Genomic DNA, 253692 nt, shown 5'->3' on the forward strand with positions numbered 1-253692 from the left:
GTTCTCAATAAAACCACTAGGGCCAGGTCAGAATTTGGGGGCAGAAAAGAGCAGCAAGTAAATGGGAAGGATGCCAATAAAAGGATAACCTAGCTGCAACAGGGATAATGTCAAGTGTATTAAACATTACATTGGTATTAGCAACTTATTCTGTTTGTTCCTGAAGGCAGCAGTTTCTGTTTGCTCTGCTTAAACAATGTAACAAAGATTTTTGTCCAGTCAAGACTGCTTGTAATTTTTTCTTGTAAGTTTTTAGGCTCTTAAATATAGATTTTAACAAACTAAAAATAATAATAAAAAAATAATCAAGTACTGCTGATGTTTTTCTGTGAATCTGCTATACAATTTCTCAAGTAACATCTGTGGTATGAAATTAAAGATCTATACGGTATTATTGTGCTTGTTCCCATGAAAAAATGCATATTCCAAATACCAAGCTGCTATTACTATTATCAGTTGGGCTTTTTAAAACCACATTATTCTTTCATAGTTAGGAAAATATTTTAGTGATTAACTGTGGTTGTCTTCATTAGGGGACACCTCATTCATTCTGTCAGATAGTCCCTTTCTGGCAGTGGAAAGCACTGCAAAACCTCTCATATCCCAAATGCGTATATGACTAGCTCTTGTGTTTTCCAGAAATTCTTTGGAGCTGCTTTTTTCAGACTTTCCTATTTGATGTAATGGGTTGTCTGCAATTTGGTAACTACATTGTATATATATATATATGATTAAAAAACTGTTTTCTGACAGTTCTTGAAGGCAGCTTCTAATTGTGCTGTTACTGTAGGAGTTGTTTATCCTCCAATAAAAGATAAAACAGAAAAACTTCAAGGGAAAAATGGCTTTTAAGTATTTGGGTGTGTTTGAGTAGTCCAACTGTTTTGGATTGTGCAGAATAGGAGCTGCAGTATTTTGTCTAAAACCGGTACTGTTCACTTAGATCTAAATTCTCCAATACATGAATCTATGCTGTGAGTTCTTCAAGGTGATACTTTAGGGCTTGTCTACTGCCTAGCATAAGACATTAGTTTTGCCTGAGATTCTTCCATGTTATGTTCTTATACTGTTACTCTTCCTTTCGTGTTTCATCTGTACCAGCAAAAACTTTTACTTGTGCTGTTTCTGTACATGTATTTTTCCCTTTTTTCTTTTTTTTTTTTTTTTTATAAGGACCTTAACTATCCTATAATATTATCCAGTCTGCCTTGTCATCAGTCTTTTTTTCTTCCAAGACCTGTACCTGGTCCGTTTTGGAAATTGACACAGCAGTGCGATCTTAACTAATCTAATGACACGGAGTCCTAAATACAAACAAAATTAGAGTGGAAAATGTGTATACTCATACATTTCCTTTCCAAATGAATTTGTAAGTATTTTTTTTTTTTATTATTTTTAAACATCCAGTTTTGGAACTAAATTATAGGATTTCTGTATTCCTGAATTTCTTGAGGGACATACTTAAAGCCTCTTTACCCCCCAAAATAACACTTTTGTTCCTAAGCCACAAAATCTGCATCCCTACATAAAATGTCCAAATAGAATTTATTTCCATTTCTTCAGTGGGATAGGCATTGGATGATAGGAGCTGGCATTTACATTGACCAAAATGAACTTGATATTCTGTCCCATGAACAGAATAACAACATTAAGAGGAGATCATTGTGTCTATCTGTGGTGATAACAGTGTGGTGATGTAGATTTTGCCTGAAGGGGATATAGACCTATAAATGAGTGTCTGGAAGATTTCATGGCTCTGGAAATGACAAGCATAAATAATGAACAAATAGACTAGTGTGTGATGTCTTGTGTTCAAGTAAAATGAGAAAATTTAAGCAATGCTGATAGCAGTCACAAATATATTAAAAGCAGTTTAATTTAGATTCTTTCTCAAACATTCTCATACAATACAGAGGTCATTGTTTGAAGATTAATGCAATTACACAGCGTTTGTGACTATTTACTGCAGGCATCAAGTAATGGTGGTCTGCAATTGCTGAGAACACACTGGGTGAGTGGGATGCAACTTGTAGGATGTGATCAGTATTGATGAGGCACATTGACTGACTCTTATCCATAAGAGCACCCTGTTCAGAGAGGACACTCACCAATGGATTACCTGGTCCAATTTTAAAACATATTCTGAATCTCTGAAGACTATTTTGTGAACCTCTTGTTTCAAACCATTGCATATTTGTCAAATACTTGCCTGAGGCCTCTAGGATTTATGTCTGTGGGATTAAGAATTGCTATACTACAGAGCCTGCACTCAAGACAGTGCCACAAAATGTTGTAAAGGATCTGTTGGCAAGATGCTCACAGCTAGTAAGACATGGTGTCTTCCATGTAATGTGAGAGAGTACATGGAGTACAGTAATTTCATCCTGACAGTGATCTTACATGATTACACTGGTAACTCATGATTCCACTGTACTATAGTTCTTCCCCTTGGGAGCTATTCAACAATGAATCATTACCAGGAATGAAAGCAGCTGTAGTTTGTGTTTCAGAGTCAAGACAATTTGCGGTTGTTCTAATCAGGAATATACACAGAGAGGCACCTAAATTATCATAATTTATTGTGACTTAAATTATTTGGTACAGTTTTATGGAAAAGGTTATGTCAGTACTTAATAAAATTAAAGCTTCCTTTACACTGGCTGGTCAGTCAAATGGAATGGTGGTTTTTTAATGAGTCAATATGTGAACAGAGAATCACTGAAACCCTTTAATGCAGAGTTTTTCTCAAAGGCCAAAGCAAATTCCCTTTCTTTGTGAAACCACTCTCTGTCAAAAACATTTCTCTTGTATGTACATATAAAATGTTTTACTACTATACCTGGCATGGGTAGGCAAATTGAGATTCACTTTTTTTTTTTTTGAAAATCAATAGCATACTGTAGCAAATAGCAAGTAGCATGCCTTATAAAACCTTTGTGAAAATAATATTTTGTTAAAGGAAAAAATTACCTTACTGTAACACTTCATGTCAAAATATTCCTCACAAAGCAGGCAAAGGCAAGGAAAACAAATTGAAAATAGAAAAAAATTGCATGTAAGTTGTACAATTTTGAAAAGAATATGTAAGCATGGGTCTTTTAAAATTGTGGTTAAATTTTGGAGTTTCTAAACATGACAAATTAATCATAATATTTCTACAGAACAATAGTACATGTAATAAAAAAAAATCTCTTCAAAAGGAGGGATGTGTGTGTGAGAGTTCAGTTTGGAGAAAGAAGACAGAAGTCAGAAGTAGGAAAGATGGGTTACTGGGAGAAAACAAAATAATTCACCTGTCCCTGTGCATTGTCCACTTGGGCACCGGGGTTACTAAGCAATACTATCTATTCATACTTTTTCATTACACGCAGCTGGAATTCTTATCTTTTAATAATACCTAAGATGAATTCTGTGTGCGTATAAACACACATGCAGCATATACATGCCTTCATAATAACACAGAGAGGCCTCAATTGGATGCTCTATACAAATGGAATTGCACAAGATTGTTTTTTTTGCCTGACAGATGTACATTTCTAACCAAATTTTGCAAAAGTCAGACATGAATTTTTATCGAAGTAAGGGAAGTTATCTGGAGCCAATGTTTTATAGGCATCAGCCAAACTGAGGACTATTTTCCTTCTCTATGATTGCAATAAAAGAACTGTTCTGAAGCCAGCTGTGGTATACTAGGCCAGAGTCTTTGGATTAAAAAAATGTGTGCTGTGACCCCGGCAGAGTCATCATGCAGCTGATAAAGAATAACAAGTCATTCCTAGGAACAGCTGCTTCGCTGAGCCAGGGCTCCAACCTCTCCAGCCTAAGTGAACATTGTTAGGTCCTGTTGATTTAAAGAGACTGTATCACAAAAACTGCAACACTTTTTTTCCCTCTGATGTTTTGCAGTGCAGACCACTTTGCCAGCAAACCACTTATCTACAAAACTGCGTTCAAAGACCTACTCCCAGCAGAGGCATCAGTTTAGTCCCAGCAGGCTGTTTCACCATTTTTAGTGTTATTTTTCTTTTTCCAGGGATGGTGTACTGTGTGTATAAATAGTGAACTTAGGGTGTTTCAAATTTCTGTGGTACTGGTAACAGTGTTTGCAGAAATGTCAGCTGTTCAGGAGTTTCCAATACATGTCCACAATACATACTACATAGTCCAAGCAGAATGAGGCCCTGGCAGTGGCCTCATACAGGCAGTATGGAGATTCAGGCAAGCATGGTCAGTGCCAGGCAGAGGTCTTCCCAGGTACAGAAGTTGTAATCGCATAGGATATTTGTCACCTGTAGATACAGCCAGTTCCTTTTGTCTGCCTAGTCATATATCTGTTGTTATTGCCATCTATTAGTCGGAAACTCCTTTTAGAAGCACAAGCAGGCTAACTACAGGAGCATCTGGCTTAAGAGAATTCTACTTCACCTTGCGAAGTTATTCTCATAATGTACTAGGCTTGCATGTATCCCAGAGTAAACAGCATGGTAATAGCAGTAGGAAATGTTGAAATAACCTACCTAGGGTATTTTTTTTTCTCAGTGGGCTGGTTATTAATTTGTATAATGATTTTGGAGATTTCCATCCTTCTTTCTAACCATCCCTAAAAATATTCTATATGTTTGCAACAGTGACACAAACAACCTAAGAAGAAAGAAATGTGGGAGGCTGTCCAGGACCCTAGGTCATGGGATGGCAGAGGGACCAACTTAAGCTATGTACAGGTCATCCTGAGGAATGAGTAGACCATGGCCTGGATTTTACCCAAGGTCAGCCAAAATCTAATTCAGTATAGGTGATCATTTACATTATCTGCTTATGCTTGCACAGTGTTTATGGCTGAGCACTTCCAGACAAATATGCACATTTAGGACCATAAAAGTTCTTTAGTCCAACTTTCTTCTCAAAGTAGGTTCAGCTGTGAGGTCACACCAAATCAATAGTATGTTCTCATACATCCTGCAAAATGGGAAGTCCTAGGTTTATAGAAGATGTAAGCAAATATTGCCGAGTAATTTGTGAATAAGGGCTTCATAATTTAACAGCTTCTAGCAGACTGTTCTTACCAAAGCTACTGGTGCACTAGCCACTCTGTGTGTGTGCGTGTGTGTGTGTGTGTGTGTGTGTGTGTGTGTGTGTGTGTGTGTGTATGTGTGTGAAAATACATCTCCATAGGAAAATCAAGACAAGTTAAAAATACAAGATTAGGCTGGAATGGAAATCTTAGTGTCATGGCTGTGATTCTATACTGAGAGATAAAGGTGGTAGAAATAGAGCCCAAGTGTACTGGGGCTTTAGCATGTGTGGAGCTTCTTTTCTCTAGTGTTCATATTAGGAACTTATATACTAAAAAAGAAAAACACCCCAAAAACCAAACCCAAAGCCTAACAAAAAAAAAAAAACAACCCAAAAAGTAAAAGAAGGTTCTAAGTAAGGCTCAGTCCATCTTGAGTAACTTTGCTTGACCTGTTTCTGCCCCTGAATGATCTCTTTGGCTTTCGAAACCTGGGCAAATTTAGAACTAAATGAAGGCTTTTTGAAATACCCGGTATTAAAACAGTGAGGGTTCTTGCATGAAACATATAAAGCTGGAGTTCCAATTAAGCTCTTCCTTCCACCTTCCCCGCTCCCCCTCCCCCCCCCCACCCCCCATTGGTGTTCTGCTCAATGGAAACTCATTTTGGCAAAGACAAAAAGCTGTGGCTAAGTGACTCATCCACTAATGTTGTTTAAAGAGAACTGGACAGAAAGGGGGGGAAGAAAACCCAACATCCAATAAACCCTCTGATGCTTGATAAGAACCAAAATAGGTCCAGATGGTCTCTGTAAATCTTCTGATACTTGCCTGAAGAGCAGCGGACAAAAACATCTAGAGATATACTATCCAGAGCTATGCTTACATTTTCAGTAGTTCTTGTTTTTTTGGTGCAACAGGAATGTTCAGGCACATGGGAATGCTCTTTGTTAGGTTTCTGCACAAATTAAGATTAATTGGGCCAAGCTGAGCACCACATTCCTCACTGTTGAACTGTTATTAGAAATAACAGCTCAATGACTAAAGACTGATATGAATAACTGAAAATACAGGAGCAAAAGAACTTCCATTCCAGTGCCATGACTCTGCAGAGCATGCAAACTATGCAACACTGAGTTCCAGTTGCAGAGGATCCTTGCTGATTCCAGGATAGATGGGGTCTCTGGAGTAATGATGAGGCAAATCCCAATAAGAAAGTGCAGGCTTAGTGTTTGAAATGTTTATGTGTTGGGCAGCTTTTGGTGAGTTTCCACAAGAAAAGTGAAATATGTTAGGCTATGTCTTGTCAAATTTCAACACTTTTCTCCCTAGCTTGGAAATGCAAAAGGTTTTCAAACAAAAAGCATTATTCTTCTCCTTTGCATCATTTTTGGAATGATAGAACTGTTTTGTCTAAGATTCTTCCTTCTCCTTCCACTGCTTCCATATCAGTGTGGGATAAGAGAGTTTGGTCTCGGATAACGTCAGTGTAAGAAGCTAGACCTGTACTAAGCTCCAAAAGTGTAATTACATGATGACATACTTGGGGCAAATGTGGTAATGATGCAATCAGTATGGTCTACAGTGTGCCTATACGTGTGGATCTGTGTTCAGAGCAATGTGTATATTTCCACATCAGCATTGTAAATGCATTATGTTTTCCACTTTTTTATTATTTTGTCAGGAAAATACCCTTGGGCTAAGGAGTTAAGAAACTGTGCGGTGCTGAGTATATAATTCTATTTATGTAGATTAGAGTTTTTGAGAGCTGTTGGCTGATGATGCAAACTGTCAAACAAGACCCTTCAAGTTTAACTTCCAGTTTTGTGTAGCCACCGTCTGCTGCTGTGGCCAGTCATCACTCGCCACTTCCTAATCAGTCTGTTGAAATTCAGTGCAAAGGCAACACAGGCTGGAATACATTTTTGAAGAACAATAATGTTAGGAAGCACAACTTTTTTGGGGAAGCCATGGTGTAAACACAAGAGTAAATCATCTTTGAACTAGCTCAAGTCAACAGGTTTGGGCCTGAAGTTTTTGGCTGAAATATTTCTTGCAGATTGGTATGAAGAAGTGATTAGATGTGGGCTGGAATGAAATAAAACCACTGGCAGCTGCTCTTTGAATTCATCCTACTGAGGATGCAAGCTGAAAACTGATCTTATAAGGCACAGTTTTTAGCTCCTCAGAAAAAAAAAAAAAAAAAAGAAAAGAAAAAGCCTTACTAACAAGGGAAGGTGTGGATATGAGCACAGCTGCCTAACCTTTGCCAAGTAAACTACATAAAATGAATTCACATCATATTGTGGTGAACTCTGGATTCTAACCTTTGGCCACCCATTTTCTTCACACCACACACACTAGAAGCTGCCCCTTCTTCAGCTTTGCAAGGAGAGTGGGCAGAGCTGTGACCTAGATGACAGAATATGAGGATTTGCAGAGAGCCACTGTTGGTCTCCTACACTTTGTTCTGATATATCTGAACTCAGGGGTGGGAGTAGTGTGGTTAAGCTTACTTCTGCTTAGCAGAGGTCAGCCTGTAAATGTTCTTAATTAGTCAACGCAGCAGGCTTCAGTTTTGCAAAGGGCAGTACAGTAACAGTGCTACTTGCTGCAATGGTTATTCTGGCAGACTTTTTATGGGATTTAGTCAGACCTTTTGTTTTTAAAATGCAAAGCAAATTCCATATAGACATAGACTGAAATAGGAGAAAAGTAGCTCCAGACACCCTTAAAAATTGAAGCATCACTGTTTCATTCAACTCACAGTGTGAGGAGCACCACAAAGAGGAATGTGTTTTAAAATTGCCTTTAAACCTCACTTTAGATGTGGATATCTGGCATTTGATGTTATTTTGATTTTTATTGTAACTTGATACAGGAGATGTAAAAGAGGCTTTGCTTAAAAAAAGCTTGCTTGTTCTAGGAGAAAATGTACAGGGGAAAAAATAATTCAAAGACTCTCAACAAAATGAAATGTACATTTCTGACATGAATCAAGTTCATGTTATTTGCTGCATAGAAGCAAAGTTTCTTTAGTATTCACTTCCAGGTTAGCTGGTTTTGTGTTTTGAAAAATTCTACCATTCTTTCTTGACTGCTTCATTAGGGTTTTTACAGCGTTGCTGAGCTTTTTGGAAAGCAGTTAGTCAAAAGAAAGGCAAAAGGAGAAATGAGCTAGACTTTTAAATTTCACAAGGTCAGCCAAAACCCACAATCTGTAAGTTCTTGTTGAGTTGCTTAAAGAATGAAATGGGTACTATGTAAATATTGTGAGCATTCATAATCAATTATTTGATCTCAGGATGAAATAAAAAAATTATGTATTACAAGCTGATTTTTTTAAAATGCATATTTGGGCTGGTTTTGTGATGGTGGAATAGTCATCAGAAAGTGGCAGAAGGATCATCATTTGAGGTATTTGATGTATGAAAAAAGAAGGAAGAAAAAAAAAAGAGCTGTTTAAAATACTTCTGAGAATAATCGAGCTGTGCGTTTGGTTACCTACATTCTACATTTTGGTATTCTATCACTAATAATCAGTTCCCTGGTCAAGAGAAAGTGATCTTTGCATCTACTGGCCCTTTGTAATGTAGCCCACCAAGGAAGCAGAAAGACATTCTTTACATAACTCAAATGCTGCTAAGAAGCAACATAAAGTCACCAAAGTTAGTGCGGATTTCAAATGCCACAAACAGCAAAATCTTCTCTTGCTTAACATTCTTTCTCAAGAGTTTTGTTGCAACATGTTATAAATGGTAGGAACAATATTTATGGGACACAGGCCACATTAGGTTAAGAAATATAAATTAAAAACCATGAGTGACTTAAACTGAGTCACCCTGATTTTATACAGAAGTAGAAATGGAACATGCACAGGATCTGTTCACACTGGGGATAGATGGTTTATTTCCAGATGACAGTCAGCATACAACTGAACTCACACAACCTCTCCTCATGTAAAAGGCAAGCTTTTTAAAGCTAGGTCAGTCTGACTGCTGGCTGCTGTGCTTTTGATCTCATCCTTATTTCCAAGAAATCCCTCCCCTGAGATTTCTCACAAGCTAGTTGGATCTTGTACTATGTCAATAAAGGCTCTCACCTTGTCAGTAAGGATCTGGAGATTTGAGAGGACCATACAGCTGTGTGCAGGACAGCAATCAGAAAACACTGGATATACATGACTGTAGACTCATGTCTTCTGTATGTACCCGTGGCACTCAGTGAAGCTCTTTGATCCTGTCTCAGAATTCATCAGATGTGATTAAAATAAACCAAAATCTTTTAACTTCCCCAAAGAACTTCAAAATGAGCTAATGTCATTGTCCTGTCAATGTATTATGCAAGAGATTACCAAGCATCATGACCTTTCTACACCTGTAGACTACAGACAATGCAATGACAGTACAGTAGAGACAAACAAATACAGAGGGAGGAGAAAATGGATGTAAAACCCAGTAAATAATGCTGGAATGACAATTTGTAGAAACCTCTTACACAGGTTCATCAAAAGACAGGATACCAGAGTGGAGGAATGGGTCAGGTTTTCAAAATTTACCACTATATAAGTTTGCAAAAAATGATCAAACCATACAGCAACATATATTTTCTAAAATGTGATCAAACTGACATAGTTTCTACAAAAATGAAAGTTATGATACATTGACCAGAAAGAAAGTCTAATGGGAGTTTAGGATAAAATACTAATTTCAAAGCAAACATACACAGATCTTCAAAAAAAAAAAAAAAAAAAAGACATCTGGGGAATGTATTGTGTAAAATGAGTCATAAATTCCTTTTATTTGGCACCCAAGAAAGGACAAATAATGCATACATGATGAGTATGTGACATCTGTGCAAAGAACCAGAGGATAACTGGAAAAAGCTTAGGAGAGTTTATCTTGCACCTAGCAGTGGCTGGAAGCAAGTAGCAACTCATTTGTTCCAGCTAAGCATGAAACTTTGGTGCTGATGATAATTACAGTCACCTTTTCAGAACTATCTTAATTTAGCCACATATTAGTCACTACTCTGGCTCATTTCTGCCTAAGGCAAAAGTAGCTGGAGTAGTTTTGTGATGAACAATTTTCAGATAATGGACCATTAGCAATTTTGAGTATTTCCAAAGGGTAGGTCTTACACATGCATATGCATTAGTATGGTTAAATTACCACTCTACCTGAGTGCAGTGCAAGCATGAACCAAAGAAAATGAGATGTTTAAAACCTTTGTCTCCAATTTATTTCTTGTGGTACATGTCTGTAGAATTCAGTGCTTCATCACTCAGATAGCTGTGCTTTTTTATCTGCAGGCATTTAGATATACAGCAATCTCCTCATACTCACAGTTGCAAATTGCTATTAAAAAATAGTAAAAGAAAGTGAAAGAAAATTCTAGTAACAATGACAGAGCATTATATTTTTTCATCAGAAGCTACAGGATAACAATGTAGAATCTAAAAGTTTTGAATGGAATGAGTGAGCCAAAACAGCCAGGTGTATGCAAACAGAGAAAGCAAAGTATTTGAGCAAAACTGGAGACTGATCCTAATTTCTTTAACCACTAAAGCTAATGAGTGATGCTTAGAAACTAAGTAGAGGAGAAGAAAAATTAAACCCCAGTTGCCTACAGGGCAGCATGATCCACATCAATATCTACAAGTTCAAGAAGCAACTATAACTCTGCATAAGTACAGATCTAGAGTGAGAAAGATCTAATAGACAGTTGTTTACTTTTATCCCACCTGATAGGATTCCACTGGTCTTAGTAATCATGTATAAGGTAGCACACAAATTTGAATTTGGACAACAAAATCCATCTGTGCACGTGTAGGTATGCCAGTGTTAAGCATTTAAATGCAACTTGCCCATTTTATTCTGTGTTAATTTATTTCTCTGTATTATGGAAAACAAACAGAGTTTATTTTTAAACAACTATAAAAACAGTTAAGTCCTAAAAGAGACAGAGCAAAACAAGGCTAAATGGGAATTCTTGGTTAATGCAATCATGCATTCTAATTCTTATTTTGCTCTAGGGGTTATTCCACAACCTGTTGTAGGGTGCATGAGCATTCCTATTGATTCATGTTAATCATGAAAACCTACTTCACTTGAAAGATTTCTCTGAAAAAAAAAATGCTACGAACGGTGGTTTTATTTTACAAATGTGAAATTATAAATATTTGGAATTATTTTGAGAGCATAGTTATATAGAATGCTTATGTTTAAATCCTGACAGTTTGGGATGTCATAATATGGTCTTAAAATGTGGAATATACCTGTATTTTCTAAAAGAGAAAGCCAAGGACTAGGGCATATGGGAGGGGAAGGGATAAAAATGCCAGATGAGAATAAGGCATACAATTTAGCAATGGCTCACCCTGATAAGAAAATGCTACTATACCAGACATGCAGATGAGTTTCCTATGAAGAGTGTTTTGAGAGATTCAGGAGAGTGTGAATATTAAACAATAGGAAACAAGGGAAGATGCATCTTGGATTTAGTATCCCTAAGAATCATAAAAGGAGAAAGAGGAATGGAGGCTGAGTCTCTCCAAACAGTATGTGATGCATACTGGCTGCCTCTCAGGATACCATATTAAAAACACAGACTTAGGTGACCTACCACTAGGAATCTTTCTTTCTGGTGTGCTTCTACATCCCCTGCTTCTCCAGATTTTTTCCTTATGACTCCATTTTAGCCTAAACAGTGTGGCAAAAAATGTAGAGCCCAGGTTAGAATATCAGGAGGGAGATGATTTATAGCATTTTAGTATTGAGAAAAAAGCACACCTTGATTTGATGGGTGCCAATTAACAGAACAAAAACTACCCAATCACAGAAAATAAAGGCCACAACAGCTGGACCGAAAGAAACATGATACTCTGTAGAAAAGTGTAGAACCAGGCATGTAACATTTTGTTCTATTTGGTTATGTTGAAAGAAAACCTAAGTAGCACTCAGATTCCTATGCTAAGAGCTTCTGAGCTTCAAAATAACTGCAGCTAACCATTATGCCATTGCAGTGAGTCACCCTCTCCCCTTAATACTCATCTACAACTACTTCAGATTATTTAGATTTCTTTCTGAATGAAAATTCCTCAGAAATTTAATGATTATATTTTGCTTTAAAAAATAAATATGTTTTGAAATACAGTCTGCAAGAAAGTTGAGTTCTCATTGCACTGTGCATCTTTAGGAATATATGTCAGTCCATACATTTCGGTAGCTTTCAACAGTTCTAAGCAGTAGGGCGCCTGTGGGTTTCATTCAGATCTGGAATTCTGAGCAATTTACCTTTGAAGTCTACAGTTCTGCAAGAGGATATTCTGCAGTGAATATTGCACCCTTTCCATTCTCTACTATCATATTGCCTGCCTGCTATGTGAGTCCTTGGCCCAAATGTTCCTATGTTGAAACTGATGGTACAACTTCTTCTGGGTCAGGAATCTGCTTGAAAGATGCAGATATGCCTCTTTACACTGCTCTTGTGAGACCTCAGTTGGACGATTGTGTACAGTTCTGGTATCCTCAACATAAAAAGGACATGGAACTGTTGGAACAAGTCCAGAGGAGGGCCATGAAGGATGTTCAGGGGACTGGAGCACCTCCCGTATGAAGAGAGGCTGAGAAAGTTGGATCTGTTCAGCCTGGAGAAGAGAAGGCTGCGTGGAGACCTCATAGCAGCCTTCCAGTACCTGATGGGGGGCTATAGGGATGCTGGGTATGGACTATTCATTAGGGACTGTAGTGATAGCACAAGGGGTAATGGGTTCAAACTTAAATAGAGGAAGTTTAGATTGGATACAAGGAAGGAATTCTTTCCTGTTAGGGTGATGAGGCACTGGAATGAGTTGCCCAGGGAGGCTGTGAGTGCTCCATCCCTGGCAGTGTTCAAGGCCAGGTTGGACAAAGCCTTGGGTGGCATGGTTTAGTGTGAGGTGTCCCTGCCCCTGGGAGGGGGATTGGAACTAGATGACCTTCAGGTCCTTTCCAACCCTATTCTATGATTATATCTATAATTTGGATAGCCTTCATAGGTTCCATTGAATGGTTAACTCCAAAAGTAAATTAACTCGTTCAGTGTGTGTTGCACTGTTGAATACAAAGGTAGATATGCACTGATGTACTCTTCAATAATTAATTTTTATGTCTTTTCATCCTTTCCTTTGGTATGTAAATTTCACCTTATTTAATGCAGGTGGAAAAAGAGATATAATAATAAAAGAGAAGCAGTTGAAAGAAGGAGACCTGGAAGTTTTAGTGGGTTGTTTAGTGTTACGTTACCATAGAGAATTGTCTGATAGATTTGCAAAAATAAAAATATTAATATTTTCACATTTTATAGTGTTAAATGCATTCTAGAAACACAAGTAAAGGATGATTACATAGAAGTAAGCTGTAAGTGAATGAATTACTTTCCTTGGTGTAGCTTCAGGCAATGCTTGAGGTGGAAGTCAGGAGCACCGACATCCATGCTGCATGATATGCAGAGGCACTAATGGCATTTTGCCATAGACTATTTCCAACATCCTGAATTTATATTTGTTTTTTACTTCCCAGAATATTCTACTTCAAACTGCAGCTAAAATTCACACTAAAGAATAATAAACTTTTTACAGATTTCAACTTGATTGTCTCAGAAGTAAATTACAGACATAAAAATATTTATATTACAGCACAAAAAGAAACGAGGTTTGAAAGGAATTATATATGGTTGTATATAAACAAATCTTTGCCAACAACAGATTGGGAGAAAGATTAATTTTAAGGTTTGTTATTCTGTAGCTGCTCTGCGAGAATACTGTATGCTTTTCTTGGAAGCATGTGATATCAGCTACTATGGGAGATGGAAGTCGGAGTTCTGATCCTGCACAACAGTTTCATTGACTGAATGAAACTTTCTCCCCCCTTTTTTCACATCATGGATGTTTAGCTGTGACCCTTGGCAAAATGCACATTTTCTGCAATAGGACCTCAGGAGTGCAATATATCTTCATGAAGGAAACATAAAGGTTATATTACTCAGAAAGCACTTAGCCCAAATTATTTAGGTGAATGAAAATGGAGAAATCTTAAGTTTGTTTAATTTTTGTAATTAAGAAACCTCCAAAGAGCTTCTCAAACGTGCACATTTCTGGACTGATAGAAGATCCCCTTATGGTTGGTGACTCATCCATAGACTAATTCATTGCATAATGAAAAGTAAACCCAATCAAAGTTTGGAACTTCTTCTGTTATTGCAATTTCATGTTTGCAGAAGTTTCCTGAAAAAAGAAAAGCAGTCCTGTGATAGAGGAAGAAAAAATCCTTTCTACTAGGCCATGTAAGATTAAATCCTATAAAGGTAACAGCATACTTAACATTTGCCTGCCAAGCCATAAGGCTGGGTTATAGGCTTACATTACAAAGTACGTGCCAGGAAAGACTGAAGAGTAATATCATATTAAATCTTCTTCTCTGAAAATTACCTTGAGTGTTCACAGGCTCCGTCTTAGTCTGTAAAATATGTAATTCTAAAGTATTCCTTCTAATGTTTTCAAAGGATGGCACATTTTGTGCGATGTCTCTGGGTGTGATTTAGGCTGGTCTTCCCAGTTATTGCCCTTCTTTGTTAGCTTCTCATTTTTAGAATGTTTAAGTTAAAATTAAGGTCCAAGTGGAAATGGGATGGATAGTCTCTTTGAGCTCCTGAGGGACATGTGGGGTTTTGCTGTTCGGGATTTGTTTAACTTATGTGAATAAATTATATGAATTACACTGTCTGCAGTTTGTACAGATCCAGTGTTGAGCATTATTCAAACAATTGTTCTGTAGAAATCCTTTTTCTTTAAGAGTATAGTTTTCTTTTGTTTAGTTAAGGTAAAATCGAGGGACTTCCTACAGTCAGTTTTAGCATTTTATGGGTAACTGCACTGTTTATCACTTATAATACTAACACTGTTAAAGTAAGCAAACAATAGGATCATAATAAGCTAGGGTAGATTGCCTCTGAAGCTGAAAATTGTTAAATCTCTCAAATTATTTTTATTTTACAGAAGTATTAAATAAGTTCATTAGTTGGCCTCTTTTATTGTGCAGCTTCGGTAATTTTAATTGTGGGTTTGGTTATTTTTTCCATTATCATGCATTTATGAGTTGGGTTTTAGCTGGGGTTTCAGCATATTATTCGCTTATCCATAATTAACATACCATATGTATTTGTAAACCAGGTTCTTCACGACGTCTGAGTTACTGTCTCTTCTAAATAGTATGTGGTATTACCATTATCTTAAACACTTTCCACATCCCTGCTGATTTTGTCTGCCATTCGAGTGCTTCCTGAGAATAATACTGGTCTTTCACATTTGTGGCAAGTGCTATGCTTGACATCATCCACAGCATCTTTAGCCTCCAGGTGTAGTGAATACTTGGTTAAATCCTGCCTTTCCCTCACTTGGAACATCTGAAGGAACATCTGTTGCATTGTACACATTGCTCACATTTGTACACAGTTGAAGGTGATAGCCTGTGGCAGGTTTTCACTTTTCAGGACCATTTTGAAGTATTACTCAAATTTCTTAGCCTGCAGCTACTGTCCTTGCCAAGAGATTGAAAGTGTACCTTTATGCCCCTTTGTTTAAATGAAAGGTCTTTGATACTTGGGTGGAACTGCTTGATCTCAAGGTTGCATTTCCTAATAGGTGTCTACCAGACCACAGGAAAAGGCCAGTATAGCCTGAGGTATAGCTGCTATACTATACCCACTGAGTCTGAGATTCATTTTTCTGTGGAAAAATTGACACTGCCTAGCCAAAATCCCCATTTTTTTCAGGCCAGTACAGTACGGGTTTATAGAGCTTCTCTTGCAAACTGCTCTGGCCTGCTCTAGGCCTCCATCCCCTCCTGAAGTTGCATGAACGTGTATTGTACGAAATAGAGTGAAAACTGCATTTTGTCTTGAGCCACAGGGAATTTTGCCATGGTATTGGGCACATCTCGCAGAGAGCTCTGTGCATTGTTTGAGACATGACTCTGCTCGAGGGTGGGAAAATGCTTTTGGGGCAGCTTAGAGCCAGACCTGCCACCTTCAACAGTGGGATGAGGTGGAGGGCAAGCAACTCCAGGGTCCTTTTGGGAGATGCAGCAAAGCAGCTCACCTCCAAATTCCATGCTGGAAATAGTGTCTTTCCTATCAGATAGGCTTTCATATAGTTAAAATTACCTGTGGTGGTTGCTGTTTTATAGATGATATGCAGTATCTTGAGCCTTGAGGCCCTGGGAGTTTTAGATAATATCCTTAGAAGCAGATTCTTTCTGTGCCTTCTGGAGCAGCTGTAGCTCACACTGCACATTGCTCCCTGTTGTGCATGTTTTAATGTTGATGTTGAGGTCTGTAGTCTGCCTTCTCAGAACTGTTCTTGAAGCATCATTTTCAAAATTCTATTCTTTTGATGTCTTTCATTCTTGTAATGTTGATCCTCTGATACTTACAGTGGAAGCACAGAAACCTTGTAAAACCCCTGACAGTTAAGATCAATCTGTACTATTCAGTCTTACATACTGATGACATGTTATGCAGAAATCCCCACGAATTCGTTCAGGTTTTCTAACTATACCTGAGGTCTTTTCTTACTTCAAGTAGATATTGATTAAACACAGACTGAATCAAAACCAGATAATAGCGGGGAGTAGGGGTAGTATTTACTTTGACTTTAATAGAGCTGAAGCCCCAGTTTTATTCAAAGCCATATTAAAATTATCTTAAACTATATGATATCAACACATTATGCTGTAGAAGTAACAGGAGATACTAAAATCATTTGCAAACTTGTCCCCAGTGTTCTAATGGATATAGGGAATTTTACTTAATAAGCAAAGATTGATTTAGCTTTCATACTTATTTCACTGCTGATTCTGCTCTTGTTTTCTTTTTATCCATCATTATTCTAAGCCTTTGGCAAAAGAAGCAAAACCAAAATAGTTCCCCACCCAGTATATTCTATGTTCTTGAGGCAAGAGAAAGGAAATAGCCTTGCTGTTTGCACAGTGATAGTAAAGGCTGTACAGGGTAACATGCCTAAATCTTCAACAGCAAATATGCCACAATGGTGTTAGACATATACATAAACAGCATTATTAGTCTCATTACTATCTTTAAGTGAAGTACAGTTAGGTTAGGCATGCTGAGAAAGTCATCTCTGTAACCCCTTGAACCCCTTAAAAACATGAGTAATTTTCCATTCTTTTCCATAAAATGTACTGTGGATGTGGTATTCTGTTCATCTAATGTGCAGCTTGACTCATTGAAAGAAAGTAATGTAAATGAAACCTGAATTACAGCTGTGTCCTGTTATAATGAATAACGTCTGCTTACTAAGACACTGAGTCAAGGACCTAGTTCTCTGTGGAAGGAAAATATTTGTGTTTTGCACTGGAAAAGCTGACAGGCGTACATCTGTGTGCTATGCTTCACATGCTGAACACTAGAAATAATGCAAATTGTTGATTTGGCTAGGAGTAATAAAAACATGGTTTGAGAATCATACCACTTTGCGTGACTAATTCTGAGAAGCAAATGCAAAGCCTTAAGTGTCTTTTTTTGGGGGTAAAATCTGTTTAGTTTGTCTTTCATATTTTTGTATTAGTTGTGGTATTAGCTTCAGTCTGGAATGTCTTAAGCAAAGTTCAACAAGTAAATCAACACTTACTCGTATCCAAGATTGATAACTGATTAGCAAAACAGGATATAAAATAGGGTATCTTATTATGATCTGAATTTTTCAGGTATGTGCATGCAGTTTTAAATAAACACTTTAGCTTCCTGAACAAGCAACTCTTGCTACAGTCTGAGAGCTTTGTATGATTTATATGAGGGCTGTTCTAAGAGAAACCTTGTTTTTCAGTTTCACTGCAAGGTCAGCTCTGGATATGAGCAAATCTTAAGCATGACACTGGACTTTCTTCTGTTCATGTGTTCCAGTTGCATAACCTATTTGGAGTATTTGCAAGAGTTCTTTCAGAGTCATATGATAATAGCACATCAAAATTTATAAAAAGTCATCTAGTAAATGTAGAGCAGTTAATCTCATTCATTTGTGTATTATATATGCTCTTATATGTAATACTAGTTTTAAAATTGCAAGTGCAGTTTAGAAGACATTTGAAGAAGTGCAGAAATGTTGAAAACCTGTAACAGACAGTGGTGCATTAATTTTTTCAGTGCTCAGAGTAAAAAATTAGAGTTTTGTATCAAATAGGAAAGAAATACCTATTCATTAGGAAGAGTTGCACAGTACTGCTGCTGGGAGGAAGATGAAAGACTTTGGGGACTGAATCTTGCTGGTTGGAAGGATCAGAGGAGGCCAAACTTCCACCAAATTAGCAAAACAAAAACAGTGCCAAAAGTTCAAATTGATGCTGCTTCTCCCCTTGCTATGCTTTTCTCAAGCATTGCTTGAGAGACTGTGCTGATGGCTCAGGATCATGTGCAAGATGTACATCTCAGCTAGAGTTTAGCACCCTAAAAAAGACCTAGGTAAACTGAGCCTTCTAAGACCAAAACTCTATTAAGAAAGGAAAAAGAGTAAAAGCTACTGCCAGCTATCACCTAGGCACCTTCTTGTTTGACATTACAATTCCTTATGTACCTAGGGCATTTTTTCCATGCATGCCCAGAACTGCTTTTATCTGGGTAACTCAGAGCCTGTTTTCTAGTCAGACTTGATTTTGATCCAAGAGCTAGACAGCTGAACAACTAAACATAAGGCAGCACCAAAGCAGTAAGTGCTCTAGGAGCATACATAACACATTCTTTAGAAGTTGAGAACTCTCCAGTTGTAATAGCTGTGGTAATTTAAACAAGACCTATTGCTATATAGAACATGTATGCATAAGTACACGTACATACTACAGGGAACTGCTTTTGACTTCTATTCATACAGTTTTATTTTTGAAATCTCTAAAGAAAGCTCTGCTATAGATGTTAGGTAGGCCATTGCAGATGTGATTTCCACTTCCTTATGAGCCTGAAAGTACTTAGGTTTAGATTTTCCTGGGAAGAAACTTTCACCATTGGTTTCCTTGGTCCTTTTCAGTTCTTTCATCATTACCACTATATACTAAAGGTTCTTGGTTTATTCCTGCTGCAGTCTGCACACCTTTGCCATTTGTGCCAGCAGGAGGACACATTTGCTGAAATGTCCATTTTTACATCAAAATTTTTATTTCAAGTCCTTTTTGTATAGGACATCTGAAAATGTAATGTGCTATATATATATAACATTTATAGAAAGAACATTAAGTTGCTGTAATGACATCCTAAGTTATATAAGTCATTATTTAAAATAAAAGTACTAAAATTGTTATGGTTCACCTGTGGAGCATTTAAAATGGTGATAGCCCAAATAAGCTTTAATAAAAATATAGAGCTTTGTGACAATTTGGTTTTCAGAAAATTTATTTACTTTAAAGAATTATGGATGCAGTACATATATATGGGCAAGCATCCTTTCTGTAAACGGTATTGCCATACAAGCTCAATTTTCATACTTTGTTTGATACAGTTCTCAGGGTCTTAGATGGATTTTTTTTGCACACTATGTCTTTAGACCAATTTTGGCCTCAGGGGTGTCGGTGGGTGCCAATGAAGTCTTTTGCGCAGCTGAAGTAAAATTTATGTCAAAACAAGATTCAAAGTGCCTAGGACCTGGTTTCCTTCTGCGACATACAAACAATTTCACTGAGAGTTTTTGTTACCCAACAGTGAGAGAAGTGACTGCCTAGTTCCTTTGTAGCTTTTTATGTTACTTCATTTGAGTTACATCATCAATTCATTTCCCTCAAGCAACGCATGTTCTGTTTGTGCTTTTTTATGGTTTTACCTGTTTCATTGTTTTGGGTTTTTTTTTCCTGAAGTCTATGTTAAGCAAATCAACTCATGAGAAAAAAGCACCACTTCTTTTTGTGCTTAGCTTGGGAAAGATCTTTTCGGGGCAGAAAATAAAATTCCAGTATTTACTCTTGGAACCAGTAATACTTTAAGTCTGCTTAGGTTGTTTGTTTATTTATTCCCTTTGAAATGAAGTATCTCCATTGTAAGTATGTCTTTCAAAGCTGCCATGTGTAGGAGGCAGAGATTCATTCTCACAACCTGCAAACATTTAATAAATCAGAATAATTATATATTTCATAGCTTTCTACTTGAAACAAAGTTAATTTTACTAAATTTTAAGTGTACTTAAATATTAATAAGGGTCTAAGTGCAGTTAGCTTCCCTCCTCTCTTCACTTTTCTTACTTTTTTGGGTTTTTTTTTTTTTACTTTTTTTTACTTTTTTTTTTACATTTTCTTACGGTTTTTTTCTTTTCATCTTGCCTATTTACAATATCGTGATTACAGTTCAATTGTCTCAGTAATTTTATTAAATGTTTTTGATTTTTGGCATACATAATGGTGTATTTGGGCACTATGATCAAGCTTCTCTCTTAGTTTTTGCTTCTCAGATGTGCCGTACAAACCATTCCTTCCAGCACTTGAACAGATGCATGTCTGTTCTGTTTTACCCTATCTTTTCTTCAGAAGTACTTGAGAAAGGAATAAAAGGACTTTGATTTACACCCTGTCAGTACTTCAGTCTTACATAGGTGGCCAAATTTGACTAGAACCAACTTTATGTCCTAGATAGTCAGAGCTTATATCCATTGAAACCCAATTTACAATCTTCTCTGAGAATTTATTGGAGGTTTTTTTAACGCACACTAACAACTGTACTTTCATACAATATTCAGTCTCCCTTGGTATTACAATCACACTTTGAAATGATGCTTCTTGATTTATGTTGGCTCTAGCCAGGCCCTATGAAATTCCTCTGAAGCAAAATAGAAGATGAGCAAAGACAAAGCAACAATCTTAAAACATTTGAATGAAAATAGAAATCTGGGAAGAAAAAAATATTAGTCTGAGGTTCCATCACTTTAAACACATTATTTGCTCTGAGAATATGCCAAACAAATATAACACATTTCTCTTAAGATTTCATATTACTCTGCTTTCAGTTACTACCATCCCCAGCCCCTCCCATCAGAAGTAAATATTAGGGGAAACCAGGCTGAAGCTGCAGCTGCTGCTTTGATACGCTGCCTCATGACAACATAGTACTGTCAGATCTGATGTTCTGAGGCAGTTTTGCACTTTCATGTTAATGGGAATGGAGGGGGAACAGACACTATTTTCAGCTTTCACAATGCTTCATGCTTCAGTACCACTTTAATTTGCATTAGCTTTTTTACTGCAGAGGTGGTCAACCCGTTCTTTTCATATGGACTGTTGTATTGTCAGCTGAGAGTTATGGTTCTCCTCTGCTTCACACAATGGAGTATTGTGTGCAGTTCTGGTTTCCTCAACATAAAAAGGACATGGAACTGTTGGAACAAGTCCAGAGGAGGGCCATGAGGATGGTCAGGGAACTGGAGCACCTCCCATATGAAGATAGGCTGAGGAAGTTGGGGCTGTTCAGCCTGGAGAAGAGAAGGCTGCGTGGGGACCTCATAGCAGCCTTCCAGTACCTGAAGGGGGGCTATAGGGATGCTGCGGATGGACTCTTCATTAGGGACTGTAGTGACAGGACAAGGGGTAATGGGTTCAAACTTAAACAGGGGAAGTTTAGATTGGATATAAGGAGGAAATTCTTTCCTGTTAGGGTGGTGAGGCACTGGAATGGGTTGCCCAGGGAGGTTGTGAGTGCTCCATCCCTGGCAGCGTTCAAGGCCAGGCTGGATGAAGCCTTGGGTGGCATGGTTTAGTGTGAAGTGTTCCTGCCCCTGGCAGGGGTATTGGAACTAGATGATCTTAAGGTCCTTTCCAACCCTAACTATTCTATGATTCTATGAGCTGAATCACAGAGCTTAAAATTCTCAAATTTGTATGGGAAGGAATTGAAATATAATGCAGGTGTGAATCCTTTGGCTTGAGTCCACCTCTGCATATGCTTTCTCTGTCACTGCATCTTTTATTGCTTTTTTACTATTAAAAGTGACCATTGCAAAGATATAGGTAAGCTTTTACATCAACTGAGTATAACCATCAGTTCTATTTTCTGTTTTTTCAACTTTTAACAGTTATCATGACTGCAGAATGACAGACACATTTGGCCAAGAACCCTTAATGTAAAAAACACACTTTTACAGCACAGAGTTGTAATCAGGCAAGCTGAGTCTCTCACTTGTAGGCCAAATGGTAGTGAGACAGAAACTGCAGCAGAAGAGCACTTAGGTCTATGCCAGCAGGAGGGCGCTACCAGGGCAGGCAGGCATGCATTACTTCAGCAGCTTTTGCAGGTATGGTCACAGGAAGCATGAATCTCATTCAAAGTCATGCACCCAGAATGCTCTGGATACAGTCCAGAGCAAGAAGACCTGTAAGTACTGTTTGCTCTGTTTCCAAGAGTCAATCTTCAGCTCTTGTTCAGGAGCCGTTTATGCTTCAAAGTGATCTAAACAGCATAATACTTGACAGGTTGTAAAGAATCAGTCAAGGTAACCGTGAGTGCTAAGAGTGCCATAGTTTATAGCAAATGTTTGCATTGACCTGGGTATTTATTCAAGAAATGTGCAAGGATGTGTGCTGCAGTACCAGATCCTGATTGTCTCCTAGTTTTTTTCCTTTTTCTAGCTAAAAGTACAGCCATAATTGAAATGTATCATTAGTTTTACTACTCACTAATTTCCCAGTTAAAAATATAATCCTCATAATGAGAAACTGGAAGCACTCTATGGTGGTATTCCATTAGAGTAGAAATGAAGCACTTGGAAAATGCTTTGGAAGCATCCTACCCTCTCGAATCATAAACCAGCATCAAATGTAAGATGCTCAGTAATGTAAAAGTGGTCAGATCTTCAAAGACAAACATTTCCATTCTCTTTTCTCACTTCTCTCATTAGGACATTGTTTGCAAGTAATAGAAGTAACCATGCCCAAAGAGTGGTTTTTAATGAGGGGTTTTGGCTGTGGGCTTTTTTACGGTTAAATGAAATACAAGGTTTCTTGATGCATTATTTTGTCGTTTAGGAGACTACTTTCCAAATTTATGAAAACCACAATAAATTCTTATTTAAAAGACCTTTTTCTTCTAATACTAGTTATAATTACCATATATCACGACGTGAATCTTAAGTACTTAAATACATTATACAATTTAAGCATGAGCCAAATCTCTGTAAATGCCATCAAATAACCCGGACTTCTCTAACTTACTTTCCAAGTAGCATATTTTGATTTACTGCTTTGCTGGAAACACAGGAAGGAACAATACTAGTAGAATTTATTTCAAGGATGCCTTTTAACAGAAGTGTTGATGCCTAGGTATTGAAGCAGTCTTTGTAGCATTTATAATCTCTCTCCAGTATTGTTTTTAAGTCTAAATCTGAATTTAGTTCTTTGTGATCATGTATTTATCTTCCCTTATATATGAGCAAGATTTCAGTGGGCATGAGATAGGCAAGGCCAAAGTCTTGCTACATAAAGATTTTCTTTCAGAAATCTTGTTCTCTTTGCCATTTTCCATCCCAATAATTCTAATTCAACAGTCAGTTGAAGAGAGGAGTAAAGGAAAATTTCTCTGGGCTGAGCAGCAAAGCTTAATATCTAAAACTGAAAAGACTCCCAGATGAATAGAGCAAACCAGACAACCCAGCAGACACGAACTCTGGCCCACAACCTGCAGATAAATCTGTTTGCATGGACAATTACCTACACAGTCTGATGATGTCAGTGGAAATCCATGCCGAGGTAAGGACTTGTGGGCAGAAGCTTGGCTCTGCTCAGATTAGGGAAGCTGTTCAGGTGTTCCATTTCTTTGTAAAGTGAGACAGATGTTAGATGGTTGCTGCCATTATATTTACAGTAGACCATGAGTCAGTTCAAGCACTCAGAATTGCTGGCTGTCAAGCTGAGCTGGATACTGCATTCATCCTTCATTACTGGGAATTTAGGTCTGTATCTTAGACAAGTGAAAATAAGATTTTTCAGCCTATTATGATTTTCTTTTTCTTGCTACACAAAAAAAACTTAATTAAGTTTAGGTCATGCATGAGGAGATGCAGTCTAAGAAAAGGTGAAATTGAGCTTCTAGCAGAGTTTCACAGGACTGTTGATTATTATGTAACTAACTCAAAAAGATGCTATTTTTGTACTTTCATAACAAAATACTTTCCATGACTAAATTCTTTATTCCAATTTATAAATATTAAAGGTATCTTCTATACATACCTTGTTATATTTGTTAAAATCCACTTATCACTTATGAAATACAAAAGAAATGTGTTTTATTAATTTATTCCACAGTATTATTATTCCAAACTTAGATACATATTTCATAAGTATTTTTAGTTCTGTTTCCTCTTATTGTGTCTATTAGCTTTCTCCTGTCCTGAATTTGTATACTTTCAGCCAAAAGCTAGCAGATGTACCATTGACTACTAACACAGAAGATGAAATTTACTCTTGGGAGCCTTTAGAGGAAAAAAATCATCTGAATAATTCAGACTTATTTGTCTCTGTCTTTTCTTCTGGTTTTGTTGTGTTGTTTTGTTTGTTGGGTTGGGTTTTGGGTTTCTTTTTGTTTGTTTGCTTGAGACCACAGTACTCCTTAAAATAGTTTTTTTCTCATGAGGTTCAGAATGCCTTCAGAAAGTGTTTTCTCTCAGGAACCTAAGCTAGGTAAGACTAGCTTTTGATGGCCCAAACCTCAAAGATACTGAACACATAAAGTTGTTAATTTCAGAAGGTAATTCTTTGGTAAACGTAATTCTAACAGTCTTGAACAGAGTTCTAGCTAAGAAAACTGACAAACTTAGTAAAGAGTAGAAAGAATGGCCTGCTTTTCCAAAATATTTTTTTTTTCAAATCCCTTTTGAGTATCCTGTGAAAATTCTAAAGTTGTTCAAGAGGTACGTAAGCTTTGTTTTTCAAATATTTTAAGAAGGGGGCCTACAAGGATGCTGGGGAGGGACTCTTCATTAGGGACTGTAGTGATAGCACAAGGGGTAACGGGTTAAAACTTAAACAGGGGAAGTTTAGATTGGATATAAGGAAGAAGTTCTTTCTTGTTAGGGTAGTGAGACACTGGAATGGGTTGCCCAAGAATCTGTGAATGTTCCATTCCCAGCGGTGTTCAGGGAGAGGTTGGATATAGAGTCTTGGGTGACATGGTTTAGTGTGAGGTGTCCCTGCCCATGGCAGGGGGGTTAGAACTAGATGATCTTAAGGTCCTTTCCAACCCTAACTATTCTATGATTATATATATACACACACTTTATATTTTCCAAGGTTGCAAGGAAAAAAATCATAGAGTGCAAATTGAAGAGGACACCCACTTGACGTGGGGAAAGAGCTTGCGTGCCCTTGTGAGGTTCAGAGTTGTGCTGCTGGTGGCATATGCCTCCCGTAGGGTCTCCCATGCCAGACAGGTCTCAGCTGAAGGGTCAGACAAAGCGTGTCCATAGGCAGGATGGGCTCACTAGCCTTTGGGCAACCGTCCTAGGAGAAGGACAACTCTAACTTCAAACCCGGGCAGATGGAGCTCGTTTAGCTCTGTAAGGCCATCCATCTAAGAGAAGGACACTCTAATCAAACCTACTACCTGAGGACTTTGCTGTCACTGTCCAAGTATGCTAGGCCCTGGCAGATAAACCTCAGGTGTAAAGGCTGGGGCCAGTTCCGCACACACTGTGCCTCACCTAAAAAATCCACTGCACAGGCCCAAAGGGTTTACCCACACTTGCAAAGCCCTGTAGTGACAGGCGAGGGATGAAACGGCAGGTGATAAGGTGCACGGGAAGCCGCAGACCCAACCCTGCATGCAGGCGGTTCAGGACACTGGTTGCTCGAGTCTGACCCAGGAGATGACAGTCTTGTTCGGCAACATCCTGAATGACCAAGCAGCCTTTTTCCAAGGAGAGCACTGCTTGCTCCATATGGAGAGAGGCCTAGAAGAGGTGGCCTAACCAAAGCTCATCTCCCCCTCCACTTGGTTTTCTAGCAGCTGCCAACGGGCATCTTCTGTTGCGGTTGATCAAAGACAAAGAGATAAAGGCATACACCTGCCTCCAAAGGTGTGCCCAGACAGACACTCACATGTTGGAACATCAGAACCATGCTTGATACAGCTGAGAGTGGGCATCCTGAGCATCATTATGCAGTAATTACCCACAAACTGGCACGACTCAACATTGACATTGCTGCTCTCAGTGAGTTTCGCCTTCATGGGGAAGGTAGCCTTAAAGAACATGGTGCCGGCTATACATTCTACTGGTCAGCCAAACCCAAAACTGAAAGTCATCTTTCTGGAGTTGACTTCATGATTAAAAACTCCATTGTCTCTAAACTTGAAAATTTGCTGATAGGTCACTCCCATCATATTATCTCCTTACACCTTCCACTACACAATAAGCAACATGTTGTTCTTTTCAGCATATATGCTCCAACTCTGCAAACTGACCCTGCAGAAAAGGATAAATTCTACACCTACCTGCGTCGCCTCACTCAAAAGGTTCCTATAGATGATAAGATCATAATCCTTGGTGACTTCAATATCCAAGTAGGTAAGAATTCTGAAGCCTGGAAAGGAGTACTAAGCAAGCACGGTGTTGGTAGCTGCAATGATGACAGATGCCTCTTGCTAGAGTTTCGTGCAAAGCAGCAGCTTACCATCACCAATACTATTTTCCAGCAGAAAGACAGCTGGAAGACAACCCGGATGCATCCTCAATCTAAACACTGGCACCTTATTGACTATGTCTTAGTGTGCCAGAGAAATGTTTGCAATGTCTGTCACACCCAAGTGATGCCTAGTGTAGAATGTCAAACAGACCACCGCCTTGTACGTTGCAAACTTAACCTCCACTTTAAGCCCAAACCTAAGAGGAGCGGCATTCTGAGGAGGAGGCTCAAAGTTAATAATCTTCAAATAGGTGCAGTAAGGGACAGCTTTCAGGCTAACCTTCAAACTAGGCTTGAAGACCATCTTATAGACTCTTCTCCTGACGTGCTTTGGCAACATATTAAAAATAGCATCCTGCAGTCCTCCAAAGAATCCTTTGGGTTCTCATTAAAGAAAAACAAAGATTGATTTGATGATTACAATCAGGAGGTCCAAGAATTGCTGACAAAGAAGAGATCTGCCCATCGAGAACACCTTGCTCAGCCACTTTGCCATACAAGAAAAGCAGCCTTTTGTCTTGCATGCAGTAAACTCCAACAGAAACTTCGAGACATCCAGAACAAGTGGTGGCTCAACCTAGCAGAAAAGACAACTACGCACAGATTTGGGTGATCACGGAGGATTCTATGAGGCTCTGAAAGCAGTGTACAGACCCACATACCAGGTTCAAAGCCTCTTACTCAGTGCAGATGGGCAAATGCTTCTTACAGATGAAATCTCCATCCTGAATTGTTGGTCTGAACATTTTCAAATACTCTGTAGCGCTAACCGCGTAGTCCAAGGTGCAGGAATCCAGTGCATTTTACAACATCCTGTGGAAAATCGAATTGGATATAGCCTCTACCATGGGAGAGACTTTTAAGGCTATACAGCAGGTGAAAACTCACAAGTCAGCTGGGGTCAACAGAATCCCACCCGAGATCTGGAAGCATGGGGGGCAAGCACTTCATGCTAAATTTCATGAGCTAGTTGTGCGCTGTTGGGAACAAGGTAAACTAATATCAGATTTTCGTGACGCAATCATCATCACTCTGTATAAGAAAAAAGGTGTAAAGTCAGACTGCTGAAGTTACCAAGGTATAACTCTGCTCTCCATTGCTGGAAAAAGAATACTATTGAACAGATTAGTACCCGCTATTGCAGAAGAACTTCTACCTGAAAGTCAGTGTGGTTTCAAAGCTAACAAAAGTACCACAGACATGGTATTTGTTCTCAGACAACTGCAAGAGAAGTGTAGAGAACAGAATAAAGGGCTCTATGTAACTTTCATTGTTCTCACCAAAGCTTTTGACACTGTGAGGAGAAAAGGCCTGTGGCTGATCTTGGAAAGATTAGGCTGTCCCCCCAAGTTCCTCAAAATGATTATTCTGTTACATAAAGATCAGCACGGCCAAGTCAGATATGGCAATGCACTCTCTGATCCCTCCCCAATAACCAACGGTGTGAAACAAGGTTGTGTTCTCGCATCAACTTTATTCACAGTCTTCTTCAGCATGATGCTCCAAAGGGCTATGGTAGATCTCAATAAACAAAACAGCATTTATATTTGATGTTGTACCAACGGGAGCCTATTCAGTCTAAGGCGTGTGAAGGCCCACACTAAGACCCTAAATCACCTTGTCCGTGAACTGCTTTTTGCTGACGATGCCACCCTTGTTGCCCACACAGAATCAGCTCTGCAGTGTTTAACATCTTGTTTTGCAGAGGCGGCTGAGCTTTTTGGGCTGGAATTCAGCTTGAAGAAGACAGTAGTTCTCTACCAACCTGCACCACAAGAAGATTACCATCACCCTCACATTACCATGGGTGAGTGTCAGAGCTTAAGTCAGTTCAGCAGTTCAGCTATCTGGGAAGCATTATTTCCTTGCATGCCACGATTGACAAAGAGATAGATAACAGAATAGCAAAGGCATACACAGCCTTTGGAAAACTACATAAAAGAGTCTGGGTCTGAATCTTGGGTTATCTACCGCCATCACCTGCAACTCCTCGAATGCTTCCATCAGCGCTGCCTCAGTAGAATTCTAAACATCTATTGGATTGACTATGTGTCAAATGTTACTGTCCTTGAACAGGCAGGGGTCACCAGTTTTGAGGCCGTATTGCTGAAATCACAGCTGCGCTGGGCAGGGCACGTCTCCAGGATGGAGGATCACCGCCTCCCTAAGATTATGTTTTATGGTGAGCTCGCCACTGGCTACCACAAGAGAAGTGCCCCAAAGAGGAGATATAAGGACTCCTTGAAACAATACCTCAACCTTGGCCATATTGACTACGATCAGTGGTCCACCTTGGCCTCTAATCGGGAGACTTGGAGACACACCATACATAACGCTGTTGTCTCCTTTGAGAACACATGCAGATTTAGTCTCGAGGAGAAAAAACAATGTAGAAAGAATCATGCCTCACCTCTACCACCCAAGGAGACCTTTTGCTGTGCTTTTTGCAACCGGATTTGCCTATACCACATTGGCCTTTTTAGTCATCAGTGTGCTTGTAGTAAGTGTGGGTAAAGCCATTCCCAAATATTCATTCGTGAAGTCAAGCTATCAATATTTTCCAAGGTTGCAAGGAAGAAATTCATACTGAGTGCAAATTGAAGAGCAAGGTTTCTAGTTGGCTTTTAGGTAAGCAGAAAGAAAAAAATAAGCTACCTGTTAACAGCAGTTACCTGAAAGGTTTTTTTTTTTTTTAATGTATTCATGTGACTGGCTCAAATATATTCTTGTTTTTTCTATACTGATGATTTTGGTTTATCTTGTCTTTGCACTAGTAGAATTTCCTGTTCATCATCTCTTGGTTCCAGGAATAGCTAACAGCTACCAGTCCTCTTGATTACAAATATAGTTAAGTAATTTACAGCCTGTATTAATATTTTTATGTGAAAAAAACTCATTGTCCTAAATTCAGTTTGTTGCATTTATATATACTGAGTTCCATAGACAACATCTTAAGTAATTGCATTTTTTTTAGGATAGAGTTAGCTAGGAACAAAGCGTGTGACTGAGAGGAAGGAGCTCTCACATCTGTGCCTCTTGTCCTGCCTGTCATTTTGTGTTAGCATAGATGTGCCATTTAAAACCTGCTTCTTCCATTAGCACACCTCTAACATAGATGTTTGGAAGAATTGTGTGTATATGTTGCTTTGAGATATGATAGTGAAGGCACACTGAAAGATCACTATGTCAGTGTAGTCACTTGTCAGTTTAGTCACTATGTCAGTAGTAATCACTATGTCACCTTTCCAGTTTAGCTTCTAATAAGACAGAATCATAGAATAGTTTGTGTTGGAAGGGACCTTAAAGGTCACCTAGTTCCAATCCCCTTGCCATGCAGGGTTAATGATACTTCGAAGTTTGCAATTCACTATTAAAATATATTTTTGAGTTGATTAATTTTAGCTGTTATCTGCACTGTATAAAAATCATGCAAGGAGCAGCTCTATAGAAAATATGAATCAGTATCACTTGAAGCACAACTGTTGTGGCTAAAGCCTCCAATATCACAGTCTTGCAGTTCTGTATGAACAAGGCTATGAGTGCTCTTTGCCTCTCTAATAGGTATTTCACTGTTTTATCCACTTTCAAAAATACAGACTCTTCTGATTTTGGCTATTGCTTTTCTCTGGCATAGCTGAATTATTTTATAGAACACAAACCTTCCCACGCTTTAGCTCACGTCTCTGGCAAGTTAACCAACCCCTATTCCTATGGAGCCAGAATGTATGGAAGACAGCCATGCAGCTGACCTAGGTTGATTTAAAAGTCTGTGGTTGGAGGGAGCAAATGAGTCCTCCAAAACAGGAGGCTCTCGGAAGAAACTATTGCTGCTGCACATGACTGACCTTTCCATTTGTTCCTTCTGGTCTCTGCTAATAGCATCTCAGCCTTCACAAAAACATACTTCCAAAAAAACCTTGGACTAACTGGAGAGGAAAAACATTTTGTCTCTGTATGCTAACTTTTCACTTCATTTGCCATTCAGAAATCCATAGTGTTTAATTTCTTCTTTGGCACAAATTCTTTTTCTCTTTCAAGTACTTACCAAACTGGGATACCAGAGAAATCCTCAAGACCCTTAACCATGCTATCTGCTGCATTATGAACTACCATACTGATAGTTATGGCGTTCCTTTATACTAGCCCCCTTTTTAGTCAGGATACACAATAAATAACAATGTGAAAGGACACATTTTACTCGTTAGATTACATGCTTGTATTTTACTGCTGGTTGTGTCATACAAGTAAACAATGTCTGCATGAGCCCAAAGGGATGACTTTCTTGATAATCTGTGGTGTAGTCCAGCACTGTTGCCTGTTAAGTACTATCTTCTCACAAAAAAACCCAAAGTATTCCTGTAAACTACAGTATTTCTTCTTGCAGGTTTTGTCACTGATATGTCTAACAAATTATTTAGTGAAACTACATCTTGCTGCCAGGATTTTAGTCCCTTTCTTTCAGCAGACCTTTTTTAATTTGTGTAGAACTCTTAACATCTTAATAGTGATTCAATGTAGAGTATTTAATTTAAAGTATTAAGTTTAGCTTGATAGATTATGTTAGATTTATCCCAAATAGGTAAGGTGAAAATCCAGAAGGTCGGGCTTTAGACCATGCACAGCACTTCTATGAAATGTTTTTGTGACCTAACTGGGATTATTCAGGTATTAAATATTAAGTGTAAAAGCTTTGCTGAACCTGAACCTTGATTAACCGTACTACCTTTCTTGCTTTTACAGAATTATGGGAAAATATAGGAAAGCAAAACAAAACAGCCTCAAGCAAGATCTGTGCAACTTCCCTGCTACAATAATCTCTAGACGGAGAAGAGAAGCAAAACCAGAAGAAGCACCTGAGAAATCGAATTCAAGGTGAATGTGAGTAGATTTCTCTTGAAAGATAACACAGAAAAGTTTTGGATATGTTTAAGCCAGAGACATTTTTCATATTTCTTATTAACATTAAATTCCAGTAGTCCATATAGAACAGAGACTGGGGTTTTGTTTGTTTGGTATTTTTTTAATGATTTTAGCATTACGAGCTTCAAAAATCTCTCTGCCCCTATTTACCCACCTTTCAACTAAGGCTTAAGCTTGTAAGGTTAAACTCCTTTGCAGCCACAGAGTAAGACTCTAAAAAAAAAAGGAAGAGTTAAGGCTGCTCTGTATCCCCTAGCAATGGGTTCATAGTTTTTACATAATAGATGGTAATATTGATTTTTTTTTTTTTCCTCTGCAAATAAACTCCCGGTGTTAAGACACATGAAACTGGGTGGTTGATGTTATGATGCCTTTCCTATGTGGGACTTCTATATATTTTCTTTCCTATACCATTTTTGTAGTTTTTATTTCCAGTTTCATAAAGCAAGGCTTAAGTCTTCGGTAATCTATTAAACTCCCATAACATCTATTCCTAATCCCAGCCATAAATAATTTCTTATCTTTATATTTCAGTTTTGAGAATAATAAGCATAGTTTTCTGTTGTATTTAGTGTAGCAATCTCCATAAAAGATGCAGGAGCACGGGTTTACTTAAAAAAATTCTAACTTTTGACAGCCTTGGAAGAACAAGCAATTCTAAAGCTACACATCTCTCAGTGTTTAAGTTATAATAAAACAAAGCCATGTATGAACAGATAACTGATCCTGACTAATTCACCATTTTGAAATCCTTGTTTTTCCTTTATATTATAATTTCTAGTTTGCCAAATGTAGAAAAATACAGGTCAACCAAGGTGGGGCTGACTGACTTGTTTGTGATAAGTTGTGCTTTTTCAGCCTGTGGTGATTCTCTGTTTCCTTAAAACTGGACATTTTTTTTCATTAAGTATCATATTGGTGTTTAAACCTCTCAAAAAACAGTTATCCAGGATATGCAGCAGATCCTGAAATGGAGAGCTGAGTTGAAACAGATAAGGCTTGGATCTGAAATATCCCTTTATAAGCATGGCATTTTAAAGGATGAGGCATAGCTGCGGCAGTGCATCAATGGAAGCAATGATACCTCAGTTTTGTCTTTTGGTGTGAATGAAGTTTGCCGAAGCTCTAGCTCTAGCAGAAGTTTAAATGATGATTAATAAATGAGAAGTTAGGAAGTATTTTGAAAGAGCAGAGTGAAAAAATTAGTGGTAGGATGCTGAAATACACAGCAGGCAACAATTCAATGCATCTTATTAGGTTTTCTTTCCAAAAAAATTACTGTTTGTGTTTTGTTATCTTCTGATGAGTGTGTCAGATGGTTCCCTCTTAGCCTGATTATTTCCAACACCCGTAACTAAAACAGTTATTTTTGACTTTATAGTGAACTTTTCACTTTGGTTTTTTTAAAGGTTTCAAAACTTTATACAACATAAAGATTATGAACAGTTGTGTGACCTTTATGGTTACGAAATCTTACGTTATAATTTTTCAAGATTAAAAAATGCAAACCAACCAACCAACCAAACAAACAAAAAAAGACAAGCCACAGGGAACAACTGAAATGAATCTGAAAAGAGCAAGTTAAGGTATAGTTTACATTAAATATTCTGGCATTTCTCTGCCCATTTCTGACCCAGCCATCACTGTTGCTTTGGTAAGTTCTAAGTTTATTTCAAGTAATTCTCTCCTGACATAATTTCTGTCTAAACGGAAACCATAACAGTGACCATATAGGTGAAAAGCTGGACTCTTTCTGAGGGGAAGAAAAGGAAGAAAAACATTCTGTTTCTGGTCCAGGACCCTGTTGCCTGAGCACAGAGCAATTTCATACCTTTGCCTCCCCATTGCCAGAGGAGGCTGAGAGATCACGTGTCTATTTGACCAACACTCCTTGGCCTGTCCCCTGGGTTCAGCAGTAGCAGTAATTTTTCTCCTTCTTAGTAGCTGGTGCAGTGCTGTGGTTTTGACTTTTGGCCTGGGAACAAAGCTGATAACACTGATGTTTTTAGTTGCTGCTCAAATGTTTGGTCTGGCCAAGGACTTTCTGAGCCTCATGCTCTGCCAGGGAGGAGGGGAGGCCGGGAGGAAGCAGGGACAGGACACCTGACCCAAACTAGCCAAAGAGGTATTCCATGCCACAGCATGGCATGTCCAGGATGTAACGGAGAGTTACCCGGAAGGGCTAGGGCACTGGGTGTTGGACTAGGTATCTGTCCGTGCTCGGTCAGGTGGGGTTGAGCAAGTTTTCAATCGGCTGGTGCTGAGGTGTTGTATTCTCTTCCCTTGTTATTTCCTTTATCATTATTATTATTGGTGGTAGCAGTAGTGATTTGTGTTATACCTTAGTTACTAAACTGTTCTTATCTCAACCCGTGCGAGTTGCATTCTATTTGATTCTCCTCCCTGTCCCTCCAGGAGTAGAGGGAGGGAAAGAAGGGGGGGAGTGAGTGGACGAGCTGTGTGGTTTATGGCTGACTTTGTTTAAACCATGACAGCATGAAAGGCAAATGGTTGGAGAAAGCTTTTGTGGTGGTTTATAAAAGAATGAGAAGAATGAAAGAGATAAATAAGATGTGATTCTATGCTGCCCTGATCTAGAGGGCTTTGAATAAAACTCAGAAGTGGCAGTATCACACTGCATAAAAGGATTATTTCTTCACACAGCAGAGTTCAGATTGTTAAGGCCATAGGCCTTGCCATGGGATGTTCTGAATGCTGTTTGTATATGTTCAGAATGCTTCTGGAGACCTCAAGGGAAAAAAAAAAATAAAAAGAAAATCACATTTGGAAGCTATTAAGCACAAAACACCACTCGTGGCTTAGGAAATCCCTTAGCTGTAAATCGCTAGAAGCATTTTTACTCTGAGAGATTATCGGTTTGTAATTGCCCTGCTCTAGCACTCTTCCTGAGGGGGTTTGCTGTTAGTCACTGCTCAAACTCAAATATGGGGTTAAAGTGGACTTCAGTCAGACCCAATATAGGGAAAATCACGTTCTTGTTCTAAGTGATGCATACTGTATTTCACTGAAAAAGCCCTGATATGCAGTGGTTCATCATTACAAAAGCAGTGTTAAGTGAATTTAAATATGTTTCTGGCCACATAGCAAATTCACTGAAGGAAAGAACATGGCATTTAGAGTAATGAACCAGCAGTCAGACTAACTCAGTACTGTCTGATAAATCTGTAGAAATGTCGCTTAACATAACACATGAGCTGGACATAACACACCACATATTTACAAAGATGTCTTGCCTTGGAGAGTGACAGTTTCCTTGTCTGTGACCTAGATTCCCAGTTATGTTTGTTTTTCACAAATAAGACCACACTGAGAATGCTAGTCTTCATGTTAGTCTTAAAAAGCCAGAAATATTTATGAACTAGATGATTTGTAAATCTCCAAGTATAAGTGTTAATAACCTTATTCGGCAACTGCAGTACTACATGAAAATATAAATAAATCATCAATAGTTATTAGAACAAAAGCCATTCAGTATTTTGAATGCCTGTCTGGAGCACAGTGAAGCAGTCCCTATCACTACTGAGCTCTTAAATTTGAAATCAAAGTCTTATGACAGCAGATTATTCCAGGGAATACTGGAACAGAAATGAAGAGAGAATAAAGGAAAATATTTATATACTATAGAGGATATGTAAGTATATAATGTAATAACCATATAAATGTGATTGCAGAAATAAAGCATGCAGTAATGTCATAGGTTTTGTAGGATTCTGTGTATATCATTGTTAATGGTGACAAGAGCAAGACCAGGACATTTAAAAAGCTGCTGTATCAGTGTGCTTAGATTGGAATAACACATATTATTGTTTTTCAAAATTACCAGAATTTGCAGAAATCAAAATATGTAGAAATAAAATAAAATTGAAGCTCTTTCTCTGAAAGAGCAGACTTATTTAACAATGACTTTGGTGTCACCAGCTTAAGACATGGAGAAGCAGTTTGCCTGCATAGAAGCCAAAAGCAGAAGAAATTTGCTATCGAGACAGAGAGCAAGAGGCAGACCACATAAATATGCACAGTATGTTATTTTAATTCATTCCAAAGGCTGTAATTCAGAAAAGATTTTCATCTTCTTCTTATAATTTACTGAATAGACCCGTTTCATACTCTTCTTCATTCTGTACAAGGCTAAGGGGCTAATGATGATTTGCTTTGTTTTCTTTGATTCTAACCAAGTCTTTGGTTAAATGCTGTGCAATTGAGGATATGGAAGCATAAAACCCCTGCAGCTTTCACAGTAGATTAATCCTGGTCCAAAAAGAAGTTAATCTAATAATCAACCACTCCCAGATCTCATACCCTTTCTAAGTTAGAGTCCTATTTTGTTTCCTTACCAATTAGCTGATGTGTACATTTTGTTTTAAAACTTTTATCTAATCTGCCTGAGGAGAAGACACTGAATTGGCTATTTTTGCTGTTTATGACATGTTTGTGTTTTAAAACTAGGTCCATTTCTTTAGATAGGCTGACATAAACCTTATAACTAGTTAATACTGAGTTATGATAACATCTGCTTTTTAAGGGAATAGGTTTTGCAGAGTCTGATGTTCTCTGCTGGTTACAAGTTCTCTTTTCCCATTGTCAAGGTGTTATTTCACCACTACCTCTAGCTTAGAGTTAAATCTACTCCTAACCTAGTCACAATACTGTAATGCTGCATGGAGTCAAATATCAGAGGAGAGACAAGGTATCTCCTTTCAGTTTCTGTTATACTGATACTCAGTTTAATGCTTTGTAATATCACCCACTGGATTACTTCATGTCTTTTTGCCCTATTATGGAGACTTGGATGCATAATTACATGTGTAATAATGTGCAACAGTGTTTATTTACTTTAAATTCCTGATTCATGGACTGTTAAGTGTGGATATGAAGATACACTATGAATACCTGTGTGTTTTATAAACAACTCTTTCATCATGAATGATCATAGATAAATACTAAGGTGGTTTCTGGTGTAAAACATACATTTACTAAAATCTTACTCCTTGACTGTCCTTATGGAGAATTGTTCTCTAGCAAAGAAAGCAACACCAATCGAAGGAGCAGTACTACCTAACAAAGCAAAGAATTGTATGTGTTTGACTGGCTTTTAGGACAGAGCTTTACAAAAAATTCAATATAAAATCTAATGCTACCCACACCATCAGGAAATGTTTTCGCTTAGGCAGCATCTTACATCTCCTAAGAAAACATGTCTAAGAACTACAGTCCTTTAAGACCACATCATGTTGCCTTAAGTTCATAAAAAACAGCCTTAATTTGACTGTTTATATTTACAGGATACATGAATTCGTAATGTAAACCTATTACTTTGAAACACTGAATCTTGAGCTCTAAATCAACACCTTTTAGAAATCTTTTAAGTTGGTAAACATGCTTCTTACCAAACCAAGCATCAGCAGCAGCTGCTTCCTTTGTGGTATTAAAAGCTGAAAACCCACCCCTCAGTCTATATAGGGGACACTTCCACTTTTTGCATTTTCATTATCTGTAGCTGTGCACAGCTGCAGAATGGTCCCATCTGAGAAGGCTGGCTTTACACAGACATCTTCCAATCCAGAATCTGGTCCACAGGGCCCAGTGATGCTACAGAAATCAAAACAAAGCAAAAGCAAAATCAAAAAACCCCCCAAATCCCTAAACAAATGGGTAATACCCCACAACAACAACAAAAAGAAAGAAAATAGGTAGTTTTGTGTCAGGATATGAGGCTGGGGAGGAAAGAACCCAGTCATTGTCTCTGGTGAAGATTATTGTTCTTGACAGCAGCATATGGTGTTGTAATTGAATGTCATGAAGTTTGTATGTGAAAAATGCTAGCAGACTTTTGGTTTACAGTATTGTGAAAAAATAGCAGCAGATAGGTACTGGAAATTGTAATGCCTAATAATTTATTCATTCCTTTTGAGCCAAATCATGTGCAGAATGAACTTTAGCATATCCTAATATTAGTAGCTCTTTTCTTGCCCAGTCTTTAAGGAAAGACTTCTGACTGTTGTACTTCGGAGTACCATTACATTCAGTTCATATTTCAAGTATTACACAGGCAGTACAGAGGGGAAGTATTATCAGTGGAACATACTGCACACAGTTTTTAAGGATCCCATTTTAGTAAAACTGTGGACATTTGTAACAAATACTGTTGCATTATTTCCTCAATTACATGCAGTCCAGGTGGAAAGCAGGTAGAAAGTCTTCAGAGAAACAAAACATCTATGGCACAAAGTCTGGCTGAATTAGAGAATGTTACTTAAAAAATTCTTAGTGTTCGTAGAGTATGGTAGAACTGTTCATATCTTTCTGTGGCCTGCTCATGTCCATCAAACTTTCACTCTTTTCACTCAAGTGCTCTGATTTCACTTCACATAAAGATATGTGCCAGGCAGACCCTTCCATAAGTGTTACCTGCTCATATCAGCATATGGTAGTGTTTTCCACGTACTCAGAAACTGGGGAACACACAGACTGAAAGAATTTTATCTTAGAAAATTTCAAAATCACTTGAAGATTTCTATGTCACTTATTTGTAATGAAAATCGTCCAAACTAAACACTAGCCAATTTCCCGAGAAGGCACATTTCTTTTGAGAAGCAAATGAGAGGCCATGAGAATGCAACCAGCAGTCATCCTGAGTAGAGATGTCAGTCAGAATAGTACATTTGCTCAAGAGGTCCAATAAAACAGTTAAGCTGAATGTAGCCAGACAGTTTAATTTGGTTTTACATTCCAAATCTAAATAGTCCACCAAACCCTGTAAAGTCCCTTTTTCATTTTCATCTTATTAGTATGCTATAAAGAAGAGGTGCAGAAAGAAATATTTTGATAGAATTTATCAAGAAGGTAGCAAAGGATTATTTTAAATGGCCTCCACCTGAAATAGTATGCTAAAAGTCCAAATTTCTAATAAAAGAAAAGTAAGGCATTGCATTTATATCAAATAGTATGTGTTACAAAATGTTACCCAGGTTACTAAAAACTGAAAATGTTGATGCGTCATGCTTTTCTCCATCTCTGGCATATAAAGGGGAAATATTCATAAGGTTTGCTAAATGCTGTAGTCAAAACATCTTCCTGGTTTGGCCTGTCTGTAGAAATTGCCTACTACTCTGGATGCCATCAAATGCTGTTGACAACAGCTCATAAGCCTGCATTCTTCTCTTTTGCAGAAATTGATAATTTTCTGAAGTACATCTTCAGCTGGCATTTTAATAAAAAACTACTCTCTTGAGTACACTCACATAATCTTGGAGGCTAGAAGTGGACAGAGCTTATTAGGTCATCTAGTTTACCTGTCTGGCAGTGTGTGATTGTGCACTACAGGGTAGTTTATAATTCTTTGGCTTTTGACATTTTGTGCTATATACAAAGTGAAGCAGGATTTACCAGTTTAGACAAAAATTCTGTGGTAAAAGGCATCTCACTTAAAAGTTCCACATGTCTTGTTCATCTTAGCTAATGGCAAGACTAGGACATTTTACATGTTCTCCTTTCAGACTGACACCACAACCAATATTTTTTGTTTAAAATTACATGAAATTGATTAAAAACAAACAAAATAAAAGCTTGTTCTGCAATTATTCATCAAATTCATTTGCACTAGAAAGCAGAAGACTTAGTTCAAATCATGCCACTGGATCAAGAAAGTAATTTTAAACTTTGATCTTCTAATACATTAGTTATAATAATAAAATGTCTTATATTTGAGATAGGATATATATCTAGGACATCAAATTGCAAATTCTAGTCCATTTTTTTCAGGCACTGGGGAAATGGGTGGGAAATCTTAGGATACGAGTGCCTTGAAAAGAATGCCATACAGATGAAAAATACCTCAAACCAGAAAACACCTGAAGTGCTTCATTCTAAACCGATTTATTTTGTTCAGCAGCTGAAACTTGTTTGTCTCACCTTATTTATAACATTACATTTGTAATGACAGTAGTCATTACAGTATCAAAAGTTACTGACAGTTTAAGTGTTTTCTAGATAAAAGAAGTCAACTGTTCATTTTTTCCCAGGCTTTTACTGATCTTATTGCTATCTAATCTCATGTCCACAAACCCATTGTAAACACAGGCTGATGTAAAGCAAACACAGAAGCCTCAGTATCAGATAAACAGAACACAAGATTCAAATTTTTTTCTACACAAGTCTTCCCAACATAATTTATAGCAAAATTTCCGTATGTATCAATTTTTATGGGATTTTATGAACTTCACATTGTTTTCTTTGAGGAAGTCTACGGTTTTTCTGACTATACAGGAGCTTTGATGATGCTTTTAGCAGATGTGAATACATAAAATAAAGGAGGTGTTGTGTGCAACAACAAAATGTGTATTTTTTAATACAGAGGTCATGTAGAAATGCAGAAAGTTTTGTGTCTATACAGTGCTCTTTTGCTGAATTTCACAGAAGCTAGGAAAAATGCTTTTACTGAACCAGGTAAGGGTACTGAAAGGGCATTTGATAATTAACACTGTAAAGGAAGACAGTGAAATGTTTTATAAGAAAAAAGATGCTTGGCCAGTTGAAGATTATGATATCAGGGAAGACCAAAGTGGCAAAATACGAAATAAAAAACTGTGGAGTTACAACTAACTTCATGTCAGGATACATAAAGTGGGTGGCTTTAGGAAAAAAGCATAGAAAACAGAATAATAATTTTATATATAACAACATAGGCAGAAGCTAATTTTACAGCTGCAACATAGAGATCTACTTGTATTTTTTAACTCAGAAAATTCAGTTAGCTGTAGTCTGAAATTCTCTAATTATAAAATACAAGAGATATTTTTATTGAAAAGGTTGCAGGAAATGTTGCATTAGTAGTATTTGCCTGAAAACTATCAGCTACATTTATGCTTGGTTTATCTGAATGGAAAATATAAAATAGGAACACTGAAGACAGAAATAAACCAGTGCAGGACAATGAACAGGGCAGAGGTGTAAAACTCAGTCCAGAATAGAAAAGGCAGATGTTGCAAGGATAAAGGAGCTGCAATCCAGGCATTCTAGAGAAATGCAAAACAGCTTTTGCAGACACTCCCCTACATAATTAGAGCTCAGTTTTGTGTCTTCTAATTGTCAGAGGGATTTTGAAAGTTGAGAATTCAATGGTATTCAACCCTGATATAAATTCATAACCTGCTTTCACCTTGATTTTAGTTAGGCACTCAATAACTGATCAGTCAATGTCTTAAGATTTTTAGATAAACTAATATCCACCCATTGCGTAACATTAAACTTTCTCCACATTACAGCGTATGCATGTGTCTGCAGTACTAAAAATGCACATTTATTAAGGTGAGTTAGAATAATCCCTGAATTTGCACACATTATTTCTGCTTTTGCTAAATTTATGAATATTGCAAAAAATACATGCCTTGTGGAAGAAATCTCCAGGCAGTTTTTCAGTCAGGGCATTTGACATAAATTTTCCAAAACCATCAAATCAGCTTTCAAATAAACGTATGTCCTTCTGGAAGATGATATGTAGGAAAACAGATTCACTGTAAGGTCATTTTATTCCTAAAGATGCCAGAAATTTGCTTGTATGAGTGGATTGGTGAAAGGTTAGCAGACAGATCAATACCTTTCTGCTTCTTTGGCAGCAGTGTCTGAAGTAACTGGCTGGTCATTCTGTGGGTGGTTCTTCTGCTTTTCAAAATGTCAGCCGAATAGCTACAACTTAGTTGAGGCCCTGTGCTTCCCAAAGTACACAGAGACTGGGGAATGGATAACTACCAACTGTGAAAATGGACATCCGAATATGCTGAGGAAGTCATGTCATGAGACAGACTAAGCCTTTGAAAAGCAAAGCCAGTCTATAATAAAATATATTATGTAAAACCACATTGGTTTAAAATATATTATGTATAGGCATATTTTTAAAAAGCAGGAAGGACAGGTACACCTTAAAGAAGCTATGCTTTCTGAAGATGGTTTGTATCATTAAGATAAACAGGGTGGGAGAGAAAAGGCTCCAAGGGGCTGGCAGGGCTGAGGTGTCAGGTCTTCTGCATCTCTGCTCTGTCCTAGGGTGATCTCAGGTCGTAGTATTCTTTGATTCGGAGACTCTGTGGCTCAAAAATCAACTTCTGCCTGTGTAACTGCCTGGTCTGGTTCTTACCAAAACCTAGCAGTCTCTTAGAGTCTGTATCCCTTTTCCTGGTTACTCCAGCAATACCTGTGCCATGCACCTTGATAGTTCACTGCTTGAATAGCTGACACGCACTGTACTGATTTACAGTTATCTGTTTTGACAGGTAATTGTTTTGATGATTATCATATTGTTTGAAGGGAGAACAAAAAAGCTGTTGAGTTAACCTGCCAGGTTAACTCAACAGTGGTAAGATGGTAACTCATTGCAGAAAAACATGTTTTCATAGAAATAGCGCTGTTTAAAAATAAAGGTCATTAGTGAAAATGCCCAAAATATTTGGATTAATTTGTGAGTATGTTGCACATGAAAGGAGCATTTTACAATACCTGTTTTACAGTCTCACATAAGTGAAGACTGTTTTACAGTACTTATGGCTTAAAAATTACAAGCTGTCCTTAAAAACTTCCTGTATCAGAAACTAATGCTAAAACCATGAAACTTGTAGTTAGCTTCAATTTGACCTAATTGTCAAAGCAAAAAGCAAAGAAGAAATACTGTAAGCACTTTGGGTCAAACTTTTCTGTTCATGCTACTAATAGACTGAAATAGCAGCACACAAGGAAGCACCAACTTACTGTCCTTAGATTTTTGTTTAGCAGTTAAAAACAACAATAAAAAAAAAAAAATCATTATTGTGATGACTGTGAAACTGAAATGTCCAAAGAAAGAGCAGCTTCAAGCTCTTGATTCCCTGAAGATAGCTGAGAGACTGCAGGGTCAGCCAAGTAGTGACTTGTTGATGCAAAATGTCTAGATTGTGCCTTGCTGGCTGACTGTGGGGTTGCTTAATAATGCTCTGGGGACAAGAGGTGAAGGGTTTGAAGAGCAGGCTCTTCAGCTATCACAGGTCTGAATAGCTCACCTTAAACCTTATTTCCTTATTTTGGTTTTTTTTTTCCTTTTGTCCAATTTGATTCCAGATGTTAGTGGTGCTCTTTGTTAATCAAACGATGTGTAATTACAGTGAGAACCAGATCAGAAGCTCCAAAACAAGAAAATGCAGGATGTGTAAGTGGCAGGTATATACACCATCCAAATACTGTTGGGAGCTTTGTCTTTCAGAGGTGGTCACAGATTCCTACTGTTGGAAATCAGGCAACATGTATAGGGATCCTATTTTACCTCCTAGTGTTCTCTTGAGAGAAATCAATTGTAATTTAAAAAATATCTGATTTGTGCCTGTTTGAATGGGTTTGCGCCTGGATTCCCAAGGACACCAAGCCAGCCTAGATACGACAAGCATCACTTCTGGGAAGTCGAAAGTGCTTCAGTGGTAAGGAGTGTAGTAAATCTCTTTGTGTTGACATGATAAGGCTGTGATGTTTATACTGTTTGATGTATTCAGGGGTCTGGCTTATGTGTTACTCAGCTCATTTGAAAGAATATGCTGCATTTAAAAACTGTAGAACAGTCTCTTCTCATTTTCTTCTACATCTGACATCATTTCCCACAGCCATTCCTGAAGGGTAGGAATAACTCTATAGTGAGAGATTTTTCGCGTGATTTTTTGCCTGACTTTTCCACAGAAACAGAAAATAGAGCAAGGGTCTTGGTGCTTTCTTTCCATATTAAGTTTGTTAAAAAGACCTGGATGTGTCTATAAATGTAATTCATATCTACTTTAACATTTACATAATGAGCATCTGTGTGTTTTGGACTTCTCATTTATTCTAAAAATAATATTCAAAATTTCCTTTCAGCTTGAAATCTGTCAGAATATCAGACCTCAATGTCAGTTCCAGAAAGAACCAGTTGCAGTGTTTCTGAGAAGGACTAATAGCTGTTTTTCCTTTTTGAGGGGTTATTAGCTCTGCATTAATAGATTAAAACTAGCTTCCTCATTGTATTCCAAAATAGCCAGTGCACTATTCCAAAGAAAAACTAGTGCACATTGCTAGATTGATAACATTAGAAGTTATTCAAGGTCAAATTCTTCGAATTCTTATGGTTTGAATTATACTTTACTCTTTGCCCAGCAGAAATTGCAATCCACGTTACTTGTGTACTTTTACAAGTACAGTATTAGAAGAATCTCATGAATATTAAAGTATTGGTGCTGACAGCTTTGTAATTTTCCAAAAATACTAATGAGGTGAATTTTCCTAACTGTCATTTATTTGAAAACAGTATTTCCTTAAGTTTTGGTGTCTTCTTTTTTTTTTTTTTTTTTAAAGGGCTCTGTAAAGACACCTCATTCTAACTGTGAAAATGTTTTAAAAAAGTTAATACAAAAGACTTTATTCCCCTTCTTCCCACACTTGCATATAGGAGATGTTTGATTTAAATACATGTGTTTTTCACCTTTGTGACACTTTATCCACAGGTTAACGACAAAATATTATCAAACTGCATTAACAAAATTTTTAATGCTGTCTATTTGCTAGAAAGCTCCTTTAAGCTAAAATTCAAAAATGATTCTCTGATCACTAAAACCATAGTGTCATAAGTTTGCACTTAACATATACACACTTTGTTAGGTCATAGCTAAGTAAGCTTGATCATACTTTATCATGAGCCTATGGCAAGTATATTTTTAATGAAGCCTGTATGCTTCAACTCTATTTGCAACATCATGCTCAGATTGTACATCACTTTACATAGCTTGCCCTTTTACCAGACGGCAAGTTCTCTGGGGTCTGGGCAGCTACCTGAAAACAAACAAAAATAATGCTCTAACTAGTGTTATTTGTATCACAATATTATCTGCACTGAGGGGTAGGTATGCTCAAGCTTTACTATGACACAGTTTGTGAGATTTTATTTTAAATGGGAGCCACTGACATTCAAAACATTTTATGATAACATCCTCAGCCCTATCATGCAACTTCCCTTTTCGTGATGTTTCTTGAGGAGGAAGTGCCTTTGCAGTTGGTTCTGTCAAAGCCATGTGGCACCAGGTGTGGCAGAAGAGGGTATCTGCTTTGGAGGCAGCTGCTGACACAGGAAGCAGGGGCAGCTCTAACTCTGAGGATAGTCAGGATCTATCCCAGTAGAAGTTCATAAATCTTCCAGTGAGCTTTCTCTGTCACTACGTTTTAACAGTGACATGCACTAGTGGTGTAACACACACATACTTTTCACCATTTTACAAGAGAAGGTGGCTATAAAATAATGCAAAGGTCTTGCAACAATGCTCTATCATGTGATGACCTGTTGCAACATGTGGCAGTGCTGCTGCTGCTTTTTCTGCTGACATTTCAAGATGCAGCTGTGCATTCCCGCATGGGTGCAGCAGCCCTCAGTAGGTCTTTCACTTTCCAGCCCCTAGGTCCCAGAGCCAGGCACCTTGCCACTTGGCTGTGCCTCTGAAGGGTGTGTAAGAGCAAGCTGCAAGGCTGTTTAAAAGGGAATGATCTTTTATACTGTTTTGCGATGTGGAACAAATATGTATGCTTCTCAGTATTTTTTCATAATTAATAGCCTACAGGATACTTGCTTTGTATCATACTGTTCTCCAAAGAGAGTTGCATCCAGGCAAATGTGCATGCACGTGCCAACAGAAGGCTACAATAAATCTTCATCTTGAGGTTGCCCCAAGCTAAAAAGCTAAAGAGATAGAAAGCACTAGACAGGATCCTATTTTTTTTTTTTTTTGTTTTTCTCTAAGGCAGTGACCTTGAATCATGAAAATGGAAGGAATTCCGCTTACTGAGAACAGGCGTGGTACAAAAAATCAATTTCCAGGTGTACAGAAATGTTTTGTACTAGCCAGTGAAATCTGTTAGTATGTTGATAGCTTTTGCATTGCAACACCTGATTTAGCTCAGAATGTAAACATCAACAGCAGTGGTCTGTAGATTGTCCTCATGCAGATTTGTAGAGATGTTAATCATTATAAGAATGTTAATTAAATACATCCTCAGAAATGTGTTCTACACTGTGTCTGTATTTAAGAAATGTCTTTTTTTTTTTTTTTAAGTTCAGACAAAAATACAGAAAGTTTGCATGTGTTGATCTGCACTGTCTGAACATTGGTAGAGGACTAACAGAACAGCAGCATAAAGCTACAAAAGGATTTACTGTTTCACTCACTGATGGCACAACTCTGATTCCAAAGGTACCAAGAGTTTGACAGGAATGCTAATTATGCTTCTGAGCAGTAATGGTGAGTGTCATTTGGCTAGTGAGGACCGAATTTGAGGTACATGACAACCTGCCTAAACTGTAATTCATTAAATATGGTGCTGGATCAGGACAAGGATTCTCCTCATATCTTTATTTCTTTAGTCTTTATTTTTAGAAAATACTCTGTTTTATGTTGTAGTTTCCTATTTGCTCAACACGAAATGACACTTGAAGTTCTCGGTGATCTAGAGATGGTATATGTAAAGCAATTAGTAATTTTGAAATTTCATTGTTCTTCCAAAGGAAAATCTTTCTTTCACTTTTTGAGAAGTTAAAATGGTCATGGGTGATATCTTGGGAGCTAGAAAAATAACAGTATGCAGTGGTTTTGTTTACAATGGCAAAACATAAAGACAGTAAGGCAGCTTATGGGAAAGATAGTAAAACAACACTGACCTCCTGACCATTATAAATTAGGAAGTGCAATTCTAAATCAAAAACAGCGCCAGAAGCTCTGGGAATGGAAACAAGCTTAATTCTCTGTTGTGCAAAGAACCCAAGATTTCCGTAGCAGCAGATCAGATTTTCAGCCCTGTGTACGTGTCTGCTTGTTTCATAAATTCCTGACAGTGTGTGTTCTGCTGGCCTTGGGAACAAGCAGAAGCCAGTGGGGGGAGATGCAGGGTGGGTGGCTGGAGATTGGTACTCTTTCCATGCCAATGAGATGCAGAGTTTCCCAAGAGCGGGGAGATTTGAATAGTCCTTGGTTCCCACTGGGGAATCTCTTTGCATTTGAGAGCCTCTTTCTCTCCTATGTCTACTGAACAGGCTGACCGTTGCCACTGCCTTAAAAACCATGCTGCTCCCATCAGGAAAGAATGACCCAGACCAGACCTCTGATCTTAAAAGAAATTCTAATCAGATATAGTAGCATTCACTGAGAGATTCTTTCCACATCTGCTTATTTCAATTTTCTGCATGCAAGATTTCTTCGATAGCATAGGTCCTGGAGCATGACTGATCTCTAGCAAGAGTGTAGTAGAATATCCCTTTGAGCACAGAGAATTTAGCTGGGGCAGGGAAGGTGAGGTTACATGTATTTTCATTTAAAGAGTCTGTTTAGACTCTTACTTCTTTGCTCTCAAAATCAAGACTATGTCACTCTGTTTTCCAGTATATTCATGCCTGGCTATTCAGTGTTCTGCTGTTTGAAAAAAAGGTTTCTAAATACCTTCAAATGCTGATTTAATTAATTGAAGTAGACACTTATCTAAATTTCCCATGCGTGTAGAATCTGCTGAACAGAATGCATTCTTATATTGAAAAGTGAGAAGATTTTAATCCTCAAAACTGTGTATTAAAAAAACCCATCGTTGCTATATTCTTCCAATAATTATTTTTTTTTCTATTATATTCATTTCCACTACTCCATGAGACACAATTGTTAGGAAAGCATCTCTTATCTTTAGGAAACAAAGAGTAAGTGGAACTCTAGTGAGGCATGATATTTTGATTCATAGAATAGTTTAAATCCAATTCATTAACATAAGTGCTTCAAGTAAAAATTTAAAAATAATTATATTATTGCCACTCTTCATGACATAGAGTTTGCAGGGAAAAAAAAAAAAAAAAGAAAAAAAAAGAAAAAAAAAGAAAAAAAAAAGTGTGGTATTTTCACTCTGTTTTCCAGATGATTCTTTCTGAATATTTAACTTGGTCACCAGAGACCACCACAACTCTGTTGTTACTACTTTGAGGTGGTTTTGTGGTATCTTCTTCAACTCAGAGTATCTAACAAAACTTTCCCAAACTTGCCTGTCATAGCCCAAACAGTTCTTGCCAACATGCGGTTGATGTTTGAACTAGGGTTTTCTGTACTGTAATATTAAAAAAAAACCCAAACTGCAAGCCTGTATAGAATTTAGCAATGAAATGAGTTCAGATAAGCAGTATAACTACATACCTATTTATGATTTTCTTTTTTAATATCTTTGTCAGCCATTATACCTAACATTATTAGTACAGACTTTAAAGGGCTCAAATACAGGTGGCAATTACAGGTAGCAATTTAATGTTCTTAGGACAGAAAGGAAAGGAAAGCTACCTTTTAAAAGCAGAACAGATTAATCCATGTGTCTAAGCTGGGGTCCCACATTGTTCTTCACTGGACAGATTAAGTACCACCACTTTTCAACAGCAGATGTATGATGGGCTCTGTGGCAATATACTAGAGTCAACAGCAAAGAAAAGAATGTGACAATAGGTCATGGATCAGAATAAATCCCGTTAAATAGAGATAGAGAGAATCCTTGCAGTCCGCCTCCTAGGCCACCCACCCGCCAGAGTGAACAGCAGCAGGGCTTTACCCAGTGTCGTACACTTCTTGCAGAAAAGCAGCTGGATGCTCTTTCTCCATTCTAGGAAAACAGTGTACTCTTTGGGACGCACAGAGCCCTTACAGTCCAGAAGAGAACGTCATATCTGCCTCACACTGTTGGCCAGTGCAAGAATTGTATTGCCATGTTCTTTGACCTACTTGCACATCTCCAGTGCCTTCATTTAGGATTGGTTTTTCTTTGCTTCCAATCATGTTAATACTGAACAGCTCAAGAGTTAAAACATTTAATCTCTGTTCTTCTGTTTTCTGTTTTTTCTGAAGAATGAGTCATATGAGTACGGATGGCCTTTTGTTATTCTTTAGTAAATTCAAACAAGAATATTTATGCTCTCATTAGAAAAACAATAAATCAGCAAACAGAAATATGCGAAACAATAATTTAAAAAAAATATTGGCTGTATCTTACAGTTATTGTTCCTTTTTTTTTATTTTAGAAAGTCAAACAAAAAAGAGTGCTCATTAAATGTGCTGGATTGCTAGTGCTGAAGCCTAAAACCTGGGACATTTTGATGCTGAGGAGCAGTAGCTGAAGTACAGTCCACTTGAGCCCTTCTGGGAACTACATGTACTGTTTGGAGCAACAGTGATTTGAGCAGAGACAACAGAGATAACAACTGGTTTCTGAGCAGGGCCAAACAGAGTGACTGCCTGATTTGTGTGATGCATCCTCACCTTCTACACAAACCTCATGATATGCAGGATAATCTGCTTTTTAAGATAACTCACTCTCAGATTGCTCTTCTGATGGATTCGACAGGGTTTTTGTTACTTTAAGATACACCAAAACATGATTTTCTTGTGATTGTGTAAAACTAAACATAGACCCAAATTCATGGCAAAATTTGTTCATACATTTATGAACCTTTTGTGCCATTTTATGTTATATTGATGTCCAACAAGCAGAAATTGTAGAGTACAAAAGCCTTTACAAGATATTCTCCTGCCACAAAATCTTGTAACTATTTCATGAAGTACTTCCTTAGGTGGATAGGACTGTATTTCTATAAAAAAGTGAAGGTCTGAGATTATTTCAGTTGTATGGTGGAAATAATTTTGACACCTTGCTGAAAAGGATGAGCATCTTCACAAAGGCATGGGGCCAGTGTTCCAACTTAACAGATTCCTTTGCTGGCAACAAGAGTAAGTACGTGTTCAGTGCAGAAAAACCACACCCTGGCCATAGATTTTTAATTCCCTAGCATTCAGTACACCCAAAGGTCATTAAATTAGCTTGGCTTGTGTCCCTCCTGCTGTGAAGAAAAATTGCTGTGGGTGCCGTCTGCTTTACCCGTATGCGGTCATAATGTTGGCTCTGCCTTAAGAACCTTCACAGCTGTGCTGTAACACAGTTAGTTCCCAGCATGACTCAGATGAAAGATTTAATTTAATCTGCGCAGGACTTTTGAAAAGGTTTTTATTTGTGAAAAAGTTTTTATTTGTGAAAACGTTGAATCTGTGCAAAGCTGAAAACAGAGCACGTGAACAAGAGGCTGTGTCTCAAAAGCTGATTTCCCATTGAATTCAGTGAGAATGGAAAGATAGGAGAAAGGTGAAACAATTTCATTGACTTGGCCACCTTAGTTCCTGTAGTTGTCTATCAGTCATAATTTGTATTACTTTAGCTCATAAATAGGAATCATTAAAGAAGCACATGGGTATTTTTTTATTTAGTGGCTCTAGATTCACCTTTTGTTGTAGGTCAAATTTTTTTTAAAGGAGGGCTTTGAGAGGAAAATAATGCATTTTGGCATTTGTATTGATTCACTAAGTACAATTTGAGCAAAACCAAAAGCTTCTTTGCACTTACCTACCTTGTTTTTTGTTCTTTTTTTTTTTTTTTTCCTCAGCCTCTGCTTTTGGTTGCTATTTGCAATGTTTTATTTCTGTGAAACTATACACTGCTTTTTAAATTCTGATCATTGAAATCCACACAGAACAAAAAATAGCTATCTTGTTCCTGACATTCAGGTAATTACAATGGCAAAAACTGAAGATTCTCAGTTCTGATTGAGCTCTTCTGGAAAAAAGGGATAGCTGCCAGCTTGTTCTTCAGGTCAGAACTTCATGGACTTTCAAAGTAACACTTAGATCATTTGTTTAAGGATGGTCTTTTGGGGAGGTGGACCTGAGGTCACCTGATAAATATGTAAAATCATGTCTCTCATTTGTCTTTTGGAGGCAGCGTGTTCTTGTCCACAAGACCCAAACATGCAGAAGGAATCCCAAACTGCTGAAGTAGCATGAATGTTCCAGTCATCTGATGTAGAGGTTGGTCATTAGTTTTGGTCTACACATTTTTAATGGAATCTGCAGTAGAGCACACATAAGTTTAATAATGTATTTCAGATTCCCCCATGCAAAAATGCTCCAGTTCTGATATGAGTACCTTTTCCTGTTTAGTCCAGATGCCAAGACATTACATCCCTGGGAAGGGGAGTGTTAATTAAGGACTACTAAGTATTCCAAAACTGTCTGCACATCTCAAAGAAAAAGGTGTGTGGATTCATAGATGGCCTGTTTCTGTGCAGAGTATGTGAAAAAGAAGCCTTTGGTTATAAAGTGTCCATGGTGTTCAAGGAAAGCTGTTGTGCCACAGTCTGTTCAGGCCAGGTAATTAAAACAAAACAAAATGATGAATGCTCAGTTAAAAGGAATTGACTTATAACTGCAAATGGCAATTGCCTCATGGTTTTACACTAGAATTATAAAATCAATTCTACGGCCACTGTAAGTAGTACTAATGAGATCCAGTGTAGCCGAGCATTGCCATTCATTACTTGCTGAACCACAGCAAATATACTGCAGAACCAAAGAAGATAAGGTCCTTAGGTTATTTTTGGTTTTTATGGGATGTAATCATTAGGTGGTATTTATTATGCTTTTATGCAGAAACCTCAATATTCATTTCTGTACCAATTCAAGCCCACAAACTGAACACCCAATGCCTATGGGAAATAGTAGGCATCATGGATAAATCTGGATTCCTAATCAAGTTAAAGAATAGTTCAATTTCCAAGGTGAACAATACAGAACTGTTCTTAGAATTTTAACGTTACTGCAACAATGAAGTGATTTTCTGTAAAAATTGAAGCTTTGGTGAATTGGTGCAAATAAGGGTGTCATTAAGGGGGTTCTCTTTTTTTGAAAGGACAAAATCAAGAAATGTAGAGAAATCTTTACTGTGGTCAAATACACTGAAAAAAATGTAAAATTGAGTATGAAACTGGGTGTAAGTCAAACATTGTGATCAAATTTATTTTTTCCTTGGCCATTTGTATGTGAACACTTACAATATAATATTCATTAAGTTTCATGTAAATTAAACAATCATTGTGATGAACATGTGGGCATTAATAAAAAAACAGAATGGCAATAAACTGATCTGCATGCAATTTTGATAAACAGTTTAATTCTAATTCTATACTGAGAATGCTTTGGATACAGTGTTTAGTCTGTACACTCATATTGAAGAGAGCTAAATGAATCAATCCAGGTATTATTAAATATTGTGGTTCTAATTTATGTCCTGAGCATAACTCCAAAAGAGAAGAAAACCTTGCAGGCCTGTGCATAAAAATTTAAAGCATTTTGTCTTAAGTTCCAAGATAGCTCAACAGGACATGGTTAGCTTTGTTGATTGTTACAAACCTGAAGTTTATAAACCAAATAACCCAACCTGTTATGCAACATGATACTGGATATGAAATTGCACAAAATGATTCCACCATCCCAACAGAGTCAATGAGGAAAATTGGGAGGTATTTAATTCATGCCCAAAAGATATGTTGAAAGTATCATCAAATTGTTTGAGATCTCTTCATACTTGCTTCAATCTCTTCCACCTCAGGTGACCCCAGCAGGAAAGGATTACCCAGTTTAAGTGCAAATGCTTTTCAGACAAATAGGTTTTGAAATGAGCACTAATACCTTTCAGGTTAAATGATAACATTAAGCTGCTCTTGTTTTGTAGTGCATACAGGGATATGGGTCACTTTTTTGGTAACAGTTCATGGCATTCATGAATTATTGATAGAAGGCATGGCTCCCCGAGTCACTGTGATCTCAGCAACACTTAAGAACAAATGAATGAGCAGTGCTGCAGCTAATGACCTGTATCAGATTAATCTACTGAGAGCAGCAAATAGTTTGGTAATTGTTTTATCAGAGATGCACACTGTGACAGCTTTTTCTATTCACTTTGGAGCCTCCCAAACTTCACAACAAAAATACATTCATAACAAAACCTACTTAAGCCAGTTTATTTGAAAATATAAAGTTTTGTATTCTTATCCTGTTCTCAGTAAAGTGTTGCATGGAATGAAGAAAGAACTAGGCTTAAAAGGGATTAGTAGTCATAAAGTGTCTTTTTTTGTTTGTTGGGTTTTTTGGGGTTTTTTTTTTTGAGTCCACTGTATCTTCTTGTTTGAGGAGCAAACTTATTCTACATTCCTGCCAAGTGTCGTAATGACAAAATCACACTGAATTATTTGAAAACTTCTACTTCACACAATTGCTGCTTCTATTTCGGATCTTATTTTCTTCATGTATCTTTTTTATGTCTGCTTTCTCCCCAGATCGTCCAAAATCACGGTGTGAGGCAGAGATAGTGAAAAAAGCACTGGAACAGAAGTGTTGCAATTTTCAGGCCTCCCTTTCATTAACACTGACTGCTCATCAGCAGAAATACCCACTTCTGGGAATCTTTCAGTTTGTGCATCCACAGCAGGTACTTACCTTTTATCTTTGTTAGGGAGCACTAAGAATTAAAAATCCTCTTTGGGTTGTACCCATTGACTCTAATTAACATGAGAAAACGCTTCACCGCAGAGGCTTTACCATAGGACTTCTATTTTTTCACATGCATATATATCACAAGCAGTGCACACTAACTGTTCATATATAGTCTCAGTGTGCATTCTGTACACACACAAAAGTTCCAGATGTGCTGTGTATCTTGTTAGTTGACTTTGTTCTTCTTAAAAGCCAAGGGAAATATTAATCATTCATTTACTGTTAGGGGATGGGTCTTCTTCTCATGTTTCAGTAAAGGGGGTGGAAAAGCAAAGTAAGCCAATTTTTTTCCTATTTAAGGCCAAAGCTGGGGAATGCTTGTGGCTGAGTTCTGTACATGGGCCGGTGCTGGAAGGGCAGGGAACAACCGATGTTGCTATTTTGAATAGATTTTTCTTCCCCCCCCCATTTTTATTTTTGCACAGAGAGTCTCATGTCTAATATTTAGACATGATGAGCTTTGTGCAAAAAGTAACTTTGCTCATTCTTGCCGTGTTTCAACCCTCAGTTATTTTGGCACAACAAGACGGTGAGTAATTCAAGCTTCTTATGATTTAATGTTTTTATTTTATTTTTATTTTGACCAACGATTTTAATAGCTTTTAAGAAATGTGTATTCACAAATCTCACCAGAACACTCTTCCTTCACTAATTCAGCAGTCAGATATTTAAAGCTAAAGCTGAAAGCTGCAGGAGTTTGCATTACCATCCCCAAACGTTTTTCTTCACTTTGTTTTCTTCTGTGATTACAAGGACTGTATAGTGCTGTCTGCCTCAGCTGTATTTGTTCTTGTTCTTACTTGTTTCCCTATTACAGGCAGCGGAGAGTTTTTAAGCTATTTCTTTTAACTCTTGGAATACCATTTAACTGTTTAACTCTGTGCTGCTGTGAAGTTGTTTGTCACAAGCAATAAGTCTTTGCTTCCAGCTTTTTTGTTTGAAGTTCTCCTCTGTACTTGCGTGTTTTCCACTGGCAGCGTGGGGGTTTCTTTAAACAAATTTGCATGCAAAAAAAAAAAAAAAAAAGCCTTAAAATTCTAACTCGTTTTAATTAAACAGTTTTTAAGAGGGTATATGAAAATACGTCAGCTTATGGGACTTTTACTTAGTCATAAAGCAGGAGGGTAAATTAATTCCCTCAGCTGCAAGAGTTTGAATTGTGCATCTGCAGGCTGTTACAGTCCCTCAGGAGACTGATTAGCAGCTGATCGTATCTGAGAGTCCGTGGGAGTATGCGTGTGTTTACAGAGAACGGGAACACCAAAACCCAAATGTACATGGAATTTAGAGGGGGAAAAAAATACTTTGTATACAACGATTCAACTTAGAGTGAAGATAAGTTTGGTATGAGTATTTAAGTTAAACAGATGACATTCCACAAGTACAGCTGACCTTTTTTGGATGTGCTCTGTTCCTACTTGCCAGACATTGTAAACCAGAGCTTCCTTAAGATAACACATTTTCCTTTCTTGTAAATATAAAAGATCTGCAATGTATTTATTCCTGCATCAAGGCAATGAATAACTTTACAGACAACTTAGTAAGCAACAGCCAAATAAACTGTAGAGCAGTAAAGGAAAGCCAAATGCCTTTAAAGCAACACCCTACCCAACTCCATGATACAAATAATGAAAATGGTTACTTTAGCCATTTCATGGCAAATCTGCCGCAGCATACCTGGAAAAGCACCTTTGCCAGGGAGGGTGACTGTGAGTCCACCAGCAGGCTGTTAGCAGTGGAGCAGTTTGAGCTCAGGGGGTTCTGTGCATGAGCAAATCAGGTAACGTCATCTGCAACAGCAGCATGCCCAAATACCAGCCTCTCTCATCAAGCAGCATAGACACAGGCTAAGCCTTGCAAGGGCTTTAAAAAAAAGAAAAAGGAAAAAAAAAAAAAAAGGAACATAGAGATGTTCTGTAGAAGAGAAACATAATATACTGTGAACCAATATTTTTCTATTTCTGCTTTCCCAGTACATAAGCTGTTCCTTCAGTAATCCTTGGTGAAGAAAATGCTATAAAATTTGAGCAAATATATGCTGTAAGTTGTCTCTGCTTATAGCACAAATAGCATAGTGCATACAATTAATATGCATTATGTATATTTTATATTTATATATAAATACATATATGTATGTTCAGAGGGACAAGGACTAATGGACCAGCCAATATGAAAAGAAGGAACATCAGTTTTATTTCTCCCAATAAACAAATCCCCTCTGAATGTCAGGTCTCTCACCCTCACTGTGCTAGTACCCCTGAACACTTCTGAGGTGCAACAGATACTTGACTCAAGAAATGGTAAATTTTAGGTAGAAGAACAATATAGAGATGAAATGTGAGGGAGTATTCTCATTTCTTTGCCACATTCCTGTTTCATGGTGTAGTAACATTTCCTTATTGGGCTAACTTCCATACTACTTACAGGGATGTGGTTTCACAGAGACACTGATAAAACACTAGTAATCCCTTAAAATATCTGATTCTGTCCTCTCTTCGGAATGTTCTTTTCCACACATTTGGATATGCTTTTCTCACAGACAATAATAATTGAAGGAGTAGATTATTAGTATCACTAATTCACATGCAAGGCAGCAATGGACTGGGAAACCAAATTTTCCACAATTCATAAGAGAATTTCCAGACATGCTAAAATACTCCTTCTTGTCAAGAAAAATGTTTATATGGTTAGTATCAAATGTAAGTCAATATAAAATTTTCCTTGGAAAAAACTGGCAGGAGACAAGACTTGGCAAGACATTAAGAAAACTGCACAGTATACACTAAGTTTAGGACAGTCAGATGTACCTCTGGGCTATGAGTTTGTCTTGCTGTACTAGCTAGGAAATACTAGGATTTGAGTATGCCCTCAGGCTGAACCTCTTCAAAAGCTCAGGAGCTGGATATTGTGGAACAAGGAATTTTCTGTGACTTCTACCCTGGTAACCTACTAGGATGCTTTTAGCCTGCATATGAAATCACCTTGACACAATTCAGGTTTCGTGATGTGTGTCAAATTAGCATAAGGCATTTGCAAGCCATGACTGTTCAAGATAAAATGCCTCCTAGTGGCCGACGTGAAATAAAGCTGGTGCTTCAGACATGACAGATAATTTATATTCCAGCATTGTATATTCAGTTCCAGCATTTGAAGGCACTTTTACATCCTGCATATTAAGCTAACAAAAAGTGTAAGAATTTGGAATGGTTCTTTAGGAAAGAAATCCATCCTCTACCAGCCACCACAATTTGTGCAAGTATATGCTAGCCTTACAGCCTACATTCATCATCTTTATCTTGAGTTTCTAGAGTCAATTAAGACTGCTAATTCCAGAAGACAGCATAAATTTTAGCATGTTAGCTAGATTAGAGGTATTTGGCAAGTTTCACCAGCTACAAAGGAAGCACATGCACAGCCCTGCGCTCATTGATGCCAAAAGGGAGGTCAGATGGATTTGGGCCTGTCTCAGCTGCATCTACGATGGTTAATGGGCCTCTCAGTCACATGAAGTGTGACACTTCCCATACATACACCGTATCGTCCTTAAGGAACTTAACTGAGGTGATCAAGAAAACTCAACTGTTCTTAAAGCTGTGCAAGAGTAGAGCCAGAAACCCTTCATTACTATTCCAAATATTGTTTTGCTCTAATGTAATTAGAGCATTTTCCTTGTAATGTAAATATTATCTTGGATGTTTGGTCAGGAAGCTGATTTCTGAGGTAATGACTGAATCCTGAAATATCTCTGAGAAGACTTATTGACCTTTCAAATTACTTTCAGTCACAAATTTCATTTTTAAAATTAAATATAACCACTCCATATAGGTTTCAGGAGGCAGAGAATTTTCTATGCTGAGCATCCACTTCTGATCCCCTAGAAAAGAAGGTTGATGTTTTAGGAAAACTCGTAAACACCTTGGTTTAGCCATTTTGCTTTCTTCTTCCATTCATTTATAAAGATTTGATAGGTAATGAAGTAGACAGTTATTGTACAGAAGCAGTGCATTTGTGAGACTGCCAGACTGACATTATTAACACTTAACTATATGCAACAATGCACATAGGCATTCTTTGTTGATAAATTAACTATTTTAAGGGTAATGACTATCTTCAATTAGTGAAAACTTTTTTTCCTCAAAGATTTTGGTAATACAGAAAAATCCCCCTCCAGAGTCTGGAAGGTAAAACCAGATGAAACATACACCATCATAAGTAACCCGGGCTATGTGAAGGTATGAAAGATCAGGGGTTTACTGCTGTTCTTCCATTTTTCTTAACAGTTTTTTGCCAAGCACACGGCAGGCAAGATTACATTTAGGAGAACTGCAACATTCCTTTCTGGTCTGGAAAAGTCATACTAAATGAAAGCCTGGGGAATCCACCCCCTCTAAACATTATATATATGTTCTTGGAAATACGACAAATTTCTTAAAGACATTTTAAATCACACATCGCTGGAAGACATTAACTTTAGGAAAATGAGACCATTATATATCCTTTCCATTATTTTCCAGATTTGTTTTTGATTTGAAGCCAAATCTACATAGATTGATTTTTTAAAAGAGGAGGTGGAGTTGGAAACATCCACGCCTTTATCACATGGGGAAGAAAGAGAGGTAGAAGGGTGTTGTCTCTGGCATGAATATTACTGTCAATGCCTCAGAGTCGTTATATTTGCTCCAGCCTTAGTGCTGCAGATTACAAGCAGATCCTATTTCCTCTTCCAGCTTCTGCCAAAGTTTTGAGGTTTGAAATAGGCAGCCAGGTGTCACATGCAGAATCTTAGCTGATGCCAGCCTTATACAACAGATGTGTTTGCTGGATGCTAGGTTTAATAGATCCCATTCAAGAGAAGGAAAGGAGTGAATTACTATCACTTTTCTGTTTGACAGACCGGCTGGTAAACTGGATTGACATGGATCTATTAGTCATTGTTCCAGTTATGTGCTAATATTGTTCAAGCCTTCTTTTAATCAGAATTATACAGAAAATGGGAAATACCTGAATTCATAATTAGGAAAATATGCTGTAGGTCACTAATGGAAATGATGGAGTCTGTCATTTAGCATTTTGGATTAAAAGCAATCTCCTCAAAGTTAAAAGGTGAAACCTAACTGCAGGGGAAACAAAGTGTGTTTTCCCAGCCCAGTGGGCACCGTGAAAATTATATTGCTTTTGATGTTTCTGTGGTAGATTAGTAGTCTGGAGAAGAGCACAAGCCACAGCTGCTGTAAGAGTTGCAAATTTTAATTTGTTGGTTTGAAGTAATAATTCATCAAAACCCACAGAAGTGGAAATTAGTGCTATGGTCATGTCCATTAATACTTCAGATTATGCTGGCCTTTAGTCATGCTTGTTTAAGAAACTAGGCAAAGTTCTTGGCTAAGAAAACAAAACCTATTGGCCCTGGGAAAGATAAGATGTTAACAAAATGGGGGTTGGGGGGCTGGGGAGTGCGTTGTGTTGAAGTAACCGGGTTAGATTCCCACATCATTGCAGAAATTCAAGGTGATGGACCAAAATTCAATGTATTTTTGGCAACACCCTCAAATATAAAACTCATACTTGAAAAGTGTATATATAATCTTCTGATTCAACAGGACAACCATAAGAGTATTCTCCTTGTGGTGGGTTGGTGAATTGCACAACTTTAACATGGTTTAGGGTTCAGTATCTACCACCTGTACATCTACAATTTTGAAATGCTGTGATTTTGGATTGAAAAATAACCTTCAACCCAAAAAGGAACAAAAATTTATGTGTTATCATTTTACCTGCTGCAATTCTTTACCAGCCTACCCCTCCTTTGACATATTTATGATAATATACCTTGTGCAAAAGGAGAACTGGGCATATATGCAGTTCCTTCTCCAGGAGTGGTGCAGAAAGTGGAAGTGTATTTTGCTTCTATACCTTCAGGTCACGATGTTGAGGGGTGCATGGATGGATGCAGAAGAATGCTACAGCCGCTGGCCCTTTGCTTGCTGCCCATCTCCAATCTAGGGGATCTAACAGATTCTTTCTGGAGAGGAGGCTCTCTGGGGCTGTATGGCTCATGGTGATGTTATCTTTGTTACAGAGATGCTGTATCGTGACTCACTGCATTTGGCTTCCCATGACCATGCTACTGCTCGATACCAGAGCCAGTACCCTGGTTTAGTTACTGCTCCAGGACAGCAACTTCTCCATAGATTTTCTTTCTTCCTTTGAATTTTTTTATTTGTACAGGTTTTGTGAAGCTTTACTGTCAGTCCTCTCTCCATCTCCCCTGACAAGAGGTGGTTTGTCCCTGGAAAAATCTGTAAGGAATTCCCAGAGAATTTCCTGATCTTTCTCCATTCAGCACAGTCAGACACTTTGTGTTTCAGGGAAATTCCCGTATTTATGTATAGGGACCATGCCATTAATATTTCTCACATTGCTTTGAGACTCTATAAGAGTTTCAAAGATTAACCCTCACCGTGTTCCTGGCTGTGGCTAATGAACCGAATCTTTACAGGCAGTAGAAAATTATATATTACAGGAGTTAGAAAGTCTCTTCTGTAAGTATAACAGAGATAGAGATGTGTGCTTATCCTGTCTTAAACACTGGAAATGTGCAAAGAGGAATGAGTTCCAACACTGATGGTAGAGCAATTCATTTTTCATGCAGAGGCACAGTAAATGATATTTTTCATTTACACTTTCAAGCAGTCTGTATTTTTTCTCATCTTTCTCATTACTTTGTAAAGGAAGTTTCTCTCCATTTTGCTTTTAGAAAACCTATTCTACTTGCAACCACTGCTTTTATTTATTTATTTTCACTTCAGAGACAATCTTCTTGTCTCCAAGTTTGTGAAGTGGAAGCCTCTGCCTGTTTCATGTCAAAATGACAATGGAAAACATGATATAACCCCCTCCAACAACAACCATTTGTTGGCTTTAGTTTGGATAAACTTCATCTCTGGGACTTCTGGCTTTGTTTAGTTTAGCAGAAGAGATTCCTTTCAGATTAGCTAAGAGACTACTTCCATTTTCCCTGATTTACATGAAACCCTTCATTTAAACATGAACTATCAGAATGAGAGTGAAAACGGTACCTCTTGTAACAGTGTCTGGACATTTTTTCTTTGCTTTAATTCCCACAAGTACTCCATGAAGAGGTGTATGCCAGGGAGGAGAAAGCACACACAAAATATTAAACAGCAAGAATGTGACAATCATGATGGAAAGATATATATTTTAAGCTGAACGTGTTTTGTTATTTTGCAAACCTCGGCCTTTTCTTACAGCTAAAGAAGCACCCATATAGTTCTCAAGAAATGGGGGATGTGACTTGTAGTTTTAAGACTCTACCTGAGTTTGTACCAGGATGGCCTTCAGTATAACACAAAGCTATCCATAGCCACAGGAAACCCATCCCTTTCTGCAGCTGGTGTCTCTTCCAGTCACTGTGAATTCCATCTTGGAGGGTGGCGCAGACACTTCTCCTATCCTGCCAGGCAGCAAAAATTTCCTTCCATGTGCAAAACCTCGGTGGGCTACAACGGTGCCTTCAGGCTCTGCTTTAGCTCCAGCACCAGCACTGTGAAGGGCTGCAGAATCACAGGAACATGCTGTGCACGTTTGCAGCAGTAGATATGAAAGAATGATCTGTGTCTGGAACTGACTTTCTACAGCAATTCAACACTGCCAGTTCTTGGAAAACTTCTGGACATAATTAGTTCCCACTGCAATTCCCTGCAGTTCACGCCCAGTGAGAAGTGTGTGTCTGCTGCAAATATCTATTTTCCTTTATTCTTTCCCTTTCCTATTCTTCTCTTTTCCTTCCCTCCACTTTCTTTTAGAAAAAGAGGCAAGAGCAAAATCGTAGTTCCTTTTTCAAACAGACATGAGAGAAACAGTTGCTCACCCAAATCTATTTAATGGAAAATACGGGAAGCATTGCTCGTTATTTGTTTGATGTTCAGTGTAATATCCACTCTGAGCATCAAAGGAAAATGAACTACATCCCCCATGCTTTCCTTCAGCTATAAGCAGTGAAAGTAGAATTCGTACTATCTCAAAAAACACTCCTATGTTCATGAGAGGCTCTCTTTAAAAAAATCACATTTTTTTCTCTGTTTGGCTTTACATCTACTGTATGGTGTTGGCTTGTTTTCCTACAGAGCAGTAGTCATTCTGTGCCAGCTGTTTAAGACAAGAATGTCCTAGAGAAAACAGACAATGGGCTGTGTAGTGGGAATTGTAGATCTATTGCAGATCTTTGAAAAGAGCAATTGAAGTCTGCTCAGACATTTTGAAGATTCTTTGCACAATATTCAAAGGCTGTTGGTGGCTTAGTCATTGGCAGGGTGGTCCTCTTTGTTGATCCCTCTTTTTTTGTATGAACAGAAAAACATAAATATGGAGGTAGGGGGAGGGAAAAAGAAAGAAGGGAGGCATTCAAGTCCATCTGATTCTTCTGCTGTTAGTTCAGCTGAAGAAAGAGTGTTGTAATCTTCTGTCAGTGAAGAATCAAAAAAAAGTACAGAGCCTCTTCAGTTATAAGGTGTTCTGTGTCTCAGGCTCTTCCACTCATACCTTTTAAGGGGTCCAGAACATAAACTCTGGTTCTAGCCCTCTTCTGCTGCGCAGCGCTGTTTATTCTCACCCTGTGCCAGCAGGCATTGTTGCTGCAGAGAGCAGGGAGAGCTAAATGTGCACTAGACTTCAGGCTGCCACTTCAGTAGCAATGACTCTGACCTCTGATACTAATGAAAAGTCAGCTCTGTGTTTGAAGGCTCTTCAGCTGACCAAAAATGTGGATTTTTACCTGATGAGGGAATTGGTTAGGAAGATCCTTAGCTCTTCACACTCGAAAAATAGGCATAAAACTTAATGCTTAAAAGTGGCCCCAAAATTAAGAAAATTGTCATTTGTACCCTGAGAAAACCCTCACAATACTGACTTTGGTAGCCTTAGGATAGTGACAATGAGAACATTGTATCCAGTGTACAAGTAGCCATTTTATTATCCTCTATGAGGCAGATAAAGAAGAATTTCAAATACTGCCATCTGTATCCAACAAACTGTCCAAAATGGATGTGGGGTGAATTAGTATAAATTGGAGTAAATAATGAATGAGTACAAACAGATACAAGCAGATGCAGCTAGGTTAATGATACTTTATATGCTCAATCTCCCCTGCCCCCAGCCTTCTGAATTACAAGTATCTTTCATTTATTGGCAGCCAAAGATGCGATTCTTTTCTTTAGACAAGACGCCAGAGTTCATTCATCCATCACTGGAATATGGAATACAAGAACCAAACTCTTCATTTACTTCCATCTTCTGAAATTACAGAGAAATCAATAGAATAGTGTGGGGAGTTATATTATTGTAGAATTTGAGCCCCTGCTGCTGTTTTCATCTCTGATGTAAATTCACTATGGCCAAGGAGATATGCTGGGGCTGACATCGTCCAATGCATCTGAAAATATAAATGATATTACCATATGTACTATACTGCATTGTTAGATTTCCCATCTGTTTCAGTCTCAGGAGAGAAGCATTGAATCAAGCTGATTTCTTCCAAGGCAAAACACACAAACAGTATTGTATAAAGTTGTTAGCCCTCTCACTGAGCAAAGGGGAAAGAGAAGATAATGTCCCACTTGGAACTTTAATCACCTGATGAAAAATATTTTAATTACAAAGTTAGGTAATGAAAAACAAATAACATACTTCCCCTCCCCACCACCACCCACCAGAGCCTTTGGGTTTTATCTTAAGAGATGCTTAAAGTATCATGAATGAAGTAGTTACAGTAAGTGTTTTACAGGAGGTGCTATGTAAAGCAAGCTGTAACAGTGATCAGTTTCCAGTGGTTCCCTTTCACTTAGCAGCTCAGAAACTGAAGCTCACTTTCATGGTGCTTTGGATCTGTCAGAGAGTTTGTACAGTCTGGGAAACCTGCTTGTGCACAATGACTTTTCCAGTTTTTCTTTATTCATGCCAGGACAGACCTACTGCAAGAAATGTTGCAAAGAACCCTCCAGTATTATAAACTATTCCTTGTCCTAGGGGAAATCAGAAATGCAAAAGTATGTTTTTCAGATATACTCTCAGGGTGATTTTTTTTTTATTTTTTTTTTTTTTTAAGTTCTGGAAAAATGTTGTGCTGAATTTTGGGAATTTTTTCCACTTCATTGATACTAGTAATGTTGAGCTTGAAGCTATCACTTTTCTTTAGAAACACGTTAGGCCAGCTTCTTATGGAATAAAATTAGAAGTATACATGTGTTCAAGTGTTCAAAATTAATATTACCTTGATACTTGGACTCTGACTGTAGAAGTCTGTATTGACTGCCTAAGGAGTGGGCAGGATATATGTTTAAAGAAACTAATAAATTGATAAAATCTTAAGTAATCACATAAGACCTGGAATTTATGTCAGTTACTGCTTAGTTTAAGATACCAGTCTCGCTGACATTTGGCGTCATTCACTCTAAAGACAAGAAGCACATTAAAATCAGATTACTGCAGAGTAGTGAGCATTTGTGCCAGCATTACAACTAAATAGCCGCAAAAAAAGCAATTGCGGATTGTTGCTTATTTTTAGAGTGACATCAAATGGCACAAAAGTTGATGTGCCAAAAAATAATGTAAAAACTGAGAGGATGGAAAAATCTCATAGGCATTTTACCAACAGTTGGAAGAGTGACTGAAAAAAACATGTGAAGGCCAGTAAAATCAAGGGAGATTCTGATCAGGCAGTGTTCACCCTTAATCAGGAAGGAATGATACACATTCTGCAGAGTATAGCAAAAGAGATCCATTGCTGCTAAAAAGACAGGAGTATAAATATAACTGAGTTACAGAGTCAACTTGTTAAGAGAGGACTTTGGAGAGGAAATCCCAGAATAACATCTCAGTATAGATGGTCATTCAGGAATATCTTCCTCCCTTACAAAGAAAACCCAAACAATTTAGGCCATGATGTTGTCAATGAATAGCTAACAACAAAAGGAGTATAACCATTTCCTGCATCTATAAGATGTTTTTCTCAGTGTTTAGAAACAGGTATAACAGTTTTCTGGGCAGCCCCAAAGAAAGCAGCAAGGTGATACATATAATAGCGATCTGCTCTACATTGCCCCTTGTATGAGTCAGCTTGAAGTCACTGTTCTGCCAAAGACAACCCCCACCAACTAAACAAACAAAAAACCCTCCTTGCACTTTGTTTTCCCATTAGCTGTTTTTAAACAAGAAAACTTTTCTTCCATTGTTTTTCATGCTCAACACCAGCTAGTGGGGCTGTTGTGTAATAATACTGCTTGTGGGATATCACTGGTCCCCATTTCAAAGCAACGCTTATGGGGCCGGGTGACCTTTAAAAGTTGCATGAAGAACATAATTCAAGGATGTCAACATGCATGCCTGAATAGAACAATTTGTGAAACATAAATGTTGAGGGAGAACAATGTGACAGCTTCAGCCACTTTAGACCACATTACCTTTGAGAAGAGCAATAGCCCTCTGAAGATAAAGGAGAAAAATCAGAGTTCTTTCATAAGTCACTCTTTGAAAGATTAGGAAAAACCCAGTAATCTTCAAAGAAAATAGAGGCATTTTGTGTTTTACTTGGTAGCAAATATGCCATAAGGTTATTTTTTAATCCTGATATTTCTAAGATTTCTAAAAGCTGCAGAATGGTTGCAGCATTTGGAGCCTATAAAGACAAATGAATGGAACAAGCAATGACTTGTTTAAAATGCAAACACTTGTTTGTACCAGTGCAGGCCTGATTTCTTGGGGGTGTGTGTTCCATTTTGTAATCTGAAAGACAGATTGGGTATGTCCAAAAGCAAGAACAGTTTGGCTATATGACATAATGATCATTTGCCTGAGAATCCAGCCTCTTCTATACATTGCTAGTGAAACAGTGCATGTCTCCTTTCTGCAATACCTCTGACAGACAAGTGCACTATTATGATTAACCAGCATTCTTTATGGCTGCTTTCTCTTTCTTGCACTGCGTTTAGAGAGGAAAACATCTGGGACTGGCTCAGTGGCAGAACTGTTCAAACACTAGCTCTTTTGGCAGACAAACGTCCCTAGAAGTAAGAAAGCTCTGGTTTCAGTGTGAAAGCACAGGATGTAGCCATCCTTTTTTGGTTATAAAACTCAGGAAATCTGTGAACCTTTCATTCATACTCCTTTTCCATTCCACCCGATAGCAGTTCTTCCTCCTAAAGGATGTGGACCAGGAAAGGATTTTTAAGATGGACCTGCTCTGATTTTTCATAGCCTGAGTTTAAGTGTTTCATCAAAGTTCCATTCCTGCTAGCTCCAGTCAAATGGAGGACGAGCCTTGCAAAATATTGCATAGTACCATAGTACCATTAAATCGGCAAATATCTAACAGATAAGTACACCCTAATTGGCCCTCATGCACCATGTGAATGGGTTCAACTAGTTAGCTGGTTAAGAGAATTCCAGATGAGAGAATGTCTGTAGGCCCTACAGTTGAAAATAATATAATCTTATTAAACCATTTATTTTCTTATATTTCTGCTTCTTTTCCTGACTCCTGTCTGAAACTGACACTCTCATTACTTGGCACTTACCTGACAGGAGAACATGTGGACAAACCAGGCCATTCTGGCTCAGCAAGCCACTTAGTTCATTATGAGTCTCTTCATTTCCATTACTGACCACGGGATGGAACAAGTATGTTTGATTTTCTTATAAACATCATCATAATACCAGACAGGGAGCCCAAACCATTTGCTTTGAGGTAGACGCTGTGGCATTCTTTTCTGCTCAGTAAATGGAAAGCTGCTATGCTGCAGACACTGAGATGGATTCCTCTCTCTACTCCAGTGTAGGAGAGGATTAGAGCATTTCCACTGAAAAAGAACAATGTATCTCCTAAACAGTGCTGGAATACACAATAAATGAATGTGTTTGTTATAGAATAAATTTTAAAATGCATTTGAAGTAGTCGTCCCATAAAACAAATCACCAAAACCTGGTCAGAGTAAGGAAGCACAGGCGCTGTACAATTAAAAGTCCACAAGAAGCAACAGAAAGACCCTTCTTAGCTTCAACAGAATTTATATTTAGTTAAAGTTAGAGGCAAGGGCCTCTTTCATCTCAGTGCTTTAGCCTTTGCCAGATTCACTTTAAATAAGAATAAAATCTGTTTCTTTGACTCATTGTGTTTGTGACCACATTCTCACTGATTAAAGCTCCTCGGTTTTGTTTCCCAAGCTACCATCCAGCGGCTGCTGCAGGGTAGTGAATCACCTCATGTGGACTATTGCCCTTTCTGAGACAGAACCAGACAAGTTCAAGATGTTCTTTGATTTCTAACCACTTAGTCATATCTCTGCAAATGGGATATATGAGTCTGCTACTGAGGCAATAGCTAGACATTTGCTTTGTCCAAAGTGGAAAAGCTGTGTTTTTTTGAGGATACTATTAGGAGATTTTTCCCTTTGGCCATATAAATGCAGTTGTCATGATCATGGCACTTGCACGAATGCAAAGCCAAAAGCAACTATAAAACAGGTCATCTTCTCAGGTCGTAGCACTAGATAACAAATTCCCATTCACCTCCCTGGGAATCAGGATTATGATCCATATGACATCTGTCACTGTTCAAGCCTACCACAATCATGTTTGTTTTCCCCTGTGCACATTTGGGCTCTTTTTATGTACCACACAGGTCCACTGAGACTAAATGGGGATTTTCCTTTCAGCTTTTGCTATTCATCTGCTTACATATGGCTGCTACTTAGAAAAACATTACATTATTGGTCTTACTTACATATGGCTACTTAGAAAATAGGAAATAATTAAAAATCGGCATATGACAAAGCTTATGTTGCCTTTTCTTCTTTTTCTCACTTTTTACGCTGACCCAGGGAAATGCTACTCACAGCAAAATCTTTAAAAATGTGAATGATAAGTAAGCAGCATAAATGCAAAGTTAGTCAGGCTTTCAGATATTAAACGTAGTTTTGTACAAAACCTCCAACAAACCTTTGCAGTAACTGCAGAGAAGTGAAGTGCTGTATAGTTAAAATATTTAGGGCTTTGGGAAGAAGAATAAGATTTTGCATTGCCATAGATGAATACTGTTGAGTTCTAATATGTTTTTAAATTTTATGTTAATATATATGTTTAGGGAACAATAAGAAAAGCTGGCTAAGGCAAGTATGTGACTGTTTTACTGCAAGTCTAGAAGTAGTTAAGTCAGCTTTTTTATAACCTTGTTATTTCTATATGTTACTTGCCAGTGCTTTAGAGAAAATCAGCTTTCCTTTTCCAAAGGATTTTGGAGCTAGCAGTTAATCTTTACAAGAAATGCAAAATGCATTATGTCATAACATGCTGACACACAGATCTACATCTGAGCACAGACGGGGTGTCTTGAACAGACTAAGTCTTCCCAGATGTAAGTTTCCTTTGGAAACCTATTTAATACTTTCATTCTGCCAAAGGCCACAGTGATTTTCATTACAGCACTCCTAGCTTATTTCTTAATTCATTTAACAATGTCCAGAAAGTTAGAAGCAAATATAAATGTCATTATATCCATATGTCTTCAATTTTGTCTTTTCCTTCTGTTAAATAATGCCATCTACTGTAGAATAATTGAATGACAACCTTTTCCAAATGCAGAGAAATCCACTTTATTTTCTTATTACTGTAAAATTATGTCAGTCATTTTGTGACACATTCCAAATTCCCATGATTTTCATCAATAATGTTGACTAAAATGCGGAAAGGTGAGTATTTCCAATGTGAAAAATTGGTGACTGAGAAAAGCCTCTGCTTAAGAAAAGGGCAGCTGTCTTGAAAACAATCTTTTCTAACCAGTAGATCAAAAATATGGAAAAGATGGCCCTTTTTTGCTCCCTGTTCAAGGACCTGTCCTCTTAAGATTAAGTCAGCAGGAACACATCTCTGGAAATAACAAACAAACAAACAAACAAACAAAAACAAACAAAAAACCCAACAACAAAACAAATCAATGAAAATTAAGTAAGGATGAAGAAAAAATTGACATGAAAATGAAAATTCTTGGATATAAATTTAGTAGTGAATAAAAAAATTGCTGTCTTAAACACAGTTAAAAAAAAATTGTGGTTTTGAAAGCATGCAAAAGTGCTGAGAGATGAAAGTGTGAATTTTAAAAATAATAAAACACATCTTATGGGTACAGAAGTGTGTACACTATGCACTTTTTTATATGTATATGCGGTTCATATAACTGTACATTACATATGCACACAGTAGTATGTTCTTTTAGATCTATATCGTGGTATTTTTGTTCAATAATTATGTATAAACTACATTTTGCCCTAAACTAAAGAAAAATCATCTCTTACCTTCCTCATTGCATCTGTAAATGAGAAGGATGTTTTAACCTGCGGAGCTGGGAAGTACTTCAGTGGAATGACAGCTAAGTACATATCTCTTGGGTGAAGTGGATCTATTCCCACCTGTGTTTCCCAGGGTGTATCCAGCCAGCTCCTTTTAAAAGGATAACAAGCTCCAACCTCCTCTGTATCTTTGGTGGTATTCTGCCTCCCACAGTATGCTGCTGTTGAGGTTTTCCTCTGTACTGTGAACCACTTATACACTGAGCTACTCAGCATTTGATAATTCACAGTTTTCCATGTGTCATTGGAGAGATTACAAACAAGTTTTCATTTGTAATGCTGCACTTGCATTTATTTTTGAGGCTTTTTGCATCTTGTTGTTCTAATCAAGCTGGTGGTAAAAACCAACTCAACCACAAGACAGTCAATGTTTGCTGTTTGTTTCTTTTAAAACTGAAGTGCAGAAATAACCTAAGTTGGTGGACGGAGAAAGCCTGTAGTAGGGTTGATACTGGGGAAAGAAACCACCTGTACGAGGCAGTACCCTGCTCTAAGACTCCCACTCTGGTTCTCCGCAGAGTGAGCCAGGAGGTCTTGGCTGTATTCTCCATTGTCCTTCCAGAGCTCATAAGAGAAGGTGATGTATTTCATGGGTGACAGATGAAAAAGGTTAACATGGGTGAGAAAAAGCAGCTCAGTGAGACACTGAGAAGGGAGTAGAATCTGAAAATCTAAGCTCAGTTGTGTACATGGCAATAAAGAAGGTGAACTGTTCAGGTACAAAAGGCAAGAGGATTCAGGGAAGATGAAAAGGAAGGTTACATGTTATGGGAAAGATGAAACCAAATAGAGAATAAAGGGACCAGAGCAGAAGCAGAATGAGAAGAGAGGAAACACATCCAAGTGTGTCCCATGCCAAATAGCATGGGTGCGGGTATGGAAAAAGATACCCACAAATGCAGAGAGAAAGTTAAACAAAGAATGTGAAGAGAAAAAGGAGACCAATGTGCTAATGCAGTAGTGGAAAAGAGAAAAAACATGATGAAAGATGCCTCATGGGAAAAAAGAAAAAGAGACTGCATAACCCATAGGAATGGACTGCATTATAAATTTGGTCTCAGCTTTGTACTACGTAATTATGACCATTACAACTCTTTGGTGGTATTCAGAATTTTCTGTCTGGAGCCAGTACCAATTTTAATGTCAGGGCTTTGAATTACATTTTTTGGTATTTTGTCTCTTTTTGAAGGGTGATGTGTAGTTGGTAACTTATTTGATATTAAATTTTTAAGGACAATGTAGGTACCCAGATAGCCCTTTCACCAGAAATTTTTGTTTATAAACATAATTATTTTGAATTATTAATGGAAATAAAATCTTATTGCATTACTTAATATATTCACTAATACTTATATTTGCAATCTGAGACTTCCAATAATTTCTACAAACCTACAAGGAGGTTGTCTAAATTTGTAGTGTTATTTTCATATTGGTTTCTTAAACTTTCTGGATGTTGTTTTTCTGAGAAAATCCAAACCTACAATTTAATGCTTGAAGCTGGTTTTCGCCAGTATCTTCAAATTCATTATCTACAATAAATTTTATCAGTAGAATATTTGTAGGAAGAAATTCACAAATCCATACGTATTAGAGACGAACAATGTTTTTTTCTGAATATGCAGATCCTTGTAGCATTTGAATAGGGCAGATGACACAATAATTGCAAACCATTTGGGCATTTAATGTGAACATTCTTTTGCATCTATCACATAGCTGGCTTTCAAAAACACTTTGAAAACACTTGGTGCTAGCTCTTGATGCAAGATGCTAGCAACAAGAGTGCATGCTGGACAGATGGCTTATTCCGCATTCATGTGTAAGTGATCATGTTGGCACATGGGGCCAATGATGCACTTGTTTGAGAGATCTGGCATGTTTTCATTTTAGCTGCAGCAAGGAATTCACTTGCTAATTACACAGTAATTCAGTTTGACATTAAAATTACTCAAGACAGAAAATTATCACAGATTTAATTGGGCTTTGGATCAGCTCCAGGAGATTTCCACTGATGTCTATTTATACACTCAGAGCAGACTGCAATTAATGTAACAGATCCTCCCAATGCCTGAGGAGAAGCATTTTGCCTTTTACTTCACATGCGTAAACTGTATTACAGTAGAAAATAAAACAGAGTATCCAATAGCTTTCATGTTATATATCTTTGATTTGGAAAACACATTTGAAATCTAATTGAAAACTATTTTGTCTGTATTTCTAGTTGCAGGATGTACCCATCTTGGGCAGGTTTATGCTGACAGGGATGTCTGGAAACCAGAGCCATGCCAAATCTGTGTGTGTGACTCAGGATCTGTTCTCTGTGATGACATCATCTGTGACGATCAAGAGCTGGACTGTCCCAACCCAGAAATTCCCTTTGGAGAGTGCTGTCCAGTTTGCCCACAAACAACACCTCAACCTACAAGAGTAAGTTTGTTCTCAATGCTGTCACATTGATTTTGCCACCTTCTTGATCCATGTCAATCTCATTTTCATCTAGATGCTCTTAAACACTTTTAAATGTTAAGCTTGCTACTTTCTGACTGTAGGCAAATACTTAGAATGGGCAAATTTTGCCAAAACAAATTAAAAAAACCAGCTTGAACTTTCACAGAGTTTTATCATTTTTGTTAAATTCAGGAATCATTCTGTGTTCTGTCGGGTACCAGATCTGATAAAATACTTTTTAGTAATTTGGGCTATGCAGCTGAAAGCATGGAGTCCTTCAACCCAGTTTTATGGAGACAACAGGCACAGATGAATAGTAGAAAGGGATAGAGGGCATCAATTAGCCATTACATTTTTAATTTTATGTAGAAGCATAGGAATAATGCAAACAGCTTATTTGTGGACTGCATGCTCAATCTATATCCATGAAACTAATGCCAACAGAGAGTTCAATTTAGACAATTTTCACAAGATACTGCAAATCTGCATTTCATATCAACTCAAGTCAACATTATCCGAGAATAAATTTTCCTTTTGCGGAGTTATTGCTGACTTAATGCTCACTAAAGAAAAGGTGATTCATGCTCTACATCCCTAATGTATCACATCTTGTTTATAGACACCAACATTATGTAAATCAGTTGCATCAACTGAAGTCCAGGAAAATCAAGAATGCTAGTGCATGCAAGTCCTCTGCCTAAACCCTTTCAGTAAGTGAGCCAGCTATAATGAGCTCTAAGGTTACCGGAACATTTCATCTTTATTTAAGATCCATGAGATTCTGTTAAAGTACATAGATTTCCACAGGCAGATTGAAGATTCTTATCCAGAAGATAATAGAGTGAAAGAGATGTGTGTACAGGAAAGAAAGGGAGATTTGTTTCTGAGCTCTATAGTATATCTACTTAAACATGAAGTGTCATATACAAATACATCACCTAGTGTTAGTTGCCCCATGTTAGTGCAACTGTACTGCATCCACAATTACTGGAGCTATATCACTGAACAGTTTTCAAGGTGTAAATGAATGATACATACAAGCATGCTGGAGACATGCTCAGTGCATGAGGCACTGTGCTGTGCTAGAGGCACAGCTCCCTCTCTTGTTGAGACTAGAGACTTTTATTAGTTTTGTGATTCCTGACACTAAAGGACATGTGGACTACTTCCTACAGCCTCTGTGTTTGGTATGTAAGAGTTTGGTCAGCCCACTGGAAGCTGTCCTGCTGACTTTGGACGGTATATTGGGAAATGCCACCTTGAAAGCTGCTATGACTAGCAGCTGAATACATAAAAACTGTTCTGAACTATTGAGAATCCAGATAGTGATGTGTAATTGAATTATTAATTGAAAAATAAATAAATAGAAGTAGTAAATCTGGCAAATTAAAATTAGCTGCATTATCACACTTTAACATGCTGGCCTGAGAAAGATACAAGAAAACTGTCACTTACAGCTTTCCACAGTGGACTTCTGTCCCCATCAGACACAATGGCAAAGCCCTACCGACTTCTAATTGCCACATTTTTGCCTAGAGAAGAAGTGTTGGTTTTAGTTTTGTTTCTTATTTTAGTTCCATTTCCTTTCTTTCCAGACTCCTGGAGTAATCAGCCGAGGCCCCAAAGGAGACCCTGTAAGTGTAATCTTTTCTTTTCCAAGGAAACTAACAAAATCAAGAGCAAATTCCTGTAGTTCTATATATCCCATTCAAGCTGCTGAGATATCCAGCTTTCACTGATGTCTACACTATCTGCAGGACTGTGCCACAAAGTTATTTTGAACTAGCCCTTCAGCTTCAATAAAACTCTTAAAAAGTTAAACTGGAAGAAGAGAGAGTTTAGATCAAAGTAATTTGGACTAACTTTAGAGAGAGCTTTGTCCATACTGTATTAGATTTTTGTTGCTGTTGTTGTTATATTTCTTCCCCGTAGGGAAAAAAAATAAATTAAAATCTATGGACTCCACTATCAGTATTGATTTTAGATTTAGGAATTGATCTGTTTAATATTTCTAGTGTGTTTGATCAGCTGCAATAACGCTCCAGCAACTACAAAGTGTTTCCATGTGTGAATTTTGTCTACTGTCTGTCTTTCCTAAATGTTCAGTTGCGGCCTTAGTTATATTTAATAGAGAAAGTTTCCTACCACAATTGCACAGACTTAGTTACAAATGGAAGGATTTGTTCTGTGATACCCTTGCAGTTGGAGTCAAGTGCCAATGTTTGTATCTGCTCTGTGTCTTTGCAGGGTTCTCCTGGAGCTCCAGGCAGAAATGGTGCCCCTGGCCCACCAGGAGCGCCAGGGAGTCCTGGTGCTCCTGGCCCCCCTGGGATCTGCCAGTCGTGTCCCAGTATAAGTGGAGGCGTAAGTCATTGCATTGAGCTTCTACCTTGTTGCCCATAAGCATACAAAGCAATACTTTAGGTACCTATCCCTTCCACCTTCATGCATATTTTGCTTTCAGTGGCATCTGTCTCTTATTTGTGCCTTTGAAAAACACAGCTGAATGGTAGGTGGTGTTTTCTTGGGTTTGGGCTTTGTCCACAAAATTTGTCTGGAGTGAAATTAAATCTCTGCCTTACCTTATTTTTAAAAATATTTTGGAGCCAGATCTGAGGAAGGACTTACCTAATTCAGAAATAACCTGACAAGAAAGAAAGTGTGTAGGAGGAAGGATGTCCCCTCAAGAGAGTTAGGGAACTCTCTTGGTTTCCTATGGTTTATCCAATGCATGTTTAATAAATAAACATTTCTCGGAGACTAGACTGAAACACTGGTCATCTGCTTGCAGGGAAGTGCCTTGTAAGTGCTGTTTGTCATGCTCCCTCTTTATTTCTGACCCACTTGAATTCTCTTCTGAAGAGCTGGACAGAGTAAGCAAGAGAGCTGATTTTAACTAAAAGTTCTGTGCTGCTGGATTTGTTAAGGGATCTGAGTCACAGCTAACACTTTTTGTCTCCTATCCAATGGAGCAAGCCTAGCTTTACTAGATGAGATTGCTTTAGCACAAAACTGCTAAAAATCATATGTTAAAAGAATTGCTACTTTTGAATATGGACCAGTGTTTATAGCTTCCATGTATGCTTCCCACTCCCAGGTAAGCCAAAAACTAAGCAGAGATGTCTTGCTTTAATTAATTCTGAAAGGCTTTGCATCTAAAGGACTAAACTTCTAGAAGAGGTACCCATGGGATCAGGTAACCAGTCTCCGAAGATGTCACGATAGTATACCAAGAGAGCTACTGGTTTTGGGTTGGCAGATGCAGACAAAGGAGAGGGTGATAGGCTGAATTAGTCCCCCATTCTAATGCTGCATCAAAGATGTGTGGCTGAATCCTGATGAAAGGGTGCTCCAGTAGCACAGGAGTCTTCATGTACTTGGTCAGCAATGGGACTGGGGCCACAGTGGTTTGGGTTATCAGGCAGAGCACTACATGTATTCAGCTTTTCCTGCTCAACCAATACATGCCATGAACGCATAAACTGTGTTAATGCCATATTATTCAACTGAGTTTGCTGGTATCTGCATAATAAAATCAATGTATTAGGAGGCTTACATGGGAATTCCTTGAAAAACTAACTGTAGAATTTAGAGTTTTCCTTTTCTAAGCAGTATTTTATGTAAACAGATGTGTCAAAGGTGCTATCTGCTCTCAGGCCAACAGAACACATTTTTGCTCCATGCCTTAGACTGGAGCTTCCACTTGTTTCAAAAAAATTGTCCAAAGCATTGAGGCTTGGCTGATTAGGCTCAAAATTGATGATTGTCTTTGAATTATTTGGAATGACATAGTGAATGGGAAGGGAGAAAGGGAAAGGTGGGAAATGGCATTAGGAAAAAAGTATAAAACTCAGTTTTCTAAGATGTGTAAGTTCCCACACATGAGGTAAACTAAATTATTTGTAATTCAGCAAAGGACAGACTTACACATAGGTAAGAGATTTTTTTTGGCTACAAATATTCTGAAATGAGACATTCATTAGTCACAAGTAAAAGAAAATAAGAAAACAATGACGAAGTGTTATAGTCTTTAGTGCAACAGAAAATACTTCTTCAGAAAAGAGACTAATAAAGAAAATGGGGAAAAGCTTAATTAAAAGGAGTTAAACAAGAATAAGAGGAAGGGGATGGTATTTTTTTTTGTTTCAGCTGAGGCCCAGCTGCCAAGATGAAAACAGAATGCATACAGTGTAGGGAGATAACATCACCATGACGTCAAAAGAAAGCTATTGGCTGGGTTTCTCTTGTGGATTATTTACATACGTGGCAGCTGTATGTCAAACAAGTACTGTTCCACAGATAATTATTTCCATGTGTTTGCCATACCAGTGTAAGAAAAGACTTATTTGATTCATAGCAGTCACCTTTTTTTCCTTTTTCTTTTCTTTTTTTTCCTTCCCCCTCCCCCCCCCCCCTTTCTTTTTTTCTCTATTTCTTTTACAGAGTTTTTCTCCACAGTATGACTCCTATGATGTGAAAGCTGGTTCAGCTGGTATCGGCTATCCACAGCCCATTGTAAGATGATACAGCCTTTTTTCTGTCTTTTAAATAAAAAAAAAAAAAACTCAAAACCAAACAAATTTTCTGCTCATAGATTATACCTTGGATGTATGGATCCTGTTTTTAATTTAACAAGATAAGTTTTAATATAACTGTTGCCTGCAAGTGGAATGCAATGTAAAGTAGCAGTATGCTTGGCCACATCATTCTATTAAGTAACTGTAGGTCATCTGGGGTTTTTGTTTTTCCTGTTTCTTTCTTCCTTTCTTTACTATCTTTTTCTTCTTCTCTGTTTCTGTTTCTCATGCTACCTAAATATTTATCCCTTTCTCCCTTGCATTTATTCCTTGTTTGTCTGCTTTGGTATTCTACAAATTTCTTCCCTCCCACCACTTTATAACCTCTTCCATAGTCCCTAATCTTCCTTTACCCACTCAGCAGCATTCTGTCTTTAGTCAGTATGATACCCCATACTTGTTTACTTTCCCACAGCTCAAGTTTGCCTGATAACAAGTGAGTAAACCCCTCTTATAATCTTTTTTTTTTTTTTATGCCAGAAACAGTCAAAAGCTTTTAACTTTTTCTTTTTACAATTACCATTTTTTTACCCACAGCTATTCAGACTGTGCTACTAAGGATGATGTATCTGCCTGCTAGGCCTAGCCCAAGTTTTCCACAGGTTTTTTTTTTAGTGAAATAAAGCATGGATTGACTAAAAGATGTATGCATGGGCTATGCTTCCTGTATAAAATACATTTGAGTGTTGTACCTTATGATTTTCTTTTTAGGCACTGGGATTTAGAGATATTCATCACCAATTACATTAATTGTTCTTGATTTAGGCGATCTGCTGTATAGAGGATGTGGTGAATTGCTACTATTTGAAATTGGCTGCTGCTTCATTAAGCATAATCATTTTCAGTCCAGTGCTGCATAACTAGGTTTGGGTATTGTGTTGTAACAGACCAAAGCAGTTCCAAAAAACAGTGTTATTTCTCAGGGTTCCATCAGATCATCTTGTGAAATAAATTCTACTAGTAATGACAGCTGTTTATCATGAAATAGAGTTCTTTGTTTTCTCACCTTTATTTTAATATCTTTATTTCTACTTTGTTCATTTGCTAGTATGATCATCCATGTGTTGGTCTTCTTCGGCTATCCGTTTTTGTCTTTGTTTATTCATTTATTAATATTCAGCTCCTCACAGTTTTTGCCCATGGCTTATATGTCGTCTACATTTTACTACTTGGTGTCTTAACATGGGATGTGCTGAACCAGGCAGATAACCAAATACCTTTCAGTTAACAATTATGGCTACTTCTCTCCATTTTGGCATTTTTTCCCTGAAGGTTCTTAGTGATTTTTTGTGCTCTGTCCCCTGAACTTGGGTTTAATAAAAAGCCCTAGAATGCCTTCAGCCAGGATTGTCTGTATACTCTCAGCTCATATGTTCTTTCATATTGCAGCATACATGACTGCAAAGTAAGTACCAGAGCAGTTACAGGCAGATGTGACTAAAATTGCTAGAACAAAATAATGTTTGTCATTAACAGTAAATAGACTAATTTCTTTATTAATTTATACATTTAATTTATCGATTTTCAACTTAAACAATTTGAATAAATACCCAAACTAAAATAATTTGGAAGAGTAATGAAATAAAAAATGTCAGCTACAGCACCAACATTTCCCCATGGGTGGTTACCATGCCTGGTATTTTCTTGGTCACACATCTCTCCATTACTGTCTTCCTGGTGCCTTCCCGCTGCTTATAGACTGATTTGTATTTCACATCACAGTCTCTCTTTACTTGCTTGTACAACCTCCACATGTCTTTCTTCTTCCACCAGTGAACATACTCTAACTGAAATACGCACATTTGTTCACAGTCTAGAAATGCCGCAGCAAGCAAATGTTATACCTATCAGTTTATCTCCTCAGTGTGCACCTTGAAAAAAATAATGCCTTGTTTGTTTATAGCTGTATGTCTAACCAATCGATTGCAATTGGTGAGTTGATGGCTTCAATTCATGTTCAGTCAAACTTTTAACAATTAACAGCAAGGGACTGGTCATTGTATTCACACATTGAAGGCAACCTGATTTACCCAGAAACTAACTGCTGTGCCACTTGGTGTGCTTCTTGTCCTAGAAAATAGCAAACGTTACAACAATTCTCTTTTTTTTTAGACAAAAGACAATCTGTGAACTAGTATTAACATAATATATTCGTAGTATAGTAGTATTCTGTACTGGGTATACCAGTATAGCATAGCAATACTATTAATCATGTATTATGAAAATTAGGTTCACATAACATATATAATACATAACCTATTCTGATAGAATCTAAAAATATCCTATGAAACACATTATGTGCAATATTAAGCTATGGAACATACTATCAGTACTGCAGCACACATTGATTCTCATGTAATTTTTATACTTCAATTGTTTTGCCTGTGTCGAATCCATGAACAGTGTAACAAAACTTTTTTTAAAGAACCACATATAGTTGCAGTAAACCACTGTCTTAATTTTAAATGTTGTCTGTTTTGCAGTATCAGATGCTTTAATGGTTGTTGCTACAGGAATTAAAAACATTAGCACTCTTCCCAAACTGAGAAATTCCTCAATATTTTACTCCCTTTCTACCTGTTAAAATGAGGAAAAGTATTACTGATTTGAATTAAACTATGTAAATTATCGAGGTTTCATCCTCCAAGCCCTTTAGTTAGTCCAGACATCATTTCTTTCTTATGGCTTAGTACTTTTAAAGCTCAAAAGAAATTCCATTGGTGAAAATGCCTTACTCACAGTAACAAAAATATGACCTTAATTCAATATACCTGTAAGTCCTAAGAAGTCTAGGGTCGTAAACGGAATTTATCATACAAAGTTCTTCTAATGTTTTGTTTATGTATATGTAATATTGCTCCTGAGTGCAGGTGAGAAATTTCAAAAATAGTTTTAGAAAGCAAAATCTGGCGTCAATAGACTTGCAAGCAAGGATATTAGTACACTTTGGCTCCACCATTGAAGATGTAGGGTTAGGCTAATAACGCTCAGTTACATGACAGAGAAGCTGAAGCTCATCAGCTGTCTAACAAATTGAGAGTTCTGTTATCTATTCTTCCACCATAGGTAGCTAAAAGGTTGAGCTGTGGGCATCCTTCTGGGTGTCTAAGGAAGGGGAAGAGTGACTTAAATGAAAAAAAAATCAGCCCGGAAAATATCTTGTGGAATATGTTAGCTAAGGCTGCAAAGAGAAACCCGGTGATCCCTTTTCTGAAGAGACTGTAGGTACTAGACAGTGTATTTAGCAATGTGTGTATATAATGCTGATCCTTTTTTACTGCACTAAGTGCACGTCACAGTGGATTTTTCTCTTTACTAATATGTAAAAAATTATTACACAGTTATTGGCAACTATTGCAACTATATTAATCTTTATAGTTGTATTACATTAATATTATGACTATCTTTTAATCTACACTACAGAGTGGCTTTCCAGGACCCCCTGGTCCCAGTGGCCCTCCTGGCCCACCTGGTCATGCAGGTCCCCCTGTAAGTAAAATCAGCATTTCCATAATCATCTCTTATTCTTTTTAATTCAGCTTCTCCTTTTCTCTGTCATACATATTAGGTAATTTTCAACTGACAAATTTAGACACTATGCTGAAAATTTTTTTCTGTGGGGTGTCAGATAAGATTCTCCTAAGACATGCCACTGCCATTTGTTAGTATTCCCAAATGTTTATTTATCCAAATATTAATAGACAAAGGAAAGTGGGAATCCTAATATATATTCAGGGAGCACACAAAGGGTCTGTGGTTTTTGATGTACAGCTCTTTTTAGAGTTGAAGTTTTAATTCTTTTTTCATGGAAGCTTATTCTATTTGCTTCTGCTCATTCGTTCATATTTTTGGCTACTATTTTCCTTACAGTTAAGAGATTATTACAAAATATAGAAGCACCATGGAATGATGCATGTAATTGTTCACATCTTAACCATTTTCTGCTGTATTAAAGGGCTCTGCTGGATACCAAGGTTCCCCCGGAGAACCAGGACAACCCGGCCCTCCTGTACGTATACATTATCTATGATTGTATATGTTGAAGGCATGATTCTACAAGGAACATCATCATTGGAATGGGTTGAAATTTTAGAGAGAATTCTGTCTGTTTAGTACTATGTATGTCAAATGTGCAACTGTTATATAACACCTAATCTTTAATTTGAAGGAGACAATATTTTTTGTTATTATAGTTAATATTAATTATTTTTTTACAGGGACCTCCAGGCCCTGTTGGAATGATAGGCCCAGTTGGTCCACCAGGAAAAGATGTAAGTTCACAATTATTCATCCAGTGATTAATAAATGGGAAGAAAGAAAATTCATTAAATAGTAAGTCAGCATAGTGCATTGATACCTTTGCTTTTAAGAATTTCTATCATCTCCCTATTTCTCAATTTGACAACATGACTGTAAAAATGTAGACTTGGCTTAGATATAAACGTCAATTTCGAAAAAGTTTCAATTTTGGTGGGCAACTTTATTGGCACAATAAAAAAAAAAGAAAATAAAAACGAGAAGAAGAAAAAGAAAACAAGCATTAAATATGTTACTTTGATCTGGTGCAAAATAAATTAGCAGTTAAAGATAATCAGACAGTAGTCTGGTTCCTTCAAAACTTGCTTTGAGAGTTAAAGCCATTAAAACCATCTTTTATATCACAGCTAGTAGTCCTGAAGAATAGGTATAGTACAAGGCAGGACAAGCAGCTGAAGTTTTTGTACATTTTGCGTGTATCACCATGAAAAATAAGTTTTCTGTAAACATCTCTTCCTAAAAGTTGGCCTGAAATAAACTAGATTTTAACCAAAATCTTGTTAAAAATTGAGTTTATAAATATTGGCAACTGTTTTTCAGAAGGCAGTCATTTAGTGAACCATCACCCTGCTCTAATTTCCCCCATTATCTTCAGTGGGAGTTTCATCTGGTTATTCCACGTCACCTTGATCTACTAGGGTTGTATCTTTGCCAGTAACTGAAACAGTAGCAAAACAGCCAAAAAAAAATCACTTTCTTTCAATAGGGAGAACCTGGAAGGCCAGGCAGAAATGGAGACCGTGGAATCCCTGGACTACCGGTATGGAAAAGCCCCCAGTAACAGTGGTCTCCTAATCAAGGTTTTGTTCTCCCAGTTTAAGTTAGTTGCGTGAACATGACACACAATGAACATTTGCTTGTGTCCTTAATACAGTAAGTATGTGATTTATTAATCTATATTTGTGTGTTCAGGGTCACAAAGGACACCCTGGAATGCCTGGAATGCCTGGGATGAAAGGTCAACGAGTAAGTACTGAGTATATTGAGTATATCTGACTTTGTTACTCTACTATGGTGTTGCACTGTTGTGCTCTTTCAGTCATCAATTCCCAGCTAAAGAGACTGAATCATAGAATTAAAGGCCAATTTCTGGACAATGCAATCTGACATTCTATAACAAAGGCCTTAAATTTTATCTAGTTATCTCAATTGTAAAGCTTCATCCCAAATGCTGGGCTGAAGCATGCTTTCCAGAAAAGCATCCACTCTTAACTAATAACCATGGAGAGATGGAGGGTTCAGAATTGTTGTTTCAAAAAATGTTCCAATAGCAGGTAGCGCTCACCATTAAAAATACGCCCCTTTATATGAGTTTGTCTTGAAGCTTAATATTTGGCTGAGAGGAATTAAGTTTTCCAGAATGTAAGATGAATACTATTCACAAATATATATATATGTGTGTGTGTGTGTGTATTCACAGTTTACCTTTCCCACAGGGTTTTGATGGAAAAGATGGTGCCAAAGGTGACAGCGGTGCTCCTGGTCCAAAGGTAAAAAACTGTAGCATCATCTTTGTAATAGGTACAGTAATACCTTCTACCATTTATTTTATAGGTATGCTTTGCATATTACACAATTCTAAAAGTCCATCAAACATTAAAGAAAGTCATATAATATCTCCATGAAAAGAACCGAGAATCATTCCAAAGAGTAAGACATTCTGAACTACATCATGTGCTGATTTTGTAGCTGTATTAAAGATGAGATTCCAAAATGAAAGGAAATGCCTGGACCAGCTGACTTTATTGCATAATATTGAAGGAACGGGACTTCCTGCTTTTTTTTTTTTTTTTTTTCTATTTAAGTATTTTGTCCTGGCACTTGTTTAGACTTCTCAGACCTCACAGACCTCAGTTCATGCTGATGACACTGAGCATCATGTAGAGAGGAGTTGTCTCATTTTCATGTCTCTTCCTCTTGAATAAACCAAAAAATGTCCTCACCAAAGTTCAGTCTGCCATTAGTGTTTTCTTTCCATAACAGGGTGAAACTGGTCTTCCTGGAGCAAATGGAGCGCCGGGCCAACCGGTAAATATGTGTATCCTATAGTATTTAAATGGAAGTGCTACTGGCACTTCCTGATTAACAGAGTTACTCATATTTCTTTCAAGTATAATTACGCCACTGCATTCATTGAACAACACTGAGATATGCAAATAAGAGCAATGTCTCTTTGCTCCACCATATTATTTTAGAAGCCACCTAACTGACTCACTTTCTGTTTTCTAGGGACCAAGAGGTCCAGCTGGTGAAAGAGGAAGACCTGGGAATCCTGGTGGCCCTGTAAGTAATTGCAGCTGTTTATCTTATCCGGAAGCATCACATATTTTGTTTCAATATGTTGAGAATTCTGATGTCATAGTTTTACTTTAAAACAGTTGTAATGAAAAGGATTAGAAAACTATATAGTGTCTGTAAAATCATACATGAAAATCATACATTCTGTGTCCTGGATAGTTCTCATCACCACACCTCTCTTCTTTCTGTAGGGTACCCATGGCAAAGATGGATCTCCAGGAGCAGCAGGCCCACCTGTAAGATGACTTACAAATGTTTGATTTTAAGTATTTGTGTTACTCACGTCTTGTTGCTTCTAGCTGATGTTCTGCAATGCTAGCAAATCCGAGACTGAGGTTGCAGTGGTTTAAGCATGAGCACTTTAATTAATTATATTTCATAACTGTATTGGATGGGATACTTGAAACGTGCAGTGCAATAGGAGAGCTTTAACCCTGTAAATTAGAAAATGCACAAATCCAAAACCAGGTTATTGTCAGAGAACATATAGATTAATAGAACTGCTGTTATCTATGCTGATCAAATTGTCTTATCAGATACATTATTTAACTGTCTAAATTGGGCAAAACTTTTTCTTTCCCATCTGCCTAGAAACCTGATCATGTTCACTTGTGTATCTCATAGCTATATTGGCTTTTTTTCCCTCCTACACCTTTCTATAATTAGAACAAATGTTGAACATTTTTTATAACTTAATCTCTTTAATGATATTTTTCATAGGGTTTTTTTAATTTGCACACAGAAATTTAGCTGAACATGTAAAAGTCAGGGCAAGTAAGATGTAGATGTAATATTTTAGGACTAGCCAAACTTCACCTTCTACAGCATGAATTACATTTGCTATTTTGCCAGATGTTTCCTTACTCAGAGAAAAATCCCATAATAAAATATTTTTTTTTTAATTTAAGGTTAATTCCATATGGCTTTTACCTTTCACACGAATAATATTTCTTTCACTTTTAAGGGTCCCCCAGGTCCCCCTGGAACTGCAGGATTTCCAGGCTCTCCAGGTTTTAAGGTATTCCACTAACAATGCATACTAATATAGCATTTGGTCCTCTCTCTAGTTAGCCAGCTTACGCCATTATACAACTTTATTTTCTAAGTCCTCCATTTCCTGGCTGTTATTACACTGGTTGCAAGCCTAGAACTGATGTGTTTTCATATTCATCCCAGGAGACAAACCCTATACTCATCATCTTCATTAATATCCACACTAAAATACTATTAGGTGGTAGACCCAATGCTTTATGTTGCATAATGGGAGGGGCTCAATTGAACTTCCCACAACCAGAGGAGCTGTGCAGTATGTGCTGGCTGGAGTGCAGTGGGTACTTTGTGCTTCAGCACAGAGCTGATCTGGCTCTTGCACTCAGGTGGTAATGATAATTTGTCCCAAATTATGAAGATAGCAGAGCAGAGGAAGAAATCATGAAGCTAACACTGATTGCCCTGAAGACAAGGCTAAAATGCATTCATTTTCTCCTTTTACTGTTTCTCCACAGGGTGAAGCTGGTCCTCCTGGTCCTGCTGGTTCTAGTGGTAGTCCTGGAGAGAGAGGAGAACCTGGTCCTCAAGGTCATGCTGGGCCACCAGGGCCTCAGGTACATGGGAGCTGAGAAGTGATATGCCAGCCTGCACTTCAGAAAGACCTACATGTCCTTTGGTTTAGTTCTAGGTTACCAGCACTGGTTATTTATACATTTGTTTTTCTCAGGGCCCTCCTGGAAGAGCTGGAAGCCCTGGCAACAAGGGTGAAATGGTGGGTAGTCTTCATATCATTGTCTTTGGACTCGGCAGAGTCCAGAAATGCCATGCTCTCTTCATCCACACCTGCTGTTCATTCTCTGCAGGGACCTTCTGGTATTCCCGGTGCTCCTGGTCTACCAGGGGGTCGTGGTCTTCCTGGTCCTCCAGGTACAAGTGGAAACCCTGGAGCAAAAGGCAGTCCGGTGAGTTACTAATATTCATCACAATAGGTTTACGAACAAATATGGTGGAAATAGTTCTCATACCATTAAAAGAAAACCCAAACATTGAATTTGTCCCATTTACTTGAGATGGTCTAATGTTTTTTTTTTATAATAACAATAGGCAATTATTTTTATAAATATATAGGATATTTATCTTTCAGGTATGTGTATATTACTATATATATAAATTATACATAAATGGTAATATTTACTTGCTTTCCTAAATTATCTATCAATTCAGAAACACAGAACAAAGAAATAGCTTGTCTAAACCCAGCTACATTAGACAAAATCCGTTGTTTTAAAATCCCAGTTAAACCTGTTTAAATTTACATTGGCTGAGTCCACAGTCCACTATACCTAGAAAATTGTACCTACTCTTATACTGTCACTTGCCCCAGCAGGTTCTTTTCTGGCAGCCTTACAATGCATATAGTTTATTGTCAGAGAAAATACTCAAGGACTTTAAGAATCCTAGTGATATCCAAAATAGCTAGAAACAGTCATATCATTTTACTCAGTGGTGTTTAAGATTGTATCAGTTCTTTCATTTATTAGATTTTTAAGGAGACCTGTGCATCCCACATTCAGGTTCAACCAGTGCATACTTATTCCTTTGCAAAATGTGAAATAATAAAAATGAATCCATAATTTGAAAGATATTATGTCTACTTCTTAGTATTTTACTACATCTAGTAGCTCTAGGATAATAGCCTGTTGCAACACATTATTTGAATGGGATTTTTTCCTGTCTAGGGAGAACCTGGTAAGGATGGTGCAAAAGGAGAGCCGGGCCCAAAAGGCGAGCGTGTAAGTGATATTAAAATGCATGCAGAGACTTATTCTAAGGAAGTCTGAACCCTGAATCATTCCTCATGCAAAACCCAAGTGCAGGTTGTGTGTTGAGACTTCTCACTTCACTGGTAGGCCGGTTTCTTTATTGTTGCTAGGGTGAAAATGGCACCCCAGGTGCTCCTGGACCTCCTGGTGAAGAAGGCAAAAGAGGTGCAAATGGTGAACCTGGCCAGAATGGCGTACCTGGTACCCCTGGCGAAAGGGTAAGCTTCTGTGGATGGACATGTACATTTTGAGTTCATAGACATCATACTCCGGTATTCCAAACTGTTTGAGGAGAAATGTTGCTCCATATCTATTCTCAGCAAAATCCAGATGTGAAACTGAGTTACAAAACTGGGAGGAATTCATATCTAGTTCTTCGTATGAATCACAGCACTTCTCTCTATCCCACTCTGAAATACATTAAATTATTTGGAGTTTTAATATTGAAGCAGCAGGGATCTTATGTAACTGGAAGTTGTATTGAAAGATTTGTGCTGAAAAGCAACAATAAACTGTGAGAACTACATGGGGGAAAAAATATAAATTTCAAAATTACTTCTAGTTAACAAAATCACATTCACAAAATTTCAGCTCTGGAAATTGAAATTAATGCAATTTTTTTCTACATTCAGGATATGTCTATGTCAACATTGTCAATAGTTCTGAAATGTTAATAATGTCAATGACAAAGTTGTTGTCAGGTTGTCTGTGTTTGAGCATCTTTACTGCCAACAGGGTTTTTTTTTGCCAATAGCTTCAATAACTTTCAAAAAAGCATTCTCACAAAGGAATTTGTGAATTTGTTTATTCAGCAAAATAAATAACAACATTCTTACAAATTTTAGATTTCTGTTCCCAAGGAAATTTTGCTGATCTACTTATAACTCCTAATTTAATAATTGATTCTATTATTTGCTGAAGCTATGGTGAAATCAAAGAAGCACAGTGAACAAATTGATCATGCATTTCATCTTTTTTTATAATTCACATTTCTTGTAAGCAGCGAAGATAGTAGTAAATACAAATATTGAAACAATACAATAGAGCTCTTTTCAGTATTGAAATAGAAGAAAATAACTGTTCAAGACTGGATGTGTTATTTTTGGTATGAATTTATGTAACTCATAAAATAACACAGAGCAGGCTAAAAACAATGGAGGACAGGCTATGATTTAAACAGGAGGGTTATGTCCAGAGAGACAATAATTTTGTAGTTTCTTGATAGAGTGTAAGGTCATTGCCATCTATTTATTTAATAAATTTTCATAATAATATGTCTACTGCTAAATACCTTACAAAAAATAACAGTTGCTATTACTAAGTCACACTGCCTATAATACATATTCTGTTCTTTTGTTCGTCAGGGCTCCCCTGGTTTCCGTGGCTTACCCGGTAGCAATGGACTTCCAGGTGAAAAGGTAAAAGTCTTTCTCTAAAAAAACCCTGAAACTTCTGGAAAATCCATTGAATTCGAATGGACAATTTAATGTTCAATATGATACTGATTTCCTTGCTGTTAATTTCAACATCTTTTTTAGGGGCCTGCAGGAGAACGTGGTAGTCCAGGTCCTCCTGGCCCCAGTGGACCCGCAGGAGAACGTGGACAAGATGGCGGCCCAGGGCTTCCCGGAATGAGAGTAAGACAAGATGTCTCCAAGAAAATGAGATAGATACACTCTATTAGGGATGCCTTATCTGAGCTGATGCAATAGCGGAGGCCCATTAGAATTTTTTTTCTGTTAATTCCTTTGGGTAGGGTACATATATTCATAGTGCAATAGATAACCATGCAGATACATGGAGAATTCAGGTAACACCTGTCACAAGTGAGTGTGGAAGCTTAGATGAAGCTGAACATGATCCCCTGTTCTTAGAGTATGCCATGCGCTATCATGAGATTACTTTAATGTGAATTAGCATTGGATGAGTTTCTGTATTATCTGTTTACATTTTAGAAAATTTTATCATTTAGTATAAAGTACACTATGATTATTATATTTAATACTTATTTGTCCTATTGTGTTTATTTTTATTTAAATTATTATTTAATAGGCATAAATGTAACATTTAAATTATACATGAATAGCTATATTTCAATACACTGAAGTATTACATTTATTGCTTATTTGCAATTAAAATAAATAAGCTTTTGGTCAGGTTTTCATAGATTTTCAGAGATAGATAACATATGGCATAGTATGTACAGGATGTAACAACATTGTGAACTATACTAAAAACTAGAAACTGCTGACAATAAATTTAAACTCAAAAGTCAGCTTGACTGCAGGCTTCTGGGAGCTAACAAGATTTCATTGGAAATGTAAATTAATTACTTCAATTATAACACAAAAAATATTTAAAACCAAAACAAGTTAACTAAACTATGTTATAAATTATGCTGCTTTTAAGTAAAGGTACATAGTCAAAATTGTTTCATTCCTTGATTTTACCATCTGAAATTAGTTTTCTTCCCAAATAATGTAAGAACACAGTGGTTTCGTATGTTGATTAATATCCAATGCTTTGATTATATACAATGATTTTCAGAGAAAGCAGTGAACTTCTAACAAAAGATTTTTTTTGCTTCTCTCATTTTTCCCTTTAATGGGATGGGGGTAGAATGGGAAGAGTTTTACTGTTTATTAAAAAGGTTAAAATTAAGCAAGTATTTTAAAATGTATTTTCATATATTTATATATTGTAACTTAATAATACGTTTTTTAAACTGAAGAATAACAATTATTTTTTCAATTGTAGGGTTTGCCTGGAATTCCTGGAAGCCCTGGAAGTGATGGGAAGCCTGGCCCTCCAGTATGTACATTGCACAAATATTTTATACTAGTCCTCCTAGTGACCTTACTCAGACTCGACAGTGTCTACATGGCAGGTTGTCATCACAGTCAGATTAATTGTCTCTTTTTTTGTTTCTTTTAATCACCAGATCACTTTACGTGCTGTCTCATTTTAATAACCTTCTGCAAATCTTATCATTTCATACTGTTTAAGAGACAGAGTAGACAGAAGCTTAGTTGAAACACAAAACACATAAGTTTTGAACGACAATGTCCCTAGCCTGATCTCGCCCTCAGACACTATTTAATATCCTGGGTATTCATTTATTTCAGATTCATTTACATCAGATGGATATTCATTTTTATCAGATGTCATGTCTTAATTACTTTTTTGCTTATCCCAGGGCAGTCAGGGTGAATCTGGCCGCTCTGGTCCACCTGGCCCTCCAGGCCCACGTGGTCAACCAGGTGTAATGGGTTTCCCTGGTCCTAAGGGCAATGAGGTGAGTGGAATTTCTCCACTTCTCCTGTGTTTATGCTTGATCTGTCACATGTTAAAATAAATTGCGCCGTATAGGGGCTATCTCATACTGCAGCTTTATGTTATTGTATGTAATATTTCAAGTGTAATCTTCCTCTTTTGCAAGGGTGCACCAGGTAAGAATGGAGAAAGAGGCCCCGGTGGACCACCTGGAACACCTGTAAGTTTCATTAACATTTTGTTTAATTATATAATAATTTAATAATTACGTAATATTAATAATAATTTGGTGAGTCTTATAAAAATTATATTAGCCCACAACCATAGCCTAATTCTGTCTTTGTATAGGGTCCTGCTGGGAAGAATGGTGATGTTGGCCTCCCAGGTCCTCCTGGACCTACTGTAAGTGTTGTAGTCCCATTAGAAGCAATTACTAGTTATTGTCAAGGTGATCTGGCATCTACAAAGAGTGACTGTAAATTTAAGGGAAGGAAAATATTTCTAATGATATAAAAAATTCCTTTTATGAACAAAAATAAAAGAGCTCTTCTTTGCCTTTAATAAATTAGTACTCAAAACTTATCAAGGAGAAACCCGATTCAGGCATACATGGTGTAAGCTGAAATGCAAAGTCAATTGACATCTTGGGAATCTACCAGCTGTTTAAATTGACGTGCATTATTGTTCAATTTAGCATATAGAGCATTTTACACTAGTATCAAGTACAAAGTTTCTGCTGAATTACGTCTAACTGTTGGAGTGAATAGAGGAAACACTAGAACACAAAGATATATTAGTCTTTAGGACTGTGCAATTTCATCATCAGCCCACAATAAAAAGGCATAGATTAGAGGTGGTGTTAAGGTGTTCACATGTTGAAATGTTCTAATTTCTTTTTGTCTTTTGTTTGATTCCAGGGTGCTTCGGGGGAGAGAGGAGAACCAGGACCATCAGGTCCACCTGGCCTCCAGGTGCTGTGTGTTTATTGTTTATTAATTTCTGATGTTAGTCTTTTTAATAGACTAAAAAAAAAAGAAGCAGAAACAATACAGAGAGGAATGAAGGGGCATCTAAACAATTTCATTAGAGTGCATGTCATCATATTTTGAAGTAAGACAGTAAGTTACAGCTTAAATATTTCATAATTGCAAACCAGCTGGCTAGCTCAGTAAATTATGTCACATAGAACTTTTCAGCTATCAAATTAGCACCTCCTCCTTTGTAACAGATTGTAATGAGTTGGCCACACATCTTTCTGTCAAAAAAAGAAGTCTGCTAGATAGGGAAATTACTGATTTATCTATGTAATTTGGATGATAATACAGTCCCTTCCAATAGGGATTGCCTGGTGGACCAGGACCAGCTGGAGAGAATGGAAAACCTGGAGAACCAGTAAGTAGTGATTCCTTTTTTTTCTTTTTTTTTTTTCCTTTAAAGTAACAAAAAATACATGAGAAGTCTTCCTAGATTACACTTCCAAATTCAGACAGCACTCTGCAGAGCAGAGAAGTCTGATTTTAGGAATAATAGAAGAGAGAAACAGGGTGTCAACCACAATGCAGATTTATTAAATAAAGTGCACAGATAACTTGCATTTATTTTCTCATAAACAGGGGCCGAAAGGTGATATTGGAGGACCTGGATTCCCAGGCCCTAAGGTAAATCATACAGCAAAGTTTCTTTAATGACTAGAATAGGTTAACAAACTATGAACCTGGAAACAGAGAATGATGCATTTCTTTGTCACAGGGTGAAAATGGTGTCCCAGGTGAACGTGGTGCACAGGGTCCTCCAGGACCTCCTGGAACAAGAGGTGGGCCAGGTCCTGCTGGTTCAGAAGGTGCCAAGGTACCCACAGAGTTGCTTGTTTTCCTGCTGTTATGTCTAGCATTCAGGTGAATATTATTTTTTATTTTCCTAATAATTTCTTGTTACTCTTTAGGGTCCTCCTGGACCTCCTGGTGCCCCTGGAGGCACAGGGCTGCCTGGCTTACAGGGAATGCCTGGGGAAAGAGGAGCTTCTGGAAGTCCTGGACCAAAAGGGGATAAGGTAACACACCAACCCTCTGCTAATTTTATGCTAATTTGGTGTTAGCTTCCAACATGATGCCGAGTTTGTTCACATATTCACTTTTGTCCCTGTTTCAGAGGCGCTGACTGTGTAGCAGTACTGCTGATTTAGCAGTGTGATATGGGACCTGTATGTTGAAAATATGTAGGGTTTTTCAACTATTTTAGTATATGCTAGATATTTTGCTGTTCTAGGTCTCTTAGGGGAGATGTACGTCAAAATAGTTTTAATGAAGTTAATTAAGAATGAAAATAGTTTGTACCGGGGTAAAGAGTTTGGCATAGACTCCATTTTGAATCAATTTGGGTCTTTTTTCCATCAAATTATTCAGTAACTGATGCTGAATACTGGTCAGAATGTCATCCCCAGTTTTAGATTTGTATGATGACAATAAGTAAATGTGGTCATTGAGATACCATCAGTATCAGATTCTCTTTTCTAGAAGCTTTAATTCTTCTCTCCCCACCCTGTGCTTGTCTTATTCTTGCTTTCTTGCTTATGCTTTTTGTTTGTCTTATGCTTGCTAGGGAGAACCTGGTGGAAAAGGTGCTGACGGCATTCCTGGTGCAAGAGGAGAGAGGGTGAGTAGTCTTTAAACGTCTAACAGTTACTCAGTTAGCTTCACATAATCTATGTTTAGAAAATGATTAAATTTAACAGTGCATACCATCTAGGAGAGGTAAAGTAGTAATCCCATTGTATCTCATTCATGTGGTACAAATCTAGTTTCATAAACTAAACTTAATACTAGTATTTTGTGATTACACCTTCTTTGGTAGATATAATAGATTTTTTTTAAACCAAAAAAATACAATTAATTGGGACAATGCTTTTGAGGGAAAGCAGAGAAAATGTTACTAGCTTCCTAAATCTAGCTGATTGATGGGGAAAATGCTGGTTATAATGAAGCACAAATGACATTATGATAGTAAGTATTCTCATAGAGAATACTTCTACAGGTTACTATATGTGATATATTTATATGCCTATATAGCATATAAACATAAAATAGACACTTGAAACATACACATGTATCTAATGAGTAAATGGAAGCAGTATATGCATCAAAATAATGAGGGATGACAAATACAGAAATGCAGCTTGCATGAGTTGGAGGAAATATAAAAAATTAATTTTGAACCATAAGGTACACGTTAAATTCTCAAAGAAGAAAAAAGTCAAGGAGTCTGACAAGAGATGTTGAGCATGGATAACTTGCCTAGCATTGAAAAGACCTATTAACTTCAGGTAGGTTTGAATTAGGTTTATGTGGTGGGGAAAAAAAATAAATCAGTTAATTGGAGTTCTCTTGTGCTGCAAAATGGTGTGATCTTGGAGTGTCATTCCAAAATGTGTGTGCAACAACACCTTGGCATTGTAGACTTACTTCTATTTAAATATTTTAAGCTGGTTTTTAAAGCACAAATGGAACAGAACAGAGGAATTAACCTTGTCATATTTTGATACAAAATATATAATTTTCTAATTGTTTAGGGTAATGTAGGTCCCATTGGTCCTCCTGGTCCTGCCGGCCCACCTGGAGACAAGGTAAAGCATCTTCCACGATGGAAGAGTCACACCAGTGACTGTCTCATGGAAAGAAGAAAAACACCTAGTAATCATTTTTGTTCCTTACAGGGAGAGACTGGTCCAGCAGGTGCCCCAGGTCCAATGGGTTCCCGTGGTGGTCCTGTAAGTGATAGCACTTTTCTCCCACTGTGACTTTATCATGGTATAGATATTGGTGTTGTACCTGTCCTGTGAGGAATACATGAGGCTCGAGTTCAAAAAAACTAAGAACATTTGACTCTTGTTGACTCAGGATTTACAGGCACTAAGGATTTCAGAAAATCAGTGCTTCTAACATTGTAAAGGGGTTTGAGGGCTGCACTGATAGGTCAAGGCAAGTATGCAGAAACAGTTGTTTCCATCTTGTCTTCCAGTTAAGCAAACTTTTAAAAATACTTACATTTAGTTTTTAGATTGGTAAGACAGCACTTTTGGATCTCAGTTGCATCTGGGCAACACCTTGGATTGTGCTCAGGGTTTTGCAGGCGTGACTGAGATCAGTTTGTCAACACTTTAGATAAATTATTGGATAAATCCTGAACAGCTCTTTTTAGAGCTCAGGAGCTCAGGTTAGGTTGGGTGTTTTTCTTCCAGAAGCTGATAAGATAAAGAAACTAAAGTGCTGTTTATGGAAGTGTTCTCTAACTTATAAACTGAAGCCTATCTTTCTAGCATCTTCCACTGCTGAATGTGTTTTCTACAGGGTGAACGTGGAGAACAAGGTCTTCCTGGACCTGCTGGCTTTCCTGGAGCTCCAGTAAGTGATTGTCAGTGTTTAGTTTCTCTAAGCTCACCTGCATCTCAGAAAGGCTTGCTGTAACTCCTTTAATATACATACTTGTAACACATATTTGATTCATTTGATACTCTTTCTGTACTCAGTCACACATACAGCAATATTTCTTTATGCTTCTCTTCCTGTACTGCTAGACCAATAGAGTTCAACTTCATTCACATTTAATTTTATATTTAAATTCCCTTCAGAAAAGTAGGGTTTCTTATGACAATGATATCGTCTCTATTTTTGAGTCATAATGGAATGGCACAAATTTTCTACAGGGACAAAATGGGGAACCTGGTGGTAAAGGAGAAAGAGGCCCACCTGGTCTAAGAGGAGAGGCTGGACCCCCAGGAGCTGCAGGTCCACAAGGTGGTCCTGGTGCACCAGTAAGTTATTCCTGTTCCTCATTGCTAAAGGAGAGGTTTCTTCAGTTCTCCCTCAGCCTCAAGGTGGTTGGGCCCAAGTGTAAGCATTTGAACTGCCTGAAACTTAATGACACTTCCTATAATTTTAATTGACTTAACAAATCATTTGCTTTATCTGTTTTCTTCCATGTAGGGTCCACCTGGTCCCCAAGGAACAAAAGGAGAACGTGGATCTCCTGGAGGCCCTGTGAGTATCTCTTTGACTTAATCACTGATAAATAACTTTATCTATTATAAAAAACATCAGGTCGATGCAAAATAAGACCTTCAGTGGCTTTAAAATCTGCATAAAGAATGATTTTGCATAAATAAAGAATAAAGAATAATAAAGTGTTCCAGAAAGAGTAATTAAAGTTGAGGTGTTTAGTAATTTCAATTACATTGATTTTAATATAAGTAAGGTGCCAAAATAGCTTTTGCTCAATGACACAAATCTGTAAAATTGTTTATCATCTCAACTGTAATTAGATTTATATGCTGCCCTTGCCAAGTTTCTCAGAGCCCATTAGTTTACCTTTGAGGAACATATTTCCCTTGAAGGGAAAATAAAAATTAAAATATTTTCAACTTCTTCTTCAGTTCCAGGACATTTAATTCATGTTTTAAGCAAAACATCTAAATATAATTCCAAGTTAGCTGTTATATAAAAATCAATTTGTTCACATTTTTCCAATCTTAAGAAAAATGACAACTGAAAGTATTGATCTCTTATAGGGTGCTGCTGGTTTCCCTGGTGCTCGTGGTCTACCTGGTCCCCCTGGTAGCAATGTAAGTTGTCTTATCACCCTTTTCTTTTATTCTTATCTTGCGGATATATTTAGACATATGTTAATACATTAAACTGTATTAAGTTGTAGGTGCCTTGACATGAATGTAACATAATCAAAAGCACCCTGAATATGATGTTTGCACTTGGAGGAAAAAAAAAATCTGCAAAAAAGAGTTTCTCTCCTCTTATTTCATATGGAATAGCAGTTCATTCACTTACTGTCTTGATACTCTTCCTTCTATTATGGTTTGCTTTCCAAAGCCCATCAGAGTTAGTGGAGTCCTTCTCCTGGATCAGATTCTTGAGTACTGCTGGTAGTGGTATATGTCTTTTGCTCTTTTATGATGCAAGAAATATTCAGCTCAGGATCTTGAATTGGTGTGCATTTTCAAAACCACATTTTGTAGATCACTGTTGATATTTTTATTTTTAGTTGCCTGTAGCACTGAATGACATTAAGATTTCATTATGTTGGGACAGAGGAGTTTGGAAAGATTCTTGTAGCAAAAGTTCTTGTCTTATGATATGGCCTGCGTCTGAAGTTTAATCTACCAGTGTGCAGTCCTATTATAAAAATGTATGCTGATGCACCAGATAATTCCAATATTTTGTACAATATCTTTGAAGAAAAGCTGTTTTATAATAGTATTCAACATGCGCCTACTTTTGACTCTTATAGTAAAAGATTCTGATTTTTGATTCTTTAAAAATTAAGACAATACAAAGAATACAATGGATTTTACTATTCTAAAGTTAAAATTATAAGTTATCCTTTGTATGCTGAGATATAAAGTAAAAAAACCTTTTATATTTGAATAAACAGATTTTTATTTTCTATCTTTTAATTACAGATAGATGCAAATTAGAATATTGCTGAATAAAAAGAAAAAGTAGGATTTAATTTAAGGTACATTAAAGTCATCATAATTCTTTCCATTCATTGGCTATGCTGAGTTTTAATGATACTTCATTCTGCACATGTATGAGACAACACCTTAAAGGTATCTGGCACAAGTGACTCAATAAATCAGCAAGGTCTTCTACTATTCCAAATTTCTGTGGTAGAGCCATGGGTAAGGAATGTGTATCTTGTGTTGGATGCATTACAGCCACTGGGCATCCAAAACGTGCAGGTGTTGCATTATGCAAGCTGTATGTCCAGACAACAGGGAGAAAAATAATGTTTTGAATGTGGTAGGTAGAAAGATTCTCTTTATAAGACCAGATCAGATTTGGGTGAATAGAGGCTGAGCCTTAAATCTGCCTTCAGGCAATGACTCGAGTCTGGCTGGCTTTCGTGAGGAAAGACCAGTGCCAGTAAGCGTGTGCTACTGGTTCAGATAACACAGCTCACACTTTTCTTTTTAATACTCTTTTTAGGGCAGTCCAGGTCCCCCTGGTAATGCAGGGCCTGCAGGCAAGGATGGGCCTCCTGGACCCCCCGGTAATGCTGGTTCTCCTGGCAGTCCGGGACCTGCTGGAACAAGAGGTGAGCCAGGTGCACCAGGTGAAAAAGGGCCACCCGGGGCACGAGGAGAAAGGGTAAGTACATGTCCAGCCAGGGACTATTACACCAATAGACAAGGATTATGTCTGTCAAGAATAAGAAGCTCCCAACTGAATTATAAAGATGCTCAGTACTGACTGCTCTGACATTTTCTTAAACAGGGGGCACCAGGTGAACCAGGTCCTCAAGGCATTGTTGGTGGCCGAGGTAACACGGGTTTGCCAGGTCTGCGTGGCCCAAGTGGTCCACCTGGTATGGCAGGTGCCAAGGTGAGAGCACATTCACTGCAGCAAAAACATCAAAGTTCACACCACAGTTGTAATTTAGCTGCTAAAAATAGCTTAGAGATATAACAAATAATGAACATATTGGTTTGGGGGGGACGGGGGGAGGTTAAATGCTTTTCAGTCCAGAGACAACAGAATTTACAGTTATTTGTGTTTACATCCATAAGATCAGGCTTTAAAATGTCCAGTAACCTGCAGCCATGGGATTCAAGATTGTCTTTCAACTCTATTACCAAAAGTCCTGGATCAGATTGTCTAGAAACAAATAACCAGCTTCACACACTTATAGCAATCATGGATGAAAAACAGCCCTTGAGATTTGAGTCATAGTCTCGTTTGCAAGTTATTTATCTTTGTTTGCTTCTCAGTATGTTTCTTGCTTAAATATTATGACCCAAACAGAAAAATACTTTCAACTACCTCCCGAAAATGTTGTATGAGGCTTGGTTTGTATTTTATCTCTAATATAGTGATAGACTTGCATTATTTTTTTTCCCTGTGGCTATTGTTTTGGGGCACATAAGAAGAAACATACTCATTTATTATTTCTTATTTGACAAAACAATAAGGAACATTCCTTGGGTTCAATGACCTTGTGTGAATATTACAAGCAATGAAAAGAAACCAGTTTGGCCAGGTTTTTATTTTATTTGAGTATTCACAACCACCAGTCACATTGGCCCTTCATAATAATTTCATATTTCATTAAAGATATGTAATACAATGGTATTTCACAGGTACATTATCTTGCAATAAAATCCTTTTTGTTCAGGGTGAAGATGGTAGACCTGGCACCAATGGTGTCCCAGGAGAACGTGGTGCTCCTGGTCCACAAGGTCCTGTTGGACAAAGAGGGCTACCTGGAGAGCCTGGCAGAGATGTGAGTGGATGTGTTAGACCTTCGTGCTAGCTTGTACATTACAAATTGGAAGCTCTGGGAGTAAATATGCTTTAAGGTTCCCTCAAATGCTTGACACACAGGTGTCTGGGCAGATGGCATTCTCATGTAACTTAGTGTAGCCTGCTGTCTCTGCTATAACTTCTAGTACCTGTGGGCCACATCTTAGTCTTACTGGGATATGAACATGAGACTACACTGCCTACACGCCTACAAAATAATGCAGGTCTTCCAGATCCTTTATGGGCCACTCTACCTGCAGGAATTCTTCCTTCTTAAGAGCTCTCTCTTTCTTTGATAAATATTCTTAAAGCTTACTGGAAAACAAGCTGTGTATTCATCATCTGTGTTATGAACAAACTGTACCACTCTTTTTTCCAGGGTAACCCTGGCTCAGATGGCTTACCTGGACGTGATGGATCCCCAGGAGGCAAAGTAAGGAATCACCAATATCTTTAGATTGCCAAATAAATGTTACGTAAAGATGACAGTATAGGTAGTTCAGTACTATGTAACTTGTGCCTTGAATCTCTTATGCTCCACCGAGTATAGTCTTTACATTGTAGTTCTGTAAAACATTACATTTATTATCCTGTCAACTGTCACTATCTTCAGGGTGACCGTGGTGAAAGTGGCTCTCCTGGCCCTCCAGGACCTCCTGGTCACCCTGGACCCGCGGGTACCAGCGGTGCACCTGGAAAAGCTGGTGAAAGAGGATTTCAGGTAAGACCAATGTAAATAGCTTACTGCTTATTTACATATCTTTTCTATTCAACATCTATTTCATGCAGTAAAGTGGAAGTTTGGAAGAGTCATATATTTGTCAGTCAAGAGTTTCTTGACCTCTTTTATAAGCATATCATGGGAAAAGACATCACTGTATGTTCTTGATGTCTTTATAGAAATTAAGCCTTAAATCCACATACTCCTCAGGATGCCAAAAAGCAGATAGGGCCCACCAAGCCATACCTGAATTTCCATCCCATCTGGTGCTCACGCAGCATGAACGATCTTATTTATTTAAAATAAGTGAGTAACTTTGGAAGTCTTCAAGTTATTTGAGAAGTGCTGACGCCAGCACAGCTTAAGCACTGAGCACCTCACAAAATAAGGAAGGAGTGTAGTGCATATGGTATGTATAAGTGCCTACAAGCAACTGAGTAAAACTAGCATTGGTAGAAATAGGAACTGGCCAAAATTCTTGTTGATTATATATATAGTGTGTGTAGCCTCCTCATGTTTCCAAACAGCTGCTAGTTTTGAACATATTGCTTATCTGTAAACAAAAAGGCGAACAAGTTAACTCCAAGTGATCCATACCATCATCTCCTTATTGTGTCACAGGGTCCACCTGGTCCTCCTGGCTCTGCTGGTCCTGCTGGTGCTCGTGGTCCTGCTGTAAGTCATATTGAAAGTATTTGTGGTATCATACATTTACTATTTCCTATTATTTGGGCATTTCTCTTATTTCTTTTATAAATTCCTTTTATTGCAAACCTACTCTTAAAGGGTCCTCAAGGTCCTCGTGGTGACAAAGGTGAAACTGGTGAACGAGGCAGCAATGGCATAAAGGGTCATAGAGGATTTCCTGGTACCCCCGGACTCCCTGGTCCTCCTGTGAGTATTTTGCATTGAATTTTGCTGTTCTTAGCTTCTGTGGCTGAGGTCCCAGGTAGTTAGCTAGATTTAATTAATTTACCGAAGACAGACAAAATTAAAAAGAACCTGTGTAATTTGACAGTCAAATGTGTTCAAAAGTCCAGATTCCCTGAATCAACTTGAAATAAGTAACAGTAAAGCACTAGAAGAAGCTGCTAGCAGCTAAAGGTGGGTTTGGTATAACCCCTTTCAGGTATGTGTCTGACTTTGTCTGGAACAAACACTTCTTTCATTCATTTCTATAGGCTATTCCTGACTAAATTATAAAAGATAAAAGCAAGGGTTTAAATTTCTCTGTCTATTAGAAATATATGGTAGACAAGCAACTAAATTGATGAAAAAGCTACTTGGAGTCCAAATACCTCTCTTCTGTCATGCATCTTTTGCAATAATTAATATTAGGGCAAAATAGGCATGAAATAGTAAACTGCTGAATTGTAAACGTACATTACCATGTTGAATAGCTCTTAACAGCAAAAAGAATTGAAGGGTGATAGGCATGTCCTAGGTATTTATGACAAGTAAAAATTTAAAAAGGTATTTATACTGAAAAGAATATTATTAATAGCATTCATGATGTGAGAATCAAGAAACCAAAACTTACTCTATTAATTTACCAATGATGGAAGTGTTAAGTCACTGATAGCAACCTGTTTAACAACATAGTATGACCTGTTGTCTAACATACAAGTAAAATATCCAAACACCCAATAAATTCTCATTTACATTATGAGGGTGAACACTCAGTTTTAAACATGCATTTGACAAGTGTTTGTCAAATTTTTAAATAACTTTGCTGGTAATATGATTAAAACTGCAGCATTTTGAGCCTACAGCTCTGTATTCTTATGAATACAGGATTTCATTCAAAGCTCACTGATAGCTGTTAGCTTTCTTGCATTTTGGATATCACATTGTTAATATTTTTCGTATAGAGAATATCCAAGCCTTTTTTTCTGGTTAAAGAATGACAACAATTCTCTCTCATATCTGACATAGTCTTCTTATAAGGTTGTTCCATATAACCCTAAGGATGTTTTCAATATCTCTATACAAGGCACATCCAGCTAGTTCAAAATATTACTGAGAGGTACCTGACTTTTCTTTTCTTCATAGGGTCCCCTGGGTCCACAAGGTGCAATTGGAAGTCCAGGAGCTTCAGGCGCAAGGGTAAGAAAAACTCCCTACTTAATGCAACTGGAAAGAAGATTCAGACTGTTTGTTTAGAAACAAATAGAATTTATTTATTAAAGTTTGTCACCTTAACAAGCAACAGTTAAAGAAAGAGAAAATGCCTGATAAGTCATATAGAAATGTTCAAACTATCTCTCAAAGCGTTTCTGAATTTGAGATAATTTGGTAAACTGTTTTGACTATGTTATTTGTGTTCAACATTGTCCTAGGGTCCCCCAGGACCAGCTGGGCCACCTGGAAAAGATGGTACAAGTGGCTATCCAGGTCCAATTGGTCCTCCTGGCCCCCGCGGTACCAGAGGTGAAAGTGGCCCTGCAGTAAGTAAATTGTGCACACTCAAACAAATGAATCTTTAGGGATTATTCATGAAACATAGGGCTCTCCCCTGTTTGATTATCTCCCTCAGAAAAATCTGTATTTCATGGACAGATTTTGTTATAGGGTGTATCTAGCTATCAAGGCTAAATCCAAAACCAACTACAGATCATTTGTACTTGAGTGTAACTATTAATGCACTGGTCATTATGTTAGTCTCAGATGATCACTGAACTTTATGCGTACAAAGGGAAGACAGGATCTCCACTTCAGATCACGGACTCCCTTTGTGTCTTGGAAGCTATCAAATGAGTTTCCTAGAGTACTCCAAAGAGGCCAGTGCTGCAGTGGTCATTAGCATAGTCACTTCTCCTAAAGCCGAGAAATGGTTATTCCCTGGATTTTGGTGCAAAGGGCTCCATCTCCTTCTCAAAGCCCAGACAGAAGGAAGACAGACACAGCTTGACAGAATTAGGAAAGGAAAATTCAGATTTTAAGAAAATAAAGGCCTGGAACGTCTAACAGATGTTTATGCATAGCAACTGCCATTATTTAATGAGTAAGTAAACTGAATGTGAGATTTCTATTTTTTTTTTAAGATTGAGGCACATGCAGGCACAAGTTCTAACTTGTGATCTCTGCTCAACACTATATTCATTACGTTTTAGGGTCCACCAGGCCAGCCTGGTCTTCCTGGTCCTTCTGGTCCTCCTGGTCCATGTTGTGGTGGTGGTGTGGCTGCCCTGGGTGCTGGTGAAAAAGGCCCAGTGGGCTATGGGTATGAATATCGAGATGAGCCAAAAGAAAATGATATCAATCTGAGTGATATCATATCTTCAATGAAATCAATTAACAACCAGATTGAAAACATCATTAGTCCTGATGGGTCACGGAAGAATCCAGCTCGTAACTGCAGAGATCTGAAATTCTGCCATCCTGAGCTCAAGAGTGGTATGTTAGGTTTTAATTTCTACCAGAAACCTTGATCTAACAAATTTAGCAGATCTTGAGGTGGCTGGTTTTTTTCTTTGCATGAATACTGTTGTCTTTGAGTATTTAAATGCAGAGATCTGCAGTTCAAAAATTGTGGGTTTGTTTTTTTTTTTTTAATGTCATGATAAAGATGATAAATGCAATAATAATTTCAAACTTTAATTTACTGTGCATTTGCATAGTATATACATTGACTTCATCTTCATTCCTTACATGCTTTTAAGTGAACATTTATTTAAAAAACTGTATGGGAAAAAAAACCCTTGACAAGTATAAATTGTATATGTGTTTCAAATGTCAGTCATATTACAGTGTGCAGATGCACTCAGGATATTTTTATATCGTCTTATATTCTGTGTCATCTCTTCTTGTCAAAATTAATACGCTACCTAATTTGGCTTAGGAATCTGGCATAGAGTTAAGCTTCACCATCATACAGTCAGATTCTCCTCCAGATATATTAAGTCCCTTAACATTTTACTTATTTTTACCTCTAGGAGAGTATTGGATTGATCCTAACCAAGGCTGCAAGATGGATGCTATTAAAGTGTACTGTAATATGGAAACTGGTGAGACATGTGTCAGTGCTAACCCCAGCACTGTGCCAAAGAAAAACTGGTGGACCAGTGAAAGCAGTGGAAGGAAACACGTTTGGTTTGGAGAATCTATGAATGGAGGCTTCCAGGTAAGAAATTACCACATTTATCAGCCCCAAAGGTAATGTACATATTGTACTCATGCACATCACAATGTACTAAATATAGTACTGAAATTAAACTAAGCTAAAAATTTAGTGGGTGAAATAATAGTTATATGGACTGCCCTTAGACAAGATTAAACAAACACTCTTGCTTATGTATTGTACTGTGCAGTTCAGCTATGGAGATCCCGAACTTCCAGAGGATGTCTCAGAAGTCCAGCTGGCCTTCCTCCGCATCCTCTCCAGCCGTGCTTCCCAGAACATCACCTACCACTGCAAGAACAGCATTGCCTACATGGACCAAGCCAGTGGAAATGTTAAAAAAGCTCTGAAACTGATGAGCTCTGTGGAAAGTGAGATCAAGGCTGAAGGAAACAGCAAATTCACATATGCTGTTCTGGAAGATGGCTGTACTGTAAGTAAACAAGACTTTAGTATTGTAGTTTAATAAATAATTCCCTCTAGAAGACTAGACCCATGATCAAGGAAGAGCGAGCTTTGCATGACTTGATAAGGAAAGGACACAGTTTCACCTAATTGTGGAAATTTAGATTCCGTGCACCAGCAATGTCACTCCTGTAGCAACTGTAGAAAGTTTAAGTCTGTGCTTCACAGGTATCTCCTTGCTTTAGAATCAAGGTCAGTGAAGTCACAGTGACCAAGTTTTGATCCATCGCATATCAACTCTAAAACTAAGAGTAGCAGCAATCAGCTTAGTCATCCAAAAAACATCAATGCTAGCTGATTCAAGCCGTGAGCTATGATTATGGGAAGGGGCAAACACAGGCTTCTGTCTTACAGAAGCAATATTGCTTACTGTGCCTTGCTCTACAGTGGCCGGAAGTACTGGAAAGCAGCAATAATTGATGGACATTCTGCTCTAAGTGCCTTTTAAGGAACAAATACAAAACACCATAACACCATCCACAGTTTCTCCCTCCTGCTGTTTAAGGTCCCAGAAGCACAACAGCAAACTCAAACATACGGAAAACTTGCTATTTAAGGATGCATGAACACATCTACTTTGCAACATAAAGAGCAGCCTCATTTCTGCTCTCACTTTTTCCTGAATCCAAAACTACTTTTCAAACAGAGTAGCCATTTGTACCATCTCACAGAAAGCAGAGCACATTTCAGACCTAAGTCAGGGCACTGGCACCACTCCAGAGTATTCTACATTCCACCATTTATCCTATCCCTTATGAGCTGCAAGGTCTACAACCGTATAAGACCTTGCGTAAAAGGTCTAGAAATGAAGAATGTCTATCTATCTACAAGTTTGCGTTTCTACAGAAACTGCAACCAGTTTTCATGGTGTTGAGAGGGACACATTGATATGGAAAGCATGAAGTCCAGTAGACTGTATGATAACTTTGACCTAGCCCAACACCACTTTCTCTAACATGTTTGGTTTTGTCTTTTAACTTCACAGAAACACACTGGTGAATGGGGTAAAACAGTCTTCGAATACAGAACGCGCAAGACAATGAGGTTGCCCGTGATTGATATTGCACCCGTGGATATCGGTGGTCCTGATCAGGAATTTGGCGTGGACATTGGCCCAGTCTGCTTCTTATAAACCAAAAATCCTGCTCTTTCTGAAACCCCAGCAAACAGATTCACACTCCAACTGTGCTCCCTTGTTTTAGCCTTGTCAGCTAGTACAGGTGACCATCTGTATCCCAGTTATTTATTAACAAAATTTCTGGGGGAAAAGTCAATTTGATATCAAGGGTTATCTTTTTTGCTATTACACAAAGTACAGTAAAAATGTTTCTTTGCTCTATTTTTTTTACCAAATTCCATTTTCAAAACATGTCTCCGTGGTGCTATAATACAACTTCAACACTTAATAAAACAACACTGTGTTCTATTAGTTGAATGTTAGCCAATTTACAAAGCACTGATTGCTCCCAGTACCAAAGTTTACCCTTCTTTCAAAGATACGGTCCATAAAGCTAGAAAGACCTCCTTGTTTCAACTACCTCAACATGGACAGAAACTGGGATGTGTCTAATGAGTCACACCAAAAATCAATCAAACCAATCAAAACACATTGAACCCATGGTCAATTCTGTGGAATTATTAGGTACAAAATTGTTTCTGTACTGATTAGCTGTGAAGTACAGTGTTTTTTAAGAGTTTTATACCTTAATGTCAGTAGTCACCATAATTTTATTGTTGGATTGTATTCTGTTATCAAAGGTGCTTCTCTACTTTCCTGTCATTGCTGGTCAAGACCACTAAAATTAGGGAAGTGTAAAAAACTAATACGATGGTGCTAATGTATTTTTCACTCCTAACTCTGCAAGTCAGGGTTATTGACTTGCTTAAAAGAATAAAAAGGGATTTAAAGCAATGGTAAATGTCTCCTGTCAAAGATTTTCATTGGCATGTGATTGTTGAGAACTTTCTCCCTTCACTCTGTAAAAGTCAATAAAGATGCAAAATTGTGAACTTCTTCTGTCACATTAACACATTTATAGTGTTGAAGGTTATCCATCTTTGTAAGCTTTTATATGGTTGTTGGTCTATTCCTTACAGAGACACATAATAACATATCTTAATAAAACTCCTTGTTTCATAAAACTCACTTTTTAAAATTTATTTTACTATCTGAATCTCTTTCTTTAAACAAATTAATAAGGCAGGCTACAACTCTGGTACTACTTTAACTGATTTTTCTAAGATAATTTGTTTGAAGGAAAACTCACTAGCCCTGAGTGATGCAAGTTATGGCATCATACTATGACATTTCCCGTGTTGGTAAGCTTCTTTGACTATCATCATGGGTTCAGCTCTGACATCAAGATCCAAAATAGGGCTCATGCACCAAGGCAGGTAAGTTTGAAGGAAATATAAGAGCTTAATCTTCCCTTCCTCTACAAAAACCTACCTAAGTCTAAATAAATAGGTCTAAATAGGCTACTGCTATCCTTTCAGATTGCAGCTTAAATAAATGATCTAAAGGTCTCCAGCAGTGCAGGCTGGAGGCAATGGCAGTTGGATGAAGCTGACAATCTAAGCATCTTGGTATTTTTTATGGCTGTTGGAGCTGCACAGCTGAGTCATCCCTTGATCATAGCAAAAATTCAGGGATATGCAGTTGCCACGGTAGTTGAGCCATACCCAAGTTTCAGGCCAGTAGAAGAAAATTTAGCTGTACACCAGTATCTGAGTTGTGAAACCACTCCCAGAGGTAGATGCTGGTAGATGCTACTCAGTCTTTCCTGTGAAAGAAGATACAGAGCCTGCCCCCACATCATTACTGCACTGCCACACATTGCTCTACAGCCCAGCATCATAAACAAGGTCAGACAACAAGAAGTAGGAAGAAAAAATCCCCAGATTCTTAAAGGCTCTCACTGATGATTATGGGTTGAGCATCTTCTGAGAATACTTTCAGGATTGCACCAAGCAGGGAAAATGGACAGAGAGATGCTGGTTTTTAAGAAACCTCACCAAATTTGTTATTAAGCCACCACAATTCTGATACGAGGGTACTTTTATAGAAAACTATGACATAATAGACATATGAAACAGCTCAGCTTCATAAATAAAAATTAGATTAGTAAATAAGGATGATTTAGATTCTAATCCTTTGGAATTCTTTAGATTCTAATATTATGGGCTTTTTAAACTCTGATTTACTGTGTCATCTTGCAAAAGGCTTTTATTTTACATGGGAATACAATTAAAGAAATAAATCTTACTGAACACTTTCAGGTTAGCAACACCCTTACTCACTGGTACATAGCAGACTACAGAACTTCTAGGACTAACCCATTTTCATGCAGGTAACTAACAGAGGTCTTTCAAAGCTGTCTGGAACCACCTGCTTTCAAGCTATAAGATAAGTTGGGTTTTAGGTATCTATTTAAGTAAGTGCATCCTTCTTTTGCATGTAAATTTAAAGTTGTATTGAATAAATTAAAAACCAAATAATACCATAGGCTACACACTTGAAAAAAAGAGGCATGAAGGTGAATGAGAGGCTTGAAGTAATAAGAAAAGATGCTGCTCACACAGTAGTAAGACTGATATATGAACTTTCTCATTCTGATCCACAGTTTCTCATTCAGTTGTATGATGTTACGCCAGCTAATATGCAAACACTTTGTAACACCATTTACTATGGTTCTTTGGGGAAAACAAGAGAAATTAAACAAAAAAAAAAAAAGCAAACACACACAAAATAAAAATAAACCACAAAACCATCACCAAAGCAAAGCCAAACCAACCCAAAACTGCCTCAGTTTCCCAGACAATACCAACAGTTGTAACATACCACTAATTTAGGTTTTAATATTTGGTTCGAGTGTCACCTTTCCAGCTAAATGCAGGTTATCACCTAAAACGGGTACTCTTTTGTAGGACACCAGAAGTTTTCTTGTGGTGAAACTGGACTCCCTGACTATTGTCTGTGGCAGTGGTCTATTGTAACACCTTTCTACATTCTTTATGGAAAACATGTTTGAAAAAGAACCGAAACAACCCAAAAAAAACATGTCAAGAAGCTGGCAACCCCTTTTCTAACCAGAAAACTTGACTAGGCTGTAATTTGAAACAATTTAGAAACACTTGTGAATCACTTCCAGAAGCTTACCTCTCTTTGGGTGATAGGTAGTGGCCTCCTACCTAGCAGCTGTGTGGCTTGAGGCACTGCTTTAAAGAGCCCTGCAAGCTCCTTTCACAGCCTTTGGTGGGTAGAGCATGAGAGATCACTGCAGAGGCAGCTTGGCTTTAATGCTCGGGACTGCTACTGGCAAGAGAGGAGCCCTTCAGTAAGCTTGTGTCTGCAGCTCTTCACCTCAGTGGTAAGTTTACAGTTAGAACCAGGCCAGGACAAATAGTCACTTATAATGGGGTTGTGATGGTTTCTGAATCTGAGCTACTAATTTTTTTTTTTAAAGCTAATTACCAACAACATTCCTTGCTAGAAAAAGGAAGTCAGACATTTAAATAAGCAGCAATGTAATTTGTAATCTGTGTTGTGACACCAGTTAAAGAGTCTTAAGCCTCTACTTGCAGGCAGTAACTTGGAGGAAAAACTGTCTATAAGAATTCTGAATTCGTAAGGGGAAAGATCTTCCCAACACACATCTTGCCATTCTATGGCTGTCCTGATAGCATTAGTAGGGAAATCTCATTTCCAGTGTTCCTAGTCAGCTGCATGTTGATTATATAAGCCAGAAAATGAGCTCTGCTGGAGGACTGGTTATTATTTAAGACTAACACATCTTCATTGTAGCCACCAAATTAGAATATATTTCTTATCACAGATAACATACCCATTTCAACCAAGACTGAAACTCTAATGGTTCTTTGAAAAACCATACCAATTTCTTATCACCAGGATGAAAGTCAGGTCTGGCAAGCTCTGATTTTTAAACCACATGCCTCTCTCCTGGACTAGTTGCAGAGATCTTAACCTATAGTAATATATGAAACATTTTTTATTATTTACTATTTTAATACAGTATGTGCTCATAATCAGAAGTCCTTGATTGTATCTTTTTATGTTTTAAAAGAAAATGTGTACAAATCTGAAGTAATAGAATAGAAAGGTGTTTGGGAAATGAAGAGATGCTTTCTGTGTTTCTACTTACCTGTTTACTGAGAGAAGGTGAGATGTAGTTCACCCTACATGGAGGGACTGCTGTTCAGGATGAATTAAGTCCACCAAGGCCATTGGTCATAATATTCTCTTTTTTTATTTTTGCCATAAGTTCTACCTGGCAAACCTAGGCTTATCCAGAAATTTTCTCTCCCAGAGGAGGTTCATGAGATAGACACATTACTCCCTTTCAGTATACCTTTAGTCATGGACATCTCTGGATTAAAAGTTAAAACTTCAGTTTTGTTGCTGAATCCATATTCACTGAGAGCACACAAAAAATCAATCTGGCGGATGGAAGAAAAATTGACTCTACTAGCATCCTGCTCAAACTACTACTGCCTGCTACCGTAGTACTTTTCCAGATCTCCCAGCAGATTATAAAACTTACAATACCAATAGCACATTAGACACATTAGCAATCAAACTCTCTGAGTTTTCTCCTATGTTCTGTAAATCTCTAAAGCACTCCAGTCTAAATTTTTGCATCACTCTGCTCACATCCTCCTGAACACTGTCCAGTCTATTGAGTCTACTACAGTGTGTCTTGTTCCTCATCTCTGACATTATGTCCTTTCTTCTTTGGCTTGCGGAAAAGAGGATTTCTTTTACCATTCTTGCAGAGACACTGTGCAATAATCGCCTCAAACGGATGAGCAGCAGCATAAGAAAGCTGGTCTTCTGTACCTAGTTTTCCCTTTGTGACCAAACATATGGTCTCTTGGGGTGGACAGGGTTTAATACAGGTGGTTTGCAATTGTAGTTCATCATATACTTCATAATGGTTCCCACAATCTCTGATACATTAATAAGCATTACCTCTGATCTTAACATGAGCTAAATTTCTGAATAGCAACACAGCAGGTAAAATAGGCTGGCTAAAAACACTCTACCTTTGAAGAAACTGAATTTAACTCTCTGGTACCCATCTAGCAACTTTGCTCAAGAAGGCTCCTTTATGGATGTTTTGAACTCTGCAGAATATGCTTGAAATTGCACACTTCAACAAAATCTTTAAACTTCAAGCAAACTGCAGTGCACTGGACACAAATAATCCAAAACCAAAACTTTTTCTAGCATAAACACACCATTTGGCCAACTGGGTCTACAGCTCCACAGTTTCTTTGGCATTTCTACTTCAGCTATTGAACTGATGATTTTGATTTATATTTTGTCTTTTTTTTTTTATTTTATATTAATACCATCATTGCCTAATACTGTAAGTTTTACCTTTGTTTCTGTATGGTATTTGCCTGCTTGAAAGAAATCTTTTTTCTTCAGTTGCATTTCTACATTTCCATTTAGTTACACTTTTCCTTTACTAATTGTTTTACACTGTTATTTCCTGGTATCCTATTATTTTTATAAATAGCCTCTCAGCGAGGCCAACTACCTAGCAAGTATTACATCTTCAGGACAGCCTTCATTTCCTGAAAATAGATTGTAATAGTGTTTTGCAGCCCAATAGCTACACTGCTCAATCTCAAGCAGCTACATAAGATAAAAGAAACCTAGGGGCTCTTACCCTACAGGAATAAAAAAAATAATGCTTTTTGCTCTTAACCCATTTTCAGACTTTTTTCTTGACTTGAGTAAATATCCCTCATTCTCCTATATTTGCTTGCTATGTTTTGTAGTTGTTGATTGTGTTGGTTTTATTTATCTATTGTGCCATCTTCTTTCCTATATTTGTGTTGCTTGATGCATTCTACTGCACGTAGTACTCTACAGAATCTTTTCACTTTAAAAAACTTAGAGCTAAGTATTTATAATAGCTACAAGGAAGTTATAACAGGCAAGAATTAATTTGGGAGGGAGAGGCTACAGCATTTTAACTTATGCTCTCATGCACCCAGAAACAACAGAATAACCACTGAGCTAGAGGGGGAGCATCAAAACAGAAGAGAAAGGAAGACGTCTGGATGGAAGGAGAGCATCTTCAGCTGGTCCACCAACCTAAAAGAGCAAATATTCAGACAAAATACAAATTCTTCTTCATAGTTACTCTAAAATAAGTTCAAAAATCCAAAGCTGTGATTTGGAAAAAAAAAAAAAAAACCAAAACAACTGTTGTTCAGGGAGAACTTAAACTATCAATTCCTTGTTGGTCTTTCATTTTAAGCATCCAGAACTACTAAAGAGCTCTCTGAAAGAAGGCCCTGATGCAGTAGGGAGGAAATGACATTTGATGTACACGTTCAGAGATGGGCTCCTCTAGGAAATACAAAAGGAGTAAGAAAATTTTATTATTTTTATGACACCAATATTACTTAAATTATACAGTATATGAATCAATATTGATACTTCTCATTCAAGCCACTGGGCATGTTAGCTGAGGTATCCAATAAACTGTATCACTGTGACCAGTTCTGTTCTCTGTATCTCTTTCTGCTCAAAATAAATTAAGGAAATGTTGAGTAAGAGTAAGAAAAAAAGGCTTGGAGACAGCATTATTGAACTCCTTTCAAAATATATATTTAAATGTGAAAGATCACTAAAACTAGTCAACAGCAAACGAATATGCTCACTAATACCTGAATCTCAATTCTTTGTTCATTGTGCTTGAAGATAAACTTTGTCTGGAAACATTTATCATAACCTCTAAGGTCCACTGAGCATATCAGAAAGATTTTTTTTTACATTTTTTTCCTCTCTCTAATCAAGAATTTATTCTTTCAAAGTTTTCACTTGAAATAAATCCAGAAGTAAAATACACTGTAGAAAGTAGGCAGTGTTAGGAAACACTGCTTGCAAAAAAATCCAACATGGATTCTGCCACGTAGCTGCATAAAATCTAAGCTGTGAAGGTGAAAAAATTGTGTTAAAAAAACCTCAATACCCCTATAGACCAAACCTGTCGCTTTTCCTTCTTGGCTGCTTTTTGTGTTCTCTGTGAAATACTAGAAAGGATAGGCTCCTATTACACTGACAGGGCCCCTCGCACCAAGAAAGCTCTGCTTAGTCCCAAGTCTGTAATCAGCTGTGTGATTACATACAAAGTCTGGTATTTTATATCTAGAGTTCAGTGACACAGGGATAAAAACATGACAGTGATACTACAAACACCTTCAGAACAAACAACTGCAAATCCAAATTATTTGGTTAAAACCAAATTATAAAAGAATCCATAAGTCTTTCTTCAAATGCTGAAGATAAACTACCACACTGACTCCACCACTGATGTAAACAGAGTAAGTGCCAAATTATGAGCAGCAAACAACAGGATTTTACCTTCTAGATGAGATTTTAGTGCATTGTTGCCACGCAACTATTGCACTACTGGTTTTGAGAAACCAAGAGAGACCACGTAAGCCATTAGAAGTCTTAGGGCTCATTGCTCACTGAGGACACGTCAGTTATGGAAAACAATAGCAATGACCATATAATATATTATAATTTAATTTAAATATAGGCTCTAAAATTATATTATCATAACCATTCTAAACTACCTTTTCTACCCTTTCTGAGGCCATGTGCAACAAAGAACTGCACTATTTGTTATAGCTGGTATTTATTTAATGCTACTTTATAAATTAAAATCAACTTTTTCAAATTGTCAGCTCATTCATTCTAGGTTCATGAAATTAAAGCCGTATTTACAAGCAGCTGTGCCACACTGCCTGCATAAGAGATAAAGTAGTTTAGAGCAGTGAAATTTCCCCCACCATGCTTTTTAATTGTTTTGTCTGCTTAAAAGGATTCTGCAGTACTTGAAGTAATGCTAAAATAGGGAAAGAGATGTAATATGCATGTATGCTATAAAAATAGTCAAGAGACCAAAAAAAGGAAAAAAAGGCATGTCCAACAACTTGCATTGCAAAAGTTCCTTAGTCAGCTACCTGGATTTCCCAAGAGCTCACACTTCAAGTGAGACTTTGCCTCTGTGATTCTCCAGTGGTGTTTATCTTAAGACTGCTTTCTAGTTAAAGCTCTTCTTTGGTACCCAACTCACCTGGTTGAGGAAATACTGCATGCATCATATGGAGAGATGCAAAGAGAGGCTTGAAAAGAAAATAAAATGTCCCTCAAAATTGAATACTCTTTGCCTTCAACAGCCTTGCAAAACATTTATAATTTCTCATAGATTGTAATAGTCAGCCGATGAAAATCAGAGATTAAAAACAACTTCCAAACTAGCACCTATAATCTGAACGTTATTTATTTTGTGCATCTGGAAAAACATCCTGTAGAGTTATGATCACAGCCACCGGATACCTACCTTTGCATCAACATGTTGAAGCAAGCCATTACACCTCAGATTATCCAGTGAAATTAATGTTATCTAAAACTTCTCAGGGATCCAGTATCATAAATTCACACCTGAGTCACATTCATAGAAATTATTTCATGCCAATAAAAAGAAATTACTGAGTTCCAGCTTGGGTAATAAAACCAAACGGGTAACATCAGCGTGAACTTGTCAAATTCCCTATTCCCAGTCCCTACTTACGTGTATGGACAACCTTGAAAATTTCAAAGCTCCTACTCTTTCAGAAGGAAAGGAATATAAATTTTTGCCTACAATGCAAATTTGTGTCTTGTCCAGAAACTTATCTATCAGCGATAACTTACATTGACAATGGAAATTGGCTAAGTCACATTGTATTCAGTCTTGAATAAAAATTCTTTTTCTCTGGAGTCTCAAACAATACTAGTTAGAGGCAGCTTTAACAGGACTGCTGGTGATTACTTCATACAAACTGATGTCCTTCTTTTAAGAACTAGGCCAGAGGGCATTATTTAAAATGCCCTCTTATTCCTATGTGTAAATTACTTCAGAAGAATGTATTGCAAATCAGTCATTCAAACAGCAACAAAGCAAAAGTTAAATACTTCTATCTTTAATTTCCTGGAAATAATCTCATATGGGATACACTGGAAGGAATTCTACAAAAGGAAACCACTTGCATAACGAGAAGCATGTATTTAATTAAATGCTTTGGAAAGATACATGAATAAAGCTATGTGCATGACTTTCTTTAGGGATGGCCCCAGCTGTTTATTTTTTTTTTATTTTATTTTTAAGGAACAAAAAAAAAAAAAAGTGGAGAGCACAGATGCAATAAAGAAACAACCTAAATAAATTTGTACCTACATACTTTACAAAATAAAGCATGCTAGTGGTACAAAACATTCTATATACTGTATGACCAACAAATAAATGCACTGTAACATTGTTCTCTCAAACACCATAAGCCTAAGAGCTAAGCTCTGAAAATGACACTGACAGTAGGCATCTTTCATTTCATCAGCCTTCTAGAGAGTCATTTAGCACCATCACTTTTTTGTTGATTTTGCCCTGCATATCTCCTTTCTTGAAATAACAACAGAAGCATAGCACCTTTTAATATCTAAAATAGAAACAGGAATATTAAATGCATCCCAACTTCCAGAGATGAGGTAGCTCATGCTAAGAAATGATGGAACTTTCTTGCCTTGACAACTCAAGGCCAGTAAGTCAAATTACTGGGGATGCATGTCTGGATGTCAGCTAAAACCAATGAATTTCTGAACTTACTTTCTTTTTATTAGCAATTGGTCTGGTATACATGTGAATGACTTGCAACATATATAAATTGGCACCATATGTAAGACATCTGTATCATTTGATATGTAATGGCTTCTTAGATGGGCAAATATTGGAAAAATCAACAAGTACTGGGTTTAAGAAGTATTTTGAAGATTAAGGGTAATTTAATGGAATTACACAGATACACTGTGAGAGGTGAAGTCTGGCCTTAAAATTTCAGATATGGGACACCCGTACTGAAAACTCATATTTACCCCAGTAGTGTTTTTACTTCATAAATTAATCATGGCTATGGAATATTCTTCTGAGCAGACTATTACATCGGAAGTGCAGGAAAGACAATGCCAAATTAAGATGATCTTTTATGAAGACATCTTTTTCTACAAAAGTCAGATTTCTGTGAACTGGTATTATACTGGCAACCACAGGAAGACAAACTGGGGTAGAAGGAGTAGGTATGATTGAAATGTAGCCAACAGGTCACAAAAGTGCTCTACTTTTCTGTTATTCAGAATGCATCCTAGCAAAAGAAATAATCCTTAGAGCTTTACATAGTCTCACATTAAAACTATCTATTTTGAATACCTGTAAATTTTGAAATAATTTGAAACAAAAGTGAGGAAAAAGATTCATATTACTTTTAAAACATGGTCATCAATCCTCTTAAAATTGTACTGCTGTACTAAACAGTTTCAATCATTTAAAACAGAAGGTTTGAAAGTAAAATAAATATTCAAAAGGAGGCCGGGCATTTAAAAAGAACTGTATATACAATGCTGATCCAATATCAGCCATTACTTCAAGAGTCTCAGGATTAACTTCAATCAGTCTAAGTTCATGTGTTTAATTGCTGCTGTTGCTGGGTAGTGTGTTAATTTCCCCCCTTCCTCCTACACAAAGCAAACTGGCCCAATTTCAATTCCAAATTCCTGGTCGGTACTGCCAATGTCCACCGGTGCCAAATCTATGATAGGTAAGCGTGCTACGTTCTGCGTTCTGTACTCAAAAACAGTCTTGCCCACGTTCCCATTATGTTTCTGGAGGAGAAAAAAAAAAGAGAGAAAAACATAGCCAGAGCTCATGTCAGAAACATCCCAAATTCCAGCTGGTGAGTCAGTTATCTGATAGGTCAGAAGAAACAACAATAAAGGATGTTTCTTTTGCTAAGCAACAACCCCTGCCCTGTACTGCGCCTTGGTTATTTTAAAATGTATGTATCTTGCTCTTACAGCAATGAACAGACACGTCAGATTGACACACCAGGATTTCTCCCTCAAGCTGGACTGATTTTTTTCTATGTTATGAAATTCTTTACGTTTCAATATGCACCTGCACACACAACCTTGGGCCATATTACTTTAAAGCACAGAGAGTACTCTAACTTTTCAAATGCCAAACTAATTGTAGAAATATTTTGCCAGTATCTTGGACTTGGCTGACAATGCTACTGAACATGAAAAAAAATTACTACTTGATGGTTTTTATGCCCACTTAAGCATATGGGGGACATTTTCCTTTCCAACTCAGTCACCCACAGTACCAGCGAGTTTCCTTCAGTTCATTGCTGCAATAATCTTACCCATCTGGCAGACAAATGCTTGTCGTTATCTGACCAATTTGTGTGATTTCACACAATTAAACAAATACTAGGAAATGCAAAATGCTCATTGACAAGTAGTAATTTGTAAAAATCCTCTAAATACTGCAGACTTCTATTATGCGAAGAATTCTAGTAAAATACTGATTTGATCAGTTACTTCTACAATTCATAACAAAGTTCTACAGCATTTTAATTACTTCATTCTATGGATTTTTTTCTAAATACAAATGACAAAAAGGCCAAACTTACAGAACAGCTGTCATGAAGAACAGTGTATCTGAATCGGCTGTTGCCCTCTGCTTTTATCTCCAGGTCATTAGCCCCTTTCAGAATCACAGCTTTTTTAAGATTCTTTGTCTGGTCATCCATGTACCCAACACTGTTCTGACAGATGTAAGTGATATTCTGGGAAGCTTCCTTTGATAGGAGGCGCAGGAATGTCATCTGAGTAACAGCTGTATCCCCATACACGAACTGCGAAGATAAATAAATAGATCAACATGTATTTCCTAAAAATGAATTAAGAGTTCATGAATTCTAGAAACATCTATCATTACCATAACCCTTTCCAGACATGACTAGCAGAAGCCCCATTACATGGTTTCTTTTGTAATATGCTACCAGTTAAGGACAAAGAAATGTAGACATCCTGTAACAGGGGTCATTTTGGAGAATTTTGACCATAAAACTGTGCAGCTGAACAACTCAAAGGCAGCTGGGCCCCCACAAATACACCAAGTTTTGGAATGAATTCTGCCTTGTTTCAAAAAGGGATTCAGTAGAAGTTAAACCTCACATATGAAACAGTGCATTAGAGCAACCTCAAAGTAGGTAAGAAACATCAAGCACAGAAAACCCTTTTATAGTGTATCTGCTATATTGCAAATTCAGCAACTTGTTTTCTATAGGTTTTGTAATGTATTTAGAAGCATCACAAACAGCCAAAGTTTAACAATATAAAAAATAACTATACATTTGCATATGGGCTTTATTAACTAATTAACTTTCACAAAAGTTTGACAAATGCTTTACAAAGAGCCAATGTTTCTGTAAAAAAAACAGAAGCTATTTTTCTACTAATAACAAAAATTCTGAAATTCATGAGGGTCTTTTTTTTCTCTCTGGTTTTATTTTATTCCTGCTTTATGAATCATTGCAACATAAAAATCAATAGTCAAGACTTTCTAAAAAAGTATACATTTCACTGAAACTGGCGAAGAAAAGAGAAAATCTCATACATGGACACTGCCATTTTATACAAGATGTTTATCCTGCTTAACAGTCTCAGACACACTTATTATTTAGAATCCATAAGGAGAGCATCTGACTATTATACAAATACTACCATTAATTATAAAACCTGATGGAGTTTTCAAAAATGAAATACTCCTTTATAGTATTCCTGAAGATAGCTTCTTCCCCCAAAGAGCATCTGACTTACAAAACCCCTGTGTGTAGCTCTGCAGGCAGCTGAACATGAGCTCTGACATCTTCAGTCATGGTAAGTTCTGGTGAATTTAGTAATAACTGAAAACATCTGAAGAAAGCAATCCATACCACATCTGTTCTCAATATCACATGTTCTCACATGTATTTGTTCACGTTCTGAGCAGTTTTCAGGAAACCAGTTGATAGCAAGATTGTTTTTTGCTCTCCAAATACTAATTTTAAAGATATGTAATTACTCCCTAATGAAATAACAACTGAAAATATTTTCTGTGGTTTTAATTGGATAAACTAGGCATAAAAATAGCAAAAGCTAGTTATTTAATTATGTATTTTGCATATCATAAACTTCTGTTATTTGTCAGGATCATAAAGCTGCCTTTGAGAAGTTAACACAGTGGGAAAATGCAACAGAAAACTGAGTGGAATTTTTGTCTGCCTGGAGACTGATGCGTTCAGCATGGAGCATCCTGACACATGTGGTAATACTCACACTTTCTTTAAAAACTGATTTCTAAAGTTAAGTTTTGTATTTTTTTAGGAATAAAGAGTTTTGCAAAAGAAAGAGTAGAATTCAACTAAAATGGCAGTGGCTTGAATCTTTTATTAGGGTAAAAGTACTTTTTTTTTTAAGGACAAGGATAGCGAGTTACTACAATAGATTGCTAGAAATATTGATAATTTTTGGATCAAGAGAAATAAATCTCTTCCAGCAGTGGTCTACTTGTAACCAACCCTGCCCTAGATGCACTTGCATTGGTTTTCCAAGCTCTTCCTCTACTTACACAGAATCACAGAATCCCAAGGGTTGGAAGGGACCTCAAAAGATCATCTAGTCCAACTCCCCTGCAAGAGCAGGGTAACCTACAGTACATCACACAGGAACTTGTCCAGGCGGGCCTTGAATATCTCCAGTGTAGGAGTACTTACTTACTGTATCATAATAATAACCAATTGAATATAAGCCAGTCAATCAATAGTTATAACGTTCTGACTGTAGAAGAATCTGCTCAGAATAGTAGATGAAGCTCAAAACCAGAAAGAAACAAGTTTCATAGAAATTTTATATATTTAATTACCTGTGATCCTCTGTTCATATCAAGGCCATACCAAATGGGCTTTAAGTCAGATGACCTGCTGGCCCACCATGTTTTACGTGGTATAGTAGATGGGTTTGCAGAAATGCAGGTCTCTCCAGTTTCCATGTTGCAGTATACTTTTATAGCATCTTCAACACATCCTTGGTTAGGATCAATCCAATATTCACCTACAAACACAAAAAGTTTCAGAAAATGGGGCAAAAACCTGGTAAGGCCTGCCACAAATTATCTCTAACTTTGTTCTGATTTATATATAATATATAATATAATATATAATATAATATATATATATATATATATAATATATACAAATTAGGAAAACTCCTAAATGGCATGTTAGCACATTAGCACCTATAAACTGCTAGTATGGAGCAGCAGCAGCAGAAGAGATTTCTGGACAGAAAGCATTCACAGTTTGTCAGCCCACAGGTAACATTTTGAGCTAATAGCAGTTAAGCAAATATTCACAACTGGTGTACCAATGTATCTCTGTCACAATATAAGTAGCATTCCATGGCAACAAGCCTTTCTGAAGTAACATTTCATTGAGGTCTAAAATATTTCAGATTTTAAAATACATCTCAATTAAAAACCTGAATAAATAAATATGGGATACATCAACATATATAATTTATTGGCAAGAAGGAATACATTTTTTGTGAGACATTTTCAAGCTCCTAGTGTGAATGTTGATTTAGGCCATCAAAAATCTGTATTACATATTTTTTTCCAATGTACAAGTATATACTGGAAACAAGACAGCATTATTTATACACACCGCTCTTCTTGGATGGGTGGCATAGCTTCAGGTCATCACAAGTCCGTGCTGGGTGTTTCTTTGAACCATCTGGGCTGCGCATAGTCTCAATCTGGCTGCTCAGTGACTTCAGTGTGGCATGGACTCCTGGGTCTGTTTTGTTATGGTCATCCGGGGCTGCTTCATCTTCAGTAAACTCTGGTAACGGATCTGCCATAGCATCATCATAGTGTCCCATAATGTCACCAATGGCAGCAGTGAGGTGGCCTGGAGGTCCTGGAGGACCAGGGGGGCCAGGATCACCTGGAGGACCCTAAGGTTAAAAAAAAAAGAAAAGGGGGCAATAGAGGCAACTGCAGAATAAATACTACACAAAATTATAGTGTCAGTCACCCTAATGCACAAGTAATATTCAGATACAGATAAACAATTCCCATTTCCAGGAACAGGGGTAAGAGATTAGAACTGCATGTGAGGTACTCTCTCTGCTTCATGCCTTTTCTGCCTTTCTTAATACCTTGCTCAACTTCATATCACTCATCATTTCAGACTTAACAGCTGGAAGAAGTCACCAAGGAATAGCCTCAGACCATCTTTTGTTAAGCCATATGTCCCTCCTTGTTCAAATCCCTACCCAATAACTTTACTTCTTAAAGTGGAAGTGATTTTTAGAGCAATTGAAAATTCTTGCTTCCCCTGAGTCACCTCAGGCACATTTTAAATTAGCAAAGCTTGGACAGAAAATTTGGCACTAGAAACATCTTTACATTCATCCTGCACAAGGCTGAGATTTCTGGCCACAGATATGTGAGATAAAATCTACATCATCCTAACTTGGCAGAGCAGGTGTTTTCCTGACTTCGTGGATTTTCCCAAATGATGGGTTGTGAGGTCCTTCTGTCAACCTGACTGTGACACTTGGGGAGCTAATTGAGTCTTGACAAGAAAGGTATCTGTTAATAAAACATTACTCCACCTGCAGGTTCTGCCAGCTCTTCTTTGGCAGCAGAAAGTCTGTAACATACCTCCATTTGAAATTCAATGCTCTGGTGCATCAGACAATGTATCAGAATGTGGCATTTCCTTTGAGAGTAATTAATTCACAACTAGTGGTCCAAATGCTTACTACAGAGCACACACTCAAGTTTACACACTGCATGCGACAAATGAAATCTCAAACTTTACTTCTTGTTTTTTTGTTCCAATTTATAGTTGCATGCGGTCCACCATGGAAAGCAAAACTAAAAATACTGGTACATGCTATTTCTTGTACTGTCTCATTACACAGATGAAGTAACTGGACGCACATAATCTTGCGCCCTACCACAGACTTTTCATTCAAGTCTTGGTGCCTTGGCAAAAGTGGAGATACTGATAATTGGCAGAAATTGAAATGGAAAAGCATGACTATAAGCACATGGTAAGCACAGGAAACCTTATGTCTTATGAGACAGAATAGCAGTAGATACTGTCTTCTCTTTCTCACTATTTTATTCTACCTTTTCCACTTTTTCCCCAAGAGAATCATTCATGTGATCATCCTGATCACACTTTTCTCAAATCCCTCTGATTTTCTAATTTATCTTCTTTGGTATAGCCTACCTTATGTTTTATGGCTTCAGGTTTTGTGAATTGGTAACTGTGGAATATGGTTGGGGTATTTAGCAAAAGGTTTAGGACTTTTTCCAAAACAGCCAATACATTTTTAACTGTTGTCGTTGGTACCTGTAAAACCCCAGATCAGCCTGAAGGTCAGCTGATATGAGTGTTAGAGTTCAGGCTGTTTGTTTGGACTGAAAGATTTCTTTAATGCATGATGGAGTATGCTGCTGGCAATCAGTCACGCGGCTGTTCTAGTTCAGTGCCACCTTTGTGGGACTACTGGCTTTGAACTACTCCAGATTCCGGATACACCAAATGACCTATGCTTAGGCCTGAGGTTTTAGAACCCAACCTGCCAAACAGCTACGCTGAACTGCAGATCCGTCAGGATCCAGTGAGCTAACTGCAGTAGCAGCCCCAGGCTTGCCTAAGGAGAGCAGAGGTAGATCAGACTGGGACTGTCACAGATCTGGAAGATGAAAATGAGTAAGAAACAAGCCCTTTCAATGCAGGTTCTCTGGCTATTTGTTGGAGAAATTGTATCAAATCTTACCACTTGTCTTGAGCTCAGGGATGCTTGAGAAAGTGATGCAATGGACTGTAAATAAACCTGATTATGTAAAGGTAACCTTTTCCCTCATATTCCCATCAACTTACCTCAGGTCCGGCTTCTCCTACACTCCCTCTAACACCGGGAGGCCCAATTGGTCCAAGTGGACCAGGACTTCCATCTTTGCCAGAAGGACCAACTGGACCTGGAGGACCCTAGGAATTATAAGAGAAAGAAGGAATCTATTTTAGCATTTAATAACAAAAAAGCAGTTTACAAGCAGTAACTTTTCAGGAAGCAATACAATTATTTGTGTCTATTACAAAACTTTAAAAAAATCACCCTTTTACTTCTTCTCTAAAAGTAAGAAGGCAGCTTCAATGCTGGTGTTCCGAAGTGAATCACCTCTGTGAACATACCTTGGATCAAATGCATACTTTTTTTCCTGTTACAGGAAAACAGTTACATGGGTTCAGTTCCAGGTGCTACATATACTGGAGTAGCTGCTGTACACCTACACGTATATGGACTAAGAGACAGACCGTCACTTGGGAAAACCAAGGGAAGTCATAGTTCTCCTTTAATTTTGGGTGAATGACATACTTGGGGGTATGAAAGGCAAGAGTAGTAATTAGCAGAGCTGCCACATATATGGCTTTGCATACGCTGTAGCAAAATTGTCTGTAAAAAGAGACTGTAGCCCTGTAGTTATTCTGAAATAATTTTTTTTCTAGCTATAAACTACACCAATGTCAAGTAGAATGTGAAGTAGAAATAAAAATCTGGACAAAAAAAAGCAAGAAAAACCTTAAACATAATACTCACCCGAGGGCCAAATGGGCCTGGAATGCCAGGACTGCCCTGTTCACCAATAGGACCCTAAAAAGAAGAAATTATCATATAATTGTAACATTTAAAGCATATTCCTTTAGTTTTAAAGAATTAGTGTGTGATATATACAATTCTGTAGGAATAGGATTATAATATACATAAGCTATCAGTAGTACCTTTCCCTCTTACAATTAATTTTCATTCTACTGTTCTCTTTTGTCACAAAGTAACAACTAATCACAATTAGATTAATAGAATTTACCAGTGCTTGGTTATATCTAAAGTTGTTTCTGCAGAAAGACTTTGCTTTCATAGCATTTAGAATCAGATAGATTGGCTTACAAAAGAGTAACTGACAGCACTACTATGAAGTGGAAAGTTGCTTTGGATGTGGGGTTTTCTTGTTGACTCTTTTCTTGCATGTTTAAACTTCCAGCTCTTGCAGAGAATCAGTGAGCAAATGTAAAAAAAAAACACATTAAGTTTTCCACCGTATTTCCATTCAATTGCCACTGAAATGATGAAGTTTTTGAAAATACTAGCGAGATACTGCCACAGTACTCCTAGGATTTTGCATTTGATTCCTTGACTATAAAGAGTTCAAACACTGGCAAAAAGGATTTCACACTCTAATGTACTTATCTGAAACTATCAATTTTTGTGATCAACTTGTGCTGGCAGGTTGCGATTGGCATAAATGGAACAAGAGTAGGAGAACACGTATCTTGTAAAGCGCAAGTTTACTTCATCATGCAACAGGATTGCAAAATTACATTAAAAATATTAACAAGTACAGACAGGCCACTTACAAACACCTTGGGGGGGGGGGGGAAATAACTCATGTTTGCCTTTTTTATTTTAAATAACTATGTTCTTGGTACATTATTTAACTATCAAGGAAATAAAATTATAGTAAAAATAGAACAACTTACAGGAGGACCTGGAAGACCTTGAAGCCCAGTGAAACCCCTGTGTCCTTTCTGGCCCCTGTCACCTCGATCTCCATTGTCACCTTTGTCACCACGAGGTCCTTGGGGACCCTGTAAAGGTCAGTGTTCAAATGTAAAATTGTGAACTGAAAAAAATCCCCAGCCTCAAAAATCTCTCACTCACTTTTAGACACTGCATTCAGACCCCTTTACTTCTAAAGCTAGAAAGAAGGTCAGGGTAGGGCAACTCCTAGAACTAATTTTTTTTACCAAAAAGTAAGTAAATAATCACAGAAAACAGTGCTATACTTAATTATAGTTTAGCTGTGGTAAATTTAGTCTATTTAGCTTCATAATACAGTCACAAAAAGCTTGAAGTAAAGATACTAAATCATTTACCTAAATTTGTAAGATTGAGGGTTTTTTTTTTTCTTACTGGATATGGCAAATCATTTTTGCAGATGAGATTGAAATATTGTGGATCTCTCACAAACTCATAATGATAAAACATATTTTCAGTATGAAATCCTCCATCTTGCATCTTCACTTCTGACAGCTCCTTTCACCTTCACTATGATTAAAATACAGCTGAAGTTCTATTCCCTAACTACAGACAATAATGTTCAGGCTCCCCAGTACAAACAGCTTGGTTTTATTACCATCACAATTTCACTCTTTCTATTTTTGATGGTTTTAAACTTTTTATACTAATTCAAGAATCACCGGAAAAACACAGCTTCTGCTTTCAATTCTGTATTTCTCAGCTCAAACTGCACGCTAAATTTCTCAGTGCCAGATTCCAAATAGCTTATCAATGGCATCATTATTACTAACTACTCAATAAACCTTTCCTGTATCTCATATGACATTTGCTTAGGGACAAGACAACATTCTTTTGGATTTCTCAAGATTCCAATTAATTTTTTGTTCCAAGCTTGGATTGTAAAAGAGTTATGTAATGCAAAAAGATGGGTTTTGTTTGTTTTTCCATTTGGACTGAAGTCAATCTCCTAAGTTTCATTAAGGCAGTTTCATGGGAACAGGTGATTTTGCTATATTTTTGCCATTTTTGTCAAAAAAAGTGCCTTTTTGTTCTGCATTCATTTCCTTACCCCTTATTTGAATTGTCAAACACAGACTCCAGCAATTTGCTAACTGAATTCCTACCATCATCTGGACAGCAACAAACTCCAAATAAATAGGCTTCCAAAGCATTCATTATATCTTTGCAGTGTTGCTAAAGACAGTCTAGAAATACTAGTGTATCCAAATAGATTTGTACAGGTTTGCAGGTCAGAAAACTACCTGTATCCACTTGCAATCCAGACACTAGAAGTTGAAGCCCTCACTAAAGGTTGAAGCCCTGTTTAGCATTCTCATTTAGGTCCAACTTCCACAGTGACCATGGAGTACTTACAGGCAAACCTCTTTTTCCTGCACGACCTGGGGGACCCATCGGGCCTCGAGAACCCTACAAAGATTGCATACAGAAGATATGTGAAGCAATGCACAAAAGCAAACACAAGTTTGTTGTCCTGTTGTTTGGTTTTTTTTTTTTTCATTTGGAAAGTATTAAAAAAAAAAAATAATCTCACTTACAGTTTCACCTCTTTGACCCGCATCTCCTGGAGGGCCAACAGGACCTGGAGTTCCTGGGCCCCCTGGGGAACCTGGTAAGCCTGCAGGGCCAGGTTCACCACGATCACCCTGCAAAAGATAATTTCAACATTATTGATCTAAAGAAGACCAGACTAGACCAACGCAACAAGACTCTAGCATTGCTGATCTATTTTGTATCAATTAGAATTCACAAAGATATTAATTCTGTAAGAACTCGAGTCTGAGTTTGCGGAGATGGGTGCTTTTAGCCAGGTTTCCTCAACTTTGAAAGACACTACTTATTCAAAGATGTGATAAAATCTCAGAACAAGTTCTCCATTCAAGTTAACTGAATGGAGAGAAAATCTACAGTAAGTCAATAACGAAATGGAGATTTCCAGAAGTGACTTAAGAAAACAATATATTCTTACACGTTCTCCAACTGCTCCATCTCGTCCAGGAGTACCATCATTGCCAGCAGGTCCCTAGAGTTACAGAATAAAAATAGAGGGTATTGATCAACTCTGTAATTTTGAATTGCCATAAGAACTAGAAAGTTCTCCACCTCTAACTTCAAGTCAAGGAGAATAACCACTGGACTGGATTTTTTTGTTTGTTTGTTTGGGGTTTGTTTGTTGTTGGGGTTTTTTATTTCATATTCTGAGGTTCTAATACTTACCTCTGGACCACCTTCACCTACAGGCCCAGTGGCACCTGACTGGCCAATAGGTCCTGGGGGACCTTTATCACCAGGTGGCCCTGTGGGACCTTGTTTTCCTGGTGTCCCCTGGAAAAGGTGAGAAATATATCAAAATTCAAATCATAAAACAAAGAAAGCACAAAAAATCCCTTGCTGCCTGCAAAACACTACTCATTAATCCAGCCTGAAGTACTATTTTTAACTTCAAACCTGACAATGAAGGAAAATGTTCTTCTAGATTTTGAATATATATTTAATTCATTGTGTATTTTTAAGCAGTTTAATTGTGTTATCTGCTTTTGAATAGGCTTTTATTGACTAGGCACTGCACTTAAAATTGGTCTATCTAGCAGCAACTCTCTTACACATAAACTCTCCTGATATATCGATATGTCCGATGGCATTACCTGCAATAGGTAATGTCTTCCGCCTGGAATAATATAATGTAGTTTGAAATGAGTAACATGATGTTTTTGTTGCTGTTATTGGAGTTTTTTGGGTTTTGGTTTGGTTTTTTTTCCCCTCCATCTCAACACCAACAAACCTTGTTAGCCTGAAATAATTTCTGGCCAACTTTATCTATGAATTGTTTTTATTGATCCAGTGGTAATGGCAGATCTTCCATACCATTCCTTTTAATAATAGTCCGTTTAATGATTTGATCTCCTGGATCATAAGACTATCCAATAAATATCTATAAATCCTACCTTAAAGCAAAGAAAGAACAAATGGCAATTTTGAAGACCATAATTCACAATTCATGAAATAGCAGTTACAGAATATTTACTTATATTCAACGACCTTTGGGAACCTAAATGAAAAGTCTGAGATTTTATTTTTTTTTTTTTGTCAAGTTTTTAATTTTAGTCAAATAGGAACATTCTGGCTAGAAGTCTTAATGCCATTAACCACTTACTCTTGATCCAAGCTGAGACCTTCCCTTGCGGCAGAAACAAAATCTTCCACCTCATGCACCTGCCTGGGATTTAACTATTTACTATTCTCTCTATATTCTCTCCTACAATTGGATTTTTCCAACTTTCTCCTAGTGCTATGGGGCACTATGTTCTGAATCCCACAAAGATTATGAGAATGCCCCAGCTGGTGGCATATTGACTTGGTTGTTACTTACTGCAGGACCCGGCAGCCCTGGCATGCCTCTTTCTCCTCGTTGTCCTGGCATACCAACAATACCTCTTTGACCAGTAGTTCCTGCTGGACCAGGGGGTCCATCCGGGCCCTGAAATACACAAAGGATAAAACATTACAGTAGCAATAAGGGTAAGTATCAATGAGACCAAGCCTAGAGCTGGCCCAGGAAAAGTTAGTAACATCAACCAGGACTTACCGGCTGCCCATCGTCCCCTGCATCACCCTTGTCCCCAGGACCACCAGGAGGACCAGCTGGCCCTCGATCTCCCACACGGCCATGAGAACCGGGATCACCACGAAGACCTGGGGGACCTTCTTTTCCTGGCTCACCAATTGGCCCAGCAGGCCCTGGAGCTCCCTAGGAAAATTAAAACACCTCACTACATTGGACCTTTTTCTGATCAGGACAACCAAAATCTAAGGATTGTGTTTTGATTAACTAGAAGCGTGCATATGCTAATGGAAGGCCCAAAGTGTGACTGAGTTAAAAGCTTATGAAAAGCTTATTAGTTCATAAACAAGATGAAACAAACATCTAATTATGTCCAAGCTCCCCTCCAATTTGCAATTCCAAATTCCTTTCTTATATTTTTTTTTAACTTCGCATGTACAGCTACTGCTAAAAACCCCACCTTTGACCATTCTTCCCAATATCATCAAGCTAAAGTCTACATTCAAATTTTTAGTTTATATAGCACAAATTCGCATTTTAAATGGACCTTTGTTAACTTTTCAAATACTTTTAAAAGACTTCACATGTATATTATGCTTTCCATAAATGTCACATTTTGATAAACTCACTGTGAAAGCAATCAAAACATTAAAAAGCATAGGAAGAGAGTAAGTGACAGTTTTCTGTGTGGAGCTGGATCCTCACTTGTTGATTGACAGATAATATTTTCGTGTGTGTGTTTCTGAAAATGTTTAGATAGAAGGAATTCTGTGGGGGGCTTTTTATTTATTATTATTCTTGTTTATTTTAATGGATTTTATGATCCACCAATGAAATAGCCTGGTAGGGGGCCCTTCCTGTCCCAAAAACTCTCCTAACTTCAGTCACGACTGAAGGGACAGGAAAGTATAAAGTGCAAGACAATATAGGTTCATGTTTTGTTCCTGTAAGCAATTAAGTTATTAGAGCAGCTCAAACAACTCAAAGCCTAATTGCATTGTAAAATCTTGCACTAATTTGGACACACTGACACCAGATCAAGCCCAAGACTGATGAGTTTTATTTAATACAGTTGGTTGTAAGCATGAAGTCATAGAAGTCAGTGCTGACAAGCTGTTATCTATAGCAGCAGGCCATAAAACACTTCTTCACCTTTCCTGTTGTATTCTGTCTTAAAGTTTTTAAAATTTATAAAACACACCTATTAGGAATATGAAACTTGACTTACAGTAGGTCCTGGAGGCCCAACTCTTCCAGCAGATCCTGGGAATCCAGTAGCACCCTAAAAAAAATACATCTTAATGCAAACTTTGTTGCAAGAAATACAGCACCGGGTCCCTCAGATGTTCTCAGTTGAATTAGTAAGCAAACAATAATTATCTATTATAATTAACTAAGTTAATATGTAATATAGAATATAGTATACATTATTATATCTAATGCTATTATATGTATTAAATACTATAGAATATATCATACATAATAAATACATAATATTGCATATTACATGTTATGTAAGTAATTGCAGACTGAAAACCAAGCTGAAATGAGGAATGATGCACACATTACATAAAATTTCAGGATTAAATTATCTGCACCTGGGTCAAAAAGTAAAATTTACTTACAGGTGGACCCTGAGTTCCTCTACCACCTTTCAGACCAGGAACACCTTGAGGACCCTAAGAGGAAAGGAGAATGAGAGGGGTGATAGGGAACACTCAGAACATTTTTTAAACAAGCAAGGTTAGTCTATGCCACTGGTTCTCTGATTATGTTACTTATACTTACTGGTGGACCAGGAGACCCAGCAAGACCCTGTGGTCCTGGAGATCCAGCATCTCCTTTCTGTCCAGGTTCTCCAGGTTCACCTTTCACACCTGGCTGACCATCAGGGCCCTGTAAGAATATTTAGGAGAGAAATAATATATAGGAGAGACATTAGGTCAGAGAACAGCAAATCTTTCCAGCCTAAAAGTAATTTTGCAGGGAATTTCTAAAAGGCAAAAGATAATAGGAGAATATGTCAGCCCACAAAACACATTAAGCATTTGCTTAACAGTTCAGTTGAAGAGAACTGCAACATTTCACCACAGTCTTTAGAAGATCACAAATGAGATATTTTGAACAGCATGTGAAGTCAGAATTTCAGTTTAAAATATTCTCTTATCTAGCTCACATTTTCCTTTTCTTTAGATTTTCTATTTTCCTCATCATCTATTACATACTTAAAAGTAAAAGGGACTAAAAAGGCATTGCCTTTTCTAGTCTTGTTTTTTTCCTCCAAAGGAAGCATGTACCTGATTTTTTTTTAAAGGTCTGATACAGAGTATTTATGCTGTGGGAATGTTTAGGGTATTCAGTGGAAAACTCATAAACCTTCCATTTGGTCCATCAGCTCATTCCAGCCTTCACTACTCAGGGCACAAATCTTTGATGCCTTCAGTAGATGACACTTTATAACTTGCCTCATTCTAATCCCAAAGGAGCAACATAGCATATTCATGAAAATATGAATCTGGTGAACAATTACATAATTTTATCAACAAAATCACTTTTTAACTGTCTAGGGTATTTATTGGCCCTTTACCTGAAAAAAAGAAACAGCTCTTTCTGCAATGAAAATGCTACTCACGTTCCAGAACACTGCAGTATTACTCATAATGAACGAAACTAAGCATGTCAAAGCATGACTACAGGAAACTCATTAGTGTCACAAAACACATACCGGGGGACCAGCAAAACCAACAGCGCCAGTTGGGCCATTTTCTCCTCTGGAACCCTGGCCAACAAAATTAGAATAATTGTATTTAACAATTGTCTTTCTATATACAGAATAATTCACAGAAGGATGTTAACTCTCTACTATCATAAACGTGCTTACACTTTTGCTCTATTAATCAGAATTAATGAACTTTTAATCATGAAATAAACAATGCTAGCTGTGATGTTAACATCTGCCTTGTGTTCAAGATTATATTTAAACTTTCAGAATTTAGAGACGGAAGGCATAAGCAAGCACTAAAAGCACAGTAGGTGAAATTCTGCTCACAACTACTTCCACAGATGGCACAATTAGCTGAAGAGCACATATTTTATGCATATTCCAATGAGATAGACTGGGAAAAAAACACAGTAGTTCAAAGATGTATTCTTCTACAAGATCAGAATGGCTATGACCTGCTTCAACTCAGCTTTCCACACAACATTTGTTTGGAAAAGGAGCTGAAGTCTGCCAAGATCCAGCACTCCCTAGAGGAGTGGAAGCTGTTCCAGTTTACACTGGAAATAAGATTGCTCTGATTTATGACAGAGACATAATCAATTCCAAGCAGTATGAAGGATCTAGAAGGGCTGAGCCTCTAATTCGCTAATCAAAGTCAACCCTTAAAATCACAGATTAACAGAATATGACAAGAGTTAACATAACTAGAGGAACTCAGGTATACCTCTGCTCTTTGTCCATCTAGATAGTTGTATGGTTACAGTAGTATCTGGTATAAGCATGCTTTGAACAATTAAAAGTGGTGGTGCAGTTTCAGGAGTGAGGTAAATGAGGGTAAGTCTCTGTAAATTTTGCCCTAACACAAGTATAGGGCCAAGGTAAAAAATCTGCTACTTGTTTTTGCAAGTGCACAGCATCAAGAAAGAACTACAGATTTTATCTACAAAGGAAGGGGAGGAAAAAGAGGAAAATATATCAGCAAATGAGACAAATGGCTGGAGTCCGAATAAGTGTTATATATTGTCAACTTATGTCGGTCAAAAACCGAACATGTTTACTCACAGGGTTTCCACGGGAGCCAGGAGGACCAACTAGACCTCTAGGACCTGGTTCACCCTTAAAATTAAATTAAAGGTTATTATTTCCCAAGTAACTTATTTGACAAGTAGCAAAAGTGCCAATACAGTGCGATAATATCGAGAAACTTCAGTAGGGAATTGAATAACAATCTGTTTACCTTTTCACCAGTGGGACCTGCTGGACCCATTGGGCCTATTGGACCAGGAAGACCCTTTTGAAAAATTAAGATGAAAAGAAGTTAGAGAAGTTGTGCTTCAAAACAGTTAGTTTAAAACTTTTCATATGCTAGTATTTCCATACGCTTTTTCATTCCTTTAAAGTCTTGTCCTTTATCTCAGAAAACTTGTTGGGCTTTCTTTATCTAAAACTGACTTGAATTTCCTCTCCCAGTGACCAAAATCCCACATCTCAAAGGACCTGCTTTCCTTCATTCTCTTTTTTCACTTACTTCATCTCCTTTATGTAGTGTTTGTGCATAAGGCCAGTGATTAAAAAAAACCCATGCCGGCATTATTTTGTTCTCTCAGGAGAAAATTCAGTCCTTTTTCCCCACTTGCACTGAAGCTCCTTCTCTTATGCTAGTATTTAACTGTTTCAATTATCTTTAAAGTGTCCATCACTACTTCTGAAGATTCACTGATATCTTGCAAACTCCTTAAGTGTCCTTTGTGTCTTCAGGAACAGTTAAGTTGCAAATTTTCCATTCAGACCCATCAACTCCACATAATGATCCTACAACATTAACTATATTACCTTCCTGAATAGATACCCGAATTACAGTTCTCTTTAATTAGAAGCGAATACCAAAACTAGCACCAAGTTTGTCTTGAACAAAATTCCCCCTCCCACAAAAGAACTGCTCTGGAACTTAGTTCAAACTGTAGAGAAATATAGAAAAAGAAGGCATTAACAAGGGATACTGTAAATGCCATTAATGCTCTAGTGTTCATTAGCAGAAATATCTGCAGATACCTGACTACAGAACAGGGATGTACATTTAGCTCACCATTACTTTAACCTCTCACCAGTTACTGTAAGCTAAGAACACACCTTACAATGACTAAGAACTATTTTGTATCTTTGGATAATATCTGACTTGTATAACTCATTTCAGCTCAGAGCTGATATTTTTAAGGTAGTGTTTCTGTACACTAAGGTTTCACCAAAGACCTTTTGCTCTTTTAACAATAAATTTAGGCCAGGCAGAATCCTTATCTTTTGAATATACCTTGCTTTGCAAACACCTAGCAGTTAGTACTCCAACTGGTTTGCAAAACCCAAGATTCACGTAAGAAGTAACTCAACTTCTGGGAAGAAAATATGGTCAGTGAATACACAGCAAACCCAGTGCTTTGGGGATTATTGCACAGCTGGTCTATGCAGAAGAGCATATGTAACATGACTTGAAGAGATTCACCATGTTATTTATGCATAGGAGATTCAAAGCTTTACAGTAGTCAGTGACTTACTGCCCATATGGGGCTTAGTACTTTTACTGGAATTTTCACCTGTGAAACTCAGGACAGACCACGTGGAACTCAGTCCAAACAAGAAGGTGGCATCTGCCTTAGTACAAGAGTAAGAGCTGGAAGGGCTGCTTTTTTGTTTTATATATATATATTCTACCTGTCCCTTTTTCAATATTTTTACTATAGTCAGCTTAGCTGAATCCCAAATCAACACACTACTTCTAGGAATCCTTTCCTTTGATATCTTAACTCCACTATTGATGATACAAAATAGGGGTTTGGGACACAGACATCCCAAACCACTCTGCACATAGTATCACCAGGCTGAGTAGCGTTTAACTCCATGAGTTGAGTACCCTAGCAAAACAAACATTCTGGTGAGTGAAGAACAGGTTTAAATAGGGTGATGGATTTACTTACTCTTGCCCCGTCATTGCCAGCTGTACCTTCAGCACCCTTCTCACCTACGCCGCCCTATGGAAAATACCCAGAAAGTCTCAGCTATAACACTAGATGCTGAATACCCTGGAATAATTGCAGTATTAACAGACTGGTGACTTGACTCGAGACAACAGAAGTAAACACTTACTCTATCACCCTTGGGGCCAGGTGTTCCAGCGATCCCTCTTTCTCCAGGCATACCTTGAAGTCCTGGAGGGCCTGCATCACCAGGTGTCCCACTAGGGCCTGGACTTCCCTGAAGCAAATAAAGAACAAGTTGCTGTCTATTCATCTGTGAAGTATCTTTGTCTCCAGGCTACAGAACACATTGTGCCTGTGTTAAAGTCTCTAGGGCACTGTTTTAAGTAATAATTTTCTCTTAAAGTTGGACTTTATTCATGTCCAAATACTTTTCCCATTGTGTTACTCAGGAAGTTCAGTTGTAATACTGAACTGTAATACTGTAGTCCTTCCAAAGACATTAGTACTTACTTAGTGCATGAGAACAGGCAAAAAAAGAAACTCGCGCATCTTTCCACCTTGATGCCACATGGTTCTATTACACAAAGTAGCTACAGGTAGAAGTTCCAGGGGCAGAGTTGCTGTATTTATGCTTTGGCTCTCACAGCTCATGTCTCACATTACTAGACACAATCCCTACTTGGGGTGACCTTCCTAAGCCTAACTAAATAGATTGCAGGTGAAAGAAATGCATGGTGTTTTCAGCATTTTCTTTTAAATATTTATCCCTGCCAAATGTCTTTATACAAACTGAAATGGCTCTTAAAACATTGCTAGAGGGTTTTCTGCAGTTCAGAAACGGATTTGCCCAGTTTTACTGAGAAGCACAGAAGCCATTCTAAACTTCAGACCTATAAAAATTAATACAAAATGTGATTTCTCAACATTTTAGTATCTTGTAATTTATTAATATTTTTATACTGGTATAAAAATGGATTTTACGTCTCCCTAAAGCCCTTTTCATGAAAGAGATCTTGTTTATATGAGCTATCCCTTTTATAACTAAAAAAACCCCTCTATGTTTGCTTGCATGAGCAGTATCGTACATTACATTACTGCAGCAACACAAATCTCCATTCAGCTTACCTTTGGACCATCAGGACCATGGCCTCCAGCCATACCCTTTTCACCCTGGAGTCCTGATGCACCTGGTTCTCCCCTCTCTCCTGGATTGCCACGTTCTCCCTACAAAATTAAAAACTATTACTTATTTGGAAATCAGGGTTCTGTTCTGGTAGACAAAATCCTAAATACACTGTAAGTGCAGCACTGCTATTTGAACAAAGAGCCTGTGAACAAGTTCTAGGAGAACTGATCAAATAAAAAAAAACAGCTTTATGCTTTTCTTGTTAAAGGTAGAGGAAATAGCATGTTCAGCCTGGAGAAGAGAAGGCTGCATGAAGACCTCATAGCAGCCTTACAGTATCTGAAGGGGGCCTATAGGGATGCTGGGCAGGGATTCTTCATTAGGAACTGTAGTGATAAGACAAGGGATAACGGGTTCAAACTTATATTGGGGAAGTTTAGATTGGATATAAGGAAGAACTTTACTGTGAGGGTGGTGAGGCACTGCAATGGGTTGACCAAGGAAGCTGTGTTGTCCCTGGTGGTGTTCAAGGCCTGGCTGGACAGAGCCTTGGGTGACATGGTTTATTGCAAGGTGTCTCTGCCCATGGCAGGGGGCTGGAACTAGATGATCTTAAGGTCCTTTCCAACCCTACCTAGTCTACGATTCTATGTTGTTCAGCAAACTAAACCCCATCATTTCTTAGGTGTAAACAAAATCGTTTAGCAGCTAGTACTCAACACCACTTCATGAGCTACAAAACTGTTAAAGGTGGTAGGTTTTACAGAAGCCATCTTAAAATGTATCCATGTTTACAACAATTTTGTTGGTGGGGAAAAAGTGAAATACTCACTTTAGATGTTGAAGTCCACATTCTATGTCAACTGGCAACCTCAGAGAACTGTTAGAAATGTTTAAACTCTCATAGAAAACACTTACCCTAGGGCCCAATGGACCAACTGCTCCAGGATCTCCAGGCACACCCTAAGCAGAACAGGACTCACCATTAGAATGAGAGCATTATTTATGAATAATGCCTTACAGTTATGAAAGTTAGAGATAAAAAATTAATTTTCAAAGTACTATGAATGTAGATGGCTAGTTCTGACTATTATTTGTCCAAGACAAGAGCAGAGTCCAAATCAGTCCAAGAAGTCGGTCAGATTCTAGAAAATATTTTTTCCAAAAAGCAGTCCTCAGACAGCTTTCAGACTACATCAGTACATATTTTGAAACAGAGTGGGAAATTAAATTACAAAGAGAAAAAATGGTAAAAGTACTTCATGAAATGCATTCTTGTAACATTACACAGAAATTACCTGATCACCTGGCTTTCCTCCCTCACCTGGAGGACCTGGTGGCCCAGGCAAACCCTGTAAAAAAAGTAAAAAAAAAAAAAAAAAAAAAAAAGATGACTAAGATAGTAGAAAATTATGTAAATCTCGGTTTAACTAAGACACCAAGAATATCAGAGTAGTATTATACCCCATACTAGAGTATGCTCTCAGAGATCCCTAAGAAAAAGATACATGAATACTGCATCAAAGTGTTTTTCCTGTTCTAAATGGCAGCCTTTCTTTAATGTTAATTTGTAGGACGAAGGCATATCAACCCTAAAAATAAAGTTCTCTATTAATAGAGGTTGACTTAATTAATATTTTATTATCAAAACAATTCTTTAGCTCTATATTTGGCACATCTTTGGAAAATCTCCAAATTAAAACTGAAAAACAACAAAGGTTCTCTCAAGGGATACAGAGCTGGTATTTAAGCCTTTGCCAGCTCAGTTTAGCGCACAGCTGATGTGAAAGCTAAGTACCACTCATTATTCTTAACGTCGCTGCCTTAGTTCTGAAGTTGCGTTTTGTTATACATCATTTGTTTGAATTTCTCCAATTTAAGTTGACATCGGTTTTTAATCTTTCTTTAAAAAAACATGAATGCACATACCTGAAACCCTGTAGGACCTGGAGGGCCTTGTTCTCCTCTTTCTCCTGCTAGACCCTACACAAAAGAAAGTAGTAAGTATACAGCAGAGGAATACAGACAGGCCTCACAATTTTTCTTCTCTCTGAATATGTGTATTTTCAATTATGTGTTTGTTTATTATATATTTTTACTTAACCCCGGGATAAGGCATACCTTATCTAAAAGATGTACTAAAATGTACATCATTTCTCTAAGATCCTCCCCTGGAAGTTCTGTGCTGGCATGGAAACAGTTCCATTGAAACTAAGGAAGCTAGGGGTATGAACTACGAGAAAATTTTGCTCCCTGCCCTATTTTTTTGTAATGGTCAGTAAAAGGAATTAAACTACTAATATATTATTCAACACAAAATTTCCCATTTTCTAGGAAAAAAAATTCTTTAAATGTTCCTGTGATTTTTTGTTTGGAATCAACAACCGGCATGAAGATAGATAAAAACAGAAGCAGAAGAGCAATGAATGAATGGAGTGACTGGCAGGTAGGCAGAGTGGTAAAAGCTGACTTACGGGTGGGCCAACAGGACCAGAAGGACCAACTTCACCATCTTTACCAGGGGCTCCCTGAATTAAAAATAGCATAGGAAGTATTGTATAGTGAACATACATAACAGAAAAGCACCATATTTTGTTATCACTGCAAATAGCAGTCACACTCACTCTCTGTCCTGGGACACCTGCATTGCCTGCTTCTCCAGGTTTTCCAGGATCCCCCTGATTTGCAGAGTTAAAATTTACTGGGTTTAGATATATCTATTAAGATATATGCAAATGTTTAAAGTTAAACAGATCTTGGGTACCAGGTGCCATACTCACACTACTACCCTTTGGGCCAGGAAGGCCCATGCTGCCTGGCTGACCTCTGATTCCAATTGAACCTGCAGGACCTGGACGTCCATCTTCTCCAGGAGCACCCTGCAGGGATAAAGCATTTTCCACATTTGATTATAAATGTATTTATGCTTATGAACTTATTTACCCCTGTAAAATGTTTGCATATATATATATTAAAAAAAAAAAAATTTTGTTTGGTGCTGCAGTTATCAATCAACTTGTTTTTAAGACAGACACAGCTGTAGCCATACTGCTGGATTTAACTAAATATTATGCAATTTTTATAGTAGAGCCACTAATACTTTAGTGCTTTCCTGAAGAGACAGTTAGAAACGATACTGAGTTCAAGATGGCTTAAAAATATTGCAGCAGCTGCTAAACAACAGATACTGCTGAAGAGGCAAAACTAAACGTACAGTATTTGCACTATTTTTGGAGCCAGGAATCTAAGGTGAACAGAAGATGAGTTTGCAGAAATCAAGAAAACTGAAATTAATAAAGTAATTTCAGGGAGTTGGGATCCTTGAATTGATCTGCATTAATTAAAAGTACTAAGTTTTTGTGTCACTTACCAGGGGGCCAAGTTTTCCTTCAGGGCCTTGAACACCTGGATTTCCTGTCAAACCCTAAAAGTAAGAGTAACATTGTTGTTAAGGTTCTGCATATAATTCTAGAACAATAGAGAAATGCAAATAAATGCAAAAGACATGCTCAGTTACTACCATAGTACGAACTTTTCTGTATCAAAGTTGTTCATCTTTGTCTTCACTTTACAGCTTCATCCCCCACTGTCTTTGATCTTCGTTTTTCCTATTCTTTTTTCCCCTGTTCTTGCTTTTACACCTCTCAAGCTTCTCACAGGCTCATCTTTATTTCTGCCATTATCTGATCTGTAACACCCCTTTCTCTGCTTTTGTGATATTCCAAATTCTCCTCAAATATTTTTCCTGAAAAATTCTCTAGATGACATGCACCACTCAACTATCAATCACCAGTTTAATGAAGGTTGGACCTCAATTAACTCGCCCCTTAGTTCAGGTTATCTGTGGCAACTATGTGCTTTACAAGCACACCCCCTTCAGTTCCCCTGGCTTGTCCCAGTCAAGGTCATTTCTCCTTCTTCAGAGGCAAGTGGAACGTGTGCTTACCAACATTAGCAGGAAGACAGACAGACATTTTGGCCTTTACCCTTTAAATAGCTCCACTGAAACAAGTCTGTCCTATTATAACAGCTTCTTAATTCTGCAAAGTTCATTGTTGCTTTCTGAAAATGAAAAATGCCGTGGTTTATAGTGTACTGCTATTCGTTCCTTACCCTTGCACCTGGGAGGCCAGGTTCACCGGGACGCCCAGGATCTCCCTGACCTCCTTTAGGACCAGAAGAACCTGCAGGACCACGCTCCCCTTGGGCACCCTAGAAAGATACCATTAGGCTACAAGTTAAGAGGTGGAACAGCAACTGTAAGGGAAGGTTAAATAAAACAGGTATCTTCTATTAAGGATCTATTCTTTTGCAGAGTTCCAAATAATTAATGCTTGTTATTATTATTACTACTACTACTATTTTCCCAAATTATTATTTAAAAGTTGTCACTTAAAAAAAAATATTATTTTAGAATCCCTGCATTTTTACTAAGTGAGGGACTTACAGGAACACTAGACCAATAAATATGTGAGCCAGTTTCCTGGAAGTGTTAAAAAGGTTAGGAAAGCCAAAGACAGATAAGCACATCTGTTCAAGGGACAAGTCTAGGAAAAACAGTCCACACACAAAGAAAAGGCTTTCATATAGTTACCTACTATAGAGCAATAAATGAAGAAAAAAAATAGTAGAACCGGTCAAATCTATCCATATTTCAGCATGAAGGAGCATTAAGTCAGGGACAAGCAAGCAAAACTGAACATCACAGGAACTGAAAGTGATTTTTCCCAGAAAACTTTTAGCCTCAAAACATTCAAATCCCTTTTTGGCACCTGTCAACTCCTTTTGATCCTGCTTTCAGTGATTTTGAGGATCTGCCTATTTGCCTAGAAGCAGGCATTTTTAATGGAACTCTTTCTTTCTATATATCTCCATGTATACAAATGTAACAAATGATCCAATAAAAGATGGACACTTTAATTTCATTACCTTTGGTCCAGGCAAGCCATCAGAACCTGGAAAACCACGGTTACCAGGAGCACCCTAGGAAAAACCATAGATATGGGATGATTATCTTAATTTTTACACACCTTATTGAAAATAAAGTACTAGATTTAGGGCTTGGGGTTTCAGTTTATTTCCTTACAAATTCCTTACTTCAATACTTTAAACTTGCCTTTTTCACCACTTGGAATGGTAAAAATGTCAGTTCTTCATTTATGCATGCTGAACAGCTCCTTCAATGTGAATAGCCTCATTGAAAGCAAGGTGACAATTTGTACAGGGTTAAGCAAGAAATCTGAGATTTGCCTGTCATATCTCCATCATTTCTCCTACCATACTATCCGAGGCACTGAATACAGAAATGAAAGTATCCAGTATAAGAAGAAAAAAAAAGATAACTGTGTCCTAGGTTCAGCAGTAGCAGTCATTTTTCTCCTCTTTGTTGCTGGTGCAGTGCTGTGCTTTTGACTTTCAGCCTGGGAACAACGCTGATAACACTGATAATTTTAGTTGTTGCTAAGTGATGTTTACTCTGACCAAGGACTTTCTGAGTCTCATGCTCTGCCAGGGAGGAGGGGAAGCTGAGATGAAGCAGATACAGGACACCTGACTTAAACTAACCAAAGGGGTATTCCATATCACAGCAGGTCATGCCCAGTGTATAAACGGGGGGCAGTTACCTGGAAGGGCTAGATCGCTGCTTGGGTCAGGCTGGGTATTGGTCGGCAGGTGGTGAGCAGTTGTAATCCTTTCCCTTGTTATTTCCCTTATCATTATTATCATTGGTGGTAGTAGCAGTGGTTTTGTGTTATACCTTAGTTATTGGACTGTTCTTATCTCAAACCCTTGGGTTACATTCTTCCAGTTCTCCACCCCATCCCTCCAGGAGTGGGAGGAGGAAGAAGACAGGGAGTGAGCGAGCGGCTGCGTGGTTCTGAGTTGCTGGCTGGGCTTAAACCACGACAAACAGTATGAAACTACTGTTAGGAAAATAGTTGGACTATACCCAGAATGAACCTGTGAGAAAGCTCGTGGTTAGCTCAAAAGGTTTTTTTGGCTTAGCATTGCTTTTCTCAAGACATATTATTCCTTTGGATTGCTTACCCTCTCTCCAACAGGACCTGGTGGACCTACTGACCCTGGATCACCTCGGGGACCTCTTTTCCCTTCTTCACCTATAGGGCCAATGGGACCCTGAGGACCTTGTGGGCCCTAGTGAAAGTAAAATTTTTAAAAAAGACAAAATTACTGCTAGCTTACCAATTCTCACATACATTTAAAAGGACTGTATTCTAAACATGATAAACATTTTTCCAAATAAAGGAGGAAAAAAAATTAGGTTTTGAATTACTTAAAAAGTGCAGCTTTTCAACATTAGTTTTTCTTTTTTACAATGTTTATAATTTTTCAGTAAGTGAACTTCGAATAAACTAAATTTGCAGTTTAGCTGTATAGCGCTTCTAATAGTCACCTATTTGGTCAGACACAACAATTTGCATCTACTATTCTCAACCAGGCAAGCTGCAAAGGATCCAAAATTCCGTAAGACTCTAGTAGAAATTCTGACAGGAGAGGACAGTCAGTGGAAAGGAAATCATTACTTTGTCTATATGTTTCTGTCAGTTATTACATGATAATTCAACTGGTAAGAGAGAAAAACTAAAGATTGGTTGATAAGTCAAACTAATTCTAACTCTGCAGAATCACTTTTCTTTCAAAATTCACATGATTACAGCATGGAATTAGCCATGCTCTCAAATAATCTTTCACAAATATTAGCTATGTGCTACACAGCTCTTCGTACCATAAATGTATAAATATTCATATTATTTTAATGTATGAAGAAAATATAATTAATATATACATAACTGCATAAGTATAAATGTATTAAATACCAGTGTAAAATAAAAAGGACACTTTTATTATGATTAGCATGCAGACCTGTATGCTCTTAAATGTCCAAGATCACACGAATCCGTTTCATAGGAGACTGGGAAATTGGAATACAGTCATTCTGAGTGCTACAGAAACCTAAGCAGATGCACTATTAGTTTTTTCTGTCCTTGAGTCTTGTAAAGCCTATATTGAGTAGGCGATTTGTAACATCAAACGACCTGCTTCGCCAATCACTGTTAGTACTGTGTAGTCAGGTTCACTTTGGTTTGTTTCACTATAATTACCCTCATGATTACGAGCATCAGAAGTGTCTTGAAAAATTTAAGAATCTGTAAAAATGTTCATACAAGCCTTTGTGATTTCTTTTCATCTTACACAACAGAGACTTACAGGTTCACCTTTGGGTCCTGCTTCTCCCTTGAAACCTGGGACACCTGGGTCTCCCTGAAAACACATGAATAACATCCATAAGATTAAAACGCTGCACAGATTTTTTTGACCATTTTGTATTATGCTAGGAAACAGAAAAACAGTTTCTAGTTTAGTGACTGGCTGTAGGCAATATAATAGATGCTTATAATGTTTTGTCTTTTTCCTTAGCGTGCTTGTTTGTTTATATATTTGTTATGAAAACAAACTTAAATTTGACAATTTCAGGAGATAACAGTTGCTGTTTGTACAAGGTTATACAGACACTCTTTTTTTCTTAGACCTTTAAGAAAGCAATCCCAGTATTTTGGATATACATAAGATTCACAAGATCCAATTTTGGCATACTCACTAGGCATGCCATTAACTTATTTAAAGGAACCCCACTGTTAATCATAGAATCACAGTATGGCTTGGGATTGGGTTGTAAGGGAAGCTAAAGATCACCTAGCTCCAACCCCCTGTCATGGGCAGGGACACTTTCCACTAGACCAGGTTGCTCAAAATCCTGTCCAACCTGGCCTTGAATGCTTCCAGGGATGGTGCAGCCACAGCTTCTCTGGGCAACCTGTTCTAGTGTCTCACCACCCTCACAGTAAAGAATTTCTTCCTTATATCTAATCTAAATCTACGCCTTTTCAGTTTAAAGCCGTCCCCTCTTGTCTTATCCCTACACACCCTTGTAAAAAGTCCCTCTCTGGATTTTTTGTTGGTCCCCTTTAGGTCTGCTATAGGCCTCCCCAGAGCCTTCTCTTCTCCAGGCTGAACAAGCCCAGCTCAGTCTGTCTTCATAGGAGAGGTGCTCCAGCCCTCTGATCATCTTCATGGCTCTCCTCTGGACTCACTCCAACAGGTCCATGTACCTCTTTTGCTGGGACCCCAGGGCTTGACACAGTACTCAGAGTTGTATCTCAAGACAGCCAAGCAGACAGGGAGAATCACATCCTTCCACCTGCTGACCACTCTCCTCCTGATGCAGCTCAGGATACAGGTCACTGTTTTAGTTTCACAGACTGACACATTTGTAAGACATGACAATTTCAACAAAAACATCATTACCGGCTGGCCTCGAATACCCGGCGGGCCAGTACTGCCTTGTGGTCCTGGGGAACCAGGTGGACCTGATAAACCAAGGGGGCCTCCAGTCCCTGGAGATCCCTACAGATAGAAAGAAAAGCAAGTACAGTAAGGAAACATAATAAAAATAAGAAAATAAAGTGAATTCACTTACATGATTTCTTCAACAGGTGACAGGATTACTTACAGTAGGGCCCTTAGCACCTGGGGAACCATCTGTCCCTTCAGTACCCTACAGATAACATACCAACCATTAAAATTAATTCTAATGAGAAGGATATTGATAACAAAAGCAGGTGATTATAATTATTTTATCCACTTTAGAAGACCAATAAAGTCTGGTCTTATAAGACAATAAATTAAATAAATACAGTAAAACATATGATCTACTTGTGTAAATGCCAATTGGAGTAACAACGCAAGCAAGTTAATGTGATTCTTAATCTTTAAGATCTTAAGTTTAAGCTTTAAAGTACTTCTAGGATTGATACTATATAAAGCTGTGTACCTTTCAGTTTTCCAAGCTGTTCTAATTAATCAATGAAAAGTTATTTTCAACAAAATAAGCACAAAACAAACGAATGAGACCTTTCCATTCTTGAGAAAAAAGTAATTTGAGTACAAACCAATGTCTATCAAGTTGGGTTGGGTATATAGAACTCCTTACAAACAAGCAACATGCACAAATTAAGCACTGAGGAACTCAATTTAATATACTTACAGGAAGACCTTGCGATCCAGCTGGACCCTGTGGACCTGTTTCACCTCTTTGTCCTTGAGGTCCTTCAGGACCACGAGGTCCTGTTGGACCTGCTTCACCCTAAGATTTCATACAAGAAAACAACTGGAGATTATTTTGCTCTACAAAGTAGTGCTATGAAGTAACTAAGGAGGAATATTGATTTTATAAAAAAAAACAATTCAGAATCTTCATTAGTTCATTATCCTTAAAAAATATTTTTGCTTACCTAGTTCTGCTTCTACTACTTTTATGAGAATGTAAACTTTAAAAGGACAAACAGAATTTTTCCTCAATGTATACAACAAGGAAACTTTCTACAGAGGAGCAGCACTGTAACACCCGTGACCCAGATCAGATAAAATAGTTTAGATAGACATCTCTCTCTAAAATCCAAGTATGTATCCATAACTTGGCAACTTTTTTTTAGCTTCAGTAACAACTAAAGCTTGAGATTTGGAAATCATAACACATCTGGGGTTTTTTTGCACAGTCCAGATTAACTGACTGTTGCAGCACTGTATTAAATATAAAATCCCTGTAAGATTGGACCAGAGGCTCATATAAAAAAATTCTTCCTGGTACCTCCTTTGAAACCTCTTTATATAGCAAATTTGCCTTTTGGAACTGGTGGCTGTTAATATCATATCTTCATAGCTGAAATACACACAGTCTGCTTAGCTTTTTCGAGTTCAACACGGCTCTTCCAATTTTACATCATTCGATGATCAAACTTGAAGACAGCTCCTCCTTTCCAAAGTTTCCATTGTTCATCATAAGACAGCTTCTCCAAACATTTATTTAGGTATTATCTGGTGCTTAGCCATACCAAAACATTGATGACATGCACTAAAAGGACTATCATTCAATTGTATACGTTATGTTAATTCTCTTATTAAGACTTGTTCCCAAAAAAGCCTTTTATGAATGCTGCCAGCTTCAGAACACAAAACATCTGCTGAACTTGGCTACCTGACTAACAGAGAATTTCTTCTTACATAATTTTTTCCTATCATGTTTCAGGAGTGTAAAGGAACAAAGAGGAGAAACTGAGTGGAGGACAAGTACAAGAAGTGTAAGGAAGCTGTATGAACCATAAAAGGTGGTAATCATCATGTGCTCTATCATTATGAACTGCAGAACATCTCTGATAGGGTTCAGGCATTTGTCTTGCCAGTCTCAAAAAGTGTCCTCAGCTCTAACTAGAAGTTTCAGCACTATAAGGTACTGCTTAAATACTGTCTTAGACTAGTTCTCGCAACTTGTAATAATGCATTTTATTATTCTTTGAATGCACCGGACAAGATTCCTGAGGCACTGAATGACAATCATCTTATAAACACCCCTTAGCTCAAGCAAAAGTGAAAGCAAAGACCGCATTCTAACTGTGGTAAATTGCAACTGCTTCATTTGGCCTCTGATTTCTATCTTCTGTCTCAAGGTCTTGATTAAGATTGATTTCACAGCGACTTTTAATGACCTGTATACATGCCAGTCTGAACCCTTTGTAGTCTAGCACACATTTTTTTATTCTATGAACTTAAAACATATTAACAAGGTATTTTATTTTTTACCTTTACACCTGGAGCACCTGGAAAACCTGGAGAACCAGTTATGCCAAGTGGGCCCTATTAAAGACAGACACAAAACTGTAATTCTGCAGTTTAGATCACAGATTAGTATCTAATCGCTGGGTGAATATGGTTATGGGATTAAATGTATTTTTTAGTTATAAAACATTTGTTTATAACAAAAGAAAAATAACAATCATTTTTTTAAGTGATACAGATACATTTTATAGAATTGCGTTGTATGAAAGGACAGAAGGTTAGCACTCCCCTTGATAAGGACGGAAGAGGCCCTTGCGGCCCATACAACACGCATACGGTTAAGGCACTGCCACCTACTTCATGGCATCTAACCATGTTTTGCAGGTCGAAGGAGGTGATCCTGCCCCTCTACTCTGCTCTTGTGAGACCTCACCTGGAGTATTGTGTGCAGTTCTGGTGTCCTCAACATAAAAAGGACATGGAACTGCTGGAACAAGTCCAGAGGAGGGCCCCAAGGATGATCAGGGGACTGCAGCACCTCCCGTATGAAGACAGGCTGAGGAAGTTGGGGCTGTTCAGCCTGGAGAAGAGAAGGCTGCGTGGAGACCTCATAGCAGCCTTCCAGTACCTGAAGGGGGCCTATAGGGATGGTGGGGAGGGACTCTTCGTCAGGGACTGTAGTGACAGGACAAGGGGTAATGGGTTAAAACTTAAACAGGGGAAGTTTAGATTGGATATAAGGAGGAAATTCTTTCCTGTTAGGGTGGTGAGACACTGCAATCAGTTGCCCAGGCAGGTTGTGTGTGCTCCATCCCTGGCGGTGTTCAAGGCCAGGTTGGATGAAGCCTTGTGTGGGATGGTTTAGTGTGAGGTGTCCCTGTCCATGGCAGGGGGGTTGGAACTAGATGATCTTGAGGTCCTTTCCAACCCTAACTATTCTATAATTCTATAATTGTGGTGCAGTATTTTAAGAATGTATTTACTGACTTAAGCGAAGTTACAGCTCTTGATTCAGTTATTAATGCACAAATTTCAATGTGTACGGTTGACAATTACAGCAATTTTTTTCAAGTTTAGTTTTTAACAAACTATTATATATGCTCTTTTTAGATCTATGGTATTGTGGTATGGAAATAAAAAGATCAGATATTTGTTAAAGGATAACAATTTGTCCTACAGAATGTAGCAAAGGAGAGTTTCACTTCTTTCAGACTTAAAACATTAATCTAGAAAAAAAAGAGAAATACAAGCCACATTTACACTAAAACAATTGGATTGCTAGACAAGATTTCTGTAGTAAGCAACAAGTGAAAATGACAAGTGGAAATATAATTAGAGGCTATGCAACTTTGTGCCCTGCTTCCTACTCTTCTGTCCCACCGAGTTTTCAAAATTCACAGCAAAATTCATTCACAAGCTTTAAAACACAGATTTTGTACCAAATTTTCAAGGCTGTATAGACACATACTGCAGAGACTTTATTGCTTGGATCTTTGTTCAGAGATAGGCAGGTATTTCTCGAAAAGGAAATGGAGGAGAGGATGCCACACCATGAAACACAGTGCTGTGCAGAGCTCCTGAAGGCAGTGTAGCTCTTCCCAAATAGCATTATACCTTGAGACAGTCGATGCTGTGTCTAAGAAGGGAGAGGCTAAGCAGAGTGTAGTATTGAAGTGGCTACACAATTTCTGTTTCTAGAGCAGAATTCCTGGTGGTGCTGCAGAGTGTAGGTGTACCTCATGTGGCTGCGAGGACATGAAGTATGGGGCTGGGATGAAAACACCTGGGGCTGCATTATATGGCAGACTGTCCAAACTCACAAGAAAGGAAACTTTAAGTGTATACACTTGAATATACCTGTACGGTATGATACAAACCTTGTTTTGCTAAACAGAAAACTTCCAATTAAGGGCTTTTCAGTAAATCTGTAAATTCTTTTCATTTTCATAAGGCTTTTTGTGCTGAACAAGACATTCAACAGATCTTTCTACTGTATTATAAACTCTCTGGATGGCGGCACACAGTGGTGATTAATATTCACTACAACACTGTTCCCAGATGGTTCTGCTTTATCTTTTCCTGATTTTCTTTTTTGTAAAATGTGATGCGCACTGTAAAAAAATATGTTCTATGTAATAAAGCTCCACTGATGAACTTAATAAGAACAATCTGTCCCCCAGAGCACTCATTACAGACATTTCTGCCACGAGCTTGCATGGATTTCTGTAGAACTGATGTAAGAGCTCACTAAGTATATTTTTGAAAACTTATGTCCCAGTTTACTGGATCACACATGCATGTCTGCCAAAGCTCTCTCTCATTGCAGGAAGAATTCCAGAATTATGCTGTACCACCTCACTGACCCAAATAACAATGCATTTCATTAACACTTCCTCCAATGAGAAACATAGGCATTAAGTACCACTATCTCCCTTGTGACACTACATGGAATTTTATCAAAAATGTTAGCCAACAAGATAACAAGTCCCGTGAAGCCAAGCTCACATATTACGCCAAAGAAAAAAAATTAAAGTTTCAGGTAGAATTTCATAGCTCAAGGCCCGGGTTGTTTTGTTGGGTTTTTTTTTTTTTTAAGAAAAAAAAAAAAAACAACCACCAAGTAAACAAAAAACTAAACAGTTTCAGATACTGAAAAATCTTTTAATTGAAAGTTTCTTCTAATGAATTACCCTTAATTCACGATACACTAAATAAAGTAGTTTTGCAGCTTCTAGACATTTTGTTTGCTTCTACTACAGTTAATTATTTCTCAATGAAGATTTTAATAAGAGTTTTTTGATTAAGATGACACAGGAAAATGAATTTTTCTCAGGACTTACTTCTAAATAAAGAGTATTCACGGAATGAAGTTTTAATTGCAGGCAGTATGCAGGGGTTTGGGGGTTGTGTGGTGGTTTTAGTGTGGGGGTTTTTTGTTCTTTTTTTTTTGCCCTGGTTTGTTTTTTGGGGTGGGATGGTTTGGGGGTTTCGGTTGGTTTGTTTTTACACAGAGTGGGAAAGCTGCAGGCTGTCTGCATAAACGGACAGAGACTGCCAACCACATCCCAAAAGTAATGCTTTGGAAAAAAAGGAAATAAAAAAGAATACCACATTTTTTAAAGCAGAAGATGATTTTGCACAAATAGTACAAACTCATCATAAGCCTTCATTTGCAAAAGCAACACAGAATTAACTGTGAATAGCCACATTGGCTTCCTAATATTCATATGAATTCACTCGAACACATTTTGCAAATGCGCTGTGAGACCAAATTGTAGGAGTGAAACCACCACCCTTTGATACACTGACATCCACAGTTTAAACAGCCCTGTTGCAGTTGTGTCAGATCTTCTGCAGTCATGCAAGCTTTCTCAGTTTGGCAGATATTCAGACATAGGCTTCTGTTTCTTCAGTTCAGTGTGTGTCTCTCCATATTTAAAAGGCTATGGTTTACACTTTTTTTTTTATGATCAATTGCAGGAAATGCAGTGAAATGCATTTTTTCTTGCTGTGAATGGGTACAATCTCATTTGCCAACTTTGTATGTGAGGGAAGATAATATGTAATTATAAACTGTTTTATATTGCAGTGTGTATCTTTAAGACACTTTTCTCCCTGCAGTATGGGCCTCACTTCATGAAAGCAGCAAAGCATCACCCCTCCAATGAAGATGCTAAAGCCTACTCCTCTGCAAATTAAAACCTTTAGCAAACTACAGAGTATTATTTCTCTGAGGATATCACTGGAGTTAAAATAAGTAGAACTAGGAACCATTCACAGATAATTCCAGGTGACCTTGGCTGTTACTAGAAAATGCCAACGATTTTCTCATGCTTCTTCAGGTAGTATGAGAAGGAAAGTGATTATCACATAAGGTAACCACCATTATAAGGTGGGGAAAAAAAAAAAAAAAAGATGATTAAGAAAGAAACTTACCATTGGCCCGGGCTTCCCAGGCATACCATGCTGGCCACGTCCACCCTAGACATCAAAATACAGAAGACTGAATATTTATAGCATGCTCCCCTTCAAGTTAATAGATTTCTCTTTTCAGACAGGCCAGTAGAGTTAGACAGTCTCATTGTATGAGCACATAACATAAGTGGAGCACATAAGTGTCATAGGGAGAAATTCCATAAAAAACAATACCTGACACTTGATGTAAAGCAACAGAAAGAAATTTCTGCCCAACTATGATCTCATGTCAAAGCTAATCCCACTTTTTTTTGAAAATCAAAATATTTTTAAGACAGTTTTATTACCAGCAATTAAATTATAAGAATTTAAACTGAAATTCTAAACTTTCATTTTAAACTTTCTCCAGAAAATATTAATACATATTATTTCCATTTCAGGAATTTTTTGTCAAAACAGCCTTTCACAAGAAAATTCACAGAAATGACAATTTTGTGTCACAAAAATATCAAGTGCGGTGAGGTACTTGGCCCTATGGGCAGCTCTGTTATTGACTGACGGTTTGGCTTCATGAGTGAAGATTTGGGAAGGGCTTTACCCATGCTTACTACAAGCACGATGACCAAGGGCATGTGGGATATGCAAATCTGATTGGAAAAAAGGGTGCTTAGGCAAACAGGAAATGTCTGACCAGGACTGTCAACTCCTGAGCAATCTCGAGCGACCCGTGTGTTGGTCTGCCTGCATGCGAGGTTGGATCTGCAGCTTCCCATGCACCTTGTCACCTGCCGTTTCCACCCTCACTTGTCCATACAGACAAGTGTCAGTAGGCCTTTCCAGCCTGCGCAGTGGATTTTTTAGGTGAGATGCAGCTTGTGCAGAACTGGCCCCAGCCTTTACACCTGAGGTTTAACTGCCACAGCCTAGCTAGCTAGGACGGTGACAGCAAAGTCCTCAGGTCGTAGGTTTTATAAGAGTGACCTTCTCTTAGATGGAAGACCTTACAAGGCTAGACGAGCTCCATCAGCCTGGGTTTGAAGATAGGAGTTTTCCTTCTCCTATGAGGAAGGCCTATCTTCACTAACGAAGATTCAGGAAGCGCTTTAACCCCCGCATTCTGAGCAAGACTGTCATCTCCTGGGTCAATCTCGAGCGACCGATGACGCAACAGCACAACATCAAGCGTCTAGGTGGCATTCTGACTTAGAGGCATTCAGTCACAAGCGCGCAGATGGTAGCCTCACGCCTGTGGCTCCTCAGCCAAGCGCACGCACCAAGGACCTGAACCTGTGGTTCCTCTCGTACTGAGCACCATATAGCATCCTTCTTTCAAAACTGTCAACTTTCAAAATTTATAGTAAAAGCCTCACCCCGCAAAACTCTGCTCAGCCCTAACTTTCTTAAGCTAGAGCAGAACTTCCTGTGGAATTGACTAGCAGTTACATGAATAAACACTTCCACGCTCAGGGATTCAAATGTAAGTAAAACAAGGGAGCAATGTAAGTAAAACAAGGAAAGAGAAGGGAGATCCTACTTACAGGGGCACCCTGTGGTCCAATTCGACCTCTTTCTCCTGGCATTCCTCTAGGTCCCTTGAAGAGAAAACAAAAAGCACATTATTTAGGAACTTATCATGGCAGAATATAAAAATGGGGAAAACAGTTCAGTTGATTTCGCCCTGCCACGCACCCCCCCACCCCCATAGTGGAGAGAACACATGCCACCCCCTCTTGTTTTTCTCTTCTTTGCTTTTTACTTTTTTAACATACTTCCTTTCTCTTTGAATCATTTTACACTGCATCATTCTCCAGTAATTTTCTGCTGTCTTCTTCATTTGCTTTTATCAACATGAATAGGTTTACTGAGACTACAAGCACATCACAGACCATGTGAACAACAGTTACAGAATCAAGCTGTATTTTCTCCCTCCTGCTAGTAGCTTATCTTGTCCTACAGCAGCTTACATAAGCCACTGCACCCTCACAGGCTTGCCCAGTGGAAATATAATAGACAGTGATTTCTCTTTTCCTATTCCAACAGTATTTCCAATTTTAAACACATTAGAATTCTGTATATACTCACCAAGGACACTAATGCAATCTCATTATTTACTACATCTCATTCACAAAGTACATTCCACTTCAGGGATATTACATTCTGCATGACACCAGACAGTGCTTCACAGAGAGACGTCATTATCAGAAAGGTGCTTTACTTCCAGAAGCACCACTGAGAGTCTATTTTTGCCATGTTATGCTGCTCACAAATATTAAGTTGTCCAAAACAACCTCTGAATGAAAACTACTCATTAAAATTCGTATTGGCAGTAGCATTTACAATCCTAAAGCCATTTCTGTAATATCCAGTGCATATGCCACTCACCAGGGGACCTGTTGCACCCATGGCACCTGTTGGTCCGGATTCTCCCTACAAATGGAGATGAAATTACACAATTAGAGGAAACAAGTTAGAGGAAAACGGAGTTACATGTTTCATCCCTGTGCTCCATGCTTATGTTAGACCTAAGAGGCAGATTTGCATGTTTTTAATCTTAAGGAACAGTTCTGTCCCACCTGTAATTGTCACCTAACATTTCAGCCTTGAGCCCATCTTGAAAGGATTGACTCCAGCTGGCTATCTTGTGTTACCAATGCTTTGAGCTGATGCTGTAAAAGTGCTGCAGTACCAGTGAGAGTCAAAAATTCCAAGAGAATAAAATCACTAGGTGAAAAATAGTCTGTTGGAGAAAATATATTTTCTCACTTCTCCAGTGCCTTTTAAGGCATAGCTTCTTTTAAGCCAATTTCTAGCATTGCAGTCTGAAAGAGGGGAGTCAGGTTTTACTTATGCATTGTGATATGATAGGATTTGATTTGATGTTATGTTTTGTATATTGTCATATGATATTGCATTACATTATATTTAAAAAATGTTTAAAAACTGTTTGTCTCTCAACTTGGTCACATAAAGACAACAAGAACCACAAACTGGTCCAGTTTGTACAAAATCACAAGGTGTGCATGTGCTCTTAGTTAACAGGCTTTGTTGTCTGTAGTATTATGTATGTGTCACAGATGACAACTGTCATTTGTGTGTCAATTCGCCCAATGATATCTTACAGGCCTAAAACTGAGCTCCAGCTGAAACTGACTGGCACTGTTGAACAATCTTCTTTATAAAGCCCAGATATCTCATTGTATAGCACTTTATTTGAATCAAACACACAGTAGTAATGGGCAATTCCACTTAGCCTCTCCACTTCATATAAGTAGCACTAACAGGAAAGGCTTCAAAGCCTTGTCCAAAACATCTACTATCTTTCATTATTTTGGCATTACAGAAAACATGCTTAAGCATTTAGTTCTTTGGGCCATGAAAATACCTTTGCTCCAGCTGCTCCAATTTCACCTTTTGGACCGTCAAGTCCTTTCAATCCCTGTAAATTATAAAAATATTGGAAAATTACACTTATATATGTACAGACTGAGGGCATTCCTACTATTGTTGTTAAAATAACTCAATATTGGTGTCAAGAATGGATCTGAGGTGGTAAGAGTAAGAAAGTCAAAAATAAAGGAGGAAAACAAAACAGATGGAATAAAGCTTTTAAACATTTCCTAAATGGAAACCATTTGTACAAGGTACGTTTCCTTGGATTTGGTTTCCTTTCTAAAACAAGAACATTAGAAAAAAATATCCTAAAACAACAAGGAGGTGGCTCTGAGCCATAGGAAACCTATTTATTCCTCCCCAAAGTAAAATTCTGGCCAGAAAACTTGGTAATTTGTAATCATTCCATGTTGCAAACATATCCACCTCTCAAGTTCCCCACCCTAATGCAACACTTGCCAACAAAGCGAGAGAACTGTCAGGTTTGTGCCTTCTGAAGCTTGGCAAGGCTCAAGCAAGCTCCTTCCAGATTCCCAGAACATTTGAAAATAGAGTGAAGAAAGGGATGGAGGATATAATTCAGAGGTCAGCTTAAAGGGGAATAGCGTGGCTTTTCTGCAAGGCCCTCTCTCGACTGCCAGTAATTCAGCTACAACTGGCAAGTCTAGTATCTTTATACTGAAACATCACTTATAAGGAGAGGGAAAACCTTGTCTCTTACCCTGTGCCCCTTGAGACCTGGGAGACCAGGAGCACCAGGAAAGCCTCGAGGCCCCTAAGTAGATAAAAGGAAAAACAAATAAAATCCTGATTTCTGCAGACAAACCTAACAATAATGTCGCTAACAGGAAAGAGGACAGCAGCGTTAATATTCATACTCCTAACATTCCTTCACCTTGGTGACATTACATAGCAAGGCATAGCATTTGGGAGGTTTTCAGACGATTCAGCCTAACATACTATGAAGGTAGACAGTCTCAGCATTACGCACATTATCACTTACATCAGTGTATAACCCAACCTCAAATTTCAATAGAAGTAACGAAATAAAACCAGTGGTAGATCAAGTTTTAAGGCCCAATATGGAGAAACCTTAATTAAACAGAGACCAAAACTATCGTTCGAAATAATTAGAAACTGAGACCAAACTGCAGACTGTACCTGTTCTTTCAGAATACATCAGCCAAGTAGCATGATAAGCAGCTGCTATTTAAACACATTTAACAATAAAACCAAAGTTGCCTTACAGTTAGGTTTCTATCAAGTTTCCAGATCTCTCTTTCAGGAAAGACTAAGTAACAGAGGGGAGTTAGGTGCCTCATGTTAGACTATTGATCACATGAATTTATAATAGAAATCCCATTAACATCTTCATACTCTCAGATAACAATACAACAAACTGTTTAAATGTATAATTTCTTCCTTTGTGGTACCTCTGAAGCAAAGGTTATAGTCTGTACCTTTCGGCTTAGCAAAAAAATCACAAAGCTATACTACAGAATATGAAACATCATGAAGCAACACTGAAATTCAGAGAAGCAAAAAATAACATCTGAGATCTCAACATTAGAGAAGTTCACATACAGACAATCTGTTTCCTTAATAGCATATATGTAAGAAAGGTCTTTGTCTTCCCATAGTCAATTATACAGACAATGTTTGATCATAAAATTCAGTGAGAAATTACTTCCAATTTTGCAGATTCCTAAAGAAAAAAATAATTCACGAGGGTATGAAATTTCTGAAATTAAGAGTGTTTGAAATTATGCCTAATGAGTTTCTCAGTGAAAAATGATCTCTGTTGTCATATAAGATCTTGCATGTAAATTTGAAATTGTACCACTTATGCTTGTTTATGCTGAATGTAGCCCACAAAAAGATTTATTTGGCTTGTGCTCAGTGGTATATGTGTATCAGTTTATAAAACCAGGGCAATCAATGATGAAGCACACACATGGGAAGAGTCACACAGCAAGAAGGCAAATTATGTACAAGGGGAACCAGCCATTGGGTGTCTCTGTAGCAGTCTACGAGCTCGTCCTTGATCAAGACATGGCAGTACTCTGATAAAATAGCAGGGTACCTGGTGGTATTCTCTATAGTGCTATCCCATCTGCAGCAGATCTTAATGCCATTTTGTGTGTATGGGTGCAGTTGTAGTACTTCTTTCCTTCATTAAAAAGTCTTCTAAAAGATGATTTTATTGAGCAAAACAGCTTGATCTGAACAGATGACTACTCCACAGACTACATTTGCCTCATGCAGTTTAAAAAACATTGTCTTTGACCCACAAAAGTTGGGAGGAAAGTTTAGGAAACAACATTGCCTTGTTAAAAAAAAAAAAATTGTTTCACTCTTCAAGAGATTGTATCTCTAGCTGCTAAAAAAAATAAAAAAAGAAATGTACCACGCAATCACTGGATGCTTAAAAAGAAAACAAGGCAGCTTAAGAGATGATACACATCAGATAGTTTCAGCTCTGGAATTTCTCCATTCCATTTCCAGCCACACTACAGCTCCCTTCCAGGTACAGAAACTTGACTGATGAGGGCAGAACACTTACTATGAGTCAAAATGATATATCTGTTTTATTTCTAGACTGAACCATGACAAGTACCCTCTGCAGCACAAGCACATCCTTTATTCATATTTGCATACTGAAAACAGATGTAAAAATAAAATATATATGCCTATGATATAATCCTCTCTTCACCTGCCCTAAGACTGACCGTTATGGAGTGCCACCCCAGCCTGACATCATTCTAGAGTCTCTGAGCACTTCCTGCACAATTATGAATGACCATGTGAAACACTGGGAAATAGGAGTACAGCTTGTATATACTATCATCTGTTCTATGCATATTTTATCAATGAAGCAGTTGAAATGTGCACCTGTGAAAGGACTCTCAGGATTAACTGGAGGACCTCTGCATGACCTGTTTGGTTGCAAGCTATCACTCTGATCTGGATTATTAGAGTAAGCTAACACAAGTATTTCAGAAATTGAATGGCAGAGCTTTGCACTTGTTGTTAAGAGAGATAGTGATGATGTAAGTATGATCATTTTGCAAAAATGTAAATAAGCTCTTACCGGAGATCCTGGAAATCCAGGCTCACCGGACTGTCCTGGTCTGCCAGGTTCACCCTAAGCAAAGTAAAAAAAGTAACGTATGAAAATAGCAAATGTGAAATTATCATTCTTTCATTCAAACAAATGAGGACATTCACATCAGTATTATATATCTTCTCTTTACTGTAACAATTTCAATGATAAAAATCAACTACACACATCACTAACAATGTGCATTGGACACAGCTTTCACGGGTTTTTAACAAAGAATTGCTGGAACTGAAGACTGGGTCCAAAATGCATCTCAGCATCACAAGATGGTGCTGCAAGGTAGTTTTCCTGTGAATTAGTGAAGCAACCTTTCATCATCCTTACACAGAGTCAAATTACTTTAATTTTCCATAGAAACAGCAATCTAAAACTGCCTGCATTGTAGCATGTTACTTTTTCTGTTCAAATGTTTTAAAATGTGTAAAATTTCATTCCAGATAGGTGACTCTTTTCTGTGTGATGCAATAGAAAAGAAAATATGGTAGAACCAAATGAGAATATTTTGAAGATTATTTAAAGTCCTCCAGAATCAAACCCAACCATTCCTTCACCTGCATCAACCAGGACTCTGGTTTGCAGGAATATGTAAGGCTTCAGAAAAATAGTTTCTGGACAGAAAGAATGCAAAGTGCTTCACAAATGTACTTAAAGAAACCCATACACACACTGGAAATGGAAAAAGTTCTTAGAGAAGTATCAAGATTTGGCTTCACTCTTCCAAAGTTCCCATTAAAATCCTTATACACTTTAATTGGAAAGTAGCTGTTACAGAAAAAATAGTAACTTTTATACTAAAATATCTGCAGTTTTCAACTGATTCCTAAGTTATAAATTACAATTCAAATGGATTTACTGTACTTTGCAAACAAATAATATACATCCACCAGTAAATTCTTAAGCTATTGTTGTGCAGTACATACATACTTACATAACATGCATATTACATATATTTTACATATATGTGTACAATCATGGCTAGAGTAATAAAATTGGTAATGACTATAATAAATTATTAAGAAGTTTAAAGAATTTAAATACTAAAATTTTATTGTCCAGTTCCAGGTGTGTTTTATCATTACAGTTCTTCTAACTCATCATGCGATTCCAAAGAGACACCTCCAATCGCCCCCTTGTATCCCTGCTATATTATTATGCTTGATTTCAAGAAAGACATCTCAGTTGAAGAACTGGCTGCGGCAAGAAGTAATAGAGACGGTGCTTAAGCCTTAGGTATGATGGTGACATGTAAGGAAAACAAAGGACTGTTTTGAAAAGAGGTGCTAAGATTTATAAATAGGACACAGCACTTAATGAGGAGTATGATTACAAAGAAAAGTAAACGATAAAGTAGTCACAACAGGTATATCTGTAGGTTAGACGCTGTCTCAAAGATGTCAATATTTGTTTTATTAAAAATAAAACAAGATACAAAGAGTAACAAACTTACATCTTCACCGGGTTTGCCTGGAGGTCCCTCTGGTCCACGAGAACCAACTGGACCCTAAGAAATAAATAAATTTGTTGACAAGTCAATTTAGCCATCACTAAAATATTTACTTCCTCCATTTCAAAGTCTGGTTTTATAAAAACAGATGTAGAAAAAGGATGATTTCATGCTTAAGCACATTTGCTTAATTTTGTGTTGTTCTTCCTAATCACCCTGCCCCTAAGAAACCTGCACTACATTATATAAAAATATAGGATGGATTCTTTAGGAGAAAAACAATATATTAAAAATCACAGTTACTGTTATTTTAAAGCTCTGGCTCTTGCTTTTACTTTTGAATAATTTTTTTGCGTTACATTACCAAGTATGATTTTACCAGTGCTTAACCATCCTCAGGTATGTGCTGGGAAAGTAATAATGTTTATAATCATTATTATGCACATTCAAAACAATTCAAATTCATTGATTCAGGACAACATGCCTCAAACACCACAACTCTTGACTGAAGTTACTTAATGGTTTCAGCTGTGACAACACAGAAAAAAAACCAAAAAACCTGTTCTGAAGTAAGGATATATAATATATTGTTTGCAATTCTATTGTAGAAGTGTCTTACCATAGGTCCTGGATCCCCAGGTTCACCAGGTGGGCCTGTGGGGCCAGCACCACCCTAAAATTAAGCAAAGATGAATACAATTACAGATTCCAAAAGGTAAAAATATAAGGATATAAATTAAAATCCATGATCAGGCCAATCACAGCCCATGGGACAGTCTGGATTCTAATTCAGAACCAGCTCACATTTCCAAATGAGTGAAAGTAGGATACTAAAATCCCTCAGGCTTTAGATAAATCCTGTGCCATATACAAATCCAAGTGGTAACTTAACACCATGCTAATACTGAAAGCAGAACAGACACCATTTTCATTGCTGTTCCTTCATTAAAAAATGTGTGCTGGGTTAAAACCTTGTTACAGGTCTAGTGATTTTTTGTTTATAGAGTACCTCTAGAGCAGAGCTCTTGAGAGCAGCATGTTTAAATTCACCTCTAAACGAAGATGCTTTCATCCATCTGTCACTGAAGATGGACATTGCCTCAGAAATGAACACTGAACACACACACACACACACACACACACACAATTACTGTGTGCTTTGCCTTCATCTCTAGCCCGAGGTGAAGTACTTACTTGTTTTCCTTGGAGACCCTGAGGACCTCTTGGACCCACTGGACCCTAACGAAAACAAAACCTGTTACACTCTAGAAAATACCCTTCCCCAAGTAACATTCATCCTAAAAAGACAGCAAAATTGTCTGTAAGTGGCCTTCAAGATAACATTTCTGTGGTCAAATCTTCAGAAAGGCTTTTACTTGGGAGACCGATGTTATGGAATACAAAATGATATAGAATGGAAATCTTCAAAATCAAAAAGCCACAGGACTGTAAATTAATTAGCCTCTGAAAACATGGACTTGCTTGCTTTCTGGAACCTCACAGTCTCTGGAATCACAGATCCTAGAATCAATCAGAATAACCAGGTTGCCTGTATAGCTCCACTGAAAAAAAAATGTAATAACAGGACAGAGTTGGTCAGGGTGAACTGCCTTTCCTTGAAGGGAACTCCCATTACTCAGATTGATCTCATAATGGAATCAATGACAAAATAAATGAATGCTGCTGTTCTCATCCATGAGCTGATAAGCAGCAACAGAGTGATGTATTGTCATGAAGCACAAACCCCACCAAAACAGCTTCCTAACAGTTGTGGTTCATTACAGAAAATCCAGATTTCCCTGTAAAAAGTTTCATGAGATTTTTAGGAAAAATCTCATGCTTAATTGTGACTTGTGATGCGAGGTAAACATAATCTTGTCCGAATCTAATCTTATTTTTTCTAGGAATACAAAATCATCTATAGCAGACAATAACTTGCATCCTGACAGGGGCTCAAGATTTATATTTTCCACACAAAATTCATTAATTTTTACTAACTGCTTTTTTTTTTTTTTACAAAGCAAATGTAGAAGATTTAGGAATAGGCCTTTTAAAAATTCTAATTAACATTAAAACAAACAAACAAAAAAAAAAAAAACAACAGTTCCACTGTCAGTTACTCAGTTTACAAGGAAAGGAAAATAGGATATCACAGAACATGATGAATCAATAGGAAGACAGTGAGTGCCAACTAAGTAGACTTTGTGTACAGCCTCAGAGAGTCCTAGATAGATTAATACTGAAATGAGTCACATTTAAGAATTACAAAAGAAGAGGCCATACAAGAAACACAATGTCTTGAGACAGATCGAGTAAAAGGATTGAGCGAAAGGATTAAGCAAAACGGTGGAGGGCAGCAAAGTAAGTAGGACAGCCTTGTGGAACAAACCACTGTATATGCACACAGCAAATTCACTGAAGAAAGACATTCATAAAAAAGGAGAGTTACTTGAAGAAATCACCACAAAAGTTAAGCAAAACATCAGATTACCTTTAAAATCTTTCAAATAGTATTGAAAGTGAGTTTGAAGGTTATTAATAGAACTTGGAGGAGTAAGATCCAGGTACACAAACTCCTGGACAGTGCAATCACTAAAGGATGGTTTCATTATGAATGAACGTCAAAAGTAACAGCAAAAAGTGAAACAGTGTTTTCAAGATATCACAAAGTGACAGATACACATAGGGAAAAGAGATAATGTTCAAAACCAACACAGAGTTCTAGCAGAGACAGCCTATAGTGGTTAAACAGCTTTCATAGATGGTAAAAAAATTCAGTGTTACCATTAAATCCCCAGTCTACTAAAAGTGAAGAGGATATCTGAGTAGCGAGAGATGCTAATTATAAAACTGGACCCAGCATAGAAATAGAATGTCTGTCTTAATACAGCAAACTTTCACAGTTAAGCACTGTTTTCAGAAATATTTTTTTAAATTACTACCAAAGATCTTTATGTCACTATGTGAAAAGAAGCCTTCCCAGTCACATACTTGTTTATTCTGCTTTGTGTTATAAATGACATTTTTCAGTTACTCTGCAATGAATATGAGAAAATCAGGGGCTGGTTGGTTTTTTTCCTGTACCTTAACGTTAATAGCTGCTATACTGCAGAAGGAGGGAAGGAAGACAAGAAGTAGGCTAGAGGTGGAAAAAGAAGTGCTTTCATTTAACAGAATACATTTTTCACTTCAGTCCAGGTACCATGCAAAGCTGCACTAAAATATACTGTTCTAGAGGTTCTAGAGGCATAGGAAGTTGAAGAGGATTGATTCCTATTTGAGTTTTTGCATATACACTCCACTTCTACCCTGTCCTACAGTACGGGGCTAATCTGGTCTTACCACTGCACCAGGCATCAGTCCCATCTGACTGCCAAATCCAGATTTCTCATCCAGTCCTGCCATCTGAGCTGAAAATGGCTGGGGAAAAAAAAAAAAAAAAGGATGATTTTAGCTGTCAGTCATTGTGGTGATTCATAAGGCAAAAATCCATGTAACCATATCTTCATTATTTACATTGGCTTTGCAGAGCTCACAACTACATTCTTGTTTTAGTCACTAAAAGTTGTATTTCCTATAAATTTGAGGTGGTTTAAGGCTTCAAAGACCAGCTGAATGCCTGCCTACTATTCTGACTCTATCTCCATTTTAATATTAAACAAATGGGAAAATTGCCTAAAAAAGAGAAAAGTGTCCCATGTAATCAATTAGCTTTCTTTCACCACCTTCAAATTTAAATTACACCTTCAATATTCATTCATGTCTTCAAAGTCTTTCTTTTGTTTTCAATTGCTGTGTTTCAAGTTTAGAAATACATTAAGGTAAATGGAAATGTAGCCGATTTTATGACTGCAGATTGTAATTTTGAAGCATGCTGCCCTTATTCAGCAAACTGAAGGCACTGCTGTTCATGCCAATTCACAGAGCCAAATGTGCTAAAGCAGAGAGAACCTCCAGTGTCCTCCTCTTTCTGCAAGCACATAGTTGAAATTGATTTCATTTTGCTTCGTTCAGAGCCATATCCTCACTCATGGAAGGCTGAGAACAAGGAACAGCAAATGTGCATTCAAGTCTTTTATGAGTCAAGGTTTGTTTCACATCGGATTGACCCCCAAACACATTTTCCGCAAGGCTGGCTAACTTCAGAGACTGGAATACAAACCCAAAATGCCTTAGATCTCTGGCCACATCTATTCTTTCATATTTTATGTGGAAATCTATAATGGATGTTGATCGAACACCCATTCCTCGTGCTTCTGTGATTCTAAGGGATTCCTCTGTGCTGAAGATATTCATTTGGGTTGAACCTGATAGATTCAGTTTGGAAACGTGATTCAGTCAAGAAATGCTGCCTAAATTTGCAATCCATTGGACTTAACATGAATATTTCAGGTGATTGCCAATAAAACTTTACTGGTTTCAGTAACAGTGCAGGAACAGTGGAGTGGTAAATCATAAGAGCTATATTCCAAACGGCAATAAATATGTAAAAGAATGTATACTTGATGAACTCAAACATGTACTTCATTATCAATCATGATTAGTGTTCCATAGTATTGAGGAAGTGGGGGGAAAGAGTACTGCAGAGCACTGCGTTTATATCTAGAGCTGGTTAACCCTTCTTTTCACAATTACTTACCTTACTTAATCTCAGTGTTGGTCTGAACAATTCCAGCAAGAAATATACTTAGCCACATTTTAATTTTTCTCATTAATTATTCTGTCATTTATATTAATCTTTTTTTTTTTCCTTTTCTGTATTCCTAATTTGGTACACCAGTTTCTGTGTGCTATTGTCCAGAACCATTGGGTTTAAGTCAGGTAGAACTAACAGATCCCTACAAAGGATTTTAGATTTGGGCACATTGGCTTTTCTGGATGCTAAAACCCACTGCAAAAGGTGTAACCCTTCCAAGAGTTCTCACATTCATTTGCCCCAATTTTTTGGCTGAAATTGCACTGCTGCTAGCTGCTGTCCCTCTTGACCGGGAAACAGGAATTGTATTCCACGTTCACTGAAGCAAAGAGAAGTTACTTTTTCTACCATGTGGGTCTGGCCTAACACTCACTTGGCTTTCTGCTAAATCAGGTGTAACACTTACCCTGCTTATTCCATCTGGTCCTGTGTGGGTAGGGTGCCCTGGAGGACCAGGGTCACCAGGCTGGCCAGGGATACCAGGTTCACCATCAATCCCTTGAGGACCACGAGGACCCTAGAAGAAAAAAGAAAAATAAATCAGAAATGACAACAGTGTGCAAGTGTGTTCATTAAAATCATTGTAACTGGCAAATCACTGCCATGTTTGTGATAACTCTGCATTTCTACAGAAAGATCTTCAAACAAACAACATCTCTCAAGACCTGCTCCTGCCCTCAGATCAGAAGCACTGGCTAAAATTAGTCACAAATCACACAAACACAAGTCAACTGCAGTAATTTCTATCACAGGCTCTTTAGGCACCTCAAGTTTCCTACCATTCCATACTAGAGTATATATTACTGCTGAAAAACTTTTGCTTTGCACACAGAATAGAGTATCACGAATTTACTTCCTAAAGAAATATAGCTCAGATCAGTGTACATACACGTGTTAAGGCAACTCCAGCGTAAGGCTGGATTTTTAAAGCCTCCTGACATAATGAGTGGTTTAGACAGCTCACACTTTTGCTGAGTCTCAACACAGTTACACTGCCAAAAATGCAGAGTTAAGTTCCTCAGTGTTGATGTTATCTCTGGCTAGTATTTGCAGAATGGGCTAGGAAGCCATGCAATTGCTCCCCACTTTTGATCCCTAAACAGCATTCATCTTGTATCAAAACTAAAATTAAATATGGAAGCAGCTAATAAACAATAGCAGCAGGGCCAATAAAGATACTCTTCAATCATAAATACAGAGTTTAAACTGCTTGTCACTACTGCTTTCTTCATTAGAATAAAATGCCTGACTATGGCAAGGAAAATTTCATACTGTAGAACAAGCTCTTCTATTTTAAGGATCCTTAAACATAAAACTTTGAAAGCCTGTTTCAGTGAGTCATCTTTACAAACACAGAATCAGACGGATTGCTCATATTTCCATATGATGAGACTTGTGTTTCCTTGCAGTCTGTGGCACATTTCATGGAGTTTATGTCTGAACTAATACTGTTTGAATTAGTATGGTTCACATGTTAAAGAAAAAGCTTTCTCTTGGGAAAGGGCTACACTGAGATAGCAGTGGCAATATGAGTCCTGAAAACTCCCAGCAAGTCAGCTAATTCTCTTAATTCTCTATCTGTCTTGATGGTCTGGAGTTCCTGTAAGCCTAGCAATGAGGGCAAAAATCTGTTTCTTATCAGACACACATGTACACACACCCCTCTACTTGCAGAATGAGTCGTACATAGATGGTATTCTGAAACAAGTTAGAAGATTCATGCATGTTGGATGGAAAAAGAAGGCTCTAGCAGAAAACTTTATTATTTAACATTTCTATTATTAACAAAAGTACACACTGCCAAACCTAAAAGTGCATACTGCCCAAAGGAGGAAAAGAATGAGCCACCTTCTTTTGTTAGCTGTCAAAATAAAACAAAATGAAACATTATAGAAAAACACAATTGCCTATAAAAATTAAGCAAGCTCGCATACAACTATTGATTTTCAACATCCATACTAAGGCACCTTAACAAAATCTGATATAGCAAAAGGTATTTCTTTTGTTTCTTTTTAGAAAACGACCTACTTTTTAGTCACAAAAATCAACCTTCTTCAAGAGCAACACTGCAATCCCCGCACATCACAAACCAAAAAGTCACCAAAAAGCATGTTTGTATTTGTAGGTGGCAACTAAACAATGGTATATAACCAACGTTTTTTATCAAAATCATGATTATACCTTTATTTATTTTACATTATTTATCTATGTGTATGTATATTTAAAAACCTCTTCCATGTTCTTTCACCAGCTCAAGGCCAGTGAGCTAAAAAAATAAAAAAAAAAAAAAAAAGAAAAAAAGAAAAAAATGCTCACACCAGGCCACGAGGTGGCAGAGTTTAAACACGCAATTGGCCCATTGCTACTGCTGTTCAGGAAACTATTACAGGTTTTGCCTGTAATGGAATAAAAGGAAATGCAGATCATGGTAGAATACTCGCAAGCTACTGTCTATTTTAACTGCTACAGCAATTACAACAAACTGTAAACCCATACTGAAGCAGAATATATCAATGGTTCTGAGGATGCTCAAACTTATTTTCTGTCTTCAAAAGATCATTTGTTAACACCTAAAATGCAATCATGCTCCAAATGCATTTTGCAAATGCCAACATGTGATTCTCTAGCTATTTCTCTCTCACTGTTACACTAGAAAAGAATTTGAGGTAAAAAACATGCTAACACTCCTGATTTCATTTTACATCCAAGGGTCCTGATATTGTAAAATGTAGGGACCCATAGCAAAGTAGAGTTCCTGCTCACTAGTCAGTAGAAGCTCATTTAAGGAACAAACAAACAAAAACATCTGAAGAAACAAACATCTTGGAAATGTGCTTACTGGTTTTGTAATAGCACCTGTCAGTAATGAATTTAGCCAGATTAATTTTATAAAGGGTGTCTGTACGAGGTTACCTGCTCCACAAGGTATTTTAAACAAGTTGCAAACAATATGCAGAGAGGTTTTACATACTATAACTCCAGGTGTGAGATAACATTTTTTTTTCCACCAGTAAAAATACAAAATCCTGCACAAACAGTCACTCCGTATCCAAAAGCAGTGTTCTCTGGTCTCAGACCTACACTCTGACATACATACAGCTCACCAAAACCTTTGGCATAACACTTTCAGAGGAGTTTCAGTGTTCCCAACCCCTTGCTATTCCTTGAAAGCAGCATAATAACCTATGTCAAAGGAACTCAAAAGTGTTTACAGACTTTTGATATTTTAGGTGCTTCTAGTCACCACTCTATAGAGACATACAAGGGATGCATGGCACAGAATCAGAAATTACTTAGCATCTCACTGATAATACTGTACATTACGAGAGCACTTCAGACGTCTGTACAAACACAGTCAAGATTCCTCTGTGTACCACAAGACTTTGCAATTACTCCCAGAATTCTTTTAAGATCTTGACAGTTATTCATCAGAGAAACATCTAATGGTGATCCAGACAGCTGCAGCTTGGCATCCATCTAGAACAGGCTACAAACTTACTCCACTGCTTTAGAGGTGTCATTACCATCTACGGACAACAGGCAATCAATGGAGAACAGTACAAAGGGGTCACTTTTAGGCCTATGCCTAAACTCAGTATTGGCTTGTTCTCTTCTGAGGGATAGAAAAATATCCACACAGAAATTACAATTATGCAGCTCTTTAAAAACTGCTTTTTGCATCACTGAAGCTCTTTGACCTAGCTTTTTCAACAAGAATGTGTCATCTTTGGTATTTTCAACACTCCCTTTTGGCTTTTCTGTGGTTCTCCACATGCAGACAGTGAAGTTCTCTTCTGAAGTGTTTATTTCCACTGAGCAATCTTGATCATATTATTCACCAGCATACCAACATACATAGTCACAAAATTAACTCCTGCTAACTTCCTGAGCTTTGCCTTTACTCTGAGCCACACAGCTCACTCTGCTTCTGATGCACAGTAGTAACCAGCAGAAAGTCAGCAAGTTCTTAAAAAGGAGAACGTGATGTTCCAGTTTTGTCCTTTAATTTCCTTTTCTTTTAAATCCTGAAGAAAGCCATACTCTCAGACACTACTTTGGGAAAGTTTGTTGAAAAAGTATGGCTTTTAGTGGAAATACTGCTAAAACTTTGTCAATTTTCTCAGAGCAGTCGGGTTTCAATCCACCCAGGGAACGAGGAAATATGAACGTTTTTCTGTTTCTTACCTAATTCTTGGAAAATATGAGGAAAGTTTTGGTAACTCTGGAAGACATGGAGACTGTTTAAAGCCATCTAACCTTTAGGGGTTAGTCCAGTATTTGATTTCTGAGACACTTGACAACTTACAGGTCTTCCCTTTGGTCCTCGCTCTCCTCGTGGTCCTTGTGAACCTGGAGGTCCCTAAAAGAAAAATTAGAAATAGTAAGTACCATTTAAACTAGCTAACGGTTAATAAAGCTCTGAAAACATGAAATGCAATGCTTATTTGAAAATTAATTTGCAGGTTTGGGCTTTTTCACATCATCAGGAAGAAAACAGCTGCAATCACCTAATATTGAATATTTATTCTCTATTGTACATTGGCTGAAAGTAGTAGAACCAGGACACAGAGATCTACAAAATACTTTCATCTCTCATATGCTCTGCAGGTTAATTTAGCAAAGGTTTTCTGCATGCTGGAGGCTTTTAACATGTAGAGGTACAAGTCTAAGACACCCCTCCTGCTAGTCCAAAACTGCTTTCTGAGAATGCTGCATCTCCTACTCCTCCTGCTAGATCCCTGCCAGAGAAGCATTCCCCAGCATCAGCTTCACACAAAGGTCCTCAGACATGCATGTATGACAAGTACATATTCATTCACTTAAGGCATGGGCTGACCTGAGACTAGTAAAACATCTCACAATCTTCTTGCCTCCTCAAATCCAGCATGGAAAAGTCCTCCTCCACATCATCCCCACAATACAAAACAGAAATGGCAGAAAGTGAAAAAAGCCATCATTGGAGAAACAGAAGATCGGAAAATACTCACGGCTGGTCCTGGGCGGCCTCGTATTCCCGAAACCTAAAGAAAGCAATGTAAATCAAAGTTACCATGCAACATTATGGCTATATTTGTCATGACTACCCTACAGAAAATTAATTATTGAAAAGTAAATACCAAGACAGAAAATTAAAGAACCAGTGAAGTTGTAAAGCTTTTTTGGGGGGACAAAATAAATAAAGTTCCACTGGTTATCTCTTTCAATTTTGTAGTCTTTTGATAAGGAATACAAGCAAAATCTTTTTATTATTTTTATTATTATTATTTTTATTATTATTATTAAATAAATGTGTACTACAATTATTTAGTCTCAAGTTATTGATTCATCTGTCTTTGTGCTAGAAAGGTATAATAAAGATAGAAAGTGACAATTTATTTTACCATCTTCCTCAACTGTCTCTACACTTCCAAAGTACTGATTTACCATTATACCTCCACAAAATTCTAACTATATATGTAAAGATTATGACAGATTTAACTCAATAATTTTTTCCCCACAATGCAATTGACAGGGATTGCTAATGTTCCATATGTGAAACAGCAAAAATATTTTTTTTCATTTCTAGGCTGTAAATTCTTGTTGTATTTCCTTAATTACTGCAATTCTGCTTTAAAGCAGTAAAATACACTCTTCTAGGGTGAGCTGATACCTGAAGAAAAAAAATGAACTTACAGGTGGCACTATTCCAGGTTCCCCCTTTTGTCCCTGTAAGAAAGAGATGCAAAAATGTCAGATGGCAGAAAACAAGTACAATTAACCCAATACCACCCCTGTGACTGTGACATATGATAAGAATTCTGTAAGGATACTCAATTAAAGTACCTGCAATAGCTAATCCATATGATTTTTTTTAATGACTATGGACACTGATCAAATGAAAGCTATAAATTAACGCACTTTTTCTAACTGTGTAACATACTGGATGAACAAAGAGTCAAAGTAAAGAAAAATACCATGATATGTGAGTACTGAAAACATGGTGTAGTTCTGGTTATTGGATGATTTGATTTATATGAAATGCAGAGCCCAGAGCAGCATTCAGATTCCATTTCTTTAAGGTATTCAATTAAAATTCATATCACTAAATCTATGGACAGAAAAAAATTGTATATCCATCTATAGCATGGAGACAGAATACAAAATGATAGCACATAGCTTCAGAGTGAAGGACATGGCATTTGCCAACTGACTTTTCTTTGAGCTGAATGCATTGACAACAATTACATGTTACATAAAATAACTAGGTTTATACTTATTTGTGGTAACTGTTTTGTTAAGGGGAAAAGAGGACTTTGTAAAAATAAAAAATTTCCTACCTTGTTTATCAATTAATAATAAGCTGGTTACAGTCCATTTATTTCCATTACCTACTTCTGCATAGACAGCTACTCAGTTTTAGGGAGTGTATATACTTGGTCACCTAAAACTTATTTCAATTACTTTTTGTAACTGCTTAGTATCTTAGAATCTCATTTATCAGAATGTATCTTAATTTCTTGTGTAGGAATAGATCTGCTCTTTAATTGCATTCTATAAGAAATGCTGCCCACAGAACCATGGCTTTGTGCAAGAATGCATTGCCCCAGTGCTACCTACTGCACGCCGGGAAGCCAAGTCTCAGCAAAATAACCCAGTCTGGCTTCTAATGACCTACTTCTAATGGCCCACTGCTAGAGATGAAACAACCAAACTACTCAAACTGGAATTCCTTTGCTGCAAACAGCAGGGATTTTCAGCCAGACGATTCTCTATATTTAGACCAAGATTTTTGCCTGCATCCCAGCATTTTTTCCATGTTGACTGCAATCACAGAATCACAGAATACCAGGTTGGAAGTGACCTCAAGGGTCATCTGGTTAGCCATTCTTTTTAAAAAACACAGTCTAGAAAAGGTGCCCCAGCACCCTGCGCAGCTGAATCCTAAAATTATCCAACGCTGGGGAATCCAATCTCCTTAGTCATCAAAGATGACCGAGAGGAAAGAATTAGGTGGTTTTGGAAGAGCCCGTATTTAAATTCTGTGCTCCAAGGACATTCTTTTAACAGCTGTAATACAGTTAAAAAACAAGAAAGGAAATCTTACCTTTCTTCCTCTGCCTATTAAAAAGGACAAGAAAAGAAAAGAAAAGATTAATGTTTTTACTCTGACAGAACATTAAGAGTCAAGTGAAGGTGTTGGAGCTAGGGCCATCCCTGATCTTTGACGCACAGAACATGGTGAATTGCCTAGAGGGAGCTGGGGAAGTTCCCAGAGACATGCACACTCCCTTGGTCAGCTGCGAGGAATCAGAACAGTTTGCAGTGGTGTCTGTCTTTTTCATGATTGTACAGAATGAGAAAAAGCACTTTAGGAAAGCAGAATATCATATAGGGAATTGTCAGAAGCTGACCTAATGATTGACTGTGAAGTCAAAGGAAGCTTTATTACTGACTTCAATACAAGTGATGTTGATGGACTCACAACATATTACATGGTATTTTTCAAAAGAGAGAGCCGAGGGACTTCTGAATTTTCTTGTTTGAAAAGCATTTGCAATATCATGTGCCTGCAGTCAGAGCCATATATCCACACTTATATCCACAAAAATCCTTCAGGGGAATATTTCAATAATACTTTGAATCGCAATAAGGAATTCTGGAATTTATTCATTCTGCTTTTATATTTTCTGAGTGCACCTTGTTGGCATTGGCCTAATGCCTCCCAAAACACAGCAGGATACACCATCTATTTATTGCTTGTCACATCTTGCTCCATTGCTCAATTACATAGGTCCCTGCTACGTGCTTTTTATCACTACTTTGTTCTATATTAAGTTTATAACAGCAACTACATCTCCTGAAGAAACTGCTTTAATTATTATATATAGAATGTGGTTCAATATACAATATTAATGAGCATTAATTGCAAGTTAACAGACTTTCTTCTAGGAAAATTGAGGGGAGATTGCTTTAGCCATGTCTCTCCAGGAAGAAGAAAGGGACTGGAAAAGACATATCTTTAAGGTATATAGCAGAAAGTATGGAAAACCAGGGACTTAACAATACTTCATGCTAATTTTGATTCACGTCTTATGAAAGGATTACGTGTCCACGTTTCCATATTGGGGAAACACTTTATACTGTTTACATATAATGTTGACATTTATACATCAACTAGAGGGGCCTCATGTGGAGCATTTTAGTAAAGCATGCACTTATTTTACCACATATATTTATATGAAACGTATCTTTATCTTAATATGTTTATTATACATGTTTCTCTTAATATATTTACCTTTCAGTTCGAGATGAACCACAAAAAGAAGACAGAATTGAACCTCCTTGAAACATCAAGATGGAATTCAGATCAACCTTTTAGTTATAAAGGCATTTGGGCTTATATCAGATTCATAGTCGGAAGAAAACTGTTTCCAGAGCCAGCTGAAGTGCAACCCAAAATTGGAGATAACTGCCAAGTATCTACTATTTTCAGATTCAAACTTCCACCATAGAAATACTATTAGAAATTTCAGTATCACGAGGTTGCTACTTCTTTGGGCTGTCTCTCCTTTCAAAAAAGGAAACTGGAAAATGAACTTACCAATGGTTGTGTCAAAATCACGTGTTGTATGGGGACACACAGGACAGCACTCTCCTGGGGGCACCTGCGGGTTCTCACACTCCAACACATCTTGACACTGGATTTCATCGCAAAGAATAGCTCCGTTGTCACAGACACAAATCTGGCATGGTGAGGGCTTCCAAATATCCCTGTTCAGGTACATCTGGCCATTTTGAGTGCAAGCTATTTCTTCAACATCTTCTCCTGGGATAGGAGAGAGAGAATATACAACACATTTTCCAAATGTGAAATCAAAGGACTAGCAAAGAGCACATCTGAACATGAGAAGCAGCATCACATACATGAAGAAAACAGTCCACCAGCATGGCTGAAGCTGATACTGAGAACTTTTAAATATCAGTCATCTTAAATAACTTTCTTATTTTACCACTTTATTTCTTGATCAGAAAGCAGTAAAATAGCGTCATCATGGAATGCACAAACCCACCACAGTGTCAAATGAATACTGCCTCACAAGTCATTCTGGTACAGATGTCATTCTAGAACTAACTCTGCGTTGAGGAACTCCTGCCATTTTCCTGCTCTTGTAACTGCTGTGCACAGGGCATTGGAGACTTCTACAGCACACACTACCTGCCCCCTGCTGCATGCAGCTTACACAGCCAGATTTACAACCACGTTGAACGGACATGGCAGTTTGTTGAAGAGAAAACAACTCATTTATTAGGATCTTGCTGTAAGGTAACACCAACACAGAGAATCAAACAGGACAATCAGTCACTGTCCATTGGCAACAGCAGTCTCCATTGCAAGGGTACTTGCAGCAGCATCTCCAACTGAATGAAGAGAGGCTCAAATCACTTATTTTGTTTAGGTTTTTATAATCCAGTTGGGCATGGCCCTACATGATTACCCCAGCAGAGACATAAATTATTGCTATGAATATATATGAATCGCATACAAAATACTACTTAAATATTTTAATTATACATGAGAGACTATCTCTCTCATGAGACATGAGAGACACTGCATTGACTGACTACATTCATATGTCCTATGTACATATCCACACATTTGTATGAAGGTCATTCTATTTTACTGACCTTGCACATGTCATTTTTAACCTAATCCACTTCATTTACGAAAAGTTTTTCTTTCTTAACACTATTTCTTTCTCTTCTTTGAATTCCAATCAAGAATTAATTTCTTACTAATTTTTAGAAATCCATTCAATATAGCTTTTGCTCTCTCCTCTCCAACCAATTTGCTGTCACCAAGGCAGAACAACTTCTCTGGGTTGAATTAATAACTTAGAAATCTTGGCAATTTCCCCATTTGACAGACAGCAGCATTTAAGGGGACATAAGGATCTGTTTCAGTACTGTTCTATCCGTCCCAAATCACACATCTGCAAACCAAGAACCCCAGTGCCAAGACACAAGTCACACACAGCAAACCTGTTATGCACCATCCAAAATTATTCTCCTGTCTCCTGGGATGCTGCAGAGAAGGTTAATCTTACCCATCTGGGAGCTCCATCTGACCACATAAACATTCCTATCAAAAATGTCTTAGAAACCAGACAATCCACTTAAAAACATTATCTGAACATTCCTAAACAGCCTTAATTTCTGATACAAGAATAGGAATAGAGACAATTATATTTATCATATATGACACATTCCACTAGTAAAAAATCATGACCATTATTTTTTAGGAAAACCTGCTCCTAGTGTAAAAATTAACAGCTCTAAGCACATAGACAGTTACACTGTTGTATGCATTTCTGGCCAAATTTAAACCAGATGTAATCAGAAAATCACAAAGTAATAAATATGAACAGATCTGGAATTTCAGCTTCATCCCTCAACTCAAGTCTAGTTACTCCATCAATGTCAGAGCTCAGAGAAATGAAGCAGATGTCTCATTAACCGTTGCCTTCCATCACTTCTGAAGCTTTCTAACAGAAACCGAAATCTAAATTTATACCAGGTCATCTCCTCTCTTCAATTACTTCAACCAACTGACAAAATGACTCGAAGGGGTGCTGCAGAAGCTCAGGAGGAAATGTTTCCAGTGTGAAGTAAAGACATCAACTAAGTGTAGTCTACAGCCCATTTATGACACTGTGAGAATCATTTTCCAAAGTGCAGATCGTATTTTGGAAAGCACTCTTCTCGCCTCTCCCTTGTGTGCATGACATAACACACTGTCTGACATATTTAGCCTTTTCCCCCCAGATGTCTGGCATACGGTCTATGTCTTCCTTAATGTATTACCCACAGAACTTGTTGAGCTGTTCAGAAGAGCAGCAGTTTGCATAAATGAAATTTCTAAGTTACTGAGCCCAAAGTCAGCATTCTGTCATAACTTCAAATAAACCACATCGCAACTGCTTTGGCAAATCAGAGCTGAGCCAGATGGTGACTAGCTTCTGCCTGGGCCGACTGCTCAGCAGCTGAGAAAGAGGCAGACAAAGGCAGGACGTAAAAAGCACATACCAATTTCTGGAAGTGCTCTAAAAGTCGGTTTCACTCTCAGATTGCAGATATGTTGATAATAAGGGAAAATAAAAACACCAACACCATCAAAAAAACCCCAAACAAAACCCCAAAAGCAAAACCACTAAAAAAAACCCTAACCCCAGAATACTGCCAGAAAACACATTTTTTATATTTTTCAATTATGGTTGATGCTTTTAGTTTTTCTTTCTGCTGTAAATGCATTACACAAAGAACAATCTGAAAAGTGCAGCTGTTTCAAAGCCAACTCATCTCACAAGCACAGTGTGATATTTTACTCTCAGGCCTGAATTACAGGCGTGTTATCCATGACACCCAGACCAGGAGAGGCAGCAAATTGTTCTACTATTTCCACCCTGGTTTGGAAATCTGCAAGTTTTCTGTTGGGTTGTTTTTTTTTTTAGTAGAGAGACAAATTCACAGACTCTTTATGTCACACGTTCTTTCTACTTCTGCAGTTTAACACAAGGCACTGAATGGCTTGGGAAGCAGCTTTGGAAATTCTTAATATGGCAAAAGGATCAGCTAACACGCTAACAAGTACAACTCTAACTGGTATTGGGCCTGATCAGACAATCTACAGGGTTGCAAATCCATTGAAGTCAGTGAAAATGAGTTTCAAAGTAGTCTGTAAATATAAAAGGCAAGGCAGAAGAAAATGCTATGATATATTTAAGGACTCATTCACTCATGAGCTCAGATCTTTGTGAACGAGCATTTCAATGAAAAGCACAGTAAGTATAATGCAAATATTTTTCTGCTAAATATTGATCTGTTGGAGTATCAGTTTTGCTTTAAAGAACTATTTGATCAGAAGACAAACGGTCAGTAATAGCTAACACGCTAAATCACCATACTTGAGACTATGAACATCAACAGTTTGAAGGTAAAGGTCACATCATGCACTGACATACCCAGGCCCAGTTTGGTGACACCACTGAACTTGTACTAATTACTGGGGGAGAAACTCCATACAAACCACTAGATGGCTGTCAAAGCCCATCATTCATCATGAGCAAGTGTCCACAGTCAAGGCTTGCAAGGCACACCCTGCTCGGGCAAGTTATACTGAGCTTGTTTTTCTTTCAGGTAGATTTCTCTCGAGGTTAATTCCACTGCTTAATAAGCCAACAACAGGACAAGTGTTTTAAGTGGCAGTATAAGAAATCATTTCAATCTCACACCACCACATACACATAATTTTCAAAGCAACACCTGTAAATTCTCTGCTGCTCAGTTTGCTGTTGAAAGTCACCCCACATTATTGTACCCTTATTGTTTTAATTAACATCTGGTTCACACCATGAATGTGTAAAAGACAAGTAAAGTCTGGACATGGAACCAGATAGGAAAAAAAAAGACAGAAAACACCACCAGAAAAAGAGAAAATCTGCAGGAGGGGACAAGGCATGACAACACGACACAGTGTCTTGAGCAAAAGCACTTTAAGAGAACAGGCTAAGAAGAAAAGGAAGACCACTCCACACATACAAACAGGGAGCTTTGCTGAAGGTATCCTTCTAAGGTCTTTATTTTTTCTTGCAAAAATATCCCCAAAGCTGCAAACTATACTCTCCTGTTAGCCGTCTCTGCTTATAGACAATCTAATGTAGGAGGAGTCAACCACAATAACCTCAGCTGAGGAGATGGCAGGCATATGATGGAAGGGAATACAGCTCTCAATGCTCTACCTGGGGAAAAAAAAAAAAAATAAAAAAAAAAAAATGGCCTGAGCAGAACTTGCAGATAGGTAGGTTTTCTGCAGACATCAACAACCGTGGCTCACAGATGAAATGGTAAGGGACAGAAAAGGATGTCATGAGAAAACATCTCCATTACATTGCATTTTTACTAGTCCTACAAATGTCCTACTAGTCCTACAAAAGTCCTACAAATTAAAGGAGCCTAAGGGCTGACAGACCTACAACAGTAGAAAACAGTTTTACAAATGCAGGAAAGATTATGATTGGTATTGAACACACAGTCTGCCAGTTTTATGTTTTTTGTTCGCTAAGAGGGACTTCTTGACACATCCTGTAACCAAACCTCAATGCTTTTACACTTCTTAACATGAAAAGACTGGAACAGAGGAGTTACAGTTATTTAATGAAAAAAAAAAACCCAACAAAACGATAGAAACAAAATTACTTTAAGCTAAAAAAGGGTAGATTTAGATTAGACATAAGGAATAAATGCTCCTCTGTGCATGCGGTGAGGCACTGGCACACGTTGCTCAGAGAAGCTGTGGCTGCCCCATCCCTGGCAGTGGTTCAAGGCCACGTTGGATGAGGCTTGGAGTAACCTAGTCTAGTGGAAGGTGGCAGAGGGGCTGGAACTGGATGAGCTTTAAGGTCCCTTCCAACCCAAACCATTCTATGATAATTCTATGATGATGAAAACAGCTGGTTCATTTAGCTTTTCAACCTTTATTTGACATTCTTACGCCAGTTTGTGAAAAGTGTAAGGAAATAAAAGATCACATAGATACAGCAATTTTTAAGTTTGAAAAAATTTCTAGAATATGAAAAGCCAAGTTATGAATTCAAATTATGAATTACGAAGTTTAAATTCTGCTGACTCGCAAAGCAGAGACGCAGAAGTAAACTGAAGTGAAAGATGATACGTGCTAACAACCATTTTGCAGATGTACTGTTGTGTGTGTACAGACTGCCAAGAGAGGGACAAGAGGAGGTTGGTGTTAATAATCTTTGACTGTCAGCCTGTTGCAACAATAATGTAGGGCTTGATCCAGTTCTCATTAAATCAGTGGAAAAAACCCTCTCATTTACTCCAGTAAGAATCAGACTGCTTTTGTTTATCTTTTGATAACATTTTTTTTGAGCAGTAATAAATTAAGCATTATCCAAATTACCATGCCAAGCAAATTATAATGTAAACACCAATTATTTTGAAAATCAGATACTTTTCAAGAGCACTGATACATACAAAGCCTATTTTGCATTTTCTGCGCAGATATAATTTATGTTAATAATGATTACAACAACACAGTTTACTTAAGTATTTTATAGTTACATACACAATGATGGACCTGGAATCCCTTACTAATAAAAGGCTAAACTGATCCACAGTTCACTTAATATGAAATATTTGATTCTCAAGACAAAGTCAAATTTGCATTCAGACATTTAACTTCCAGATACAGCATGCATCTTGGTAAACTTTAGATAACAGCTACTGTACAGCAATGCACTTAAATCCAAATAACTCAGCATTCTCTTGGAAAAACTGACCACTAACGAAGTCTGTAGCACATTGCTAGTACTAAGAGATACAGAAGATGTTCTCTCGGTGGCTTCAAATTCAGTGTAAGTCTCCCTGCATATCCAAGAGAATAAGCAACAAATGACACACACAGATTCAAGAGTATCATGAAGAAGGTTTATTCATTACAGGACTGTCTAAAAGAATAACTAGCACAGATGTTCATTGAAAACTGACTTTCTCAAAGTCTGTGGCTCTATGTTGGTTTATGCCAGCTGAAGGTCTGGTTGAATGTTTCATTTTGAAATTCCCCTGTGGTTTCCTAAGGAAATTACGCTTATGAGATCCTACTGGCTGTACTGTGACATCCGTGTCCCCAAGCCCATTTGATTCCAGTGGCTAATTTCAGCGAAGACTGACAGAGACCTTGTGAAAGAACAGGTCACTAAAACAACTGTGCTCCTACAAATTTTGTGTGCGTGCACAGGAAGAAAAGGGAGTTCCAAGTTAGTGACCCACAAAGGCTCCCTTGCAAAACAAGTGGATATTAATAAATCCCTTTCATTACACTTTTGGGAATGCATGCGCACAGGCACACAGTTTAAAACCAAGCCTGAGTAGGAAACCAAGTGTCATCAGAACTATCTCTTAGGAAAAGAGGTGAGCTTTTTCATTCATTCTGTTCAGTTCCTACTTAAAAAAATCCTAGAGGATAATTTTCAAAGCTGGCAATAAATGTTTTTAAAAGCATTCCACATATAGAAAGTTGCTGAATGCTTTTAATTCCAAATGAGTTTTCAATGTGATTGAGGATGTCACCCCTCTAGACAAGGATCTGCAACCCTCTGTGCCTTGTTTTAGAAGCATGAAAGTCCCAGGGTGTTCTCCTAAATGATGTAGGTAATTTTAAAGCGTGTATTTTGGGACTGGAAAATGACAGACAACTGTTTTTCCTGCAGAGTCCACAAATAATGTTAAGTATGAATAAATATTGCTAAGCACCAAGATGTAAGTCAGCTCCCAAGAAGAGACTTAATTAATTGTTAAAATTGCTATAGCTGTTAACCGAAGTCTTACTAAAGGACCCACCCTTTGTGGCTGGCAAGTCGCTTCGGGCTGGCACTAAAGAGAGGGAGTTCACCCTCTGACACTTAGGAAGCAAGAAAATCCAACCTCCAAGCTCTAAACAACAGTCCAGCAGCAGAAAGCAAGAGCAAAACAATATACCCTGACTCAACAGAAAAAGTAATCTCCCAGGTGAAGGGCTCCAAGTGTGATCTGGCAACAGGGTTTTATCCCTTCCAGAAAATTGAGTCAAAATAAGTAATTCTGTTTTCCACTCAGCACTGTGACTCCAGATCTGGCTGGACAGGGAAAACTGAAAAGGAAAAACTATCACGAGACACCTCTGAATGAGTTTTAAATTAACAGTTTAGTGGCAGTTTACTACTGCTGCTCCACTATTTCCTTAACTGAGTGGAAACAATACTATCCTAATATTTGGTTTGCTAGTCTGTATTTTCCCAACTCATAGGTTCATGTATTTATATCTTTATCAGAGCAAACAGGAGTTTAGCTTACCTTTTTAGGGATAAAGTCAATTTCCAATACAGAATAATCAAGAACAATGCTTTTATTACAAGACTCGACACATGCTGGATATTGCCACAAAGGCAGAATATCGTGGGATCCATTCCAATGAAAAGGATTTCTCTTGCTGGCCCCACAGTACTATCCAATATTTATCACTGTACTATTCAATTCCATAAAAGCATCTGATGATGTTGCGTCTGCTTATGAACCACACTGGTCCTGAGCTATTGAGCAAGACTCAACCCATCTAAACATCCTGTTTTATGTTACAGACAGGACAGGGAACTATGCAGCAGCAACAGTTTGCTGAGAGATGGGTCAGGCAGGTCCTTTTCTGTTGGTTACTCCACAGTCTTACATTTGAATACTTCAAAAGCAGTTAAACAAACTCACTAGAGTTATCCCATGAATAAGGTTAGATGTAGACATGTTATTACTTTGTTTTTCTCTCCACTCTGGTTCACAGGTAGGATGGCTGGACAAATCGCTCAGTGCCTGTAGGAGGACAGGGTGAAGGAGGGAGTTTGAAGAGCCTGATCTGCCAGCAGTGCTTATATAAATGCTCTCAGATGACAGCAATTAAGTCTCAAGCATAGAGCAGTAAAGAGGATTACTTCCAAATGTCTGCTGCACATAGATCGTTATGGGGAGGCATTCAGGGCATGCTTGAGAAAACACTGCTGCAGATCTCAGCAGCTGGAGCAAATCAGTCAAAACCTGAAGGCAGTAGTGGGGTGCCTGGTCTCTGCTGGAGCCCACATGGCCACAGACACACTGCTTGGACTTTGTCATACAAGGGAGTTACAGTGAAGTCAGTTCAGCTACAGCTGCCTGTACCACAGTCTTCATCCTGACTGAGTACAGAAAAAGCCTAAAAAGAGTGCTTATCATAGCCAATCATTGCATTTCATTATTTCAAAAGAGGCTTGAGGCAACAGAAATAATTCGTTTTTCTAAGCAAACTGTTGAAGCACATTCTTGACTCTGGGATGACATTTTTAAGCTGAATCACTTTCGTTTGCATGAGGAAAGGCTGGTCCCACAGAAACAGCAGATTCTTTTGGCGGGAAGCTTACAAAAAGAACGTGCAGCAAGAGACTTTTTCAGTGGAGGCAGAACAGGGCCAGGGCTCAGCGCTGCTGAACGCGCACAAGTTTGGCAACACAGGCACAGTCTATACAATTAAAGCAGAATTAAAACTGCAATTAGCACATTTCCTAAAATGTAACAGGCTTCACTCTGGAAGCAAACATGCCCCAGCGGTGGGAATTCTGCCCAATCTGATGCTACTGCTAATTAAAGCAAATCCTATCAGGACGCAAGGAACTGTGCCTGAGTATTTAAACCCAAGTCTAAACCAGCAAAATTACACTGAAAATGTAGTATTCTTCTACTGCCTGCTTTGGCTCACTCTTCTGGAATCTATGAATGTTTGGCTTTTGGTCTTTCAAAACCCAGCCTTGGACTGCTGTGCATCACTAAAAAACAATGCATTTTGGCTGTGAAGCACATTCTTTCAGCTGCCTCCTGTGCCAGTATCAGCGAGACATGGTTTCCACTCACAGTACATTTGGATTCCTGTAGTAAATCTATCAGCGATTCACAAGAAGACATCTTGGTTGTCTTCCCTGCCCAAGCAACTAGCTGTGCAGGGTAAGACTGCACCATGTCAGCTAGGTTCTGAAATTACCATTTCTTGATGGTCCCAAAACTGATCCTTGAGTGGTTTAGAGGTGGACACTGTAGTACTATGTTAACAGTTGGACTTGATCTTAAAGGTCTGGTCCAACCTAAATAATTCTATGCTTCTATGATTATCTAATCCCAGTTGGACTTTGAACTCCCAATTATTACTCTTTGAACTCGATATCCCCATCAGGTTTTCATTCACTTTGCTATACAAGCAGTCCCATACTGAACACTGGACTGAATATTTCCCCAATTTGCGTATGGATGCTACAGGAGACGGCATCAAAAGCTTTTCTAAACTAAACAGTAACCACTGCTCTTTCTTTGTGCACCAAACCTCATTGTAGCATTGTTTTGTAGCATTTAGCACCTTCGAAGTTACACAAAATGCATATGGATGTCTTGCCTTATTATATATAAAAGAAACACACTTGCTGCTGCCCAAACATCCTCATTCTTTGAAGCTATACACATCAAAGTTCAATAGAAACATGTCATTACACCCTGCCTTTTCCACAAAGCTTTTCTACATTGTGATTTGTAAAGTGGACTTGTGTAATCCCCTAAATGTATCCTTGCTGCTAATATCACCCTCTTTTTCACCTAAAAATAAAGATTTGTAATTAGTAAGAATATTCAGTTCCATAATTAAAAATCCTTGCATTCCAAAAGGCTTCAGCATTTCAAACTGAAGCAAAAAGTACCCCATGTTTGGGTGGAGTAGGAAGGTATTGCTGGAAAGCTATACTCATAATATGATGTTTGTACAGCAAAGCTATTAATTTGCTGAAACTCTGGGCTTCTGAGAAATCAAAGAATAGCAAGCAAGAAAGTCTGCAAAAATTCAGGAACAAACCCTCTCTTTTCTGCTACCATTACCTTTACCACACTTCAGACAGCTCAGTCAGCAAGTTCTGGTTTCAAGATGACATGGAACAAACTTCGGCAGCCCTGAGGGCTGCTTTCTACACAGCATGAAGGGATGAAGGTTATAAATAAGCAGCCTAGTTTTAAGTGCAATCTAAAGTCAATCATACACATGTGCATGAGGAAGAGACAGTGATTTAGGCATGTCTCATGCCCAAGAGAGATTTTAACTTCTACGCAAGATAAAATTATTTATTTTTTACAGATATAGGAGCAGTTTCCTTCTTTCAGTGCATAAAAGTAACAATGTCAGTAAATAACTGAATCGAGCTCAGTTAATTTAAATCAAAAGGTTAGGGATGAGAAAATCTTTGAGGCTGAATGTGAAAGTAAGGCAATTAACACTGGTTGGGAATTTTTCTACTGGTTTTTTTTTTTTTTTCCGATATTGTTGGAAAGCACTGAATTACTGAAATATCAAGGAAGGTACCTTTATTAGATTCATCCACTTGAAAACCTTTCATTTCATTTTCAGGAAGTTTGGAATGACTTATTTCAGTCAAGAAAACATCAGGGTTTGTTAAAGAGAAATTTATACCAAAAAAGAAGCCAAAATGTATACCAAATTTATACCAAAAAAAGAAGTAAAAAACATCCCAGTCAAGCTGAGGAAAAATACTTTCATTGACCTGACCTGCTTTTATTTTTTTCATCATTGCTGAGTAACGAGATGTCTTCCAGGTTGCCTCAATTCATCTGATATTTATAAGCAGAACCCCCTCCTACCAGAGGAGGGTGGTTGTATATTGCAACTTCCCACGTCTTAAAGTAGACTCACATTTGCACACTGACATACTACATGCCTACTAGGCATGTACACACTGACATACTACATGCCTACTAGGAGAATAGAGCTAGGGCAGGGGAAGAATATCCTTACTCCATTTTGAGAGCATTACATAACTTCATTAAATTTCCCAAGGGAGCTTAAACAAAGCCCCATTTCCTGTTTTGCCTTTATGCAACGGTAGAAAATAGTAGCATTAACCTCGTTAATGTTAGTAAGGCATTAATATTAATAAGGCATCATAAGAAAAATCGAGTGTTTAAGAAGAATTAGAGGGGTCTTTGCCTATCTGGAGACTCTCTGTTACTGCATATGCATTTAAATACAGTTACATATTTCTATTTCCATTTAATTTTTAACTGCGCTTCGGTACTGTCCCAATTCTTGGTCCATATATATGAAAAATCAGCATAAAAAACCCTCACACTGAATGTTTAAAAAAACCCCAGAAAGGTCAGCAAAGGAAAAATCCTATCCACCCTGTCATTTAGATGCGTAGTGTTGATAGAGGTTTTTTAAAAAGATACATACCAGCCATTACTTTGCTGTCCTGCAGGATTATGGTTTCTGGGACAGAGGAAATTAAAGGCTTTCCTGCAGGTTCTTTTGCTCTTATTCATTGGTTATCATTCCATACTTCAGGGATAAAGCATTATGAACTTCTGTCAGGCAAATAGACTATACTAAAATGTTTTTGAATGAATTAAAATTCAAGTAGGGATGTGCAGTTTAAAACAATCCAGCTGTCATCACCTCCAGCTACTGCTTGCTTTGAACTTGATCTACTTTTTATTTCCCTCAGTTCTCCCTTTCAAAACTACTTTATCATTTTCCAGATCTTTTTAATTTTATCCTACTATTCTTTCTTTGTTATGAGCCTTTAAAAGCCCAAGAAGACAGCATCCAAGTTACAAGAACTTGGATGTTCCAAAGCAAAGTTCTGCAAATACTGACATCTTTTTGCACCAGTTCACTCTCACAACAGAGTTAGGAGATCCAATCAGGTGCACGTAAATGCATAAAATACGTTTTTTATTTTGGTTGTTTATTTTCCCTTTTGTAAAAGAATGAAAGTCTGTGTGGGGTTGAGAGAAGCATCCATGCTTAAGGGATGCAGTGTAGATATTAGATTAGAGACAACTTTTCAGGAGCAACTCAAGAGTATGTGGGCATTCTAGTACATGACTATGCCCCATTGTTAGTATAAACAGTCTTTTCACTGCACTCAGAAATCTGTATAAACAACATAGGGAATCCTGACTTACAACTGGGCTTATATGTAACCAAACTCCAGTTGGTCTTTGAAGTGGAAGTTACCAGCTGGAAGCTGGAATCCTGCACATGATCTTCAGCTCAGTTTAACAATGAATATATCTTAGTCTACCTATCTCCAAAATGACATTATAGTAATACATACCCAGCTGAAAACAAAACAAAAGAAAGACTGCCCTTTTTTTACAATTACTTAGCCTTCCATGCTATTAAATGATAAGCTTTTGGGGACAGTCATCAATCAATCAAAAGACACCCATTAATGTCAATGGGCTTAAATCTCATGCAAAGCATTACTGTGTTACATTTAGAGGCACTGAAATTTCATGATGCATAGAATCACTTCAGCTCCTTATAAACACCTTTTAGTGTAGCTTTTTTCTTTTCCTTTGCTGCCTAGCTTTTTTCAGAACATCATGTGAGAGTTCAGACTTTTTAATGGTGCAACATATACTAGATGCATGTAATAATAAAAATATTTTCTACTCCTAGACCACCCACAAGACTTTTTGCATACCTTCAGCAGGCCTTTATCCCTGAGTTGGCAACAGCATGTGAATGAATTCTTCTCTACTTTTATTCACCAGGGCCTTATTCAGAGTTTAAAGCAAAATCCTTCAAGGCTTACGGTCTCCTAAGATCTACCTGTTGTCATGAATCTGACTATTATACGTGGCAAAGACAACAGACAACTGCATTAAATGAGCGAAAGAGGAAAGCAGACAGATTTTCACAGATTAAACACACAGAACTCCCCCTGTTCAAACTTTGTGTGAACAGGTACAGTTGCACTTAATCTAACAGATCAACATCACCACTGACAGACTCCCACTGTTTATAATCACTCTTCAGCAGTCATCTGCAGTACCATTTTTTAAACAAGAGCTGCAGAATGATGCATGTCTGAGTGTGATCCTCTCTGTTGTTAACACTTAGGAACTACCAAAATTGATGAACTGAGGGGAATATAAAAAGGAATACAGCTTTTTGCCTCTGGCAACAAGATGTGCATGAATTGATGTGTTAATGGCATGGTATTAAAGGGAAAACTATGCTACATAAACCATTCTTGCCATGTCCGTAACTGCAGTCTTGTATGTTACAGGCATTGAAGAGAGGAGACTATTTTTGTAGTGATAAGTTTGACAAGCAAAGATAAAAACCACTTTACTGGAAACAGAGGGGTTTACACTGCTGTGTTATAGATAAAAGTTGCATCAGCATTTCCATAAAAGGCCTCCCTGTTCAGAGCAGTTTTCAAACTGGCAGGCACCATTTCTACCTCAACTAACAAAATATAATCCCAGGAATAACCTGGAAAAACTGGAGAAAAAGTCATTCTTGAGCCAGCACTGGAAAAGTGAGAAGGGATGTGTTTGTGGGGGCAGACTGACAGCAAAGGAGATAGTATCACAGCAGTTCACTGATTTCTACCTGAAACAGGTCACTATGCAAGGCCATATCTTAGTTTGCTTCGGTGGATGTTCATGGCACAACTGCAGTGATTTCACTGATGCAAAATCGTAACTCACGTCATCTCTATAATATGTGTACAAATAGGCATATATAATACATACATTTTATGAATCGCTGTAAACAAGGATAATACTTGTTAGAAAGTGAAAATAACAGATAAAGTAGCTATTTGTGACAGACGGAAAAGGTTATGTCCTAAAGATTTTAGAATCTTTGTCTATTGGATGATCTGACAGATTTCATTACTGCTGAAACAAACCTCAAATTAACAAACAACATTCAGATACATCTCAGAAACATTAGTTCAGCTTTGTCCTTCCTAAAGCATATAACTGCTTTGATCTACAACTGATGATTATCTAGGATAATGTAGTGCATGTATGCTAACTGTATCTACTGAAAATGAATGCTTTTCTTTTTTTTAAGACCTATGTAAAAAGTAAATATAACAACGCTTCTCTTGCTACTCAGCTCTGGATCCAACACAGAATTTATAGTTCAGACTCCTCTAATTTAACAATCACAAAAACATTTTTTTAATTTCATTACATTTGGGTCAGGTTCTCCTTTGTACACTTACACAATTCACTTTACATTGACTATTACTCTGTTCTTGTGCTAGAAACTTTGGGGTATTCGAATTTCTTCCTATATTTGGACCACAAATCCTTTCTTCACAAGGAATTTGTTCAGAGTTTGACGGGTTTTTCTGACAGGGTTTATTTTCGGTTGATCGGGTGTTTGAAGTTTTTTACTGTTGTGGAAGGCACTGAAAATGAATTAAACACTGTCAATGTGACAGATTAAATTTGTATCAGATGCTGTGAGCTACTGTAGTTACTCATATATAAAACATGTGAATGTACAAAGTGCAACAAAGGTTACACTGACCTAAAGCTTGGTAATAGCAATTTTATACCTATAAAAACATGAATATAAAAATATTTAATTAGATAAGATGTAAATTATATAGATATACACATATATATATATACATATAATCACAGAAAACCCATATCAATTAGGGGATTGGAAATCCCCTAAAAAGACTGTTGCTTTGGTTTTGAGTGAATGAGTACTCAAACTGAGCATTGAGCTCTGTAGCATTTTGCACAGGTTTGGCATCCTGTACAGTTCTGTAAGTATGAATACAATAAATTTATATAAACTGATATAAATTTGTGCTCACTTTGGGGCACAGGGTGAATCTTCCCTGCTGATACACTGCAGGACAAAGGTGCAGAAGTTTATGCCCAAGATGAGATGCACCCCACTAAGCACAGCTGATAAACTGCTATATTATATTAAAAACCATGCTTATTTGATTTTAATACAACAATCATCAATTTAGATATCCAGTAATTTGAATTTACTATGGAGTATGTTTTGTAGGTTTTCTCATTTAAATTTCTTCTACCAGGAGCAAATATATGAGGTGAAAATGTGTCTTTCTTCAACATCAGGAGTAAGTCTGACTTAGTGCTAAAAATATATTATGCCAAAATAGAGACTAATCCTTGGGCACTACAACTACCTTTTTAAAAAAAAAAAAATAAATATTTAGTCATATTTCATAAGTAAGTGATTTGATAAACCTGTATCAACAAGGTTTGAAGTTGCAAAATACCTTTTCAACATATTAGAAGAACAACGTAAGTTATATGGTTTCAAGGCTGATTCACATAGCACAGTTCCATGTGTTTGACTACACCATTTCAACAAACAGTTATAAATAAATTGTGCCCAGAAGCAAACCTCACTTTGAAGCATTCCTTGGATATAAACAGCCTTGTTGTTTCAGGCTCCTTATGCTTTTGACACTTAGCAGAGCAACATAGTTTACATGCAATGCAGGTTATAATTCAAATATAACAACTTAGAAAAGCACACAGTTCAGAGATTGCTCATTGTATGCTTTATAAAATCTTTCCAATAAGTCAGAAATGTGACTGTCAAGTGAGATGCAGTTATGGCATTAATAAAGGAGTAATAACAAATAAGTCAATTCGGAGAAATTATCTTGCCAACCTGCTGAGTATCTGGCCATTGAAACTAGTTAGAAATGTTAATATTCTTCAATTTCAAATAAAAAACCCCAAAATACCTCTATTCATTAGTTTCTGTTTGTTCACCCGGAAAATACACTATCTCTAAATATAAAAAAGAAAAATAAAAAAAATAAAAATAAAAAAATTACTTCATGGCTGCTAAAGATCAAACTGAAATTATAACACTTAAAAACATTCCTAGATCCTGGCATTCATTGATTCTACTCTACAACCTGCCACATGGATTAAAAGCTTTGGTTTGGTATATATCAGCTCTGCACACCATTAGAAATATCCATAGAAATCATGTTCTCCACAATGACTATGACTACTCAGCATTTAGTAATTACGTTTCAAGATCGGATTCAAACAATATCTCAGTTAATGGTGTTAGACTAATCTTTTCTTAGCTATTATGTTTGTGGGCCACACACTGCTCAGTTTTTAAAGAAGCAATATTAAATGTGTAATTAAAACTAAGCACACTGATTGGATTCCAAAAATAGTAAATTATTTGGCTCAAAAATAATTTCAATTCTCTGTAATTTCTTATTTGTTTTATTTATTAAACTTAAGTACTTTTATGTCTCACATTTACAATTTAATGTCATTTACTAGAGATATGAAACTCTTCCACAAATCTTGCCTGAAGACTTGTTTGCCCCATTGGAAGTTATCTTCCATGCAATTAGAACTTGAATAAACAAGTTATAAAAATGACAGAAGGCAGGAGCAGCAGAAGATCGCTGAGGTAGATCTCTTTTGTGAGAGCTGCATGCTCATGCATCATCGCACTTGGCTTTGCAGCAGTTCCAAGACACTCACACTGGCAAATAATGTTATATGTAATGGGGCTGATCTGTTTCCAAGAAAGGAAAAGAGAAACCAAAACACCAAAACCCACTAAAAAACCCACGAACAATCTGACCACCATTACAGATACAATCATTTTCCCAGACCCAGCTAAGTATCACTGAAGGGCATTCACTAAATCTCGCTCAAATTAATTGGAATCCTGTCATCCTCTGTAGGAGTCACTGCAACCTGCTAAGCTGCAATGGTGTCAGCACCAGATCCCTGGACAATACTATGTAATAACCACATTTTAGCCAGCCTTCAAAAGTAAACACAAAACCACCCTAAGGCAAGATTTTTAGTACATATGAATATTGATAAAATTCAACAATTTTCAAACTGTAAGTAACTCTAAGAAATCACTGTTAACCTTTAATTCTTTTATGGACGCACAGAAGACTAATAAAGATTATGTCATGTTAGGAATGGAACCGTGGATAACAGAAATGATAGTTTCACTATACATCTCTCTAAATGCTAAGCAAATGATGAGGTTCCAAGACTTCAACAGCATGCAGATAGACAAGACATTAGATCCCACTGACGTCATTAAGAAGTACAGGTGAAAACCAAATGTCCACAAGAACCTCGCTTGTGTCTGAGAGACTCCATTTTCCAATTAGATAGAAGGGGAAACCATCAAGAAAACTAAAAGGTACCTTAATAGGTCTTGAGAAACTAGAAGGATGAAGCACACTAAGTTTTTAATAATGATGTAATCAATAAAAACATACTTTGGTCAAACACAGAATATGGGGCTCAAGGGAAAAGTGGTGAGAATGAATGAAGTGTGATATACAAAGAGCCAGAGATGGTCTAACAGTTACTTCCACCTCCAAATACAAGAATCCAGTGAATAATCTTTCACAAACTTTAAAAGGTGCTAAAGAAATTATTATTATATATATCTCCTTATTTACATCTGGGCAATGTGATTTATTTTTATTCCAAACTATATAATTTTATAGGGACCTATACCGGTGCTAGGAATAAACAGTTCACTGAAATATTTTGGAAGAATTATTCTTTAAATATTGGAGAAATGTTCTCGGGTGAAATACGCGTCTCACAGATGAGCATCATACAGCCTTCTTCATAGTGGTGGAATTCCCTCCTCAAGACAGACCAAATACTTAGGTTTAGAAGTTGTAAACCATAGAATCATAGAATAGTTAGGGTTGGAAAGGACCTTAAGATCATCTAGTTCCAAACCCCTGCCATAGGCAGGGACACCTCACACTAAACCATGTCACCCAAGGCTCTGTCCAGCCTGGCCTCGAACACCGCCAGCGATGGAGCATTCACAACTTCCCTGGGCAGCCCATTCCAGTGCCTCACCACCCTCACAGTAAAGAACTTCTTCCAATCTAAACTTCCCCCATTTAAGTTTTAACTTGCTACCCCTTGGTCCTATTACTACAGTCCCTAATGAAGAATCCCTCCCTAGCACCCTTATAGGCCCCAATAAAAATACCCAAGGACTTCCAATTGCTTGCATTCAGCAGGTATGTTTATTACAATACATAGAAAAACAAGGCGGGTTTATTCTGTGCTTGCCTTCTGAAACTCTGCTTCACCCTGAACTCTTTTATACTAACCAACATACAGCACAGTCTTTGATATTAAACCATCATTCAAATAGCATGACATTCAGCCTTGAAACACCTATGCTATAATGCTGCTTTCAACATGTGGGAACTTTCCAGTCTCCACAAAGGGGGAAATTATTTTAACTCAGTACCAGAGATTCCACCTCAGATAACAACAAAGGGGAGCAAAACTTCACTAAATCACAATAAACTGTGAAAACACATCCTCCAAGATTTGAAATCGAGGAAAAGTTTGGAGACCTTACAGGATGTTGAAAAGGCCACCCATGATACTTCTCCACTCTTTCATAGCTTGTGATTTCTATGAATTTCTTCACACACAGGATGGATGCCACAAGGTACTTAACCTGAACCTAATTCACAGTGGCTAGCAAACCATTCGTAAATAATAAATTCTTATCTCCTGGTGAGTCAACAGAACAGCAGAGAAATGCATTTCAAGGACTGTAAGGGTCCTTCCTGCTCGGTGAGATGGGGTTTCTCCACAGACATCTTCAGACAGACCTGCATTATGCTCGCAGGGTGAGTTCTTGAGCCTGGGGGCAGTTCGAGCACAGATCTCATCACAATGCCAGAATGGGGCAAATCCAGCAGGATGCTGAGCCCTGCACTAGCACAAGCCACTGGGAGCTGCTGAGGCCAGCAGTCACTCTGGGAACTGCCTGAAAGCCTGCACCAACAGAGCAGTTTGAAAAGTCAGCTCACTAAGCTTTATAATTAACCAGTCTTTAATGACTGAACCAAACTGATTACCTCTTCCTTCCCTCCAAACCTCGCCCCCCCCCTTCCCCCCCCCCCCCCCCCCCCCGACTCTTATTGGCACTTTGGTACGTAAAAGCTTTCTTACATGCAAACTGGTTAGTTTCAAGAATAGTTACCTTTACTAGACTATCTGTCACCATATGCTTTGCGGGGTGCTTTCATCTCAAAAGTGTGAGTTAATGAAACTCTGAAACATAGAAGTACACAGAAATCTATTTAAAAAAAATGCAGAAACCAAAACATTTTCCTGTGGTTACTAACACCCACCAGTAATTTCAGTTCTTACAAAGCAGTCCCAAAGAAACTTGACAACAATGGGAGACATAACGAATTATTTTACCAATACAAAACAAAGCTCCTCTAAATTACTCTATTGTTGCCAGTGCTGAAATAACAAATACGTCCATTTCCAACTCAAACGCTAACATTTGGCTTAATTATCCTTCAATGATTATCTCCTCCTTCATGAAGATATGTTCTAAAAGCTTCAAAACTAAAACCGAATCCTCTTAGCAAAGTATTTCTGAGAAGTAAATAAGTTTTAAAATATCATAATTGTGTTTGCTTAAGATTAACTCAATTCACAGCATGATTGGACTTCTGATCAATTATTGCAGATAGAAGTTTTGACGCTCAAATCCCCCTTGTTCAAAAGTCACTGTAGAGCTAATGTTTTCCATCAGTGAATGACTAGTCAGCCTCTGATCAATACCTCCAATAAGCACTTTCACATGAATTTCCATCCTCACAGAAAGCTTGCCAATCTCAAGAGACGAAAGAACTTTTGTGCCACGTTGTAGATCTATTTTTATATCATAGCAGCTCCCTTTTTTCTAGGCTGAAAATGGCAGTTTCCTGCCAGATCCACCCACTCATACTGCAGCTTCTCATGGTGAACACTTCAAAACACCCAGAGGAGGCATTATGGTTTAACAAAGATCAAAGCTCTCTACCTAGAAAAAACACTGATCTAAGTTTTGCAACCTAAGTTGTAGCTTACGACCCATTTTCTGCTTCTACATCAGCTTTTAATATCAGTATACATGAAAGTACACCTCTGGACCATTACTGATGTTCAGTCTTGGATTTTCTTTTGTAACAAAAAAAAAGAGAATTCCTCCTAAGGGCATATTGCCAGAAGCTGATATTAAGAAACCAAACTACTGACACCATTTTTAGTCACCATTTCCCTTGCTCTGCCTATAGGTTTAGATTGTGTCAGTTACCTCATCACTAAGTATAACAAATACATCTAGCAAATCCTCATACTGTTCCCACAATATTTAGAGTAATATTTAAGACACTGACTACAGCAAGCGACACTTCTCCTTCCCTCCCCCCCGCATGAAGGAGCTTGAAATATCACTTTGAAAAAGACTTACCCTGAGACATAAATGACTTTTACATTAGAGTAATCCTTCCTCAGAAGTAGCCGATATCTTAGGGTTAAGAAGGAAGCAGCATTTATCAGCAGCAAACAGATGGTGAATGCTTAAAATTTACACACATTCCTCAAATTTCCTGTCTACAGCACATAGCATATTTTTAATGGTTTATTTATTTGCAATCTTCATGTCTGTGGAAAGCATAATGAATGCATACTGAGGTATCTAACAACAACAAAACAAACTGTTGCTTGCCAGAACAACTTCAAAGCTCTCAGATGCATAGCAAAAATCAAAACGATGCTGCAGAAATTTATCTTCCAGCATCTTCTATTTACAACTTACTAGCAGCACTGCCTTTAAAGTGTTATCTCGCATATGCTGAGGAGAAATGTATCCTGCTATTTACTATCTTCTGGCACTAGACGTTAATCACAACCAGGCTACAGTTCTGTCATTACATCCCAAGGACTCCAGTCAGCCCCCAGGGAATGGTGAAAATGCTACTTCAGGGAACTGGACACTTGACCCTATTGACACTCCTTTCCATTGCTGAATGGTTTTGAAACCTGAAGCAGCTGAATGAGACACACACACTTGCACTTAATAAGTGCATTGCTCAAGATCTATTCTCTATTAGGAATTTTTCTCTCAACTGCTTTTTAAAATCATTTTAGTACTTTGGGCATTTGTCTTTCATGGCAAACAGTATAAAGTAACAGGAGATTTTTCTTCCTATTTTAAACTAAATCAAGTATCACCTCACATTTACAAAGATTTTGGAAATAGGTATCTGAGCCTAAACCAGAATTTTTTAACAAACCAAAATAACAACTTCTGTTGGCAAGACAACACCACTGATAAATTACTGATATAGTACGTTATTTAACTGTTTACCAAAAGATGTAGACATGGACAGATATACAAAGCTGCAAAGTCTTTCCTAGGAACTTACTCATTTGGAGTAGCCCTTTACCACCAAATTACAACAAATGTTGGCGTTCCGATTGTCCTCAGGTAAGGATTCAGTTTCTTTGCATGTTGATCAGTCAAGGAATGTGAGCCACAGTCTGAAATACTGGTTTCCCTTTTTCTTTCCACTAATTAAAATCCCCCACAACATTTTAGCTTATGGCTTATGCATTACATTATAATATCTTGCTCTGTGCTGGACAGCATATATAATAAATGGAAAACAGACACAATCACTCTGGGATTTCACTCATTCTGAATTTTGGATGGATTTATACGCATGGAATTTTTTCCTGTCTTTCAAATAGTCCAGTTTGGAAATGTACCAGGTTCAACATACATTTAGTATGTAAGTAATAGACATTTAGTGTATGTTCTTGCCAATTAAAAAAGAAAAAAAAAAAAAAAAAAGGACATTGTAACAAAATTGCAGCTTGGGATGTTAGGTTTACATTTAAAAAATTCAAACTCATTTGAGAGTAGGCATCAAAATATTTGTATTGGAAGCATACAATATTATAGTTCATTGTCCTACTGTCCTACCTATTTTTTATTTATCAAAGTGTAGCAATACAAAGAGGCATTATAGACAGAAGCAATTTATTTAGCTGTGTGGAACCAGCTGTTTGCATCTCATAAAGATAAAACATATCTGAGACTGCTGTACAAAGAAAATATCTAGGACACGTGATCAATGTACTGTAGACTGGGAACTTCCCTCCCAGAAAGAACAAAATAAGCAGGTTATGGGGATTCTTGCAAAAAATATTTCCCTGTATGTGGATGGTGTTACTATCATGGCCACCAAGTTCTAGAAAAATTCAGTTCAAACACACTTCTTTAAATTAATCATGCAAATAGCTTTACAATCAGTTTTCCATTGAAACCTTTACAGCCATTATAAATGTGTCTACCAAACTTCGATTCATAAAATCATCCATATAACACTGCAAAGCTATAAACAAATGAACTGCATATCACAGTGCACATTAAATAGATAAACTAAATTACATATAAATAAATATTGAGGTATTTAAACCCAAATTACTTGCACCATTCCTTAAATATATTTCCAGATGTTTCGTGTAATCACTGTTAATGTGCAGAGACAGAAATAATACACAGCCACTCATGGTAACATCACTAAATTGCATAGTAATCACAGACCGCCTCTATATGAGTAGTAATGGTAAACACTATCTTATAAAAGTCTCCATTTCTACTGTGTCTCAGTACCAATTTTCTCAGCCAGGTAGCTGCAGCTTATTTCTAAGAACAGATATACTTTGAATTATTAAGTTCATGCCAGGAGGTATCCATCCATTCATTTGAAACACAGGCAAATATTTGGTCCTACTTTCTCAATGAGACAAGAGGTGTAAGGGTCAAATGCTCAACATATGGTGCTCCCTTGAGTTATCTGCAGTTAACCAGGCACCTACGTAGAGCTAAGCAATGAAAAGATGCAAGAGGTTCTAGAAATATGTATTCTGCACCGAAGACTGAGTATGATGCCCAAACTTAGATTTTAATACCTCAGTATGGCTTTAGCCAACCTCCTCCATTATTTGTCTTTCTCTGCATATTAACCTCTCTTAATGAGAGTTATAGGCTTTTTCCCAGTTTACTTGGTAGAGATGTTGGCAATACTCTCAAAGTAGCTGTGAACATAACTACAGCTACATATGGAATGCATGAACAGCAGATGCAGTAGTGTGCCCCAGCTGCCCTAGATGTTCTGATATTCCAAACCTGAGCCCTGACCACAGGGTATCAAAGTCCCCTTCTAGGCATCCCCCAATGTTTCTTCCTGAATAAAAAACAGGACACAAAGGGAAACAACCAAGCCAGTATTGTGGAAATTGCTGGTTTGCTCCCAACACGGAACTGGGATGTAGTTAGGACATAGACCTCAGCCCCCCAGTTTAAAGAAAGCTGGAGAAAAAGCAAGTATGATGTTAGTAGTGTTAGACTGCTCTACAGTCCTCTACACCCCAACATTTTTAAGGGCCCACATATTAAAAAATGTTGAAAAGCTGTTATCCCAGGGATCAGCCGCTTATAGCAAATCTTTGGGTTTCTTTTCATGCTACCCTGCAGTTCCCACATATTTTGTACCCTAGATACATTTCATACTCAGAGAGCTTGATAAATATAATGAGAGCTTGGTAAGGCAAAATTCCTATTAGTAATAGCTACTAACCCAAACATGAAGGTATGCGTCTGTGTGTGTGCGCGCATGTGTGTGAAATAAAAATCTACATTTCATGTGTCTCTATAATTGACTATATCCCACCATAGTACAGAAGAACAAAAGCACATTTTACAGTATTTTAATACACATGGGAAACTGAGATGTAGCCAGAAAGGCTATTTCATTCAGAAATAGCTTCAGTCTTCCAGAGTTCAGACAACTATTCCATTTCTTTTAAAATATCTCTCAGATCTCAAGGCAGATTAAATCCAAAAAATGTGGAATGAAAATCAGTCTGGAAGTCCAGGTTAGCACAAAGCTTTATGAGATTCATTTTCAGTTCTTGGCTAGAGTTTATTTTCCTTCACATTTACACTCAACAAATCACTGCTTGTGCATTTTCTTTCATTCTATTTCATGTTATTGCCCTGACTTACTCAAAATTAAGTCCTGATCAGGTTATGGCACCTGAAATGGTGTCATTCATCACAACAGAAAAGCATAATCCAGCAGAGGTGCATCATTCAGCTCAGCAATACTCCACTGCTTGCTTGGCACTGTCCTTTTTTAATCTGAAATGTATCACTGGAGTTTCTGAGGAGCAGAGTTTATGGCTAGCAAGCACTACCAAGCAGATAGTGAGAGGATGCCATTTTCATAGGCACATAGAGCATTAACTGACACCTAATTTATAAAACAAATTAAATGTGCATCACAGGAAAATGCACAGAAGTGCCAGATATCTGTAGAAATACATGCTGAAATACAAAAAGGCCACCAGCTGGTTCTGTGGAAGGGATCTCCAAACACCCTTTAATCAAGTATACTACAGTGTTTCCTAATGTGATGTCTGCATGCTCACCACACAGCGTGTTTGGAATATGAAAAGTAGGCACATGTGGAGCATTTTCTTTTCAATAAAGCAATGCCCTCTAAAGCAAAACTGCCCGTTAAATTTCAAGTATTTCAGGTTTTCAACTGTTAAAAATACTTAAGACTTGATCTTCACACATATTGAGCCTTCCAGTCACTAATCACTATACACCATACAAGTAAAACGCTCACAAGTTCATTGATGTGTGGAACTTACTGATACAGAATTGTACACATTACTGTTCACACAGCTTTATTTAAGTAGTGGGTCATGAGTGGCAAAATCCCCCAGAAAGGTGCCTTGCTAATTTTCTAGGTCTTTCTGAAGAGCATTTTTATATACAAGTAATTCTTTCCACTGGAGATGAAACAGCACAACTACAGATCACATCAGTTCCCCCCCTTCTTTCAGCTTACGAGAGTTAAGTGTATTATACTTGGAGCTATGAACAACGAATTCGCATTTTCACCCAGCTTGACTTAAAGCATTAAATCAATATATCAGTAGCAATGATAACAAAAAGGGATGGATTAACACAGTCGAAATAGCTGGGTGTCTGTACGCTGTTTTAGAGACCACCACAAAGCTTCACATTAGTGAACCAGAACGGTGTCCAAGAATCCCAACACCATCAGACACAGTATTCCACCCATGAGCTGAAAAATTCTAAGCCCACTGGGGCAAATCAGAATTAATCACCTATGGACTTAGTTCATATATAAAGGATGTCATAGTTTATAAAATACTATCAGAAATCATAGTTCCAATGCTTATTGTTCTGTGCTTTCCTATCAATACTATCAGAAATCATAGTTCCAATGCTTATTGTTCTGTGCTTTCCTATCTGCATTAGCTTTACGCAGAATCATCTCTATACCACTAACTGAAGTTTCAAGCCCTGACAGCAGTTTTCAGAAATCGGCATGTTACCAAAAACTAAAAGGCAGCTAAATTGTTTTAGCTAATGTGATCTGAGCATATGAGCAATAAACAGCTTGCAGAAAAAGCTCTTTCATCTGATCTATGACAGGAGTGAGAAACCTCAGACAAGATTACTTCTGAAACAGAAGCCACACATCTGAGAATAGTTTCCTGAAATTTATTTATACAAATATCTGTTAGACTGTCCCACTCTCATACACACAAAATAAAATTAAGGTCTAGTGCAGCATTAAATACCTTTTTCAGGCAATGTTTCAGACCGGTTATTTTAAAACTCTTGAACCTTATTTCTTAGATGTCATTTACCTCTGAATTCAGGTCAATATAATCTTTTTCTCACAGAAACAGCATAACTGATCAGATTTAGAAATTTTGAAGAGCAATGGTATGAAAAGGCATTTAGAAATGTTCTATTTAGTTTTAGTCTGGCTGGACCTTTCCAGGTATTTCAAATCCTTCCTATTTAAATACACATCTAGTCTAATTAAAAAAAAAAAAAAAACGCAAAGTGTGTACATTACAAATAAAATGCAAAAGTTAAATCTTACTTGGAATTAAAGTTTCATTTACATAGAATAAATAAATTACTATAAATTGACTAGTCTAACATTCATGGCTTTCACCAAGACTCAGGAAATCTTCTTTATCTCCTGCTACACATTTATCGTAACTGCAACAATATTACCAAGCATAATTATTATTCCATTACTAAATCGAATATTCATATGAAATACAATTCTGCCTATTTCTACCTTACATATGATTCAAATATAATCACATCTGTCAGTAACAAGGAGTAACAGGATATGTTTCCCTATCTATTCCCATGATTTCATGATGGGTCTGAAGATGTATGGTAATCTTAAAACTACAGCTTGTAGTTCCTACAACTAAAACTGTAAGCTTGTGGTTCCTACAATTCTGAGGGTATAAGCTGTCATGAAAAGAAAAAGTTAATTCTAGCCCCAAGCTTGTGGAAGACAGCTTTAAAATTGAAACTAACTTTAAAAAAAAGTAAGGGGGGAAAGGGGGGCAGAACACTAAAAACTTAAACTGACACAGAAGGCAATTGAAAAGCTAAACTGCTTTTTTTGTTTTTAACATGACTCATTATTTTATCAGCTGTTGGACTGGAAATTCTGATACATTTCTTTTCCTGTAATTCCTTTAGAAGCATGTATTCAGTACTGCATATTCTTTCTTACTAAACCTCAGCACATTCTTCTGTTTCTTTAATTTCAGTCCCATTCATTCCCTAAAATATTCCTTCACCATCCCCTAAAATTCTCTATTGTCCTTTCAGAAAGGAAGGAATCACCACGAGCACTGCCATTCTCTCCCTTCCCTGTCTGGGCTACCAGGTTTCAAATTAGGCCTACCTTATCCATGTTCCGTATCTGATATAACTGTGGTTGGTTAGAAAAGAATAAATATAGATTAAGAGATAATCTTACAAAAAAGAAAATACATCTGTATAGATACAAATTAGGTTTCTTTGACAGGGAGCAGGACAGCTTTTGTTTATGTGGGGTTTTTGGTTTGCTTTTCACAGTGGGAAAACTAGTATTAGAAAATGCACTGTAAAATCCCAAGGGAGACAAGATCACTGTAGTAACACTATCTCACACAGTTACTTTACAATAAAATCCAAGCTGTTTCTCTACTTTGGCATGAGTAAATGCATGTTAATTATCTAGTGGTGAAAATACATCTTCTTGGCAATGAGGACAAAGCTATCTTTTTGTTCACTTTGGCACAAAATCAGTTTCCAGATATGTTTCATCTCCTATTATTGAAACAATTCATAGATTCACTTAGAATATGCAAACTCTCATTTTGGTGGCTGGTGATAATTCAAAAGCACCTTTGGTGCTTAGTTATTTAATTATCAATACACCTGCTAACCATTAAAGCACCACAGTTTTAAGTAGGTGGAAGTAAATAGGCAAAGGATATCTATAAATATAGCCTCACTACCATTATATACAGGTTTATTCATAAATTTCCTGTTGTAGAACTTCATTTTACGCCAAAGACTGAATCAGAGAAGAATATCAATGTAAACATCTACAAATTAAGGAAACAAGAGTGCAATTGTTCATAGGCAAGCACAGATTTGCCTTTTTCCATAAACCCAACAGGGTTCCACCCAAATCTGAAGTCTAGAAATAGGTCATCTCAATTTTCAAACTTTCAGGTGGATTTGTAGAAAAGGTCTGCTAAAGTTGAAATAATTCAAGAACACCTTGATGGATTATGTTATCCCTTACTAGAAGTGTGTCCTTAACTCTGTATTTCTTTATTTCCTTACATTCAGGAAGACTCTGCTTTGGTTTATTATCTTGATGTTCTGAAAGAGACCTTTCTTATGTTCTCATCACTGCAACCCCCACTCACTGACCATTTCTGTGAAAGGAAAAAAATTAATGCATAAGGCAAACTGTAACAAACATATTCTATACCTTATCACTGTAGTAAAACAGTAGTCTACACAGACACTAACACTGCAGTTAGCTGATTGCATGTGCTAACAACCTGTAAGGAAGACCAAATCCACTGGCCTACTGCCATCACGCTGTCAGCCACCTTGAGCAGAAAAACAGGCATGGGGTGAATGTTTTACAGTTCAATATTCCTCCTCCTTACCTTCATATAAGACCTCCCTTTTTAAGGCTGTGGTGGCTGGATCACAACTCCCAGACAGGTCTGAGCCACACAGAGGATGAGACTTGCATCTGAAAAAGGCATGATGTGGCTGGATACCCTGTCTCAGTAGATCCAGACCCACTCCATAGCTCACAGGAGAGGAAGTCAGATTACTAAGACTCAAGCGAGTTCCCACCAAGTTTCACTTGCTAAAAGGTATGATACAATGCCACTTCATTTGTGAATCTAGGTAGTACAGGATGACTATTTCAGTGACAGGGCTTCACCATGTCACTGAATGGCAGCCATGGCCTTGATGCAATCATTTCAGAGTACAAGTGAATCTACAAGCTACGGAGTAGCAAGCAAACCTTAAAAGTCCCTCTAAATCTTCAAAACAAAAACAGTAAAAAGCAAGCGGAGGCATCACAAGATATTATTATATATAATTATATATTAATACTATTATATTCTACTTCAAACATAACTGGTACAGGTAAGTCCTCACAGATTCAGTACTATACCATTTTCAGCATACTGGGAAAACCCAGCTAATCAACTCTGCACACATAAATAAGGCCTTGCAGAACAGTTTTTCATATGGGTTTGTATATTTTTTCTCTGTAAAGCTGCACATGTATCCCCTTTGGGCATGCAGCCTCAGTGGTTTATACGTATTCAGTCTTGTTTGAACAATGTGGTTGAGGGAAGGTCTCAACTGTATGCTCAAACACTGCTTTTGCACAGAGAAGAAAGCAATCAATGCAGTAACTGCAAATCTGTGTTTATAAACCAGTCTGCTTATCTCCCCTGCACATAAGCAGAAAACATCCTCCCACATTTTGGCTGCATTTCACCTATTATCTCTGAGAGGTTATGATCTTCTACCTATAAAATATGGGCTTAACAGCAGTCACCTTTGGCAACAAGTGTCCAATTCAGTAATGTTTTAGATCTGTAACAGCTAACTTTTCATCAAATTAAATGAGATCTTCATGAGCCACACAGCGTTAACTGTATTTTGGTTCCATGACATTAACCTCATCTACTACTATCAGCATGAGATTGTTCCTTCTTTTTATTTAGTTCCAGTGCTCTATTTCAAAGTGGTTTATTAGTAACCAAGCTTTAATTAACTACATGTTTCCCCAGTTTCCAAGAAAAGCCTATCATCAGCATTGTGGGTATCAGAAGCAAATAAACGATTTCTAAATCTTATCTTTGCTCTACAACCTCCTCCTACAAAACATCTACATATCCACACAAAATAAGATAAAGGTATCCCATAGCTAATAAATTCACATTTAATCAACTTCAGGAGTACCAAACATTCATCGTATTCATTGATGCAAAAAAAAACATCAAAGGGGACACTCCTTTTTTGCATTATCAAGCAGTTTGAACTTGGTTTACCTTCTCACCTTGTAGAAAACAAGTCAATTAAAAATAAAAGGGAGCACAGGTATTTTGCTTTAAATCAGGTCATGAGAACAGGAAAAGCACAATGATGAGTCCTGGCCTGCCGTCGGTCGCATGTTTACTGTCAGGTTCTGGCAGGTCTGCACTATTCACAGTCAATTTTCCTCAAAAATTAAATCCCTGACATGTGAGATATGCCATTTATATAAGGGAAGGCTATTGTGTTGATATACATCCTGCTGCAGCTGAACTCTGGATTCCTGAGCCTTCATTCCTGCTCCTGGCTCTGGCTTCTTACTCTCCAGCTCTAGATATTTACCTCATAACCTGGATTCCTTGACTTCCTTGAATGACTGACCTTCACTCTCAGAAACCATGGTGCCTTGCTCTGGGCTGCACTTCTCATGACATATTATACAACATTCTATTTGTTCACAGTAATCCTCTCAGTATAGATTTAGCATATGCAAGCATTAATGTGCTTGTTGTTTTTATTCTGTAACTGCACCAGAGACTAGTTGTCTAATTTTCTAGTTAACTCTTTACACTCAAAGTAAAATTTCGGGTAAAACACATGCTTCAGTCAAGGATTTTTTTTTTTTTTTTGACATTTTATAAAGTTCAAAATATTGCAGTAAATTCATTAATAAGTTCAATAAGTCTGTAAATTACCCATGGAAAAAACACAATTGCAGGTTTGCACATGACAAAAATGAGGTCTTCAAGTACAAGGCAGCCAGAAAAACATATACAGACAGTGCAGAAGAAAAACTGAGCACAGACACACATATTCCTCAATACATTGGGCTTGATTCAGTTGCTTTAATATAGGTCATCTAGCAATATTTTAGATGCCAAGAAGTGCAACACCTCTAAGTAAGGCTAGCAGATGCAACACAGGATGTACAGGTTGCTCTTCTGGTCTAGCAACTGAAGGCAAAGCAGGACATATTATAGCTTGTCAAATGGCTTGAGATGCCTACATTTAGGCAATTGTTATGTCCCAGATCCAGCATAGCATGTCAGTATGACCCTTAAGTAAAGCATATACTTGAATATTTTCCCAGATGGAATAAAAGTAAGTAGGTTGCACTAACTGGGAAAACCAATTTAGTGCTTCTGTGACAAGGTCCTTGCAGCAATTTATCTCAGTGTCCATAATCCCAGCATATCTGAAGTGAATAATGTCCCCATCTAATTTTACATTCTAATGTTAATTAATTGTGTCAGATTGCAGCTTGTATTTGTTTTCTTCATCCACAAAATAATAAATTAATGAAAATTAAACTTGCCATTTATTATAAATCTACTGAACAGTCCTGAAAGTCAAAATAACTGAGATAAACCCACTATAAACAGATAAATATATACTGTTTGCATAACCACTTTGACTAAGGTAAGAGTAGCAGCAATTCATTAGTGGCTGTATTTAATGACCCTCAATTTACTTATAATATTTAGGGTTCTGTCTTGACTTACAGAAAATGTCTTTTATAAAAGGAGTGCAAATGCCTGTCTGCATCCAACAGGCTGTCACATGGTTTCACTAGCAGGTTTGGTCATGCTGTTGTATTCAGGGTAACAGTTGGCACCCCTTTGCAAGCTTCATACTACTTTAGAATAGCCTACGTATAGGGCTGGAGGTTTTTTATACATCTACAGAATAGCTTGTGCTTTTGTTTGACTGAACTCCAGTTTCAGCTTGCACATGTCTGGCTTTGCAAAAACCCGATATCTGAATTCAAATGGGATTATTAGGTTATCTTCTAGTTATAATATTGTTTACAGCCTTAAGACATGCTTTGTATTTTGTTGTATCAGGAACATGAAAATCATTTACTGGGTATTTAGTTTGCATAATTAACATAAACCATTCACTGAAATTTTAACTATGTGGCAAATATTTTGCAAGGTATGTAGTGCCTTCAGGAGAAAGAGCAGAGTTTATCAGCTAATCCTGAAGTACTTAATACCTCTGATAGACATAGCATCACAAATAATTTAACTGAGGACACATGTTTGCAGATACCATGCCTAAAAATTACTAACAATACTCAGATACCTCTTTCGAAACTTTTTTTTTCCTGCTGATTTCTTTTTCTGTTCATTGAATTAATTCAAAGACAGACTCTGCTAAGTTTCCTGTACAACCTCTTCCTAAAGAGATTAGGATGCTTACCTTTGTATTGCATGAAGTCTATACTATACATATTATGTATATATTGTAAAGTATATCAAATGTGCAAATACAATTTGATCATGCTACAATTCTTAGATATGATTAATATTCTGCAAGAAAATTATTTGTGAAATTCATAACTTAAGGAGATCTTTTTCCACTGTACCATGAAACAGCAATATTTTAAGATGTCATCCATTTACATAAAAAAATTAAAAGATGTAATTAATTCCATCAAAGGATATTAGGTACTTCAAAGTTTGGGGGGGGGGGGGAACCAACCAAAAACAAACCCCAGGTTATATAATATTACTTTGTTCCTGTTTTCAGTTGGGGAATGTGTAATATTTGAAAGTCACCCTTTGTGTCTGGCTGTTCAGCTGGAAAGATTGCTTTTATTGTTGTTTTCTAAGGACATGATGTACAACTACCACTCAACCTGAAGTAAAAAGGGCAAATAAATTGCTTCTTTCAAATTCAGGCCCCCAAAAAAACCTGAAATCTTTACTTCTCTGGAACAGTAAAATAGTAGGCCTATTCTATTGAGAACTTTGAGGACAGCTACTCACCAAGTATGTTCCTTTCTCTTTAGCTGGCCAAATAAAGGCCACTTTTAAGAAATTTGACCTTAGTCCACAATAAGTTGGAAGAATAAAAATCAGGGTTTTTTTTTTGTTTCAGATGTAGGTTCTCTTTAACACCTGATTTGTGTAAATAAATAGCTTTTATAAAATTGGGAGCCATTTTCATTATCAAAGTGAAATCTATAGCTTTGTTCAGTTTACTGACTTCTTGATAGCATTACTAATTTTGGTGTTAGCATGTTAATATGGGAGTTGGACTCAGCAATGTTTATGGGTCCCTGCTGACTCAAGATATTCTATGATTATTTCAACATTGCTTGGCTAATCATATATTGTGAAAAGTCATGCAGTTCTGTTCCATGAAAAGAAATTTGTTCCCAAAATTGGCCAAGGGTGATACAGTACTTCATCTGCTTCTCTGGCCATGTCTTAAAATCATCTCCGGGAACTGGGGTTACTTTCCTTACTTTAAAGTAAGGCAAATCCATCCGAGATAGCTAGCTGAATAGAGCCCACTCCGATATCCCTCAGAAGAGTCTTTCCTACTCCACTGAAGATGCAGAAAACAAAGCAAAGGCACAGCGAAGAGTATTACCAGAAGACGAAATTTACTTTTCAGGTTTATATCATCTGACCATTTTATATTCACAGAATCACAGAATCCCAAGGGTTGGAAGGGACCTAAAAAGATCATCTAGTCCAACCCCCCCACAAGAGCAGGGTAACCTACAGTACATCACACAGGAACTTGTCCAGGCGGGCCTTGAATATCTCCAGTGTAGGAGACTCCACAACCCCCCTGGGCAACCTGTTCCAGTGCTCTGTCACTCTTACAGTAAAGAAGTTCTTCCTGATGTTAACGTGGAACTTCCTATGCTCCAGTTTACACCCATTGCCCCTTGTCCTATCACTGGATATCACTGAAAAAAGCCTAGCTCCATCATCCTGACACCTACCCTTTACATATTTGTAAACATTGATGAGGTCACCCCTCAGTCTCCTCTTTTGCAAGCTAAAGAGACCCAGCTCCCTCAGCCTCTCCTCATAAGGGAGATGTTCCACTCCCTTAATCATCTTTGTGGCTCTGCGCTGGACTCCTTCAAGCAATTCCCTGTCCTTCTTGAACAGAGGGGCCCAGAACTGGACGCAATATTCCAGATGCGGCCTCACCAAGGCTGAGTAGAGGGGGAGGAGAACCTCTCCTGACCTACTAACCACTCCCTTTCTAATGCACCCTAAGATGCCATTTGCCTTCTTGGCCACAAGAGCACATTGCTGGCTCATGGTCATCCTCCTATCCACCAGGACCCCCAGGTCCCTTTCCCGTTCACTACTTTCCAGCAGGTCAACCCCCAACCTGTACTGGTACATGGGGTTGTTCTTCCCCAGATGCAAGACTCTACACTTGCCCTTGTTAAATTTCATCAAGTTTCTCCCCGCCCAACTCTCCAGCCTGTCCAGGTCTCGCTGAATGGCAGCACAGTCCTCTGGTGTGTCAGCCACTCCTCCCAGTTTTGTGTCATCAGCAAACTTGCTGAGGGTGCACTCAGTTCCCTCATCCAGGTCATTGATGAAAATATTAAACAGCACTGGTCCCAGCACCGACCCCTGAGGGACTCCACTAGTCACAGACCTCCAGCTAGATTCTGCGCCATTGACCACAACTCTCTGCCTTCTTCCTTTCAACCAGTTCTCGATCCACCTCACTACTTGATCGTCAAGCCCACACTTCCTTAGCTTATCTATGAGGATGCTGTGGGAGACAGTATCAAATGCCTTACTGAAATCAAGAAAAACTACATCTACCGCTCTACCATCATCCCTCCACCTAGTCACTTCCTCATAGAAGGCTATAAGGTTGGTCATACATGACTTCCCCCTCATAAAACCATGTTGGCTGTTCTTAATGACCCCCTCATCCTTGATATGCCTAGAGATGGAGTCAAGAATAAGTTGTTCCATCACCTTTCCAGGGATGGAGGTAAGGCTGACCGGTCTATAATTACCCGGGTCCTCCTTCTTGCCCTTCTTATAGATTGGTGTGACCTTTGCCATCCGCCAATCCTCAGGCACCTCGCCCGTTTCCCACGACTTACCAAAGATGATGGAAAGTGGCCTAGCAATGACCTCTGCCAGCTCCCTCAGCACCCGTGGGTGCATTCCATCCGGACCCATCGATTTACAGATGTCCAGTTTGCATAGCTGATCCCTAACCCAATCCTCATCTACCAAAGCAAACTCCTCCTTTGTCCTGACTCCTTCTGGGGCTATAGAAATCCGGGGCCCGAGGGGAGAGTCTGCAGGAGTAAAGACAGAGGCAAAGAAGGCATTTAGCACCTCTGCCTTCTTTATATCCTCTGTCTCCAGGGTACCCACTTCGTTTAGCAGTGGGCCTATATTGCCTCTTGTTTTAGTTTTATTTGCTATGTATTTGAAGAAGCCCTTTCTATTGTCTTTAACCCGACTAGCAAGATTGAGTTCCAAGGAGGCCTTAGCTGTCCTAATTGCCTCCCTACATCCTCTAACAACTGTCCGATATTCCTCCCAAGCGGCCAGCCCCTCCTTCCATAATCCATAGATTCTCCTTTTCCACTTGAGTTTGCCCAGCAGCTCCTTATTTAACCACGCCGGTCTCCTAGATCCCTTACTTGACTTCCTACTCATTGGGACGCTCCGATCCTGAGCTTGGAAGAAGCGGTCCTTGAATGCTAACCAACTATCTTGAGCCCCTTTACCGCCTAGTACACTTTCCCATGAGACTTCCCTTAGCAGTTGACTGAAGAGGCCAAAGTTGGCCCTTCGGAAATCCAGAACTGTGGCTTTACACTTTAGTTTCAGGTTGTATCTTACACAAATTAAACTTTATGTCACTTTTACTTAAAAAATTAAAAAAATATATTAAAGGAAATGGAGTACAAAAAGATTAATTGTATTGCAATAATGAATGACAGTTATATTTTCTGAGTTATTAGCATTTTGCTAATATTTTTTAGAAGCATTTTAGAGATTGGGATATCTGTTACTTACAAAAAGCTACATCACATCCAACATTAACAACACTAGTACTGAAAGTCCAAATATATACCTTTCATCCACTGAAAAGAAATCCATCAGCTCTTTTCTGAGACACTCCACAAGTATGTGAGGTGTTTCAGTTTCTAGAAAGTACCCAGCCCACTCTCTTCACAGCCAAAAGTCCCAGTAATACACTGCAGGTCATATTTTGGCATATTCAGTGAACTAAAGCCAAGACTGCCGGAAGACAACAGCTAAGCAAATTATACTGCTTCAGTCTTATTTCTTCTCATGAGCTGGCAATGCCATTATCAACTCCATATAAAGATATCTAGTCCCCATGGTTTCAGCACCTTGTCTCTTCTTTAAAGCAGTTCTTCTACAAGGATATTCACCCTTTAGTGTGTTTCAGTTGGAAAAAAAAAAAAAAAAAAAAAAAGGGTTTCTTGATGCCTTAAAGTGGCTTAGCTTTAGTTTAGATGTAAATCACCATATTCATACTTGCACACCTGCTCAAGTGGTTTTTAAAACACACTATGCACACTTTTGGAACAGATTTTGCTTTTAAATACTGCATCGTAAGTTTTACTTATTTCTTCTATCTATAGACTTTTCTTTGGTTATAATTAGTGTCCTTCATAGCTCTTAAGAGAAATGTGTTTTCTCCACATTAAAGCTTTGTCAACATAATCATGAAAATGGAACAACTGCTCCACAGTTGCTTACACTGCCTTGATCACAACCAAAGCACAACTTCTTTTAAGTGATTATCTTGACTTTCTAGCAATGCAAGCAGGAACCTACAGCCTTTTCCTTATACCACAGTGACAAACATATGTAAATTCAGAGATGTTATGCTCCTTGCATTCAGATTTAGAATTATAAGTTCTCATGATTCTAGCTCTGGAGTCAAAGAATGTCCTAATTAGCTATAACAATAAATAAGCAAACAAATGTAACTTTTTACTTTGAATATAAAGACAAAGAAAGTGAGATACAAGTTGGGTGGTTGGTTGGGGGTTTTTTGGAAGTGACTTGCCACCATTACAGCCACAGTAGAGATACTTAAACACAGTGCAACAGTCCCATCTCCTCAGGTAACTGAGAGTGAAATACCTGCTTCACTGGAAGAGAAAAAGCAGCAGCATAATAGATGAAAAGGTAATTATGGAAACTGATGTGATGTCAAGCTATTATCAAATAGATGTCTTCTCAGCTTCAACACACTAACTATACAAGACTGCTTTAATCCATAGCTATAAAAACAAAACCACAGACCATAAAGCTTAACAGCCTTTCCTGCCTCTCCATACAGGCTACAAAATATTTCCATTGCACTTGTGTCCAGACAAACGCAACTAAAGGAACTGCTTGTTAGAATGGAGTCTTTAAGGCTGATGTCAGTATCATAATTCGTATTTCCATTTTCCCATACTACAGCCTTTTTCAGTTATGCTTATCAACTGGGGAAAAATACCCAAACAAGACAAGGAAAAACAACACAAAAAACTAAAAAGAATTATTTAGAGGAAAAAAAAACCCAACATATCTCATTATGATAATCCGTTGAGTGTAAGTTGGTCACTCGCTTTCTTTATGCACATTTCCTTGGTTATTCTTGTTCTGAAGGTAAGGTGTTTTACTAATACTTAATATTAAACAATAACTTACATTCAAACACGTTACTTAGTGTTGAGCCAATTCTAGAGAACACTAAATAGCACAGAAATTGAAGATCTTAAACCAACAACCCCCTAAGCTTTAAGGGAAACACATGCTGATTTACAGCAAGGATGAAAGAAAGGTGTAATTTCTCCTCTCCCTTCACACCCCATTTCAGTGCTGTTCCCATGAACCTGCAAAGCAAGGAACCAGCAAAACAACAAATGTCTCTTCCCAACATGGAACTTGACTCTTGCCCCACTCCAGTTTCACGGTTTGTGAATTCTTCAACCCTGTGTCAAATTCAGCAAAACTGGAAACTTCCATGGCAGTGCTCTAGCAAGGACAGAGATCTTCCTGGATATGGGGACAGCAGTTACAGGCTTTGCAGAAGAGATGGGGATTGTTTACCTCATTGCTTTGAGGAATATTTAGACACGGAAATCAGTCAAGGAATTTCCCAATAGTAAAGCACCTGATGTCCAAGTATATTTTTTTCCTAGTATGTAAAGTTTGTTGAAATGAAAAGCTTAATTTTTCAAAACAAGATAAATTCATTTTTATACGTTTTTCTGCCTCTTACTTGGAAATACAGCAATTTTGCCATGGCAAAAAGAATTTTTAAACCTTAAGTTTTTCCTAAATGCTCCCATAAAAGTTGGGAAAGAAAAGAAAAAATATCTCACTATGCAAACATTCACAATGTCTTGTTTTTCTTTTTTGAGACACAACCTCATATTTATTCATCAACATAATAACATTTTTTACTTTTTTCCCCACATACGCATACACAGATTCCTTTATATGTGCTTTATAGCTTGCCCCACTCTATTAGGAACTGACAGAAAATATGGGAAAGGACTTATTTGTGGACATAAGTAACTTGCTTAATTTTATTCACTTTACTGAACCATAAGTTTGATGATATCCCAATGCTTTATTTAAATGAGATATTTCAGTCAGGAGGAGACAAAACAGCCTCCTATGGCTACCTTTAAGTAACATTATTAGTAGTTTTATTAGTGTCACTAGAATCTATTTTATGGCAACACTTGGAGCTCCAGCAAGGACTTAATCAGCTTCTGAGGGATCAGACAAAAAGATCTGCTCCTCTCTCAGAAAGTTTATAGTGGTATCAGTGAAAATACTAAGTAATCTGCTACAGATTGAGAATTAATACACTGAAACCTGCCTTTTTCATTGCCCATCATTTCCAACTCTGATGCAAGTTTCCCAGGGCTCCAAATGCAGTTATTTTCATGCATAACATTAAACAATATCTGAAACAGCATCAACTGACCACTCATACGAGGTCAAAACTGGGTCCAGCTTCTCACCCAGAAGGAAAGAAAAGGTCTCTTTCACATTCTCTAATTAGGGCTTAAAGGACTGTGAAACTGCTCAGTAACAGCATCCCAACAACTGAATGAGGCCCTAATCCAAGCCTTAATTCAGGCATTTCAGGGCTGTGTTGGATGATGGCCCAAAAAGCAGCAAACAACGAATTGTTAATTTTTATTTGTTGTTTTTCCAGCTTAAAAGCATATGCATTATGGGAGTTTCGCCTACCCTCAAATTACAGCAGGGCGGTTAGGGAATATTTCCAGAGTTATGGATGTACTTCATATGCAAGGTAAGCATTAGTAAGGATAATATTTTAATTGCACCACTGCTAACTGTGGTTAGCATTAGCTACACACACCACAATAAACAGATCAGCACCACACTGGAAACCCTCCAATCATTATACATACATTATGATTTTACAGACAATAAGGCAAAAAAGAAACTAAAACTTGTGGCACACCTGGTCTCTGGATAATGTTGCAGACCTTTGGCTTGTGTAAGTTATTCCACTGAAGTAATGGAAGCACTGTAATTTACACCAGATGAAGATCTGTTCCAAGATCTGCCTCTTCCAAACAGAAATATCATGACGGTATGTCAAATGATCTGACTTGACAGTGCATTTTTTCATGCATTAGTTACCAGAGCATGACACTGCAAAGGAAAAATATACTGCAAATATTCTATGTTGAAAAATAACCCCAAAGAATCCTCTAAAGATCTAACCAGTTTCACTACTGCTCAACTAAGCCTTTCAGAAAAGTGCTGGTTGGGAGTTGGCTTCAAATACTGAATCTAGAAAAATCGGAAAACCTAGATTGGTGTCGGTTTTCCTGAGGGATGGAGGGCTGGGTGTGTTAGTTTATAGTGTGGGTTTTGCAGGGGTTTTTTTTTAAAGCAATAAGGTCAACTCCTCTCCATTAGAAGCATCATGTTCCAATCTCCTGGATTAATGTGTACTGGGAGTCCCATTTTCACATCTCCATCTACCCTGTCAATAGCCAACAATCCTTGGGTTAATCTAGTGCCAAAAACAATGTTACTGTATTTTCTCTTAGCCAGAAGACAGTAGTCTAGAAAGTACCAGGGAAACAGAAGCAGGACTGAAATTAGATATCACACTATCCTGTCCCCCAAAGTAATAATCATACCAAATACATTATAACTTTATATTATCACAATTCAAATATAGCCTTTGACAGATGTTTGATTACTGGAAAATTCTACCATGGGACAGTAGCTGAGAATGTAAGTTTTAAATAATTTTTTCCAAATAAATCAAGATGATCCTAAACTGCTAGTTTTATTCTGATCTCAGAAAGTTCAGTGTAGCCTATTCCCTTGCCTATTACATAGATGGATGAAAGCAGACCGCTCCACAGATTTTTAACCCTAGCTATGCTGGGATAAGGTTTTGCACTCAGAGCACACAGGGAATTGTTTGCAGTGTGTATCAATGACTTTTTCCAACTGAGTTCTGATTTAGAAAAGGGACTTTTCAACTGTCCCAGTGTGTTCAACTGTGGGGCTTTGGTCAAAATCCAAAACTCCAGGCTTGTTTAATAAGATTCCAGGCAGTCCAGAGCTGACCCTGGCCAGTCACACTGGAGCTCCAGCTTGCTGACGTGGAGGAGGAATACTGTGCAGGGGACTGAGTAGGTCCAGATGCTTCTTCTCTCTTCAGAAAGAAAATTGCAATCCATAGAAGAGGAGCGTGGCACAGCCAGCTTTGTAAGCTAGGAACTTTCATGATCTGTTGAAATATATTCACATGTACACTTTTAACTCTAACAGAGACATAGCTTGTTTCTGGAGCACATGCTTGATAGGGGCCGAGTTGCAGGGCCTAAGGGAATATGAGGGGCTGGATGATTTAATTTCTCCTAAGCTAAGGCAGTTGGCAAACATGGGTATGGCTTGTTGCTTTTTTTGCTTTTATTGTTATGAATTGTGTGGCTAACTGATGACAGGTTGCCTAGAGCCTGGAACAGACCTCCTGCATGAAAGATGGATTAAATAAATGGTGGCTTGCTTTTATTTCACTGGTTCTGTGCTGATTCCTGAATAGTAGATTAGCTTAGCATTTAAAAAGGTACAAGGCTAAAAGAAGGGAGCAGGCTCATTACACAGAGGCAGCCTGGATGCCACTCTTGAATCAGTAACTGCTCCTGGTTCTCAGCACTGGCTCCAGGCACAATCCCTTCAGGTGAAAGGGATTTTGACTTCCAATAAATTTTTCTAAGACCATTCCCAAGCTCTGAATTTACGTTATATACTGCAGATCAGAGGAAAAATAAATAAAAACATGTGAGCCTCCTGAATTAAAAAAATTCAGTCCTCATTTTCTCAGCCAAATTTTTTCTTGTGCAAATAAACCTGTTAGTATCTTGTTCAAATAAAGTGCTTATTACCCCAGTTATACACAAAACCTGCATAGGTGTCTCTCCCTCAAGCTATTTCAATGCCTACTGCATGAAAAGTATTTCCACTACATGTAGAATATCTAAGGTTGTTAGTTCAGTGCCAAGCTGTACAAGAATAAAATGGAATTAAGTTTCCATTTCACAATCAGCTTGATTGTGAGAGTCAGATTCCATGGTTCAAAGCAGCAATTTTAAATTAATCACATAGTTTACTTTCATGCTAATCTAGCAAGGATAACAAGAAAACTGGTCATGTTTATTCAGTATGGAAATCTACTCAATCTCAATTAGGACCATTAATCAATCATGCATCTCCTAATTGTTTCTTCCACAAATGGGAATGAATACATATTAAATAAACTAATTCTCCCATCTTACCACTGAAGCAATACACCTACAATGAAAAGAACTGTAGAGCAAATGAGAAATTAAGAATTTGGGAATTCCCAGTTTGAATCAATGCTGGAAGGTGACCACCAGGGACGGAGATGAGGCACAAAGGGGTGGGTGCAAGGAAGGAGTGAGAACACAATGGTCCCTGTTCGTCTTGCTTGGAGCAAGTAAAGCTGGCATGTGAAATGAAGAAATTAAATGTCTCAAGTCAAAAGTGAATTCCCTGCCCAAAACGTGCTTCTCACCCTAAGACAGCTGCAGCTCGGCAGCAGGGCTGTCCAGTTGAATTCAAGTCCAAATGCTGCTCCACTGCCCTAAGTAAATGTCACATTGCCAAAGTGAAGTTGCCTCCATCGTCCTACCCATACCCAGGAGAGAAACTGTACCTTCTGAAGTCTCCTATTGCCCTGCCCTTAACCAAGAGATGAGCAGCAGTCTCACAATCAAGCCTGGAGCAGGCAGGAGATATTTACAGATATAGAGCAATTAATTTCTTGACTGACAGAACTAAAAATATCAAAGAATAAATTCATTTTGTGCTAAAATTCCTATAATTGGAAAATGAACATTATTGTAAAGGTATTAAAGAGCTCCATAAGGTCATTCTTATTGTTAAGATTATTTCTAATCAAAATATAGAAACAGTCAACCTCACAGCAGATACAGATTATATATTTCTTCCATGACACAGAATTGAGGGAAGGCACAGCAGAGGTTATAACTAACCATACATTTCCCATAAATAGCTATGTAATTTCAACTTAACTGCACTGTAAGCACTATAAAATCCTTCCATGAAGTATATTTTCTATGCACACCTCCTTGTTATGGGTGGCTAGATTTATGTAATTATGTACAGCTTGAGGTCAATATGGAAAATGGGACTCATTCATTACTGGAAAGATCTTTCCAAAAAGAATACACTCTGAGGAGTCCAGTGATCAGGCACAGAGGCAGAAAAGCCAACTAGTAAGGTACAAAACTTGTGATTACTTCATTAAGAACATAATTACTCTTCAGAGTATCTCAAGGGCAATAAATTAAATCCCACATGCACATCTGGTAATAAACAATGAAAGAGCAGAATAGCATCCATGTAAACCTGGTAACAGAAGCATCTTCTTCCAAACAGTACTGCATATGAAAATGCATAACAGTCTTTTGTAAGACATCCTCCTGCTATACAATTAAACATTCCCGTTGTAAAGCAGGTGTCTAGAGCTCACTGTGAAACATCCTTATCCAGGATAAGGTGGTCACTGTGAATACATCAGTAGGCTGATTACTGCCTACTGTGTGAATAAATCAGTAGGCTGATTACTGAGTGCTCTCCATCAGTATCCAAAGGGAATATTCAGAATCAGCAGACAACTGGAAATAGATGCTTCACCACTCTATGCTTCCATCACCCTACCTACAAGCAGTGCAACATCCTTAACACATGAAGAACTTAGGTATAACACATTGGTATGTAGACTGTTTTGGAAGTTGATGCCTTTTTACTATGATGTAGCAATATTATATTTGAAAATAATATAGAAATAAAATCAATTTCAAAGACCACCTAATACAGTAATATTAAAATATAATTAAGGAGTCATCTTAATAGACCTCAAGAAAAATGTCTCTACAACTCTGTTTCCTGTTTTAGAGCTCTGTTAGTGCTTGAAGGACAAAAAGGTTATTGCTGCCTTGAAATTGAGAATCTCACAGATCAGAAGAGCTTGTAACACTGACCCAGAGGTGCACTGTACAAGAGCTAAGACTATGCTTTACATAGGCTCCAAAACTTGGACCTCAAACACCTGGAAGTCCTGGTATTTTCTTAATTTCTAATGAACATAGGCAACACACTACACTGAGTGGAAAACTTTCCTACACAACCAACAACTAATTAATTTCAGGAAATTTATGGACTATTCACAGGTTATAGAAGTAGAGAATTCAAACGGATGGTAAATCAGAGGAATACTCCTTAATCAAAAATTAAAGTCAGTTTGGATAAAACACAGTTGTAATATGTTAAGTGTTTTCTACTCTCTGTTCTGTTGTTCCTATACAATATTCTTATACAGCCTAACATATTTAACAGCCTATTCAAAGCTTCACCAAATCTTTCCTTTTTACTAGATAAGGGATGTTCATGCTCAGACCAAACAGTACATGCTAGCATAGAGACTAGTCATGTTTCTTTCTGCAGAAAGTTTCTCTTAGTAACAACCATCTATAGCACTGGTGCAACATATGACTTGAGCTTTAATTCGCATATGACACACCAGAAACATCACAGGCTACAAAAACCTGAATTTTCCAAGTCTGTCAGACTCTTCATAAGACAGCAGCGCATGTATTAACACAAGTGCTGGAAAATTTGGTATGTATTTAGTTGGACCGAAAGCAAAACACTGCTCTTCGGGCATTTTACATAAAGACAGTTCCATTTCCAACAGTGGAGCTGCCGGGTAGCAGGCTCCTACATGTTTCCCACACTATGGGAAGAGAAAGGGGAAAATAAAAGAAAAAAAAAAAGAGAAATAGCATAAGCTAGAACAGATTAGAAAAAAAAAAAAAAGGCAATTTGAGGTGCGCTCTGTGTTCTTCAGTAGTACATCTGTCGGTAAGGGATAATGGTTAGATCTGCAGTGTCTCCAAGCCTCGAATCTACTACTGGTCCATGAAAATGTGTAGCAGAGCTATATACAAGGAATGGCACATGCCTACATCACCCTTAGGAATAGGGGCTATGTTTAGTTCATTAAGACTTGAAAGAAACATTTAAGATGCCTAGACTGTGCTGCATGGCACAAAAATATTAATATAATTGCTGTAATTGCATGGCATCTATAATGACCTAGAAGTTATAGAGTAGTTGCTTTTTCTTTTTAGTATCTGTATTCCTGAACTTTGCTATTCCTAATTAAACGAACATATTAGCTAAGTTTTTCAGTGTGACAAAAGCTATTGTCTGCCACACCATATGCAGTTTCTGTTATTAAAATTGCCTTAACCAGAGCTCTGCAACACCATTTGTTGTTGCCTTCTCAGAGCAAGGCTAGCAGCACTAGAAGCGCTAGTTTTATAGGACACACGAAGGGACAAGGGAAGCCTCTCCTCCATCAGCTCTGAAATTATTTGCCAAATCCCCATCTTGCTTATACTAGATAACTCCAGGAGAAAGAAACAAAACAAAAACCACAAATCCCAACAAAACCTATCAAAATGTACACACACACAAAAAATCCCCTCACCTTTTACCTACTGAGACAAGTACTAAGAAAACCAGGCCTAAGCAAGATCTAGCCTCAAATTTCAGGTTTTTAGATATCAAAAGGGCTCACATTGATTAGCTATTTGTCCTGCCTGTGACAAAATGTCCTAAAGCTCACTCTGTTACCTTAATAAACAGTTATAAATCAATGCTGTCTGCAAAAGCAGGAATAGCAGAGTCTTGGAATTTCCATTTCATTGTGAACTGCAATACATTGTATAAATGGAAATTCTAATTCTTGAAAACTTCAAGGAGGAATTTCAGTCTTTCAGTCTTCCTAAGGCAGGAGATAAAAAAGACTGCATGCACAGGTACATACACATGAACAAGACAGGGAGTTAATTTAGCCATCTTATAAAGAAATAAAATCCAGTTCAGAGGGTTGGGGGTGAGGGATAATTCTGATTTCTATTTTCTTGTGACCAAAAGTATACGGTGGTAGTTATAATAAGCAAACTCATTTTTTTAAAAGTATACCCTTTTGTTAAACCAGCCCCGAATCTGTGGTTTCAAAGTAAACAACTGAAAGTCAGAAGATGAACCATTCCATTAATCCTAACCAGATTCAATTTTATATGATTAGACTGGGAGATAATAGGGATCCATTAAAACCACACCTTTTTTTTCTCGTGTGAGGGAGGAAATGAAAGAACAAACTAGAGAATGGCTTTTACACATGGGCTTAAGACAGCTTATACTTACACTGTAATTCATTGTAACTGCTGCACAGTGTCTCACGGCTCTCTCCAAGAAAAATGCCCTTCAGTTTTTGATGAAGCTATACTCCCCTAGATCCTAAAAGTGTCCCAGGTAATCTGAGTATCAGTGGCTAGTAAGTCCAGATAAAAATTCTACCCAACACCATGTATTTTCACTTCCATTTGTCATCTTTCAGCCTATAGACCACCTTTATCTCAAAAGCAATGATGTATTTTGATGTATTTTAGGCTTTTTCAGAAGTTGTACCGTTTAACCCATGAGTTAAGTAGACTTCAAAGTAAACTGCAAACAACAAAACAAGCAAAATGTGTTACTCCTTTTCGCAAGAAAGCTCTACTTGCCGAGCAGTACCAATGAGGAATTTGGGGCTTTGAAAGCAGCAATTTTGGATACAGACATGAAAAGCAGCAGTATCTTGCTCTCTCATGTGGCATTTTGAAATGTATGCATGTCATCAATTGCTCAGTTGTGATTTCTGCCCCAGTAAGAGAAAGGCAGCGAACTGTCATGCCAGAAAGTTTCTTCTCATGGCATTGAGTCAACACTCACTGACATTTATAGGACTTAGACTAAGCCACAGCTGTGTCCTGTTACAAAACAGGACCATAGGAGCCTTCCAGACACAGTCACATTCTCTTCTACTACTATTGCTTCAGCACAGGGCTCCTGAAGTCTTATTCCAGGCAGAGCTATAGTTTAGGGTGTTACACACACCAAACCTCAAGTCACTATCCAGATTAGGCATGCTTAATTCAGTCCCAAACTTAAGTGTTTACTGGATATTTTGTAGCTTTCACCTAAGGTTAAGAAGGAGTTCATCTAATCACCCTAAGCACACAGATTGCCTTTAGAACCTGGAAAGCCTTATATTGCTGCTTCTCCTGCAGTGGGATGCAAGGACCTTTTCTACATCAGATTTGAGCTCGGAGCAAGCTCAGACAAAAGCCACTGAGATTCCCCTGACCTGCCCTGAAACCAGAAATTGGGCTGTGTTTGTGTACTGACACATACTCACGACTGGAAGCAACTTTCAGTCAAAACCAAATGAATTTGTGCAAAATGACAGCACAACTCAGCATGGCTTCATCTGGGGGATGATTACAAGAGGTCTGCATAGCTCCAATACTCCAGTGATGATAGATTTTAAAAACACTGCACAGGAAAATAATCTCTATCTGCACTTAACATTTTTCAGTATAATTGAGAAATCATTTCTAAGGTAACTACTATTATTACATGTAACTCACTGCTACATCATTTTTCTTCATTCTTCAGATTAATAGAGCCTGGTGTTTATTGCCTTTTTAAAAATGAAAAACTGAAATAATTACAGTTTCCTTTCATGAAGGGGCAAACAAACTAGGTATAAGTCATCTCATTACAAGAAATAAGGCTATTGGCGTGCTTAAAGTCAGGTTCTAAAGTACTCTCTCAAATGGAAGACTTAAATCACCAAACATTTACTTTCTGTGTTCATTACTTTCAAACACAAATAAAATAAGCTGCCCATCTTGCACAGTTCCTGTAAAACAGACAGATTCCATCCTGCAGAAGTTTCCTAGGAAACCAGAGAAGGCTCAAAGAAACACAGAACAGCTGGAAAAAGAACAAAAATACTGAAGTGCTCCATATCCCTCAATTTTAAAACCATGAGAAAGATACTACTAACAAAAATTAGAGCAGCACAATTCACACTGGTTGGCCCTTACACTCTTCGTAAGGGTAAACATGTGCAGCCTGAAGAGATACAGATTTAACTCTTCTCTCCCCATCGTCCCACCATGCCCCCAAAAATACAACTGAAAAAGGCAAGAAATGTTAACATTTTGATAGAATGTGGTAAAGCTGCAGAGTTTTGGTGCGTACAATTAAAGGATGGCCAGCCCCTGAGAGAGGCGGGCTTACTGAAACCTAACAGCAAGGAACACTTTATGGGATTTACTGCCTGCAGATTTCTTTGCAGAGGAACTAGATTCCATTTCTGAAAGTTCTGAAGCTATTCAGTGTGAAAATCCATGCAACTCAAGAAATGTGTTATTAGCACGATGACTTGGTATATATATTACTTACAGTAGTACCCTAGGCTCCATTTGAGATCAAGGATGCTTTGTGTTCAGCACTGCACAAATTCATAGGAAGCCCCTGCGCTTTACAGTAACAACATGAAATCTAAGTATGCCCAAGCCACTCCATCTCAGTATCCAGGTTTAGTTAAAATTTTCTAACACCACAACAAATGTTTCAACAAAATAAAAAAAAGGAAAAAAAAACAAAATAAGAGAAAAAAAGGAAAAATAAGCAAAGAACAATTTACCTAACTTCAGTCCTAATTTCTGAAGTAGGCTTCCAGCACTCTGCCAGTCATCAGTATAATTCCAAGATTTAGTGCTGTCACAGCAGCCATAATGTTGTGTTGGCTCTTCCTTCCCCACATGGCTCCATTTTCCATGTTATGCTTTGCTTGTCACCAGGCTTGATGCTTTTTACATCAGGTTCTTCCCTTTCTTTGTTACCAACACATGTTCCAGCATTTTCTGACTCTTGCCAAAGCAAGCATTGAAACATCTGGAAATCATCCTCCATTACTTTCACCAGTGAGATGCATCTGCCTTGGATGTATTTCCCATACAGTGGGAATGTCTGATGCCTTAAAACTTGACATTTTATATATATATGTGTGTGTATATATCTTTAAAATGCACTACACATATCTAACACTCTATATATTTTACTACTCTAAAATTTAACATGCAGTAAGTTACAAACACACATGAATTTCTTTCAGAAATTTAAGCATGCATACTTTACAACCCAAAATATTCCTGATTTGGAAGAGCTCTAAATTACAGATATTTAAAATCAATACAGTACAATACGTTACATTCAGCATTTATTATTTTTCTGGTGCATGGAATTTGAAATGAAATATATTACTTTTTCCCCCCAAGTTTCCTCAGCGAGGGGAACAGGAAAAAAAAGCACATTTAATGAACCAGATGACATTTCAGACGTAAAACTGGGAGTCTTTTGTATGATCTGCCTGTAATGATGACATCAAAGTGCTAGGATTTGAATACTAGGTCTATGAGAGTCTTAGCTGTGTCTTCAGAAGCTATTGTCATATGCATTCCACTTCACTACTCAGAACAACTCAGGTGTTTTTTTAAAGGTTCAGTTTTATATAATGTAGGAGGGGTAACAAATTAGATGCTGTGTGTTGGAAGATACAAAGTATGCATAATGCAACAACTGTCTTGTAAGCCCTTTGTCAAAACTTTTGCTTTAATGCCTCACAAGCCTAAGGAAACCCTGTCAAGGCTGATATATAGCATGTGAAAGTCTCTTGCATGTTGCATAGAGCCAAGGGCTCCTCAAGAGGTACAAGCTCCCCCTCACACCCAATGCCGCTCTGGAAGTTCCTGCCTCTCTTGCTTCCCTTCCTCTTCCTGTATATTTCTTCACAAAGTCCTATTACATGACAAAGCACAGCATTCTTAGTTTTAGCTCCCTCTCTGTTGTTACCACCACTTTAGCCTAAAATTTTTAAAGATAATTCTCTTCCTGGTATTTCTTACCCATATTTTTACACAGATGTCTAGATGTCTCCTCATTCTCATCTGTAAATTTCATTAAAAACTTGTTTCTTTCCTGAACTAGATTACAGAAGACTGATTGTGAAACCACGAGATTTCATCCACAATAAGGATTCGTTACTCCTAATCATGTTCCTGTATTTATTTTTCCCACCTCTCATAACAGCAACATTCAAGCCAATACTAACTTTAAGATTACATGAGAAAGTGAACCAAATGTTTTACTAGCGGTCAAATGTTTTTACATCAACACAGCATTAAGCCACACAACAGCCTTTCAAAATTATTGTTGGGGAAACTCTGTAATGTTTTTCCTCTGTAACAACTGCTATGCAATTTATAATTCAACAATACACGCAATGAATGATACTAATATTCTCCCTTAAATGACAGAGATGCTACCATCTGCAAGTCTGATCCCCAAAATGTTTTTGAAAGATCTGTTCATCTCCAAAGACCTAAAGTTTAATAGATTTTCAAACTTCTTGATGAATAAATCATGAATAATTTATTATAATAAATTACCTGTCCTTGTAGAAATACCTGACAGCTAAAGACACCTTCAGCCAGATCAGTATCAGCAGCCATGCTGTTAGGCAATGTTAAGCCAGGACAACCCCAGAACCATACCATGGTTTTGCTAACTAGAGCCCACAATGGGTAATCTTAGCTTTGTTTGATTTAGTTGGCAGGCTTCTATATGCCTGATCACAGCCACAGAGAGAATGCTTTCCTTTCTTGACATTTCTTTTGCAAAGCGTCACCACCACTGGGACAGCGACACATGTGAACATAAGTGATAGTTTGTGATGGGAAGAGAAATTTAATTTAGGGTAGCTAGATACCACTAAATAGCACTGATGGCTTAAACCTAATCATATATTCTATCCATACCATCCACATTCCAAGAGATTTCAACTACTTATCTCAACAATGTGCCATGGGATGCTGTTGTTCAACCACTGAACCTGTGGGGCTCAGTATTTGGAAAACTTAAGACACTGCAGCCGAGGGGAAAAAAACACTTTAAGATAGGCAGAAAATGAGACAAAAGTAATTATCATAGGATAGTAATTATTATGGTATTACATCACATTTTTATTGGATCAAAAGATTTGGTAGAACCCTGTAAAGAAAATATTAGTGAACAGCTGAGTGGAAAACAAGCCATCGAGCACACACAGCTTCTGTTCACTGCTTCCGCTTTAGTTTTTTCCTTAAACATTTTTTTCTTGACCACCTGGGACATTTAACAAGACAGAAAACAGAACAGAAAATTATTAAATACCAATCAAGGTCTTCCATGATTTCCTGGAAGAGAAAGGACTGCTTTAAACAAAACCCTCAGCACAGCCTCTGAGGTTTATTCTTGTAATACAGCTAACAAAGAAGAGGTAACAGTTTTCAAATGAGGAACAATTCATTCCTGGCTTTTAGCTTGTATTTCATTAACATTTTAACTTCATTAACATTTTAACATGCTGTATTAATCTTGGAACAATTGGGCCAGGACAGACTCATGATGATACCTTTTACCTCCCCCTTTAATCTTCTCCTGCACTACAGTGTCATTGTGTCTTTAATCCTTCACTTCAGATGGTCAGCATGCGGGAGGATGCTGGCAAGCATTTCATGACCGAAGAGTATTTGGAGAAGATACTGTACGGACCTTCTCAGCCAGACATCTACTGCACAGCAGGGAACAGGCCTCAGTGAGACAGTTTACTCTTCTGTTCCTACTCTAAATGAGTTCATGTCCAAAACTCTGAATTCCTGCCAGCAGTATCAGAGTCGCTGCTTGTGTTTCTGTTCAGCCACATTATCCAAAGAACAGGGGCACAGAGATTCAAATTAATTCTTTAGTCCTCCCATGCTACCATTACATAGTCCGAAGGCTATAAATGAAAACAAGCGAAGACACAAAACACTGTGGAATTTTTCCAGTATAAACCCAACTCCATTATATCATTCTCCAAACTGCACAATTACACAAAGCTGCAGAAAAATACAAATTCTCCAAAACTCTGATCGACTTTCAGCTGGCAGCAGCATGGCCAAGGAACAGCCTTAGACCAGCTCTCCAAAGACAAGACCTGTCTTCAGCAGCTAATAAAACCAGAATCCCAAGGGCCTGCACTGAATAGAGATTCCCTGTACAGAGAGCATCCCACCGCTGGCCCTCTGACAATCGTTCTTAGTCTTCATGCTTATATAACACATGACCTTCCCACAGCAAAAGCGGGTGAGATAGTGGGATAATGGAATTGGTTCTCAATACAAGAATAAAGGCCAGCACAGCAGGCTATGAAAAATGTATGTTGCTTACTAAGAAGATAATTGTAAGCTACGGTTTGGATATTTTAATTGCCACAGCACCAAGGGCTTATCAGCATCCAGAGCTTCCTACATGCTATTCTTTTCATAACCATAAATCAACTCAGAAAATATGAATTTATAGAACAAATTGGTGTGACACTTCCTTTGGACAGTATCACTCTTTTATTCTTTCTGGTAGTTCAGCAACAGCCCTAACTTCAAATTTCTCAGAATTTAACTCAGGAAAAGCACAAATTGCAGAACATAATCTGTGATAAAAACTGTAGAGAACAGGTGTAAATTGTGCACAAATACATTGATTAAAGATGTAAACAGTACACAATGTTACCTGATGTACCTCTCAAAGTGTTGTGTGACTTATAAGCCATTTTTCTCCAGCTTTAAAGTACCTGCTTTCTTGAGTAACTGAAGAAGACTTAACTTTATACTACTAGAAGAAATACATTTTCCTCATTCCCTTCTCTCTATGCTTTCAATTAATTCATCAGACATTCCAGTTCAAATTACACCCAACCTTCCTCATGTGATGGACTCCACAAAGCTGTCGAAGGGCAGTTTAACAAGGTAGGTCTGTCGCAGCCTGAGATTTAAGACAGCGAGTACAACAATCTTTCCTCGTGCTCTGAAAGTTCAAACTCCAAGAAGCCTTTGTTAAAAAAAACTGAATTCCAAGTTAATCTGATTAATTTATTCATTTTAGTCTGAGAGTTACTTGGTTTTGCCCTGTGCATTAATTGAGAATAGGTTCTATTGTCTATAAATTGAAGTGCAAACACAGTCATCTCTAACCCAAGTGAGAATCCATTGGCTTGGCACTTTGATTTACTCTAAGAATAATTAAAAAAAAAAAAAAAAAAACCAAAAAACAACAATATCACCAGGACTGTACACCAAAACGTGCAGGGTCACAAAGACAAACATGGGTGAAACAATCAGTGTACATATAAGGACAGAACACATGTCTCCAGCTGGAATTTCGACTATTTTTTCATTATTGCTTTATTGGTTTTTGGCATTGAGTTCATTGCCTTTCTCTGTATATGGAAAAATACTTGCACACAGGCCGTGAACATCTGCTCAGTTTTTCTAAAGGATCATAGCGTTACACGAAGGTCTGCCTTTGGAATTTCTGCCTCCCCACATGTATACACAAGAATCCCTGTGTTTCTTTTCTCACAAAAATTGTGATAATCTCATCAAAAACCGAATAATATGGCAAGAAGAACAGTTCTCATTCTAATCACAGAAATATCATATAACTTCCTTTTAACCCAGATAGAAATAGTAAATACCACTTAAACAGCAGGAGCTGTTCCTAAGCAGGGTTTTGGTAGACAGTTGTTTTTAATGTAGACATCTAAAGAGTTAAATTTTAAAGGCCTATTTTTATGTCAATATACACTACTGTTAAACAGGACCAATCCTGCAATGTTTTACATGAACAAATCAACCCAATAGAACGTTATCATACTGAAAAATGTTGCAAAGATGAAAGGATTTCACCAAGAAATGAAGTGTGAGCATGCCAAAACATGAATGAAAGCATGAAATAACCATTTGGTTTCTATGGGAATAATCTATATTTGTAAACATTGTGGGGAAAAAAATGCCTGCACTAACAACTACAGCATGCAATTATTCTTCAACCACAAAGTATGTTCTAAAAAACCCAAGCTAACAAGGACAGTTTAACATGACCCTCAGTTCTATGTATTCCATTATTTTGAGCAGAAGTTTGCTCAGTCTGAGCAGGAGGATTCTTCTTGAGAGCTGTTCTGGTGGAAATTCCTGTATAGAGTCTCTTTCCCACACTTTTACAGGCAGGAAAGGGAACCACAAATATTCTAAAGTCATGAGTCAGTCCCCAAAGAACTGTGATATTTTTTCTAATACATAATTGGTTCTCATTTTCTGCTTGTTTAGAGTTATAATCACTTCTACATTCAAGTTATTTGCTATGATTAGACACACAAACTGATACCTACATGCATGCACACATACATTCATGTTTTCTCACTAAGAAAACAGAGGTACACATGCAAGTGAATAATCTTGAGATCTGGAACTTTGTAGGGAATAATTAAGTACAGGAGAACCAGCTGCTCAGACCCAGTCAGCATCAGTTTATGAAAGGCAGGTTACAGCCTGGCTTAACCTGATCTTATCTAGCAAGGTGATCCACTTAGTGGATGAGGGGAAGGCTATGGATTTTGTCTACCTAGACTTTAGTACAGGCTTTGACACCATTTCCCATAGCAATATCCTAGAGAAAATGGCTCCTCATGGTTTGGATGGGAACACTCTTCACTGGGTAAAAAACTGGCTGGATCGCTAGGCCTAAAGAGTGGTGGTGAGTGGAGTTAGATCCATCTGGTAGCCAGTCACAAGTAATGCTCCCCAGGGCTCCGTATTGGGACCAGTTCTATTTAATATCTTTATCAATGATTTGGAGAGGGGATTGAGTGCACCCTTAGTAAGTTTGCAGATGACACCAAGGCGGCTGGGAGCTTTGATCTGCCAAAGGACAGGAAGGCTCTGCAGAGGTATCTGAATGGGCTGGATCCATGGACTGAGGCCAGTTGTAGGAGTTTCAACAAGGCTAAGGGCCAGGTCCTTCACTTGGACCACAACAACCCCATGCAACCCTCTAGGCTTGGGAAGAGTGGCTGGAAAGCTGCCCAGTGGAAAAGGACCTGGGAGTGTCAGTCACCAGCCTGCAGAACATGAGCCATCACATTTAGCTGGAACATGGGTTTGCCCACAGGTGGGTAAGAAGGCCAACAGCACCCAGGCTTGTATGAGACATAATGTGGCCAGCAGGACTAGTGAAGTGATCCTCCTCCTATACTCAGTCAGCACCACTGAGGCTGCAGCTTGAATACTGTGTTAAGTTTTGGGCCCTTCACCACAAGAGAGAAATTGAGATACTGGAGTGTGTCCAGAGAAGGAACAGGAAGCTACTGAAGGGTCTAGAGAACAAGTCTTGTGAGGAGCAACTGAAGGAACTGGGGTTGTTTGACTGGAAAAAAGGAGGCTCAGGGGAGACCTTATCACTCTCTAAAACTGCCTGAAAGGAGGTTATAGTGAGGCAGGTGTTGGGTCTCTTCTTCCAAGAAATGAGCAATGGGACAACAGCAAACAGCCTCAAGTTGCTCCAGGGGACGTTTACATTGGGCATTAGGAAAATCTTCTTCACTGAGAGGGTTGTCAAGCACAGGAATAGACTGCCCAGAGAGGTGGCTGACTTACCATCCCTGGAGGTACTTAAAAGAGGTGTAGATGTGGTGCTTAGGGACATAGTTTAGTGCTGGATGTGGCAATGTTAGGTTAATGGTTAAACTCAATTTTAAAAGGTGTTTTCCAACCCAAACTTCCCTCAATAATTCCCTTACCTCCTCATAGCTACAGAGGACTTTCCCATGCCATCATATTCCCCACAGTGACAAAACCGCAATGTAGTAGCCTCTTTTCTCCCTAAAGATAATGTCTCTAATTATTAGTGAGGGATAATGGATATATTTAATAGCCTCCATGCAATCATGTGAGCTGTTTCTGTCTCCTTTAAGGCCAGTTAATTCTCTTCTCTTTGCATGGTCTCCAGACAAAGTGAAAGACCTCAAGAAATCAAAGGTAGCAAGAGGATCATTAATTCAAGTTGAATGACTTGTTTAGTTTTGTTTGCTCACACTGTCAAACAAGATGAATTAGATACTTTTGAATCAATACCAGAGCTCACACAGACCTCAGCTAAAGTATGGCTAACACCACAGGAGTGAAACAGGTAAGGATAAATCACCACAAAATTCAGAGACAAGGATGTATTGCAGAAACTGATGAGAACCTAAAGGTAAGTATAGGATTGCAGTGAGAAATATAGGAGATGGTGGCAATAGACCATCACTGCCATGCCCATGTAGAATTTGCACAGACAAAAGCTCTCAAATGAATCAAAGCTGACGTTGTGGGAGTTGCCTCAAGTTTTCCACTGAAGGTATGTGTCTAAGTTTTCTTTAACTTTTTGAAGAATCATGTTTACACCCACGAGTGGATGGTAAAGTGGATCCAGAAGCTTCTACTGCTTCTACTAGTACTTTCCCCTACCCTGAATCCTAAGGAAAGGATTCCACTGTGTGGAAATCCCTACACCAAAGTTTTGGGGCTTCCAAGCATTCCATGCTTATACAGTACAATTTCAGCCATTTCCTGGGCACTTTTTGGCCCCACTGCATTTCTAAACTAGTCTGGGCCCCTACACAGAAATTAAAACCAGAATCTTTTAGTCTTTTTAGGATTTTGCAGTGCTGACTTCATTCCTAAATAGCTTTTAAATAGGCACATTTTAAACAGCTAGTCCCAGAATGACCAATTTTGTTGTGCTAGGTTTGAAAGTGTCAGGTTTTTCCATGGTTTTATGTGCATTTTAAGTGTGAATACTACATAACACTACCAGCCAAGTGCTCTTGAGCAAAACAGACCAGTGTGCAAAGGTTCCAAGAGGAAAAAAAAAAAAATGAATACAGAAACTGGCATTACTTGAAAGCACAGCAATGGTAAGTGCCAAAAAAATATAAAATGGTTGAAGTATTACAATTCTTTCATTTTTCTTAAACCATTTTGCCTGATTATATTCAGCTTCCCAATATCACTCACCCTTAATGTGATAAATTCAGTAACATACTTCTGCAAACACTATTTATTCCACTGTGGCTGAGGTTAACAGCAAGTACTTAAACTTTCTGCTTTTTACCAGCCATGAGAAATGGCTAGTAAAGCACTGTTTCCGCAGATACCTCCAATATTTGTTTATCACAGCACCTATATTCAAGTGACAAATTTGACCAACTGAATGGACCAAGGGAAGCAGCTGTACAGGCAGAATCACCTGCACAGTGATACAGTGTACACCAATGTTAGACCTGCACATAATGATAAACCCAAGACAAACTAAGGGTAAAAACCTGCCCATGCTGAAGCACTTGTGGGCTTTATTCAGGAGCTAAAAAAACAGAAACACCTTTTTGAGGCAATTAAACCAGACCAATATGCAGGATGTACCCCCTCCTCTACCTCACTGTGCACCATCCCTCAGAACTCACTCAAGTAGCTTTGGGATTTGGTGGGGGGTTTTAACACAATGAACACTGGAGAAAGGAGCCTCATCATATATATGGTAGACAAAAGCTATTACACTCTGAAACAGCAACATCAGTAAGTGAAGTAAGTGCAAACAGATGTCACTAATTCATTACAATGTATTTTGCTCTCTGCCTTACCACGTACCTCTCAGTTTCCTCAGCCAGCAGCATATGGGGAGTACATCCCAGAAGGTGTTGCTACATTATTGGCTCATCCCATAATGTCCATAATAGCACAAACTAGTAAATGACACTTAATCCCACTGAAATCTCACGTGTTTTTCTAACGGAAGTGATCATTTTTGCTAAATGGATACCAAAAAACAAAGTCAATGTTTTCACAACTGTTGTCTTTGGTAGTACACGTAACTGAAAAATGCGTAATATATGGTTTCCTTTATGGCAAGTGTATGAATTACACTCCCAATGTTACATGAAGTGCCCCCTCTGTGGGACTCCTTACACAGCTGTGCATAGTCAGGACGCAAGTAGAACAGGAGTTTCAGAGTTACTGCACTAGTTTATTCATCAGGCGTTGACTCCTCCTCACTTGCTGCTTACTGCCAGAGAAGTTCAGTTACCAGAAAAAAAAAAAAAAACAACAAAAAGACAAAAAAAAAAAAAAACAATAAACCAACCAACCATCCAAACTCTTAAAAATACTCGATAATTGCAAACTGTATTGCAGGGTAAAGCACTAGTGTCTTTGCTGGGCATTATTTGCAAAAGAAGGCAGCGTTACACAGAAGAAGCCTAGGAAGTAAGTTGGGAGCACAACAGCCACCGCCCGTCCCGCAGCCAGGCTGCTCGCACTGCAAGAAGGCGGCAGTCCCAGCGCATTCTCCTCACTATCACTCTCAGTCCACTCAGTGATGTTAAATCAAAGCGGCTCCCAAGCAGCCACAGACAGCTCAGGTTGCAGGGACAGGTACGCTGCTCGCCAGCCCTCCTGCGCTCCCTGAGCTCGCCGCGGACCGCCGCGGCCCCAGGGAGCCAGCCCGGCACCCTGCGCCCCGGGGCATCCGGCAGCCCCGCCAACACGGGGCGGGGAGGGAGACCGAGAGAGAACGGGACGAGAAGGGAGAGGGGAAAATAACACAAGAAAAGTTAGAAAAGAAGCAGAGAAGAGAAAGGGAAATGCACGTTTCTGTACTCTCTAAAACAAAGAATGTGATAAAGCAGATGTAGTTGAGCGCAAACGGCTCCGCCCTGCGAGGCTTCTGCGTTCAGTCAGTCCTCCCCGGCTCTCCCCGCCGCCCCGCAGCCCGCCCTCAGCCCCGTCCCGAGCGCCTTCTTTTGTTGCGAACGTCCCGGTCGCCCCGGCCCCCATCCGCGCCCCAAACCCAGCTCCCAAAGCCTCCTTGTGCCAGAAGCACAACGGACAAACCTCTCTGCCCCCTGGTCAGTATGTAAAAGTCTTGTTACTGCTGTACCGCATAGGTTTTCCATTTCGCCTACTATCCAGATCGCACATGAAGCACATTGTGTGCTAAGAGTGAGAATTACTGGCGAGTTGGCTTTTTTTAGAAGGGGGAGTGAAACTCACCACCGTCGTATTCTTCCTCTTCTTGCGCTTTTATGGTTACAAATCGGCCTAATAAAGCAACCAGGATGAAAAAAGTTCTCGTTTGTACCCAGACTGCCATCATGCCTTGGTATCAGGCATGTATCCTCCTGGGCAGCAAAAAGTGGAGAAACGCGAGGTTATTTTAGCACCATGAAGCCAGCCAGGGAGCCTTTCTGCCGTTCAGCATCAGTTCCAAGACAAAATCTGCGAACACTCTTTTTCAGCACCAGCTCCAGCGCAGTCTGCAAACACTCCTTTCAGGGGATGCAGCTTTAAATAGGAAGAATGCTGCCTCCACTCCTCTTCCTGCCCCTTTTCAGCTCGTTCAGGCTCCTAATCATCCACTCCCTGACAAGCAGCAGCCTGATTGATGGTAAAGAACCGAATCAGAGCTGACTTAGCTCTTCCTTGAACTTTTCTCTTTACGAGTACACTTGCAGAGTACCTTCCTGCTGCTGTGTACTGCATGTGCTGTGTCAGGACCACTTAATAAGAAAGCAAAAGCATAGTTCCGCAAGAAGCTGTCAGGAAGAGAAAGCCTGGCTTTTAACACACCCAGTCCACACCTCCTGGGAAGGGTGGGTATCACTCCGTTTGGAGCCGACTGCCTTATTAGGAAGCTGATCCCTTCCAGCTTGCCGAGTGGAGGATTTCCCCCTCTGTTTTGATAACTGCCCCCTGCCTTGATGTAGCGCATTATCAAACGGGACTCCAGTCACTTGAGAGGGGCCGTAGAGCCACCCAGGCAGTTTGTTTCAGGAACCTGTGGATAACCTCCTCTACCTTCCAAAGGGAAGGTTTGACCCAGGTTAATTATTTCCTGAATACTCTTTCCTTAAATGCTTAGTGTGCTCAGTGTTCACTGTCCTGCCTGTTGGGAAGACTAGTGCAAATCTGTGGAAGATGCTCTACACTTCTAACACCAGAATGACAATCTAAAATTATCCAATTACCTGCTTTTCTCTGAGGGTCTCAGCCCTTGTTCCCTGAAAACTAGAAACCTACCTAGGGCCCAGCCTACCATTTAGCCCTTAACAGTGTTCCTTAATTAGTATTCCAGTGTTGGCAGTAAACTGATCTCTCTTTCGTGGATCATTTGCAACTGGGAGCAGGATGCTAGCCTTTTTTTCTTTCCATGGAGTTTATGGTCTGCAGAAAGGAAGCTCAATCACTAATCTTCATATTTGCTAAGAATGGGATTGCCTGTACCTGCTGCAGGGAAATACAGATTCATCTGCTGGAAAGTTTTCTAACGTTCAGCCATTTCAGCTTGAGAACAGTCGCATTCGAAGTGGATATGGTGAGAAGTAAACCCCCTTGCCTGGATTTAGGCACATTGGAAACAGTTATCTCAGCAGGATTTAGCACTTCTCAATGATGAAAAATGCTAAAGCCTGTGAAGTTTTTTTCTGTCTCTTCAAAAGAGTAGCATGCGCAGAAGAAAGGTAACCCAGAAAATGCACTGCAATGCTAAACCAAGTCTACCTTAATAGCAAAACTAAAGATTCATGTAAAACTGCTGAAAAAATTAACAAACCAAAATTCCCTGCTCTCTTGCACCATGCAGTCTTCACTCAGCAATCTTATACAGGGTTTCATTGCAGGCGTGTAGTATTCAACAGTCCCTGTTGCTTGAGAGCAGTGACTTTCTGAAAGAGAATTTTTGAAGCCACTACAAATGAGAAGACACTACAAATGAGAAGCAATCATAATCATTGATAAGTATCACTTGAGAAACTCAGAACTGGAAATCAAAAGTTAGTATTTGTTAACCTGCCCGGTCATAGCTGAAGTTGTTTTGACAGATTCATGAGTACTTGTACTGGTTTGCTAGTCTCCAAAGTCTTATGTTCTAGATGTCATACTTCAGCAGAACCCCAGGAAGTCTCCCTTGGATAGGTGATGTTATGTGATGCTGGCTAGAAACATCAGGTGCTTTAGATGGTACATCTAGTTTAGAACTAGATCTGACCTTTGCACTGTTCCATCTGCTCATTAGTTATGAGAGAGCAGCAAACAAGAAAGCTTACAGCCATAACCCAGCACACTGCCATTGCTAAATCATCATATGAAACTTTACTATGCAAAATCACTGCATACATTACAAAAGGAAAATGACACATTTTTAAAAACCACACTACTCAAGGTTTCTCACAGTGGGTGGTAACCTGTCACAGTAATATGTCCAGAAATCAGTTATTTAAGAGGAGATAGGATGAGAACATGGACAGTGTTCTGAACAGTCTCCTCTGCTCCTTGATGAAGAACCATTACAACAGGTATGTGGGTGTTTCTGAACTATATGCTACTAACTGAGGGGATTTATGTGAAACTTCTTACAATAAAGTTGATAACTGCGCAGAGAACTCACAGCTGAAAGTCCTCTATGGAGCCTTGGGGAAGCTACAGTGAAACCACAAGGAATTCAGAGTACCACAGAATCATAGGAATGGTCACACACTGGTAAAACTTGCCTTTATAGTTGCTAACTTTGTCCTCAAAATTAGATAATAAGTGCTGATACTTATTTTCCCACATCTTATGTCTGCAGCAGGTTGGTAAATTCTTACTGTATTCGCAGCAAGAACAACCCTTACAATCATCATCTCTTATAGCCTCCAAGACTAACACCAGAACAAGAACAGTATAGAATTATGGTGACACATTTTTTCCCCAAAGAGCTCTTTGAGAAAAAAAAAAAAAAAAACAGAACCATCCCTTTTACCATTTTCAATGGAACTTCTGTTCTGAGGACTCATTTTCAAAGGTATCTTCTGCCATTTCAAGCCTAGTCTCTCCTTTGGAGAGATTCCTACAGCCCTATGTAAAAGTTGCCTTTCAAATCTATTTCTGCCTTGGTCTCACCAACAAATTATGCCATATAACTAAACCAGATGCACAACAGAATAGAAAAGGATGTTAAACCACTTAGTGAAGCCATCTCCTTATGCCTCCTTATAAATACTTCTTTTCATCATGGATCTACATTTAAAGAGGTTTTCAATTTTATTGCAAGCATCATAAGTAGTCATTGAGTCCATCATTTTTCATTTAAACAAATTTACTTCTAGGCCTAAGCTGTTTGATAGTATCACATTGGATAGGAGTGATAGAAATTCTTTAGTTAGCACCACTGTAAACAGAATCAGGCTAAACAAGTAAGAGTGGGCAGATAAATAATTCCAAGTATGCTCAGTGTCACCTCCCCCCTCCTCCTCTCAACAGGAGAGAAACCAGCATTGCATAGAATACTACTATATATTTATGCAGCAAATTTTCTCCACTTTTGCCATAGATTTTAGGATACCATAAGAACAGAAGAATGTGGAATATAGCAAACTAGCCTAAGGTCATACCTTCAGTAGAAGTAAAGCCAGATAAAGGCCTTTTGGAGCTCATTTCTCTTCTGTGCCAAGAAAAACTTACACAAGCTAAAAATTCCTTGGGAGGAAAATCCAGGACTGTGACCTCTGGAGTTAATACACCTTCAATCTACAATTGTTATACATTATGCTTAGATTATGTGACAAACCCAAATTTGGTAGGAGTGGTAGGACCAACTACTGTCCTCTTTGTCTAGTACATCTCTATAGAGCAATAGATCTGGAAATGCAGAACACAAAACCAGTCTCTTTCTACCAGCAGGAGATACTTTGAAACTGGGATAGTCGCAGCTACCAGTTTGTGACTGATTTCTGACTCCCAGGAGACAAAAAAGTGATATGACAAAAAGAACACTTTCTAATAGAATCATAGAATAGTTTGGATTGGAAGTGACCTTTAAAAGTCATCTCATCTCATTCAACCCAAGTCCCTCCCTTCAATAAAACAGGGCCATCTTCAACTAGATCAGGTTGCTCACAGCCCTGTCCAACCTGACCTTGAATATTTCCAGGGATGGGGCATCTACCAAGTGTTTCACCACCCTCACTGTAAAACATTTCTTCCTTCTACCTAGTCTGGATCTCCCCTCTTTTAGTTTAAAACCATTACCACTTGTCCTATCACAACAGGCCCTGCTAAAAAGTCTTTTTTACAAGCCCCCTTTAAGTACTGAAAGGCCAAAAAAAGGTCTCCCTGGAGCCTTCTCTTCTCCAGGCTGAACAACCCCAACTCTCTCAGTCTTTCCTCATAGGATAAGTGTTTCATGCTTCACAGTAAATCAATCAGATGCTTTTAAGTTTGAAAGGTCTTTTTATCGAATGAAGGGAAAGAACAAAACAAAAGCAAAATCTTCACACAAAAGCAGCGTGTGCTCCTTTACGATATTCTGTAAAAACTCTTCATGAAATGACAGCTGTTCCCAAAGCTAGGACACTCCAAGAAATGTGAAGCTACAGTACTTTGAAAACAACTAATATCCAGTCTGTTGTTATCAGTCCCTGTATTTTAGCTAATAAGTAGGGACTGTAAGTTACATGACCTAAAAATCGTGTGTGAAATTCAAAGTCATTCAAAAGTCAAAGAGTAATAGATAAAGCTAGGGAATGCTATTGGGTAATTGTGGGGAGTCAGAAATATATTTAAATATAATTCAAAGGCTTACACCTTTCAAAATATTCAAGACAGGCCAGAAAACCCAAAGAATTACTAGACAAGGGTTCTTCAGACTATGCATACATATGAGTAATTAAAATTCCTATATCCCTGAGGGTCTCTCTTCAGTAGAGTTTAGCGACCTTTCACACTGTTACATACAGTGTGACAGTGCTCCTGTTTTGAATTAGCATGTACCACGCTGACAAAAAAATACCTTCATATACACGACCACACTATCTGCTACAAGTAAGATCCTGGACTGGTCTTTCAGCAGAAATAGGAAGTCAGTGGGATCACAGAAACTGAAAAGAAGCTGTACTTGAATTCAAAAGGTATCTGTTCAAAAACAAGCAAGATTTTTAAAAGCAATGCTGCTTCAGCAGAATGAGCTTAAGTCATTCTGAGAGTTGCTATCAAGTTTTATACAGGCAGTTCAATCCATGGTAAGTGCTGTTTGAAATTTCCACCTTGTATAAGTTCTTCGATCACACAATTTTAAAAAATAATAATAAAAAAGCAGCAAACTGACATATCACATTTTTAGTCACAAGAATATAGTCCACATAAAAAGTTTTACTCTTATTTCTTAGAATTAAACACCAAAATGAACACAATTGAAATAATATGAGAGAAAAATACTTATTTTCCTTTGAAGTGTGTTCACTTTGCACTTCTAAGACCCTTTACTGCATAACATATCAGTTTTCTTGTTTTATACAGGTCTTTCATGTAGTAAAAGGACAGAAAATTCTGTTATGTAAGAAAAAAAAATTTAATAGGAAACTCAGAAATTGGCACGAATATAAACAGAAGACCATGATACTATTTTTAAATCAGATCCTTACATTGACTAGATTCCAAACCATATCACTTCAAAATCCTAATCTGCTGAGAAATACACCAAAAATCTAGTATCAGCTAGAAATATTAATAATGATACATTTATATTATAGTATTATATATGTAATATTTATATAGAGGGAGTATTTATATATATATATAGCATTATATATCATAGTAACAATGCAAATGTTACTGCCCTTTTGCAGGAGAATTTTCCCATCAATTTTTGGGTAGGAAGGTTGAATAAATGAATTTAAATCTATTCCTTAACAAGAAGAGGGAGGTAGTGTATTTTTCTTGTTTACATTCAAACTCTATAATGTTGTTTCAGTCAGTTTTAATTTGGGGAAGCAGGATGATACTTTGATTTTAAATTGTTAGTGTGGGGTCTTGGATTATGTCAGTCACCATAAGTCTGCTTTTGCTATGAACAATTCTAAACCCAATAAGCTCAGTAGAGTTATTAGCACTGGCAGCCTTCCCTCCAGAATGCCCCAATTAAACTAAACTCAACATTAGTCTAAGCGAAAAATCGAGAATAATTAGGGAAAGTCTTACATGACTTCTGTAAGTCATAATTATTCTTTCTGTAGGACAGGAAAAACAGCATCATTATTTCATTGTTTATTACAAATTCATTGCCAAGCTAGTTTTCATCTGTCTAAGAACTTACACTGATTAAGTGAAAACATAAAAGGGCCACAGCAAGCTACCCACTTAAATGGCAAGGGCAAATGCTAACCTGTAATTCAAATAGACCTCAACAGATGACAGGCCTCCACTGTCATTTTTTTTTTATATTATGTTCGTTTCATATTACACTCATTCACCTCAGGACCCTAAGACAGTTTGTACTTTTTTCATTAACTGAAGGTCCATGCAAAAGTAAGGTCCTATCAAACAAGCAGATTCACATCTCCAGTCATTTCCTGAGACAGGGAATCAGTGAAATCAAGGGGACTGTAAACAAGGAATTTGGCTGAAAGTTCATTTCCAGCCCTCTTCAGGAATAGATTTGTTAGAAGCTCTGTTGAGGCTCAGGGTTACTTAATCACCACCTCAAAGCTTTATCCACAGTTTTAAAAGAATACTGCAGTGATTGTTTTATACTCATTTCACTGGTACTCCTTTATTTAAACATCTCTGTCTAAGACTATGTAGAGCTATTTTGTCTTATTGTCACAGGTATCAGATCACTGAACGGTGCTTTAATATGCTCAGTGCAGCCCCAGGCATAAAATCAGCCCTTTGGTAACTTGTCATCTTGTCCTAGTATAACAAATCATGTCATTAAGAAACAAAATCACATATTATCTGTCATTTAGAGTTTAAACTGTGCTAAGTAATGGCATGATTAAAATCTTGCATGCTTATCCATCATTGTTGAAGGGTTTTGTCTGTTGCTGTTACTTAAGTGGATGCAATTACTGCAGGTTTTACACATTCAAAAATACTACAGAATTTATTCTCACAAAGCATAAGGAGCATTAATGACCCCACTGAGAGGACAGTAAGATAATGTGGAGATCGATTAAATCTTTACTGCCCATTTCCATAATAAAAGCCCCATGCAGATGGAACTCCAGTATTTATTTGCGAGCTAAGGAACCCAAGAGTATGGGTCCTAAACTATCAAAAGCAAAATAGCTGTATTATCACAACCTGCTGCTTGGATCTATGTTCAGCTCTGCTGGCTGTATAATCATTTCAGTTTGGGTAAGAAAAGAGCACATGGTTTCTATTTTTGGTCTCATGGACTAACATCAGCTGCAAATAAGACTACATAATATTTGACCAAAGCATTGTAAATACACTGGCCAATTTGTTTTCTTTTCCTATCATCACACTTTAAAACAAACAAACAAACCAAACCAAACCATAACTGTAAGGGTGGTGAGGCACCGTAATGGGTTGCCCAAGGAAGCTGTGAATGCTCCATCCCTGGCGGTGTTCAAGGCCAGGTTGGACAGAGCCTTGGGTGGGATGGTTTAGTGTGAGATGTCCCTGCCCATGGCAGGGGGGTTGGAACTAGACAGTCTTAAGGTCCCTTCCAACCCTAACTATTCTATGATTCTATGATAAACAAAATCAACCAAACACCATTGATCTGTAGCCTGACAGTTAATTCTGCAGAATATCCAAAGCTTCCAGATCATTTACATGAGACAGGCCTGGGGAACAGAATTTAAATCTCTAGCAAAATTCCTACCAACCATAACAAAAGGAGTTCAGGATACAGTTTTATATAGCACTTTGCTCGTAAGTTTCACCTTATTTCCTAGCAAAATAAAAATGCTGAAAAAAACTGTCCACGCTCTATGCCAGTTAACAGAGTTAGCCTACAGATTTGAATTGAGAGTGGCTAAAGCAGCAGCAGCAGCACTCCAGGAGGGCCTTCAGACTCACCAGGTTACTCACAGAAAAAAATGCAATAAAAAAGGAAAGGAAAGGAAAGGAAAGGAAAGGAAAGGAAAGGAAAGGAAAGGAAAGGAAAGGAAAGGAAAGGAAAGGAAAGGAAAGGAAAGGAAAGGAAAGGAAAGGAAAGGAAAGGAAAGGAAAGGAAAGGAAAGGAAAGGAAAGGAAAGGAAAGGAAAGGAAAGGAAAGGAAAGGAAAAAGGAAGGAGAAGACAGAGGAGGGAAAAAGGAAGGGGAGGAGAAGGGAGGGGAGGAGGAAGGAAAGCTCTACATGGATTTAGGTTGAACATGAGGCTTTTTCAGTGGTCGCTCTCCACCTCAGCCTGCTGACTGTCAGGGAGCTATGGGGGAACCACCCTAGGTGGTCTGCAGAAGGGGGTATCTTGAGCAGATGAGGCACTGTGCAAGCCAAAACTGGAGATGGGTCCAAGAATACCCCCCTTAGGAGGGAAACACTGAAAGGGCCACTGAACTTCCCCCCCCCCCCACAGCCCATATTCCTTACTACAACCATGTGAAACAAAGTACCTGTGACTTCACACACACTATAAAGTAGGACTGAAGGGATCCATTTACACAAGATATTGTTTCCCATGTAAAAAAACCTTAGCAGATGTTTAGTGAATGCTTGATATAATGCCACACATTAAACTTATATTTGCCAGAAAATCTCCATTTCTAATCACACCAATTGTGTCCTGGAGAGTCAAAAAGCATTTCATTTCACTCACCCTCTAAAATTGGGAAAGGCCTCAGCTCCATCAACACAAGGAATTTAACTTGTTCAGAGCATCTTTACTGGAATTTCTCAACTTCTTAAAATACAACCTTATGAAGTTTACCCAAGCCAAGTGCAAGGTCCTACACCTGGATCGGAGCAATCCCAGGCACAGCTACAGGTTGGGTGGCGAAATGATTCAGAGCAGCCCTGCAGAGAAGGACTTGGGGGTGCTGGTCGATGAGAAACTGAACATGAGCCGGCTGCAGTGTGCACTTGCAGCCCAGAAAGCCAACCGTATCCTGGGCTGCATCAAAAGGAGCGTGACCAGCAGGTCGAAGGAGGTGATCCTGCCCCTCTCCTCTGCTCTTGTGAGACCTCACCTGGAGTATTGTGTGCAGTTCTGGTGTCCTTAACATAAAAAGGACATGGAACTGCTGGAACAAGTCCAGAGGAGGGCCACGAGGATGATCAGGGGACTGGAGCACCTCCCGTATGAAGACAGGCTGAGAAAGTTGGGGCTGTTCAGCCTGGAGAAGAGAAGGCTGTGTGGAGACCTCATAGCAGGCTTCCAGTACCTGAAGGGGGCCTATAAGGATGCTGGGGAGGGACTCTTCATTAGGGACTGTAGTGACAGGACAAGGGGTAATGGGTTAAAACTTAAACAGGGGAAGTTTAGATTGGATATAAGGAGGAAATTCTTTCCTGTGAGGGTGGTGAGGCACTGGAATGGGTTGTCCAGGGAAGCTGTGAATGTTCCATCCCTGGTGGTGTTCAAGGCCAGGCTGGACAGAGCCTTGGGTGGGATGGTTTAGTGTGAGGCGTCCCTGCCCATGGCAGGGGGGTTGGAACTAGACAGTCTTATGGTCTTTTCCAACCCTAACTATTCTATGATTCTATGTTTTAATATCTTTAATATTTTATAAGAACAGAGAGAAGAAGCAGATTTAATAACTTTTAAACACCTGCCCAGAATAATGGGGTTAGTGTTTATCATGCTTTAAAGGATGGGGATAGTCTGGATGATCTTTTTCAATTCCTTACAGCATTATTTTCTTTCAGCAGGGAAATGTTATTCATTTACCGATTATATTCTCTCTCAAAAGTGAGTCCCCTCATGAAACCAGAAAACTTGACATGTTTTTAGTATTTTCCATGTTGACACAAATGTTTCCTTTCTCTTTGAAGCAGCAAGGAAAAAAAAAAAAAAAACTGTGTCAACATTTACCAATTAGGGATGATGAATAGAAGAAAGGGGAAGAGCAACAACAGCAGAAGGAAGTAATAGAGAAGAAGGAGCAACAAAAGAAACAGCATTTGTGTAATTCAAGGCTATATGACTGGAAATTATGCATCATACTCACACAAAGCTAAAACAAGACAAAATTTCTCTATGAGAGCGATAATTAGCACTGTGAGTGTTGGTGTCACTATTAGAACTATAAGCCCAGGACAACATGAGATAAATGTCAGTACAGCTGCCTGGTTACTTATGCTGGATTCAAATACAGAAGCAAAACAAATTCATTAAGGAGAAAGGTTCATTCTGACCCCTTTATTTTTCCATTTCCTTTCCATGCTGTCTTCTTTCCAGTATTTTATAGCTTTTATGAGCTTTCTTGCACTATGATTTGAATACATGTGTGGAGCACATTTCCCACTGCCTCTAAAGATGAAGAGCTGATTAAAACCATAGCGTACTCCAAAACAATCCATCATTTACATTTAATTTTTGCTGAGAAAAAAACTTGCTAACTGAGCCTTTTAAAAGATTCTATTTCAGACCTCCTTATGAGGTAGGCTTATTTTCAAAACTATGGCCCATCAGCAAGTGGATTTTCATCTGGTTAAAGGGCTCAAATATGTTGTTCAGGGGAATACCTATCCTCCATATTCACCAACATTTTGGTTTTGCCTCAACTCATTGTTTTCGTGATATATTTCAGGAAATCAGCCTTTCTTTTTAAATTCTTTTTAAAGAATGATAGCTTAAATGAGCCTCAGATAGTCTATAAAATAATTATTAAAGCTTAAAGGATTGCTTTACATTTTCTTGGTAGCATAACTTCTTTGTTTCTCAAAGATCCCTATGCCTTAAAATTCCCATGGTAGCTAAAAACTTATAAACAGTCTCCTACCTCTTGTTAGTTATGTCATTTCTGACAGCAACTGAAAAACTTGGTGGCACTGCACCACGTGAACAGAGCCTCACCTTGTAATCCTTGATTCCGTAATGGGTTGGTTTGTAACATAGTCGGAGGTAAGTAATAGCCACAGTGGGTGACTGGACTTCACTTTTTTACTCAGCTAATGACTGTTTCATACCTGGGAAAGCTTTAGAGTTCTTGTTAGAAAGCAAGGGTTTATATAAAGGATATATAGTTAAGTACTTTAAAAGTACCATACCATGTCACATATAATCTACTTCAAATCTCCCAGGACATTCATTTACATCTGTGTTAGTTCAGCATGTAAATCAAGTCTAAACACCGCTACATATAGCAAAGACCACAGACTTAGCTACATATAAAAAAGGCCCAGAGAAAATGTGGGTAAAATCCTCAGATCTCTTTCACTGTGCCTATTTCCATCACCTTGTATGTTCTCCATATGGACCCCCTGATCAAACCTCCAGCTCTGTATCCCACAGCAAACTAGTGAGCAGACTCTATGCACTGAGCCTCCCACAGCTCAGCAAAGCGACGCAGCCATGGCACTGCAGGCTGCACTGCAAGTGTGTGATAGAAAGTCGTATTTTAACACTTTTCTGTGCTCACTTTATTCCATGTCTGCCACTAACTAGTTCTTACTGTCACATATATTCAAACTTTATTGGGCTAAGCTTTATTCACTTAATCCATGCAAAAACACATCCACAAAAAGTATAGATAAGAGTCCATTGCAACTTGCATTTCTTGCAATCATGGTTGTTGGTTAGAGACATTTCATATTGTGCTACCACTTTGATTATGGTATTCCCAACAATCTTTCAGGTTATTTTCAAAAGGATTATTTGGCTTGCTTTATTTAATGTGACCTCACATAGTATTGTCTCTTAGATACATTCCCAACAACATGCTTTTTAAAGAAGAGGCCTAATAAAAGGTACTTGATGTTCCACAGATTTTAGAACACCAGGAATTAAATATAGACATAAAAATAGTCAATTACAACAAACATTTAAACATCTCATATACTGGGTAGAAAACACAGATGAAAATGCTGTTTCAACTTCCACATACTTCCAGCATTCAACACTGCAGTAATTCTCCTATGAAGAGCAAGGTTTAAATTGCATGAATGATACTTCCAAGCAGGATGAAACAGGTGCTTTTGCTTAGTGTTAATAAAAACTTTTGCAACTGGAATACAATCTTTAAATATCTGTTAATATTATGATTTCATATACACTTATGAAACTTGGAATAGAAAATGTGGCAATTTGTATACAATTTTAGTGAAGGTGGAAGAATTTTCCATAGTTTTTATCTGCTTCTTGCAACTCCTTTTAGAGTTATACCTAAGATGGGAGACCGGCAGGAAATCCCAGCCCTATTCTACTGAGGATAAAGGAAAAACATTAATGTAAAATCTTGACCTCATTTATCTGAATTCAAGAAGCCTGTGACAATGTCCCACTGAAGAGAAAGCAAACACTTACATGTCGGAGGTAAAGTCCTGTCACGAACTAGGCATTAATCCCAGCCTTATCTTGTAGCACTCCCTTAGGAATAGTTGTCAAAACTGTCACAAGCCCCACCAAAGTCAGTAGGGCTCCATGCAGATGTTGACTCAAGGATGTGGCAAAGTCTTTAAAAGTCACCAGCACTTAGTAAAATATTCCTAGGGCTTGGATGTTCTCCAGGCTTTGCTTAATTTACTTAATATATCTTCTATTTTTCTTTCTTTAGCCTTTTCAAAAACTTAGACTCAGGCTTGTACACAAGCTCTTCTAAATAATCTGGTAAGAGTAATGTATAGAAAATACATAGAGGAAGGGTGGGGAAAAAAGTTACTCCTAACTTCTCAACGCCACAGACTTTAAAGAAAACTATGTATACCTTTGCAAGGGAATTTTTAGGCCCCTGAAAAAAACCTCTGGAACTGTGTAATAAAGGAGTTTCCAATGAGTGTAGGACCTACAAATCACAGAGGGCTTGTTGTACTACAGCTTCAGTATTAATACCAGAGGAAACTCAGCCAACTGACCTGCTAAACCATGTCCTTGAAAGGGACTTCCATCATGGTTGAAGGCGAACAACCTGTGTGTCAACAGTGAAATAAAGAAATACAGACTTTGTGGACAAAAAATAAGGCAGATGGAAGCTTCTACGTTCTCCATAACCGCTGACTGAGCTTATGAGACCACAACGCACTGAATCTTGTAACAGCCATTTGAATCTTCGCTGCTAAACTTAAACCAAAGAATTTTAAAAGCCCACCATCTTACACACAGGATACAACAGACCATCAGAACACCAACCTGAACTTAAAACACACTTAGACTAGAGGAAGTACTTACTCAGGGTGGCAGAGAGATGAACATTTTTTTTGGCATAGAACAAGTCTGCACAAACAGGAGCACAGCTGAACCTGGCACTTTTTACAGGATCTAAAGTAACTGAACTGAAAAAAAACCCAAAACAAATCCAAAACCCAAGGTTATACTACATAGGAAAGAAGAGATACATAATTTAGGACGATTCCTCTGTTTTCATAAAGTTGGATCATTTTCAACAGCATACTCCTTCAGTGTTTGTTGGAATGTTTTTGAAACTCTGGATATCATGTGTTGTACTCAAAGGGTCATTAGTTTCTACAAGAGTGGATGCTTCAGTAAAATCCCTCAATCCATCTAAAGACTGCTTGTAGTGGTTTATTTCCAAGCTTTATTTAGTGCCACATTGTCACAGTCAAATTCAAACCAGCACTAAATGCCCTTTCTGAACACAGAAACCCATTTTTTGCAAAAGCCAAAAAGGCCAAAGACAAATGCTGCTTTTCTACTGATGGTGGGACATGATGAAAATAAACTGCAGAAACAGTTACTTTAATTGAAATACTGGAACTCACGTCTCTGATACTTATGAGCATTCATGGAAATCATTCTCCACTGTCTATACTGATATTCCAAAAATAGTTGTGTCTTGTTCGCTCACATTCATGCAAGGGCTACTGAAAGGCTTTAATTCTATAGCTTGGCTTATCTGCATTATTACTGCCTAAGCACACATGTGCCCAGTATTTACCCTGACAAGCGAGCTCTCAATTTTTTTTCCTATTTTCACTTGAGAGTATCTGTATTATTGAGGACAGACATAACTAAAGTTTAATCTTCCAGCGCTTCTTTAGCAAGCATTCATGACCTACACCAGGCCTATGAAACTTAGTCTTTCTGCCAGTTACCTCTGTTGATCCTGGCATTCTCATAATCAATCTATTTCTTCTATCTCTGAAAGCAAAATTTCTGCCTAAAACACTTCTGTAATCTGTCATTAGCTCAAAGTTCTCAGTGAATTCCTTTTTATATCCTTGTAGTATTGTCACAGTACTTTTAAAGGAAGACCTAGAAAATATTACTTTTTCACATTTAAACTGATGAATGCAGTACTGCTGTGAAATAGGTCAGCAATATAATTACATGTATAATCAGGAACTTAAGGAGTAATTACAGAACTTGTTTGCATAAATCAGGTAAAATCGATGCAATTCTTCACCTATGCAATACGCTGTTGACATTATGGAAGTGAGGAAAAGTTTAAAGAGTTAACTGAAGATACATATTTTTTTAAGAAAACCAGATGTGTGGCAGGCTTGGGAAATTCAGCCACTAGTGTTCAAATAAAAACCATAAAGTATTTTGAAGTCCCAAGGTCATCGATGCACCTGTGTAAGCCTCATTAAACTTAGACATTATACGTATTTGTTGAGGGCAAAACACTCTCCCACAGCTGCAGCTCTTCTTGAATGACTGTAGGCCAGATTACATTGTAAAAGAGGCAAAACTGTAGTATGTTTCAGCATATTAATCAACTCTTTTTGCTTTGGGGCTCACCCTAGCCTGAGGCGTAGCTCCAAGCAGGAGATATGGGGCTGCAAACAGCTGTGGCTCACAGTGTCCCAGCTCCTTCAGTTGTGTACACACTGCCAGGGGGACAACAGGTTCTCAGGCTGGCAGTTTAAGGGAAGGTGCATCCGAGTGGCTCAGCCTCTTGCCCTTTGAGCTTTCCCTCTTGTTCAGAAAGAGATCTGGGCATGAGCATAGCTGCTCCCCTGTCTGAAACGAAAGCCAGGGAGGCTCATGCAGCAGCATAACGGGTTGGACACAACTGATCCCTTGGCAGATGTTCCTTAGGACTCATTCTTACCTCTTCTAAGGTTTCGAATGAATCATTTTAAATCACTGTGAAAGCTGCTAGGGCTTTCATAGCAGGTCAGGGCTAGGACAGAGCCCAGCAGAGTATGAAGGGAACCATGACTTCTTCTGCACAGTCCTGGGAATCAGCCACAGGCCAATCTCAGACACAAAATACATCACTGCCACAAGGCCAAGGGGTGAACTACTGAGGAATCAGTAATCCCTCTCCTGACAGTTGGTCCACGCTGCTGTACTGTCCTGCCCAACTGCATATCATGCATTACATATTCAGCCATAATATTTCTGTTCACATTCCTTTACCACCTTCCCCAGCTCGCGGTATTTGAACATTTGCCAAAAGTGAGCTATATCATTATTTTGTAAAGGAAATAGGTGCTGAGTGTGTGGTATTGCTTTCTTTATACCATTTATTAACAATACAGTAGTTACAATAATTTCAGGTCATATTAAGTTATGCCTAAATTTTCTGTCACAGTGAAACCTGAATGAGAAATGTGTTCCATTTTATGAATTGGGTAGGTGAGAGGGTCTTTAGGGTTATGAGTGTATGGACAGCTTAGCAACTTTAATGAATAGCAATTAACATCTGTCTTTTCTCCAGTAAGCAGTGTTGTATCATGCAGTATTTTGGAAGTCATCACTAGAACAGAAAATTAAATTTCAGAAATTTGTGCTAATTTAGTAGCAATTTATTTACCTTTGTGCAAAGATAAAAACTGAATCCCAAGACATTTTGTTTTAACAACATATGAGATGCAAGCAGGGAGATGGTGTATAGCTACCAAGTACCTACAGTCCATATTTGCCGTACTCATACCTTATTTTCCACTGTTGACCTCCCTTTCACTCTCTACTCTCCATTCCGTCCTTTCTGGCTTACAGCAATGGTCGCAGATAAAAAGAGAGGCAGAAAAGTGTCCCAGTTTGTGGCTAGTCAGGCACTGAAGAGTACTGCAGTTGCTAAAGGAGGCAGTGGCACAGAAATACAACTTCCTGGCTTTGCCAGGGGCAATTCAGAAACAGTGGGGGTTTTATTTCTATAACTAATGCTATACAAATGACTCCAACTTGTATTCTGTGCCAGATGCAGATGCATGGTAAAAGACCCGCGATATAGCAGGACATAGGTTAATCTCCTGGCTAAGAAGGCTGCTCCCCTGTGCAAGTACCTATGTGCAAGTACCCAGTTTAAGACATTCAAAGGTCTGCAAATTCCAAGGAAGACAATTGTGGCCATGTTAGGGCAGGTGAGAAAAATGAAATAAATCATCCCACTATCTTGTGAGACCTCACCTGAAGTATTGTGTGCAGTTCTGGTGTCCTCAACATAAAAAGGACATGGAACTGTTGGAACAAGTCCAGAGGAGGGCCACGAGGATGATCAGGGGACTGCAGCACCTCCTGTATGAAGACAGGCTGAGGAAGTTGGGGCTGTTCAGCCTGGAGAAGAGAAGGCTGTGTGGAGACCTCATAGCAGGCTTCCAGTACCTGAAGGGGGCCTATAGGGATGCTGGGGAGGGACTCTACATCAGGGACTGTAGTGATAGGACAAGGTTTAACGGGTTAAAACTTAAACAGGGGAAGTTTAGATTGGATGTAAGGAAGAAATTCTTTACTGTTAGGGTGGTGAGGCACTGGAATGGGTTGCCCACGGAGGTTGTGAATGCTCCATCCCTGGCAGTGTTCAAGGCCAGGTTGGATAAAGCCCTGGGTGGTATGGTTTAACGTGAGATGTCTCTGCCCATGGCAGGGGGGTTGGAACTAGATGATCTTGAGGTCCTTTCCAACCCTAACTATTCTATGATTCTATGATTCTTCAAGCAACAGACATGCCTGAGTTTTCCCCTTTTCATCAGATGGCCAAGCATTCTTCCCCTTCCTTTTCCCTCCAGGCTATCCCTCAGCAGCCTGCCACCTCCTTTAGATAGTCCTGCTTCCATGAATCCCTAACCAAATGCATGATTCACTTCACAGAGGTGTCCCAAAAGCTGATTTTATTTCATAGCTTTGTAATTCCCTCTCAGCTGTTAATCTATTTGCTTCTTCCTCCTTTTCCCCTTTTCCCATTAGAATGTAGAAGTTGGTTTTCCCAGGGAGGTTAATAAGACAATAAAGCAAGCAAAGAGATTGTGAGCTTTATTTTGGAACCAAAGAAATAATAACTTCTAAAAAATTAACTTCCTTTGTATTTCTTAAACATTGCAACATTCAAAATACTTTTTTTTAATATTTCTTAACCAAGTTCCCCAGAAAATACAGAAGGAGGTTGGAAACCCTGCATTATGCTAAGCAGAATCTTCCTTTGCCCTTAACAATGAGGTTACTACAGCTGCACGGTCATCTGCTAGGAATCCCTCTTGATGAAGCACAGAAGCTACTGTTTCACTCAAAAATTCCCCACTGGATTTGGAAGTTCTAATAAGAGGCTCATGTGACATGCGTGACTGAAGGACTGATTTGGGGAGTGCTCAGAATTTACTTAATAATAGGAGGATTGAAACAGTAATAAGTAACTCCTATGAAAACTTTTTTGCTTTTAAGAGTATTGAGATTTGATTTAGTTGAATAGAAACATAATATCAACTTAGACTAGCTATAACTATTCCCAGGGTTTGGCTATAGCAAGTGAAATTACATCAGCAAACCTACTGAAAGTAGGATGAGTCACGTTTCAGTCTGTTTTCACTTAAATAGATTTTTGACATTTGTGGGGTAAAACATTCCGGTTGTAATCAATGCAACTGGAAAATGATGAAAAGGTGAAATGTGAAGAGGTTCTGACTCACTGGCTAGGTTTTCCTGACTTCAACAAAGCTCTGAAGAAATAATGACACCTTTCGTGATTTGCAGAAATAATGACATGAGTCTTGTGAAAGGATGCCCAATATGTTTCTCAAATTTAATGCACAGCTTATTACTTGCCCAGAAAAGGAATCCTTATTTTTAATTAACCTGGTAGATATATGTTATGTGAAAAGAAAAAGTGACAATCAGAACGAAAATCAGGGACAAACAAGTGACACCAAGAACCTTGCAGCCTGCTCTCCAGTTGTTTTGCAATTGACACATTTTCATCTACCTAAAATTACTTTTGAAAATGTTTGCATACCTGGGCCAATCCTATAACTTGCTTTACAATACTGTGCAATGGTATTTATTCTATGCAATGGTATTTATTCCCTAATTATCTTATTCCCCAACTGCCATGCTGTGATACCTGTGGGATAAAAGTATTCCAGCTTCTCCCACCACACATACACAAATCAGTAGAACAGCCTGGGAAATGGGCAGAGACTTCTGGTCTTCTGCCTGCAGCTGATAAACTGATGCACACTAAAAACTCCAGCTTTCCAAGCCCAACACTTTTTCCTTGATGATTTTATCCTTCCTAAAAGTCTCAACCCCATGTAGTGAACTGGTATTCATATACCAGTTTACAACATAGCCATGCACCAAAGTGCTGCAGTTGAAGATCACTAGGACACAAGGACAGCGGAAAGGGAGCAAAAGTTAGCATAATCTCACCTTGGTTTAGGCAAGAAAAGAAGATGTTGAAGAGAGAAAATCCTGACCAAACCTGAAATCAATAGTAATGGCTTTGTTATGCCAGTGCTTTCACCTAATGTTACAGAATAGAGCATACATGAACGTCACGAAAAAAGCATACAAACATCTACCTTCCTAACCAGGATTCCCAAGCAATGCTTTTTATTTCTACACTGTACAGTTTTAATCTACTTTTACTTCCTCTTCCTCCTTTTATCTCCCTACTGAATTGTGTCTTGCCAAAGAGATGTTAGTCATAATTTCCAGAGAAAAGTGAGGAGAAAGGGCCACACTTCACTGAAGATGGTATGGTGAATGCACAGGAAGCTTCAAACTTGGCTACATCTTTTTCTTTTCTTTTTTTAATTTCAAAAATGGAAGGGAGGAAGAGAAGGGGAAAAGGAGACAACTCAGAAATGCCTGTCTTGCATCCTCATTCTCATTACTGCTCTCCTGAAAGTATTGCATCAGTAGAGAAAACCACTTAACAAATGTACTGATTGTACTTTGTTACATTTGCACAGTGCCCAGAAATAGTCACTTTGCTCATTTATGGGACAATTTCTACAGAAGCTTTTTCCCAGTAATTTCATAACTTGAATCCATCCATGACTGAAAATCCCAGGAACAGTACCATGCTGTTACTAATCCGTGTGGACTAGTCAGCCACCTACTGTAAAGAACCTGGACACACATTAGCAAAGATACGCTTCTCTTTCCCTTTGATCCCAATTCAGTTTTGTTAATTGAGCCCATAATCTATAGCTGATGCTCAGTAACAGCTTCCTTTCAGTCTCCTCTTTGCATCAAAGTTCTTAATTATCACCCCACTGCCATACAAATCAAGTAAGCTATTACTATAACCTCAATTAATTCTAGTAAAACTGGGTCACAAAACATGTAAAAATAAAAATTCCTTTTCAAAAGCCAAAGTTTCTTTGTAATGAAAAGCTTTTCAAGAAATAAACAGATTTACAACAATCCACTAATCGATATCCACAATATGCCTTAGAGTCAAAAGATTCCCAGGTCATTGCCAGCGAGATCCATAACTATCCTCAACCCTTTAGAATTATTTCAGTTACAATGTGAAGATGGCTTCTAGCATAACATAACATCCAAAAATCTGAAGTGAACTGATTAGCAATTACTTGAAAGGAAAACAAGTAATAACTGCATATAAAAAGTCACAGATGATTGTGCTGAAAACCAGTGGGAAAATGCTCATTATGGAATGTCAGGACAGATCACAACAATCCAGGTGGAATATCAGCAATACCTTAACTGAAATTTGCCAGTGTCCACAGATAATATAAGAGTTTAATCAGTTTGCCTGTATAGAAAACTTCAAATACTTAATTTGCATGATAAATGCAGTTGGCAGTCCAGTCAAACCATTACACTAAAAAGAGAAAAAGCCCACATACCATCCTCTAGACATGAGTATTCCTGCCCTCAATACTGCTTAGGGCTTTATTTCAATTACTTTTATAATGTAGAAGCAATTTACTTTTGTTTGACCCAGTGATGGAAGAAGAGGATTTGGAGTCAAGAAGCTCAGCATCCAACACCGTTTCTCAGTAATCAGATGAGGCTATAGGCACTAAGGAAGACATCCCAAGTTAGATGTAAGTAAAAGAATAAGCAGGAAGGTGCAAAAGAAGAACAAGGAAGAAAGAAGAGACAAGGAAAAGGTATTTAATTGCGTGCCTAAAGATCTCCACATGACCATATTATATTCATACTGCCAGAGTGGGAAGGAATGACCAGACTGTTGATATCTGGGAGTGCATCAAGTCCATAGGGAAAGATGCTATGATCTGCCAGTGTGCAGGACACCCACAAATTACAGAAGGCTGAAGATGGAAACAAGCTAGTTGGTTTCTTCTATGAGCCAGTTTTAGCTATGGAGTGGTAAACCTATCACTCAAGACTGTGTCCAAGTCCTGCCAGCTCTGTAGTACAAAAATGAAGTAAGCTTGACATAACAATATGAGCAGGCATCTGAGAACTAATAAGGGCACTTATCACAGGTCTTTAATTAAATGCAACTCCTTGAATAAACCTCTTGGGCATCACATAATTCATCAAACCATCTGAGAACACCTGACTGTGAAATACCTATCCAGCCTGACAGGAGCATGCTGCATCCCTGCTTGCAGCTAACACAAGTGGGTAAGTACAGCTGCCGTAGAGGGATGGATGTAAGTAGATGACACACAGAGCGAGCGCTCTCCAGTGCTATTGCTCCTCTCCTGCTCTGAAAGCCCATGTGCCAGATCCATGAGGTTAAGAATCAGAGAACAGCTACAGTGCCAGGTATGTATGTATGCATGTAGGCTGCTGACAGAAAAGCAGGAAGAGAGCAATCAAGTTTCATAGATGAAATTTCATAGGTTTACCTGAAGTATCATTCAATACAGAGTGTAGAAGCTTCCAACTAAAAAAAGGATTAGTCCCTACATTAATGGTGATACTTCTCATTTTGATAAAAGACCAAAGAGGTAAACATAAAATTAGCCTTTATTAATGCAAAGTAGAAACACACAAATTACGTTAGAAAGTCTGTCTGCTTGTTCAACGTTTATTTGAATTCCGCAGTCTTTATATGATAGCTTCTCTCTGATCACACATAACTTTTAACTTACAGTAGTGAAATCAGTGACCTTGCAGCAATGATTTATGCATCACTTTCTGCATTGCCACACTCACTTCTGTGGATGGCCTCTGGTGAGCAGGGAACCCACATGGGTTGAGGAACTGTATAAACCAAGTAAGTTACTTTTTCACTTTGGAAGTCCTTCCACATTCTGTGCCCTGCTATTTTAATGGGTTTCAGTCACTGCAAGTCTAATAAACCAGATCTTTTTTCAGGCAGCTCTCAGTTTTACCTCATTATACTTGGTATCCTAATGTGGAAGCAGAAATGCAATTTAGTCATATCCTTGCTCTTTAAAAGCAGTGGCAAATGATTCTGTCCTGCCACATAAGAGGATGTAATGTGGGCTACTCTTCCATCAGCATACCCAGATTTGCCTGTGGACACTTTCCTTTTATGTCTATTTGCTAGACGTGTCACCTGAATGGCATATACAGTGGAAGCAGTAATATTACACACATTTCCAGGAAGATAAATCAGTCCACCATGTAAATACAAAAGTCAGCAACTGCAACTGCAGTGCTGTTTTCTACACTAACATTTCACTGAATTTGTGTCCTGCTGTATGGCTGTGTCACATGAAATCATTCTGCAAAAGCAGATGACAAATAGGTAATGGATTTTTAATATATTTACTTTTATATTATTTGTATAATTTTACAAACATTTTTAATAGATCATCATCTTGTTCCCCAATACTACTATAAATTGCTCTTAAATTGACTATCACTTCAATCTGATTTTTTTTTTTTCCCTTAACTTGGAAAGCTAATTTGGCTTTTCTACAGCTCCAAGTCTTCTGATCTTAACAAGAATATGATTTATACTCATCACTGAGTGATTATGTCACAAAACTATACTTCCAAGATTTTGTCTAGGATACACAGGTTGGAAAAGATTTGTTGCCTGATGGAATTTCTTTCCACCTAGGCTTGTAGAAGAAAGGCCTTTTCACAGTTGCCACCATGCATAATAAAAGGAAAGAGCTGTATGTCACCTAACAGGAGACTCCAAATATTTTGCTTCCACAGCAGCCAGCAGGTTGATGCTCTGACTGTAGTGGCACAGTTGACAAGCATTTGTGGGACTTAAACCATGTCATTTAAGACATGGCCTGGGGCCAATGCAAACCTGCCTGCTTTCATCCTCAGGAGCAACAGCTGGATTTTCACTTTAGGGAAAGAAGAAACTGCCCATTACACCTACTGGTAAATGGGTTGCCAGATATTTGACCATACAGCTAGCCGGATGTGGAACACCACGAGACTAAGGAGAACCAGATAATTAAACAAATCGGTTATGATTCACCTTTCTTGCTCCTTGTGAAGTATTTTAGAATTCTTACTGATGTCTGCATAGTCAGCATTTTATTTCAGCAAAGTTCAGGGAGGGAGAGGGGCCACAGTACATTTTTTGTGGGTGTTCTCACAGATTTAGGAATGGCCATACTAGTTTAATTAAAAATGAGTATCTCAGAGGGACACCAAGGATGGAGCTCAAAAGGTGAAAGCCATTATTTGTAGTTCCTGCAACTTTTTCCCAGGAACTAGCTATGAACATTTGATCCAAGTCAATAAGTGGCAATTAAAGAAACTAAGATAAATATCCAAACTTCTTCTTGTTGTTATTGGTACAACTATAATGTGGGCATCTCTATGTAATCACAGTACAGTGAACAGAGCACTATTCACAATCAGAACACAAGCATTTATCTCGGGTTGTTCTGTGGATTCATTACACTTTGGCAAGTCGCTAACTTTATGTCTTAGTTTGCACGGGCTGGAACAATAAAATCAAAGAGAAAATATCCTTCACTGCTGTGAATTTCTAGTCAGGCAGAAAGTTGAATTCCTTCTACTCAAGCAAAGTAAAATAAGAATTTCCAAATGTTCTACCAAAAAATACCCCAAACCCCCAAACTTCTGAACTTTCATTTTGCAAAAAAAAGCAGAAGACACTTAACTTAGATCTTTGTATGTGTTTCTGGAGTTCATGAAGCTATCTGAATCATTGATAGCCTACCTCTCAGGCTGTCAGGAAATCCAGAGGCCTTAGACAGCAGCATAAATTGTTGCTGGTAATATGCTGGAGTAGTTTGAAGACATCCTCATCTTTATAGACAAAATAAGGAAGTTGGGCACACTTAACCCTTACTAATGATTTTAGCAAACATAATCCAGCTGCAAGGGAAACTAACACAGCAGAAATGCAGGGCTGCCACCAAACAGCAATTAAGCAAATGAAAACAGACTGCAAAGGAGCTGGGAGGATCTGAGGATGAAAAACTCAGAGTTGGCTGCAGAGCATCTTATGATGTTTCCCAAAGTTATTAGTTGTGTTTAAAGACATAGAAAAAGCTTTCAAGAAAAACAGAAGAATGATTTAAACACTGAGCTTTCTGCTTTAAACAGGCTATTTGGAAGGGTGGGTTTTTAGTGGGGTTTTGTTGTTGTTTTTAACTATAATTAATCTAATGCCAGCATAAACTCTGTTTCTCTCTTACTGCTAAGGTTTTTTCCAATATCCAAGGTACCATTGACACATGTCTGCTTTGGAAAAGGAAGAAAAGGAAGGTTATATACTCAGACACTGGTAAGGCAGCAAAAAGAAAATAGCTTGAAAGCTTGAATACCATCCACACTGCTCTCCCCTCATTGACTGAACTTGCCATGTCATCATAGAAGACTAAGAGATTGGTCAAGCAAGATTTACCCTTGGTGAATCCATGCTGGCTTCTCCTGATGACCACCGTCTCTTATACATGCTTGGTGATGACCTCCAGAATGACCTGGCCGTTCTTAGCGATAAAGACTGATGCAAAAAAGGTATTCAGTAATTCCACCTTCTCTGTGTCTTCTGTTACCAGGACAGCCATCTGATTCAGCAGTGGCCCCACATTTTCCCTTATCTTCCTTTTGCTGCTGATATACCAGTAGTAGCCCTTCTTTTTGTCCTTGATGTCCTTTGCCAGACTAAGTGGGCCTTAGCCTTCCTTGTCACATCCCTGCATACCTTGATGGTGTTCCTATAGTCCTCTCTCTTGGCCTGTCCCTTTTTCCACATTCCATAACTTTCTTTCTTAAAATTTACTGGGAGCAGCCCACTCATCCATGAAGGTCTCCTGCCCCCTTTGCCTGATTTCAGAAGTAAAGTCTTGAAATAGTATCAAATGAAGGTTTGAAGCTGAGAGGAAAAAAAAACAACAACCAAAAGCTACAGACTACCTTGCGCCAAGTGCAGAATCTGAGGCAAGTTATATGGAAACTCACAGTAATTCACCAACATCTCAATACTCCTTTTTTAGCAAACCAGTAGTTCTGCATAGCAACTGAGGAATGGTAACCAGCACAGCCACTTTATATGTCCAAGTTTCCCATTCAGTCAAGACACTTTCTCTGGTGCGGAATCAAAAGTTGTCAAATAGCTATAAATCACGTAATGATGCTTCTTTGCTTGCATTTCAGAAAGTTAGACCAAACTAGTTCATCTGGGTCATACAGGTTTTCTTTCCACCTCAGGAAACATTTTTTCTATCTGCAACCCTTAAGAAAGATGTGACAAAATGGACTTCACAGATCAGATTTAAGTGCTCTGTTTTGGCGGTAACATGCTTTCCTGGGAGATCTAGATGGCCTGAGTTCTTAAGATTAAGCTCAAAGACAATCAGAAGTGAACAATTAGGCATATTCATTTCAGTGTACAAAAATGCCATTGAGTTTCGTATGTTTTTACTGTGACATGGATTAGCAGTTCTCATTCCCCAAAATAGTTGCATCTGTCATCATTTATGTTCCTACCGAAGTAGTCTGGTATTTCAGAACGGTTATGCCTCTCCACAACTATGTGGAAGCAAGGAACTTAAGAAGAAACAGATGAGGGAAGAACTACTCTATTTTGACTATTTGAAAGTGGCCCCAATTAAAAAGGCACAAAGCTTTCTAAAAAATAGCCTTTTCCCCAGTTTCCTGGGGAAGCAAAGCTCATTCACTTTGTCTTCTCTTTTTAATATGTTTTCAAGAATGTTTTTAATATGTTTTCAGTGCAACTACTGCCTTTTGAAATCTAATTTCCACCTCAGAAATGTCAATTTTCAAGATTTATAGATTTGTTTTACAAATTCATACAATATAATAATAATTATAATAATAATAATAAAGAACTGGAATAGGTACTTTTGCATGCTACTTAAGGAGTACGTACAAAATGGGGCAGTCTATTTCATAGCCTAATTAATAAAATACCTTTGCTAAGCAAACAAGAGCAAAAGGCAAATCTCACACATCTTTGGAAAGCAGATTAAATGGACTTTCAAAGCTATCACTGGCAACTATTGCATTTATGCACTAGATAGAAACTTATTTGTAATTGTATTTGTAATTGAAACTTATTTGTAATTGTAATTTTTTAACTATGAAACACATCAAAACAACTTGTGTAATTAAAATAGTATTAGTCTTCATTCCAGTCTTTTTATTTGCCTCCAAGTTCTTTTTCTTAGGCTTCTCTAGAAACCTAACACTCATTTCAGGATTTTCTACAATTACTAGGAGATGTTTATAGATGTTTCACCTATTGACTTATTTCTCCCCACCTTACTTAACTAAATTTCACCAGTGTGACAATAAAAATTAGCTTGCTGGAAGAAGCATGTACTAATTTCACATTTGAGCAGTGGGCCCGTATGTTCTACTCTAAAGCAAGATACTATGAGGTGTTACTTCCTTCTGACTTTATCATAGTCCATGCTTTAGTAATATTTGCATCATTGGTATAAACTCTATGTGTCCAAAGGCTCAACACTGTTGAAAAAATTATTATAGAAATAGATATAAAACTGATTTCCAAAGGAAATATTGCACTATGACTAGAAGGAAAGATTTGGAACAAACATCTGGGCACAGCTCCTCTCTCTGGAGAAACTAGAGAGCATTCTCCTGCAGCAAGAAGGGAAGCAAAGCAGTGACACCTCCTGCCTTGTCTGCTGCCATAGTCTGGGCACTCCTGCTGAATGTTTCTCCGGCACTTCTGGAGCAGACTTTTCCAAGTGATTAACAGTTTAGCTAAAACCAGGGAGCATCCCTCCATCTTCCAGTCATCTCTCATCAAATTCCCTAAAACCACACTTCTCTCCCATTTATTTTTTTCTTTTTTCATTCAAGGTCACCTTTTATCAGTATAAATCTATCATAAACAACTCGCTTCACAGACTCCTTCAACATTAGCATTCCCCATTTTTAATGCTCTGAGGCAGACATTTGTGTTACAATGTTATCTCAATCTTTTCTTGGCTATTAGTAACATTGTACCCCATGTAATAAAAAGTGAATTGAAATCTCAAGGCAGTCATGAAACCATTCATGAATTTAAGTAGAAGTCATCTTACATAGCACCATTTTGGCCAGTCAATGACAAAAATTGTTAGCTCTGTCTCAAAAAAAAAAAAAAAAAAGAAAAACGGTATTTGCAGAAAAATATGCATGTAGATTATATGCATATTAATTTTCTGTCTCATATTCCTACAGAGCCTCACCACAACTGTTCTAATTACCAATGCCGATAAAATAAAATGACACTACAATAATTTGGTTTGAGCTCTCTTTTAATAATAATCTCCTATATTCAGGCATTAATGAATTCGTCACTATCTTGCCTAGCTACCATAAACAGCTAAGGGCCGAAATTATGGATATCTTCATCTAGAGTAGACAATTAAAAACTATTGTGTTTTCTAAACACATTGCTACTGCATTAGGAAGATTATATTTTACCCTTTATGAACACAGTTTTGCTCTCCAAGATGAAATACCACTAGTGCCACTGAAATCAGTACAAAATCAGCATGAGCAAGAAAATAAGGTCTATTAGGGCCAAGTGTTTCACATTAAACATACAATTGCTGGCATAAAAACTAATTTCTCTCATGTTCATTTCCCTTAAGAAAGAACAGGATGTGACTCAACAGAATGCATTAAGTCATTTAGCAGTGCTCTGAAGCACTCTGTATTGCTAGTTTGATTCTAAAAACCATTTGAGGGACAAACTAAGACTTGATCTTATTAACGTATTAATAGTAAAAATGTTTAATTTTAGTCCACTGCAAATGCTGTCCACTGTTTAAAACACATATGCTGTGCCCCTTTAGTACTCACATACCTGTTGCTATTTTATGGTGCTAAGAACAAAACTTCCATTCAGCAACCCCTGAAATCTGCACAAAACTGTTTAAAAGCCCAAACCTGCTGAAATCCCTGCCTTTCAACAGAGAGAAATATGCCAAAAAAGTTTGAGCAACGCTGTTCTCAAAACCACTGCATGGCCTAAATGTAGATAATTCAAAACTTGGCACATCACAGACACGTCCAAAACTGAAACGCGAAGTTAATTATGCAGTAATATAGCACATGGTAGTAAAACTATATGGCAAATATGGGATCATAGAATAGTTAGGGTTGGAAAGGACCTCAAGATCATCTAGTTCCAACCCCCCTGCCATGGGCAGGGACACCTCACACTAAACCGTGTCACCCAAGGCTCTGTCCAGCCTGGCCTTGAACACCACCAGGGATGGAGCACTCACAGCTTCCCTGGGAAACCCATTACAGTGCCTCATCACTCACAGTGCAGTAAAGAACTTCCTCCTTATATCCAATCTAAACTTCCCCTGTTTAAGTTTTAGCCTGTTACCCCTTGTCCTGTCACTACAGTCCCTAAGGAAGAGTCCTTCCCCAGCATCCTTACAGGTGCCCTTCAGATACTGGAAGGCTGCTATGAGGTCTCCACGCAGCCTTCTCTTCTCCAGGCTGAACGGCCCCAACTTTCTCAGCCTGTCTTCATACAGAAGATGCTCCGGTCCCCTGAGCATCCTCGTGGCCCTCCTCTGGACTTGTTCCAACAGTTCCATGTCCTTTTTATGTTGAGGACACCAGAACTGCACACAATACTGCAAGTGAGGTCTCATGAGAGCAAAGGGGCAGGATCACCTCCTTCAGCCTGCTGGTCATGCTGCTTTTGACGCAGCCCAGAATACGGCTGGTTTCTGGTCTGCAAGCGCACACTGAAACCGGCTCATGTTCAGTTTCTCATCGACCAGCACCCCCAAGTCATTCTCTGCAGGGCTGCTCTGAATCTCTTCTTTGCCCATCCTGTAGCTGTGCCTGGGATTGCTCCGACCCAGGTGTAGGACCTTGCACTTGTCATGGTTGAACTTCATAAGGTTGGCATCAGCCCATCTCACAAGCGTGTCAAGGTCCCTCTGGATGGCATCCCTTCCCTCCAGCATATCAACCAGACCACACAGCTTAGTGTCATCGCCAAACTTGCTGAGGGCGCACTCAATCCCACTGTCCATGTCAGCGATAAAGATGTTGAACAAGACCGGTCCCAACACTGATCCCTGAGGGATACCACTCGTTACTGGTCTCCAGCTGGACATTGAGCTATTGACCACAACTCTTTGTGTGCAGCCATCCAGGCAATTCTTTATCCACCGAGTGGTCTATCCATCAAACTGATATCTCTCCAATTTAGAGAGAAGGATGTCGTGTGGGACAGTGTCAAACACTTTGCACAAGTCCAGGTAGATGACATCAACTGCTCTACCCTTGTCCATCAGTTCCGTAGCCCCATCATAGAA

At 38.1% G+C, this 253692-nt stretch overlaps 2 protein-coding genes, 1 long non-coding RNA gene and 1 other non-coding gene across 5 annotated transcripts; 3 read left to right on the top strand and 1 right to left on the bottom strand.

The window, feature by feature from the left end:
* The first annotated feature begins 50307 nt into the window (after nucleotides 1–50307).
* On the top strand, nucleotides 50308–52926 carry LOC136011062 (uncharacterized). The gene is made up of 3 exons (XR_010611173.1): nucleotides 50308–50328; nucleotides 50458–50543; nucleotides 52850–52926. It is a non-coding gene; the product is annotated as an uncharacterized LOC136011062 (long non-coding RNA).
* A 450-nt stretch (nucleotides 52927–53376) lies between these two features.
* COL3A1 (collagen type III alpha 1 chain) lies at nucleotides 53377–103962 on the top strand. Of its 2 annotated transcripts, XM_065669884.1 has the most exons (52): nucleotides 53377–53595; nucleotides 70701–70906; nucleotides 72523–72561; nucleotides 73175–73200; nucleotides 73237–73291; nucleotides 75371–75442; nucleotides 78928–78993; nucleotides 79460–79513; nucleotides 79722–79775; nucleotides 80528–80581; nucleotides 80734–80787; nucleotides 81258–81311; nucleotides 81805–81849; nucleotides 82051–82104; nucleotides 82311–82355; nucleotides 83084–83137; nucleotides 83625–83723; nucleotides 83837–83881; nucleotides 83973–84071; nucleotides 84849–84902; nucleotides 85043–85150; nucleotides 86297–86350; nucleotides 86471–86569; nucleotides 87690–87743; nucleotides 88129–88227; nucleotides 88372–88425; nucleotides 88554–88607; nucleotides 89123–89176; nucleotides 89544–89597; nucleotides 89819–89863; nucleotides 89955–90053; nucleotides 90148–90255; nucleotides 90804–90857; nucleotides 91771–91824; nucleotides 91915–91968; nucleotides 92549–92602; nucleotides 92905–93012; nucleotides 93185–93238; nucleotides 93766–93819; nucleotides 95201–95362; nucleotides 95489–95596; nucleotides 96387–96494; nucleotides 96894–96947; nucleotides 97128–97235; nucleotides 97857–97910; nucleotides 98022–98129; nucleotides 99288–99341; nucleotides 99575–99682; nucleotides 100349–100631; nucleotides 101171–101358; nucleotides 101546–101788; nucleotides 102806–103962. In XM_065669884.1, the coding sequence occupies exons 1-52, from the start codon at nucleotides 53517–53519 to the stop codon at nucleotides 102950–102952; spliced, it is 4347 nt and encodes a 1448-aa protein (XP_065525956.1). In that variant the 5' UTR covers nucleotides 53377–53516; the 3' UTR covers nucleotides 102953–103962. The 2 variants fall into 2 exon arrangements, with proteins under 2 accessions (XP_065525956.1, XP_065525955.1); XM_065669883.1 differs by having other exon boundaries at nucleotides 73175–73291.
* A 7848-nt stretch (nucleotides 103963–111810) lies between these two features.
* On the bottom strand, nucleotides 111811–225454 carry COL5A2 (collagen type V alpha 2 chain). The gene is made up of 54 exons (XM_065669885.1): nucleotides 224940–225454; nucleotides 167561–167785; nucleotides 166064–166077; nucleotides 164653–164685; nucleotides 163968–164000; nucleotides 163286–163339; nucleotides 159386–159496; nucleotides 157626–157703; nucleotides 155478–155522; nucleotides 154903–154956; nucleotides 154287–154340; nucleotides 152810–152863; nucleotides 150440–150493; nucleotides 149711–149764; nucleotides 148711–148755; nucleotides 147867–147920; nucleotides 146350–146394; nucleotides 142438–142491; nucleotides 140846–140944; nucleotides 140312–140356; nucleotides 140107–140205; nucleotides 139009–139062; nucleotides 137827–137934; nucleotides 136708–136761; nucleotides 135892–135990; nucleotides 135149–135202; nucleotides 134559–134657; nucleotides 134403–134456; nucleotides 134253–134306; nucleotides 133708–133761; nucleotides 133077–133130; nucleotides 132697–132741; nucleotides 131778–131876; nucleotides 130819–130926; nucleotides 130650–130703; nucleotides 128918–128971; nucleotides 128743–128796; nucleotides 127684–127737; nucleotides 126747–126854; nucleotides 126584–126637; nucleotides 126187–126240; nucleotides 124983–125144; nucleotides 124767–124874; nucleotides 123614–123721; nucleotides 123366–123419; nucleotides 122935–123042; nucleotides 122753–122806; nucleotides 121339–121446; nucleotides 120401–120454; nucleotides 119683–119790; nucleotides 117445–117736; nucleotides 116646–116833; nucleotides 114370–114594; nucleotides 111811–113557 (listed from the first exon to the last, which is right to left on the bottom strand). Exons 1-54 carry the CDS (start codon nucleotides 225040–225042, stop codon nucleotides 113411–113413), a joined length of 4491 nt encoding a protein of 1496 aa, XP_065525957.1. The 5' UTR covers nucleotides 225043–225454; the 3' UTR covers nucleotides 111811–113410.
* Nucleotides 142669–142793, top strand: LOC136012433 (U6atac minor spliceosomal RNA). Its single transcript, XR_010611731.1, has one exon. It is a non-coding gene; the product is annotated as a U6atac minor spliceosomal RNA (small nuclear RNA).
* Nucleotides 225455–253692: the final 28238 nt, after the last annotated feature.

This window comes from Lathamus discolor, chromosome 3 (assembly GCF_037157495.1).
Source record: "Lathamus discolor isolate bLatDis1 chromosome 3, bLatDis1.hap1, whole genome shotgun sequence".
Lineage (NCBI taxonomy): Eukaryota > Metazoa > Chordata > Aves > Psittaciformes > Psittacidae > Lathamus > Lathamus discolor.

What these genes read in the sequence shown, in the direction of transcription:
- COL3A1 (XM_065669883.1), top strand. Translation starts at nt 53,517, where the DNA reads ATGATGAGCTTTGTGCAAAAAGTAACTTTGCTCATTCTTGCCGTGTTT. An exon ending in ATGGAAAACCTGGAGAACCA is followed by an intron (nt 89,598 to 89,818) that starts GTAAGTAGTGAT and finishes TCTCATAAACAG; the next exon opens with GGGCCGAAAGGTGATATTGG. An exon ending in GTGGATCTCCTGGAGGCCCT is followed by an intron (nt 93,239 to 93,765) that starts GTGAGTATCTCT and finishes GATCTCTTATAG; the next exon opens with GGTGCTGCTGGTTTCCCTGG.
- COL5A2 (XM_065669885.1), bottom strand. Translation starts at nt 225,042, where the DNA reads ATGATGGCAGTCTGGGTACAAACGAGAACTTTTTTCATCCTGGTTGCT. An exon ending in TTGGAGCAGCTGGAGCAAAG is followed by an intron (nt 148,756 to 149,710) that starts GTATTTTCATGG and finishes CTCCATTTGTAG; the next exon opens with GGAGAATCCGGACCAACAGG. An exon ending in GAGGAACTCAGGGTCCACCT is followed by an intron (nt 126,241 to 126,583) that starts GTAAGTAAATTT and finishes TATTTTTTTTAG; the next exon opens with GGTGCTACTGGATTCCCAGG.